At 37.4% G+C, this 222,535-nt stretch overlaps 43 protein-coding genes and 3 long non-coding RNA genes across 60 annotated transcripts; 25 read left to right on the plus strand and 21 right to left on the minus strand.

Annotated features, from left to right (window-relative positions):
- Positions 1-7,816: 7,816 nt before the first annotated feature.
- On the minus strand, positions 7,817-15,513 carry LOC148909809 (uncharacterized). Of its 2 annotated transcripts, none has more exons than XR_016120287.1 (2): positions 15,494-15,513; positions 7,817-8,011 (listed from the first exon to the last, which is right to left on the minus strand). XR_016120287.1 is itself a non-coding variant. In XM_089033146.1 (2 exons), exons 1-2 carry the CDS (start codon positions 15,081-15,083, stop codon positions 7,953-7,955), a joined length of 375 nt encoding a protein of 124 aa, XP_088889272.1. In that variant the 5' UTR covers positions 15,084-15,118; the 3' UTR covers positions 7,817-7,952. The 2 variants fall into 2 exon arrangements, 1 of the variants encoding a protein (XP_088889272.1); XM_089033146.1 differs by lacking the exon at positions 15,494-15,513 and adding an exon at positions 14,768-15,118.
- A 2,089-nt stretch (positions 15,514-17,602) lies between these two features.
- On the minus strand, positions 17,603-19,396 carry LOC116295032 (uncharacterized). The gene is made up of 2 exons (XM_031702728.2): positions 18,442-19,396; positions 17,603-17,926 (listed from the first exon to the last, which is right to left on the minus strand). Exons 1-2 carry the CDS (start codon positions 19,393-19,395, stop codon positions 17,702-17,704), a joined length of 1,179 nt encoding a protein of 392 aa, XP_031558588.2. The 5' UTR covers position 19,396; the 3' UTR covers positions 17,603-17,701.
- A 160-nt stretch (positions 19,397-19,556) lies between these two features.
- Positions 19,557-27,091, plus strand: LOC116295057 (arrestin domain-containing protein A). Of its 2 annotated transcripts, none has more exons than XM_031702767.2 (12): positions 19,557-19,685; positions 20,160-20,233; positions 20,725-20,841; positions 20,927-20,989; positions 21,311-21,423; positions 23,445-23,572; positions 23,859-23,955; positions 24,395-24,552; positions 24,773-24,845; positions 24,961-25,056; positions 25,192-25,279; positions 25,611-27,091. In XM_031702767.2, the coding sequence occupies exons 3-12, from the start codon at positions 20,766-20,768 to the stop codon at positions 25,661-25,663; spliced, it is 945 nt and encodes a 314-aa protein (XP_031558627.1). In that variant the 5' UTR covers positions 19,557-19,685; positions 20,160-20,233; positions 20,725-20,765; the 3' UTR covers positions 25,664-27,091. The 2 variants fall into 2 exon arrangements, with proteins under 2 accessions (XP_031558627.1, XP_031558626.1); XM_031702766.2 differs by lacking the exon at positions 19,557-19,685 and adding an exon at positions 19,692-19,833.
- LOC116295058 (retinol dehydrogenase 14) lies at positions 26,409-29,021 on the minus strand. Its single transcript, XM_031702769.2, has 2 exons — positions 28,307-29,021; positions 26,409-27,881 (listed from the first exon to the last, which is right to left on the minus strand). The coding sequence occupies exons 1-2, from the start codon at positions 29,013-29,015 to the stop codon at positions 27,589-27,591; spliced, it is 1,002 nt and encodes a 333-aa protein (XP_031558629.1). The 5' UTR covers positions 29,016-29,021; the 3' UTR covers positions 26,409-27,588.
- A 112-nt stretch (positions 29,022-29,133) lies between these two features.
- On the minus strand, positions 29,134-29,949 carry LOC116295059 (PITH domain-containing protein 1-like). The gene has a single exon (XM_031702770.2). The coding sequence runs from the start codon at positions 29,936-29,938 to the stop codon at positions 29,303-29,305; it is 636 nt and encodes a 211-aa protein (XP_031558630.1). The 5' UTR covers positions 29,939-29,949; the 3' UTR covers positions 29,134-29,302.
- A 2,060-nt stretch (positions 29,950-32,009) lies between these two features.
- Positions 32,010-35,517, plus strand: LOC116295033 (uncharacterized). Its single transcript, XM_031702729.2, has 4 exons — positions 32,010-32,174; positions 32,740-32,818; positions 33,235-33,515; positions 34,317-35,517. The coding sequence occupies exons 3-4, from the start codon at positions 33,250-33,252 to the stop codon at positions 34,777-34,779; spliced, it is 729 nt and encodes a 242-aa protein (XP_031558589.2). The 5' UTR covers positions 32,010-32,174; positions 32,740-32,818; positions 33,235-33,249; the 3' UTR covers positions 34,780-35,517.
- Positions 35,518-35,756: 239 nt separating this feature from the next.
- On the plus strand, positions 35,757-45,882 carry LOC116295042 (cytohesin-1). Its single transcript, XM_089032572.1, is given in 16 exon segments — positions 35,757-36,001; positions 37,341-37,414; positions 39,520-39,587; positions 40,019-40,088; positions 40,494-40,612; positions 41,026-41,106; positions 41,363-41,475; positions 42,537-42,610; positions 42,752-42,826; positions 43,198-43,309; positions 43,941-44,017; positions 44,196-44,267; positions 44,464-44,548; positions 44,744-44,813; positions 45,074-45,122; positions 45,124-45,882. Coding segments are annotated over 16 exon segments (1,218 nt in total). The 5' UTR covers positions 35,757-35,952; the 3' UTR covers positions 45,154-45,882.
- Positions 45,883-45,928: 46 nt separating this feature from the next.
- On the minus strand, positions 45,929-47,534 carry LOC116295044 (actin, cytoplasmic 1). Its single transcript, XM_031702742.2, has 3 exons — positions 47,265-47,534; positions 47,043-47,153; positions 45,929-46,928 (listed from the first exon to the last, which is right to left on the minus strand). Exons 1-3 carry the CDS (start codon positions 47,517-47,519, stop codon positions 46,164-46,166), a joined length of 1,131 nt encoding a protein of 376 aa, XP_031558602.1. The 5' UTR covers positions 47,520-47,534; the 3' UTR covers positions 45,929-46,163.
- Positions 47,535-50,239: 2,705 nt separating this feature from the next.
- On the plus strand, positions 50,240-58,523 carry LOC116295039 (26S proteasome non-ATPase regulatory subunit 12). The gene is made up of 12 exons (XM_031702738.1): positions 50,240-50,270; positions 53,558-53,673; positions 53,832-53,891; positions 54,357-54,593; positions 54,808-54,883; positions 55,311-55,339; positions 55,419-55,568; positions 56,300-56,434; positions 56,788-56,900; positions 57,236-57,401; positions 57,508-57,585; positions 58,075-58,523. Exons 1-12 carry the CDS (start codon positions 50,255-50,257, stop codon positions 58,288-58,290), a joined length of 1,392 nt encoding a protein of 463 aa, XP_031558598.1. The 5' UTR covers positions 50,240-50,254; the 3' UTR covers positions 58,291-58,523.
- Positions 50,501-52,592, plus strand: LOC116295043 (actin, cytoplasmic). The gene is made up of 3 exons (XM_031702741.2): positions 50,501-50,845; positions 50,954-51,064; positions 51,639-52,592. The coding sequence occupies exons 1-3, from the start codon at positions 50,591-50,593 to the stop codon at positions 52,401-52,403; spliced, it is 1,131 nt and encodes a 376-aa protein (XP_031558601.2). The 5' UTR covers positions 50,501-50,590; the 3' UTR covers positions 52,404-52,592.
- Positions 58,466-60,759, minus strand: LOC116295040 (uncharacterized). Its single transcript, XM_031702739.2, has 3 exons — positions 60,303-60,759; positions 59,816-60,117; positions 58,466-59,438 (listed from the first exon to the last, which is right to left on the minus strand). Exons 1-3 carry the CDS (start codon positions 60,697-60,699, stop codon positions 58,821-58,823), a joined length of 1,317 nt encoding a protein of 438 aa, XP_031558599.1. The 5' UTR covers positions 60,700-60,759; the 3' UTR covers positions 58,466-58,820.
- Positions 60,760-60,844: 85 nt separating this feature from the next.
- LOC116295038 (uncharacterized) lies at positions 60,845-64,479 on the plus strand. The gene is made up of 6 exons (XM_031702737.1): positions 60,845-61,310; positions 61,903-62,193; positions 62,498-62,827; positions 62,904-62,988; positions 63,291-63,484; positions 63,759-64,479. The coding sequence occupies exons 1-6, from the start codon at positions 60,953-60,955 to the stop codon at positions 64,088-64,090; spliced, it is 1,590 nt and encodes a 529-aa protein (XP_031558597.1). The 5' UTR covers positions 60,845-60,952; the 3' UTR covers positions 64,091-64,479.
- LOC116295045 (dynein axonemal light chain 4) lies at positions 64,432-66,099 on the minus strand. Its single transcript, XM_031702744.1, has 3 exons — positions 65,919-66,099; positions 65,742-65,825; positions 64,432-65,632 (listed from the first exon to the last, which is right to left on the minus strand). Exons 1-3 carry the CDS (start codon positions 65,997-65,999, stop codon positions 65,468-65,470), a joined length of 330 nt encoding a protein of 109 aa, XP_031558604.1. The 5' UTR covers positions 66,000-66,099; the 3' UTR covers positions 64,432-65,467.
- Positions 66,100-66,369: 270 nt separating this feature from the next.
- Positions 66,370-69,399, plus strand: LOC116295047 (endonuclease V). The gene is made up of 8 exons (XM_031702747.1): positions 66,370-66,529; positions 66,635-66,803; positions 67,567-67,701; positions 68,006-68,045; positions 68,348-68,460; positions 68,554-68,625; positions 68,694-68,834; positions 68,962-69,399. Exons 1-8 carry the CDS (start codon positions 66,486-66,488, stop codon positions 69,049-69,051), a joined length of 804 nt encoding a protein of 267 aa, XP_031558607.1. The 5' UTR covers positions 66,370-66,485; the 3' UTR covers positions 69,052-69,399.
- A 330-nt stretch (positions 69,400-69,729) lies between these two features.
- LOC116295049 (anaphase-promoting complex subunit 10) lies at positions 69,730-70,451 on the minus strand. The gene has a single exon (XM_031702749.2). It carries the CDS (start codon positions 70,449-70,451, stop codon positions 69,888-69,890), a length of 564 nt encoding a protein of 187 aa, XP_031558609.1. The 3' UTR covers positions 69,730-69,887.
- LOC116295050 (splicing factor 3B subunit 5-like) lies at positions 70,435-73,425 on the plus strand. The gene is made up of 5 exons (XM_031702750.2): positions 70,435-70,573; positions 71,348-71,384; positions 71,698-71,743; positions 72,510-72,633; positions 72,864-73,425. The coding sequence occupies exons 1-5, from the start codon at positions 70,571-70,573 to the stop codon at positions 72,909-72,911; spliced, it is 258 nt and encodes an 85-aa protein (XP_031558610.1). The 5' UTR covers positions 70,435-70,570; the 3' UTR covers positions 72,912-73,425.
- On the minus strand, positions 71,578-73,603 carry LOC148909810 (uncharacterized). Its single transcript, XR_016120257.1, has 2 exons — positions 73,513-73,603; positions 71,578-72,298 (listed from the first exon to the last, which is right to left on the minus strand). It is a non-coding gene; the product is annotated as an uncharacterized LOC148909810 (long non-coding RNA).
- A 214-nt stretch (positions 73,604-73,817) lies between these two features.
- Positions 73,818-76,642, plus strand: LOC116295048 (uncharacterized). The gene is made up of 2 exons (XM_031702748.2): positions 73,818-74,611; positions 75,633-76,642. Exons 1-2 carry the CDS (start codon positions 74,234-74,236, stop codon positions 75,924-75,926), a joined length of 672 nt encoding a protein of 223 aa, XP_031558608.1. The 5' UTR covers positions 73,818-74,233; the 3' UTR covers positions 75,927-76,642.
- Positions 76,643-77,048: 406 nt separating this feature from the next.
- Positions 77,049-79,352, minus strand: LOC116295046 (uncharacterized). 2 transcript variants are annotated; one of them, XM_031702746.2, is made up of 3 exons: positions 78,877-79,352; positions 78,144-78,281; positions 77,049-77,762 (listed from the first exon to the last, which is right to left on the minus strand). In XM_031702746.2, exons 1-3 carry the CDS (start codon positions 79,095-79,097, stop codon positions 77,180-77,182), a joined length of 942 nt encoding a protein of 313 aa, XP_031558606.1. In that variant the 5' UTR covers positions 79,098-79,352; the 3' UTR covers positions 77,049-77,179. The 2 variants fall into 2 exon arrangements, with proteins under 2 accessions (XP_031558606.1, XP_031558605.1); XM_031702745.2 differs by having other exon boundaries at positions 78,144-78,362; positions 78,877-79,350.
- A 1,372-nt stretch (positions 79,353-80,724) lies between these two features.
- On the plus strand, positions 80,725-81,702 carry LOC116295062 (C-X-C chemokine receptor type 2-like). The gene has a single exon (XM_031702773.1). It carries the CDS (start codon positions 80,725-80,727, stop codon positions 81,700-81,702), a length of 978 nt encoding a protein of 325 aa, XP_031558633.1.
- Positions 81,703-82,746: 1,044 nt separating this feature from the next.
- LOC116295030 (beta-1,3-galactosyltransferase 6) lies at positions 82,747-86,504 on the plus strand. Its single transcript, XM_031702727.2, has 2 exons — positions 82,747-83,385; positions 85,573-86,504. The coding sequence occupies exons 1-2, from the start codon at positions 82,927-82,929 to the stop codon at positions 86,329-86,331; spliced, it is 1,218 nt and encodes a 405-aa protein (XP_031558587.1). The 5' UTR covers positions 82,747-82,926; the 3' UTR covers positions 86,332-86,504.
- A 3,300-nt stretch (positions 86,505-89,804) lies between these two features.
- LOC116295070 (uncharacterized) lies at positions 89,805-92,030 on the plus strand. Its single transcript, XM_031702788.2, has 2 exons — positions 89,805-89,952; positions 90,796-92,030. Exons 1-2 carry the CDS (start codon positions 89,805-89,807, stop codon positions 91,068-91,070), a joined length of 423 nt encoding a protein of 140 aa, XP_031558648.2. The 3' UTR covers positions 91,071-92,030.
- A 23-nt stretch (positions 92,031-92,053) lies between these two features.
- Positions 92,054-95,552, minus strand: LOC116295069 (galactokinase). The gene is made up of 6 exons (XM_031702787.2): positions 95,182-95,552; positions 94,423-94,868; positions 94,065-94,246; positions 93,594-93,744; positions 93,300-93,462; positions 92,054-92,882 (listed from the first exon to the last, which is right to left on the minus strand). The coding sequence occupies exons 1-6, from the start codon at positions 95,338-95,340 to the stop codon at positions 92,811-92,813; spliced, it is 1,173 nt and encodes a 390-aa protein (XP_031558647.1). The 5' UTR covers positions 95,341-95,552; the 3' UTR covers positions 92,054-92,810.
- A 74-nt stretch (positions 95,553-95,626) lies between these two features.
- On the plus strand, positions 95,627-102,454 carry LOC116295075 (cytosolic endo-beta-N-acetylglucosaminidase). The gene is made up of 12 exons (XM_031702791.1): positions 95,627-96,178; positions 96,900-97,203; positions 97,555-97,703; positions 97,937-98,111; positions 98,601-98,704; positions 99,334-99,445; positions 99,887-100,092; positions 100,470-100,624; positions 100,715-100,928; positions 101,231-101,325; positions 101,400-101,443; positions 101,960-102,454. Exons 1-12 carry the CDS (start codon positions 95,628-95,630, stop codon positions 102,314-102,316), a joined length of 2,466 nt encoding a protein of 821 aa, XP_031558651.1. The 5' UTR covers position 95,627; the 3' UTR covers positions 102,317-102,454.
- Positions 102,455-104,186: 1,732 nt separating this feature from the next.
- On the plus strand, positions 104,187-114,011 carry LOC116295036 (UNC93-like protein MFSD11). Its single transcript, XM_031702734.2, has 18 exons — positions 104,187-104,304; positions 104,750-104,807; positions 105,357-105,372; positions 105,975-106,082; positions 106,743-106,822; positions 106,982-107,078; positions 107,365-107,420; positions 108,661-108,764; positions 109,086-109,120; positions 109,588-109,631; positions 109,723-109,788; positions 109,939-109,983; positions 110,350-110,427; positions 111,079-111,247; positions 111,777-111,840; positions 112,301-112,372; positions 112,984-113,052; positions 113,390-114,011. Exons 1-18 carry the CDS (start codon positions 104,206-104,208, stop codon positions 113,477-113,479), a joined length of 1,350 nt encoding a protein of 449 aa, XP_031558594.1. The 5' UTR covers positions 104,187-104,205; the 3' UTR covers positions 113,480-114,011.
- A 605-nt stretch (positions 114,012-114,616) lies between these two features.
- On the minus strand, positions 114,617-115,807 carry LOC116295061 (mitochondrial cardiolipin hydrolase-like). The gene has a single exon (XM_031702772.1). The coding sequence runs from the start codon at positions 115,805-115,807 to the stop codon at positions 115,115-115,117; it is 693 nt and encodes a 230-aa protein (XP_031558632.1). The 3' UTR covers positions 114,617-115,114.
- A 105-nt stretch (positions 115,808-115,912) lies between these two features.
- LOC116295035 (sphingosine kinase 1) lies at positions 115,913-121,324 on the plus strand. Its single transcript, XM_031702733.2, has 5 exons — positions 115,913-116,400; positions 117,631-117,771; positions 118,577-118,671; positions 118,843-118,958; positions 119,355-121,324. Exons 1-5 carry the CDS (start codon positions 116,013-116,015, stop codon positions 120,256-120,258), a joined length of 1,644 nt encoding a protein of 547 aa, XP_031558593.1. The 5' UTR covers positions 115,913-116,012; the 3' UTR covers positions 120,259-121,324.
- Positions 121,325-122,283: 959 nt separating this feature from the next.
- LOC116295037 (BTB/POZ domain-containing protein KCTD5) lies at positions 122,284-129,199 on the plus strand. Of its 2 annotated transcripts, none has more exons than XM_031702735.2 (6): positions 122,284-122,648; positions 122,725-122,833; positions 123,831-123,925; positions 124,896-124,994; positions 126,298-126,438; positions 127,228-129,199. In XM_031702735.2, exons 1-6 carry the CDS (start codon positions 122,490-122,492, stop codon positions 127,243-127,245), a joined length of 621 nt encoding a protein of 206 aa, XP_031558595.1. In that variant the 5' UTR covers positions 122,284-122,489; the 3' UTR covers positions 127,246-129,199. The 2 variants fall into 2 exon arrangements, with proteins under 2 accessions (XP_031558595.1, XP_031558596.1); XM_031702736.2 differs by having other exon boundaries at positions 126,298-126,426.
- Positions 129,200-130,328: 1,129 nt separating this feature from the next.
- LOC116295060 (uncharacterized) lies at positions 130,329-131,496 on the plus strand. The gene has a single exon (XM_031702771.2). It carries the CDS (start codon positions 130,329-130,331, stop codon positions 131,163-131,165), a length of 837 nt encoding a protein of 278 aa, XP_031558631.1. The 3' UTR covers positions 131,166-131,496.
- A 217-nt stretch (positions 131,497-131,713) lies between these two features.
- Positions 131,714-134,871, minus strand: LOC116295034 (uncharacterized). The gene is made up of 4 exons (XM_089032433.1): positions 134,794-134,871; positions 134,004-134,387; positions 133,451-133,739; positions 131,714-133,026 (listed from the first exon to the last, which is right to left on the minus strand). The coding sequence occupies exons 1-4, from the start codon at positions 134,869-134,871 to the stop codon at positions 132,023-132,025; spliced, it is 1,755 nt and encodes a 584-aa protein (XP_088888559.1). The 3' UTR covers positions 131,714-132,022.
- Positions 134,872-136,037: 1,166 nt separating this feature from the next.
- LOC148909811 (uncharacterized) lies at positions 136,038-137,539 on the plus strand. The gene is made up of 2 exons (XM_089032988.1): positions 136,038-136,779; positions 136,975-137,539. Exons 1-2 carry the CDS (start codon positions 136,229-136,231, stop codon positions 137,084-137,086), a joined length of 663 nt encoding a protein of 220 aa, XP_088889114.1. The 5' UTR covers positions 136,038-136,228; the 3' UTR covers positions 137,087-137,539.
- A 3,904-nt stretch (positions 137,540-141,443) lies between these two features.
- Positions 141,444-144,371, minus strand: LOC148909812 (uncharacterized). Its single transcript, XM_089032987.1, has 4 exons — positions 143,581-144,371; positions 143,090-143,199; positions 142,710-142,879; positions 141,444-142,493 (listed from the first exon to the last, which is right to left on the minus strand). Exons 1-4 carry the CDS (start codon positions 144,334-144,336, stop codon positions 142,300-142,302), a joined length of 1,230 nt encoding a protein of 409 aa, XP_088889113.1. The 5' UTR covers positions 144,337-144,371; the 3' UTR covers positions 141,444-142,299.
- Positions 144,372-148,842: 4,471 nt separating this feature from the next.
- Positions 148,843-153,634, plus strand: LOC116295053 (serine/arginine-rich splicing factor 2). 9 transcript variants are annotated; one of them, XR_004196977.2, is made up of 4 exons: positions 148,843-149,320; positions 149,636-149,757; positions 150,021-150,121; positions 151,354-153,634. XR_004196977.2 is itself a non-coding variant. In XM_031702757.1 (3 exons), exons 1-3 carry the CDS (start codon positions 148,938-148,940, stop codon positions 150,059-150,061), a joined length of 546 nt encoding a protein of 181 aa, XP_031558617.1. In that variant the 5' UTR covers positions 148,843-148,937; the 3' UTR covers positions 150,062-151,348. The 9 variants fall into 9 exon arrangements, 6 of the variants coding, with proteins under 6 accessions (XP_031558617.1, XP_031558618.1, XP_031558619.1 ...); XR_004196978.2 differs by having other exon boundaries at positions 150,024-150,121; XR_016120235.1 differs by having other exon boundaries at positions 149,636-150,121.
- A 2,111-nt stretch (positions 153,635-155,745) lies between these two features.
- LOC148909813 (uncharacterized) lies at positions 155,746-164,459 on the plus strand. The gene is made up of 5 exons (XM_089032434.1): positions 155,746-155,964; positions 158,168-158,281; positions 158,367-158,574; positions 158,687-158,864; positions 163,272-164,459. Exons 1-5 carry the CDS (start codon positions 155,758-155,760, stop codon positions 164,125-164,127), a joined length of 1,563 nt encoding a protein of 520 aa, XP_088888560.1. The 5' UTR covers positions 155,746-155,757; the 3' UTR covers positions 164,128-164,459.
- LOC148909814 (uncharacterized) lies at positions 158,765-162,085 on the plus strand. The gene is made up of 9 exons (XM_089032530.1): positions 158,765-158,927; positions 159,019-159,365; positions 159,487-159,684; positions 159,957-160,143; positions 160,251-160,502; positions 160,648-160,819; positions 160,914-161,062; positions 161,316-161,507; positions 161,597-162,085. The coding sequence occupies exons 1-9, from the start codon at positions 158,903-158,905 to the stop codon at positions 161,719-161,721; spliced, it is 1,647 nt and encodes a 548-aa protein (XP_088888656.1). The 5' UTR covers positions 158,765-158,902; the 3' UTR covers positions 161,722-162,085.
- On the minus strand, positions 161,808-163,291 carry LOC148909815 (uncharacterized). The gene is made up of 3 exons (XM_089032531.1): positions 162,902-163,291; positions 162,572-162,829; positions 161,808-162,474 (listed from the first exon to the last, which is right to left on the minus strand). Exons 1-3 carry the CDS (start codon positions 163,174-163,176, stop codon positions 162,318-162,320), a joined length of 690 nt encoding a protein of 229 aa, XP_088888657.1. The 5' UTR covers positions 163,177-163,291; the 3' UTR covers positions 161,808-162,317.
- A 4,834-nt stretch (positions 164,460-169,293) lies between the features above and the next one.
- On the minus strand, positions 169,294-186,064 carry LOC116303237 (cholesterol transporter ABCA5). The gene is made up of 26 exons (XM_089032361.1): positions 185,207-186,064; positions 184,306-184,421; positions 182,999-183,553; positions 182,348-182,667; positions 181,570-181,625; positions 181,274-181,453; positions 180,908-181,134; positions 180,494-180,632; positions 178,759-178,849; positions 178,278-178,417; positions 177,866-178,197; positions 176,966-177,343; positions 176,419-176,688; positions 175,835-176,119; positions 175,173-175,310; positions 174,711-174,818; positions 174,485-174,576; positions 174,244-174,400; positions 173,831-173,998; positions 173,017-173,189; positions 172,639-172,714; positions 172,106-172,200; positions 171,903-172,019; positions 171,452-171,678; positions 170,887-170,942; positions 169,294-170,544 (listed from the first exon to the last, which is right to left on the minus strand). Exons 1-26 carry the CDS (start codon positions 185,709-185,711, stop codon positions 170,434-170,436), a joined length of 5,112 nt encoding a protein of 1,703 aa, XP_088888487.1. The 5' UTR covers positions 185,712-186,064; the 3' UTR covers positions 169,294-170,433.
- LOC148909816 (uncharacterized) lies at positions 180,628-182,508 on the plus strand. The gene is made up of 3 exons (XR_016120166.1): positions 180,628-180,800; positions 181,064-181,208; positions 182,376-182,508. It is a non-coding gene; the product is annotated as an uncharacterized LOC148909816 (long non-coding RNA).
- Positions 186,065-186,593: 529 nt separating the features above from the next.
- LOC116303246 (complex III assembly factor LYRM7) lies at positions 186,594-191,753 on the minus strand. Its single transcript, XM_031712759.1, has 2 exons — positions 191,717-191,753; positions 186,594-187,285 (listed from the first exon to the last, which is right to left on the minus strand). The coding sequence occupies exons 1-2, from the start codon at positions 191,735-191,737 to the stop codon at positions 186,995-186,997; spliced, it is 312 nt and encodes a 103-aa protein (XP_031568619.1). The 5' UTR covers positions 191,738-191,753; the 3' UTR covers positions 186,594-186,994.
- A 68-nt stretch (positions 191,754-191,821) lies between these two features.
- LOC116303243 (uncharacterized) lies at positions 191,822-193,567 on the plus strand. The gene has a single exon (XM_031712755.2). The coding sequence runs from the start codon at positions 191,891-191,893 to the stop codon at positions 192,872-192,874; it is 984 nt and encodes a 327-aa protein (XP_031568615.1). The 5' UTR covers positions 191,822-191,890; the 3' UTR covers positions 192,875-193,567.
- Positions 193,231-197,628, minus strand: LOC116303245 (uncharacterized). Of its 2 annotated transcripts, XM_031712757.1 has the most exons (7): positions 197,414-197,628; positions 194,930-195,299; positions 194,742-194,795; positions 194,514-194,606; positions 194,284-194,352; positions 193,839-193,971; positions 193,231-193,540 (listed from the first exon to the last, which is right to left on the minus strand). In XM_031712757.1, the coding sequence occupies exons 1-7, from the start codon at positions 197,478-197,480 to the stop codon at positions 193,505-193,507; spliced, it is 822 nt and encodes a 273-aa protein (XP_031568617.1). In that variant the 5' UTR covers positions 197,481-197,628; the 3' UTR covers positions 193,231-193,504. The 2 variants fall into 2 exon arrangements, with proteins under 2 accessions (XP_031568617.1, XP_031568618.1); XM_031712758.2 differs by lacking the exon at positions 193,839-193,971 and having other exon boundaries at positions 197,414-197,627.
- Positions 197,629-197,701: 73 nt separating this feature from the next.
- Positions 197,702-203,565, minus strand: LOC116303240 (general transcription factor 3C polypeptide 4). The gene is made up of 8 exons (XM_031712740.1): positions 203,419-203,565; positions 202,805-203,058; positions 201,776-202,242; positions 201,515-201,681; positions 200,773-200,983; positions 199,368-199,516; positions 198,878-199,271; positions 197,702-198,557 (listed from the first exon to the last, which is right to left on the minus strand). Exons 1-8 carry the CDS (start codon positions 203,557-203,559, stop codon positions 198,037-198,039), a joined length of 2,304 nt encoding a protein of 767 aa, XP_031568600.1. The 5' UTR covers positions 203,560-203,565; the 3' UTR covers positions 197,702-198,036.
- A 75-nt stretch (positions 203,566-203,640) lies between these two features.
- LOC116303244 (protein N-terminal asparagine amidohydrolase) lies at positions 203,641-206,981 on the plus strand. The gene is made up of 10 exons (XM_031712756.2): positions 203,641-203,822; positions 203,900-204,002; positions 204,394-204,459; positions 204,540-204,648; positions 204,748-204,821; positions 205,072-205,125; positions 205,259-205,312; positions 205,666-205,766; positions 206,018-206,131; positions 206,437-206,981. Exons 1-10 carry the CDS (start codon positions 203,730-203,732, stop codon positions 206,611-206,613), a joined length of 945 nt encoding a protein of 314 aa, XP_031568616.2. The 5' UTR covers positions 203,641-203,729; the 3' UTR covers positions 206,614-206,981.
- Positions 205,036-206,534, minus strand: LOC116303247 (uncharacterized). Its single transcript, XR_004197932.1, has 3 exons — positions 206,399-206,534; positions 206,168-206,240; positions 205,036-205,347 (listed from the first exon to the last, which is right to left on the minus strand). It is a non-coding gene; the product is annotated as an uncharacterized LOC116303247 (long non-coding RNA).
- A 440-nt stretch (positions 206,982-207,421) lies between the features above and the next one.
- LOC116303239 (thioredoxin domain-containing protein 11) lies at positions 207,422-214,146 on the plus strand. Its single transcript, XM_031712739.2, has 14 exons — positions 207,422-207,662; positions 208,112-208,322; positions 208,520-208,663; positions 208,939-209,022; positions 209,779-209,863; positions 210,379-210,485; positions 210,592-210,660; positions 210,932-211,060; positions 211,165-212,037; positions 212,172-212,226; positions 212,351-212,499; positions 212,595-212,707; positions 212,836-212,916; positions 212,993-214,146. The coding sequence occupies exons 1-14, from the start codon at positions 207,550-207,552 to the stop codon at positions 213,930-213,932; spliced, it is 3,153 nt and encodes a 1,050-aa protein (XP_031568599.2). The 5' UTR covers positions 207,422-207,549; the 3' UTR covers positions 213,933-214,146.
- LOC116303242 (uncharacterized) lies at positions 210,423-220,004 on the minus strand. 2 transcript variants are annotated; one of them, XM_031712754.2, is made up of 9 exons: positions 219,454-220,004; positions 218,160-218,497; positions 217,906-218,000; positions 217,370-217,526; positions 216,595-216,658; positions 216,055-216,108; positions 215,775-215,986; positions 215,437-215,608; positions 210,423-210,546 (listed from the first exon to the last, which is right to left on the minus strand). In XM_031712754.2, exons 1-9 carry the CDS (start codon positions 219,683-219,685, stop codon positions 210,491-210,493), a joined length of 1,380 nt encoding a protein of 459 aa, XP_031568614.1. In that variant the 5' UTR covers positions 219,686-220,004; the 3' UTR covers positions 210,423-210,490. The 2 variants fall into 2 exon arrangements, with proteins under 2 accessions (XP_031568614.1, XP_088888254.1); XM_089032128.1 differs by lacking the exon at positions 210,423-210,546 and adding an exon at positions 214,277-215,212 and having other exon boundaries at positions 219,454-219,998.
- Between the last annotated feature and the right edge of the window lie 2,531 nt (positions 220,005-222,535).

Consider the following 222,535-nt stretch of genomic DNA (forward strand, 5'->3'; position numbering starts at 1 on the left):
CCTGCCAGAGGGTTTGTTTTTTCAACCAGTTCTTAGCCGTTTCATCTGATACCCTGGCCGCGGTCGCGAGTTTTTTAATAGCTGACGCTCCTTTCCAATAGCCTTCGGGTCCATAGTAAATCCTTTTGAGTTTGTCCTCAGTTCGGCCCATTATATGAATAGAATCGCGCTTCGCTTGATTCAAGCGAAGGATAAAACAAGATTGATCTTACGTCCATTAAAATCCACCGTCTCTCCGTCCACTTTAATGGTGATGTTTATGCTTTCCACCAAATTAGACAAATCATAGCTCAAAGAAATGGGGGTGTATTCTACCAGGTCAAATGGATTACCTTTGGGTAGAAACTTGGACATAAGAGAAGACTTTTCTCCATTGTTGTAACTATGGATCAAGTCGCAATAGACTTCGTAAGAGGATGCGACTTTCCATTTCACATCATATGTACTGCCGTTATTTATCGTGGTACTAGTAAGACCCAGGAGTTCTACCAATGAACTGTCCTTCAAATTAGCGCTTCCATTATTTTTCTTAAATGTCATTTCATGGGGTAATCCTGTGGTAAGAGTATATCCATGCTTTGCTAGCTCCTTAGCCAGTGTTATAGGTGTGTATTGGGAATCTGGTATTTTTGGTTTGGCGGCATTGTCAACGACAAAGCCATCAATTAAATTATACCAAGAATTGTACAAAGAGCAACTAACCAACCGAACCCTTTCCGCGCGGATGGGAGGATTCAGATAAGTGGTAAAGTCATTCTTGTCGCTTTCCAAAAAGACGATCATTATATTAGATACGCCAAGGCCACGCCTCCTGCCAGCCCTGCGACTCCTACGAAGACCAACTCACTATTTTTTTGTTTCTTAGAAGGTTGGTAGTAATTCTTAAAGTCAGGCTTCTTTAACACCACTGTTGGGTGCGCCTGCGAATAAAGTTTGAAGGCGTAGTCTTTGTTTTCGAAGTTCTTATCCGCCTGCATTTTGTCTTGGTAATTCTTATCCAACCAATCCCTGTAAGCTTGTCTTTTTTCATTCCAAGCCGCCACGTCCCGCTGATATTTCTCCAGCGCTAAGTCGTGCCTTTTTTTTTCGGCGTTAGATTCTGCGTTTTTATCACCGCTAACTAATTTATCCAGATATCTACCGCCATAATTAGCTCCTGTAAATGCTAAAGCTGCAATAACTCCACCTGCGACTAAGCTAACCATTATATGTTAGGCAGGTACTTTTCCTTTCGTAGGTAATTCTTTGCCATGATAGCCCCGCCTACGGCAGCGGTCATTTTAGCGAAATTAGCGAAGCTCTTGCTTGGGTCTTCAGTAAAGTCTTCTTTGAGCACTTTCTTACCTACCCAACCAATACCCGCAACGATGGAAGTAATGATAGCTGCTTCTTCAACAGTTTTCAACAACGCGGTCGACATTATATTACAAAGCGAGAAGGTCATTCCATTTCAGGGATTTTGTTTTTTCTGACCTCCACAGGTGCGTGATATGTTGGGGCCTCCCACTTTACTTCTGGCTTCATATTCCGCCATTGTAAGTAAAAGCTGCCTGCTGCTATAGCAATTCCTAACGCGCCGATGACATAGCCGGGATTCCAAAAGGATTCGCTTTCGTCCTCCACCTTTTCTTCTTTTTTGGCTTTATTCTTTCTGTTCATCTCCGCGAGCTTCTTTCCCGCGGCAACTCTGCCTGCAGATTTAGGCTTGGTAATCTTCTGCTCCTCCTGAGGTTGTTCTTCGGTGCCACTCATCTTATATCTAAGGACTTGAAGGACTTGACAAGTAACTTGACAATGACTTAAGGATGACTTGATTAAGAGTGACTGTCTGTAACGATCAAGCAAAATTCAAAATCCGTGGCAAACTTCGAAAAATCGATTTCGCTCATACTTTCAAGTTAGTTAGGGTAATGTATCCTAAGAATCGCTGTATAGTTGGTTTGATCAAATAACGCTTTATTATGGAGAAAAATGGAATTTTTCAAACACTCCCGAAAACGCCGTTCGCGACAGTAAATTTTGACTCAACTTTCGCGGCTGCTGGACACAAAATAAGCAACACTGGGAATTAAAACAACCCATATTCTTGAAGAACAATCTATTGAGTACGATATGCGTGACTTTGGGATCAATTGTACAATTTTAAGATAACAAAATAATTTTATTCGCTAAACGTGTGTTTAGAGTATCAAAAAGTAGGTCTTACAAAAATATTCATTCTGAATGTGCTTAACCTCTCAGTCGCGTGAAACTTCGCTGGTTGATTATTCAGATGTTGGTCTTTCTAGTGATGTAAAGAAATCTTTGGGCAAATGATTGTGTGTCACGCAGTATGTCTTCAAACTTTGGTCAAATTACTCATTTCTGACCTCTGGCCGCTTTCTATAACAGACAAGATACTAGTGTTTATAAGTAAAATATAATCTCAAAAACAAGCCTAAAACACTTTTATAGCCTTAAATAATGTAGCTGTTTAAGAATTCTTACCTGGCAAACTCTGAAACCTGGATTTTTATGAATGTTTTTAGACACAACATCGATCTGGTTTCTTTCATTACCGACTCGAACTTGTCAACGGCCGAGTGCCACAGGGAGCCCAACCTTTCTTGTTGTGGTGCAAAACACAGGAAACCCAGATTGATTAAAAAATCGTTTTAATTTGTTTTAATGATGATGCAAACACACACAATAAAAAATTTCACAACTATTCCAGTAAAACTTGCTGAATTACATGATAATCTATAATATGAATGACTAATAAAGAGGGGAAAAACCTGCAGTAGAACCTTACTAATGGTAACAGTTCTAAATTGATTTTAAAGAAGTTGAACCGTATACACTACATGCAATTTTTCTGCTCGGCGTGTCATCATAAATGATCACCGGCCTCTAAGGTTCATAATTAGTACCGAACAAATGTATGTGACAGAGGCACCCACGATTCTATTGGAGTAGATGCAGAACATGAAAATCTTTGGAAAGTTTTTACGCATCCTTCTTCGGAACAGGTGAACAGCGTGTCATCATCGGTATCGCTGTTTTCCTTGCTGGAATCTGTAGTGGTCTTTGGTTTGTATTTCCTACTTTGTCTAGGTATGATAACGCAGAAATCTGGAACCTGGCCATCAGAATACTCCATCTTCCTAAGGGTGGGTAAGGCTAGAGCTGACGATGTCTTCGTTGTTTCAAAATTTTTGCTTTGGATGCAAATTATATTCATCTTGAGTCCTACATATTTTCAAGTACTTTCACCAAAACTAATTAAACCAAGCCCCAATACTCCTCTTTATAGTTCCATTCAGTGATCACGAATAATAGTTCCTAGCTGAGGCTGGAGTTACCGCGCATGATAAACTATAGTTTTGCTATGCGCGGAAACTCCAGCCTCGGCTAGAGACTATTATTCGTGGTCACTGAATGGAACTGTAAAATGGAGTATTAAAGAGTGACTGTCTGTAACCATCGAGCAAGGCGTAAGCCTTGACAATGATGTTATCTTCAAAAAGCGTAACATTGTGGTTTGGAGAGCATACGGCGTTGGAAAAGGAAAAAAGATACCCAACACGAAATTTGAAACAACGAAGAAATCGTCAGCTCTAGCCTTACCCACCCTTAGGAAGATGGAGTATTCTGATGACCAGGTTCCAGATTTCTGCGTTATCATACCTAGACAAAGTAGGAAATACAAACCAAAGACCACTACAGATTCCAGCAAGGAAAACAGCGATACCGATGATGACACGCTGTTCACCTGTTCCGAAGAAGGATGCGTAAAAACTTTCCAAAGATTTTCATGTTCTGCATCTACTCCAATAAAATCGTGGGTGCCTCTGTCACATACATTTGTTCGGTACTAATTATGAACCTTAGAGGCCGGTGATCATTTATGATGACATGCCGAGCAGAAAAATTGCATGTAGTGTATACGGTTCAACTTCTTTAAAATCAATTTAGAACTGTTACCATTAGTAAGGTTCTACTGCAGGTTTTCCCCCTCTTTATTAGTCATTCATATTATAGATTATCATGTAATTCAGCAAGTTTTACTGGAATAGTTGTGAAATTTTTTATTGTGTGTGTTTGCATCATCATTAAAACAAATTAAAACGATTTTTTAATCAATCTGGGTTTCCTGTGTTTTGCACCACAACAAGAAAGGTTGGGCTCCCTGTGGCACTCGGCCGTTGACAAGTTCGAGTCGGTAATGAAAGAAACCAGATCAATGTTGTGTCTAAAAACATTCATAAAAATCCAGGTTTCAGAGTTTGCCAGGTAAGAATTCTTAAACAGCTACATTATTTAAGGCTATAAAAGTGTTTTAGGCTTGTTTTTGAGATTATATTTTACTTATAAACACTAGTATCTTGTCTGTTATAGAAAGCGGCCAGAGGTCAGAAATGAGTAATTTGACCAAAGTTTGAAGACATACTGCGTAACACACAATCATTTGCCCAAAGATTTCTTTACATCACTAGAAAGACCAACATCTGAATAATCAACCAGCGAAGTTTCACGCGACTGAGAGGTTAAGCACATTCAGAATGAATATTTTTGTAAGACCTACTTTTTGATACTCTAAACACACGTTTAGCGAATAAAATTATTTTGTTATCTTAAAATTGTACAATTGATCCCAAAGTCACGCATATCGTACTCAATAGATTGTTCTTCAAGAATATGGGTTGTTTTAATTCCCAGTGTTGCTTATTTTGTGTCCAGCAGCCGCGAAAGTTGAGTCAAAATTTACTGTCGCGAACGGCGTTTTCGGGAGTGTTTGAAAAATTCCATTTTTCTCCATAATAAAGCGTTATTTGATCAAACCAACTATACAGCGATTCTTAGGATACATTACCCTAACTAACTTGAAAGTATGAGCGAAATCGATTTTTCGAAGTTTGCCACGTTTTGCTCGATGGTTACGGACAGTCACTCTTAAGTACTTAAGGACGACTTGACTAAGTACTTAAGGATGACTTAATTAAGTACTTAAGATGACTTGACTAAGTACTTAAGGATGACTTAATTAAGTACTTAAGATGACTTGACTAAGTACTTGACAATGACTTGACTAAGTACTTAAGACGACTTGACAATGACTTGACTAAGTACTTAAGGATGACTTGACTAAGTACTTGACAATGACTTGACTAAGTACTTAAGACGACTTGACAATGACTTGACTAAGTACTTAAGGATGACTTGACTAAGTACTTGACAATGACTTGACTAAGTACTTGATAATGACTTGACTAAGTACTTGAGGTGACTTGATTATCAGCAAGTGCTGCCTGAAAGACCTTTTCGACTTCTCTGTCCTTCTTGAAGTCCTTCCAAGATGTTCCAAAGGAACCTAGTACCTCTTTCAAGTCAACGTGCTGAGCTACGTGCAAAGCTGCAGAGGCTACTGCCATTAACTTACCGCACTTCAAAGACAACCACCCGCAGGTTATCTTAAGTTCTTGGGATATGACATAGTCATCTCTTATGTCCTTCCGCAGTTGCTCCACATCGTCTATGGGCAGTGCAAGTCCAAGCAATTTAGTCGCAAGTCGGATAGCGGAGTCTGCGACGGCGTCGGTGGTCTTACTTGCAAGGGCAGCCTCGTACCTCTTATGGAACTTTTTGACTTCCTCTTCTGACAACTTGTTAACTTGCTCATGGGTAAGTTCCTTGCCTATCATTTCTTTACACTTCCCCGAAGACACAAGGATGTTGAGTTGTTCCTTGAGGTTACTTTCGTCTAACTGTGTGGGGACTTCATCTAAGAGCTGCTCAATCTCCATATACATTAGGAGTTAAAGATCTTTATTGAATACGGAAACCTCAAAGAGAAGATCATCTTGGAATGTTGATGCGTCTTTAAATGCCGCATGTATTCATGCAACTGTTCCTTGGATATCTCACCGCCGTAGTCGCTTAAGATGGTTTCCAGGTCAGACTTACTGGGTGTATAAAATACGACCAGGGAGCCTATGTTTTCCCTGAAGGGTTTAGAGACACTGGTAAGCTGCTGCGAGAGCAACCAAACGCTAATGTTGTCATGTCTGCCGCTGAAGGCGAGCTTCACTAATTCGGAAGTGCGTCTTTTTACGTCGTCCCCGCAGGCAATGTCATCCAGTATGAGTAAAGTCTGTGTATCTTTAGGGAATTGTTTGTGCCAAAACTTCAAATGGCTGGATAACTCGTTAGGGTCCAATATGTCCACAAAGAAGTCGTCATCTTTCACTCCTATGCCTTCCCAGGTGCGGTTATTTACGTAGGTGGGGCATAATAACACTATGTAGTCGAAGCGGTATCTAAAGGGCCCTAATAGCTGCTCCACGATGAACTGGGTCTTTCCACAGCCGGTGGGTCCTACTATCAGAGCATTACAAGGCATGTGATCTGGATTCATATATAGATGGAACCAGTGGAAGCAGTAAGAAGGATTACCGCCGGCGCAAAGGATAAAAAAGACACCATAGAAATACAAAGGGAGGAGATAGACCGGTTAAAAGAGCGTGTGCAGGAATTGTATGATGAAATGTGTAGTCTGAAGCGTGCAGAACGGTTTGGTGCGGTTTTAACGATAGTGGGTTGGGCTGCGGAGTCCGTTAAGGACTTCATTCAATATCCTCCATAGAACCTCATCGTCGTTGCTGGCGTAGCATTTCCGCCTTCTGTAGCAGCGCATCTTTCATACGCATTTCGGCGTAGCGACTGAAAGTACGTGCTTGCGATGGATCGTATAAGCACTGCCACAAGTGTTGTTCCTTCCTGACGCAGCCACACTTATCGCAAGTGTCGTTCCAGTAGTCTACGTTCTCCCAGGCGACCTTTTCAAATGTGACGTCGAAGTTCACAAAGAGGTTGTCTATTTCTTTTTTCTGGTTGTTTAATTGCCTTACCGTGTCGACTGGACAACAACGTTCTGCTACGTCGCCATGCTCTTCGCAGACGACTTCTGAAAGGTCGTATCGTTTACATCTGTATTTGTGCCAGGCATCTTCAAAGGATGCGTTGCAGCTTTTGCAAAGAGATTTGAGGCAGACTCTGTGTTCCATGTGGTATGCTAGTGCTTGAGGAGAGCTTAGTACCTTGTAGCATTCTTCGCAAGTAAGGTTGTGTGCGTTGTTTCGGCGACAGACTTTGTTTTTGACGTGGTAGGAACAAGCTTGCGCGGTAGCAAAGGTCTTATTGCAATGTTCGCATGTCGTTTCTGTCGCGCGTTGCTTAAAGCAGACCTTGTTTTTGACGTGGTAGGAACGAGCTTGGCTGGTCGTAAAGGTCTTATTGCAATGTTCGCATGTCGTTGCTGCGCGTTGCTTAAAGCAGACCTCGTTTTCGGTGTGATAGTTAAGTCGCTGTAAGGAACTGAATCGTTTGTTGCAATCGTTGCACGTCATTATAGTAGGGTGTTCTTTATGCCTTATTAATGATCCTACTTCGTTGTTGCTGATAGGGTAGGGTCTCTTAAGGCCTTTAGTTTTAATGTCATTATTTCTTAATGTTTTGAATGTTATTAGGCTAATATTCTTAGGGCCTTTAGTTTTAATGATAGGGTATTATTTCTTAATGTTTTGAATGTTATTAGGCTAATATTCTTAGGGCCTTTAGTTTTAATGATAGGGTATTATTTCTTAATGTTTTGAATGTTATTAGGCTTATATTCTTAGGGCCTTTAGTTTTAATGATACCTTATTATTCTTCAATGATATCTTATTAACGTTACTTAATATAATAAATAAAAAGAGGATAATATGAAGGACCCTAAAATAAGTCTTTACGTAACGTATCCTAAGAAAGAATAATAAGATATCATTAAGATCTCCTTACATCACCGATATACTACATCGAAGTTAAGGCGCAGGAGCCTGGAAGGAATTCTAGTTACCCTTTCAATATATGGACTGCATTACATGTGAACTACCTGCCGACTGCATAATTCGTGAGGAGAAAAAATACACCTGTCCTCATTGTAATAAGGTATTCCCCGAAGGATCCTTTGTTGGGCATTGGTGTCCCACAGATCCTAAAACACAAAGAACTTTAGTTCACGAAGAGGATCTGTAAGGTATGTATATGGAGCGACTGCGATACCGTCCCATAAGCACCCTTTGCGGTGACTGCGGTCAAAAGCTGTCCACCCTCCAAGCCTTACAATATCACCGCGACAACAAAGTCTGTCTAAATAACTACTGCCGCCGCTGTGATGAGCCCTTCTTTGAAGAGAACTGGCATAAGTACCGCTGCCGCCGTTACCACCTAGAAGGTATTGCCTGCGAAACCCACGGTGACATAGCCGAACGCTGTTGTCCCCTTGAAACCTCCCGGGCGCTGACAAAACGTAAGAAGGAAATTGACCAAACCTTTGTAGGCTTTGACGACGTTGAGGGCGTTAAATGGGAGGACAGGGAACACTGGGAGGCTATTTGCGATCGCTGCGGTTGTCAACGGAGCGGACAACATATTTGGTGCTGTCTATACGACGGACCACGTCCTTTAGACCATTACCTGGCGGTACGAAAGGCTTGGAAAAATGATAAAGATATATGATACCTCAAATCGCAGCATTCGTAGGAGGCGTCTTAATTACCGTATCCGCTTACCAGATAACAGAAAAAATGAGGTCCGCCGTAGCAGACCAATACTTAACCGCCCATGAGGATGACTTCTAATCGCATAGAGGATTAGCATCTACCTTCCTTTCAACGTCGAACTTCCATCGACCGCTGACCTTACCATAGCTGCGTATGTGTGTGAATTCCTCACCTTGAAGGACATACCGCACGCAGTCCGGTGCCCACAGTGTGCACTCTTTACCGTCGTGTTCCAAGACCAACCTTAAACGGCTAATGTCTTCGAACACAACATAATTTTTTATTCTGTATGAAATGCCTTGGACTAATTCACGCCAGTGTGTCTGTTCAACTATCATTATATCTATGAAATATTCTTTGGTGAGTCCTTAACGCATCCTGCGTCTTAAAAGCCTTAGTGCACCAAGGACAAGGTATGCGAATGCCTTCCGCGTAATGGTCGATCTCCCTACATATAAGGTCGTAATCATTGCACACCATAGTTAGGTAACCATTTGCTTCGTATTGTGCGAGTAATGCCTCTTGTTTTGAGGATAACACGCCGTTACCCTTAGGTGTCTTCAACTCCAAGCATAACCCATTATATTTTTTATGTGCATTGAGAACTAAGATGTCAGGCTGACCTGCCTGGTAACCTTTCTGCCAACATACTATTCTTTTGCTAGCTGAGTCCTGTAGTTCTCCAAGACCTGGTGCCAGCAGTAGGATAGGGTGGAATCGACGTATGTAGTTTACGACCTTCTTATGCAGGTCAAATTCATTTTCTATTTTGAATATTAACTTATTAGGACTGTCAAAGCGCCGCTCTATTTCATACTTACCTGTTTTCCTGAGGGTAGGGAGAACATCGCCTAACACCCATTTTCTGAACTCCTTAGCTACGGACTTTTCAGATCCGAATATTAACTCATAAAGACCCATTTCAGTGATGTAAACGGTATGTGGTTGCGCATTAAGGGTGTCAGTCAGATTGACACCCTTTATAGACCCCAAAGTTACCTTGTTTTCCTCTGAGACGTGTGCTCTAGCTGCGTCCCTAGAGTTAACGTAACCCAACGCCAAAGCCACCTCCTTCGCTTTGAAATAAAGTTTATCGCCTTGCACTATGCATTGCAGTTTGGTGTCGTTGTTTTTGAATACGCGAAGCATTATATACGTAAGAGATATTTTTTTGGTTAAGGGAACGAATCAATATGCAACACTCTTTAGCTGATTCATTTCTACGCTCAGTTGCGCGTCAGAGACCACAAAGACGTATGCGTTGATCTTGTCTGAGTCACCTGCGCTAGCGTTTAAGTCTCGCTTGATTTCCAGGGTAATGCCGTCCTGGGTATTTACCAGACGCAATCCCTGCCCATGTAAATCCTCGTCGTTGGTGGTTCGCATGTCAATCCACAATGCATACTTATCGGTAAAGAACTCGCCGGGTGCAACTTGATCCCCAAACTTTCTTTTTATTTCCCTGTAGATGTCTGAGGGCTTCATTCCCTGCGAATACACCTTATTTGGAACTCCATTGATGCTAATCCCGACGTTGGTGATGTTGGGGTTATGAAAGGCTTCAGAGTCGCGCTTACCGGCTTCATAAGGTTTGATAAATACCAACATCAGCCCTGTAAGACTACGACGTGGTAAATTAATGCTCTGAGTAATTACCGCGTCTGTCTTATCCAGGAAACTAAAGGTTTTGTACATTACCGCGTGGTCATACAAGAAAGCCTTTCCGGAGCTGTATTCCATGCCAGCGCTGCGTGCTAGATCTTCGGAATGTATGGTTTCATACTGCAATTCCAGGTTGGTAATGGCATATGGAGGAATACTTCCCGACAACGCAGTGCTTAACCCGCCAATGATGTTAGTTATGTTGGCTAAGGTCACTTCAAACTGCAACTCACTCAACTGTCTAGGATAATAAACTCCGTGGCTGGTAATAGCCTCAAAGTCCAATGGTATTACGTATTTAGTACCATAGGCTGTCTTAATGGCCTTTGCATCTGCCACTGCGGTTTCTCCGCTGCCGTCAGTAGGTTGTGTCTTGGTGGGAGTCCTAACCTTACGTAATATTGCGCTACCGATACCCTGCTCTATCTTTTGTGCCCTTTCGAATGCAGTCAACCACAGATCTTTGTAAGTGGTGTAAAGGTCATAGTTGTTTAAGTCTAAGAGGGATTCCCCGGCAAACTTTACTCGCATCTTTGAAACAATGTTGCGACCAAGATTGTTAACAATAATCCTTTCATCTGCGGCGGTAGGTTGCACCGTCAAATCAAACCTTAGTGCCAGGGTGCCAGGAACTAAGACTAGGTTATCCGTTAGTCGAGGCACGCCTACGTACAGCGTTTCTCCAGGTCTAGCGCTGCTGGGGGTAAAGGTGACTCGGTGAAAGGTGCGTTCTGCTTTCAGTCCGCCAACCTGCTTAGGTAATATATTGGGGTTTAACTTTGAGCTTATCATATATAATGGAAGTAGAAGGAACAGATTTTGATCCCCTTACCGAAGAAGGTCAAGTCGATATTAACGACGAAGAATATGAAACCCTGCTTCCTGATGACAATGTAGACCCCCGAGGCCTTTTTGATAAATTGCTGAGCAAGTATGGCGTCAGGGCCCGCGATGCTATGCGTTCCTTGAGAGATAAATTTAGGTCTAAGAACCCCCACACGCCTATTCCAGAATACTTACAAATGGAATCCCTTGGCGTGCGGTCGGACTTAACAGCGGACCTCCTCAATGACCTAAGAGAGCGATACCCAAACATAAACCTGGCTACTTTGGACTTCCAAATAGGAGACAAAGGGCAGGTTCAAGTTAGAGAATCGGGTAGGGAAAAATGGCACAACCTGTATCAAAGGAGAAATACCAGCCTGCTTAACAACCAGCTTCCAAAAGGAGTCACAAATGCGCTTGGAACGCCCAACTTGACGATGCTAAGCACTTTGACTCAAGAGGAAACAAAAGTTGCTCAAAGGACCTTTATTAGAGGTATTTCGAAGCCTGGCTACAAAGATGCCCTCAGATCCGCAATCAGACTGCAAGAGGAGCGCCAGGAAAAACTCAACCAATTAGAGACCGTCAAAGAGGAAAAAAGCAAACAACTTGAAGAACTTCCAAAAGATAGCGACGCGACTGGAGGCTTGGTGAGCTTCTTGCAAAAGGTAAAAGCTGAAAAGGAAGCACTTCAAAAGGAAATGCAGGAAAATAAGGTAACCATCAACGACCTTAGGCGACAACTCGACGAAGCAACCAAGAAAGGGGGTAATGTCGATAGTCACTTTAATGCCGTCCAGGAGGAAAACCAAGCATTGCAGGGGCGTATAGAAGAATTAGAAGACGAATTCATGAAACAAAGTAGGTTAACAACTGCAAGCCATGTCGCCGAAATTGCAGACTTTAGAGCTAGGCTTTCTAAGCTGTTGGAAGAAAAAAGCACCGCAAGAAATCAGCTAAGGGCTGCTTTGAATGAATCGGCGGGAAAAGACGCAGAACTACAGCGTCTGGGAAAAGAATTGATGGAGTCTGTCGACAGAGAAAGGCAAGTAATGGCGGACAAGGCAGTGGCGGAGGAACGAATACGACAACTTCAACAGGCCGTCGAAGACCTGGAGGGGCAAATAGAGCGGCAGCAGGAAGTAGTTGCGGACCAAAATCGTCCCGAAGAGGAAAGGGAAGCTGCTCAAAAGGAAGTAGAAACCCTTCAGGAGCGCCTTGCAGAATTACATGCGCAAAAGGAAAACCTGGAAAGAGAATTGGGGCTTACCACCAAGGAAAAGGTAAAAAGAGCCCTCTTGAAGTATGGTATTCCACTGGCATTCGCGGTCGCTATTTCGAGCGTAGTAGGTGTGATCTTTTCTGCGCTTAAGGCTACAGGCGCAGGCGTAAAAAAATTAGGTAATGGACTAACGGCCTTAGGAAAAAAGATGGCAGCCGGTTTGCCTGGGCTGCTGGGTTCGGTCGTTTCCTTGGCACTTAGGGCCGGCGGAGAACTATTAAAGTTCGTGGGGAATAACGTTTGGATCTTGGTAGTAGCTATTGGCGTGGTACTCTTAAAGAAAATGAAGGGTTAATCTTATCCTTGTATGTTATGTCGGGCTTATCGTCGTTGGGTGTCCGAGGCGTCCTTGACTGGGGATAAGTAAAGATAGTATTCGCGCCGCCTCGATAATGCGGAACTAGTGGTATGGCGGTCATAGTAGAAATAGTCTTATGATTCCAAATAGCATCCTGTGGACGAAGATCCTTCCCATAACTAGTATTCGTTCCAACCGCACCGAGTTGGCGATCAGAGATACGATCGCTTGGGCGAATATGTAGCCTCGCGTGTTGACAGTTGGCTATCATGTGAAAAGTCACCAGCGACTTGTTCTCGAATGACGTCTGCGGAGACTCAAACGTAAAATGCGTCGAATGTCTATTATCATCTCTTTCTCTGTAGGGTAGCAATGGATGGTCATTCTCATCGACGATTCTAAACCCAGCATTGCTGTCATTGAGCGCACTAATGTTAATGGTGCACATGATCATACCAAGGCCTCCAACCTCTACCTGTAGGCCGGTATTAAACCATTCATCAACATAGTCCAAGGTTTCCTTAAGACGAAAGGAAAACGAATCCTCCTTTACATGTGGATTCATATATTTAAAGACTCAACACCGTAAGAGTGCTAATGGTTGCGTGATTATAGGTCGCGTCTCTTTGATCTTCTATGCTATTCACGCAAACGCTCCCGGTGTCATCTACGCGCATTTGCAGCTTTGCCTTTCCATGGCAGTTGGCAACCATGTGAAAAGTCCAAGTCGTAAGATTTTCGTCGCTATTCGTTGGCGGCTCTACGGAGAAATGCGCAGGCTCCCTGTTGTTCGTTTTCGTACGCATAGGCTGCAGTACGCCATTCTCATCCAGGAACCTAAAGCCCACGTTGGCATGGCTGCTCGTGCCAATGCAAATACTACAAAGGATCAATTTCTTTCCTGAGTAGTTCAAATTCACGGACATGCCCGTGACATCAACCCAAGAGCTCTGGGTGTATTTTTTCTCGCCTGTGTAAGTCGTATAAACACAATCTACTCCAGCCATGTAGGGGTTGTTCATCGCCATATATAATAGCTCAGACCAATGCTTGCAGCTGCTAAGCCGGCTTTTAGTAAGTTATGGTTATATTCCTCGGGTATAACCTTCTTTACTGGTTTCTTTGGCAGCACCTTTTTTAATGGTTTTTCTACCTCTTTTTTTGGTTTCTCTACGAAGTGAGGAATGCTCTTGGTCATGTCAGAGTTCACGTCATTCACCCCAAACTTCATATCCTTAGTAGCTCGCTGCAGCTTATTGTTATAACCCACAACGGAATTGGTGTTAATAACCAAATTACTCGGCATTAACCAACAACCAGGCGACAAAGCGTAATCCAGTCGCACTTTAGACTGCTGCACCGCCAATTGATATCTCTGCACCGACTTGGATATGTCATTTTCTATTATTGCAGACTCAAATAAAGTTAGGAATTCTTCTTGTGTTTCCCGCGAAGCACCTTGGGATCCAATGATGGGGCTGCGGGTATTTACCTGCGCTCCTAAGATACAGTACACGAATGCTTCAATGCTGCGGTTGATCCTGGCTAGGTTCCTTAAACCTTTTCCTTTCATCAACACGAATGGATCCCAAGTGCCTAGGTAGTTCGATTGAATTCTGGTAATTAAAGAATTATTACTCTTATCACCACCCATATCACCGAACTCTAACTCACCACTTGGGTATTTTTGATGTCCGTAGTCGGCTGGCTTCTCACCGTTGGCACCCCAAACGTAAACTATACCCAGCCCATGCGTCTTACCCTCTTTGTAACGAAAATCTTTTTGCTGTGGTTTGAACTCATTAATTAACCTTTCCAGGGCTGCGGCGTCATATCGATTATTCATTGGATTAAATGCCTTATCTCCCGGTAAAGGTACATTAAGTTCCTTCAACAGCCTCCTAACCGTAAAGGCAACGTGAAACCGCATAAATGAAATGTGGAACATGTCCGCGGCAACGCCACAACCTTTAGTGGCGGCCCAGACAGCAAAGTTTAACTGCTGTGGCCAATATCGCATATTGGGTCCTGCTAACCATTCCCTGGCCTCTTTACCTGACGTATGCTTTAACATCGTATCCCCATAGATATTCCTTACTACTATATCAAATGATTGCTTACCCACTGAAATCTTCAGGAACGTTACCATTGTTTCAAATTCGTTTACACCACCTTCAGCATCGTAAAATGGGTAATCTTCCTTGTTCATTAATAAATCCCTTGGGAAATTAGGCTGTACAACCGGTAAATGCTTCACCTGATCGACCAGCGTAGGTTTTAAATCCTCATTGCTGTACATTCTTTCACCGTTATAGTAAATCCCATCGGGTCTTCTTTCGAACTTACTAGCACCCGCATGTGGAAACCTTTTCCTAAATTCTCTCCAATTCCAGTAATTTTGGTTGTCGTGTATATCATTCCCAAAAGCGTCGTACATTATATATAATGGATGTTATAGCATCAGCACCTCCGCTCTACCCTGATTTACCTAATGAATTGAATGCCGAGAACTTTCGTTTAAATAAGGTAAATCTAATCCTGGCTTACTTGGAAGGGCAAACGAAACACTATGAAAAAGTCCAAAAAAAGTACGTCAGAGCCCGGAGTACGCTACATAAGATTGCGATAACTTCAGGATCCATATCTGTCGTGTTAACGGGCTCCGGCGTTGCTACTTCGCTTACTGGGCCGGGAATAATCGTTGGAGTTCCTTTGGCCGGCGTTGGGGCAGCCTGTGGTATTATTTCGGCTGTTGCTACGGGTATTATGAAACAGTTGTCAAGCAAAATATCAAAACACGACACGACAATAGCTCTGTCAAGGGCTAAAGTAAATACGATCACTGACCTTGTCTCAAAGGCTTTGCGTGATAGAAAGATAGACGACGTAGAATTCTCGCTTATTCTGGCCGAAGAGGAAAAGTACGAGAAATTAAAGTCGGACATAAGAAATAAAAAAACAGTCGTAAAAGATCTTTCCGAGGAATCTCGCAAAAAGATCTATCAAGAAGCGAAAGAAGAGCTTCAAAGAAAGCTTGCTCAGTAAACATCTGCTTTGAAAAAAGCGAGACAGGATTTCATTTACACATCGAACGTCAGTCTAGAAATTACGCGTAATATAAATTCAGTGAATTATTACGCGTAATATAATTTCAGTGAATTATTACGCGTAATACGAATCATTTAGCGAATTATTACGCGTAATATGAATTATTTGCATAACCTTATTTGGCAAATTATTACGCGTAATATAAATTCATCGTATGAATTACGCGTAATATGTTATTGTCGCCTTGGAATCCATTCTAACAGGGGGTGGTTGGGGTCAATTTTGTAAAATATTTCATAGATTACATCAGGGTAATAAGGAATATCCTTATTCAACTGACAAAACATCCACTCGGCTCTGATCATATCAGAAACCTCAGGAATAGACTTACCGGTAATTTCAGACAAAAAATAGGGAATAGCTTTGTAATACTTCCCTAGCTTTAATTTTTCTAGCGTTTTCCGCAGGCTTTGTGGCGTTGGCTCTTCTAAGTGGTCTATAATTCTTTCCATTACTTCGTTATCTAAATATACTGGCTGATGACCTTGTATGTGACTCATCCAGTCTCTGAAGTATTTTATTCTTTTGTATGGGGTCTTCTTACGACCTCCATTAGCATAATATTGCTCTTTAGTAGCATTTGGTACAGCATTACGAATATTCTTACCACACTCGTAACATTGTGCTGACGTGTCGTCTTCTATTTGCATTTTCTTACCACAACACCAGAAACCCTTGGGCTTGGGTATGTTAATTTTAGGTGCTAAGCAAACTATGCAGAAGTTGTTTACGAACTCTTTACATTCATGCATCGTATATCCAACAGAATACCTTATACTTCGTTTGCAGTACCCAACAGAGCAGCAGTAAGGGACTTTTCGCGGAATTTCCGTAAATCTGCTGTACCCGCGTTCGTAATTTCCCGGGTAAAACCCGCAAATATACGGCATCAATCGCGAGTCCCCCTTACTGCTGCTAAAAAGAAAACATACAATTTGTACCCCCTCAAAATAAATATCAATTAAATATGTACCCCCTCTTCTTCCTTATTTAGAAAGCTCAGTTCAGTGCCGGTATTGTGGAATTGCAGAACATTTACCCTCCACTTTTAGTTGACTTTGAAAATTGTATCCCTCTCTAAATTCACAACACCCCCTATGATGTAATAAAGGATCGCTACCTAACATGCACTCCAAGAGTACATGGTCTTGTATTTTAAGCCTCAAAATGTTCTTTTAGCCACAGATGTCCCTATAACAGTTATTCAGTCTTGTCTGTACTGGGATGATCTTGTTTTTCTTGCCACAACTCTCTAACAAACCTATAAAAATACATACAGTAAAAAGAATGAAAACCACAGGGAACCCATTAGCAAATAAATATGCTGTTTAGAATATTACTTACCAATTAATAGAGATTAACAATCCTGAACTTAAAAATAGCAAAAATATTAGATGAATATTGAATCCAACGAGAAAAATAAGTCCAATACCAACGAATATTAAGCAAATGAATATTATATTGATGGCTTTGAGGAGCTGTGAGTTCACTCCTGGTTCAAAGATGGATTCCACTATTGCGTTTAGCATTTCTTCAGGTATAAAGTTCTTTTCCTTAAAATCCTTATAGTCCACGTTTAAACTGTGGAGTTGAAGGATACTTTTTTATATGAAACCATGAAATTTTGGAGTGTTTTAGCTTCACCTTCTTTTAGTTCTTCGAAAATGCAAAAGCTGCCAGGCATTCCTTGCCTTCTTGCCCAGTCCCTCCATTGCCAGGCCATCGTTACCACAGGGTTCCAGAAATAGAAGAAAGAAAGAAAGAATTAAAGAAAGAAAGAAAGAAAGAAAGAAAGAAAGAATTAAAGAAAGAAAGAAAGAAAGAAAGGAAGAAATATTGCCAAAGCAGTTATAAATGTTTTAAAACTAACATTTATTCAATTTTGTCTATGCAGATACTTCTTTAATTGAATATTGACTTATTCGTTTTTATTTTGTAAAAAAGCATCTAATATGTTGGTAAAGGAGATTGGAATCCCAGTTTTTCACTCACACCAACATCTATGCTTAGATCAATTTTACAGCTAAATATGTTTTCAAGTTCAGTTTGAACTTCTTTATTCAGAAGCTCAAGTTTTTCAAGTACACATCTCTTTTGGCTCTTCTTGCGACAGTAGAGTTTCTGATGGACTCTAATTTGGCCATCTGTTCTAAGCTCACACAGCACATTGACCTGTTTTGTTAATAAAAAAGTATTATTAAATAAGAAGATAGCCCATTAATGCAGCACATAAAAGACTGTTGCAAAAATATGCATAAATATTTGTAGTTTCGTAAAATATCAATATCTTTTAAAAGGAGTGGAAATTTTGGCTAACATGCAGAACATTAATAATTAATGTTCTGCATGTTAGCCAAAATTTCCACTCCTTTTAAAAGATATTGATATTTTTAAAAGATATTGATATTGACAATTATTGTTCTATTTTATTTTTGGTTTGCCAGTGAAAAATGGGATAATTGAATAGAGGGTGGAGGATGGGATAAAGTAAAGGTGAAATTTCCCTGCAAGTAAAGTGCCCTTTTTATAGTATTAGTATAAAAGAATGCAACTCTAAAATTGGTGTCAGAAGGGAGTTAGCCAAAAACATGCCAACACCCTAGCCTGATATCCTACTTACACCCTACCCTTACCAATATTGGGGTCACATTCTTTAGTCTAGTATAGACTTGCAGCTACAAACAAACCTGTTTGATTTGCCATGGAATTTCATGTTCATAAAGTTGTAAAATTTTCTCTCTGAATATCTCATGAATCCTTTGCTGTAATGTTAAATCGGTATTAGAATCAGGGGGGAACATCCATTTTCCTGGCTTGGCCCTTAGTGACAGATACTTCTTGACATCATCAATCCCATCACCTGATCTAGCAGATATCATGAAGATATTATCAAACCGACTCCATCCACCTTTATCAACATATCCCCATTCATCTTTCTCACGATCTTCTGACAATACCGAAACCAATCCAAGAAGTTCAGTCTTTTGCTTAAGTCTGTCTATCTTATTTAGAATCAAGAAAGAAGGAATATGATTATGATTACTGAGAGTTTCTATAAGTTGTTCATGTAATCTGTGTCTAGTTCTCTTGTCTGCAGCATCACTGACTACAGCTATCATGTCTGCTTCTTTTAAAGCATTTTCAGGAGCAGTGACATGTTCGCGTGTCATCTTGAGGCGTCTTCCTTCAGATCTTGTTACGACTCCTGGTGTATCAAGTAAAATAACTTGAGCAGTACCCCTGGTAAACAGTCCTTGAGCCCTCTGTCTGGTGGTATGAGGCTTGTTTGTCACAGCAAACACCTTTTCACCGACTAAACTATTAACAAGAGTGGATTTTCCACTATTTGGTTCTCCAATAATAGCAACTTTAAGGAGTTTTTGATCCTCTAGTTTATTTTCTCCTTTCTTTTCGTGACCGTACGAGCCCTGCTCGACTGGTTCCTTATCCTTTTCCAAGCATGTTGCATTTGTAAATGTGTATTCACGGCCAAAATCGTTTGCATTTGCACTTCGAGAATTAGCAAACCATCTTTTCCCTAAGAGTCCACTCAGTGCTTTAATTTGAACATCAGATTTCAAAATACCAAAATATTTAGCTTGTACAGAATGTCTTACAAAATCAGTCAGTCTGCCCGCCATCTTAGATTTGACTATTAGTACCAGGCTCCAGCAACATTGAGCATTTTGTTTCCCGGAAAAATGTGATGAGAAATTAATTTTTAATCGAATTTTATCATCAACATAAAATATAGATTAAAATAGATTTATTTATATTGAGAAGTATTCCTGCAGTTTTTAATTATCTATTTAACATTTTCGCTTTCTTTATTTGGTTTATTATTTTAAATTGAAGAAAGAAAAAAGTTATTCATGTATTGATGAACATCTTGGTTCTCCTAAAGTGCAGAAGCTCAGATTCAGCATCCTTGGTGAGTTGAAGTTTAGGTGGAAGTTAAGAGAAGGCAGCGCTAAGGAATGGATATTATGATTTGTATATTTATGAGCTAAAATGAGCTTAAACAAGATTGCTGTCAGGACCAATAAGGGTGAATATGTCGGAGGCGAGAAAGTTTACGGGTAAATCAATAACACTGATTTGATTAATTTGTAAATCAATATTTAATCTCATCCTAAACATCTAGCTGCCATGATTCTGAATATCAGTATCGATACTCGTCTCCACTCATTTGCTGTTGCTCGTAAGCTTAGACATGCAAGATATAAATGAATTACTTTCTTTCTTTCTTGAGTTAATTCTGTTATAATTTGCAGTTTATAACAACGTTTTTGTCGATAACTGTAGTAATAACTCATCCAGGAAATAAGCTGAACCATTTCTTCAATAGATTCTATTATACTTTTATTGTTTTCATATATATGTTTACTGATGTATTGTATTGTAGAGCTGTGTACCTCTGGATATGCAGTACAGAAGCCTGCCATGCAGTCAAGCTGAAATTCAAAGGATACGAAAAATGTACAGTAATTTGAGACTGTGTGTATATTTCACATCGGAGGTCATGGGTTAAATTCATGGTAACATATGACCATGCTTCTGTCTGTGCACATTAGTAATTAATTTAGAATGACACTTCCACCATGTGGGTGACTCATGTAGTTGGGTATGGGTCTGTTGGGATGTAGGTCATGGGTTAAATTTATGGCTAATCTCATGGTCATTAATACCCTATTCTCAGATAAGGATAAAAAAAACTGTCCTTGATTTTCCAATGGTTGGAACTTAATAGCAAGTGGCTAACAAACCGCTGGCCCTCACTCCATGATCAAATGGGAGAAAAACCCTCAAAGCACAGGAGAGAACCAACTAAAAACTCTATATACAGCACCAAGCCCCAGGCAGGACTCATACCCAGGTCGCATTGGTGGGAGGCAAACTCTCTCACCTCTATAAATTGTTGTGAATAATATATTTTGAAATAACTCTGAAAATGAAACTGTTTTATGTAGGTGAATGGCAATACAAAGAGGTAAAAGAAGAGAATGGAGAGATGGTAGAAAAAATAGGGAAAAAATCTTACAATAAAACTAAGTTTAGGGCTGAGTTTCGTCTAATAGAATATGAAGGTAGGTACAATAATGATTTGGATTGTTACTACCATATATGATTGTGAATTGTATTATTCTAGAGTATATCTTGTGTTACTTTCAGGTGGTATACCAATGGGATTCTATGCATATCCTTTCCACTTCTCACTACAACAAGAATTACCAGGTGATTATTGGTCAGGAGTGTACTTTGCATGGCTAATTTATTTATTTGTTATTTATTGTACTGCAACTGTAATGGTTGAGAGGGTGGATTTGAAAATAATGAGGTCTAGATCTTGGATTCGACATTGAGGGGTTCACTTTCGGGGGTCTTAGAATAGTACATGGCAGCCTGATGAATGGCCTGGAATTGCTTCTGTAAGTGATCCATGAACAGCCCTGCATCAGTTAATTTCTAACTACAGGTATATAGAATCTTTGTAGGTACATAATGTGAATGTCATTCTTGTCCAGTATATTATAGCAATGTATTATTCTATTATAGCCACATTCAAAGATAATGGTGTACAGGCTGACAATACATCCAAATGGTCAGCAGAAATACAATATTCCGTTACTGCAGAAGTTGAAATGTCAGGCTCTGGAAAAGTATTACAGGTGAGTTATAATGGCAGTTATTATCCTGAACAGGTTGGTGTATGTTTATGCAATAGACCTCTTCGGCTTGGGGTAATGTTTTCCCATTTCAGACCACGTGTCATTCCCTGGAGAATAAGATTCTTTGTTTGAGCTGTATCCATATTCATGTGTCTTATCATGTGCAACCAAGCGCAAACCTTAAACAAAGAAATGATACCCTAGGGAATGACATGTGGTCTGAAATAGGAAAACATAACGTCAGAGCCAAAGAGATCTATTTGTTTGGTCAATTTTCATTTAAACTGTCAATCACTAAATCCATTAGATCCAACAATGCAAAGTGGCAAAACCTATTGTTTATTAAATGGTTAGCATATTAAAGGGCCACTTGGACGAAAATCGCTCCAAAATTAAAACTCTTTCATTCGAGCTGGAACTTTGCTGAAATAATCTAGGATACATTAAGAACCGCCCACTGGAATATCTTTCTGATATTCGAAAGGAAAGGGCCAAAATTTTACGATTTATTTTCGTCCGCCATTAATTTCTTTGAATCACAGAATTCGACTCAAGAAGACTGGCACGAGTACTTATGACGTCATTTACTCAACCCAAACCAAAACATTGGTGGGTAATGTATGTGCCATGTTCGTAAAACTCGGTTTATTTGGTTTATTCAGAAAATATTTAATGTTTCATTCGGTTTCCTAACTACTATATGACCAAACAATGTGTAGGCGCTGAAATTTTTCAGTTTCAATAATACTGACGATCATAATTCGAAAATTTCAATACATCTCGGCAAGCCAAGAATCACAACAAAGTAGGACGCATGGACGAGATTCTAGCGGTTCCATCGCGCGAAGTGACTGAGATATTCGGGATTCGAATCATTTTAAGGATAACAATTTTTCAAGGTATATTTACATACAAGGGCAAAGAGCAACACCACAATTTGGGTCCGCGAGACATCCGACACAATGAAAGAAAAATCTACGAGCTGAGTGACAGACGCCGCTGTCGCGCGAGTAATAAATAAGAAACCTTTGACATGTTCTATTACAAAGATGATATTAGATAATCGTATGTTTGTACCTATTCAATGCATAATAAACATTTTGAAGCAAATAATAACCGTTCTGTAGTAAATCAGCTAGGAGAATTACGAGCTCACATTCTAAATTATTCGGCACATAGATCTAAGTATATTGTCACAAATCTTTATATCACAACGCAGAATTCAAAAGGCAATCGGTTGTTTTCATAACATCAATCACTATTAGATTACATTGAAACTTCAAATTTAAGATCTTTATATCATGGACAGTAGGTAGCAAATACAAATAATGAAATGAACGTAAGGAATTTTTATGAAAACCTCTTCCCAAGCATTGCTTCTTCTTCTAGTTCGGCTTCATCTTCATACATTATAATTTATGGTTCTAACTCTTCAGGATTGACAAAGCGAGCGTCCAAAGGAGTTTCCATCGTATTTGAAGAGGTATCAAAGGTTTAAAAAAAGTCTGTTTAGAGATTCTTTTCACGATAACGCGTTTAAAACATCAAATAAACTTCAGGTAATTTAACAAGAAATGTATAGTCAAAACGACGCTAACATGACAGTGTTGAGTAAATGACGTCACAGCGTAAAACTGCTGTACATAATGACTCGTTGGCCGTGACACAAAGAAATTAATGGCGGACGAAAATAAATCGTAAAATTTTGGCCCTTCCCTTTCGAATATTAGAAAGATATTTCAGTGAGAGGTTCTTAATGTGTTCAAGATTATTTCAGCAAAGTTCCAGCTCGAATGAAAGAGTTTTAATTTTGGAACAATTTTCGTCCAAGTGGCCCTTTAATGGTGACAGTAGTTCATGTAGACATGTAATGACAATTATTATAGTCAGTATTCAAGAGTCATCAGTCAAGAACTACTATTATTTCATAACATTTGATTTCATATACTATGAATTAGTTCTGAAACCAATACAAGTTGTTACATCATAATCCAATTAATTTCTTGTTTGTTTATGATCAGGAAGTGCAGCCAATAATTATCAACAAGAACCTACCCTTGAGTGATATACAAGGTGACCCAGTGAGCGACAAGAAGACAGTCAAGATCTGTTGTTGTATTCCCAGAGGAGATGTATCTCTTATAGCCAGGTATGATCTATTCTTTTTTGAATTAATGTTTGGAACAGTCAAAGCTTTCCAATATGAATATATATTGTCTGTTACCTTAAAAAGTACCACCCAGTTAGCTCATTTGGAAAGACCGTCGGTGTGTTGTGTTGTGTTAGCCTAATATACTAGGGTGCAAATAAAAAATATTGTCAATGTCACCTTAGGGACCTTAGCTAGCAGGGAAAGACACCTGACAATGTAAGCAATGTATAATCACCATGGCAACAAATAGTTCAGCTGGGTGTTTGTATATTTTGATTGACAGGTTAGATAAAAAAGCATACACTTCAGGCGAAGATGCAAAATTGATTCTAGAAACTAAAAATAACTCAGGTGTTGACATTGATGCTATGAATGTAAAGGTCAGTAATCCTTTAATTTCATTCTTCAAAACCACATGCAATAAGCCTTTTCATAGTTTAGGAATCGATTCCACTGCGCATGCCATTTTATCCCGAATTTCTCACCTTTTGTTTAATTAAGAACAAAAGAAGGTTTAGACAAAAGGTGAGAAATTCGGGATAAAATCGCATGCGCAGTGGAATTGATTCTTAAACTATGAAAAGGCTTATTGCCTTGAATAGGATTTCTTTGTTTACTGGTAATGGTTGAAAAAATATGCACATTCTCTAGTTATTCAGAGATGAGGTCATTTGATGTCTAACATCCCCTCAATGATTTGTCTGATCATAAATGGGTCATGACAAGCCATCTGCAGCTCTCCGTACTGAATTATCACTATAAGAATGGTTTTAATAAAGACAACAAGTTCAAAACTCATCAATACCATGTACTTCGTAGGTGATGAGAGTAGTTACCCTCTCACCCAGAGACAAATGTGACTCTTCTGGTAGCCAAGAAGAAAATACTTCAACAACACTTGTTAAAAGCCCTTTTATCCCAAATATCATGTTGACTGTCACACAAGAAGGATGCTTAAGCAAGGCTAACAAAAACAGGTTGGTTTCAGCAATAGAATATTTGACTCAAAATTTTCTTAAAGCTAACGGGACTATATTCAGTTTTTTCTTAGAGAGGGGATATCAGAAAATTAAATGTTCAAAGATGACTTCCTTTTAACATTCCTGAGACACCTCTTGATAGTTACAACAACACTATAATATAATTATGCTAATATTATTTGGGTCATAAATATCTCACTTTTTTTCCTGTAACAAGTGAAATACTTCTGTCACTAAAGAAAGATTCAGGTGAAGAATTTCAGCCATCAACAGAAGGTGAATTTGTTAAGGTAAACAATGTGTAATTATATAATTATTATGATATAATGAGCTTTCAAAAAGGGCAATGTAGAAGAAACTTGTCATATAGCTCATAAAAAAACACATTTCTTTTGTGACTAACAGTGCATATATCACATTGACGCTGGTATGGAAATCAAATATGCTATATCTGTGGATGTTCTACTACCTTTAACAATCCAAGCACCAAAGAATAAAGCTGCAAGTATTATCTTCATAATTGAGTTCAGCTGATTATGCCATTACCTATTGATGACACTTCATCATGCACTTGACTGTTATTTATTTTCTTGTAAACTTACAGTAAAACAGGCTGTATATTTTATATCCTTTTAGTGGCATAGGTGGGAGCCTCCATCATGGCTGTACAACTGTCATGTTGTCAACATCAGAGGACCATTTGCAGTACCTGAACAACAACTTGGTAAGACATGATTTACTATGATGTTACAACATTTTAAGTTCCACTTCAGTTTACCTCTGTTTTGATTGCTACATATTGTGCAATAGATTACTGTCAATCAAGGATGACGTAAGGATACATGGGAACCTACTCTAATGATTTGATTGACAGCAGTCTATTGCTCAATATCTTTGTCTCAATCCATGCATATCAATGACAACATGCATAACAATGAGGTCATATGAACACAGACTCCATTTTTTTTCCATTTCTTCTTCTTTAAACATATTTTAATAATATCAAAATATTCATTTATTATTGATAACATTAATCATGAACATTTATTTTATAGGATCAAATATTTTTGCTAATGTCCCAGGATTCCAAACTGATCCATTCAGTTGAGCTGACATAGTTAAGTCAAAAAGAGGTTTAATACGAAAAGCTTGCAGCATGTTTCACACTAGTGGTATGACACTAACACAATATGTAATATATACAATATGAGTGGCCGTGTTGTATCAGATATACAAACTGAGGTGTAGCCAAACGTTTGTATATCGGATACAACACGGACATGCGAATACTGTATATTACTCATCAAACGTTTAGGTTAGTTCCTTTGTGTATCACTAAAATTTTCAAAATTAAAGTGAATCTGGCCAAGAAAATCCAACTTAAAGTTTATGCAAATGAACACAATTTTGTATTAGATTACAACACTCTTCATGGTCGTGATTTCTCTTGTGTTTTCCTCATGAACTATTAATGAGTTTGACAAATCATTATACATTTTACTTACTATCTTGCTTCTCAATGGCCGAGAGCCTACAGCCGGCCAATCCATGATACTTGTGAACTTGACAGATAACGAAGCCTCGGTCTTGATAAGCTATAAATCACGCTCAATCTCATCCAATAAATGTTTCATGAATAGGAAAAATCTAAATTAGATATATATATTAAAAAAAAAATAATAATAATAATAAAAACAGAACATAACATGAACTTGGTTCCCAGGTAAATTGTATTCTCTTGGACAATAAAGAGGAGGAGAAAGATAACCTGGTTATGAAGTTGATAAATTATGAACAAAAATGACAGCACATCCTTGAAAGTTGACCACAGAATAGGATAATTTTAACGAAAATCAAATACTATATTTGTTTTATTGTTTAAGAAAAATCGAATAGGGTTCTATAGTATAGGATATCAAAAATACTACTGACCGTGAGTAGAGAAATATGGGAGCTCACTTAACCCTTTCAGTTAGCACCTAATGTCTTTCCATCATCCATATTGTCATGCTCTTAGAAATAAGATTCTTTGTCAGAATAATTTACATGAATATTTGTTTGTTTTAAGCCAAAAATATATGATATTCTGGGGAATGGCACTTGACCTAATTAAATGGATTAATCAATTCACTTGGGCATAACAAACAGTGAATCTTATTCTCAAGGGAACGACATATACCTTTGAAATGGGAAAACATTATACCCTAAAGGATTTGTTTCATTGACCGAAAGCATTCTGTATAAGGTCTTTTGATGAGTTTTTAATGCCACCATGAAAAGCTTCTTGTTTCTATTGAAATGGTTACTGCACAGAGAAAAATGAAAGAATGTAGATCAAATTGGTCTATCTGTTATGCAGAATTACAAGCAAATATTTTTTTAACTTAGAAGTATTCAAATGAAAGCATTATTTTATATTATTTGTAGATATTAGGAATATTTCAATACATAAAGTATTATAAAAACTCAAATGGATGTAATAGATTATTGATTTATAGGCAAAAATGCAACATTAAAGCACTTGAATGGGTAATAACTGTTCTGTTTCATTATTCTTCAAGCAGTGTATTTTAATGGTAAAGCAGAACAGAGCAGGTTCGATGCATAGTGTGAAGGCCTTATACACTTCCTGGCAGGATGAGTTATAATGATGATGATGAGTGTATATAACACATCAAGAAGTTTATGACATACTGGGGTAAAGAGGAAATCTAGTCTTATAAGCTGGCTTCCGTCCTTGGGTAATGAGAGGGGGGGATACAATCTGCCAATGTAGCATGATGCCAGTATATTTGTCATGCAAGCAACGCTGTGAAAATTTTCTAATTTTGACAGTCTCACTGCGTACATCTGATTAAAAACTAGTTTTAAAGCTGGTTTCAGTATTATATCAAGAGAAATGTTCTATATTAGCAGAGTCTCCCTCCTTGCATAAAGAAGGAAGAGAAAATGGAGTGTCTACTCACAGGGAAAGCTAAGGCTGACGTCATTTTTCAGTGCAGTTCATCTATTTTCTATTCATTCTATGCTATTCTATGCTAGTCCACAGAGCTTTTCACTGACTTCCCAAAGTTTTTTGGCTACTCCATCATCTGTACAGTGAGGAGGCAATTCCTTCTCTTCACAGTTACTGAAATGCTTGCCAGAAACATTGCTCAACTTTTCTTCAGTAGCACAGTAGATAAGGGTTTGCATTCCTTCTGAGGGTCTTTTAGCAAACACAAAGGCCAGTGGGTAAAAGATGAGCTTTGATTTGAGAGACAAGTTGGTGTCACGTCCAAGATTTGTCCACACTATTCCAGGGCATAGGCAATTGACAGTCACACCTAATGAATGTATGACAAAATAGGTCAGATGGTATTTATATCAAGATATGAACTAAGACAACTGAGATCATTCTTGCAAAATATAGTTTAATTTATATGCTATTTGGTTTAGAAAGGCTAGTTTCAACAACGGAAATAAATGTAAAGATGATGATGATGATGTAGTTTTAATAGATGATTTACAGTCAACTCTCCCCTTGCAGACACCCCGATATTATGGACACCTCACTATTGTAGACAGAAAGAAAATCCCTGGGAAAAAATAATGAAAAAGAAATGACTGTGTAGTGATGTAGATTAGTTGATGAATATGATGTTGGTGACGTAATTTAGATGAGGATCATAATGGTGATTACATGATGACGTTGATGTACATTAGATGATGATGATGACAAAGGTTAAATGAGAATGAAGAGTAAACAAACCTTCTGGTAGCCTTTTGCTTAACTCATGGACAAACAAAAAGTTTGCGAGTTTACTGCGTCCATAACCGGCAGGCATTCGGTGCCTTGAGACAACTTGTTGAGCATCTTCCTTGTAAAATGCATCAAAATCAATCTGAGCTCTCTTGCCCAAGGATGATGATACTACAACGATTCTGCTTGGTGCTGATGATTCGATGAGATCAAGTAGCAGATTAGTAAGTAAAAAATGACCAAGATGATTGATTCCAAACTGTGCTTCAAACCCATCGACTGTCTTCTTCACCGCGGGTTGATACACTCCAGCATTGTTTACCAAGATGTCTAGGCGACTTTCCTCTTTCATGAATGCCTCAGCGAAGATTCGCACAGATGATAACGACGCTAAATCTAACTCTTTCACCACTACATCAGCATTACTGTACATAGAACGGATCTCTTTAGCAACCTGTTCTCCACGCTCTACACTTCTACAGGCAAGGATCACTCGAGCACCTCTACGAGACATCTCCATAGATGTGGCTTTCCCGATACCAGAACTACCACCGGTAATAAGCACGGTCTTGCCATCCAAACGAATTGTATTTGTACACTTTCTACCCACTAAATACCGTCTTAAAAGCCAAATACCTGTTCCAAATACTGCAGCTAACAGAAGACCGAAATCTCTTTTGCTGCAGGACGTCACGAACGACACGATGCTGTCTGCCATCTTGAAAAAAATATCAGGGGGGAGGGGTGCGAAGATTGTTGTATAAATTAATTAATTTATGTTTGTTACTATTTTTCGCATGTTTATTACAGCATTAAATACCAGAAACAGACAAGACAACTTTTGTACTTTTTTTTTAATTCACGAATTTTTGACAATGGAATAAGCTTAACTTATCAATTCCCTTTCAAACTACTTCCTTCGGTCATGATAAACTGGGCAGTAGGCTGTAATAATGCGAGCAGAGAAGCAAGTTATTAGCATGATTTCAACAAGTTCTAATCAAACTATTGTATCATATGGTTAACAGAGTCCATGGCATTAGTCTTGTGATCAGCTGGGTTTGCCCTTGCTTCATATGTGCAAACTGTCACTTCATGTCTGTAGGCCTCTTGAAAATCTCCCTTTAGACCGATGAAGTAAATCTTTGATGTCTCAGCTCCAAAGTTCTTAGGAAAGTACATGGACAAGTGATTTACACTTGAAAAACGAGCTATTTTGGTGGAATACTCAAGACTACCATCATGGTCTTTGTGCAGTTCAAAAGTTTGATCAGCCTCAGCCTTTGCATCGTCAAACGTCATAAAAGGACGATTTTTGAAAAGTCTTACTTCAGAGGGATGATCTCCGTCTGTCCCACCTATAACCACAAATGCTTTTAGCTTTATTTGACCCGTAAATGGGATGTTAAACAGGAGTTCTTCATCAACGTCACTTTCAACAAATTTCGTCAAATCAAGTCGTTTGTCCCAAGGTTTAAAGACATTTTTTCCCGACTCTTCCTCTGCTTCGTTGAGACACTGCAGCCTGAACATGTCAATCTTCTGGTACAAGCTGTATTGACTTCCTCTTTCTGACGGATCGTCGTGTACGTGGTCATGATCGTGATGATGATGATGATGATCGCCTCCACAACCGGCCATCTTGGATGCTTAGAAACCGCACCTGCTCTGACAAACGAGAGAAACTGGGTCTCTTGGCCCAGAGTCTTCCGGCTTTTTGGTCAGCGGGCTGGCGCAGACTGTGAAAAGCTGTAAAAATGCGTGCGCCGTGCCGTGACGGTGCACTATGCCCGAGCAGAATGATTAGATAAGCGGCGTTTTCGCACGATAATAGTAATAATAATAATAATAATAATAATAATAATAATAATAATAATAATAATAATAATAATGATAATAATAATAATAATAATAGCTTATTATTTGTATTGCGCAATTTAACATGTTAATATGATCAACTGCGCATTACATATAGGTACACTAAAATACTAGGCATAAAATCTCTAAAAAAAAACTACAAAAAGAGTATATAAAAGATTTAATAACTAAGGTTCAGTTTAGACGTCGAATCCCGCACGCGCCGAATGCAATGCAGACAAACCAAACATTAGTTTGCCCATCTGCACTAGACCGGGCACGCGCGAAATTCCACGTCCAAACGGGCCCAACACGTTAAAACAAATGGGAAACTAATTTGTAAATATTAAATAAAAAGAAATCTAATTAAAAGCTAGTCTAAAAAGGTGGGTCTTTAACATCGTCTTGAATCTATTAAATGTCTCTCGTTACGTATCTCTTGTGGTAAATTGTTCCATAACTTCGGAGCAGCCGCCGAAAAAGCACGGTCTCCTAGTGTCTTTTTGGCCTTTTTGGTCAAAAAGCTTGGCGGCTGCAGAAGCAAAACCTTTAGAAGATCTAAGATTATAAGAATTGTTATCCTTAATGCTAACCAGTTCACATATATATCTTGGGGCAAGCCCATTAATTGCTTTAAAAGTAAATAAGATAACTTTAAATCTATCCTAAATTTAACCGACTGGTGTAATATGAGAGTATCTAGGTATACTATATATAAGCCTAGCTGCTGAATTTTGGACTCTTCATGTGTATAATTTCGTAATGTTTATTGCTGGAAATCCATGTAGAATACCGTTAGAATAATCTATGCGCCCTATAATTAATGCATGAACAAGTATTTGTGTCACTTCATTACTCAAATATTTCCTTATGCGCCCAACATTGGTAAGATGAAAGTAAGCTGCTTTGCAAGTTTTATTTATATGCTCCTGAAGACTTAAGTTGCGGTCAAACCAAGTTCCAAGATTCTTTACTGAGCTCACAGATTGCACACGAGCTAGCCTCTCCAACCTTGAGGTAATCTACGTGAACCTTAGCCAGCTGCTGGCGTGTACCAATTATGGTAAACTCGGTCTTGCTATCATTGATCTTGAGTTTATCCGCTTAGCATCCACGTTCTGATTTTCCGCACACAGAGCTCCATAGCAGCGACGGCTTCATCAGTATTCAAGGCACTGTCAGGCTTGAACGCAAGATATAATACATGTGCGTGTCGTCTGCATAGACGTGCACACTAGGCAGATGTCTCTTGACCACCAAAATTTACTAGCATATAAAGTAAACAGCATAGGACCTAGAAGGACCCTTGTGGAACGCCTTGCTCTAGTTGGATTGCATCAGAACAATTTCCGTCGAGAGAGATGCGCTGGAACCGATCTGTTAAATAGGAAGCAAACCATTTCAAATCTGTTCCCTTTATCCCAAAGCTCGATGTGATTGGTTCAATTCGATCCGTGCCGTGTCAGTAGCGGTACCGAGAGCCGAGCAAAATTCATAAAAAAATCGAGTTTCAAGGTAGTAACCACGTTATTGTAATCGATTCTTTATTTGAGACAACTTTTCTATAAAATCTTTTACTGTAATCATAGTTAATGATAAGAGTCTTTCAGGGCTGAAAAAATGACAATCTATAATTTCAGTGTTTTCATCCATTAATTATCAGCTGTTGTTATGGTTATCATTGCTCATCAGTATCACATATAGTTTAGCAGGTGAATCTTTTTAGCATGGCTGACCCGTTAACCATCATAGTGCTATTTCCGAAACCTTGGCCAATCAGTAGTGCTTATTATCATCACAGGTGGAAATAAATTGAAACTGTATTCTGATTCTAAATAATTGAATAGTTTAGTGATTCCATCACGACCGCCAGTAAAAAGGGTGCGAGTCTAATTTTTTCATAACTAGCAGTTTTAGGAGCGATAAAGGGTAGTTTATTCTCCTGGCAGGTCCGGCTACACGATCAAATGCGTGCCAAATCTTGGTTGGCTGCTTCAGGTCCTGCCATGAGCTAAGAAAGGTAACTTGTCTCTTTTTATTGTTTCTGCTGTGATTTTATCTGCTATGAAGAATAATGTTTTCATTTCGATAGAGACTTGTTCCCTTTCCGCACTATATGTTGCTTGTTAGTTGACAACTTCGATGGTTGCCAGAATGGAACGACGGTTGCCAATATTGTACTTGCTCAACCGAATTTAAAGGAATCGTCCTTTTATGCACTTTATAATGCTTAAAATTATCATTTCGATTTACTCAACTGAAAGCGTTAATCTTTTCCCATCCTTTTCAATTATTGGGTTATTGAAACAGTTGAACACTGAAAGAAACTTATGTTGATCATTTGATTTGATGAGTCCAATGAATACCAATACAAAAATTAATATTGAACATCTTATTACCCATATTTATTGCCTTTTAACGCTGGTTTTGTTTACTAAAGGATATAGATAACTGGATATTGAGCAAGTAAGAGTTACTTTTAAACTGAGGGGCGCATTTATTATCACAAAGTAACCTAGGTGACCTGCTCACCTCGATAGAATTTTAGCGCGTCAATAATCAGTTGTCCTCTACGGTATTTTCAGATTATATATAGGTGAGCACAGACGAAATAATTATTAACGGTATCGCTTTGGATCATCCTCTTGTAAACCGTTGTCAAAGGTAAGTAAGCCAAGAGATTCTAAATGATTTATTCTTGATCTCTCTGGACCAGCTTCGTCAGGTTTTGATGAATGGAGCCTTGGGCACGAAATCACGATTCATTGAGCATGGTCCAACCGCTTATATCAGTATTATTTTACAGACGTTTTCCACAAATTCTAGCAACTAAAATATTGGTGATTTTAAGATCATTACAAGAACAAAAATCTTAGAAAACTTTGTAATTATTTCCGCTACACGTCGGTTCTGTCTTTACCAAAACAAGAACCCACATTGCCAAAATTGGATAGTCACTGTGTTTTGAAAATAGTGACTATCCAATTTTACTAATGACTGCCTTCCTCCCTTTAATTACTTTTATAAAGGCCATTTTTTTGATTCGTCTAATAATCAAACTGAGTATCTTTTTCTTAAAGATATACTGATAAACGATGGAATGTCTTAAATATTTCACGGACGGGTATCGAAAGATATCATTGATCGCCAACGAAGACAACGATAGTTACGAGTGTGTCAAACAAGAACTTGATGATGTCATGAATTGGAATCAACTGGAAAAAGAAACGAGAGACAAGGTTATCGAGATTAAGGATTATTTTCAGAAATGTTTAAACAAATCCTCGGATAACAATGACGAAGCGGCCGTCATCAAAGAGGCCAAAGAATTTGGAAATGTTATGGATGAATACAACAAGAAGTAAGTCAGTCGACATTTCTGGATATGTAAAGAAAATTGTCTTGGTGTAACATCGTAAATCATGCTCGGTATACGGGGAATTGAATACATAATTCAACAGTTTAATAATTGTAACAGCAATAACTTGGATAACTAATCTTTTCCCGGGGACCAGGGGAAAGTCACTCAATTTAATGCAACCATAAATTAATGTTAATTCATGTATGGAAATGGTTGTTTCAATTACCGGGACTAATACTGATTTGAGGTAAAAGAGGTTTAAACTATAGGTACACCTCCCTGCTGTGGCGGATTTAGGGTGGTTCAATGGGTGCAAATGAACCCCCGCATCGGCTGGTACCTTGGATGTTATATATTTTTTAAAATAAATAAATAAAAGTATGGTACTAACTCATGAGATTTAATATGAAATGAGACTGGTGGATAGGTTATCTTTATCAGGAGCGCCCCGTCATTAAATCGAAGACAAAGGCGAAATTCGGACAAACAAACTTACAAGTTTACATTCAGCAGATAATTTTCACAGCCGATCGCAGTTGATCTTAGTTTACATGGGTTATTATTTTAACTTAATGTAAAAATAATAAAATCCGTTCGTATAATCCTCGTAGCGGTTAAACAGAATGCAATGTTTGTCCGAATCTTTTAGCTATTTTTAGAATCAGTGCGCTGCGCTATTGAACCTCCCTCCCCCCCCCCCCCCCCCCCCCCCACCTCTCTTAAAGTCCGGGATCCGCCACTGCCCTGGTTAAAGCAGAATCATGAATATGTCTTTCTTTTCAATTCCTTTTTTTAAAATAGAATTCGCAAAATCGATGCGTTGATAAGCCTGGTTCCAGAAAAAATAGATGCTCGTATCTCACTCTTAGAAGAACGAATCAAAAAAATTCAAGTTCATGGTCTACGCTTTGGCACCGCTGCTATAGCTTTATTGGCTTGTCTTGGAGCTTTAACTTCATGGCAAATCTTTGGAGCTAAAGCCGTGAAGATCGTGCTGGGTGGAGCAGTTGGCTTGGGCTTTGGAATACTCATATTTCTGATCATTTACCATAGTATTTTTGCTCTAGAAAACAGACATTTATCAAAATGGAAGGAATTAAAAAAACTCATTCAAGATTTTCCCAAAATGGTGTCAGACATCAAACAGAAGCGGCGAATAACTAGAGATATAGCTACTTCATTGATAGATGGTGTAGAAATAGGAATAATGGATGCATCAGAAGAAATACTTAACCAGTGTGAGGAATTCCTTGATGATCATTAGCATCTCAAAGGCTTTTACGATAGACATTTTTACTACAGGTGAAGTTGCGTAAAGCCTGATTTTCACAAGCGACACAAGCACAAGCGCAATCACAAGCGCAAGCATAAGAGGCCTTATTTCATCGTGAAAACTGTTCAACGCAAGCATAAGCACAGGCGCAAGCACAAGCACAAGGATCAAAATTTTGGAATGGACATTTTTACTCTATCCCGCGCGCGGGGATCGTGAGGGTTATTGATTGACTTGCAAAAGTACTGAATCAGTGTCAGTAATAACCTTTATTTATTGGACCAATTATTTTATTATAGCGCATTATTGGGTATTAAGGTTGGTCAGAAAGTGATTTGCCGAACTTACAGAAAAGGTTGGTTTTTTTTGCGCCTCACCCGCACAAGCACTTATCTGCTCTACGTTTTTTATATTGGAGATTAGCTTTTAAAGAAACTCTAACTATACGATCAGGAAGCCAGAAGCCGAGCCTCTTGAGTGATAAGTAAGCTCCTTTAGTTGAAATACGATCGTGTTTGTTGGCGATTAAAGACGTTTCACTGCCAAGTGTTGGGAAACCCTTTGAGTGCCGCGGAAGCCACTCTAGTGCCAAAAAGGAAACCATTGAATGGTAAATATGGTTATAACAGATCTAGATATGGAATCAATGAAAAATGAAGAAATAAATGCAAGTGATTATGAATCGAGTAATGTAATCTTTATATTGTGGAATATGGACTATGAACTGAACTTCAGTGGAAAGAATAAAATCTGAAAAAAGAAATACAATGGACAATATTTTCCTTCATCTTTCATCGTGCTGTTGAATTTTCTCTTTTCTTGATTTTCTTACTTTCTCTTATTTTTTCTTTTCTTTTTTCTTTTCTTTTCTTTTCTTTTTTCTTTACTCCGCTTCGCATTATTTTGCACAGTATTGACGTTGGGTTTCCTGTATGTATGATGTCGGTGTATACCTGGTATCTAGTAGTAATCTGCTTGCAAGTCGAGAAGGCGAGTCGAGGATTTGTCGCTATTTCAACAATTTTTGCTACGGAAATCTGTCTTATTACCAACCAAATAACCAGACAAAGGAAAGCTTGTGCTAAAGATAGTTTAGTTGATCGATTTTTTGTTCAGTCTTAAGCGTGAAGCGGTTTTTCCAGCCGTCTTTTGCTGGGGTAAAGGATGAGCTCAATGATGACAGCGGAAAGGAACGACACATCGGCCATCAGCGGTAAATATCATCTACCCTTCCAAATATCTATTTTCTAATCACTATTATGCTATTCATTTAATAATGTTGTGATGCTGTGTGTCTTCGGTACAAGGTAAGGTATGGGATAAAACAACTTTAGCCGTCACCTCTCTATTCCCGTAAATATTTTTATTCAAAATCAATAGTAACAACGATCTCTTATTTTTTTGATTTTGCCGAAAAAAGTCCAGTGCATTGTCTTGCAATCCGAATTTCATGTCAAAATCTGTCATTACTAGAATATATTCAGATTACGTTAATTAATATTATAACAAACACATATTCATGTGTAAATGTTGACAATACTCCCACCCCTGCCACCAGGCATAATTTTGGGTTTATTAACAGACATTTCTACAAAACTTGTAATCTGAGAACACTCTAATGCAGAATAGCTGATTGTAATCTTACAAATTATTTCCTTAATTCTTTCTATTCAAATAATAGAATAATTAAGATAGATTTTTCCTTGGTATTGTTTTAGCGATCACGCATGCCTGGGCGCATTCCTCATACTTTGAACATCTTGTTTGCATTCATCATAAGTTTTGAAACAAGTACAAATCAAAGAAGAAAGGGCTTATTATGTGCAATAAAGAGAAAATATTATATATAAAGTGTGTTATTTTTGTGGCTTAATATTGTTATTGTCAAAATTAATACTTAAAATACTTGTGGTATTTATTATTCACACAATAATATAATCTATTTTAATAAGAAGATTTCTCTTATTGCATTTCGTATTTCATAATCCCTTCACTACAACTATGGCTCCTCTTCAAGACTCATTACTTTTTTGATTTTTTTTGACAGTTACAGAGCTCAGATTTCATTTTCAACTATATAGTATGAAACTATGTCATAGTTACTAACCTATTAAAGCTGTCAAGTCTGAAATATATTTTTAAACTTACTTGAACCTGCTCCAGATATTCAACTACAACATATATATATTCATGTGGCTCATGTATTTTTGATCAAATGGGGAGTGGCTGTCATAAATATGTCATTTTCTAAGAGTGATTGTTACAAATGTACCTAATAATTTTACACAATTTGAACAAAAATGTAAAAAATTAAAGGTGTATTAAAAGCATTTTGGTGTCATGTGTCTTTAAGAACCTCAAATTATTGAAAATTATTTTTTTGATGTTTAAAATATGAGTAAGATTTCTGAAAAATAGAATTAGAATCAAGCAGTTGTTTTTTTTGGGGGGGGGGGGAGGGTGGAGTGAGGGAAATCAGAACTAGAAGGAAAACACTTAGAGAATCAAACATCAATAAAACACCCAAGTAATACATGTTTTTAATATCGTAGGTCTAACTGCCAAAGAACAAGCTCTGCTCAATGATATTAGACAAAGAAAGTCCCAATTATTGGTAGAAATTGAGGTGAGTAGTAGATATTATCAGGAGTGTAAAAACTATTATTATCTCAATTCTCCTATAAGTTTGATTGGAAGAAAACTGCCAATATTGTTGGCTCAGAATTGTCCTTTTGTTTAAACAGAAGAGACAATAATGTGTTTAATGTTTATTGTTCATGATTATTACAAGGTGTTTATGGTGTTGTTATGGTATCAGCTGTGTTACTGAGTAACACTTGACCAACAGTCTGTGTGACAATGGATCAGTAGATTAATTGTGGTAGATTATATCTGCTATTTGAGGTCATTTAATCATACCACACAGGGGTACAGATGTTTGGGTGCTAAATGATTTGTAATGTAGGTGCATTGAATTCTTGATCTTAGTTGATTGGATAGAAATGTGTTTCCTTCTGTTTGCAGACAATTATTTATTGTGTTGATTAGTTGAAAAATCACATTAAGTTTTCCTTTGCAGTTGTTAGGAATACAAATTCCTTTCATGATATATTTACAAAATTGAAAAACTTTTACCTATAAAGTATAGGTAAAATCTCTTACTCAAAAACAGGATTATATTATGATATTTTATGAAAAAGTACAAAGACCTATTTATTACCATAATAATATTCACAATAGACTTGTTATGTTGAATAACACAATTTCATAATTTAACCTCCTACAGCACTAGTATTGGTCTGTTCCTGGTCTCATTTTGCACTTCTGAAACGATTGTATTTGTTATATTTTCTTTCCAAGAGTTATCTTTTGATTTCCTATTTTGTCCTAGTGTTGTGTAACTATTTAAGGGTACTTGCTTTTGCTTCCTTCCCTTCATTTCCTCTCACCTACTCCACTTCACCCTGTTTCCTTCCCTTCATTTTATTCAAACTATTGTATAGGTATGTTAAGTATTATCTATCTATTTCAGCTTAGGGGACATTTGCATTTTGACTACCTGTCTATTTTCTTCTCTCTCCACCCCTGTGACTTGCTTTGCTCCTCTCCCCACCCTCCCCTCCAGAGGATATACAAGCCACACAAGTAAAACCCAATGTATCCATTTAACTTTGTTTTTTAGAGAGGCTGTACCTTAAATTCGTATAGCATTATTAAGAGTATAATAATTTTAGGCATGTTACACACCCTCTGTCCCCCCTCCCCCTCCCCCTACCCCCTCACCCCCTCCCCCCATCCTATAATATATCCTGTCCATCAAGACAATAATTTTCATTATTCATGCTGAAAGATTAAAGCTGTGGAAGTCTTAGCAGAAAGATATGTCATGACTTGCTTTAGGTGTTTGTCAATATAATTAACCCATGAAGACTGACTTCATTTACTCAAGTATGGCTTGTTCAATGATAGATGATCTTGATGAAGAGCAGTACTTAGAAAATGTATGTGTTATTTAGTCCCTATTCCGTATTATCATAATTATGATTCACTGCCAAAAATAGAGATGAAGATCTTAAACCTTTCTGATATGATACTAGTATTAGACTAGACACAATCTTTGTTTCCTGTTCTTAGTTGTTTGGCATAACTTTGTTTTTTCATCTTGTAAAAGGATCATTTATTAAGTCATTTGGTTAGAGGTCGTTTAATAATATACAGTACTATTATAGTTGAAAATAAGCTATAGTTATGGTGATCATCTTTACTAGTTGTTGTTGAAGATGATGGTTTATTTTCACAATGCTAACAGCATTGTGTTGTTAAAGTTCATTGTCACAAACTCCTCACTATACAACATGCAAGAAATCAGAGTAATAACCACTATATGCATATGATGTAGTCTATGTTAGGTCTTTGTTAGAGGGAATATAAAGTGCTTTTTATCTGTAGTATTTTATTTGTCTTTACTTCAGTAAATTGGTCTCACTATTATTGTTTCTCTGCCTGTATTTCGTTTAAGGCCAAGACAAATAAATGAATTAAATAAATATTAACTATTAGTTGGTCTTTTTCTAAACTCTCAGCTAATGTGAATTGAGTCTTGTATTGATGAGTGAAAAAACATTTATTATCAATTATTATATTTAGAATAATTATTTTATATTAATTATTCTAAATATAGTTCTTTTTATCTATTTTTAATGTTGTCTTAATGTTTTTTTCTTATTTCAGCAACTGAAGGCAGATATTGCCCAAGTGACAGATGAACTGGATTCCTTAGATCAGCAGGACTTAATTGGGTAAACATTCAATATTGTCTAAACACCTCAATATTAAGATTATTGGAAAAAGCTTGCATATTTATATCATGAAATAAAACGGATGGCGATGATCCATTGGCACATAATATACATTGCACATTATAGTATCTGTGATATTATTATAGTCTCTTATTGTTATGATCTAATCTATATTGCATGCAAATAGATATATTTGTATATCAAGTCATTATCAAACCCATAATAACTATGTAGCATTAAAATAACAGTTGTTTGTTGCAACCACAAAATGATAATCTAATTCCTTCATCTATTATTATCAGAGTTGTATTTCATGTTTTTGTCACACATTTGCATACAATTTATTTGCTTATCACCCGATGGAAATTTATACATTTTTATGGGTCTTGGAAGTGTGTCATTGTGAGTATGGCTTGTTAATTTTTTTGTAGTTCCAAAGAAGACATGAAAATAAAGCAGAAAACTATTGGAAGAAAGAAATTCAACTTACATCCTGAAAAAGTAAGTTTGAAAAAGGAAGCTCACATATATACATCATTTGGCACAAGCAGCTGAATGATTTCACAAATCAGCATTTATGAAAATGAGAAAATATTCTGATTTACAAAACAAACAAAACTTTTTTTGCTGGTATTCTAAATTTTAATTACTGCTAAGTTATATTGCATCCATTTTCAGTCTTTTTTACATATGAATGGTTTTACTCTAAACTATAGATATAATATCTAAAAACAGAACTGTTGTATTTGCCATGACCATCTAAAATGTTGCAAATTCTCCAGTGAGTATTGATACAGTTTCTATACGTAGCTTGAAAAACTAATGCTGAATAAAAAACTATGCAGTTAACTTTCTTTTTTCTGTAGATAGAATTTAAAGAACATTGTAATGTTTTTGTTTTTATAGGGCATAGAATATCTTGTATCAAATGGATTACTGAATAAAGTACCAGAAGATGTTGCAGACTTTCTGTATTCTGGAGAAGGTCTAAACAAGACACAAATTGGAAATTATCTTGGAGAAAAGTGAGTATTATTTGATATGTGTCAGAGAGTATAACATTCTAATGGAGCCATGGTATCGACCATTGATATAATGTTGCCAGTATCATACCATTGTCAGAATCTTCCATTGTCCTTCTGACACAATTTGGGGTCACATTCATTGCTATTGCTCAGGGTCTAGGCATGTCCCTCCATGCCAGGAAAAGTAAAAAATGTTTTTGTAGGTTAGGATCATTTCTCTTCAAAGAATGCTTCCTCGACCACAACAAAACTTTGATAAAGATCCTAGCTTTTGGATTAATTAGTCCATCCTCAGGGAATAATGGGACGGAGGAATAGTAAATGGAATTAAAAATTGATTAAATAGTTAATTTTACTTTAATTTTGTTTGTGTTTGATCTTAATGACTAATATATTACTGTTTCAACTTACAGCAAAGAATTCAACTTAGAAGTATTTGATAAATTTGTGGTACTGCACAAATTTGAAGGGAAGCTTCTTGTAAACGCTCTTAGGTAAGTATAAGGCAGTCATCATCATCACCGTCATCATCAGTCATCAACACTGAACTAAATCTACAAGCATCTGCAAAGGATCCAATCATATTTCTTTACAAAAAATGTCTTTTATAATCAGTTTTATCATCATTTTATTTTATATCTTTTTGGCGTTGTTCATGTTGTAAAATTACTAAGAGTAATATTTAGATAGCCCTCACACACATTAATGAAATAAAATCCATAGATTCATGTCTTTTTATTTCTTAATTAGGGAGTTTTTGTGGAGTTTTCGACTTCCAGGTGAGGCTCAAAAGATTGACAGAATGATGGAAGGATTTGCCAAACAATACTGTAAAGACAACCCAGGGTTATTCACCTCTACAGGTAAGATACATAGTGCTATAGTGTATACATGTATACTCCAGGACAATGACTGTCATTTGTGTTTTCATCCAAGCCCTGTAAAGGTCGTAAACCATTTATAAATTTAATTGCAAAGGCAGCACTTTCTCCTCAGTTATTTTAAGACCATGAACGATGGCTGTTCTTCTACACGACAGACTAATTTTCAATAAAATGAGCTATAACCAGGAGAGAAAAGAGAGAAAAGGTTTTACTGATATCCTTGTCAATGCACTAACATTGGTGAACTGTCCTTATTCCATTTCATTTTTTAAAATGTGGTCAAAAACGTTATGCATTCCTATACCCCTTTCCTATCCCACCCACCTTCTTCTGCTGCACCTAAGAATATATAGAGATTATCACATGTTAAGAACTTGATATTGTTTTTATTCACGAGTTTTTCCATATCATATCACGAACAAGCGAGTCCTCGAGCGAGTGAGCGATATGATACGGAAAAACTCATGAATAAAAACGATATCAAGTTCTTAACATGTAATAATTTGTTTATTACACATTTAGGCTCGATATATAACACACATAAAATGTTTTAGTGTCTTAAATATCCTTAACCGACTTACACCATTTCAAAATGTTAAAGAATTATACGTTTCCAATTCAATATCATTCAAGATATTAAAGCTTAATTAAAAATGTAAGAAGCACAAAATTCATCTTGAATTTGATAGAAATAAACACTAAATAGATATTTCTCTGGTCACTCTTGACTACTATCGTAGTCAAGTTACGGTTACAGTTTACCGTGAAGTGATATCGTATCACTTCACTGATATGGTTTTTATTCACGGCTTTATTTCACGGATATCGAGCTTAAATGTGTAATAAATGTATTTATCATTCATTAGAAATTAAATTTGTCTTTGACTTGTGAAATTTACAATTATTAAACAGACATTCACAAGTTCGAGACAACTTTAATTTATAATGGGTCATGAATCCTGACTGCAATTTTGAAATGTATACATTATATTCATTCAATAACCTGCAACCAACAACGATTTCTATTTTGATTTCTCTAGACACCTGTTACGTTTTAAGTTTTTCAATTATTCTGTTAAATACAAGTTTGCACAACCCAAGTGTTAAAGACAAGGTTAGTAATAGTAGACAGTTCCTATGCACCCTAGATTCTTAGAAAAAACATCCCTGCTAATTAAGAAATGTCAAAGAAATCAAATTGTATAAGGATATAAGATCTAAATGATCTCAACAATCTATTTATATTTCATTACAGCCAACAGTGGAAAAATTCATTCTAATGAACAAAGGCATCAACTGTGGAGCTGATTTAGACGAAGACTTCCTTGTTGTAAGTATATCTAAATATTGAAGTTTCCTTTTGTAAGACAAAAGAAGTTGGTAAACTGATGTAATGGTAAGATTGAGAGCTTAAGTACAGGGGATCCAGAAGGAAGTGACTGTCACATGTACCTAATGCCAATACCATAGGAAACCAATAAAAGCAGAAAAAGTAATTAAATTTGAGAACTACAATTACACCAAGCGCAAGTTTATCCAGATAGATCCTGAACTAGAGAAGATTGAGCACAGTCATTTATTTTTTGCTCAAGCCAACTATCTTTTAATGGTTCTCACTCTTATTTTTGAGGGTATTTCCTCTGGTTTTCCTTTTAACAACAGCTTAAATAATGACTTGTAATTTTTCTTTATTTCATGTAGACTCTATATGAAAGTATAAAGAATGAAGCTTTTAAAATCCCTGAAGATGATGGCAATGACATTACACAGACATTCTTCAACCCTGACAGAGAAGGTGTTCTTGTCAAAGAAGGTTAGAGTCTAGATTTACCTTGCTGTACCAAATCCTTGCATTCACCTGGTACTATTCACCTACATATGGGGGGTCACTCATTAACATGGTACTACACCTAGCCTATCTTACCTTGTGTACCTATTCACCTACATATGGGGGTCACTCATTAACATGGTACTACACCTAGCCTATCTTACCTTCTGTACTTATTCACCTACATATGGGGGGTCACTCATTAACATGGTACTACACCTAGCCTATCTTACCTTCTGTACTTATTCACCTACATATGGGGGGTCACTCATTAACATGGTACTACACCTAGCCTATCTTACCTTCTGTACTTATTCACCTACATATGGGGGGTCACTCATTAACATGGTACTACACCTAGCCTATCTTACCTTCTGTACTTATTCACCTACATATGGGGGGTCACTCATTAACATGGTACTACACCTAGCCTATCTTACCTTCTGTACTTATTCACCTACATATGGGGGGTCACTCATTAACATGGTACTACACCTAGCCTATATCTTACCTTCTGTACTTATTCACCTACATGTGAGGAGTCACTCATTTATCTGGTACTTTTGTTTTGTTCCACCATTTATTTAATTTTAGCAATCTGATATACTTTTCTTAGGTGGTCTCCATAAAACTTGGAGAAAAAGATATTTTATATTGAAAGACAACTGTCTATACTACTTTAAGAATGTTGGGGTAAGAAAAATAATTGTATTATCAATATTGTGGGATATATTTGTATAACTCTAACTATGGGCAAAGAGGGAAGAATTCTCTCCAATGGAAAATTAAAATCTCACAAAAAAAAAAAAAAAAAGAAATCAATACTATTCTATCAGATACATTGGTAACAATTGATGTTGTAATATTCCAGGATAGAGAACCGCGTGGAATCATTCCTCTTGAAAATCTGCAGGTCAGAGAAGTGAATGATGCCAGAAGAAAGGTGTGTAATATTGGTTATTATTTCTCTTATAGTTATATCTTTGTTTATTTAGAGGCAACAAAAATTGTGGGGAATGAGTGGGGGGGGGGGGGGGGGGGGGGTAGGAGGAGGGGGAAACTCCTTGCAGCCTATCTGTTATGTTGCATTTTTATCACTAATATTAAATTATCTCCATCATTTATGATTTTTATTTCAGTACTGTTTTGAGATTTACTCAGCTGATAATGCATCAGGTTTGATCAAGGCATGTAAGACCGACTCTGAAGGAAAAGTTGTCGAAGGTATTAACAGATATAGATATTTTGTTATGCCAATGAGAAGTTGTGTAAGAGGAAATAGATAAATCTATAAAGTGGAAATATCCTTTGCTCATAGTGACTTGGTTTTTGACATCGTTTTAAAAAGATTTATCCCAATAACAATTATAACTTATAGTTTTCATTTTTACTGTTGATTTTCACTATTTTCTTTGTTAGGTCACCATGACGTTTATCGTATATGCGCATTTTCTGAGGAGGAAAGAGAAACATGGATCAAGTGCATAAAGTAAGTAATACACAAACTAGCACTAGTCAGAGCTCATTTGAACCCCCTAAAGCATGGTCAAACCCCTCAAATGACAGCTACAAACCCCCTAATTAGATTATGTGGTTTTTACTGAACCCCCCAAAAGGTAAATTCCTTTCCCTTCGTTTTGCCAAACTACAGTCAGGTTTGAACCCACCCCCCCCCCCCCCCCCCCCACCCCCTTTCCTGGTGAAAATCCTGGATCTGCTCCCCTATAATGTTTGTTACTTTTGTTTCAGGGCCAGCATGATTTTTGACCCTTTCTACGACATGCTACAGACAAGAAAGAAAAAAAGTCACACAAGCAGTTTACAGTTAACGAGGATACAATACAATACTGGTGTGATACATATTCCAATAATATAGGCCTACTTGTAGGGTGTGGTCCTGACGCTACTCCACCCAATAATACCCCAATACTGTACATCCAAAAGGATGTAAAAATCATTCTATCAATCAATCAAAGCAACGTTCCAATACTTGCACTGACAGTAGTTGTAAATAGATTCCTGTTTCCCATTTCAGACCATGTGTCATTCTCTAGAGTATTATTTCTTTGTTTAACAGTTGCACATGAGAGGACACATTAGTATCGATACAACTAAATCAAAGAATCTTGGTCCCAAGAGAATGGCACATGATCTGAAATGGGTAAATATTACGTCTAGGTGGATATTAAAGGTCCACTAATGTAGAGAAAACAGGAACCAATGTCAAAATGACTTGCAAGACTGCTATTGTAAATATGCCTTGATATCCCAGTAAGTCGAGCTCAATGTGAAAGAAATATTTTGATTATTACCAATGGAATAGAATTCATTTTTTCAGTCCATTCCTCGTTGCATGTCTTGTAAATGCACGTTTTTTATATATTTTGGTTTTCATCCAAATGAACCAACTGAGGATGTCTTGTCGAGATGATATTTCCAAATTTAAACTTTCATCTATTCTCAAAAGAGTAATTTTTGTAATTTTGTTAAGATTGTATTTTTTCTTTTAATCAAACCGATGAAATTTTAGTCAAAATAAATGGTATTTGATAAGTGTTGTTGTGTAGTTTTTAGTGTCTGTATACCATCACATAAAACACCATATGCATAGGTTGTATAACCCATTTTATTACCAACTACAAAACATTTTTAGGAGGGTAGTATACTGACAATAATGACAGCAAAAAGATGAAAGACTCGTTCTCTAACTAAAACATTTACAGGATTTATAAACATGATACATGCAAGGTGCAATCTGGACTTAAAATCAGTTACATTGCCATTAAGATGCAATTGAACCTGATTGGCAGTCACTCGGGGATGCTGTACTCGAGCCATCTTAAAAGCATTTTCTGTGGACAATGGCTGGGCCAGATTCATCATATTCTTGCTTGGAGATCCACATCTGTTGGAAGGTGGACAGAGAAGCGAGGATGGAGCCTCCGATCCAGACAGAGTATTTCCTCTCTGGTGGAGCGATGATCTTGATCTTCATAGTCGATGGTGCTAGGGCAGCTATTTCCTTCTGCATGCGATCAGCAATACCAGGGTACATGGTAGTTCCACCAGACAAGACAGTGTTAGCATACAGATCCTTACGGATATCGACATCACACTTCATGATGGAGTTGTATGTTGTCTCATGTATTCCACTAGATTCTAATCCCAGTGAGGAGGGTTGGAACAATGCTTCTGGGCATCGGAATCTCTCGTTGCCAATGGTGATGACTTGTCCGTCGGGAAGCTCATAGCTCTTCTCAAGACTTGAGCTGGAAGCTGCAGTCTGCATTTCTTGTTCAAAGTCAAGAGCAACATAGCAGAGCTTCTCCTTGATGTCACGTACGATTTCACGTTCAGCTGTGGTGGTGAAAGAGTAACCACGTTCTGTCAGGATCTTCATCAAGTAGTCAGTCAAGTCACGTCCAGCCAAGTCAAGACGGAGGATAGCGTGAGGAAGAGCATAACCCTCATAGATCGGTACAGTGTGAGTGACACCATCTCCAGAGTCCATGACAATACCAGTGGTACGACCAGAGGCATACAGGGACAAGACAGCCTGGATAGCTACGTACATAGCAGGGCTGTTGAAGGTCTCAAACATGATCTGGAAAATGAAATATGAAGTAAGCTTTTGAAGAAAAGCAAGAATATTTTTGGGCAAATCCCTACGTGAAGCAGAAGGCTTTACCATTTCTTATATGAAGAAACTCTCGCTTACCTGTGTCATTTTTTCACGATTGCCTTTTGGATTCAATGGTGCTTCGGTAAGAAGTACTGGATGCTCTTCTGGTGCCACACGAAGTTCGTTGTAGAAAGTGTGATGCCAAATCTAGACAAACCCAAGAAAGAAAAAGAGCGTCAGCTAGCCATGCTGAACTCAAACATTCAATGTCTGCAACAACAGTACAAGCGTTAAGTTGTTCTAAGCGAAAAAATCTACCTTTTCCATGTCATCCCAGTTGGTGACGATTCCATGTTCAATGGGGTATTTCAGGGTGAGAATACCTCTCTTGCTCTGGGCCTCATCTCCAACGTACGAGTCTTTTTGACCCATACCAACCATTACGCCTTGATGGCGAGGTCTACCAACGATGGAGGGGAAAACTGCTCGTGGAGCATCGTCTCCAGCAAAACCAGCTTTGCACATACCAGAACCATTATCGATCACCAAGGCTGCAATGTCGTCGTCTGCCATTTTCAAGGTTTAGAGTGAAAAAAGAGTTAAAATATTCAAACAAGTCAACGAAATTTGCTTCAACTCTGCCGTGTCTGTAAGTGAAAGCATGCGGCCGTCACTCGCCTTATATATCACATGATACATTACCTTATATGGGCATGGATGAGACCATATTTGGTAATAATTGGTTTGATGGATGTCAGAAATGACCGTGAAATGGTTTCTTTGGTACCCAGATCCTCTCGGCTTCTGACGCCATCTTGAATGTTTAAACTCCTTATTGAGAGATTTTGGCAAAGGCGCACAAAATATTCATTTATTTAAATAATGGATTGTTTATGGTAGCTTGGATAGTCTAAAAGCTGGTAAGTATGACTAGATTCGTTGTCTTGCACCGATCTCTGCTGAAGTACTTGGCCGTCTTTCATTGTTCTCAGTTTAATAATCATCAGAAGCCACTTGCCTTTACTTGAAATTAATTCCTATTTTTCGATTTTAAAAATCTTACATTATATCAAGTAGTTGGGCAACTGCATGCAAAGACTTCTTGTAAATCCCAGAATCCCTTGTAGGCCGGAATGATACGTGTAGCCCAGGGCGGGAGGAAGGAGGGGGAGGGGGAGGGGGAGAGGAGGGATCTCTCCCGACCTGGTCTATCCCAGTTCAGCTGATCTAACATAAAAGGCGGATCCATACCGTTTCAATTAAAGGGGGATTTGGAGGATAAATTTAGAATTTAAATGATATAAAGGGAACCAATGACAAACATACACGACTTAATACTTAGTGTTTGAGCCAACCTCCTACAGGGAGTGAACATAAAACAGCAGGGGCGAGGGCTGGGCATATTCTCATGACGGTAGCACGACTTAAGGTGATTTTTCCCTGGATCATGACACAAAATATTAAATCAAATTAAGCTTGTTTGATGAAACACCGTAATAGGTCTACATCTTCAACAGTAAGCTCAAATTTCTAGTATTCGGAGCGACGTCTAAAGTCTAAAAAAGGCTAAAGTGGGGGAGGGGCCAGCAGAGGATAATATGCTATTTGACTGGGGGCCAATAAAAAAATTTCAAATCACTGTAAAATCCCCTCCCCCTCACCCTTACCCTCACCCTCCCCCTCCCCTCCCCCTCCCCCCTCCCCCCTCCCCCATCCCCCATAGATTACGAACGATCCCTTAGCTACTTTTTTTGGCGTGATTCAGTCTCGTTTAGTTTCGCAATAAAACGTGACCCTGATCGGCTGAGCACTCGCTTTATTTGAATGGTTTATGTTTCTTTTTCTTCAGTCACTCTAAAATAAATCTAATCATAATTAAATAACCAACTCTCGTCTGTTCGGACCCCCTCCAGTCCAGTTATCAGTAATGTTCTAATCAGTGTTTTACAGTAAGATAGCTGGAGGCCACTTCTCTTCGCTTTAAGATTCTGTCTCTCCAATTTCCCATTGAGGAGAGAGAATTAGCCAATTTATATCTATACAAATATCTGTACAAATGCCCTTTCCTGGTGAGAAATTAAGGTCAAAGTGAACAGTAATACCGGTACATTCGGAGTGAGTAAAAAGTACCTTCATTACGATTATTATCAGCTAGTCAGAGCGATATTATAAGGTCAGTTTGAGTGACATTGATATCACAGAACGCTAGCCAAGATCACTGATTGGTGACAAACGTGCTTGGGCCTAGATCTTCCCTGCAGACGCCTTGTCTTGCTCTTTAAAAAAAGCTTTAATTCATCAAAAGAAAAGGAAAGTTTTTCCTTTTGTATTCGAGTTGGTTTCAGCCCTTCTTTAAATGTTATTGTGAATATTGGTAATTCAGCTGATGAGCAAACTAAAAGGAAAGTTTCTCTATTCCGTTTTAAACCACCGCCCCCTTCGTTAGTATCAGCTTGCAAAACCAATTTACTGATGCAGGAAGAACCAACGCCTCTAATTTGCACACGCACCAACACCCACACAGGATACATTCCTATAGCTTCTTTTGACTTCAACATATTTGTGTTATAACTGAAAATAAAATATTGGGGGGGGGGGGGGGGGGGGGAACCTTTAAAACTAAAAAACACGGGCGATCGCTTTGATAGGTGCTGGAATGTTAAAGATATATGCGTGACATTCCTATGCTTATGTTACGTAACATAGTGTTGTGTGACCGCCTGTAAATGTTTTTGCTTGATGTATTTTACATTGTTAAAATAAGAACCGTTCTAAATTTTTGCTTCTACTTTGAGATTTTTTCGAAAATAATTCATAAGAAGCAAACTGAGTTTAATGAATTCTTTCGCTTATATTACGAATTTTTTTATTACCTTTAAATAGTCTTCAGCAGGCTCTTTGTATTATACCAAAGACAATAAGACAACCTAGACATTTCAGTTCCTGTCACCAAGAGGAAACGACTATACACAGCCATGTGTCTCATTATAATGCTTGCCGATTCAAAGATATTTATTTCCTTTCATACTTAAAATAAGCCGTACCACAACGAATAATTGGATTCCCTAGAATAAAATCAAAAAACAAATATTATTTCAGAAATATAGTGAAAGTAAAAATAACAGCTTTTATGAAAATGTAATATTTCATTAGATTTTCTCGGATTTTCTCGGAAGAATCAAAAATTATGCCAAGTCCTATCGCTTGCTCAAATAAAGTAATCCTTTTATATGTAACCTATTGGTCAATTTCTCCCTACGAAGTGCATATCAGAAAGGCGGATAAAGGCTGTCCTTTTCTTTCATTATATGGCAAAAGATGAAGGTATAATATAATGCATGACTTTTGGGGTGAATGCCAATGGTTTAAATACTTCGTGATGCATGATATATGGTATTTCCAGTATTGAATAGTTAATGAGTTAAGTCACCGCGTTGTGAGTCAATTTCATTTGTTTATTGTCTTTCGAGAGTACGGAAACTGCACCGAATTTTGACCATATATGGGCAAATCTGGACGTGTATTGTTTTTGGAGTGAGTATAAATTGTGACTCGATATTTAATTCGTCCTATTCGTTCGATACAAGCTCAAGCGAAGGGTATTTCAGAGGTTATTTTATCTCCGTCTTCTATAAAATTCAACAATGGCCGATGAAGATGTTGCTGCTTTGGTCGTAGACAATGGTTCTGGTATGTGCAAAGCTGGTTTTGCTGGAGACGATGCTCCACGAGCCGTTTTCCCTTCCATCGTTGGTAGACCTCGCCATCAAGGCGTAATGGTTGGTATGGGTCAAAAGGACTCGTACGTTGGAGATGAGGCCCAGAGCAAGAGAGGTATTCTCACCCTGAAATACCCCATTGAACATGGAATCGTCACCAACTGGGATGACATGGAAAAGGTAGATTTTTTATTGTTTAGAACAATGTAATGCTTGTACTGTTGTTGCAGATATTGAATGTTTGAGTTCAGCATGGCTGACGCTCTTTCTCTCTTGGGTTTGTTCTAGATTTGGCATCACACTTTCTACAACGAACTTCGTGTGGCACCAGAAGAGCATCCAGTTCTCCTTACCGAAGCACCATTGAATCCAAAAGCCAATCGTGAAAAAATGACACAGGTAAATGGTATATCAATAGTTCTTTGCATCGGCGTGGCGTTTTAGAGCCACACCCCATAAAGTGGAGTCAAACTGTTCTGCATATAATCGATAGATATTTTGATATTATTAAGACCTTTCTTCATTCGAAAGTAAAATGTTCTAATTTCTAAATTTAACTCTAGAGGATTTGCTTTTAGGTGATTTTTTTCAGCCTCAACGCTGTATCAAGACATTTAACTCTGATGAATCAAAATACTTTACATATTCTAGATTGTCCTCTCGATTTCTTTATTTTGTGATATCACCACTGCATGCTTTAACCCTTTTAGATATTTTAATCTTGAAGTGAATTATATCGGTAACCTTTTGAAATCTTTGGAAAAATTTCCGCCTGAGACTTTGCTACCTTATAAGGAGGCGCAATTCAAGTGAATCGAACTATGTACATAAATGTACGTGTCATTATGCGAGGTGTTGAGAACACGATCTTCGGGAAAAAATCTTAGATTAAACATAAAAAATATCCACTATTAATTCCGAATAAATTCTTTTAAAGCACATTTTTAATGTTTATTTTTATTTTTTGTTGCAGATCATGTTTGAGACCTTCAACAGCCCTGCTATGTACGTAGCTATCCAGGCTGTCTTGTCCCTGTATGCCTCTGGTCGTACCACTGGTATTGTCATGGACTCTGGAGATGGTGTCACTCACACTGTACCGATCTATGAGGGTTATGCTCTTCCTCACGCTATCCTCCGTCTTGACTTGGCTGGACGTGACTTGACTGACTACTTGATGAAGATCCTGACAGAACGTGGTTACTCTTTCACCACCACAGCTGAACGTGAAATCGTACGTGACATCAAGGAGAAGCTCTGCTACGTTGCTCTTGACTTTGAACAAGAAATGCAGACTGCAGCTTCCAGCTCAAGTCTTGAGAAGAGCTATGAGCTTCCCGACGGACAAGTCATCACCATTGGAAATGAGAGATTCCGATGCCCAGAGGCCATGTTCCAGCCCTCTTTCTTGGGAATGGAATCTGCTGGTATCCATGAGACAACATACAACTCCATCATGAAGTGCGACGTCGATATCCGTAAGGATCTGTATGCTAACACTGTCTTGTCTGGTGGCTCCACCATGTACCCAGGAATTGCTGACCGTATGCAGAAAGAAATCTCCAACCTTGCTCCACCAACCATGAAGATCAAGATCATCGCTCCACCAGAGAGGAAATACTCTGTCTGGATCGGAGGCTCCATCCTCGCTTCTCTGTCCACCTTCCAACAGATGTGGATCTCCAAGCAGGAATATGATGAATCTGGCCCAGCCATTGTCCACAGGAAATGCTTCTAAATTGTTAGAACTGTAGCGTTTATACTTGCATTCTATCATTCAACCTCTTGAGTCACTTCACGTGTGAAAATAGATTTATAAAATGGTATTTATTGTACAAAAACTAAAAATAATCTTTCTAGGATGTCTTGATTGGACTTGTCAAATATGTTGAAAAAAATATTATTAAAAAAAAGTTGTCTTTTCTAACTTGTGGTATGTTGATGTCTAAACCTAAACTTAATGAGTGATTGGGTGATGACTACGATAGCAGGAAATATTACAAATTAAGATTTAGCAGATAAAGGAAATTTCTGAAAGCGGAAAGTGAAAAAGAAAATATTTTTGGTTTTAGGAAAATTAATTGTTTTTAGAAATTGTGGAAAGAGGTTTGTCTTGGACAGGTTTTGGAACTGATTAGCACAATAGGGCTGCAGGTAAATAATATTGTCTGAAATCATGAAAGTCAGGCTTGCTGGACAATGAATTGGGAAACTTGTGTAAATTATCATACATGAGAGCTCTGTGTCCATAACATTAACGATATAGTATTAGCTGGAAGGGAAGTAGTATTTGAATCATCATCAGTCGTTTCTTTCATTCACTTGCAGTTTTACCTTGGCTGTCTTTATCCTTTATCTTTAAAGGAATATCCAGGTTGATATCTAGTCACAACCTCGCAAGGAGGGTTATATCTAGTTATCAACCCTGTTTAAGATACTTCCCCAGTGATGATAGAGTGATTTTATTCAAACTGTGAAAGAAAAATGGCTATTTAGTTTGTATTACTATTTACTGGGATCATTCCACCAAGGTTAGGGCTGACATTAACCGGGCAATGTCTTCAGTTGCCATGGATAGGGTGAAACAGAAGTGTCTTTCCTTTCCTGCCTTGTCAGAGTACAATACACTGAGATTCTATTATCGCTTACAAATAAAGTACAAGGGAGGAAATAAACTATGTACATTAAAACTATGCTGCAGATTTATTCGTTTTTGTTACCAGTAAAATTTTCGGGTAACTCCGTGGCTTTTTGATTGCCCCCCCCCCAACAGTTTGTTTCTATTCTATTACTCCAGAGTCCTTTTTTCATATCTTTATCGCGGGCTCCCTGTGTTTTTAGTTGCTGACTAATGTTCCCAGGATCCCTTTCAGTCTTTGTTTGTTCTCAAAGATTTCAAGATGGCGGGCACGACGATCACCGATATGAAGGGAAACGTGGTGAAAATGGAGGTAGATTACAGTGATACTGTAGATAAAACTATCCCCCAGTGTGAGAAATTAGCAGAGGTAGGTATATATAAACAGATTTAGTTTTGTAAATGCTTTTTGTGGCCTTCTAACTAACATAACGTTGTTGTCTTACATGAAAGACCGGCCGGTCGACAAAAAAATATTACTTTTATCAATATAGACGGTAGTAAATTCGTTTTCTTTATTAAATACAGGAAGGCAAATTGACAGAAGCATTAGAGATATTGCTGTCTATGGAGAAACAAACCAGAACTGTACGTATCTTAATATTGCGATGCAATTGTAGTTGTCCATGTGTTTGTCAAAATTTTCTCTTCATAAAGTAGAAGCACGTTTTCCTAAATTCTTAAAGAACTTATAATGGTTAATTTTTGATCTTTGAATTATTTTTATCCTCATACTTTCTAAATCTTTATTTGATTTAATTTGAAATGCAGTTTATTAGAAAATATTCAAAATAGACTATCGGTCTAGGACAGAGTGATCGACCTATCCCTCCTTTCTTTACAAACTTCTGTGTATCCATTTAATTCCTCCATCAGAATAACTATAGAATACCCCACAAAAGCCTTCCCCGATCCTAACCCTAAACCTAACCCCAAGGTACTCGATCAACGAGCGCGTAGGCAGCCCACTAATACTTTTCTTTGCGGGGTATTCTATTGTTGTACCCCTCCATCTTTCCATGCAACCATTTATTGGGTTATTCATATTTACAGGCAGCAGATATGCATTCGACATCAAGAGTACTGATATGTATTGTTCAACTATGCTTCAAAAACAAGGACTGGAATGCCTTGAATGAAAACATCAGCATACTAACAAAACGTCGCAGCCAGTTAAAACAAGCAGTCACTAAAATGATACAAGAGGCTTATGGATACGTAGAACAGATGCCTGATAAAGAAACTAAACTCAAACTGATTGACACTTTGATAACAGTTACGGCAGGAAAGGTAATAGGATAAGAATGATTAATACACTTTTGATAAAATAACCCAGAAATGTTTCTTAGAGATATGATTGCTGTAACATTGTTATAAAGTACTGTACCAATAAGCATAATTATATCGACATTTTTAAACTCACAGACACACGAAGCATAGAAACGAGTTATGTGTTGAAAGAATTCACTTTGACTAAATCATTTTTCATTTACAATTTATGAAGATTTATGTAGAAATTGAGAGAGCAAGGCTGAGTAGAATGCTTGCCAAAATCAAGGAAGATGATGGAGATATCTCAGGTAGGTCATTATTACGCTTGTCCTTGTCATTTATTATATAGTTAATATAGTATGTGCGCACTGATTGGTTGAGAATTGTGCTTTATTAGTGGTGAACAGAGCATGTGCTGATGCCATCCATGTATGTGACATGCTGCTAGATCCTGTGACCATTTTTCTCCTTGTATAAATAATTTAATATTGAAATTAAATTAGTAACTATATAATAATAAGAATAAAACAGCTTTTTCCATTCTCCGTTGACAAATAAAGCACTAAGGAAGCACCATAAGCACTCGAGAAGTGTGAGAAGCACTTGCTTATGGCTCATGCTTCTCCTTACACTTCTTTCGTGCTTACGTTACATTCTGTGTGCTTCATAACTGAACGGGGCATGGAAAAAGCTGTTTTGAAGTCTTAATTTTTGTTCTTCTTTTTTTGTTTTCAGAGGCTGCAAACATCTTACAAGAATTGCAGGTATGACAAATCTATCTTTTTGTGGTAACAAGAACTGTTTTTCCCTCTTTAAAGCATGATATCTGTTGATATATATCAGGTTGAAACTTTTGGTTCCATGGAGAGAAAAGAAAAGGTTGAGTTCATCCTGGAGCAAATGCGTCTGTGCTTGGCCAAGAAAGATTTTGTCAGGACACAAATCATCAGCAAGAAAATAAGTCCAAAATTCTTTGAAAATGACCAAGAACAGGTATGGTAAAAAACCATCACTCCCTGCACAGGGCTCTTCCGTGAGGTTCCCTTCACACACTCTACCACTACATTCTATATTTACAACAATGATGGAAACCCAAGAACCCAGAGAAGACCCTTGTGGCAAGGGAGAGAACAACTCCTCAAACAAACTCAACTCACATATGATCCAGTCTGAGCTGGGGAGCTTGAACACGGACCACAGCAGTGAGAGATGAGCAGTAAACCACTACGCCTCTCATTATTGTTAACATGATGATAGTGATGTCGACGATGTTCTAGCAAATAATCATGGTGCTGGTTGTGGGAGTAATGCTCATAAGGATAATAATGATGATCATTGGTGATGATGATGATGAGAATTTATAAGGATCATTATAGTGGAGGTGGTGACATTGATAAAGATACTGGTACTATCAGTGACCATTATTGATAATGACGGTGGAACCATGATTATCATCATCATAGTGGGTGGTGATGTTGATAAGGATGGTTTCAGATGATTACCTTGATAATAATGCATGCAACAAGCAAGCTGTAGTGACATGGTTAGAAAGCTGTGAGTTGCCAAACGATTCTTCCTGTAATGTACATGATAGTAGCATTGATAATAGCATTGATAGTAGCATTGATGTTGATGATGTTTTCAGATTGTCAGACTTTCATCTTAGCCAGTATGGTCTGGCTAATTATTTGTTATTAATGTTTGCTTTATGTTTGTCTGACCAGGAATTAAAACTCAAGTTCTACCAGCTGCTAATAGAGTTAGCAGGACATGAAGGGAGTTACTTGGCAACATGTAAGTACTACAAGGCTGTTTATAACACACCTATTATCATGGAAGACAAGGATAAGAAACATCAGGTATGATATTATATTACATTCATGTTTATAATAGTCTCAGATTATTATGACACTTGTTGGAGGCTTGTGCCAGCAAGCATTATATATGAATAAACTACAACTTTAATCAATCTTTCTTGAGCCATGGAGACAATAAAACAATAGCTGAGAACAATGAGTTAGAGCTAAACAGTACCCTGCAATATAAAGGAGCAGCAACCCAGAATAAGATACATCTTGCAACACCAAAATAGATCCAATTTTTTACAAGACCCTTAAAACCTCTGGGGTGATCAAAGTCAGTGCATGCTAACTCATCAATCTATGATTCCATATCCTTATCATTAGACTAAGATGTTTTATGTACATTTCAGGCCCTGAGGAATGTCGTACTTTACTTAGTGTTAGCACCTTTTGATAATGAACAGTCAGACTTAATACACAGAGTAAAGGAAGACAAGGTGCTGGAGGAAATACCACTTTATCAGTAAGTATTCTTACTAGTCTTGTTCCATTGTTGAGATATTTGTACATCCAACAACTTTGTATTTCTCCTCTTAACAAAATTACAAATAATTTAAATTGAATAAAGCATTGCCTGGTTACCATAACCTCAAAATAAGTAGGTATATATCCCCCTTAACCTAAATAGGGGGTTCAACGGTGTCATTTCTACAGTGTAGCTCTATCTACTTGATTCCGATTAAGATTTAGAAGTTTATTTTTACAGAGGGAGGAAAACTGGAGAATCCAGAGAAACGCTCTTAAAGCGAAGTAGAGAACATCAATGGATACTGAATGTTTTTATTGTTTTTGTTGCAGAGAACTGCTGAAATGCTTTACAACATCAGAATTGATGGACTGGTCCACAATACAACAGCTTTATGGAGAGGAATTGAGGAAGGGCACTGGAAAAACTGTCTTTGATACGGCATCTGATGATGGGAATAAAAGATGGGAGGAACTTCGAAAGAGAGTAGTTGAACATGTAAGTTTTTTTTTTAAAATAAGTACTGTTGCAATAATAATCCTTTATTATAGTGGGCAAAAATTCATTATGAAAAGAAATTAAATTTATCATCATTAATGTTTAGAATATCCGTGTAATGGCAAAGTACTATACAAGGATCACCATGAAGAGAATGTCAGAACTTCTTCATCTTACGCCTGAAGTAAGTACTATGTTGAACCTTAAAGTAAACAAAATTTGTTCAACTATTGCATCCAATGTATTTGTTTATTGTGTTAAGAATAATCTTTCTCTATCCCCACAAATTTTCATTGTTTTGGATTCAAAAATATATTGTATGTTGTTGTAGATCTATGGACAATAATAACAAAAAATATTCAAGATATAAGCACATTTGGGGTTTTACAGAATATTACAGTTCTCAGCTAAATTAAATCAGTTGGTGTCTCAACTATTGACTGTGTTATATAGAGGCTTTGCAACATCATGCATCATCAATTGAATCTGGTCTAATTTGATATACATGAACAAGAATTTTGTTTCCAGGGTGGGAAGACTCTATTGTTGTACCTCCTGCCATGGGTACTGTATGGTGGTGCAAAGTGTCTATACACCACAATGTTTGTCATGATAAATGTAAGGTGTCATACATCGGTTGTAAACCCATTAATGAGTTTTTTCTTGATTCTAGGAAAGTGAGCATTTCCTGTCTGAGTTAGTGGTATCAAAAACAGTGTTTGCCAGAATAGACCGCCCTTCGAGTATTGTCACATTTAGTTCCAGTAAACAAGTGAATGATATCTTGAATGAGTGGTCACACAATCTATCCAAATTGATGGGACATCTGAACAAAACAACACATCTCATAACTAAAGAAGAAATGGTCCACAAGCTTTCTCAAGTTTAAAACTAGACTTGAATGCTGTTAGTTCAACACTGCTTTGTATCCTGCAAGTTCACAGGAAGCCCAGTATAGACTGGAGCTCTTTTCAAGGCAATGTCTTACATAAATTAGAGTGTACAATGCTTCAAGACAGGAATTATTTGTTGTATAGAAGGGAGAAAGAACATAAAACAACCTATACTGTAAACATTAAATGGTTTTATTTTCTTCAGAATAAAAATAAATTCTCTTCTTTACATTACGATTTGTGTATGTTACATTGACCCCATTTATCAAGTATTACTTAATCAATAAATCTACTGTAAAAATCAGATCTTTTCTGGAGTAATCATAATTTATAGTATTGAGTATTATGATAAAAATCATCCTTGACTTCTGCACCACTTAATCCATGATCAAATTTGCAATCAAGCTGGGGCTTTTTTTGTGGAGGGAGGAAAATTGGAGAATCTGTAGAGAAAAACATGCAGAAGAGTACCATCCAGCAACTCTACCCACATCTGACTGTACTTATGATCACAGCATAATAACTTTTAGAAAAGCCAATCCCTGTTGATAACCTTAACATTTGCCAATACGTTCTGTATGATCATAACATCATCAGGGATCAAATGGTTGTAACAGATTGACAAGGTCTCCAACTTTTCTAGCTTCTTGGCCATCTTACGTAAATCAGCAACACTTGAAGATACAAACATATTGTCCTCAATAGAAAGATGTTTTAAAGTTTTTGAAGACTTGCAAACAAACTTGGACATGGGTTTCATACAATTGACTAGTGCATTTGTTGACAGCTCCAAATGTTCCAAGTGATGAAGGGGTTGCATATTGCACATTTCATTTAATTCATCACTCCTTGTACCACACCCATTTAAGACCAGGTGCGTGAGAAATGATGCAATATTCCTTAATATTGTACATATCTCACTACCGAGTATATTTTCTGTTAAAGTTAGTTTCTTGAGTGATGATAAGTGTTTGATTGCATCTGCTAATGCAGTGATGCCAGATGTATTGTCATGCTTCAGACGATTGTAGCCCAGATTGAGTTCTGTTAAGTTTCTGAAGGTTTTTAGATAACTTGATAAGGACGTTATTCCTTCGTTTTCAAGTGAATTCATGCTCACATCAAGGCAAGTAATGATATCACACTGAAATTTAAAAAAATTCAAAATGAATGAATGAAAGCAGGAATGAGAAATGAAGAATGAATGAAAGCAGGAATGAGAAATGAAGAATGAATGAAAGCAGGAATGAGAAATGAAGAATGAATGAAAGCAGGAATGAGAAATGAATGAATAAATGAATCAAACACAGATATATTTAAAAATAAGTGATTGAAAGAGAGAGTAAGGAAAAAATGAATTATGAAAATTGTATCAATAGCATGTATCTGACTTGTTAGTACAGTCACTAAAATTCCATTGAGCAGGATCAAATTTTTCGAGCCCTCCCTGCCCACATCTGTAACATTCTACATAGTCCCCCAATATTCAGTGTATTTTTCCTAATTAGCAAGTATCATTACCTCTAATAGAGAAGCCAAGGAACGAACTTTTCTTCTTCCTAATTCCACCATACAAAGGCTGCATATTTTGATATTTAAGATGGTATGTTTGACCAATCCCTGCTTAACAAGTTCAAAATTTTCAGGGTTGACATAGCAATCCATTATCACGGTCAGTGGTGGTACTTTGACTTTCAGATATTCAACATGCTTGTCTGTTTCAGTCAATGGGCGGCAATCTATGACTGACATATCTGACACGTCATTCTGAGACACAGGTAGACCAAGGGCTAGCTTACAAAATGCTGTAGTTCCTGCAATTCCTGTGAATCATTAAAGTTTTAGTGCAATGTATTATCATCAATAACAACAAAATCTTGAACGAAAGTAAAGGCTGGCAGTTATTTCGCTGTCTTAGTAGCGAAATTTCCCCTTTTCCTTGAAAATAAACTTCCTTCCATGCCGGTATGACGAAAAAACATGTGATTCATATTTGAAAACAACTAACCAGTTCTGCAGCCCCTCATGTCGACAACTTCAAGTTTATTATCGGATTTTTGTAAGATGAACGCGAACAACACCGCATACATTTCTCCAAACCCTTGACAGTCTTGCAAGACAAGGTGTTTAAATGGCCACTCACTAACCAGTAAGTGTAACGTCAAAATCTTCTGATTTCTGATTGAAGCCGTGACTAGTGTTTCTAGGATTGTTCTCGGTAGACAATTCAAGTTTCCCGAAAGGAGGCGATAGTCAAGAACAACTATTTCAGCTGCCATTTCTGCAAGACTAGTTAGAGCAGACATCTTTGAAGAAAGTGAAATTGAAGAACTTGCCAGGCGTTCCACTGTGAGAGAGGTTCCAAAGCTCAATCTAATATTTCTCACAAAAACTCGTGATTTCATTAACGTCTTTATTATTCAATTTGATTGTTTATTCATAACAAATCAGTTCTTGGAACGTTCCTTCGGTTATTACTTGCGATACTTTCGGATATTTCCGCGTTTCCTCATGATATTGCCCAAACGTTATAATATTTGGAGCCTGGCTCATTACGAAAGTGTCTCGCACTTTGAACTGGTAATTTTATATTAAGTTATCTCTGCGTTCTTTGTGACTGCTATCGAAGCTACTGCAACAAGACTTTATTAATCAAGAATGACTTCATATTTTTGCAATACAGTAGCTATTTATGTATTTTTCTCCCTTTGCTCATGGCGTAGTCTCGCCAGGGATGATGACAAGAACTCAAAGGTTCTTCTTACAAATGATGGACCGACAACAATCGGAGGAAGAACCATTCTTTCTGCTGTAGTTTTGAATTGTCCTGGTGCAAACCGTTATTGCTGGGAGACGTCCGAGGGAAAAAATTGTTCTAAACTTAAAAAAACTGAAACCAGTCTAGTTGTTGACAACTGGTCGTCTCCAGGGAAGAAGACATTTACCATTATAATTGAGGTTGCTTATCCGCATTATAAGGAATGTGGACAAAATACTACTGTCGTAGTCGTAACAGGTGAGCTGGTGTACTTTTTCTTTAGCCAAAACCCACGTAAATCGCTAAAGAGTAGTAAGAGCCCTTTATGCAACACACACAAGCATAGACTAAAGGCACCTTTATGTCTAGCCTATAGTAGTATATATACCTCACTAGCAGCTGCTTCCTGGTTGGCTCAGTTGGTTGGGCACTGGTCTGTTGTTTGGGAGGTTCAAGCTGTAGCTGGACCTTCATGAGTGTGAAGTCCCTCCTCCTGGGCCCAGTTGTTCAAAGCTCGATTAGTGCTAATCCTGGGTTAACTCTTAATAAGACCTATAGAGTTAATCCTGGATTAGCCATAATCCAGCTTTGAACAACCCGGCCCAGCCCTCTACACCAGCCCTACATGATTGGGCAAGCCTAAGGAACATTAGCATAATATGATAAATTTATAAAAATGCAAAGGCAAGAATATTATTTTGAATAAGAAACATTTTGGGAGTTTCAGTTATAGATCATTTTTATTCTTTACAGTAGACCACCCCACCCCCACCCCCTAGTCCCCCAATGTTGCCTCTTATAAAAACGTCAATTTAATTATTGTGTATGTTTTAAAATTCCTGTGTTTCAGATACAATCAATGCTCAGCTTACAGTGTCTCCTGGTCCTTACCACCATCATTACTTTGTTGGACCTGTTAATATATCTGTACCAGTGCATGATCCAAGTCATCTATTCGACCCTGACAAAATCACTTATACATGGAATTTCAATGATAGTACATCACCAGTAATAAACCATTTGAACAAAATGATATATAATTTTACAGAGGACAGAGTTTATAGTATTTCTGTCTTCATAACAGCCCATGCATTAGGAAAACTCTATAATGGAACTGTGGCAAAAACATTACCCTTTAAAGGTTAGAAGTTTTTCAATAATGATTTATTATTCTCTTTTCATGTACTCATTCTTTCTTTCCTTTCTCTCCTTTCATTTGTCTGATGAGTCTTCTTGTATTCTATTCGTCCATTCAAATATTCTATCTATTCATTCAATCACATTCATCCATTTTATCCCTCTGTCCATCCCATCTGTTTATGCAATCTTATTCTATATATTCCTATTTGTCTATTTGTCTTGTCCCTTTCTTCCACCCATTTATCTATCCATTCCTCAATTTAACTTGTTCACTGATAATACATGAATTTGTTTTTGTGTTACAGTTAACTTTTCTCCAGCTCTTCAAGTCTATAACCTACATGATCACACACCTTTGTCAGTGTTACGACTTGTGCCACCAACCAAGGATAGAGTATATGTGGCATTAGGTCCAGTAGAGTTCATTATAGCTTACAATGATCCTTACTCATTAGTCAAGAATGTGACAACAGGGTGGAACTTCCATGATGGTCCAACATTTCCACATTTGCCTGGGAACAACATAAGCTATAACTTCACCATAGTTGAGGACACATATGTCTGGGCAACACCAAGATTTGTAACTCCAAATACGAATGAAGTTATTCCTCTTCTAACTTTGATATCAGTAAGAGGTAAAAGATTGGTGTTTCTAACGACATGGCATGCCTTATGAATGGTATTTGAATGCCTTGTTTCTCTTGATTTCAGAACCTCTTACTGAACTTAATCTAACAAGTAATTCTTCATACACTACCAAAGGTGATTTACAGGTCAATGTAACATGTCAAGGAAGGTTAGTTTAATCTAATGATTACTACTTCCGAATAATGCAGACTGAAAAAACAATGATATTTTTCTTCATTAAACTTTAGTATGGGTCTATCGGGGTGGAGGTGGTGGATCAGATGTGCAAAACAGTACTTGTGTGTTCATTTTTATAGGCATCTAATGATACAATATGATATGAACTTCATTTAAAGAGGGTGACATAATTAGCCCCAGTAATTATCTAACTCATGGCCCTCATAATTATTTTAAAACATTATTCCATGGTTGCTTTTCTCATGGTTTTATATTTTTCTTTCTTCCATCTAGTGGACCATTTCAGTTGTGTTGGAAATTATTCAAGAAATCACATCGTCCACTGTTTAACAACTGCTCTTCTTTATCTGGAAATTGTAATTTTCAAATAAATTATACAATCTCCTATTCGGGATCTTATACTCTGGACGTTTTGGTGTTAAATTATGTCAGTTCTGTCAATCGTATTCAACACTTCACAATACTAGGTAGGATACAAGTTATAGTAATACCCAAACCATGAGATCTTAGACCTCTTTACTTTGGGTGAAATGTTTTCTTAATTTGTGTCCACATGCCATTCCCTAGAGTATCGTTTCTTTGTTTACATTTGCACATGAGAAGACACATGAAATGGATAAAACCCAAATGATCTTATTCTAAAGAGAATCAAACATGGTCTGAAAATGGGTTAACATTATACACACTGTAGACAGATATATTTTGAGTCTAAACTTAACCTATTGTATCTCTTTGTTTTAGGACCAACTCCTAAGCCTCATCATAACACTGCTGCAAAGACTGCTAGTGCTGTTGTACCTGTTATAGTGTGTGTCATCATCATAGTTTTTGTCCTTCTATTTGTGGCAAAGAAGGTTTACAGTAGCAGGCATCATTCAGTGCTTGAAACAGCTGATTTTGATTTCAGAGATGAAGACAATCGCAGTCTTGATTCTTTTCCAGTTGATAATAAATGCTGTCATTCATTTAGATTCTGTAGAAGATTTTCTAAAAGGAAAGAAAAAATTCCTTTGCTGGAAGATTTGGGAAGCTCAAAAGCAAGCAAATCAGCTATGTACTCTACTATTTTATGAACTGTTGATTAATAATATTACATGTATCATTGATATGTGTGTGTAATACAGAATTTAATGCTATATAGATGGATGCATTGTGATGAAGTGTAGTGTAAATGCATTAATGTAATATTGATTGGCATTATAATATTGCTAATGTTAGTAAATATTAATAATCAATCAAAAATATGACCAAAATATCAGCATTTTACCCAATGATATACATGTAGGACCAACTTGAAATTTAATATTTGATTAAGAGTTGCTTCTGTAATTTATTACCAAATGAGAAAACTAATATAAGGATGATTTCATATTATTGTATAATATTTTGTAATGAACTTAAAGATGAGAATATCTTCATGTCTGCAGCTTTAATAAAAATGCATAAATTTAATATTTACAAACAGTTGTTACAGGCTGAAGTAAACTACTGCACAAACCACTGAAAAAAGCTTGTACTCATGCTCACAGGTGTCTTCATGAAGAATTTGACAAAAGATTTGTATTAGTCATCTGTTTGCTATTACACCAACCAACACGGCTAGTTTTTTCATTCCCTTGAGAATGCTAAAACCATGTGAATACATCAAACTGAATCAGTAGGAAATCATTTTCAAATTATTTACAAATTATGCATTGCCAAATAATCAGATTCATGTGAACACATGACAGATTTTGCAACTGAAAAATTCATGAAATGGACATAGTAAGTCATGATTGCGACAGCACTCTGAGTACAGTAAGCCTTCTGAATATAGATGGTAGTAATTCTGTGCCATATCACTGGATGCGCAGTATACAGTTTCAAAAAGCATTTTCATGCCAAAGGCAATAGGCAATAGGAGATAGCTGAAAAGTGATAGGAGATAGGTCATTTCAAGATCCAAGAATAGCTGGAATGACTTGTGTTTCTGCTTCTTATTCTTATTCTTATCAAGAACATGGACCTTCATGCTGAGACTGATTAGATGTTCTTTGTGTTCAACAAAACACTTTCAATGTCGGAATGACCTATTGCCTATTGCTTTTGGCGATGACAATGTTGATTGAAATAGGTGTATACTGTCATATGCCATGATTTCAACCTCTATGAAATCTACACTGTGAAGAGTCATACAAACAACTCTTACGACACTGTACACATTTTCATGATCATATGACCCAGACTGCATTAAAATATCAAAGGTTAAGTCACTCCGTTGGCTTCTGTCAATCAATGCTTTGAACAAAGCTTGTCTAACTTAGTTAATATCTTGATTAACAAAAGCAAAACATCCAGATAACTTGAGTCACCTTGGTAACTAAAATCCTCTGTCAATATCAAAGTTTCCATGCTCAACATGGACAATAGCCAATATCAATACTCAAGGTGTGGTATATGGTGCAAGTCTACTATGAACATTTCCACACACAAACAGCCATTGAACCACCAAAGAACATGTACAATAAGTTTTTCACTTCGTGTGTGATTTCAAACCCATAGCCTTCACCAACTATAGCATGCCATGATGCTCCAAACTTCTTGTCCATGCTTTCTTTGATCATCTTAGCAGCTGTCTGTGAATGAGAAATATAATTAAGCACTATATCTCAATGAAACTGGAAGGAAAAAAGCTATAAAAGACTATCTATGTAAGTTTATTGGGCATTTTTATAAGGTAGTTACCTCATTATTAGATGAAAACTTTTCACAGGCTGTAACACAAAGCTCCATAGCTTCTGTTCGCATTTCATCATTCATATCTGAATACTAAAACAAAGGAATAGATTTAAAATAGGATGCTCAATTGACAGAAAGCCAACTAGTAAAGTAAACAAAAGCAACATTTTCTCAACTTCTTACTCTTATTAATGGAAAACTGTGAAGTCTTTTGTAATCATATCCAGCTTCTTGAGTTCCTGTAGCTTCAGTTGATTCGGTCATTTTGAAATCTTTGAAAAATAAGTGTTTTTATAGAGTTTTTAGGACAAAAACTAATTTCAAATGCTTTTTTACTTGATACTTTTAAAGATGGCGACTGCTATTCCTCGTTACCATCGCGACGACCAACACAGGAAACCCATATAAAAGTAAAAACTTTTAAGTTAACCATTTTATATTAGAAATAAATAAAGCAAATGCTGATTTTTGGAGAATATAGGAATGAAGCTTAGTTATAATATGGATATCGTAACCTTTATTTTACAAAAAATAAAAAAGAATGAAACTAGTTTTGGGCTCCACAACAGGTCCCAACAGTCGGGCTCCCTATATAGTTTTTGTCAGAGAAAGACTGGGTTAATAATATTTACAAGAAATGACGGCAAATTTCAAGAACTTTGGGAATTTTTTTTAGTTGATAATTTCCCCTAAAACGTTCTTAGGATAATGACTAGATGTGCAGTTATTATATGGGAAATGAGCTGAGCAATGGCATCGAGGGATTTTAGTGAGGAGGAGACGACTTGGATCAAGTAAGCTTCAAGTATAAAACTATATACGAATAGATAGCACTGCTTTGAAATCAAATGAAACCTATTCTTCATAAAAATTGATATTAATACTTCTTTGTTTTTCAGGGAACAGTCCAAATTAAAAGAGAAATTGATAGTTGAGGATAACATAGACTTAAGTTCCGTTTGTCTTATTGGAGGAGTTGACATTTCTTTTCAAAAGGGCGATGAAAATCATGCCTGTCCAGGCTTGGTAGTACTGTCGTACTCTGATAATGATCATGATGAGCCAAAGGTACAATTAAACATCGAAAACTTATAAATGTGATGAAGAATATGTTAAGAAAGCATCGAAAATAAATGATTTTTATGTTCGAATTAATTTTCTTTTTCTTTATGAAAAACTTCTTTTTGCAAGCAGTACATATCTAGGTAAGGGGATTTCTGAATAACAAGCTGGGGTTTCTCTTTTGAAGAGCGCATGTGTTAACACCTGATAGTACCTGCATGATGGGTACATTTACCTTATCCATTATTTATGCAGATTAAGTAAAGTCATTCTCATTCTTCTCATTCTCAATATTCTCTTCTTATTATAATTGATCAATAGTCCATTATTTACATTCAAGCACTTACAGGGCTATAGCCAGGGCAAATTGTTTACTGAGGCAAATGGGGAGCAAAGGTGGGAACAAGTAGGAAGGTTCAGGGGCATGTGTCCCTGGAAATGTTTTGAAATTATGACCATTGGAAATGCAATTTCCAGAGTCTTGAAGGGCATTTGTGACATTTTACTGAGGTAACTGCCTCACTTGCCTTATAGTGGCTATGGCCCTGGCACTAATTATCACAGGGACAAATCCTGAATGATTTCAGGGAGTGGAGGGGTAACTGTTATCTAGAAAGGCATCACATCGAATCCTTTTGAGGTCTACCTTCTCCTTAGTATTTTTCAACTCCAAGGGGGAATGACTAGCCACCTATTCCACCACCCTTGAATCACCCTTGTATCATTATCATTAGATCATTATTGAATTGTCTCATCTGTATGATTTCAGGTTGTGTACGAGGATTATTCCCTTGAGCATCTACATATCCCATATATAACAAACTTTCTTGCATTCAGAGAGGTTCCACTCTTGAGAGCCAAGATAGAAAAGCTGAAAAGAGAAAACCCTCAACTCATGCCACAGGTCAGAAAACTCTACCAAATATTTTTTATTCTGGTATTAACTCTACCAAAAACAAATTCTGTTAGGGAGCTTTAATAATTTATGTGGTGGTGTGTTAGCCATTCTCTCTTTGGGGAGGGAGGGGCTGTCAAAGATATTAATTCAAATATGAGTTAGTTCACTAAACGTTTTTTGGGGGGAGGGGGGTGACTAAATTATGTTATGTTTGAGTGACTCTGAAAATGTTATTGGAAAATGTTAAATCCCCATAGCTGCTCATCCCATAACTTATGAACACTTTTTGACAAACATATTTTCATTGCAGGTCATCATGGTAGACGGGAATGGTGTGCATCATAAAAGAGGTAAATCTCTCTTTCTCATTTTGCAATGGCAAAACATGGCAAAGTTTTTCCTGAACATTATATATGGTGATAGATGTGTGGAAGAGGTTGGTCATACTTGTTTATTCTTTCGATCTTTGATGTTTTGATTGTGGGAGAGAGTGTACAACATGTTAATCTAGCCAGCTGCTTCCTTGTCAAAAGAAGGACAAATTTCCTAAGCTTTTCATATGAATTAGGGCCATAAGGAAGAGTACAGTTTTTTCTGTAAATTGCTTCCCTTAATAAATAAAGTGTATCTATCTATCTAATTAAATTTTCAGGTTTTGGAATAGCTTCTCATCTTGGTGTTGATACTGATATACCTACGATTGGAGTAGCAAAAAATTTGTTATACCTTCATAGCATTTCAAATGATGTAGCACACAAAACACAAGTAATGGCAGAGTTCAATTTATGTGACATTATGTTTTGTATTAATATTTTTAATAGTGTTAATGATAATTTCAAATAAATATTTTGTTTTCAGATAAAAAATGAACTTAAGAACCTAGGAGACCAATTTCCTTTGAAGGGACCATCAGGAGAAACAACTGCAATGGTATGCAAATAAAATAGGAAATCATTTTTATACCAGTAATGAAATTGAAGGCTTTTTCTATGTTCTAGGTCCTGAGAACAAGTAAGCCATGTGGAAGGACTGTTTGTAAACCTATTTATGTGTCAGTGGGACACAAGATAGGATTGGCAACTGCTGTAGACCTTGTCCTTAAATGCTGTAAATACAGAATACCTGAGCCTACAAGACAGGTTACAGTATAGTACATTCAACCTATTGAAAAAAATTCTATTGCTTTCTTTTATAACTTTTAAGTTTATATTAGTTTCAAGGGTTAGATCACTGTAACAATTTCTAACACCTTCATTCTTTTTATAGGCTGACATCCGTTCCCGAGCATATTTAAGAGAGAATTATGAAAAAGAATTGGCCAAGTGTCCTTGTAAGGGTAAGGATGGTCAGAGTTAATTTTCAATATTTGATGAGAAAACATAAATATTTTAGGTATATTTTATATATCCACCAATTTATGCATCAAATCCTATTGAATCAAATTGTCTAGTATCAGCAGAGTACATGTCTGAACCAAGAGTGTATAGTATTATTTTTAAGATAGATTTTAAAGAATATTATACATAGATATGAATTAGGGAAGTATCCAAGACTTAATATTATAAACCAGATTTTTTAGGGTAAGACACTTTTTAATCATCAGTAATATCGTCTTAATAATTCTTATATGTAGTATTAGATTCTTACAACACCAGGCATTGTTCTTATATTGATAGTTAATTTTTAATAAATTTATCACCTATTGATTGCCTCAAGTGCAATTTTTCTCATATTTTTAAAGCTTTCATGTGACTTCAAGACTTCTGAGTGACGAATTGACATTCAGAATCTTGAAACCATCATTTTATGATGGCTTGATGGTGTCTAGCTTGTGGTAGTCTGCCCAATTTCAATGTCAATCAAAGCAAAAAGAAAAAAAGAAAACAAGGTAGTCAACAAAACTTGTGGAGGGGTTTCAGTATCTGCATTCCTTCCTTTGATGCTCCCGACAATGCACACAATAGAGCATTTTCACATGACACCACAGGGGCAATGTTGGTATACATGTACCAAAACAAATACATTTTCTATCCTCTGTGGCATTGCACTCTATTTTTATGCAAAAACTGTGCAGAAAGTTTCTATTGTTTGGTACACCAATATGGCTGCCTCGTCACTTGAGTGAAAACATTCTATAGTATCAAGAAGTTTTACTGTAAAGATTACAGGGGAGGGGAGGGTAGGTCCAGTCATTATCTTATAGTGCTGTACATAGCACAGTCTACTGATGTAAATGATGGCATATCATAGGTACCAGTATCGGCTAAAGGAGCATGAATCTTGATCTGCCTCATGTGTGTATCTCTCCCATTCTGATGGTTAGCGAGTACAGCTACTTGTACCATATATGTTCTTAAAGGTTTGTTGCCATCAGACAGAGGAACTGTAAGCCATCCATTAGGCTCCGCTAACTCTATCAGTTCTACTTGATGCAGGTCATGAAAACTATTGCCAGCTCGTATAGATATCTTACTAGGAGTATAACTCTCGTCGGCCTTGTAATCTGCGTATAACGATATATTTTGGATAGCAGTTTTTCGTCGAAATTGGATATTAACGAGATGAGGTTGAGGTCCATCAGACTGCCAGTAGGTCTCTAGATTACCATCACGTAATTGCTCAATTCCAAAACCTGGTTTACAAGAAGACAAAGACCATACTGCTTGATCACCTATCTCTCGTAGTTTGTGTCCATTAACCTCTTCTATCTGTAGTGCTGATGTTGTGTTTGTACTTTCTTCATTTTGTCCCGCCATTTTGAATATTCGAATCGTGTGTCAGCTGAGCATGCGCTAGATGCGGTGTTGTTACGCGGGCTCAGACAGCACGGGACGCCATATTGAACAACAAGGCCAGATAAATAGTAGTCCAAAAAATGGTAAGTTTATGTCGAAAATATTATCTCACTTCACTTATTAGTGTCAGGATCAATTGAGTTATAAATATTTCTTTATTCCTGATATGCTTTTTTTTTCAAAACTCAAAGTAATTAAGGCCTAAACAGCGAAGCAAGCTTGTCCTCTTCAATTCTTTTTATGGGGTCTATGAGTTTAAAAACATTTTGGCAAAACTAAAGGACAAATCGTTTGGTAATGCGTAGTCCTAATTTGAAAATCAAGTAATCTCTTCTTAACTGAAAATATAATTTATATTAACTATATTTACAATAAAATGGTTACCTTAGAGAGTACCTAAAAAGCTAATGATGAGAGTATGTGGACCGCGTGGCACTAATGAAATAGTAGAAGATAACATAGGTAAGTTGTAGTGCTTGGGAACGAGGTTATTCCGGGCGAAAGCCCTTGGAATTACATTCGGAAAAATTAATTTCCGACCTCGCTGGGATTATGATGCAAAGACGCGGTCCACATACTCTCATCTTTGCATCATAATTACCGCGACCTAACATCTATTTCACCCCGGCCTGCTCTCAGTCTGACCTCTAGCTCAGCTGGTAGAGCATCGGTAGTACAATTCCGAAGGTCGTGGGTTCGAATCCCAGCGAGGTCGGAAATTAATTTTTCCGAATTTAATTCCAAGGGCTTTCGCCCGGAATAACCTCGTTCCCAAGCACTACAACTTACCTATATTATCTTCTAAAAAGCTAATGAATAGCTAATTTACCAACCATTTGCCTTATTTTGTCTTTTAGACTGACAGATATAACATACACAGTCAACTAGAACATTGTAAGTAAAAAACACTTAGTCAAAACAGGGCTTAGAATAACATGTTGGCAGGCCCTTGTTTCTGGTGAAATGTTACTGGTTAAAATGACTGGCAAGGCAAACATTTGACTGGACAAGTTTCAATTCTGTTTGGACATTGCTCAATGTGGGGCCATTATTTTAGGCCCTGCAAAAGGAAGTCATTCTAAGAATGTTAAAGAAATAGAGAAATTTATTTCCAGTTCCTCAGTCTGCATGTTGCACCTAATGCAAGCTAGACTGTCATTATTGCCATATTGACATTAAGCTGTTTTATCTTTTCTTTTTATTCAAGTACAATCCAAGTATGTAGGTACAGGACATGCAGATACTTCAAAGTAGTGAGTATACAATGCAGTAAAATAATACTTTTACATTATATATCATTTGCACTGTAATGGATCTGCACTGGATTAGTTGTCATGGGCTCACTAGCACTAAAATGGGTTTCTAAGGAAAGGCTTGTAGTCTGGATTAGTTGTCATGGGCTCACTAGCACTAGAATGGGTTTCTAAGGAAAGGCTTGTAGTCTGGATTAGTTGTTATGAGCTCACTAGCACTAGAATGGGTTTCCAAGGAAAGGCTTGTAGTCTGGATTAGTTGTCATGGGCTCACTAGCACTAGAATGGGTTTCCAAGGAAAGGCTTGTAGTGTGGATTAGTTGTCGCGGGCTCACTAGCACTAGAATGGGTTTCTAATGAAAGGCTTCTAGTCTGGATTAGTTGTTGTGGGCTCACTAGCACTGGAATGGGTTTGCATGGAAAGGCTTGTAGTCTTGATTGATTGTTGTGGTTCCCTGGCACTACAATGGGTTTCCAAGGAAAGGCTTGTAGTCTGGATTAGTTGTCATGGGTTCAATGGCACTAGAATGGGTTTTCCAAGGGAAGGCTTGCAGTCTGGATTGATTAAAAAAGATTTTACAGTTTTCATGCATAGAAATTATAAAAAGAAGAAAAGAGGCATTGTTTATGTTGGTTCATTTTTTAGATGCTTATAATTTGCCAATATCTTAAACTTATAAAACAAAAAATTGAAAAATATAATATGTCCTGTTTATTTTATCAATGTTTTGTCTTGATAATCATTATTGATGTCTTTGATTTCCAGTGAATGGCTTGTGAATCAACAGAGAGATAGCATGGCATCTTACATAGGACACAGTAATTTGTTAGATTTCTTTGCACTGGTAGAAAATGAATCTAAAGCCAGAGTAAGGTTTAATTTGCTTGAGGTAAGACCACTTGAAATATGTATTTGATTTAAGTGAAGATTGTGTTTGTGATAAATGACACTTTTGCATTATATATCCGAATACAATCTTTGTCAGAAAACTACATTATTTCGGAATGATAATAATTTTCATATCATGATATTTACGTATTTATAAATATGGAGAACTAAACAGCAAGGTTTTTTGAGACTAAAATGAGAGTTTTTACTAAAGATGTTATATTTTTATAGAAAATGCTGCAACCTTGTGGAACTCCTCCCCAGCGACCAGAGGAATAAACCAACTTGCAACTGAACTACGACTTTTCTATTTAAAGACTCCTATATCACATAAAGAATGTCTTGTATAAAACAGCATAACAACTGATCATCTGTAATCAAACAAAAACTACCCTTTCAACTTGTGGATACGCAAAGCATTATGAATTCTTGTAAGGGTTTGAATATGCAAATGTGTTTAAGGGGAGGGGATTGGTTAGAAGTAACTTCAACCAATCATCCTCTATTGCATTATGTAACAAGTTTTTTCTGACATTCATGTTACGTATATTTTATATTATATATTGTTATGTAATGTTATATAGCTATTAGTTACATGCCCAGGCTGCTTTTGTACATCTTTGACTGTTGCTATAATTGTTGATTCTTTCCTAACTAAGCATTCAAAAAGCTATAAAAATTCCATATTTGTATAAAGATTTTGACACCGTATTTCAAGTGAAGAAGATATGCTATCTTGTATGAAACACTGCGAAAACAAACAAATAAAGTACGGCAAACTGTTTTTCTATCATTTTGCTGTATTTTGTTCACTTGTTTTGCAAAGATTTAACACTTTTCGAGTGTTGACAATGGAGATACAATCGTAAGACTTATATACCTATTTGAATATCTGATGACAGCTCTTCGTTACTGCTCATGCCTGTCGGGTCATGTATGGCACCCTACGTGTTTGTATTTCTTATTTTGGCCTTGATTATTTTTTTGATTGCGGTTGATTGCATTAAAAATGCAATCCAATGTCGACTTTTTGCGAGTTGTCGGCAAACCTCCAAATGGATATTTACATACAATTTGCAAACTTTTAGACGTTCTAATCCATGCGGACAAAAGGGATTTGGATTCTTTTAGATATCATTGTCATTGATGTTTATTAGCGATGAGTGGTTAACACAAATAATTAAAAATAAGCTAGATGATTAGAGAGAAAGTTGAGGTCAAACAAGTGTCGTTTGTCTGCCATTCACAAGGTTCAACGTAATGGAAGGATCTTGTTACAACGTTCCTCCGTCTGACTCCAGAAGAACGTGACGAAGAGTCCAAGTATTGTAGTTTTATTATGCCAAGCAGTTTCCTCTCTTCCTGGCTTGTTAATCACATCTATTCACTGGGGAGTTGACTAAATCGAGTCTAATTGGCTCGCGCCGACTATTCTTTCTAAAGGAGCTGGGTCTTTGACGCAAATAGACACGACTGCTTAGCCTTTTATTTCACTTATCAAGCTGTTTCCAGTTTTGAATAGAGAAACTGGGTATCCAGTCGTGTTATACTTAGCAAGTTTAGTTATGTAGGTTGTTGTATGGTTCCTGGAATAAATCCTGATGTCTTCGCTCAAGATAGTTGTGTTTCCTGGACCAGAAGGTGTTGCTTACACTACAGAAAAGAGAGCTGTTCAAACCAATCCTATGATTGACTTTTTATCTCAACACTCGTCAACACGGACACAGGAGCAAATACACACTATTAAACAAATAACCAACAACCATCTAGAAGCCGCAGACAAACGAAAAAACACAAAACTGAAAGGACGCCAACTCGTTTGTCCGCCTATCTTGGATTTGGCCATGAACAAATGTCACCCCAACTGTGAACAGCATCCCGCTCACAAACACAGAAGAATAATCAACGGTTTCTTCCCGTCTAAAATAAGAACAAGTTCCAATACTGGCAACGTTAAAGATCCCAGGCAGGAAAAACAGGTAATGATTTATGTTAGTAGAGTTTCTAGGCTAAGATAATCCGTGCAATGACCACCACCCTAATGGCCACGCAACTATAACAAGAAGATGAGAATTTAACAACAAACGAGGAAAAAAACAATGATAGAATGATGGTTCCTGTAAACGCTATTTTCTTAAACAAATAAGGTAGGAGATCAGCGAAGAATGACATACCATTATAAAATCATGTATCTGATAGGAAAAACAAGTGCTTATCTTATAGTTCTGATTGGTACCAGTAACTATGGACACTATTAATGAAATCTAGACTGCAGGTCACATTCAAGGAGATTTTTTTCCAAAAACGACAGTGCAATTATCGATTTTATGAGCGAAAAACACAAAATTGAAAGCATAAATTGTTTAGGCTTTTCTTAGAGAGTTAATAAAATCGTTCAAAAACCGGCTTTTTCGCAAAATGTATTTTACTCGATTACTTTCATAACAATCATCATCATTAGGTGAGCATCGATGACTATTTCTTTTCGATTAAAGCCTTTTCGTTTTCTAGTATTTTGTAATTCGATAAACTCTGGCATTTCACTCGGCTTGCGGATGATTTACCTCATTATCCTCATGGAAGTTCTATGCAACTAATGATATAGTTATTTTCTTGTGCCATCCATTAAAAGGCAGTGCTGATATCAGTCTGAGTGTCGGAGTTTTAAGACGAGAAGATGTATAGATAACATTTAAACTCTATTTTCTGTAGCACTCTTTTTTCCTAGCATATTTTTTGTTGTGTCCGGATGCGATTTGGATGGCCGTTTGCAGCGTTTGGTCATAGTTGGTCGCCAGGTGGGTGCTTGCTTTTCACAGTTTGCCATGAACCGTGTCAAAACTTTTTAGTGTCGGTTTTCAGGCCTAGTAGTTTCAAACTCTTTTAGACTGATTGACCTTATGAATCCCGACTTCACCCAATAGACAGCATAATGATGCCTTGCCTCAACACAAACTCGGCCTTATGTTAAATAATCACAAAGTGCTTATATATTTGCAGGAGCCATTTGAAGAGAACTTGACAGCCGACTCGCCTTTGGAACCCCATCAAAATGGATCATTTCTAAGTAGAAGTGGGTCAAAACACGGCCAACTATCTGAGCAGCCAACAGCCCGGAGGTTCAATGATCAGCATGAGGAGAAAGTTCATTCAGGAAGAAGAGTAACATTGTCTTTAAGAAATGGTTCCCCATCACCGTGGATAAACCGGTATCAAATCAAGAAGAAGTCCATATCAGCCTGTAATAAGGGGAACACCAACTCCCAATTTGTCACTCGTGGATATTCTAGATGAGAGTAGGCAGATAAATTATCACGTTTATCAGTCTTTCTGCATTTGAAACGGCAAACATTACCACATTTAATTTCCATCGTTTCCCTGTATTTCACACCTTCGCCAAAGACAAATATTTTTTTGTTTATTTAACACTAAAAATATTATTTGTAACGGATCTTTCACCTGATATTTCAGGTACGTATGCCCACAGGGAGCCCAATTTAGATTAAAGTGAATGGTGAAAATAAAACAGTCAGAGTATATATACATAAGATCAACAGGGAAATTATATAGGAAAACAAAGGCACGCACGAAAAAAATGTTTTAGTGCATTTGTATTGATTTTTTTACTCTTTCGCATTACAGAGGACATTATCTTGATCTTGAATTTAAAAAAAATATTAATTATTTAATTTTTCCGATTTTATTTTCACCATTCACTTTAATCTAAATTGTGCTCCCTGTGTTATTACTGATCGCATTGACCATTCCCAGAATTCCTTGTTGTCATGTAGCGGACAGACGCAAGCCTCAATATCAAATGTGTGTTTATCCGCCTGTTGTAGTAAAGCAGTTGTTTTACTCGAAATTTGGTGCGATAATTAGTCAGTAGAAATGATCTTATTTAGCGTCTGTTAAGAGGGAGTGTTGTATATTGTATCTTACATATTTGAGGTTTCATCAAACCCATCATAAATTAATTCTAAACAGAAATAAATGTTATGTAAGAGATATCTTGTGTTGTTACTCGTTTGCTTCTTGATAGATGTTTATCCTGTTACATGTGGAATATACCAGCTGAACGTTAAGTTTCTTTCCTAATGTAACAAGAAACTACAAACGACCTTAGATTCATTTAGTTGATTGAAAGCAAACTATTTTAAAGCAATTTTCTTTGGCGTTCCAAATGAAAAAAGCAGTGTTCTCAATGGGACGATGGGACAGTAAATTGCTCATAATACGTCATCATGTGTTACCATAGCACCGGTGTTCAGTTGCTTCTCGTTCCTGGAGCCCGCGTTCATTGTGGTCTTCGCATCAAAAGTAGCCTGTGTACAGCCGCTTCCCACCCCTCCCCCCCCTTCGGGGAAAAAAATGGGGAGGGACTACATGACAAGGATCTAGGAAAAAACCATGTGCTCAAAACTAACTTGTTTAATGTGAACATGTGTTCAATGATTGAATGACATAGCAACTGATGCTTGGTAAGTATGCAGTTTCCAGCTTGAAAAATAGATCCAAAATATTGTTAATACCATCTGATAGAGTAGCTAGCTCTTATCATCAAGAGCTGCCACAGCTTGTTCAACTCTATTTTGTAGAAGTTCAGGGTTTGCTAATGTCTCTAAAAGAATATTCATATCCATCTCTAACAGCATTCCAGTAATTTTATCAGCATAATGAGGGTAAATCTTCAACAATATTTTGTATAATTCTTCTCCAATAAGCTCTTTTTTTATATCGTCATCTAATCCAACCAACCGTCTTTTGAGATTGCTTAGATTTAATTCTGATTCTATTTGTCTTAAAAACGATTCATTTTCCTGCTTTCCTAGTGATCCATGTGTATTTTCTTTGTCATCACTTCCACAGGATTTTTCTTCTTCCCCTAAAGCTTGAACTGCTTGAGAAACTTTTTCCATCAATATTTCATTATCATTATTAATCTCGCGTAAATTTGGAATGTCCATTTCCAGAAGCATACCAGTTATTCGATCTGCAGTATTAGGGTGTTGATTTACGACTTTAAGGAATATTTGACAAGCCAACTGTTCTTTTTCCTGTTCCTCCTCTAAAGAAACAGCTTTAGAGATGTCATTGTCTTGTTTTTGGGTTGGGGTGTTTTTGTCCTTCCTGTGAATTTTTGAATGAATTAAACGAATTAACATATGATTCCTCAAAGGTCTTGCAGGGAGGGGGAGGGGGGGTCTTTAGCCTTTCCATTATATCCCTATATTTTGAAATTTAAGACTCTCCCAGTTCTGAGGACTCCTGCAGACCCCTTGCAGACTTTATGAGCTGTTTTATCCTTTACCAAACTTTGTGAAAATGATTCAAAAACCAGAAACAGCCTCAAAAAGAGAGGCAAAATAAATTTACTGCTAATCACTTTGCCTTTGCAAAATTATCGTCAAATATTTTCAAAACCTTTGGCTATGGATAACTTTTGTCAGTGCTGTAATATTAGAATAGCACTATACCTATGAAGCACAAGGACACACACAGCTTTTATACCTTGTGGCTTTCTTGTTTACTTCAGTTTCCATGGTAACTGCTGCAGCTTTGTGTATGTGTTCAATGAACTGATCTTTATTGTCCAGCAACTCAACAAGACGTCCTTCTCCCAATTCTAATAACATCCCTGTGATTTGTCTGGCAAATACAGGATATAACTGCTGAACAGTTCCATAAACCTTGTTACCAATATCATGTGTCGGCACCAATGTAACAGTACTAACAACAAATGGATGAATGCATCTATCAAACTTGGGAGAGGTAAGGATTTTTTTGGGGGGGAGGGGTCATAGGGAAGTGATTTTCCTTTGTTAGTGGTGGTGGTGGTGAGGGAATGTTCAGGTTTAGTGATCCACACAGGAGCCAGTAGAAGGGATTATCTACCCTCTCTGTTTCTTAGTAGGAGGGTGATGGACAGAATAATAATACAATCAAAATTTAGAGAAAAATAATTTTATCCAAACAAAGCTTGTCTTGAAAAATTGTGCTGCCATGTGCTATCTGGTTAGGTCTTAGTAACTCACCCATTCCTCCTCCATTTCTCTAGTTAAGAACAAGATCCTTACAGGGGAGGGGAGGGTAGTAAGCAAAGACATGCAGCTATTTACTGACCTGCTCCTCCCCTCATAGCTCTAGTTTGTTGCTTGACATTTGCGATTCTAGTTTTATCCGTAGCAAAAACATCTACGAATGAGATTTGAGAAATGTTTATTTATAAACTATTTTTCCTTACCTAGTTTGTCTGACAACCATCGCTGCTCTCTCAATCCTGTTACTTAGCTCCTCTTGATTTTCTAGTAACTCCTTTAGTTCATTTTCATCCACCTCAAGAAGCATTCCAGTAATTTTCTCGCAATGCTCTGGGTAAAGTTTTTCCACTATTTCATAAATACGTAATTCAATAATATCTTTTTCACTGTTCGGTTGTTCGTCTCTTCCAACAAAGTTCCCCATGTTCTCTAGTTACTCGTACCAAGCCTTTCTGGTTCGATCTCACCACAGGAATCCCAAGCATCAAGTTCTTTTCAGGGACTTTTTAAAAACTCTTTAAAAACAAAAGGTTCATTAATTCCCGTGTAAAAAGAACAGGCATTAAATCAAGTCATTCTAATCCATTCTAAGCGTTCTAATTCATTTCCGCAGTTCAATACCGATCCTAAACACAGATCACTCAACGCGTTTTAAAACTGTTTTCCATTCAACACTATCCCATATCTAAATTTAATAAAAAATGGATTAAAAAAAAATCTTACGTGGATAAGATGGGATTCGAACCCACCAAAAGAAGTTTTAAAAATCGACTCCACTTTGCCATACCCCCGAGACATCCGCAGAGCTGGGGCGTCGTATGGACTTCGGACCTGACGGCGATTAAATCCTTCTGCCCTTGGGTGTACGAATTACGCAAGAAAATGTTCTAGCCGAAGCATCAGGGGAGAGACCAGCCGGCCCCCAGACCATATCGGCTAATCCCTTGCATCTCTGCCACGCACGGAATCGGTTGAAAAATTTAAGTTAAAAATTCTAGTCTATTGGGTGCATTGTTTTCACCTCTATTGTTATGCTGATTCACCTGGAACCGTGGTCCAGTGGATAAATCGTTGTCATTCAAAATACTGAGTCAAGCTCGTCTGAGGAGCGTTATCACTTGGATAGGTGACCTAAACATTAGCACCTACTCACGCTTTTGATCCTTTTTTTCGTTTTTCTTTTTTGATTTTTAAAATAATAGGATATAGAATAGGTTACTCAAAAATAGATAAGTTTCACTGCTTTGAGTAGCTAGATTAAAAATTTGAGTAGACACAATAAAAGAAAGATCTTTTGACGGCATCGAACTTTCTTGGTCAGTTTACACGGGATCTCTGTATCATGTGTCCGAAAAGGACTTTTGGGTAGTGCCATAAAGACTCCTGGGTACTATTGCGCAATTTTGGCATTTTCTGACGCAGGGAAATATAATCGTCTCATACCCAGAGTCCTCCCGCGCCTTCCTATCGCTCTCCCAGGCACTGACTAATCCATTTCCGCAATCAATACCGATCCTAAGAACAGGTCAGGTTTAAACTGAGTTGAGTTCTGGGATGATATAAACCATTAGTCATCGCGTTTTGAAACTGCTTTCCATTCAACACGGTACATATCCCTTGGAGCAATACTTAGCAATACTTGTAGAACGTTGCTCCGAGGCCAATTTCTAGTTTGACAGCTGTGCAGCTGACCATAGTGTTATCTCTAATGCTTCCGACTGATTCTTAAAAACGGATTTCATTTTAAATCACATCTACTTTAACTTTAACAAGCTTACACGGGTGTAAGTAGGAATTTTTCTTTTCTTTTGACGTCAACTTGGCCTTAAGGTTTGACAAAAAGTAATTTGTTCTGATGTGACATCAGTTGTGTTCACAGCCTCTCGCATGCAACTATACATCAGAGGTTACAACAGACTTCGTTTTAAATCTTTCTAATCTAGATATATTTATTTGCTTATAACTGTACTATACACTGAACTGAAAACTCAAGAAAGCTTCTCAAGTTTGTGCATTTCGCCGTTCACGTTTTAGTGATGAATATCTCCAACATGAGCGAGGCTGTGAATGACACACGTCTTGTGGAGTGCTCGAATATCTCTGATCCTTGGCAGTCTGTTTTGTGTACGAGATGTGGACTCGTTCTTTCACCTGACCATCAAGAACTACTTGGTATCTATTATAAACTCGAGCCTATGTTTGGTACTCTTGCCTTTGTTTTGTCACTGCTCAGCTTGATTGGGAATTTCTTGGTGATCTTGACAGCTTTGGCCGACCGTCACAACCATAACATGGCTGATTTGTTTTTCTTTAACATAGCCATCGCCAGTGAGTTCTACTCGGGGGTGAACATCATTGGCGAGTCTTTATCTCTCGTACAAGGACAGATAACGTTGAAGGAATCGTGTGTGAGTCAACCGCTTACGAGTTTGAGAATACTAACGTTTACCGTGTCCATCTACTCTTTGTTGGCCGTAAGTATGGATCGTTATCTTGCTACAACAACAATGTTCAACGTTAGCAATGATAATAACCGTAAAGTTGAAATCCTGGTTCTACTGTGGCTGATATCACTGGCTATCACTCTACCAATAGCTTTCTGTGACTTTACAGTCAACATCCCTTACACAGTATGTTTGGCCATCATCATCCTCTGCCTACCCCTCTTGGGAGTACTGGTGTTCAATTTCTTTATTTGTAAATCTGCACGCATCCAAGTAGGCCCGATGCCTCGTCATGGCGAGATTCACACCCAAAGAACAGTTCGCTTGGTGACCGCCCTTGTTGTTTCACTTGTAATACTGTGGATGCCTTACTTGGTAATGATTAGTTACCCAGCAATCAATGGAGATATATTCAGCTGTGATGGATACATAAGAGTTCTATTGGTCGAAAGGGCTGTCAATATCCTGGCTTACTTCAACGCAGCAATCAACCCTGTGTTGTACTGCGTATTTTCGAAGACTTTTAGACAAGGATTTCAAAGTATTCACAGATTCTCTTGTCCTTGCCTTTTTGAGCCACAGTAAACACTTAAATTATCATTCAATGACATTTCCGTAAGGAATTACTATATAGCCTACATATAGTCGCACGCTCCGATTGGTCGAGAACTGTGCTGTATTATGCATGGGCACAGCAAACTTTGCAAAGAAGAGGAAACACAGTGAAAACGGATTTTGTCTCTTCTAAACTCTAAAAAGCTAATGAAACAGCTGTAGCCTTTGCACCACCTCACTTTCCCTAGTCTTATTATTTAGCACCTTTCTGAAAAGAAAGTGAAAATTAGATTCAAAATATTCTCTGCATGCATCACGTGCATGGTATAGCTTCAACACATCTATCAGTGTTTGTGTGTGCGTTATATTTATGTATACGGTCGATTCAAAAAACGCTATCGTCGACCAGCTTGCGCGACTGGACCGAAAGGGACTCTGGGTAGAAATCATTGAAGCGATTGACTGCTTATTAATTATGTTTCGGGTTTACATCCGCGCTACATTAACTATTGTCTACAGGACGAGCTCGAGCGAAAAGTGTTGAAAAAACCGGGTTTTTTAAAAATGCCTTCACATTTTCGAATTTGTGAATTAAATCATAATGACTTTGGTTTTCTTTGGCTAAGACTAAGCTATTATTTTTAGCACTAGCGGGAAAACCGGTTCAGTAATTTTTACCCAAAACCCTTTCGGTGAGTCGCGTAGACTTGCGCATGTGTCCGTTGTACTCATTTAGATATGTCGGGTTCTGGTTTTTTAGTGTAAGCGTACCTGCTATTCCGTGCGCTTTAGTATAATGAGGCTGCCTCAAACTGGTCTATCGATGGATGCAAGCATTCCAAAGAGAGTCAAAGGACAAAAACATGGCGGCCGTTTTGGTGCCGTTAACAATGGATGCTAATATGAAATCTTTTGTTAAATGGCACCAACTCTCTCTCTTGCGAGAGGCCGCGATGAAGTAACGTGCAATCGAAGCCTTGACGGCTGGTGTTATCCCTTCATGTTTTCGTGATAAAAATATAACTTAAACAACATTGGCAAAGAACAACACCAGTTTGAAGAGCATGTCTCAACTCTCATGGCATGATAGATAAATATAACATAATGCTCCATGATTTGTTAAACTTGTTTAGCAAGTACTCATGTAAAACTTTCCTACCAATATATCGGTGTTCCTTGTAAAGCACTTTAGTGCAGGCAATAATACCATTAGTGATCAGCTATAGGGAGCTCTGTGATACGTGCTGTACGAGCATGACAGGGTCTTTAATGAATATTCATCGCGTGTTTCTGCGAGTTTTTCTCATAATTCACACTAGTTCATCAAGTGCCCCATCCAACACGGAAAAGTTCTGTCCTGGCCTTTTATTGAATCGATACGCGACATTCAAGATGAGCAAGCGAAGAATGTTATTAGTGTTCACTATCCTGATGGGTTTTCCTTTTTCATATCTGTTCTTCAAGATGGAATTTATGACTTTTTCGAGTCAAATTTTCAATCGTTCCAACTCATCCGTTTTCGATGATGATAGTTCTTCACTAGAAAACAGCGACAATTCCGACTCGAGCAAGGTTTTAAGAAACTCTAGTTCCCCTGAAGGGAATAAAAATAGTCTCAGACTAGTAGTTATTATTTCCACGGCACCTTATAGAAGAGCAAGAAGAGATGTAATTCGAAAAACCTATTGGAGATATTGTTACAACAACAGCCAGGTACGTAACTCACCATCCATGATGGACAACAACTATCTTTTATCTAAATCTTACACGAGGCTTTAGTAAGTAGAGTATTGATTTTAACTTTATAAACGTCGTGTTGGGACTAGTCATTGATAAAGGGGAAAAAGGGATGCTGTGTTTCCAGGGAGGACTACGGTTTTCTCAAGCGCCCATTTGGCGGGAGGGTCACAGATTCCCAGTTTTAGCTCATTTTAAGCGAGGATCAAATATTTTTACTTTTAAGATATTAAAGTCAACATAATTACTTTATTTAACTTCAAGTACAGAAAAGTAAAAACTACTTTTCCATATAACGAAAAATACAGTTTATCAAAGATTTTGAATATTCGTTAAGTAATATGTACAATATGAGTGGCTGTGTTGTATACGATATGACAACTGGAGTCGTCGAAGAGAGTTTGTATATCGTATACAACACGATATATTACTTAACAAACGTCTAGCCTAGTTCTTTTGTTTTTTGTTAATATTTGCAAGATAAAATGAGTCAATTTGCCAAAGAAAATCCAATAAGTTAAAGTTTATGCAAATGAATATGTTTCTATCACAGGATTAGAAACCTTTTCACGGTCGTGATTTCTACTGTGTGTTTTCAGTCCTCATTTGTTAAAATCTCTCATATGATAAATGAATGTCAGACCCCGTCCACACTAATGCATTTTTCATACAACAAATAATATGCCGGATGAGATGTTTAATCGCTTGTTTGGAACTAAATATTGCTTTGTTGAACCTTTGGTTGGCAACACAGAACATCCATTCTAAGGGCACAAGACTCGGGCAACTAAGTAAAGGATCAAGGGCCGAGAAGATTTTGGATTCGACCAGATCGAACAAGCGTGTGGTGGGACAAACATCGAGGGCGCTGTTCTACTGGGCATTCGAAAATTGATGCATTACGTCACAAAGAGACATGCATGCGTTTTCGAGAGATTTAGTGTGGACGATCGAAAATCCTAGCAATCGATGGGTTTCCGGCAAGACAACTTGTCTTGAAAACGGAGCCTTTCGAAAACGCATTAGTGTTGACGGGGCCTCATTCCCGCAAAACTGTCACTTATTGTAGTCAGTGTTTATCGCGTGTTAGACTATCTAAAATTCGACAAACAAATTCTAATCATCAGACTGGCCGGACGCAATTGTTGAGGGACGACCGCTCTCGATAGAAGCTTCAGGATCTTTATTGTCAGCTCTACTCTACTCTAGATCTATTCTGCTGACCTGATTACATGAGCTATATTTATAATGATTCTATCATGACAGGCGTCAATCTTCAATCAATTTGATATAATCGTCAAATCTTAATTGGCTACGGAATAAGTGTGCCTCAAGCGTGAACACGTAGAGGTCATTATGACTTTACTTTTGGATTCTTAATTTCATCATTCGACTCGAACGTTCATTATTGAAAGCGAAGCCTAGCATATATGCAGATGACACGGCATATGTGGATAATGAACTAAGAATAGCTCTGTTTGATTTTCTGCCGTAATAGGCTAAACACTTTAAAAAATCTTAAAATAAAATACACTGTTAGAATCTAGGATAATCAAAGCATATTATCTGAAAAATCCACTATTTTTGCGAAGTGAGTGAGACAAAATTGTCCAAAATTTGAATATATCGTAAATTTATAGAAAAGATTACGAGAAACACTTAAGACACTTAAAAGATACACTTAAGATGATAAGACTCTAAAGAATGATCCTAAAATAGCTGAGCAAAGTGTAAAACTATGTAGGGCGTAACCAAAGGTATATTAAAAAAACAGGGAATATATAATCAAGTAAGTAGGAACTGTGTAAAGTAGAGTAAAAACTTTGAGTGGCTATTACATTATCTTATATATAGCACTGAATATTATTAAAGGGAGAGGGTCAAAACTTTTTAATCCTAGGACCAAATTATCTTTGGAGCTTTCAAGGCAAACCATAGTTAATTGAGGGGAATTAACTATGGGCAAACACAGCAGAATTCCCCCCAGTTATTAATGACCAGTTCCTTGAACTCGATGAAATGAAATCGTACGTAGTTGTAATACCTGACAATAGTTTATCATCGTTCTTCATGCTCAATTCATGCTATCCAAGATCATGATGCAGCAAATACTGCTGCTCATTGACTTAAACAATGATTTGTTCTCGCCTCGATTTTTTACAGGTCAAATGTTATTTTTTTACTGATGGAAATGTAACCAGTAATGTATCCAGAGAACTACAAGAAGAGAATCAAAAGTACAGAGACATGATACTTCAGCCATTAGCTGGAGGAAAAGAGTTCGGACTTCGTTTTCTCTATCAAATACAATGGGCTGCTTCTCACCACGACTTTGAGTACTTTCTTCGTGCAGATGATGACTACTTCATCTGTTTAAGCAGGTTATTCTATGAATTAGAACATCGACCAAAAAATAATCTTGTTTGGGGATTTTTTCACTGCTATAAAGATCTCGTTTGGATGGATGAAGCTTGGATGGTTTTCAGCAAAGACATGATTCGCCGATTTTTAAGTCAAAACAAGACAACAATAGTGTGCCATCCTCATGCAGATCAACAAATAGCTATATGGATGAATGATATCCCAACCAGGCGGTACTTTTACGATGTCAGACTACATCACTTTCCACGAGCCTCGCAAACCAACAAGTTTGATAACGTGAGCAACAAAATTTGTGATACATTTATGGGCATCCATGGAGCTTTTGGAGACAAGATGCTCGAGCTCGACAAAATGAGCAACGATGGTAAAAAGGATGATGTACCAGAAATCAAAAAGTTTGAATCTATTTGTGATTACAAGGGATTTAAGTGGACTGAAATGAATGCTGCTTATAGGTTTGAGCCAAAACCTTGTATTGAAAAGCCTAACTGGTCTCAGGGACATCAGGCTTGGAAAGGAGCTGAAGAAGGACAGTGGTGAAACTGAGGAAGCGCTCATTCACACATACGCTACAAAGCCCACACATACTGAAATCAATTCAATGATGAAGGGATGGATGGAAGAAGAATTGATAGAAATAAAGGAAGGAATTAGATAGTAAATGGATGGATGGATGGATGGATGGATGGATGGATGGGTGCATAGATGGATGGATGGATGGATGGATGGATGGATGGATGGATGGATGGATGGATGGATGGATGGATGGGTGCATAGATGGATGGATGGATGGATGGGTGGGTGGGTGCATGGGTGCATGGGTGCACGGGTGGATGGATGGATGGATGGATGGATGGATGGATTTAACCGTGGTTAGCTTATTTGTTTGGAGCCAAGAAGCCACATTGCTAATGTCGTTCGTATTCAGTTAGTTTTGTAAATCAGCAATACAGTTATTTGCAGCTGTTAAGTTTGTATCATCAGCAGAAAGTCTCGCTTTACTGTGCTCTAAACATCGTGAGAGGTCGTTAACATACAAGGTAAATAGAAGTGGACCAAGAATGGTACCTCTTGAGCAGTTCCACAGCGAATGGCATTATGTCTGATCCAACAATACCATCATAACGTAACATGATTGAGATCTGTTGTTTGAATAGGAAGTAAACCAGGCAATTGCCTTTTTGCCTAGAGCAAAGAAAGTAGGTTTTCTTAAAAGTAAGGTGTGGTCAACCGTATCAAATGCATTTTTTAGAAAAAATATAACTCCATTCACCATTTTTCTATCGATGTTAATGCGCAGCTCGTTTGTTAAATCAAGAAGAGCAGTAACGGTAGAATGGAGAGATCTAAATCTGGATTGATGATGGTTTATTAGATCATGAGCTATAAAATAAGTATAATAGTTGATTATTTATTATATGACCATGAATCTTAGAGCCTGGACACTAGCAAATCGAGCAATTTGATTGGATAGATCGCATCGAGGACTGGTCTAGATTCTCCGGTATTAACCGGTCCGATCGCATATTAATCTTACGGCGAAAACATTTTGTCCTTTTCAATGAAAAGTGGTCATATAATAAAACTCTTATCAACCGAGCTTGGTCGGTCTGTACGGGATAATCTTGACCTCGGTCGGGTACAGACCTCGGTCAAGATTATCCCGTACAGACCTCCCGCTGGTTAATAAGATCTAAATATCAATTTTTCAAAAAGTCTGGACATCGTTAGCAAGACTGATATTGGACGGTAAATGTCAGGGTCCTGTGACTGACCAGATTTAAAGAGGCGTGCGACTTTTTCAATTTTCTAGCTATCTGGAAAAGTGTATTCGAGTCGATAGATAAATCAAATATCTTTGTAAGATTTCTATATTGATGGTTTTCAACCACAGTTCCCAATAGAATTAAATAACAAAAGACACGGCGGCCATGTTGGAGGATATAACAAAAGAATTCATTGACAATTCTTTTGTTAAATTCCTCCAACATGGCCGACGTGAAAACCATCAATGTAAAAGAAGCACTAATTTTCGAGATTTTGTTAGGAATTTAGTCCTTTCCCCTGATGACTTTGGCTAAAACATTTTCTTGCGTAATTCGTACAACCAAGGGCAGAAGGATTTAATCAGACCATTTCACAGATCCCGCGGCTCAACCTCTGCCTCGTCAGCGTGTAATATATTCTTTAGAAATTGCCTACAACCTGTGAAATTTTTAAGTGTTTCAATTGTTCGTTGATGTGTAAATTCCTTTCATTACTGCGGACTGTAGTCAAATTCTAAAGAATAATTACACGCTGATGAGGCTGAGGTTGAGTAACGGGATCCGTGAAATGTCCTATCGCCGTCAGGTCCGAAGTCCATACGCCGCCTCAGCTCTGCGGATGTCTCGGGAGTATGGCACAGTGGAATCGCATTTTTTGAATTTCTTTTGGTGGGTTCGAATCCCATCTTATTCACATAAGATAATTTTTTAATTCATTTTTTATTAAATTTATATTTTCAGCAATAAATATATATATAAATAAAAAAATAGAAAAGTTTCCTGCTTTGAGTAACTAGATTAAAAATTTGAGTAGACAAATGAAAGGATCTTTTCATGGCATCTTGAACTTTCTTGGTCAGTTTATACACTCTTTACCTTGTATTTCAGCAACTAACGAAAAAAGAATATGCGTAGACATTAGTTTCCGACTCGTGTTTTGCAGCCCCGCCCCCAATCAATCAATTTGATAACTTAGACATTGATTGGCAACTGTCTCTTGAATATAAATCAGACTTTACACGAGATCTATGTATCATATGTCCACAAAGGACTTTTAGGTAATAGTGCCGTGAAGACCCATGGGTACTATTGCACAAATTTTGGCATTTTCTGACGGGGCTGCCAACACGCAAACAGAGTTGGGCTCTCTGTGTTAGAGGCCCGAACGTCATTTCTGTTCCCGTCACATGACATTAATTCTCTTTCGTTCAGTTCAGTTTCGAGTTTTGGACGGCTATACGGAAGGACCAGTAAAGCTGCTTTAAAGGTGTGCAAAAATACGTACTTTGAAAATTATTGCTTAGTTTAGATAGTATGATGTTTGAATATTTTAGTTTTGAGATCATGATTCATGTTAGACGTGTTTAATACATGGATAAGTGCACCCCATAAACAAGCTTAAGCTTATATTCGTGAAACTATTATTTGTCATGTAGTACTGAAACGAGTTATTCGTGTAAAATAGCTAAGAATTCAATCAGATATGAACCAACAAAGACGCGTAAAGGTATTTGCTTTACTTCCCAATGTTTTGCTAAAGTGACAACCTATTGATGGCTTTCACAGCCGCCATGTTGTATCGTCATTAGTCTCTTTTGGTATATCATCCAACATGACCTCCGTGCCTTTCGTTATTTCATTCTCTTGGGAATCAAAACCAGCAATCTTGTACAAAATAGCAGCAAAATAACTGCAATAGGCGTTGTGCATCAAAGCTCACAAAGAACTCTGGGAAACAGAGTACTAAAAAATGGAACAAGTAAATCAAAAAACTATCAGAAAAAAACTACTCTGTTATTCTCGTCTGTTGAAGTACTTATGTTTCTATCCAAAATGTAAAAGGAAAAGTTGTCACATGAAATTTTGGAGTAGCTGAAAATGCATAAGTACATACATGGTTTCACACATCATGCTTTATGCTAGAGATTTGTGCTTGTGCACTTTGGCTATTAGACAATAAATATTTGGCATTCTTTCATGGATATATGACATGCCGTCTATATTTTTTGCAGTTTAAATGGGAACATTGCAAAATTCTGATCAAAGTTTATCCATATTAATTTGTTCTTGAGATATTTAAGAGAGATATAGGTAGCAATATAAGGTTGCAAAGTCAATAATTTCCCTAATGATCTTATAATTCTTGGGGTGCAACTCCCTTGAGATACAAATAAAAATGAAATGGCTGCCATGTTGGTTGAACTAAAAAGGCAACTAATGAGGAATTCTTTGTTATCATTAACCAACATGGCAGCTTATAATGTAACATGCACCCCAAGAATATCTTTGTGTCTCAACAGTAAAGATGTCCGACATGAACAAGCCTCCTGGAGGTGGCTATTCCAGCCAACAGCTCCTGTCTATCAATCACAACCAGGATATGGGCCTCCTCAAGGTAGTGTTTTATAACTAGTACAAAGACAGAGTGCATGCCATATATACCAGTGAAACAAAACCAAAGTTGTATTGCATAATTGCAGCTGTTACAAAATTGTGGATATTACTGGTGCAAAACATTTGGAACAAAAAAAAGACTTCCTGTAATACCACAACATGTTGACTTATCATTTGTGTTAAAACAACTAATAATATCAAGTATAATGAGAGGAAGAGCTTTCAATTATCAAAACTTGCACAATTATGACCTCTGACTAATCGTCAGAAAAAGCACTTGCCTCAGCCTTGCATTTAGACAATTCAACTAAACAATATAAATGTTAGCAAAAGATCGGGGTACAAAACTCCATTGTACACGTTTTTTCACTGACTACCATGGTCTGTAAGACCCCAATACTGCAAGTTAAAATTGAAATTACTACAAAACTGCACCAAGGGCAATACTGCGTCACTGTGGATTCTTTCATCACCCTTATTTGGTTGAGTAATGATCAGGGACTGCAGTCTTAACAAGCCTAGAACAACAGTAAATACCTTTGTAGATGTATCTTTGTTTGGTTTATGCCTTAGTGAATTCTTATTTAATTGACAACTGTTTTAGTAATAATTAGAATAATTATTGTTTCACAGAGATATTAAGGTATATTATTATTATATTAAGGTATATTATTAGCTAGGTTGGGTTGGTTCCCCTCCCCTCCCCCTGTAAACATTTTTGTCTAAGGCCATCTGTTTGAGGTACTTATTGTTTGTGAGTGTTCGAGACTGTTAACTGCATAAATAAGGAATGGTAAACAGGAGTTGCCTTGTAATGATCTGTCTGTTCATCTTATTTGCTCAGGCTACCAAGGACCTCCACCATCAGGATACCAAAGTGGTGCCCCTGCTAACTATGGAGCACCCCCCACTGGATACCAAACAGTGCCTGCTACGACTACCACTCATGTGTATGTCAGGGGTTCAGGCAATTGCCCAGCATGTGGTGTTGGTAATACCCAGTCTGAGTTCACTATACTAGGTATCTGCCTGGCTATTCTGTTCTTTCCTATCGGCATCTTGTGTTGTCTGTTATTGACTGAGAAGAGGTGCAACAACTGTGGAATGACTTATAGTTGAGCAGCTGAAAGATTGAATTTTTAATGATTTTAAGAGTTCATATTTTCTGAGATTGCTTCAAGCTTTAAAACACATATAAAGACAAATCCTGACATGGATAAACACATTGATTTAATGACTCTTACTCATGAGTGAATTAGATAAAAATATTATTAGATTTTTTAGCTATGACATTTTTACTGAAAGGTGATATTAGATATCATTATGTTATAGTGGATTTATTTGTTATTGCTGGGGAAAAGTCCAGATACACTGTATTATGACATAGAATGTGATAAGTTAAATATATCAAACACATGAAAAAGTGCTTCATCCCATTTCCAAACACCGAGAAGTGGATTGAGGCGAAGCCAAGTGCTTTTAACCAACTTCAAGGTGTTTGGATAGAGGATGAAACACTCTTTCTCAAACTGTTAATAATTCTTGGAGAAATGCAAAGCGTACGTTGCGCAAATGTTATGCGATTTTCTGTTTTGTCCTTAAAAATCGTTAATGAATTTGAGAATTAAGAACTATTGATCTAACTAGAATTCTTTGATGCAATGATCTCTCTCTCACAGAATGGCTTGACATGCCATGTGTTAAACACTTCTGTGTAATCATCTGTTTCAATGTGTACTTGATAGAAACCCTTTATTATATGGCTTTGATCCAGGTTTTTAGTGTAATGCATCCATTGATAGAGTGATTTATTACTTGGCCCTTGAAACGATACTTACCATAATTTATTAGTAGACAACACTAATTACGTTGTTTTCTTTTGTTTTACTTCAACTAGTACTCGCTAATTATTCAACTTTGTTTCAAGTGCCAAGTAAGATCACCCTAATATTCATTCTGAACAGATATTATATTGTTCAATGTTGTAGTTTTGTCATTTGTAGTAGACGAGATTTGTACTAGTGAATTAGTGTTACCTGACCATGAGGTTATAACCTGAATAAAATACAATTAAAAACATTTTCAATAAATGAATAACAGCATTCATAATGCAATTTATTTTTATCTTTATCTGTATTTAAATTCCACAAGCAGTATAGTATATGGTAATCCTTATTTGTCATGGTATCTTGAGTGTTTTGTCATGTATGGGCAGCTTGTATTGAATATAAGATATGAACATTAATAAGTATAGTTTTAAGCCCTGTATAAATATGGAACAGATAAACACAATAGGAAAAAAATTAGCATGCAGTAGTGCTAAATACATTTCCTATAGAGTGATTTCATTCAGCCCATGAAACATAGTGGAATCTGTGTCTACTATGTATTATGTTAACTATATATTCATTTACGGGCACAGGAAAATATCTCTAATATCGGTAATAAATAGGTAGTGTATTGCCAATGTTGGAAGGTAGTTTCAAGTTTAGTATTGTTTTGGATATTTATTCCTGACTACACTGACATCTATTTCACAGGTTTACGAAGATCATGCTAAGGCAAATGACAAAGTACCAAGACTAATTTAGTAATAATTGTACATAATCCTGTAATTATCTAGTAATAATGAGCAGCTAAACTGTATGGACATTAACAAGGGCAAGCTGATGGCTGTAAAGTCCATACAAATCAGACATGGATATTGTATATTGCTTATCAAATATCTAGAAAAATTGATATTGCTAATCCATGCTAAAGTTGAATTCATACAAGAACGATTCAGTATCCAATTTATAGACTTCTTCTGGGTGACTGATATCTATTAATTATTGTGTGTGCTCTTGTTTAATCTCTTCTTTAGGAAATGTTTAATCCTCTTGCACCATCAGCTGGGATGGTTTTCAGGCATGTTGCATTGGGATAACCATCCTACAAAAAGATTAATATTAAGGGAATGTTAGAGGAACAATTATCAAATGAAAAAGGTCAAAAATAGAGATGCACTATTAATTATTTGACTTAAACCATTACTGTAGAAATAAAAAGGAAGCAGGGAGGAAGAAGAGAAAAAAAAAAACTGAAAAGGAAGGGAAAAAAACGAGTAAGAAAAAGAAACAGATTAAAAGAAGGTAAATTGGTTACTTTTTTTGTTTACCATTTTCATAAACATTCAAACTTGGTAGCTACAAGCTGCATGGTGAATTAAAACTAATCAGTCGGTACCTTTCATATTTTTGACTGGCAGCAGCCAAAATCCACATTTCAGCTTGCAGCTTGTAGCTTCCAAGTTTGAATGTTTATGAAAATGGCAGTAAATATCAGGAAATCATCAGCTTGTTTTGTTACCTTTAAGTGTTGAATGAGTTTATCCACAGCAGAGTCTTTAACAAGCGTAACTGTGCAACCACCAAATCCCCCACCTGTCATACGAGATCCATATACACCTTCTACTTCCATTGCAAGTTTGACTAACAAATCTAACTCTCCACAACTTACTTCATAGTCATCCCTATAAGAGAATATATAGATATTAAACAAGCTAGTGTTAATAAGGATCATAGAATATGGGATTGGTTGGGCTATCAGTTATAACATTAATCCAAACATTCAAGTTCCACATGTCCTTCCACATATCCTTACCTTAGAGAGTTATGACTTTCCACCATAAGTTTCCCAAATTCTTCATAGTCATTCCTTTTCAAAGCATCAGCTGCTTGAGTTGTTCTTTTGATCTCTCCAATTACATGCTGTGCCCTTTGAAAGACTTCTCTTTCCAGTTTATCTTTATTATCTGTACATGTTTGAGAAGTACATTTAAGCACAACAACATTTTAAGAATGGCTCTGACGCCACAGTATGTCTCTCATCGATTTATCGATACCCTCAAACAACCCAGAACTGCATGATCTAAATCTTTTCATGGCTAACTCAGAGACTGAATTTGAATTTAGTGTGTTCGGTTTTGTAGAGGGAGGAAAACCTGAGAGCCTGGGAGAAAAACTATCCTATGAACTCCCATGTGACACTGAGTCCAGGAATTGAATTCATGACATACTGCACCTATATATTATCTTGATTGATTTATCTATAGGGGAATCAACTTGAACTTACTATTAAGTTCCTCTTCAGTTACTTCCCGCAAGCTTGGTTTTCCAAGAATTCTTGCTGCTGTCTCACATTGCCTTCTCCTGGTAGGGTACTCACTTCCAGTCAATTGATGATGAACATTACTATTAGTAACTAGAATTACTACACTGGGATCTGACAAAGGTATCAGCTTTGCCTCCATTGACCTGAAACATTGGCAAATTTTTTTATAATATCGAGTGAGTATAAGCTAATTAACTAAAGTTGTGGTAACTGTCCTTGTTTTTACATAATATGAAAATCGATAAAAATCTATATTCTGCAAAGATAGACATATTTCTCTTCATCCATAAATAATATTAGTAATTTGTCAGTCATCTACCTGCAGTCTAGTAGCAAGGCATTGCCTTTCTTCCCCATTACTGAAATAAACTGATCCATAATTCCACACGGCATACCAGCAAAGTCATGCTCGGCTTTTTGACAAGCTAATGCCTTTGCCTTAAGATCTTTTTCTTCCTGCCCACAAAGCTGTTCGAGAAAAGTATACATGGCTACCTCTAGAGATGCCGAGCTTGAAAGCCCTCCACCTAGAGGTACTGACGTAGCTATAGCTGCATTGAAAGCAGGGATAGGCTTTTTAAAGTTGGCAACTACACCCTTAACATAATTAGCCCATGATGGTTTGCCTGGAGACAGAGGAGCTGAGTCTGATGGAATAGGAAAATCAATCATATATGGTTTATCAACACCATTAGCTGATGTCACTACATGACACGTCTGGTCTGGTGTTGCTTGACCAACTATAACAGTTACGAGCTCCAGTGCCTTGGAAAAAAAGGAAAATGAATAAATCATGAGTAATAAAGCTAATATTAATTGAATACCTAAAGGATATAGATCTGGGCTGTAATCATGCAACATCAAACATGGGGGGGGGGGGGAGGGGGGGGGGGCAAAAATAGCACCCTATCTAAATCAATGACCATCTGAATCCAAGACTGTCTGGATACCATGAATTATTTGATCATGAATCCAATCCTCCGAGCAGTAACTGCCATTATATTAAGTCGTTTGTAGGTTTTCTCTGGGTTCCCAGTCGTTGAAAAACACCATGATATCTAGTAATTAAATTTCCTACCATTGGGAACACAAATCCATCGTTATAATCAGTATGTTCACCAATTAAATTAACTCTTCCCGGAGCACAGCCACCGACATTTGGAGAAGTTTTAAAGTGCTTTTCAAAAAGGTCCTTTGCCTGTTTCAGGATTTCCTCCACGGAGCTGGAGACCGACATATTTTCAGTGTAAGTATATCTCGTGATCACTGCTTCACTGACTGTAGTATTAAATAACGTCACTTCCGGTTCCAAAAAATCCCTAAAATTAGTACTTAAAAAACGTAAAGAATATTAAAAGGAAAGCATACAGGCACATAGTACAGTTAAATCAAATGAAGACTTTTTTTGTAGAACTGGTGGACGTTCTGGTGGACAATGCAGTCAGCTGGTAGAGGACTTGGGCTGCCTGTGTAAAAATGGATGCGCATCCCTGGGTGCCATTCATCTTATTCAAGATGGCGGAGATGGAGGAGTTGTTGAAGTTATTTATCGTTATTTGGACTTTTCTTATGGGAATTATTATAATACTGTACATATGGAAGCGACATAAACAGCTCACTGCACAAGGAAACAACCAAAGAGATATTTCACCGCGTTTAGGGCTTCACGAGGCTAGACTAAAACATTTTACGAATATTCAGGAAACGACAAGAAAAGTTGACAAAGAACCAAATATCCAAGAACCTGAACCAGAAGGGGAAGAAAATAAATGTAGAAAGCGAAAGACAAATAAGAAAACACAGGATAAGTCAGTAACAGTTGAAAAGAAGATTATTAATGGGCCGGATGCAGAGATATTCGTCGAAGACACGATGAAGAGCACACACTTTGATCCTGACACAGGGTGCCCAATCACCCAACCAATCAAGACTCTAGACGAGGCCATGAGATGGATGCAAGGCTTTGATGAGTTCAATGTTGCTAGGTTTTTGTTACCAGCAGGTTATAAGGGGCTTGAAAATAGACCAAGAACACTTGTCTGCCATGATATGAGGGGAGGATACATTGAAGACAGGTGAAGTAGTTGAATTATTAGATTATCATATGACCCGTATGGCCCTGCTCGCGTGCTCTAATAAAACCATTGGAAAAAGTCACGTGATGGGGGCCAGACGGGTTGACGTAAGCGGGCCGGAAAAACCCGTCCAGCCCTGCTCGAATCCGCACGCTTTCTTTTTCTTAATTATTTTTTATTTTTGTGCAGGTCATATGATAAAATGCTTATTGACTGAGTTAGGTCAGGCCATACAGGAAAATATTTGCCTCTCTGTCATTTGTACGGACCTCACTGCACTCGGTCCGTACGACATGACCTCGAGCCAAATATTTTCCCATACGGCCCTCCCACTCAGTCAATAAGTACATATTATTAGGTAAAAAGCCAGTAACATGTTGGAAAACAAAAACAAAATCAGATCTCTTTTGTTTGGGCATAATGTTTTCCCATTTCAAACCACGTTTCACCCTCTTCAGAATTAGATAATATTTCTTAATTTGTTTGGTCGTATCCATATTTATTGATTATCTCACGCGCAACTGTTAAACAAACAAATGATACTCTAGGGAATGATACATGGTCTGAAATGGGGAGGCATTATGCCCAAGATGCTGTGCATTAAAAGACTTTGTAACAATTCAACAGGTATTTACTGTTGCAGCATATAGCTTTTTGTATGATGATGACACAATGCCGTTTAGTGATATATATGTAGTTTAGATTATCCTTTTCGACCCAGATTTGTTCAAGGATACCCATCATGTGATTGCTATCGTATCTACCATTGGCAGTACATAGACATCTTCGTGTATTTTAGTCATCACTTCATCACTATTCCTCCACCCACTTGGACCAATGCGGCACACACAAATGGTGTATTAGTACTTGGGACATTGATAACAGAATGGGATGATGGTGCACAAAGATGTAGTGAATTCCTTGAAGATGAACATTCTTACAAGGCTCTAGCTAAACAGCTGGTAGAAATAGCAGATTATTATAAATTTGATGGCTGGCTTATTAACATCGAAAACCCTATTCAGGTAATAGTCTAAAGATGGTATGATTTTAATATCAGGAGGGATGGCCCTCTGAAGTTGAGAGATCAAGAGTTGCATAGTAGTAGTGTACTCACCTCTGGGTTTAATTTCTGGACTTGGTATTACATGTGAGTAGGATTTGTAGTCTGTAGGTCAATCTCCGCCTTGATTAGAGGGTTTTTCTCTAGATTCTCCATTCTTCCATATACTACAGAACCAAACCTGCTAAATTCCTAGTTGATCTTTGAGTTATCTGTTCTCTAGTTAGATCAAATCAGAGGTCATTCCACGGTTTGATAGAATTTGAAGATTGGTCGGCATTTCATTTATTTTTCTTCTCTTTTTATGTTCCAGCCAGCAAAAGTGATCAATTTAATAGATTTTGTTGATTATCTGACTAAAGCTGTTCATCAACGGAACCCTTTTGGTCAAGTCATTTGGTATGATAGTGTGACGTACAAAGGAGACCTTCAATGGCAGAATGAACTGAATTCAATGAACGGGTTTGTCTCTCTTTCATTCTCTTTAATAAAGGAAAACCAAATTAGATATATAAGAGATAAAATAGCATGGGGCAGAATTCCCCTGGATCCCCCAGATTATGCTCTGCAGTCCATGATAGGTACAAAGCAGACTGTTTTCCCATTCAGCATTATATCTACCATTCTAATAATTAAAATATTGACAGGATTATATAATTATGTGTGCCCAGTAATGTTTTGTTATTACTTTGTAGGCAGTTTTTCGAATCATGTGATGGGATATTCCTGAATTACACATGGTCAGTACACCAAGTGTCTACTTTAGGCCATGCTGCTGCAGCTTATCAACGCCCACTTGCAGATGTTTATGTAGGTGTAGATGTGTTTGGACGTGGCTGTTATGCTGGTGGAGGATTCAAGACAAAAGAGGTAACTAGACAATATGTATGGTCATTCCCTATAGTATCATTTCTTTCTTTAATGGTTGCATGCAAGAAGACACATGAGTATGGATACAACTTAAACAAAGAATCTTATTCTTAAGAGAATGACACGTGGTCTGCAATGGGAAAATATTATGCCTCAGGTGAATTGGATCCAATGTGTTAATGTCAGTAAGGTTAGAGACCCAGCTGTAATTGGGGGGGTCACTAATATTTAATTTTTCTATAATTAAGTTTACAACATCCTGTTTTAAGAGCACTTGAACCCAATGAGACTCCTTTTATGGAAAGTTACTTAGTTCCAGTAGAATCCATCTACTCTTGAATCAATCATTTTAATATGGACACATTTCTCTATAGTTTAAAGTTTGTAGGTCTTTGGAAAAGAAAAGGTGCTCTAATAAGATTAATCTGTAGTATTTACATGTATGTTTACAGATTGACAGGTGCTTGTTTTTGTCATACTTGTTTGCAGGCTGTGAAGATAGCTAGACAGGAAAAACTATCTACTGCAATATTTGCTCCAGGATGGGTTTTGGAGACACAAGGAAAACAGAACTTCACTGTCAATCAAAATAGGTAGGATATCATCTATTCATTATTTAACAGTGGGACTACTATAACTGGGGCCACCTAGACAGCAAGAAACAAAAACAATGCCAAGCCAATGTCAAGCCAATTAGAAACATAGACTGCTCGAGAATAGTAATTTGATCCTGATATTACATGTACATGTGAACAACTAGATAGCCATCACCATTTTCTATTGGTAATAAAAATATATGTTGGAAGGCTATTGTTTTTCGCTGGTTCCTGATTGGCTCCTATACCCAAAGTTGGAATGTATTTGTTTTCATTCTACAATTTAATTGGTTCTCACCGCCTAGGTGGCCCCAGTTATCGTAGTAGCACTGTAAGATTGTTTTCAGTTTCTAGTATTTGGGTCTTAGAAAAGGAAATTCCAAGATAAGCCTTCCCTGTTGGACTTTTTCAAGGTGGGATGGGAACTGCCTTAAATCCGAAAGTATATTGATGCTTTCTTTTACCATGGAACTTTTCTTCCAATAGTAGAAGAGGGTCTAAGATTGGTCCCTCTCTATGTGGAGTGGACCATATTTTCAGACATTATTGTAGTTACAAATGTTTTGACTCATCTTGTAATAGGTTCACATAGGATTTTTGAATCTTTTTTCCAAATGTAACGATAGATTTTGGGCTCTTTTGAGCAAGGAATGTCCAACACATCCAATGGCAAAGGGTATACCTTTTGTTACATCACTCTGTCAGGGATATGGGGAAAAACTCTTCATCAATGGCAAGGTAAAAACCACTTCTATAACTAATTTCTCCATCATATAAATCCCTGGCATTTGCATTAATCCTAATTTTCAGAGTTAGGATATTATACATGTATTCAGCTTGTTCAATTCCCAGTAGCTCAGTGGTTAGAGCATCCGTCCAGAACACAGAAGGTCATGGGTTCAATTCCCATCTGGAACTCAGATTTTTTTCCAAGTTTCCTGTCTCTGTACACAATTCCTTCATACTTAGTATTAAACTTTGGTATATTTTATATGCATTCCCTTTATTATTATTATTTTACTTCCAAGTAACTCAAGCAAAGAATTTTATCCCCAAGTGAATCATATTGTCAGTCTGAAGTGGAAAAACTTTATACCCAAGCTAAATGGGTTTATTACCCACTATGGGATATAGTTTTATGTTCTTATTATGAAATGTATTGTATTTTTTCTTCAACAGGAAGTGCTTAGTCATCCCTGGACAAACCTTAGCTGCCAGCAGATACAGCCAACATATATCAATGCTTTTTATAATCTTGGAGGAAAAGGGGGAATTATTATAAGTGATGTTAGTTATAGCCTTGATGATGCGTACAATGGAGGGGGGTGTCAGCTGGTCCACGGACGAACATGTGAAACGCCAGAGAAAGCCAAGGGTGTGGTCAGGTGAGGAGATGGATGACGAATTTTCTTGACATGAAGCCATAAAAAAGATATTTACAAAATAATAATTTTATCAAACCCTGAAATAACCTCTGGGCTGATGTAAGTCAGGGCATGGCTAACTCACAGATTGAAACCTGAAACAACCTCTGGGCTGATCTAAGTCAGGGCATGGCTAACTCACAGATTGAACCGTGAAACAACCTCTGGGCTGATCTAAGTCAGGGCATGGCTAACTCACAGATCCAACCCTTAAAAAAAACCTCTGGGGTGATGTAAGTCAGGGCATGGCTAACTCACAGATCAAACCCTGAAACAACGTCTGGGCTGATCTAAGACAGGGCATGGCTAACTTTGCCATACAATTTCTTTAATTCCAGGTTGTTTGAGACTGATATGACACTTTCTTCTGGGATTCTTGTTTCATTCACCTACAAACTAGTACCCAAGGATTGCTTTCAAGTTGGGCTTCAGTTCCACACTGATCGTACACCAACATATATTTTATTATGTCCTTCTCCCAGTGATGCAAAAGGTATAAAAAAGTAAATTCTTGTATCTTGATTGTTGTGATTTATTACATGTATAATAAAGGTGTTCTTTTCTACCTTCCAACTTCACACAGACTTTAAGAAACAAGATGAAGAGGAATCAAAGCTCAGCAAAATGTTTAATCAAAAATATGGGGTTCACACATCAAAGGTATTATCATCATCAGCATTCACCTCTCCAATTGGTAAAGAACACTTTGAGGCATATGCACCAGTGACGGCAAGTGATCATGATGTTGTTCAAAGAATATTTGGAGTTGAAAAATCTGCAGATGGTTGGTGTACAAGGTTAGCATGTCTACTCAAAAATATAGAGAAATGAGTGCAAGCAGCAACTAAAAACTTCTCTAATACTTGCTATACAATAAATAAAGCTGTGCATGTTCATACACACCATTGACACTAGGGGCAGATCTTTCACCTTGATCTTATCAAACTCCCTAAAGGATTAGTATATTTATTTATTTTGCCAATTTAAACCCCCCTAGTGAATCACTGAACAGTCATTAGGAAATCCAAATCCCCCTCTTTATGGGACACTGATAATTTCTGTGACTAAACATCTCAAATATTTTTTTCTTTCTTTTCAGGTATTATTTGATCGCTGGTAGACATCTTGTTGGGTGTCAGGTCAAGGAAATTCGTGTAGTTTGTGCAAAGCCATCAAATAACCAAACCTTACCTGGTGAGTATTGCTAGGATTAAATGTAGGATTCACCAGTCATCTTATATATTATAATATTTTAATTTACATTGCAGGGCTTATAAGCACACCTTTCAAGCTACACATTGGAGAAATCAAGGTATTTAAATCATTAATAAAGAAATAGAAAATGCGTGTGCATGTTCTGTCATACAGGGGATTGCAGAAAGCACACTCCATACAGCACAGCAAGCAAGAGTACTTAGTATTTTATTTCTTTTATAAAAATAGAAAATTAAGCCATTATTTTGGAGGCTCTTTCTTGGTGTTGCAAGGCACCTGAGGCGCGCATTAAGACAATAAAACAATAGCCAAGGATAATGAACTTGTAGCTAAACAATACCCTGCAAAACAAAACCTTAACCCAGAATACAATAAAGCATGCTACACAAAGAAAGACCCATGATTTTGGATTCAAATGAGCAAATAGAAAGTGTGTTTGCATGCTAGGTGTTGTCATAATGCATGTGCTCCAAACCAATCAGAATGTAAGATAAATAACAGTTATTTTATCATTCTTCAAGTAACTTCCCATCATCTACATGGAGACAAGGGGCACTCTATGTCCTTGTATTAAAGTTTTTCAAATGAACTAAATATATTTGTTTTGAAACAGATTCTAGACCCACAAATACTAAGAACCTTAATTCCTGTGGTCAGTAACCTAAGACACAGAGATGTCATCTGGAAAACTGGTAGCCATGGAAACACTCTTAGCCTCACACTCATGTGGGATTGTCCAATCCAGGCTGAGATGGAAAGTATTTTGTACTGTGATGTTTACACAGTCATCGGTGACAGCGAATCAAATGTTTTCATTGGAAGAAGTTTCGTAGATTCTTATCGTGTCTGCAATTTGAATGTACCAAAGCAATGTAATTCAGTTGAATTCATAGTACAATCTTTAACAATGTCAAAGCGTTCTAAAACTCTAGAAAACAACAGTAGTATTCTAGTCACTTGGGCTAAATAACTTATTAAATAAGTGGAAAAAAATTGTATCCATTGGTATCAGAAACAAATTGGAATTAAGATATAAATAAAATTGTATCTGTGAAGAAACAAAAGAAAACAACATGAAAACCTATAAAGAGAGCATTTATTTAATGTGTTTCAAGTGTTTCTTTGTCATACTGGTACTGGATTGATTAACCCTTTGAGGTCCTATTACTATTGAAACCACCCTTTCCCGTATTAGAATTCCCTCTCCTAGCACCTCAGGGAATGCCGCCTATCAATCACTCTGATGTCCCATTTTTTCCCTGTGTTGTCCATTTGTGGTCACAGGCTTCCTTGTGATCGTTTCCCATTTGATGGATGGAGAGATGGATTAGTTTGATGGAGAAAGGATGAGTTGGATGGATGAGATTAATGGGATGGATGGAATGAGTGGGATAGATGAGATCAATGGGATGGATGGATAGAAGGATGACATTAATGGGATGGATGGATAGAAGGATGACATTAATGGGATGGATGGAATGAGTTGGATGCACGAGATTAATGGGATGGATGGAATGAGTGGGATGGATGAGATTAATGGGATGGATGGAATGAGTGGGATGGAAGAGATTAATGGGATAGAAGGATGAGATTAATGGGATGGATGGAATGAGTGGGATGGATGAGATTAATGGGATGGATGGATAGAAGGATGACATTAATGGGATGGATGGAATGAGTGGGATGGATGAGATTAATGGGATGGATGGTGTTATAGCTTATGCATGATAGAAGTGGGTTCCCTGTGGAAGAGAGAGAGAGAGAGAGAAGGAGCTCGTGGGAATGGGACAGAGTTGTTATAGCGAAGAGTAGACAAGTTGTTGTGGTTCTTAAAAAATGAATCCGGAATTCGAATGATTTTATCTTCAGGACAGCACATATGTGTAAGTATATTGATTCCGTTTTTCTTGGACAGAATATATTCTCATATAAGGTTTTGCAATTGTCATTCTAGCGAATCGTGAAAACCTGGACTCGTGAAAACCTGAACTGGTGAAAACCTGAACTCGTGAAATTAATCCTGTAGCGTGGAATTGTGAAATCATTGACTGACTGAACTCTGAATAAACTGATAATCTAGAACTTGAACGTCTCGCATCTTGACTATAGTCCTCGGGATAACCTAGAACCACTACAGATGGATAGAAGGATGACATTAATGGGATGGATGGATAGAAGGATGACATTAATAGGATGGATGAAATGAGTGGGATGGATGAGATTAATGGGATGGATGGATAGAAGGATGACATTAATGGGATGGATGGATAGAAGGATGACATTAATGGGATGGATGGATAGAAGATTGACATTAATGGGATGGATGGATAGAAGGATGAGATTAATGGGAATGATGGATAGAAGGATGAGATTAATGGGAATGATGGATAGAAGGATGAGATTAATGTGATGGATGGTTAAAGGGATGAGTGGGATGAATAATATTCATGGATGGATGGATTTCTCATGTCATAACACAAATTCTAGTGCAAAATCACATGTTTAAATCAGCCAAAACCAAATCACTGAACATAATGCTCGTATTGGGCTTCCTTTATATTGACGTGTGGTCAGTCATGGGATCATAACAACATTTTTTGACTAAGTAGGGTGGGTAGCGTCGAATCTCTGTACCACTAAAAATACTAAATCTTTTCTCGTTTTGTGCTGTTCAAAACTGGTTAAATTATCTATATTAATAATATGTATGTCCATAGCGATCATCTATGCGTCCTTTATCACTTTTTATGACGAAATTTAAAATAGTTTTGAGCATATCAAAAATCACCCCGACCCCTCCACACTTAGTGGACCTTATTAATCATCAGAGAGGAAGAGTATTCAAGGGAAGGCAGCAAGATGGCGGGTTTTTTTGATGTGAGAATGTGGAACGTTATAATGATGGGGATGGCCTTTATGTTCATGTTCACGGCCTTCCAGACTACATCAATCATAGAGGTAAAACACAATTTGTTTTTTTTTGTTATCCGTTTTTGGTTTTTCTTATTTTCTTTAGTGTAGAAATGACAAGCTCTTACTTTCTAGATATTTGAGAACAAGTTGTTTTGCTCTACATATTAAACTATTATCGTAATGTCGGTTTGATTGTCGGTCATATTGTTAGACTTGGGAGTTTTATTTTATGGCTTTATGGTTTCTTTGTCGTGGAATCTTTTACTTGTTTATATCTTGTAAAAAGGTGAAACTGCAAGGCTGAAACGGCTGAAATAGCTGAAAATCATAAAAATCCTAACATGTTATGAATTCAAACCGAAACGTATAAATCTATACGTGTTTCTGCCATTTCAGTTTCAGCTTTTTACCGAGACCCCTTCAAATTTGAAGTCAATATGATCTTTAAACGCCTTATTTAGATTTGTTTTCCATATCTGTCTTGCTTTAGCCTTATGTCTTACAAGGGGTGAAAGAAAAATATCAGGCAAGAAATGAAACATTTGCAGGTACTTAAAAAGATCAACAAAACACATAGAGCAGTTTTCATTTGACTGTGAAAAGCATGAATGTGGTAGTGGCACTGCAAGGCAATCTGCATACACCCCATTGCATGAGAATATTATTTTACTTTCCATCCAGGACAATTACCCAAACATGGTTTGAACATGGTGTTCACACGGTCATGTGACGGTCTCTGCATTTCCAGACCAATCACATTTTGTTTGAAAAAAATCAGCCAACCAAAACATCATGTTGCAGTGAGGCAAACATACAGCACTGAGCTTTCCACACTCATACAAAAACTGATCTAAAGAGAAAGGTTATCTTCTGAGATCATTCATTGTTCTGACTCCCCTTAGTTACTGTTGCTATGTCCCACAAGCTTGACATATTAGCTAGAATATCTCAGAATTTAAGCCTCTGATCTTTACTGCTTTACCACCCTTGATTTCTTTATCCTCAAGGTAAAGTAAAGAAACACGAATGAAATGAAATAATATATGAAGAAGAGTATGATGTTAAAGAAACCTCTAATTTGTATTTTGTTGTTTCAGGGGATGGATATGTTAGGTGAGTCCAGTTTTTGATAACCGCTATTTTGTGAAATCCGCTTGTGAAAGTTTAAGCTTAATAATAATTATGTACAGAGCTAAAAATAATAACTAGTCATACCAGTCATACCAGTCTTACCGTTATACCAAGCCTGCAAATTAGTGACAGATATCAGATATTTGTCCAGTAAATTTATTGGTTTTGACTGGTGAATGTTCAATCTTGCCGGACATGCTGACCTACTCTTCTCCTAGGATATGTAATATGAAAAAAATATATTCACTCTAGATTTGAAAAGATATGTTCAAAGATTGCAAAACCCAAAGCCAAACATTCAAATATATGCTGCCAGGTTCATAATTTACAAGTGAACGGTAAATCCAACGGTAGGAAAGGAATGTAACAGTGCGACAATTAGTGGGTGTGGTTTCACCTGTCAGAATTACTGCAGGTGCATATAGCATAAACATTTTTTTCCAGCTGTATTATTTGATATAAGCTTTTGCCTGACCAGACTGCTGCTTGTTGATGCAACCAATCTCCCTGATCTGACATACGACACCCTTATAGGAAAACATTATTTGCCATCTTGTAATACTGATCTGATAATCTTTTGACAGTCTCGGCATCGTGTATGCTGTCTTCACCTTTTCCAACTGGTTTGCACCATCATTTGTGGGGATATTTGGACCAAGATCATCAATGATTGCTGGTGGTGTTTGTTACTTGTGAGTAATGGGCCTTACTCACACAGCAGCCAAGTTTATTAATAATAAAAGAAAAAAAATAAAATAATAATAATCTTTATTGATATAATTTTTTCATAATCATGATTTTCAAAAAGGACCTCATTAAAAAAATAATATATAATAAACGGGTCACAATAAAAACCTTTGTTTAACCCCCATAAATTTTTTCTCCAGCACATGCGAGGCTAAATGTGGCAAAATCGATAGACTCTTCCACAGTCTCTCGCTCGTCCGTTCCGTCTCCACGCTTAGAGACTGTAAAGGTACAATGACCAAAAGGACTTATGGGTCCGAAAATTTGGACCCAGCGTGCTTTGGGAACCAAAATACTCGTCCACAGTCTCTCTCATTTCAATATTTTTAAGATGGCGGCGAAAACAAGAGAGACTGTGGACGAGTATTTTGGTTCCCAAAGCACGCTGGGTCCAAGTTTTCGGGACCCATAAGTCCTTTCGGTCATTGTACCGTTACAGTCTCTAAGCGTGGAGACGGAACGGACAAGCAAGAGACTGTGGAAGAGTCTAGCAACATCTATTGTTCTCGTCAACTTGGCTGCTGTGTGATCAACATCGATACAGATGTGTGTTGATATTCAAATATCTGCTCATTTTTTCCATAATGATTATTTTTTCTTTTTAGATTATTTATCCTATCTTTTCTAAAACCAATGACATGGACACTATATTTGGCATCTGTCATTATTGGACTTGGTGCAAGTGGTAAGTCTCAATTTATTACTCGATATTTATACCTTTCAAGGTGTTGCACTATCAATATTTTTTCTCTAATTGACAGTATATAATTTGGATTTACTAACGTTTTACATTTTTGGCTACCTATGTCATTCTTACCAAAGGAATCCCAATTCTTTCTTTTAGTTATCTGGACTGGACAAGGAAATTTTCTTACTTTAAACTCTGACACTGACACCATGTCCAGGAACAGTGGTATCTTCTGGGCACTGCTGCAGTGCAGGTTTGTTATTCATTTCTAGATGTAGCCCTCTGTATTTCCAGAAAATATTCCAGTCGCACACAGCGGAATGGAATAGATGAGGTTTAGACAACCAACATGATGTAGAAGAGACGGGAAGAAACAGAAAAGAAAATGATATTACTCCATGAATGATACACAAGTGCTCATGGAAGGATATTTTATGGATGTTTTTATTGAATATTAGGAGTTTTTTCATCAAATTAAAGGCTAATACATTTATTTTTACAATCTCTGAAAATGTTATTTACTCTTTTGTTTTTTCCAGCTTGTTATTTGGAAATTTGTTTGTGTTTATTATGTTTCCTGGGAAACAAAACATTGGTAAGATGATTATTTAAATGATGTCAAGCGAGCGCTCATGACTTCCTATACTTTCTTACACAACTTAAAAGGGCCAATGTTTCAATGAAAGATCTTTGTCTGTTGTATACTGCCATTATACGCTCTGTTATCGACTATGCTGCCCCAGTTTTCACTATTCATTACCAAAGTACTTAATGTACAAACTTGAACGGCTACCAAAGAGAGCAATGCATATTATATTTTGTCCAGGCTAGGAATACCAATTTGTACTAAACAGGCTAGGACTTTCAGATATAGATAAGCACCACAATGACTTCTGCATGTGCCCCTATAACAGCATTTATTAGAGAGGACGATAAGCATAAACTTTTTCTGCCAGCGCTTGACTTCAGCGTTACAATACAAATAGATTTAGAAATAGTTTTATCTTATCTTTGTGTATTCGTGTAAATAGTTCTTACATAGTTTTTAGCTTTTATTATTTATTATTTTAGGGTAAATATTGTGTATATTAATATCCCTTTAGTTTCTCATTTTTAATTGTTTCAGGCTTTCAGCCTTTAAGGCTCAGTGTGATATATTTTAATAAAGTATCTATCTATCTGATAAATTGAAAGTGATCCTTCCTTCCTTCCTTGCTTCCTTCCTTCCTATCTTCCTACCTTCCTACCTTCCTACCTTCCTTCCTTCCTTCCTTCCCTTCCTTCCTTCCTTCCCTTCCTTCCTTCCTTCCTACCTTCCTTCCCTTCCTTCCTTCCTTCCTACCTTCCTTCCTTCCTTCCTTCCTTCCCTTCCTTCCTTCCTTCCTACCTTCCTTCCCTTCCTTCCTTCCTTCCTTCCTACCTTCCTTCCTTCCCTTCCTTCCTTCCTTCCCTTCCTTCCTTCCTTCCTACCTTCCTTCCTTCCTTCCCTTCCTTCCTCCTTCCTACCTTCCTTCCTTCCTTCCTACCTTCCTTCCTTCCTTCCTACCTTCCTACCTTCCTTCCTTCCTTCCTTCCTTCCTTCCTTCCTTCCTTCCTACCTTCCTACCTTCCTTCCTTCCTTCCTTCCCTTCCTTCCTTCCTTCCTACCTTCCTTCCTTCCTTCCTTCCTTCCTATCTTCCTACCTTCCTTCCTTCCTTCCCTTCCTTCCTTCCTTCCTTCCTTCCTTCCTTCCTTCCTTCCCTTCCTTCTTTCCTTCCTTCCTTTCTTTATTCATTCATTCATGATTGCCATAGTTAGTAAACATATTTGATACAAAGTTGATATATTTTTACAGATGATCACACAAGGACTACAGTATTTATTGTCTTTAGTGCTGTTTGTGGAATTGGAATCTTACTCCTCTTTCTGTTACGTAAACCACCTTTGATTGCTGAAAAGGTAAGAAACCCTTTTAGGCATTGATAACAGGGCATAAAATTACAGCAGGACATCAGGCAACGTTGGCCAGAATTGGGACTGTGGTCAAATCTTTCCTTGCTGGTCATTTTGACCAGTAACATTTTACCAGAAATAAGGTTCGACTAAGAGAAAACTAGTTTGGCCTGTGATGACCAGTGTCTGATTGGGCATTATTTTAAGCCCTGTATTAACCATTCATTTATGCAACCTGGAACCAATTCCTGTATGTCCTCCTAGTGATTGATGACTTATGACTTATAATCTTCATTATTCATTTTTCTTTGTTACATTTAATCCTAGGTGCTGCATGATATTGAAGGAAAAACGTCACCCAGGTATTAATGCTGAATCTATTCTATTATATTGTTTATTTATTCCTCCTGTTTTCCTTCATTTATGCATCAATTAATCATTCAATTAATCATTCCATTTACCCATTTACCCATCCATCAATCCATTGGACCATCCATCCATCCATCTATTTATCCATCCATTTATCCATTCACCCATCCCTCCATCCTTCCATCCATCCATGCATTTATCCCTTTATCCATCCATCCTTCTACCGGCACACCCACCCACCCATTCATCCATCCATTCATCCATCCATTCATCCATACATTCATCCATGCATTTATCCATGCATTTATCCCTTTATCCATCCATCCTACTACCTGCACACCCACCAGCCCATTCATCTATCCATCTATTTCCTTATAACTGCCATTGAAAGAAAAGGAAATATTTCGAAAGCTGTATACTAGCTGAATAAGGTAATTTTAAACTTGGAACTTTCTCTTAGGACTCCCCATGCAACTTCCAAGCCGGGACCCTTGGCAGCATTGAGTAAGTAGATATGCTGCTACACTGAGCTAAACCTACCTCCACTTAAAACCAATATCATATACAATAATTCTTGTTTGTTATTTGTTTATAGAAACATCTTTTAGACTGTTCATGACAAAAGATATGATTCTCCTCAGCTTGTGCTTTGCTTACACAGGTTAGTGAAGGATCTATATAATTATAGCAAAGCAAATTCAATTGACAGTCAGTCAAGTTATGCTTTCAATAATATCTCAGAGATTATTTCTTTTCATTTATAAAGTATTGTGTGGTTACAGGAATTTCTTTTTTCTGTTTGTTTTCCTAGGTTTAGAATTGACGTTTTTCAGTGGTGTCTATGGAACATCTGTTGGTAAGTTAACCTCTTTCTTATTATAAAACATTCTTAAGGGTCAATAGTTCCACCCAACTATCTGCCTATCCATTCATTCCTTCAACATTGAAGCATGGGTGGTGTATTTATTCCCACACCCAGTGCCGTATATGACTAGAGTTACTTGCTGGTTCTCTTCTGTGCTTCAAGAGTTTATCTCTAGTTTTCCTCCCTCCATAAAAACCTAACTACTAAATTCCACTTTGATCTGGCATCAAAATCTTAAACATGAGCATTTGTCTTGGCAGTCTGAGAAATTACTCCATGCATCGACACAAAATCCTACTAACCAACCATTCCATAACTCTTTCTAGTGAAGAAATAATCTATATTTAAATTTTCCAGCAAACACTTTAAAGATTCCATCAGCGCAGAAGATCATTGGTTTGGTTGGTGTATCTATTGGCGTAGGAGAGATTCTTGGTAATTATTAGTATTATAATGGGGAATTTTGGGATTCATCAAGGGTAGGGGTGGTGTAGTGGGCAATGCATTTACCATATTCGTGGTGTGACAATGTTTTCCAAATTGAATGTGACAAACCTCTAGGAGAATGAAGAGCTATTGTTTTGAAACTCATCGGGATATCATCGTTATTCCTTTCGTATATCCTTTGGGATACTCATGAATTTTTTCGAAGAGTAAAAACAAAAGAAAATGAATCCTCTGGAGTTTTGTCACGCTGAATTGGGAAAACATTGTCACACCACGAATAAACTCTATTCCTGAATTTCCCATCACATGTGAGTAGGGTTTGTTGGCTTTCTCCCTTCATTTGCTGAGCAATATTCCTTTCTGGGTTCTCTAGTTTTGCTCCTTCCAAAATCTACTTAATTCTTTGAGTTTACTCTAGAAGCTGCTCCAGGTGAATGAGCAATAGTGTATTTTCTCATAGTATACATGTATTTTTATGTACTCCAACAATTTTTTTGATTGATGGTAGTCTGTCACCTAAAGTCTATTGTTGCAAGAGCTTGTCTTGATCAGCAACCCAGCAATGAAAAATGTAGTAAATTTAAAGAGTGTTAAAGAAAGTTATATTAATACTAATAGGCATGATGCCTCATGTTTTAGGGGGTCTGGCATTTGGTATTTTTGGCAAGAAAACCAATAAATTTGGTCGTGATCCAATAGTTCTTCTTGGCCTTGTGGTGCATCTGGCTGCCTTTCTCATGATATTCCTCAACATACCTTCACATGCACCGATAGGGAAAACTCTTGATAAGGCGTATATCAAGCCTAAGTATGTATGAAACCTAATATATACTCATGCATTTGTCACAAATATGATAATAAACTTGTGCCCTCTTGAATAGACCTTATTCGCCTTGGACCAAAGCTTTTTGATAGACCTAAGCCACTGTTTTCCCTAGAGTATCATTTCCTGCATACTTTATATCGTTATTTAAATAGATCATAAGTTGATATTGTTTTTATTCTTAGCTGATGCATTATTTTTAGTCTTTATCTTTCTTCATTGTTATAAGTGTTACATTAGTGTTACATTACATTAGTTAGTTGCTCGTAAGTATTTTAGTCTTCAAGATTTTAATAGCAAATTTTTCTATAAGTAGATTATTGTCTGAAAGCTTGGAACTTTGATTAGTAAAGATTATTTTAATTTTTCTAATTTATGGTTTTGTTGGTCACAACTTAAGTTTTCTTAGATATATACTAAGATTGTCTATTGACATTGACCAAAACTTGTTTTAGCTAAGTTGAGTGATTTTAGTTACACCAATTTCTTGTTGATTGAGATAATTTTTTTTTAGTCAGTACATCGCTCTCATTTGTGCTTTTCTGCTTGGGTTAGGTGACAGTAGCTTTAACACCCAGGTAGGAAAATACTCTGATACTATACATTCCTATTTTTCCCATACATTCCTATTTATCCCATCCATTCATCCTATTTATCCCATCCATTCATCCTATTTTTCCCTATGCCATTCATCCATTTATCCAAGCTCATTCATCCATTTATCCAAGCCCATTAATTCATTTATCCCATTCCATTGATCCTTTTTATTCCATCTTATTCATCCAACAAATTAACCATTATCTATTCCATCCATCTATCTTATCCACACTCTCATTCATTCATCACATAGATCCATCACAAACATGGTATCCATTTCTGCCATTCATTAAGCAAGAAGCCATACCATCTCATCTCAGCCATCCCATCTCAGCTGTCATGCATCTTATCCATTTATTCAAACATAATAAATGTGAACATTGATGTGATGATTGTTCAGTCCTTTGTCATATGTTCACAACAGTTTACTTGTTGTTGCAGATATATTCCATCTTAGGGTTTGCTTACTCTGATGACAGTGCACCAGCCTTTGCTCTTTTCAAGTTTACACAGGTAACCCATAAGGCAGTTAAATATATACGTTGTACCTAATCTCTTGTCTTCATTCATCATCAGTTCTGTCAGTGCCATGCGTTGCATAAGGCCTTCTGATCATCATTCCTGAGTTATTAACATTAGCTTCTATTCATGATAAATATCATGATGGTTTTCGTATTATAATGCAGATTAGTCATGTGTTTTCTGAGGGGGCAAACAACTTCAATTCAGGAGATTTCTTAATGATAGAATCATAATTTTTTCCAGTAAATATTTGTTAACATTTTTCTGATTTATTTGTTCATTTTCTGATAAATGAAATACTTGAATTAGATCTTCTAAAATATTGGAATATTCCAATGACATCCCCCCCTCTACTCCCCCCTGAAGAACCCATGGCCCATCATGGTGTCTATTGAGAATGTAACCTATTACCAATCAATAAGCATCAATAAACAACAATGAAAATAATGATAAATTAACACCTTCATATGATTTCTCTTGAAGCAGTTAATTTCCTTGAAGCAATTTTTGAAAAACCTGCTATAAAGTAATGGATATAAATGAGCCATTTTTATGACTTAAGTAATGAGAACCTGGTAGTAATTTTGTTCCTTTCTTTTCAGTCCCTTTTTGCTGCCGTAGGATTCTTTTACAGTAATAGAATTCAGCTGCAGTGGCAACTGCTGATTCTGGTGAGGGCATTTTCCATATTTATTAATGCTAGCATAAATCTGATCAAACCCTGAGATTCAGTGACCACGAATAATAGTTCCAAGCGGAGGCTGGAGTTGCAGTGCATGATAAACTGTAGTTTTACTATGTGCGAAAAACTCCAATCTCAACATGAGACTATTATTCGTGGTCTCTGAACGGAACTGTAAAATGGAGTATTGTGATGTCAGGATCAAGAATCTTAAATTTTAAAAATCCTTAAAAATAAATGAAGAATACAAATTGCAACAAAAAATCAGGTTGCTGGTAGTTTCCTTTCTTGAGTGGTTGGACAATAAATTTAATTTTTTTTTGCAGGTAATATGGTCATTTATAGGAACATTGGGCTTCTTCACAGTGGAATGGAAGCATAAGAAAAGGGCTGTAGGATATCAAAGAATTCAGTAACTAGATAACAAAAGCAGTCAAGGATCAATAATTCTGTCATAGGCATAGAAACTTGCCTTCCCTTACCTACATGACAATTCTTCACTTAATATTATTGTTGCCATATTGGTGGAACTTAAATAACATGGCTACCATGTCTTAGTCATTTGACTCTCTTGGGAATGGTTGTGAACCATCAATAGCTTAGCTTTTATATACCAATACATTAGGATGACCCAGCAATAATTTTCTAGAATGCCAGATTATTTTTGACTCAAAAGCTAGATGCAAACTCTTATGATTTTAAAATTTAGATCAAAAGTGATGGCACTTAAACCGATACAAGTGAAAAACGTCTGCGCATGCTCTGAATCTGTGTGCAAAATAGCCAAAACATATGTAAATTTGACTTTCAAACATGCCTGATAAATTGGACTTCACAAAATGCCAAAACTTAGTGTCCATGCTTGAAACTTATAAGGCTAATTCTTTATAGTGTTTGTTCATACAGTATCTTGGTCTGACAAAAGTACACTTGCGACCTTTTTTTTTTCCTCAGAGAAAACAAACATTTATTTTCTCACTCAAACTCTTCAAAATTCTTAGAAAACGTTATTATTTTCACTTTATCTGTAAACAATCACAAGCTATGGAGCACTTCAAAATATTTGGCTATCAACTAATATTTTAGTTGTCAACTATCTAAGAATTTGGCCACTTTGTTCCCAGTGTTCTGCTCCAGTGATATCCACCATTGCATACTTTAATCCAGTGGAAGAAGAGCCACTCTGTGGTCCTCTGTTAATCCCATTATTATTACCATTTTGTACACATAGACGTGCAATTAGACAATGTGTAGTTCCAGAAATTATCCATACCCACCCCACAGAGGAATTTGGAATTTCCAAAGGGAGGGTGTGTCAGAGAATGAACAAAAATTACAGAGTTTGTATGGAAGAAAATTATAATTTCTGGGGGTAGGGGGGTTGTCTTAAAAAAATTCCTCCATAAGGGGGGAGGGGGGGTATGGGTAATTTTTGGAACTGCACAATACATCTTTGATTTTGTTTCACAAATATATGGCATGCACTCTATTTCTGAATATGCATAGTGAGTTTGAAATGCTTAGTGTCGAATATTTCGTAGACAAAACTAAAGTTTATAAATTGCAAACAAAAAGATTTATTGGATGATGTATATAAAAGGTGAATAAAAATTATGTTACCTAAAATAAATGTGTTCTTGGCATCAAAACAAATGTGGTCTTGATGATCCCAAAGTTCCCCAGAATTCCTTGTGAGCATCAGTTTATTAGGATTACGGGCCCCTATCATGTGGCAGCCAAGTTGACTGGGACAAAAGATTTCATCTGCATGGCCTCGCATTCAATCACTTCAAGTTAGGTTAGGGTTAAATAAAGATTTTCATTCTCATGGGAATAAACATGGAGCCATGTGATAACGACTCATTGGGATTTCTACCAATATTATTGTTAACATTATTATTTTGAAGTCTGAAAACTTAGGAAATACTTTACTAACTCTGACTCAAACTTTCATTGGTGAAACAACACGAAATTATAAATAAAAATTGTAAAAATTGACTTGATCAACACAGCTAATCGGGGTAAAAAATATCTAGAAGTCAAAGCCTCTTTTACGATCGAGAAGCTGGGTCATATTCAATCCATAGTTTTTCAAATTCTTCGCTAAAAGCTTTTACAATCTGAGCTTCATTGGTAATCACAACATTCTCTCTGTTGCCGGTGACTGCTTGTCTTGTCCAGTTGAATGAACCATTAGCTATCAAACAATTATCAATAATAACAAACTTGTGATGCATGAAAAAGGAGGACAAGTCATGTCTGACACGAATACCTTGTTCTCTAAATTTTTGTATCTGTGATCCAGAGGATCCCATTTGTTCGTCGTCAGTCAGTATACGAACTACAACACCTTTCTTGTGTAACTCCACTACAGCGTTGGCAAGCTCGTGACAATTGATCGTAAACACACATACATCCAGGGTAGACTTGGCTTTCATGATAGTCTTGATTAGCTTACTAAGGGACGTATCTTCATGGGCATATGGACATATTGAGCGAGAACAGTTCACACCAGAAAGAAAACTTTTACAAGCGATCTTCTTGTCGGGGAAGAACAACACTTGACGTATAAATGGCGCAGTTTCCTTAAAATCGTTCCGGGAAAACTCAGTCGATTTCTTTATATATTTGTATAAAACGTACGTTGTACCAGAAACAAGAGCTAAAGCACACGAAAGCCTTACGCATCGCGAAATATTGCAGGAAAAACTTTGACAGACAACCAAACCAACTTCGTCCGCCATCTTGATTAAATGATATTCCGCTGACTTGTTTCCACTGCGGTCACCAGTCGCGTAATGATCCCGCAAGAATCCCGTAACCCGTAAGTCATCTCGTAGTCACACGATCGACACACACGATTGATTTGAAGGATGAACAACGAAGGAATAAATAAGGAAAATACATAACTGTAGCAATATAATGAAATATTTGCCTTCGTTTTAAAACATGGCTGAATCAGTGATGCTACAAAACTGTTTTCAACTTTTACCGGGTAAAAGGTTTTATGACGTTCGACTGACAAGAGAAAAACTGTTTTATAACGAAACCACCATTGAATCTTGCTGTAAACCTTCAAAGAATCATTTATTTAACCTAAGTGTTAGCGATATTTATGGTGCTAAGTTATTTAGGAGTAGTATCAACGAGGATGAAAACGCCTATATTCATATCTACATTTGCCCCGTGCGGGGAAATAAGAGAATAAGACGAAAAATCCGTTTCAAAGTCAGTGGATGGGAAGATCTTGAATCTAATATCAAACGAGCTGAACACTGGATCAAGACGATCTTATGGTTAATAAGAAATCCAAGCATAGATACTGCTACTTTGAAAGGTAAAAAACGTTTTCATTTCAGGGTCGATAAAGTGGTGTATGTTGAATATCGTAAGATGGAAAGTCTAGTCAAGACTAGCCATAGTAGTGGATGATAGGAAATGCATGAATGGAACCGAAACAGCAAGCTGAGCATCTGTTTTTTTGAATTCAAAATGTTTAAAATGTATCATCTATACACCTCCCTAGCAATGCCTAAAAAAACGATTTACATAATGGCAATCCCTATTTCTCAGTGTCTTCAGTTTATGTTTGAAATGAAAAAATTAATTTGATTAGTAGTGGTAAAGGGTGGATTAGATCTTTCAAAGGGTAATTAAACCTATTATATCATAGTAACAAAGGTCAGAATATTGAATTTATCGTGAAACATTAAGGAAGGAGTAGTAGAAATTCATGAGTGCATAAAAGTTGACGTTTAATTGTTATCAAGATGGCATCCTTTGCCAACAGAGTCCTCATAATTCTAGAACTGTACGTCAAGTAGAGAGAGAATGAGAAATAGTTGTGGATTAAAACAACTTATCAATGAAAGAAAGGGTACAGCTAACTCAACTGAAACAACCTCAGGGCTGATCTAAGCCAGGGCATGGCTAACTCACAGACCAAACCCTGAAGCAACCTCTGGGCTGATCTAATTCAGGACAAGACAACTCACAGATCAAACCCTGAAACAACCTCTGGTCTGATCTAAGCCAGGGGACAGCAACTCACAGATCGAACCCTAAAACAACCTCTGGTCTGATCTAAGTCAGGTCACAGCAACTCACAGATCGAACCCTAAAACAACCTCTGGTCTGATCTAAGTCAGGTCACAGCAACTCAAAGATCAAACCCTGAAACAACCTCTGGGTTGATTAAAGTAAGGGCATGGCTAACTCACAGATCAAACCCTGAAACAACCTCTGGGTTGATTAAAGTAAGGGCATGGCTAACTCACAGATCAAACCCTGAAACAACCTCTGGGTTGATTAAAGTAAGGGCATGGCTAACTCACAGATCAAACCCTGAAACAACCTCTGGGTTGATTAAAGTAAGGGCACGGCCAACCCACAGAGATAAGTTAAATCTACTTTTTGCATACATATTTTGCATTCATCCAATGAATGCTTCCACTCCTTCTTTGATTATGATGTAAAACACCAAGCATATATGTATGTATACATATATTATTTAATAGCATGTTTTAATTATTATATTTCACACATTTGTGCATATTTTTTTCAAAAGATAAAAATCTGCCACCAAGAAGAAAGCTACTTGTTTTAGTAAATCCTTCCAGTGGACAGGGCAAGAGTCTGAAGGTTTTCCAGAAAAAAGTGTCACCCATGTATAAAGAATCATCAATAGATTTTGAACTACTTGTAACTGGTATGTTTCATATTATCTTTATCAGGTCTAATTTAGTTTTCAGCAACGATTAATGGGGTCTGAGAAATAGATGTTATTACAGTTGAGCCTGTAGTGACACATTCTGTTGTCTAAGAAACATACAAGTGAGACTTTCGAGTCAATACAATGCTTGTTGTCTCATTTGCATCTCATTTGCATACATGCATTATATCTGCTATTGGTAGATCACATATGAATGATAAAAGCTAGTACTGGACTTGGTTAGGCCCGGGGGGGGGGGGGGGGGGTACTCCACCAGAATTTGGGTAGGGGTGTTCCGCTGGGATTCTGAAAGGGGTACCCTGTTTATGTCAAAAAAAACCCAAATTTGTAGACCCTGTTTATGACAAGAGATATAATTTATTGCACTGAGTTCCCATTTCACTTATCATGTCATCTCGCGTATTGTCTTTTTATGACCATAATAACCAGTTTTGGTCAATACGAAAGTAGAAACCCTGAATATGACAGGAAACTCAGGAAGAACTTCGAATTTGAGTGAAATTGCATACCCTGTTTATGACAAGAAGCTCGAATAACCATACCTTGTTCAGCGGCTCATCCCCGTATACTCCATATATGGGAGTACCCCCACCCCTTCCCCGGAGGTTAGGCATAAGGCTGCAGCCTTCCCAATCAATAATGCATTATAAAGCCTTATTTTTTGACGCTTCGGTTAGGATCCACACCTCTCCCTCCCCCACATGAAAATCCACTTCAAGTTGTAATGGTTTGTTTTCATTACTGGTATTGATAATAGTTTTCTGTTTGTCCTTGTGACCAGAATATGCTGGACATGCTAAAGAAATTGGCCTAAACCTAGATGTAGAGCAGTGGGATGGCATTGTAATTTGTTCTGGAGATGGTCTGGTTTATGAGGTATGTGAGTATATTATGTCTCATTAGAGTGCAATAGGAAACGGGGAACCATCGGATGGGTGAGTCAGTAGCCTATGAAGTGCCTGAACAATCAAGCTTATAACATGAAGATAACAGGAATGTTAGAGATCAACCATTCAAATGCTTTAATTGATTAACTTTATGTTTTAGTTGGTAAATGGTCTAATGAACAGACCAGACTGGAAAAGAGCTATTCAAATGCCTATTGGTGTCATCCCAACTGGTTCTGGTAATGCATTGTGCTACTCAGCCCTTTATGCCTCAGGGTAAGTATGATATTGCTAATAGACCTGATTTGTTCTTATAGTCAAGTAGTTTCTTTATACTTATACAGAATAGCTCTCTACCAATACACTAACACCTATACACCATAAAGTGTAGCCAATCAGAATGCAGGATTTGTATTAATTCACTAGTTTGTTATACTAATAAGTTCACTATTAGCTAGGAGGATATCACTAACTCTTTGGGTGCATGTGATTTCATAGCCAGCATTTTGGTTGATTTGACAAAAGATTTGATCTTGTTATCCTTTTGTCATGTCAACCAACATGGAAGCCACATCTTTTGTCTTTTTATTAATGCTAAAAAAGTCCTCTTAGTAGCATGAAGTTAGAGGGATATATTCTTGTATCTTATTTACCATTCTACTTGTCTTCCAGAGAACCTTTTGACGTGACTGCTGCCATCTTTGCTACTATCATTGGACAAACCCATAAACTGGATATATGTACTATTGATACACCAAATGACAGGTTCTTCTCGTTTCTGTCTTTAACCTGGGGGATTATTTCTGACGTGGACTTAGAGTCTGAGAAACACAGATATCTTGGCAATGCCCGGTTTACTGTAGGTGCTGTAATAAGAATAATAGGATTGCGTACTTACAGAGGAAGACTGTCGTATCTGCCGATGAATAATGAACATGATGAAGTAACAAGTAGTGTTGACATCCCTAAAGAGCAATTAAGTGATTTAGATAATGACTCTCCAGTTTTTCACTCATTTGGAAGCCCAAGTGGATCCTTTTTTCCAGATGAAAATGTTAAGGAAGAGAGACTTGGGACAGATTTACCCTCTAGCCATGAGAATGCTGTCATGCTTCAAAGTGAAAAACCTTCAGTCAATGACATTTCCAAGGTTTACAAACATCATCAAGGACCTGATACACCACTGTTGCTTCCATTTGAGAAACATGTGCCTGCAAACTGGAAGACTATTCAAGGTACCTTCATTCTTGGCTCTTCAGTCAATCTTTCTCACCTGGGACCAGACATTATGGCTGCCCCAGAAGCAAGGTTTGGTGATGGTGTCATGCACATAACGTATTCTAAAGCTGGAATCTCTAGGTTAAAGCTTCTTTCGCTGTTTAATAAAATGGAAGATGGCTCACATGTGGAGGCTGATGAATGTGTAACTGTGAGTGCACAGGCTTTCCGACTTGAGCCAGATTTGTCTGAAAATGGAACACTTGCAATAGATGGCGAGGCCATTCCTTATTCAGTGGTTCAGGGACAGATCCATAAAGGACTAGCACAAGTCATGTGTTCAAAATCTCATAGATAACATCATCTAATTATTTTTTTTTTACCATTTAATTGAAATCATATCAATAGCATTTTTTCCCTTTTTTTTTTACATTTTTATTTTTATTGATGAAAAATCTTTTTCAGTACATGACCATTGGTGGGGACAGATTGTTTAAAATGGCCTAGAATAATGATAGAATTAATAGATTAAATATTATAGACTAATTATAAACCAGGGGGTGGGTTGGGGTGGGTAGGAGAGTGGGTGGAACTTGACATTTTATGTCCTCAGAAAGGCAAGACTCGTATAACTCAATGAGTAAATCAAAGAACAGAATATTTAATTCTCATGGCAAGAAAGGGCAACAGGTTTTCAACCTTTTGATTAAAAGTTTTTTTGTCCAAGGGTAGGGACAGAATATTTCATTGTTCAAATATTAGATCGCTTAGGATAAGAAAATAACAAACCCTTTGATTATTATTAATATTAATATTAATATATAATTTTTGTGCTGTCAATGAAGGCTAAAATTGAATCTTTTTCAATGGTTATCCTATTTCTTTGATGAAGAAGTAAAATTATCCAAATCTAGAAAAAAATACAAAATTAGAATCGAATATAACAACCTTGAAACAAGGCTTTGTATGAATTATTTAAAAATTATGAATTTGAAACTTTAAGACAATGACTTTACATCATTGTTAAAATATAATGACAGACAGAATTGCTCAAACACTAAATAAATCTATGAATAATCACTATTTGAAAGTGCCAGACCTTGATTTTAGTTGGTGTATAACGTTGGTGTTCAAATTTATTATTTTAAGAATCGAAAGCTTATTAATATCATCATTCATTAAGCATATTATAAGCCGCCTTTTGTGCGTGGTAAAACTTTAAAAAACTATCGACTAGCTTATAGTTCAAATTCTTGTTCCTTTTGAGAATACTAGCTGTTAAATTTTCACAAACTGTATTCCGTCCAATATGTACTAAAAAAATCTGATAGTACGGTGCACAAAGATTCGATGTCATGCGCATGGAATTTTAAAGAAAATGCTTTTTTGTACACGAAGGTAAAACAAATAAATAACAAAAGATGTGAACTTGTTCGTAAAATAGACAAATCAAAAATAGAATTGATCAATGACTCGGTTCCACGCGGAACTCGTCGAGAGCCGGTGTATAAAAAGAAGAAAAAAAGGCGTATTATAGCTCTGTAGTATTAGCGATGACGATGAAAAACAAAAGGAAAGGATGGGGATTTACTGGTGGTAAATACAATCAAACTAATTGAAAGAGAGAGAAAAAATGAAATGTTTGTGTTAAAGAGGAACTTCTTTTTTGTTTCAAACTGACCTTTCCGCAAGTGCACAGAGGAACCTGACTCAAATTACATCAGTACAGTATTATTTTCCTGCTTAAACTCTCCGATAAAAAGGGTTGAGAACATCAAGTACAAACTACACGTTTTAAGAGCGAGTCTTGACGTCATAGCAAATGACCGGTAACTCAACCGCGCATAAGTTTAGACGTCTTGAGTGAAGGACTTTCATTTTGCTAAAAACTGCCAACGCATCCAAATATATCGTCCACCCACGCTTGTGTTTTCGTAGCTTAATCAATTATTTAGCTAGATAAGTACTCTGCTATTTTAGGACTTTGGCTATCAGAGGAAACCCTTAAATGCTTCAGAAAATAGAAAGGGAGGGGAGGCGGTTTTAGATTGATAGCAACTGGGCGTAGCGTTTGCGTGTTGAAAAGGAGGGACACAGAAAACGCGCCTATGCTAGCCGCCACCACTTCACACGCATTCTGACCAATGCCTGATCCAAGCCTTGCCAGTTTTCTATATAAAGAAAAAAAACATATTACTCCCCCTAAGTTTTAAAGTTAAGAAGTTTTGGTTTTAAGACCAAATTAGCTATACAAATCCCCGTATTTTGCAACTAAGCTCTTTTTAATTAATATCGGTATTCGCTGCTTGTCGTGGGCTTTTCGGAAGAAAATATTCGATTCGGAAACTCCCGACTTTCATTCGGAACCTTTCGTAGTATTTGAGGTTTGCCACACACAGTAGTCGAGCGTCAAAAGTGGCTGAAATTTTCGCTTTCTACGGCAGCTGAATTCACTTTAGTTAACCGGATCTAAAATTAGAAAAGCTATTTATAGGTGGTTGTTTGCGGCCAATAGCGTAGAAGGCAGATTATTATTCGCTCGTACCGAGAGTGAGTCGCTTAGCCAAAGACACACGATGAACGCGCAAGATGGCTGCCTCAACTAAATCTAAACGTTCGGGCAATAACTGGGTGAAACTCAACGTCGGAGGAACGTGTTTTCTAACAACCAAGCAAACCCTTTGTAGACATCCAAACTCTTTTCTGTCTCGATTATGTGCAGAAGATCCTGATTTACCTTCAGATAAGGTCAGTTCTTTATGTGTTTTAGATGAGCATTTGGATGTTGTCAGTACTAAAGCTTTCTTCTTCTCGTTTGTCTTAGGATGAAAATGATGCCTACATGATCGACCGAGATCCTCGATATTTTTCTCCTATCTTGAATTATCTTCGTCATGGCAAACTCATAATAGATAGAGATTTACACGACGAAGGTACATCAACTATTATGAGCTTACAGTCGATTGAAGCACGGCTTTCTTAGCGAACCCGATCCCTAGCTTTCTTTATAATTTTAATAGAAAAAGCTTTTGCTATCGACTTTTAACTCTAAATACAACGTCAATAAGCGTATAAATACTCGAAGGTGGGTTATTCGCTTGCAGAAAGCCTTGCTTCAACTCGTAGTGTCGTAACGTACGTAGAGAGTGAACGCAGATGAAAATAATGACTGTAGTTCTTCGTTACTAACACTGTTGTTGGCTTGTAAAACGATCATAAGCTAAATATAGAAATACTGTTTGACCAAAACTGGATTTCTAAGTTCATTTCCTTTCACTTTAAGCATTTTTTAACGATAAAATATATAAAAAGGTTGTTTCCCTTTGAACGGTCGTTTCATCTTCAACTACAACTGTCAAGACGTTGAAAACAGCCATTTTTATTTTATTCTCCAATTTAGTTCTAAAGAAAAAAAGGGACAAAATTTTCCTTTATTTGTTTGAATAAACGAATAAATGAGGAGTTGTCTGGTATCTCTGACGGTTTTTTACCTTGGCAAGTGCCATGTTTTCCCCCATCCACTGGTCCCTAGCTGACTAATACCATGTCATTCATCACAGCTAAGGGATTACAAGAATATCTAGTGGTTACGTATTTTGAACATTCCTTATAGAATTCTTTGGTTTTTAAATATTTATTTGTGCTTTATTCCATTGCAGTTAGAATGTATATCCACTGTTTTTGTTGAAAATGTTGCAATAATCTTAATATCAATATGCACAAGGGGTGTGGTCCCTAGAGGTCGAAAATAAAACATGGGAAAAAGTGACCTGATTTTTGGGAATTAGCATAGCAGCTCAAAATTGTATTTCACCATTGAAATTTATGAACCTTTATAAAATGAATTGAGAGTCATTCTCGACAGAGGAGTTATAGTTTCTTTTTAATATGTATATATAAATATATGTATGTTATCTGTTTATATTGAAGGAGTTCTCGAAGAAGCAGAATTTTATAGTATAGAACCACTTGTTAAGATAATTAAAGACAAAATACAAGCTAGAGAAGACAGACAAAAGTTGCCAGTAAGTCAGAACTAATGATAATGAGTTATTGACTTTTAGTATGATCTTAAACTTGAATATAGAGTTTCATGCACTGTGATTGGTCAAGCGACCAGTGATTATGAAACAATATTCAATAGACCTTATTTGTGGTGTGACAATGTTTTCCCAATTCAGTGTGACAAACCTCAAGGGGAATGAAGAGCTATTGTTTTGAAACTCGTCAGAATATCATCGTTATTCCTTTCGTATCCTTTGGGATACTCATGAATTTTTCGAAGAGTAAAACCAATGGAAAATGAATCCCTTGGAGGTTTGTCACGCTGAATTGGGAAAACATTGTCACACCATGAATAAGGTCTATTGTCATGAGAAGAAGTAAAATCACCAAAGCCAAAGTAAAAACTAAAAATGGTTGCTTTATTTCCTGATTTCCATCTTTTCTCTGATATTCAAGTCTAAAATTATACTACAACAATTATTCATTAATTCATCTATATCTTTACTATGATATCATGAATATTCACTGACAATCACTTTGTCTTCAGCAAATAATAATAATTATTAAATATTATTAGCTGTTAGTAAAAATACGCAGGTGATTATAGAAAATCTTGCACGCTGGTTGATCAAGAAACTCACACTATCACACAATAATCACCTCGAGTGAGAAACCAAAATGGAGGCCAGCCACTTTGTTGCTGTTACCAGGAAAAATGCCTTTTATCTTTTTTTTTTCTTTTTTTGAAAGAATCACCTGTGTATTTATACTAAACAAGTATTTGACTCAGGCTCAGTGATTATTGGGGAATATTTACCTCGCCGCTTGAAGACTCGTGTCTCGCTAAATATTCCCCGATAATCACTTTGCCTTCAGCAAATAATTGTTAATTATTGGCACAATGATATCACTAAAGCACTGCTCTGTACTCAATAATAATAATGAAAAGATGTAGCTGGTTATTAAATGATAATCATTTTATTTCTACAGTTGCTAGCTAAAAAACATGTTTATCGAGTCTTGCAATGTCATGAAGATGAACTTACTCAGATGGTATCTACAATGTCTGATGGTTGGAGATTTGAACAGGTTAGTTATTTACTTTGATTTGGGAACTGTAACTGATGCATGTACTGTATTACAGTGCAGACACTCAAACCATAAACACTTTGGGGGTTTTTGAGCTTTTTTATAACTATCCAATAGTTCTCAATATAAACAAAGGAATCAAACATCTTTTAGGTGCCATCTTATCACAACAAATGACAGAAAATCTTTAGATGTTATATTGTTAGCTCTCTTAGTGTGAACAAATGAACTGCTAGATCATGTATTAAAACCTGGTAGTATGCAAAACTGGGGCACAAAGTGCAAACTTTCAATTTAGACAAATAAATTAAAAATATTGTTCATTGATGAAGTAGCTGAAATAAAATAAAATTTTAACGGCAACAACAACACAAGAGGCTCTAGTATCGCATGAAAAAAATGTTGGAACCTCGGTAAAAACCTGGCTTCTGATTGGATGGTTTGGAAAATGTTTAAAAAACCTTGAAGTGTTCATGGTTTAAGTGTCTGTACAGTAATATTATGTAGAAAAAATATATGATAAAATATATTGCTTTATAGTTTCAAAAGTCTTCAAGAAATGAGAAATTGCCACACTTGAGGGCAGGGCTTAAAGTAAGGGCTGGTCATCACACAATGTTTGTCCATAATAATAAACAATAATAAAATAAATAACTTTATTTAAGTGTCGATGTATTTATTTTATACAACTAATTGGGGACACTGAAATGAAGAAATAATAGTCAAAGAAACATAAAGTGTTTTTAAGAATCCCAACTGGCAAGGAGGCAAACCAGTTGGCTATTTACAAGCATGGTCGAGAAACTGAATTTGAACTAATCAGGGATCAGGACAAATACAGTCTCAGCTAGTAGCCACAGTGGGACTCGAACCTGGCACCACCGGATAGCGAGACCGACGCAATGAACACTCAACCATGCTGCCTCCCTATAATATGAACTTGTCTGGTCACATCTTTGCTACTTCTTTTGACTGGTATGGCATCATGAAGGGTGACTGACAGGCTGTTATTTTAAGCCCTGGTAGGATGTAAAAGGGAAGATTTGATATTAAAAGTGATGTAATGATTATCATAATTATATTTTCCCCCTCTGCAAGATTGTTTGCCAATGTATTCGTAATAAGGTCTATTTTGCCTTCATCATTAGTTCTTCTCACCCTCCCTCACTTTTCAGTGTTACGCATACTAGTCCATCCAGGAATAGAACAAATAAATAGAAATAAATAGGATTTAGCAGTGGCATTTCCACAGAGTGGCTCTTATTTTGAATTATTTTTCTGGTTATTTTTGATTTCTTTGTAGTTGGTAAGTGTTGGAAGTAACTACAATTATGGCAGTGAAGATCAAGCAGAGTTTTTGTGTGTCGTATCAAAAGATGTTACAGATACAGCAGAAGCTAGTGCATCGGCAAAGCCCAAACCATCCGACAAAGTAAGTACACCAGTAAGTATACAAATATACTATTTACACAACACTCATCATTAGACCAGTTTATATTTAGCATACTCTTTCTCATACCATTCTCCATTTTATTGACTTCAAGTGGTTAGCTATTGCTTGTGTTCTCAGTTCAACCTTGCATACAATGTTACACCTAAGGCATATGATGCTAACACTATTAACATGATAAAAGTATAACTCATCCATCCACTGTGAGACATACACTTTATTAATATCTATAAGAGATGCAGAGATTAATGTTCATGAACATGAGGTGAGGCCAGTTGACCCATAGTAAAAGTGAAAGAGGAAAGAAAGAAATAAAAATTCTCATGTTTTTTTGCTTGGATATTCACAATGAGCATTTGGACATTGTGTACACTTCATAACATCTAGTACAATAAAAGGACGGCTAGTCTCCTTTTCATGTTCATTAGTATCTCTCAAACTTCTTTAAGAGATCTGACTTGCGCCCCTTTCAAGCTACAGGTAATATGGTCTTGTCTTTCACTTTTGCTGAGGGTACTCACGTCACATTAAGTATAAATTTCATATGTGTTTTATATGAAATAAAGTAAGCTTCAGAAAAGGCAAAATAATGAAGTAGAGTAATTCAAAATTTTAAGAAGATGTCCTGGGAACGAATTCAAAATATTTGTAAAATTTTATGTAAACTCATGATTTGTACATTATTTGTATTTCAATTTTTTGTAACATTGTTGAGACGGGAAGCATAACCTTTCTTCATAGGGAGAAATTAATATGCTTTTATATTTTTTCCTTTTTTTACAGCGGCCTTTTAGAATGTGAATGAAATCTATTTGATATGTGATCAAACATGACAAGAAACAAAACAGGATCAAACAAATAATATTAGTGGAAAAGAAAAAAATAAGAAAAAAGCCAAGACAACACAGATTATGATCAGTGGAATCAGCCAGGCTGTAGTGATTTGCTTAAAACTCTTGTCCATACAAAGACTCTTTAACTAGTCACAATTGTCAAAGAGATTTGAACATTTGTTTTGAATTTATTTCAATGACAATGGAATACCAGTTAACTGTTTTCTTATTTATTGGATGGAAGAAATGATTGGCACCTTGGATTAAGATTGAATTTATGACCGATTTGTCTGATGATTGGTTCTGCTTGCCGATTACTACAACAGGAAACTGTAGGTCATTTTAGGATTTTTATGCTCTTAATTTATTTAGCAGTATTATTTTAATTCTCTTTTATTCCTTTTGTCTGTTATCACTTGTGCACAAAGAAGACCTTAAAATGTTTTGTTAATGTTGGACTGTATTAATGTACTATATGCACTAAAGAACTAACTCGGCATAACCTAACCTGTCCTGTATATTACATACCCAGGAGAATTGAAACCTGGTAGTAATCCAATATTGACCCTTAGTACCCATTAGAACCCAACACACGCAATGGCCTAAAACCTATTGATTGTCTTGGGTTACTAACACACTAATGATTATTGCACTCAAACTGAGTATACACTCTATACCGGAGGCACTATCAGGGGGAGTACCCATAAATGCATCCACAATTCTCTATGTCAGAATCTCGGAACATTCTCGTATCCCTTGTCAGAATTTACCACTAATGGAGCCTTGCTGTTAATAATTCATTGGAGCAGTCTGTTGTTTGTTGCTAGTTTGTGGATCTTGTATGGCTGTTTCAAGGCCATGACACTTTTCCAAATTTACCCCTAACAGGGCCTCATAAGTTAACTATGGCCTACAGATATTTATAACAGTGTTACTAAACTTTAGCTCAGTCAGATTTTGGTCTAAGGGCATTTCCTTTGATACAGATAGAACAATAACTATGTTTTAATCCATTGCGTACAGTCATTATTGTTGAGATGTTTCTGGAATTTCCTCTTGTAAGTTTTGTCATATCAATGAACAAGCACCTGTTAATGAATTAATTTAGGTCTTTAGATGAATGTTATTAGGTAGATATAAGAATATAGATAAAATGAGATGAAAAAATTAATATCCAAAGCTTACTGCTTTACAATGTCTTATATAATTATTATTATTATTATTACGCTTATTGATTCAATTACGTCTTTAAAAAAGTGTAAATATCTTCACACTTTTGGTTGCCATAGAAACTCAGCTTCTTTGAACCAAAACTTTTCTCGTGTAAAGAAAAATAATGATATATTATTGAATATCAAAAATTATCAATGTTTATATTTCTTCAAGTATTATGCTAGGATGTTAAGCTAGAGATATTCAGAATCTTTTTATTAGATATTTAGAATGTTCGTGTCCCTTAACAGGTATCATGCAATTGGGACTCCTGTGGTAAATAAGCATGAGGAAATGAGAGAAGGGTAAGAGAATCTCTTGTCCATGTTTCCTCTCTGTTGTATTGTACCACAGGAAGCTCATTCACCACTATCGCAGTTGCCTGTAGTTTAGATTAGAAATTAGATTAAAACTACTTCAGTTTGGGATATAATGATATAGAAAAATATATGTGGTGTACCCTTATGGTGCATCAACTCGATATTCTTTTTTAAACTCTAGAATTATTTTAATAATGATGTCCAACTGTTTTAGCTGTGTTGTCTCATTTTCCATCTTCCTACTGTCCTAATGCTGAAGCTCAAACATTGCTATTGTATTATTGTTTTCTTAATTTGATAAATTTGCAGATCTTTGCTGTCAACTTTCGCTCTCACTTTCTAACCATAGCTGTTGCTTACCAACTAATAAAAGATATCATTCAGTCTAAATAGTGTTGCCATGTTTGTTGAACAAGGTCTAGTCTATAATCATCCCTAGAGATAACACAACAAGTTAGACATGTATGGGTTTTAGGAAGGGAAAATCCCTAGGGAAAACCCTTTGACTTTACTTACCTGGTAGCAGGGACACCTTTGTGCTCGAGCCAACTATATTGATACTATATTGAACTATGTTGTCCCTATAAACAGAGTTGTCTCAGTTAGACGAGTTAAAGTGTTCACATGGGGAAAAGTTGTCCCGAGTACCAGGGTCACTTCCTTTCGTAAAGAGGGTAACTCTACCAGTAGGGTGGCCCTTCTAGCCGAGGCAAAATAAAATATCTCGTGTAAACGGTCGAGATGAATTTACAAAGAAAATATGGAAAAGTTTAGCTCGCCCAGGGTAGCTCGGGGAAGAGGGTATCCCTTCTACCAGGGACAAGTTTTGTCCATATAAACGGCCCCTTAGATAAGCCCAGAGGTTGGTTCAGGATTTGATCTGTGAGTTAGCCGTGCCGACATAAGGGGACATTAGGGTAGGCATGACAAATGTCCCGGATGTCAAGGGTCCTTATCACATCAATCAAAGGAACGCCCTAAATCCTTCCCCTCCTACCATTTTTAGGAGTGGGGGGGGGGGGGGGGAAGTTGGTAACATGGGGGGGGGGGGGGACACCAAAACAAAAGTACACTACCTTCAGGTAAACGCTTACAATCTTCAGGGATGGTCAGGCCTGTTATTTACTTTATGACGCACTTACTTCTTTGCAGCCAGAATAGCGTTTCCGTTTGTGTAATTAACTTTTGTACAAAACCTTAATCCCTAGACTTGAGGCATAAGAAGGGTATTGTATTGAGACAATACTGACTGACTGCTTATCTATGGTAATAGAAAAACAAACTAAACAAACCCAAATATGTTGGACCAACTCGTTAACAGGTGATAAAGAAATTAGCACTTCACTGAAAACAATAGAGTTAAGGAAAAGTATTTGTTTTGAACTGTATTCTATTCAGCACAAAAGTGATAATCATTTGGGCTGTGAGTTACTTAAAGAATTGTTATTCATCATGAAACTAGAAATGATCTGTTATTTGTAAGACGATCAAGAAAAGTAGAGCCTAAAACATTCCATCAATGGATACTCACGACCCTGCCAAACAGCCCACCGTCTTTACACGGCACTTGAGTCGACGTCTTTCCGTACAGAACTGTAGTCTGGGTAAAACTTGGAATAACAAGATCGATGCTCTAGAGAAAGAGCAATCAAAACAAGAGAATAAAATGGACGGAGAAATCATGAAGATGTTAAAGTACAGAAACTCTTTGACTGATACGACGGGCTTATTGAAACACAACGAGCAATTGCTTCAGCCTTCAATCGATAACAACAGACGTAAAGCAAGTTTTTCAAATGTTCGTGAACATGTCATGGAGATGAAAAAAGAGGGGAACTCGGTCGAGGACAAAAAACTTCGTTCACTAACTCCCTTAAATAGTACTATTTCAAAGGAAACCACAAACCCGGAAAATAAGATTTCTGGAAGAAAATCTAGTGTATCATTGAACAATACTCTTTCGAAAGAAACTACAAGCTCTGGAAGTAAAAAGATCTCTCGAAGAAAATCAAGTATATCATTGTTGGAACTTCAAAAGTTTCTTTCTGCGCACTCGCCAGGAAATATCAAACCTTCTGAAACACTCGCAGAAAATCCTTGTCAAGAAACTAAAGAGAAAAGCAACTATCTTAGCATGGGAGATGGAGAAGAACTGCCCATAAGACTACCGCCCTTGACGCTCGTACATTTTCCGAAACTCTACACACAAACATCGAAGAAGCCTGAGGCAAGAAGTTTCGAGAAAGATGAAGAGTTTGTACGCAAAGCTACAGGCAAAGACATCGATTATAGGGATGTTAAGTACTGTAGGTATCTGAGGGTACCGCCACACAGGTGTCGCAATCAAACCATTTGAACAGCGATGGAAGCACCAAGTATGTTAACTAATATTGGTCCTGGAGTGTTGGGTTAGGAAAGGGTAAGTTAGGATGACAGGCATTTTCATGACTGCAGGACTTACACAGAACAAGATGTCTGGGTTTCTGGCTTCCGCCAATCAAAAAATACTACTCAGACAATTGGGATGGTGCTGGTGGTTCTCAATACTTACTCAGACAAATGGGATGGAGGGAGGCCAAAAGCCCGTGGTCCTCAATGGCGACGCAATCCGATGCGACAAACGCAACTATGTTCTCACTATGAGAAAAGAAGCAACACAAGCTCAAGAGGAGAGAAGATTTCGTTTCACTTGCGTCGGCTTCCATTGCTAGTCAGAACCAACTATGAAAATAACTATCAGTAAATGGTTTATGAATAGAACTCATCTAGTCTACTAAATGAAAACTGGAATGCTTGTATCCCTTTATGTAATCGAATTATCACAAAATACGAATGATTTTCCATAGAGTCCAATCGTGAAACCCTTAAGATATAAATCGCAAAATGATTTTTTTATTTGTTCGTTTATAGACATATAACCCGCTTAATTTATTTTTCATAGAGTCTGGATTGAAATAAAATATTTTGAGACCAACACTTGGAATTGAATTTTACATCTTGTTATTTTGGCATAGTTCAGTCTTCGTTGCCCAATAATAATAATAATAATAAACTTTATTACTGTGTCATGTCGTTCTAGCTTATTTAAATAAACTAATTGGGGACACCTATCTAGAACAATACAGTTATCTGGTTCGGTACGCGGTATCGCATCGCAGATCAAATCCTACCGTAAGGGCTTCTGGTTTCAAGTGCATCAATACTTAGTCACGACTAAGCACGTGAGTAGAACAAGGGACCAGTTCCAGTAATACTCGTCTTAGTTCGACTCCATCGAACACTTAGTCGATTATATCTCCCTCGTTTCTTTTTCTTTGACGGCTCTGATTTCCTTGTCTCATTCTCCTCGTGTATCACGGCAATCTGTACATTATTCAGCCTTGACATGGCGTCCACGTGGTTTTCAGGCGAGAAGTCGTTGTCCTTGTGATCATGGCAGACGCAATGCTGAACACAGAGCTTGTAAATTTGTAGAGTCAAGAGAAGAGCGTTTTTAACTGTCAAGAAAACAATCATGTATTCAAAGGCTGAATGTTTAGCAATCATGTACAGCCTGAATGTGAGGAATGGACCGTCTTGTAAGAAAAGAGCCATTAACGTGCATATTAAGTCCATGGTCACCCTGTGTTTTGGCCCTTCGCCTTCAGCAGTTGTCTCGTTTGATTCTAAGGAAGCTGCTCGCTCAAAATTAAAACGTGCAGTCATTCGGTCAGCGGAAATGTCAACCGAAGCACGTGACTTATTACTATTCCCCTGAACATCACGTGAATATCTTCTTGGCATCTGATTGGCCAAACCTTGCATGTTCTCTCTAAGGTTATTGTATCTTGTACTATTTACATCGACGGACAGTCTTCTTGATTGATGACCCATGTCACGTGATGACACATCCGGGACATTCAACCTATCAATCATGCCAACAGCCATGGAATGCCTGTGTGTGCGTGGTATCTTAACATGTGTCTCCAGTATATCATCAACCTCCTCGGCTGGGGGGCCTGGGGCATGCTGGAACGATAAACGACGGTTTTGTGGAGCGATTATTGACAGTTTTCGGTCACTGAGTGGTGCTTGAAGACAAGAATAGTCAACAGAGACACGTGACTGTCGTCGTCCATGACGTTTGATGTAGTTTGGTACCGAGTTCTTGTTAATATCGTGATTTGGTGCTGCGTTTGTGTTGCTAGGTGGCGATACTTCTTCTCTGATTTCATCCCCTGTTTAAAAAAAAAACATTAAAAAATGAAACATTTTACGATGAATACGGATTAACCAGGGGGTCTCTGTTGCACGCCTTATATTTGAACTACAGCCGTGCGTGTATCTTAGCTGAACAGCTTTGTTAAAACCAAACGATTTAAAATGCTTTTAAATTGTGACTACAGTATTAGTTTGTACGCGATTTCCCCGCCTTTACGAATCCTCCTTTCATTCCCTTCAGTATGATTTCTTTGTTTTTTGTTTTTTGTTTTTTTCTCAGTTTGATCCCATTGATCTTATTTCTTTTAAACTGAGTAACATTAAAAGTTCTCTGGCTTGATTTTACTAGACAGTCACGTGATTAATAAAAGGCTTCGGTTACTTTTCAACATGGCTGACCCTTAACAGCTATACTATAAGCAGAAAGCAGAATAGCCTTACCTAATTTTGCAGTCGCGTTCAGAGGAAACTGTAGTAGACTTATCGTCCATAGACTTAAAATTGTAATGGTTAGATCCTTGGACACTCGTGTTTGGGCCAGTTTAAGAATATCAAAGAATTCAATGATGTCTGCACTCATGGCAAGGTTGACTAGCAGAAGCTGTGACAGAGATTCACGAGTTAATGATCCTTTGGGAAGCAGCCACCGACCAAGAATCAACATGAGCATCGTTAACTGTTCTATCAGGTCAGTAAAATTACCTGGAGAAATGTTAATTGGTAGAATAATCTAGAGGGAAAAAATAGTAATGTTGGTGAGTTTCTTTGAACCAGTTATATTAATGACAAAAGTAAAAGAAAGAACGATGATAAGATGAGGGAGTACAAGTTGTTCTCCTTTCCCACTGAGGGACAAGCAAGTACGTCAACGTGCAACTAAAAATATATATAGGGGAGCCCGGGGAGCCCTGGGGTTACCCGGCGTATGTATGGATATTGTTGGCATTAATCGGTTCTATAGTCAAGAATGTCCAGTTTCCATTCGATTTCATACCTTAGTATTCGGTGAGTGAGTGGTATTGGAAGGATACGTGACGTCATTGTTCCCAGTCCCTTGGTTGCTGCGCGTACGGAGATCCAGCAGATGAAACTCCGTGATCCATGTACACGGGATGGTGGTTGCCAGGTAACAGATGATACTGCCGGACACCCTGCAGATGGATGAGAGACTTTGATCAGCTTGGTTTGCTTGTGCATGATGTGACGTCCCTAGCACCAGTGACGTCCCTAGCACCAGGAAGGTCCTAAGCACCAGTGACGTCCCTAGCACCAGTGATGTCCCTAGCACCAGTGACGTTCCTAGCACCAGTGATGTCCCTAGCACCAGGGATGTCCCTAGCACCAGTGACGTTCCTAGCACCAGGACCGGTCGCCCTACCTTTATATACACGGGCGCTCAATAAAATTAACCATTTTATTAGTGTCACCGCCATGATGGCGAGCTGCTTTGCAAAGGTGATATCATAGAAATCACTTGAACAATTATTCCAAAAATAGTTGACAAGAGGCAGGTGTACACCACTTACATTCTTAAAACAAGATCTGATGATATTTAGGGCATCCGATATTCGTTTGAATTAGTGCCGGCAAAACAGTGTCTACACTGAAAGCACGGCATGTCATTAGACAGTGATAACGGTCTTGAATCTTTCTTCACTTCCACTGACGGCCGGATAAAACATACATGGGTTTTATCATATATTTCTTATTTAATAGTCCAAATGGACGGTATTTACTTTACACTTTCATCTCATAATGAGAGGATTTTCTCAACAGAACATCACAGTCATGTCAGTGTTTTGACTGATGTTGAATTGCATTCGATAGTCGATCACTAGATTCATCATCAGTACGAGGTGCATGTCTGTATTGCCATGTCTTGACAGCGTGAAACTATTCTATTTTTGAATACTCAAGTCTAAGTTTCACGCTGTTTGGTTTTTATTCTTACCCCTCAAAAAATTATCTTATTTTCATTCGTCTTATTGCCTTTTTTTTATTTCACACGAATAGTGACAAGACGATTTCATCGCACAACCTAACTCATAACTCGTATACTCTTGAGTGTAAATTCATCTCGCAGTGTATTAATACGAAAAGGATACTTTCAAAATTCTATACTTTTTAGTTATTTTTAATATCCCTATATCTCCATCAAAAAATTATCTAAAAATCCGTAACAAAATCTCAGAATTGTTTTAAATATTTTGTATCTTCTTTTAGGCAGAATATTGTTGTTCGAATATACTTTGTTCTATAACATTCGAGAACCGTCCTTGCTATTATACTCAAATATTTCATTTGTAGTATTTACTTTATGAATATAACGAGTAAGATTTTAAATTACATCCTGTACAAGGTGATTAGAACACACACCATGTATATATACAATATTTTCGGCGATTCTATTCATCCAGAAGAAAAAGATCATGAGTACCGAGGGATATATGATATTTACAGTGCTTGCTAATCAGTATCCTCTAATTTCAAGAAATAAATGGAAAAGCCGGCCACGGGATACTGAGGATTCTGGGGCATTTCTTTCAAAAACTTATGAAGTCGCTTTTCCTTTGAACGTTCTCAGTGTTTGGACACCGTTTGCTGCTGATTAAACACCTGTATGGTGGCCGAGGGCTGCCAATACAAAAAAGACCTTTTCTTTATATTTTATTGCGCTTTTTTCACCATATCATTTTATTTTTCATACATTATATATCTTACTTTCGCTTTTATTTGCCATTCCACTTTACTTTTTATTTCATTTCGTTGTCTTATTTAATTTTAATTTTAATTTTGTTTTCGTTTAAGTTTTCTTTTTCATTTCCCCTTTATTTGTCATTTCAATTTGCTTTTTATTTCGCTCTATGTTTAATTTTTAATTTCATTTCAATCGTATCTTTATTTTCATTTCAATTTTATATATAAACCCAATTCGATTTTTTTTTTTATTTCATTTTTACTTTAAAAAGAACTTAAAAGACAAATGAAATCGTTTTTCAAAATAAAAAGAAGCTGAAAATGAAAATCAAAACTAAACTCAAAACCATATTTTAGCGGCCGATGGCTGCCACAGTATCCCAGCATTCATTGCAGCCCATGCTCTACAAACAGAGGGAGTCTGGAATCTACTGCGAGGCCTGGCTGCAATGTATTGAGACCTCGAGGCCACCGCAGTAAACAGATCATACAAGTTCTGTCAGTGTCTTGCTTGGAATCAAAATGTTGTCTGTTAAAGGGGGGAAAAAAATTTTGAGCGCCGAGTTTATGTCTTTGACATATTCTCGATATTCAGGAGAATCCAGTACCCTTATCGTGCCCAATTGGAGGTCTACGATTGATTTTCGTTCTGAGGAGTACTTAGACGAAGACAGAGAAGCATACAGTCCATTGGCCGACAGATTTATTCTTAGTGGCGTCGATATCAACGATACAGTTTATCTGCAACGATCCATTACATATGATGAGTCAGCGTTCTTGTTTCCAGCTGCAGGGAAAGTATCAAATGAAGCAGCAATCCTTCATGGTCCCGAAGTCATTAATGGGCACGAACATGATTCTGGAATATTGTTCCTTGGGGTTGTGATCAGTGTCCACAATAAGATTGGTTTGTCGTACCAATGGTTTTTTAATGGTCAACCCCTTTGTAGTGGTCCCCACCGATGTCTGATAAAAGTAACGGAACCAGGATCGTACTTTTGTAAAGTGTTTTACAAAGAAATCATGCTGCAATCAGCAACAGTCACTGTCACTGCTTTTCCTGAAAGCCAAAGGTAGGTTCAATTATAGAATACAGGTATACTATTCAATAGACTGCTTTCAAGGATACCTTTTGACAGGCCATTCTGCTCAATCTTTTTATGTAATAGTCCAGAAGCAAACATTTCCGCCAGCCTTACATGCTGTTCCGAACGCGAAAAATAAACTATTTTGGCGTCAGCTCTAAAATTTAACTATTTTTATTTCAGTGTCTACCAGAAATTACAAGGAGATACATCAAGTACGAGTGACAAAAAATCAAGTTATCCGTTATCAGTATCTGTGGCTAATTTGCTCAAAACTGGGGAGCTCAGGCTTTAACAGAGAAAGTAATAGCATCCTATGGATTTGGAACTACCGAATGTTAGAGTTTTATCTATTTTTATAAATGTCTCATTTAATGTCTTTTCTGATGAATTTGTATAATACGCTTACCCACTTGCATCTCGTTTTAATTATAGTTGGTTTTTATTAACCTGTGAACACACATTAGTATATTCAGTACTATCACACTTTGGTCCCTATATTATATTGTCTGCGCAGAACTTTGATCTAACTTTGTATAGGAGAATTTTAATACTTAAAAATCTTAGATCTCCCTGTTGATATTTGTGTTTTGGTTGTTTAGAAAATACCCTGCTTTCCCTGGTATTTGCACTTTCATACGTAACATATACCTCTGAATGCTAGGAATCCATTCATATAATGTGTAGCAGTTATTGCAAAGTTGAATAAAATTGGAAGTCAATGGACTGATAGTCTAGCACAACCCAATTTCAATTGTTTTATACTGTCAAATCTTGATGTAGTGAAAACAAACATGCACAGTGCATGTCATGGCTTCCAAAATGACTTTTCCACTAAAACATTTTAAACTAGTTTAACGAAAAAATACCGGAAACACCAGTGGAAACGACTCGGAACTAACTTAAGCTAGGTTAATTAGTCAACTGTTTACACGCAAAAAGCCGAGTTTAGTTGCTTCAACTCCGGAAATGACACCTTTGATAAGCGACCTAAAAAGATGGCTTAAGTTGGACTACCGCCGGCCGTGACCAATCAGAGCTCAATATTTGACAATTTGCTGTCAAAATGTTTATCTAGACTAACTTGAAAAGCACCAGAGGGAAGAACGTGGGCTCTGTCTCTTGGTCTATCCTAACCTCAGATTGCGAAAAAATCGATTTTGCTTTCTCAAGAATAAAGCAAATGTTAAAAGCAGTGTTGTAAACACAAGCGCTTCTTGTCCCGCCGCTTTTTGAATCTCGCGCTATGTATGGTAATGTGATCTATCTAGTTTAAAATCACCTCAAATTACATAAAAAGATATAACTAGCTAAAACTAGTGTGAGCTGCGTCGGTGTTTCTAATGAAACAGTAATGATGAAAAGGTAAATTATACACCGCGAAAAGATGAAAAAACTTACTTATTTACTTTTTCATCTTTTCACGGTGTATAATTTACCTTTTCATCATTACTGTCTCAAATTACATAATGGAAACAAGCTGCACATTTACTCTAGTTTAAGCTGGTATGTAAACAAAGGGTGCGTTTCCACGAGTCTGTCTTTTCGTCGAGGGTCGAGGGTCGAGGGTACCACGTCGAGGGTCGAGGGTACCAAGTCGAGGGTCCAGTTTTGCGTCGAGGGTACCAAGTACCAAGTACAGGGTAGACCGAATTACAATTTCTAATATGGAGGAGAATTTCTAACTATTGAAAATAAAAGCCATTCGCGGCAAAGTTGCATTTGAGCCCCAAAGGTCATTTCCGGTTTAATGCTTAGGCTCTGACAAACACGACCGATTTTGTAACGCCACGCTTGACACGATTCAACACTATTATACTATTTCTTTGGAGCTCCGCTTTTAAGCAGTGCCTAAATCTACATTAAGTTTATATTTCCATTATCCTAAAACAAGAATTAAAAATAAAAAACCAAACGAATATTTTGTAAAGACTTCTCATCTGATTACTCCGTCATTTGACAGTTCTTGATGCAAAGCATGCATTAAACTGACCGGAAATGTGCGCTATTATTGTATTCCCGTACGCATAAGTAAAACGAGTCTTTCGAAGCTATAGATAGCTAGAGAAGAGAGCTGTATTCGTGAGTTTTAATATTCGTAAGTCGATTTACTATTACCAAGATCATGTCTAGTTGTGGGAACTTAAACCAAGTAAGCTGGGGCTTTGAAAGTTTCATGATTTCAAAGTTAGAAATCTTCATATCACCCTTGTCATGTTAAATGAACCTTTCCTAATACTGCGATTTGTTAATTACATAAAAACTAAAAGACATATATGTTATTTACCGGCCAGGAGGTCCGGATAGGGAAAAACTGTGCCCGAGGTCTTGAATATACGGACCGAGGCCGTTAGGCCGAGGTCCGTGTTCAAGACCGAGGGCACAGTTTTTCCCTATCCGGACCTCCTGGCCGGTAAATAACATATTTATTTTTTTCCCGTATTTTTTTACTTGTTTTAGTAATCGTTTTGTGTTGTCGTTTAGCGGCAAAGGATACCGGACCGCGCGCGCGGGCAGATACTTACAAAATACCGCCCGCTCAAACAGCCAATCAGAACGCACGATTTTTTAGGATACCGGACCGGAAAAAAAAAAAAAAAACTTATTTTCTTGAGCGCGAGATTTTAAAAAAATGGCGGGAGAAGAAGCGCTTGTGTTTACAACACTACTTTTACCATTTGCTCGATTCTTGTACCCACAATAGCACACAGATAGTTAGGATAGACCAAGATACAGAGCCCACGTTCTTCTCTCTGGTGCTTTTCAAGTTAGTCTAGATAAACATTTTGACAGCAAACTGTCAAATGGTGAGCTCTGATTGGTCACGGCCGGCGGTAGTCCAACTTAAGCCATCTTTTTAGGTCGCTTATCAAAGGTGTCATTTCCGGAGTTGAAGCAACTAAACTCGGCATTTTCTTACGTGTAAACAGTTGACTAATTAATCTAGCTTAAGTTAGTTCAGAGCCGTTTCCACTGGTGTTTCCGGTATTTTTTCGTTAAACTAGTTTAAAATGTCCTAGTGGAAACGCACCCTTAAACACTTGGAGGAATTTTAAACTACCAAAAATGTCCTAGTGGAAACGCTCCCAACGTTGGGCTCAAACTTAGCCATAGTATAATAAAAAGCGTCAAACCTGGACATTTAAGTGGATTTTATTACAATTTGATGCTAAAGTTAGATTTAATGTTATGTTTATTGTCTCATATGTAAATCAATAAAAATAATAAGTTTGGGTTTCCTGTGGGTATCCCAAGATTCATTGAAGCGCGCGGCCTTTAAAGTGAGTGGGACGCTTGGACATCATAGCCTGGACACTTGATGCTCATTTTTGGCGTTGTTGACTATATTCAGGATGTCTAATAAGGCTGCTTGGAAGAAGTTCGAGTCTTCCATGAAGGAAAAAAGAACAGGGAACCGTGGAAAAGACGTCGTAAAAAACGAGAGATTAACGGTACAACGCTTAAGTGCCGAAGTTTCAGGGGCAGCACAGAAGTATTCGCGGATGGGACCCCGCGAATTCGTCCCGTATGAATTCGAAGAGTTGACCCTTGAAAACGTCAAAGAAGCATGCTTACAGCATTTTGGAAGCGTGATGGAAGAAGAAATGGAGGCGATGGAATGCGACGTTGTTGCGGGCGAACAAGGACCTTCTTGCACTTCAATAGATCAATTGCCGCATCCAACCAAGGTCATCCACGTGCGATTCATAGAAGCTTCACTTGCGGGAGAAAAGCTTACAAAAAAACGAAAAGATAAAAAACACACAAAAAAAACCTTACCAGTTTCACCTGTAGCTAAACGAGTGAAAGTCGTGGGGTCTCAAGAACAAGGCTCAAGCCAAGTTACGCGATATCCAAAGAGTCTATCGGTGCTTGACATGTTAAAGCTTGGGAAAGTGATAGATGATAAGTACGAACTAATTGAACTAGACACCTTTAACCTCACGGATATGAAATGGTGTAACAAGCCAGTTTCTGTGGAATTTGCCATTGACAAGAATCCCCTTGGCACAGGAGCTTTTCGAATGGCTTTTAAAGCTACGTCAAAAACACCAGGATTTGAGGGTAAACCCTGGGTGGTGAAGAAGTATCTTAAGCAAACTATAGATACGATCAAGCAACTGAAACAAGATGTCGAGCAGCAAACCAGGAAGGTTGTGCAAATGCACATGCTTGCCCAGAATATGTGCCTGAAGCTAAAACAAGAACTCAACAAGGAATCCATTCTAGATCTGTATGGCCAAACTCTAATGTACAACAAGATCTATATGGGAAGGCTAACCAGTGAACTGGGAGATTGCCAGTGGGTTACAGTGGAAGACTACATAGAGGGTGAATTTACGAAGTACATAAACAATGATGGTGAACTCTGTGGGGACAACACAGTTATTAGGCAGAAGTGTGAAAGTCTAGCTCATTTTTCTTACGAGAGGTCTTCACGCGAGCTCATTGTTGTCGATATGCAAGGAAGTGGCTACAACCTTTACGATCCTGAAATCGCCAGTACTACATTGGTGAAGGATGGAGAGGTGCTATTCACAGCTGGAAATCTCTCAAAACAAGCCATCAATAATTTTTTAAATAGCCATGTGAAGTGCAATGATTACTGTGATTTTCTAGGGTTGAAACAACCATCCAAAAGCCAAACCAGCTAAAGCTTTATATTATTATTTTATTTTCTAAAAGCTAGTGGTTCATGATCCTGATTCTCTTGTGCTGGGTTTTGCTGTTTATGCAGTTGACATTGTTCGCATACATTGTTGTTATTGTTAGAATAATCAAGAAAAATGTTTTCTATTGAAGATATATTACTCATAATATTGTATTACTGAAAATATTATACAACTTTTACAGCCATTGTCATAGACTTATATTATTGTTTTGCAACACAACAACAGGGTCTGGTGAATGGCCGCTATGTCCCCATAATAAGGTTAACCCAGGGGAAGATTCACAATTTGATTTTCAAGAATAATTATGGTTGCTAGTCCAAAAACTCCATCTTTTTGGTATAAAGCCTGATCTACTGCTTGGAGTATAGTAGTAAACATAGTATGCACTAGAGTACCCTGGTACTATGAAAAAATATTCCTTCAAATTATAGTAGCATACTCCCTATTGTAGGTTTAGACATTATAAAGTGCTAATTTACTACACCATCAATACTTAGTACTAGTCCCCCACCCCTCCCCAACAACAACAAGCCAAATGAAAGGTATGGTCAGAACAATGCTATAGGTAGCCACCTTTAGCCAGTTATTTTAACTTTTGATCTCCCAATCAAAACCACCACCTATTTTTCATTATCTAATGGTTCACATCTTATTTTGAGATATATATCTTTGCAGTGATAAACTGAATTTTGGTCAGATACTATAAAAGTAAATGGGCAAACACAGTACATACCATTGTTCATAAGTATATTCCTGATATAATGTTGCTTTGGGAATTGATTGAGAAAAAAAAGGACTGTGCATGTTTGGTTCCACTGCCTCAATTTTCTATTAATTAAATCTGAACAGGAAAATTTCCTTTTAGGTAAAGGTATGCCTTTCTGCAATCCTTTGCTTCAATTTCTTCAACATCAGGGATTAGTTGCTGGCATTTCAATCGGAATGCAGGTTCAAGGAAGTCATCCTCAACTTCAAGTACTCCAGAACATTCAGCCACTTTCTGTAGTTGCTCAACAGTAACAGGCAAACCTATACATAGGAATAAAATTGGCACAAAATAACTAGGACACTTAAATTCACAGTAAATCAATAAACTTATTTATTCTATTTAAATTGTATAAACAATGGTTATGGCTTACTAATGATGCAAAAAGATTAAAATTCATAAAACTCTAAGACTAAAAATTTTATTTTGCATCTCAGTAATACATCAAATGCATATTTATTAAAGAATGTAAACATTACCACATCGATCCATCCCATACTCTTCAGGGAAGCTGTAAATATGGTTTGGTATCCCAGCTGGCAAAGCAGTCTCTTTCTGGGGTCTGATACGGTGACTGTTCCAGACAGAATCCTTGAAGATGTTTACTTCCCTTTGTAACAAAGGAATCATTATGTAGGCAAGGAGCATTCTGTCAATACAAACCAGTACATGAGTAACTAGTGGCAAAAATTGACAGTATAGCATAATTTTGAATATAATGTAATGCAGTTGGTTATTTTCAGGTTTTTACTGTATCAATCCTATGCTCTTGCACTTAACAGAATTGTATTTTTATTGGCAAAATGCTCATGACAATCCAATAGGCAGCAAATACACCAAATATACAATAGTTCCAAACCTGTCTTGCTCATTGTTAGGGTCATAATATCTGTGCTCCTTCAGATATCTAAGGTGTTCTTTGAAATATTTTTCCAATCGCTCATGCAACTCCTTCCACCATCGCTCAATCTTAAATAAATTTAAGAAAAAAATTAATGAAACTCAAAAAGCTCAATGAACTAAAAATAGATAATACCAAAGAAATGAGCCTGAAAGTGAGCTTCTTTTAATTTGTATGTACAGTGATTGAATGTGTAGACATATTGAAATCAGTCATTTAGCAACAGCAATTAGTAATTATACCCTGCAGTAATTTTTTCTCTGTTGTTTCACCATGGCAAGGATTAAAATCTGACTTCAAGTTAAGTACTTTTACTATAAATGTTTTTATGCCCTTTTTATTTCTCGAACTTATTTCTTCAAAGCTACTTGAATTGGGGAAGATATAGTCAAAAACTGTATATATTTCGGAAATTAAATTTCAAGCGGTTACCAAAACCAATAGCATACCTGGTTGGAAGTAGATGGCCCATAAATAACACTGTCACTTGCATCATCCAGATCTCCGTGATGATTTCTCAAAAAGGAATGCATGGTTGCCATTACGCCTGTCTCGGTTCCTTTATCCATACGGAGGAATGCAGCTATCATTCTGGTCTCATAGAGATATTCAAGATACCAGCGGCCAACTATATTAGGGTTTGAGTTTGTAACCCATACTTTTATCCAAAGAAGTTTCCTACTTGATGTGTCGATGCATCCATACACAGCTAGGGGATAAGTGCTATTCTGAAAACCCATGAGTTTATCATGTCCGTCGACTGAATGTACAAAATTCGCTCCTTTAGAAGTAAACTGACCTTTCTTTTTCTTTGTTTTCATTCCGAGGGATCGTGCTTTAAGACCGTCTGGGTCTAAATCTTGCATCACTGCATGCACCAAATCTCTGGGTGCGTTTAGATCATGCTCTATCCTAATCTTTTTTTGCATACTACGGTATCCTAGAAGCCTTCCTGGGCCATTGAGCTCCTTCTGCACGGCACTTTTTACTTCATCAACAGAGATTTCACCGTCACTGTAGTAAATCCCAAAGTATCGGAGCCGTCGGTCAAGGGTTCGCTTACTCCACGAATAACTTGGATAATCTCTTATCATAAAACTCAAAATTTCGTTTCGTGTTAGAAGCTGCTGGACGTATTTTTTCAAATCTTCAGGGAGACTAGAATCTTCTTTCCAAGTGTCGTTACGCAAACCACCATCCGCCATTTTGAAAACCCCTCGCAGTAGATTCCAGACTCCCTCTGTTTGTAGAGCATGGGCTGCAATGAATGCTGGGATACTGTGGCAGCCATCGGCCGCTAAAATATGGTTTTGAGTTTAGTTTTGATTTTCATTTTCAGCTTCTTTTTATTTTGAAAAACGATTTCATTTGTCTTTTAAGTTCTTTTTAAAGTAAAAATGAAATAAAAAAAAAAATCGAATTGGGTTTATATATAAAATTGAAATGAAAATAAAGATACGATTGAAATGAAATTAAAAATTAAACATAGAGCGAAATAAAAAGCAAATTGAAATGACAAATAAAGGGGAAATGAAAAAGAAAACTTAAACGAAAACAAAATTAAAATTAAAATTAAATAAGACAACGAAATGAAATAAAAAGTAAAGTGGAATGGCAAATAAAAGCGAAAGTAAGATATATAATGTATGAAAAATAAAATGATATGGTGAAAAAAGCGCAATAAAATATAAAGAAAAGGTCTTTTTTGTATTGGCAGCCCTCGGCCACCATACACCTGGGTTTTCAAGGCATAAGGATCGTATCACATGCACCGGCGTTTGTGTTCAAATTTACTTTACAGTCAAATCTTGAAGGCACACCCAGTGTCCTTCGCTAGCTATTCACTTGTCTGAATTGACTTCTGGTCAATAGAATTTTTGCTATCCTGCAAAAACTAGTACTTATTTCATCCTTCTCTTACTCAGTAAATAAATGGGACGAAGATTTATCATTTACTCTGCCTTAGAGAATAAATTATCCAATCTTGTAAAGGATAATGTTTTGGCCTGGAATCCCTTACAGAATAAGAACTGCAATGAGGAGAACGATCAGTAGTAATCTTAATTACTGTGCTATGATTTTTGGCGAAAGGGCGGATCGGTCCTGCGCAACTAAACTATTAACTATTCATTCCGATATCGATATTCCTTTGTAGATTATACGATTATCTAACTAACAAATTATGTTCTTATAAAATTAAGATGATGGAAGATCAGTTTGCATGTACATTAGTGTTAAATGTTGTTTTGTAATAGACGATTGGACTCGCTATAATCTTGCATGACATGGTCCTTGGATAAGGTTCAAAGGCTATTATGTATACTATTTCTAACTATGAATACGCCGGACCGGCTTCGGACAGCGCGCGATCATTTTTACATTTATCATACAACTGACATATGCAGTTTTATCTGGAAATAAGTACTTTGAATCGCCTTATTTCTTTTCGTTGAGCAGGTTAACCGATAACTTACCATTTACATTCGTCCCCCTTTCGGTAAATGATGGCAATGATGGTCTCTATGAGTAGCGTAACAAGAATCCAAGCTAAATGCCACATCTTGGAATCATTGGAGATGACTGTTACCATATAGATGGCAAGCAGGGCATGACCTACGAATAACAGTCTTGTTGAGATGGCTTTGAAGATGTTTGATGCTGTTGTCCGCATGATCATATTAGGATGTATATGATTCAAGGGCTATTAGAACAACTCGAAACCATCAATCAACACTATTGCTATATTCTCACTTCTTCTCCTTTCGATCCCAGTTTCACTCCCTTCCTAAAGGGCTGTCCTCAGTTACAGTACCATCAGTCGAGGGCCTACGAGTTGAGTCATATTGCGTCTTGTGAAACTTTTTTCACTAACTTGACTTGGCTGAATTTCCTTACTTTCGCGCTTTGACATCAAACAAAAACTTCCCACTGATAGCCGAGTCCAATCACACTTCAATTATTATCAGTAAGTCTGGTTAGTAGGTGGGCTATACTGAGGATTGTCACTGTCAAAAAATCACAAAAAGAACCCCTTGTTTAGTCCGGTTCATGGAGTTTATCACTGCATCGACCGGTATATATATCAGTGTACAAAGGCTCACCTCGATATCCTCACCGTTTCATTAGATTCAAGAGTTGTTTGCCGGCTTTGTTGACTTTCATGTAACCGCTAGATATCATCTGCATATTCTTCTCTTCGTTTAGCGAGACGATCATGCATTTTTGGCTGCGCGGCGCGAGAACGCTAAAATTTGTTATCGATTTTCCAAAATGTCAGTTGACTGGAACCTGTTTTGCTCGATCAAATACTCTAGTGAAAGATGAGTGAAATCTGATCTTAATCGCCAAATGGTATTCAACCTCTCAGTTTTATGTGAGCGGATATTATATTCGTAGAACTACTGCGCGAGCAGATTGACTGGATGACAGCCGAGGTATGACTACCTTCTGTTCACATGCGTTTTTCATACGAGCCAAGTCGGTGATTTAAACTACATCCTATAGCTTATTATCTTTTCTATAATTTTCGACCCTATCAAATAAATTGGTTCCTTTTTCTTATTAACGCATTCTATCAGTAGATTATAATTGCAGGTACATCCAAGGGAGGTTTCTTTCCGAGACATTTTCAGCGTTGAATGCCAAAAACACAGCCCTTTTAAAAGCAAAGTGTTTGAAAACCTTGACATATCCAAACAAATCACAACCGTTTTCTACTTCTTGTGTAAATACGAAGAACTTTAGCTTTTTAGATAAAGAAACGATGTACTAGTTTGATCCACGCAATGACATTTCATCGTAAACTATCACAAGAAAAGACTAATCATGGTCAACACCTAAAACGTCCTTGTCGCCCTCGCGATTTCACTTCATTTGTCCCGTAGTGAAAATCATGTAATTTTTCAAGTCCGCTTGTCATGTTCCAAGTGCAAACGAACTCTTATCGTCTCAAGATTATTGGCCGAGCGTTTGTCCAAGTGGCTTCCAAATCACGGTTGTCCAAAACTACCTACTTATTGGTGACTGAAATAGGATGCAACCAAGACCGGTTCTCAAATCTACTCATGGGTTTTTACTGATTTTTTAATTTGACCAGTCCACTAGTTTGTTCGCAATATCTTAATTACACTTTCTCTCTTGTGATGGTTGATTTCGTGTGCTTATTTCATTAGAAAAGAAGATGTCACGGTGAATCAAAAGAAACAATGATTCAGGTGCGTAATTAAAAAAATAAAAAATAAAGAAAATGAAAAAAAGATACACCGAATAAAAGATCAATTTTCGCAATGAATAAGCATAGGAAATCGCACGATCTCGATTACAATTCGGAATTTATAGGTACGAGTGATGTTTTGAAAGTTTTCAAAATTTGACAAGCCTTTAGGCGAGTTCAATTTGAGAACTTTCAAAACATCACGAGTATCTATAAATTCCGAATTGTACGAGAAGATTATGCAATTTTTTGGTTTATAATACGCTCAACAAAATTGAGCAACTTAATTGGGGCTCTATAGAGTACAATTTGTATAGGGAAAGGCTCGTGCAATTACAAGAACTTACAAAACATTACTCGTGTCTATTAATTTCTCCAAATTGTACTCGAGATCGTGCGATTTTTTGTTTATAGTTCACTCAACAAAATTTCAGTAAAAAATGCGAAGCGACGCCGTTCATCTTTGTCTATTTGGCGGCAGATTTCCAGTCCATCGCGCAACTGAAATGCATATAAAACATTAGTTCTTACGGCTTTAAAATTTTATTTATATGTTTTTTAAGTACAAAATGATAGAAAATAATTGTTTTGACATAGTGTTTTGGCCGTGTTGCCATAGCGACTTAATTCGGTACTCCTACGGAGTACAATTAACGCTATAATTGTACTCCTCTCGACCAATCAGAGTCGAGTAATTTTGTTGAGTGTACTATAAGGGATTTAATTGCCCTACTTCACTATGACGTCACATCAAAACAATCTATTGTTTAAACGCAAAGGATCATGGTCGTCGGACGGGGTCAAATCAACGCAAACTAACCGAAAATTGTTCTAAATCTCGTATCATTCCACGAAGAGAAGTAGAATAGCCAGCAAACGCTCAGAATATTTTTTAGTACATATTAACACGTATTATATCTGAAAACCAGGCCATTTTAGATTAAACTGTTTCGCTAGGAGCAAATTTAGTTGAATTTTCTATTGGATTTGGCGATTCTATCCCCGACATAAACAAGCAGTGACGTCATAGTGAATTAGGTCAATTGTACTCCTCTTGTCCAATCAGAATCGAGTAATTTTGTTGAGTTTATTATAAAGACGAAAATACGACGAATGGCACCGCCGGCCAACAACGGAAGGACACGTAATACTGCCAGACCAAATAATAACGAAGACGGAAAACGTTTTTCCGACATTGAATGAATAATCCTTGTTGCTGCGTATATTAGGTCGAGCGGTGGTTTCCTCCCCCCTCCCCTACGCCCATGTAGAATGTAATTGATTAAATTATCGTTTGTTGTTGGTTATTTAAAAATCCTGGGTCTGCCATCGGTTTTCGGATAAGGAAAACTGATATAACAGACTATCTTTAATTCAAGGATAAATAAAGTTATTGTATTGTATTGCATTGTACTACACAACCAAACAAGTATGGAGCTGGAGTTCCTGTGGTTTCCTAAGTGGGGTCCCAATCAATAGCAATCTTCTAGTTCCCCCCTCTAATCACATGTGCTTTTAGCAGACGCCATATTGGTTGCTGTCTGAGAAGGAGGAAGAGAAGAAGCAAGAAAGTTAGCGGGTTTTAGCTGCAAAATGAGTTTCGATAGCGGTAGAGGACCTCCAAATATAGAAGGAATGACGAGTCTGAAGGTGGATAACCTAACTTATCGCACAGGTATTGAAGATTTAAAGAAGTTATTTGGCAAGTTTGGTGAAGTTGGAGACATCTACATCCCACGAGACCGTAAACATCTACAGTCTAGAGGCTTCGCTTTCGTTCGCTTTTGGGAAAAAAGAGATGCTGAAGATGCCATGGATAAAATGGATAGAAAAGTTGTAGATGGGAGAGAAATTCGTGTTCAAATGGCTCGATATGGAAGACCTACAGAAACGTATAAACCAAGCAGACGAGATAATCGTGGGTATGGCGGGGGAAGGTACAGATCCCGTTCAAGATCTCGATCACCAAGAAGAAGGTTAATATGCTTTGTGATTGTATTTTGTAAGGTTTGGACGTCTTATTTGACTACTGCAGTGCCAAAAGAACTATTTCGACATGTTTTGAAAGTTACTAGAACTTCATTCTAGTTCATTCTGGAAGGGCTTCTTCCTTCGGGAAAAATCAAACATTCTAACTAGATATCGGGCCAAAATTTGTTAAACATATTGATAAGAAACAACAAAATTGGATGGATAAGAATATTTAGTAATGAATATAATGAATAACATTACTATAAATATAATTTCGCTCCAATGCTGATTATGACTATTTAACGTTTTTTCCCCCCTAGAAGAAGTCGCTATTCAAGATCCAGATCAAGGTCTCCTAAGAGACGCTACAGCAGATCAAGATCTCCAAGAGGGCGTCGTTCACGTTCCTACAGCCCAAGACGTTCCAGAAGTCCTGCAAGACGTGAGTCTCGTTCTCGAAGCAGATCAAGATCAAACCGTCGTTTTTCAAAATCTCATTCCAGATCTCCAATTAATAGATCTAGGTCTCCTGTTAGGTCAAGATCTCGCTCCCATTCACCCAAAAGATCACCATCGCGATCACCACCAAGAGAAGAACTAGACAATGGAGACTATTCCATCAACAATGAAGAGGCTCTTGACTAATAACTATGTATTCTGTTAGTTTTTGGTTGTTGATTATTGTATGATGTTTTTTTCTTTCAGCAGGACGATCAGTGAGGGAAGAGTTTGGTGTATTGTATTAGCTGATTTGCTGATCTTATCCCAGCTGCCTTCTGTTGCTACTAGCCTCTTTTTGAGACTAGGTAGTACATAATGTCAATTTTTAGTTATTCTGTGCAAATAATGCCCTCGTACCTGCAATCTTTCCAATAGCTACTCTGGTACTAGCCTTTCCAGAGGTGTAGAAATGCATTGCATCATGGGGCTGGTTTAACGGATGCTTTAACAGTCAGTTGGATTTTATGCATCAAGAAACAAAACAAATTTGAAAAGACTGCAATTCCTATCACTTTTCACTACCAGCATGTGAAACAAATACCATATAAGTATTAAAGTGTCCATTAAAACAACCCGTGATGCAATGCATTATGCACTCTTGGAAGGCTAAAATAAAATACTATGCTACAGTGTCATGGACATTCCAGAACACATGTAACTGTTATTTTTTTTAGTTTTATTAGTGCTGTATTATCTCTAAATGCTATGCTGAACCATACAGCTTGCTGCAATAATGTTTTCATTTGTTTGCATAGTGTAGTCCAGTAGAATCATGCTTTCTCAGACACTGGCACCACGTTTACATTTTCTTTCAGTCATGCTATGTATCCTTAAGCTTGTGGTTCTGTCTTTGATGCTGTTAAAAAACCTTGGCATTTCTGAGAAAGTATGATTCTACAATGTAAATATTGATTAGTATTTTTGCTTGCTCATTGTTCAAACAGACCAGAGGTCCTAGTCAATAGAAAATCTTAACCACAACACTGGTAAAGATAACCGTAACAGAATTACAGAGCTGAACTTTTGTTACGCTATAACAGGTGTTAAAAATAACCAGGACAGTTCTATTTTATCATGTTAATTTGTCTCTCCAGTTTTATTTTATTTGTTATTTAGATGCAAAGATCCCTAGGAAAGCTTTATCTAAACCCTGTTTTTTCTTGTAACTTCTACAAGCCATGAGAGTTTATCCCCACTTCATAATGATATGCTTGCTTTCGTTTATTCAATGAAATGCAATGCAAGAAATTCATCTATTCCAAGCCATAGGCAGTAGGGTTTCGTGGACATCAAGTATAGCATTTCTATGGCCACATTCTGTATGCATTTGCTGTTTCCAGTTGGTGATGATAAAGTTAGTAAACTAACATCCACAAAAACCTTCTCCATTATCATCTTAAACAGTAAGATTTTGCTTTTTAAAACGTTTGACATAAGAAGTGATGGTAAATCTCTCAACTATTAATAATTAGTTTGTATAATAGTATCAACATTACATTTTCCCCTATTAAATGTATGACTGTTAACTTTCCCATAGGCGCAGTAGTAAAATGCAGTACTGGTCTGACGACCTCAGCTCTTGCAGTGATCTCAGAGTGCTGCTGCCGCCTACAGCACATTGCTGTGGCGGTCGGTCCTGTATACATGCTGTTGTCCTTGGTGTTAAGCTGATTATGTTGCTGTATGGGGACCTCTATTTCTAATTGGCAGACACCCACCCAAAAATGCTGCTGACTGTATGCTGAAATTGGCAGACAACCCAGACTTTATTCTGGATTTGGCTAACACTTGGAAGCAATCTTGCAGGTTTTCCCTGAAATTGGCAGTTACCCCGCAAAAAAGCATACTCAATTCAGAATGAAATTTGACGGACACCTAACTTAAGAAGACTTGCATATTGTATGCAGAAAATTTTTAATTAATATCTGGAGGCATAAACAATTTCACTTCTGGACATCCCATATTGATATTTCAACAATGAAAACTAATACATTTAAGGTGGTCACTATATCATTAAAAACATCCAGTGGAAGACACCCAAACAAAAGAGAGATTTAGAGATTTTACAATAAGAAGGGTTTTTCAAACAATTTTTTATTAATTCAGGCCTGAGTGCCAGTCATCAGGGATGTAGAAAAGGTTTATGATTGAATCCTCGTGATATGAAACCAACCTACAAGACAACACTTGATTAGAGATTTTGTTATATTCACCACATACACAAAAAAAGCAGACAGTTTGGTTGGGAATAGCTAAGCAGCACAAAAGTGATTGAATTAGATTGACAAAATTTTCAGTTCAGAGCCTTGCAAATTTTGTTGAAGGAGTTGCCTTTGCTACTGGTGGAGATTAAAAGGAAGACGAGGCTAGTTGGTTCTTGTGAAGGAATCACTGATGGTGTGATGTGGGCAGCAATTTAAAGTTAAAGTGTCTATTACACCAAAATCAATATTTTCAGCATTGCTGTTTATGAATTGAGTAACATCTTGAAGATATGAAGGTTTATATTTCAAATATGTTAATGAGTGTGATGACGAGGCATTAAATAACTTTTCTGGGTCATTAAAATACTGTATCAAACATTATCTGGTTTATAGAAAGGTGCGATTCAATTTAAATATGACCAAACTCGAATGGTTCATAAGATGTCACTCCTTAACATATTGGAATCATAAACCTTGATACCTTCAAGGTGCATCACTCAAATCATGTAAAATATGTAAATATTTTACCATTTAACTACTCCATGTAGAATCAATGCTGAAAATATGGATAAAGGTGTCATGGGCATTTTAAGAAAGAATTTTTGGCAGTGTTAATTGGCCGTGTTTTCCAGATTCCTTATTTTGATGCTCGAGTCTTATTTACCAAGGACGAGTAAAGATGGTTAACTAAGCTAAATGGATAAGATTTTGAATGAGAGTTCTTTTCTGTGTAAGGTAGACTGTTGTGCTCTTGATGAATGAAGTTGCAGTCAAGGTTAGGTGGATAGTAGTGTGCGATTAATAATGGTGTTGCAATCATTCTCAATGGCATGTGGAATCATCGCAGTAAAGGTTTCGATGGACATGAATCCGGGTATTTCCATGGAAACTTGGTGTTTTTCAAACCTTCATGAAAACAATTTGACATCCATCACAACCCTTTGTGAAAGTAAAAATTGTGTGATTGCATGTGTGCTGTTGTGAATGACTGTAAAGAGTTTGTACGCAATGTGTACGCCCTTACACATTTGTATTTAGAGAATAGTGGGAACCCTGGCACTTCGTGATTTTATATACATACGCTACTTGAAGTACATTGCACATGTTTGCAGAAGACCAAATTCAAATTTAACGAAACAGTTGCTGTTTGCAATTCCATCTGCTAAATATGTTGGAGATCAATGGATCAAAATTAGTCAACTACTTAATGTTGATAAACACCAAGCTAAGAAATCTACACAAGACAGAAAAGTTCTAAAAGGACTACTACATCAGAACTTTGGCTCTGTGTAGACTATATAGTCCCTGCTGATCAACTTATAGTTGGAAATAGTGGAATGATACTGATCCAAATTTTATTCCATCCACAAGATGGTCCAGAAGATTATGTTTGAATTGGTCTCAACAATGCTATCAAATTCTCTTTTTCCTCTTTTCCCTTCCAGTTGTTCATATCTTAATAAATTGTTTGACTTTTTTCTTATATTTCTATTTTTATGTCACATTCAGTCACTGAACTATTAATTTGATTATTCTTTAATCCATCAACATACATTCATGCATTCACTTGTTATTACAAATGGCAAATGACAATAAAGAGATTAAAAAATTCAACTGATGTAAAATTCTTTTCAATGTATGAATATTCAATTGCAGAACATGGAAATGTTTGAGTACACCCCTATAAACTTTAATATTAATGTTTTTACACAAAGGGATGACAGTCGAAATTGATCATTTTGAGTTGATGTGAAATTCATAATATTGACACAAACAAGATGGGCATTGCTTTTATATCATGCAAATGAGTCCTAGGAACGCCTGATCAATTTCACGAATTTTACACCAACAGATTAAGCTCAAAATTAAACATTTTGAGCTGGTGTAAAAATCACGATATTCACCAGGCGTTCCTCATTCTTTTCATATCGGCTTTTTTGACAAAATGTTAACCCTTTTTCGAAAAATGCGTGGAAATGCCCCAAATCCCAAGGGTATAGCCCATGGAAGTCCCCAAACCGTGGGAAACTTATTAATAACAAGTTTTATTTCGAAAACTTTCGAAAAACGCGAAAAAACCAGAACCCGTCATGTAAATGAGAACGAGGAACGCCTGGTGATTTTCATCACTTTTACACCAACGGATTAAGCTCAAAATTAAACATTTTGAGCTGGTGTAAAAATCACGATATTCACCAGGCGTTCATCGTCCTTTTTATACAAGATTTTTTGACAAAATGTTAACCCTTTTTCGAAAACTGCGTGGAAATGCCCCAAATCCCAAGGGTATAGCCCATGGAAGTCCCCAAAGCGTGGGAAACTTATAAATGACAGGTTTTACTTCGAAAACTTACGAAAAACACAGAAAAACCAGAACCCGTCATCCAAATGAGAGCGAGGAACGCCTGGTGATTTTCATCACTTTTACACCAACGGATTAAGCTCAAAGTTAAACATTTTGAGCTGGTGTAAAAATCACGATATTCACCAGGCGTTCCTCGTCCTTTTTATACAAGATCTTTTGACAAAACGTTAACCCTTTTTTGAAAAATGCGTGGAAATGTCCCAAATCCCAAGGGTATAGCCCATGGAAGTCCCCAAAGCGTGGGAATCTTATGAATGACGGGCTTTACTTGAAAAACTTTCGAAAAACACGAAAAAAACAGAACCCGTCATGTAAATGAGAGCGAGGAACGCCTGGTGATTTTCATCACTTTTACACCAACGGATTAAGCTCAAAATTAAACATTTTGAGCTGGTGTAAAAATCACGATATTGACCTGGCGTTGCTCGCGCTTTTTTCTTTTTCAAAATCGCTCCAAATCCACCTAAACCATGGGTTATAGTGCACGGGATATTCTACAAGACATCGCTAATAAGAAAATCTATTAATGGTCTTTTTCGGCCGGTAAAGTTTCGAAAAACACGCTGAATACAGATTGGGAAGGTTTTGATATCATGCAAATGAGTCCGAGGAACGCCTAATTAATTTTATGAATTTTACACCAACGGATTAAGCTCAAAATTGAGCATTTTGAGTTGGTGCGAAAATTATGATATTAACTAGGCATTCCTCGCCTTTTTTATAGTTGTGAAAAGTGAGCCATCCTATGACGTCACATGCAAGGGTCTCAGTACCATGCTTTTTTGCGAAAGTGGATTACAATGAATATTTTTATAATTTATCAGCTTGTAATGAAAAATTCATTTATTATTCAGCTCCCCTGTTGATAGTGTAGATAGATATAAATATATAATAATATATAATATCGTATATCCAACATCAAATTATGTTACCTCACTACTTTTCTTTGATATTGAACAAAAGCTCGTTCAGTACTGACACAGTTTAAATTGTACTAAAGTTGGCGTTTTCTTAGTTATGGTTATTAGATGTAGCAAAGGTGTCTGTTAAATGCACACGTGAAAATATTTTTCAGTAAATTAAATATTGAACCGAATTACCTTACCTTTGTTACGACAGGCTTAAAGGATTAGTTCAAACAAAGCATTTTCTTATCAAAATTGAAGTAATCCCACGAGCTCAATTAACCGGACAATAGCATTTGAGTTGAGGGCATTAGTTATAGCAATAAAATGCGAGAAGCCTTGTTATGTATGTCATATTTTGAACAGGTAGAATTGATAGATGGTGCCTGAGACCATCAGTAGTTTGATCTATCCCTGACTAACACTCAGATGTACATCGTATCATTACAGGAAAGAACAACGTAGCTATGGCCGAAGGAAGACAAGACAACCTCGAGGTGGAGCCAGCAGTTCAATGTAAAACCGCAAACAAAGAACTTGCTATGATAAACGCAAGAACCTCGGGAAAATGGCTACGAATTCAAAACGCTTTGGACAGAGAAAAAAAAGAATTCGAAAACAAAATCAACGTTGATCGAAGTGTGCTTCTTAAAGGGCCACTTGGACGAAAATCGTTCCAAATTTAAAACTCTTTCATTCGAGCTGGAACTTTGCTGAAATAATCTTGAATACATTAAGAACCACCCACTGGAATATCTTTCTAATATTCGAAAGGAAAGGGCCAAAATTTTACGATTTATTTTCGTCCGCCATTAATTTCTTTGACTCACAGAATTCGGCTCAAGAAGACTGGCACGAGTACTTATGACGTCATTTACTCAACCCAAACCAAAACATTGGTGGGTAATGTATGTGCCATGTTCGTAAAACTCGGTTTATTTGGTTTATTCAGAAAATATATAATGTTTCATTCGGTTTCCTAACTACTATATGACCAAACAATGTCTAGGCGCTGAAATTTTTTACTTTCAATAATACTGTCGATCATAATTCGAAAATTTCAATACATCTCGGCACGCCAAGAATCACAACAAAGTAGGACGCATGGACGAGATTCTAGCGGTTCCATCGCGCGAAGTGACTGAGATATTCGGGATTTATTCGAATCATTTTAAGGATAACAACTTTTCAAGGCATATTTACATACAAGGGCAAAGAGCAACCCCACAATTTGGGTCCGCGAGACATCCGACACAATGAAAGAAAAATCTACGAGCTGAGTGACAGACGCCGCTGTCGCGCGAGTAATAAATAAGAAACCTTTGACATGTTCTTTTACAAAGATAATATTAGATAATCGTATGTTTGTACCTATTCAATGCATAATAAACATTTTGAAGCAAATAATAACCGTCCTGTAGTAAACCAGCTAGGAGAATTACGAGCTCACATTTTAAATTATTCGGCACATAGATCTAAGTATATTGTCACAAATCTTTATATCACAACGCAGAATTCATAACATCAATCACTATTAGATTACATTGAAACTTCAAATTTAAGATCTTTATATCATGGACAGTATGTAGCAAATACAAATAATGAAATGAACGTAAGGAATTTTTATGAAAACCTCTTCCCAAGCAATTCTTCTTCTTCTAGTTCGGCTTCATCTTCATACATTATAACTTATGGTTCTAACTCTTCAGGATTGACAAAGCGAGCGTCCAAAGGAGTTTCCATTATATTTGAAGAGGTATCAAAGGTTTAAAAAAAGTCTGTTTAGAGATTCTTTTCACGATAACGCGTTTAAAACATCAAATAAACTTCAGGTGATTTAACAAGAAATGTATGGTCAAAACGACGCTAACATGACGGTGTTGAGTAAATGACGTCACAGCGTAAAACTGCTGTACATAATGACTCGTTGGCCGTGACACAAAGAAATTAATGGCGGACGAAAATAAATCGTAAAATTTTGGCCCTTCCCTTTCGAATATTAGAAAGATATTTCAGTGAGTGGTTCTAAATGTGTTCAAGATTATTTCAGCAAAGTTCCAGCTCGAATGAAAGAGTTTTAATTTTGGAACGATTTTCGTCCAAGTGGCCCTTTAAAGTGCACCTCAAGTGTAATTTTTCCCCTATTTGGAAGAAATCCTCAATATCTCAGTAATACTTTTTTGCATTTTTTTCCCATTTTGGAGAAATTCGTAAGCTTTTACAGCGTTTTAAAGTACGCAAAAAACTAGTGTCCAGTCACTCACAACATGTCAGCACCGCGTCACAAGAAGTCCTGGTACGAGAAAAATATACGTCATCGGGGTGAGATGTCATGCCACCTATTGTTGCAAAGCATTGTACAAGTTTTGTAAGAAGTTATTTTGTTGTCATAAAATGCCTAAATATTGTGTTGTAACTCACTGTAAAAGTGAATCCAACTTGAAAGAAGGCATCAGTCTGCATACGATTCCCTTCTTTAACGATGATCGCCCAGAAGCGAAAAAAAGACGTAAACGATGGGTTGACTTCGTATGCCTTCACCGCAAACACTGGCAACCATCAGAATGGTCCGCAATATGCTCAAAGCATTTCAAGTCGCAAGACTATGAAACCATGTTTTCAAATATCGAGGGCTTGAAAAACCCTGTCCACCCAAGATTACGGCGAGATGATTTTGGCATAATAGCGTATCCAACTGTTTTTGTCAGCGACGAAGAGAAAGCGCCACCACAAAGTGCGCGAACGCGTAGGAAGGTAAGCTTAGTCAGCAATGATAACTATGTTTTCATGCTTATATTTGGATTTGGGAATTGTTCACTTAATCGAATAGATTTCGCTTATCTATGGTACTGATGGTGTGCGTAAAATATTTCGTAGATCATGAAAGAAATAAGGCAATCTCAAAAGGTCGCTGAAACTGTAGGGGACCCATGTATGCAGACAGAAGAGCATGATATCCAGTCAGTGTCACCAGTCGCGGAAATCAATGACGTGAGTTGATTTTTACTTCAGAAAACGTATATCGTATATCATTAAGTATTACGGTAATATTCTTTGAAATGTTTCTCTTATATAGGAAAGGAGAGACGACACAAACCATCCCAGCATCATGTCAACGCACCAGCAGCAAACTCCGGGAAAACACTGGAGTCTCGATCAGAGTTCCACTATTCCGACACCACATCAATCCTCGTCGAAAGAACGACAAATGCGAAACAGGATTATCACGCTACGTTCGCATTTGAAGATAAAGAAAGAACAGTTGAGGAAAGAAAAACTAAAAAGTTAGTAAAGTCGGACTTTCCTTGAAAACAAACAAACTGTATTCCATTACTCTTATAATTACGGCACAACTAGATTGCGTTTATAATTTTGTCAACTATTTATCTTTCGTAGACCAGAAATTACTAGAGCAGCTAGAAACTTTGTATTGTAAAGACTCCATTGGCCAAAAAAGTGCACCACCGCACGAGAATAATGTTGAAGATCACCTTGATGATCCTTGTAAAGAAGATTGTCTATCTTCGGACGAAGATGAAGAGATGTTATCGGACGAGAATGAGGTTGACATGGAGTATGAGACAGAAACAGAAACAGAATCGTCGATAACCGATGAAGAGGACAACCAACCATCAAGGTATATTTCCCATGTCCATATTTTTGGTGTAACATCAGGACTTACATGATAACAAATCCTGATTTCTTTCCCTTGTTCAATTTCATTGTAGGAGAAGACAATCTAAGGACTCATCCCAAGTTCATTGTTTTCTGGTCGCAGCTGCTAATGCTCTTCCAAATTTGCCATTCTTGTGGTGCAAAAAAACCTCTTGTAGAAGCAAAAGAAATTGGTACCATGGTTGTAGTGACAACTGACTGCTCAAGTCCTAAATGTCCTAAAAGACACACCGTTTGGTCAAGTCAACCAAACATGCCATCTATGAAAATTCCTGCTGGGAATTTTCTATTGTGCATGGCAATACTGTTAAGTGGAGGATCAGTCACGAAAGTGTTCACTATGTTTAAACACATGGGCCTTAGATGTATGTCCCTGGCTTCATTCTTCCATCATCAAAGAGTGGGTTTGGAAACATATGCCATATTTTTTGATTGGTTTTATTACTAACATCATTATTTTCATCAATACCTGTTGCTTTTGATCTCATTTAATACATTGCAGTCATTTTTATTCCCTCTAGACAAAACTCTTCCCTACCATTCTGCTATATTGGAGAGCATACCAGTCGAAAATGATTGAAAAGGTGAAAAGTTTGGGAAGTGCCCTTGTGATGGCTGGAGATGGTCGCCACGACAGCATGGGGCATTCAGCTAAATTTGGAGCATACACAATGTTTTGTTGCACTCTCCCAATGATTTTACACTTCGAGTTAATCCAGGTACAGTATATAGCAATACAGCAAATAAGTAGAGTTTTTCTCTTTATTTTTATAACTATCCTGAACAATAAGTGGGAGAAAATCAAAAGTACTGTAAGTATGAAGATTTTTTGATAATCATATTCAAGTTGAATTATTCATGTATACTTTATAATGACAATACTTATAATAACAATGATAGTCATAATAATAATGACAAAAATAATCATAACTACATTATGATGATAATGATAAATACCTTTTTTAAATTGTTGTACTGTACCATTGTTTAGAGAAACCAAGCAGGAAACAGCCCTGCCATGGAGTTCATGGGTTTCCAACAAGCAATGACTTTTTTAATGGGACTGGAATTGGAGATATCAACATTTATTTCTGACAGGCACACAACTATTACAAGCTGTATGAAGAAAAATTATTCTAATATAACACACTATTTTGACCTGTGGCACCTGAAGAAAAGTATGTATATATATTTATTATATTGGATTTTGATATTGGATTTTTTTCATATGATTTTTATATGATATAGTGCTTATTTGAATAATTACAATCAATATTTCAATCAGAAATTCGCAAAACTCTCACCAAGATTGCAAAACTGTCAGGATGTGAGGTATTGTCAGAATGGATCAAGCCTGCTGAAAACCACCTCCACTGGAGTGCGACATCGACCCACAATGGTAATGGTCTAGTGATATGGGCGAAATTCATTTCCTACCTGGACCACATTATAAACAAGCACACTAATCTTGGAAATGCATTGTTTAACAAATGCCATCATGGGCCCAATATTCCTCACCGGAAATGGTTGCAAAAGGGTTAGTAAAATTCTATGCCTTGTATTTTTCAAAAACACTGCACTGCATTTTGATATAGCCATCAAACACATTCACATCTCTATATATTTAATCTTGCTGTCTATCTTCTAAGGTTTGTTCACTGGAGTATCTTTGTTGCTTGCAGATAGCATACTCTATGAGAAAGTGGTACAAGCTCTAACTAAGCAAAGCCTCATAGATGGCATCATGCAAGCTTCTCCCTTGTCTCAGACCAGCTGCCTCGAAGGCTTCCATTCTGTGGTTAACCATTTTTCACCAAAAATGATTGCATATTCCTACAGTGGACAGTATTGCCGGTATGAAAAATACTCCATGGAAAGTTTTATAAAAATGTAAGTTGATTCACAGTGCCTAATATTGCTAATACTTGTCAAATTCTTGTTTTATTAGACATATCTTGGCTGCTGTCCATTTTAATATGAATCTTCACAGAGATGTTTCAACAACAGCCGATGGTTCAAGCAGAATAAAGGTGGTTTACCCGAAGTTTAAAAATGGAGAGGCCACAGTGAGAGAGCAGAGGATTACCCAGAATTTTGGTAAAAAGAATACATTTTTAAAATACCAATCAATGATCATTAAATTCTAGCAAAAGCAGTAGAAATTCTAGTAGCAGTATAAGTAATTACAGCTGCTAGGTTTCTTACCATAATTCTGTGTACTTGTTACACAGTAACTGTGGTGCTCTTAATTTGGTGCAATATTTTCACAAGTTTATGAAAACCAAAACAGTAGCATTCCTAGAACCACATATACAAGTATTTTGATTCCCATAATGTAATGTTTTCACAGACTATGTGGAAGAAATCTTTCAGACATTCTTGACAAACAGCCAGTACCTTAAAGATGCTATGCAAGATCTCGTCAACATGACTCCACCACCCATGAACACAATGCTGGTGAAACAACCCAGAGCTGAAGCTATCCAGAAAAGTAATGCACGCAAGGCAATGACAGTAAAGGATGTCCCACCAACTACACCAGGTACATGTATGCAAAGTAAATAAAAGTAAGGATTTTTTTGTTGTAAATTTCAAAAGTTAGTTGGACTATCTTATGCTATTTTCTTTCAGTACCTCAGATTCCTCCGCAACCAGCACCACAAGATAATGCAAGATCAAAACCATGCTGTAGAATATGCAAAAGGCCCATGAAAGGGCATCACCTTTTACTTGATTGTCCCCGAAATCAGAAATAGCAGTGCAGCAGATACAAGAAATAAAAACAAAAACCCATAGTAAATGACAACCCAAATAAATTAGCTAAAAGGAAAATCCATGACACTTATTCACAGTTATAAGTGTTATTTATAATAGATTAAAACTATCTTAAAAGAGGGGAATCATTCTATTTCCTGACAAGGAAGTAGCATGCACTGTACAAATGATTTGTTCTGGATTACAGTAAGGTTCAGACCAAAGATGAAATCCACATGTATCAAATATACTTATATAACATAGAAGAACATGAATGTTGAAAGAAGTGCAAAAATTATGTTTTCAATTCTGCACAAATACGTTTTTCGAGGAATGCATAATAAAAAGATAAGACTGCTGAATTCATATGGTACTACAAATGATAAAGATTTATTGCTTGTTGTTGTTACTCTCATACTAGAGTACAAACACTAAAAGTGTGCAACACTTTGCACTATTTAGTAGTAAATAGTGCTAATCAAACAATAGAAAACAATAGGATTAGCATTATTTAGCATTATTTAGTGGTATTTATGTTGCACACTTGCAGTGTTTGTACTCTAGTATATTAAATAGTTTTAATTATGATAGCGAGTCATTAGCTCTCATCGAGGTCAAAACCAGTAAATTCTTGGTCAGACATAAACTTTTGCCTAATTGTAGTATAGGCACACGCTGGTAGCGGGATCCTCTTCTTACCTAAGTAGCCATATACCATTCGGGAGAATTCTCTGTAAGCAACACTTCGTAGAAAACTAGGATCAAAGAATGACTCATAATCAGTGCTCTGGAGATCGAAGTAGAAACGTTGCTACTCGAAAAAGCACATGTATATTTATGCCAAACCCTTACTCATTTTCCGAACCAGTCTGTCGATATCGTGTTTTGCTTTTCGTGTTGTAACGATCGGCCGCCAATCGCAGACTCCACTTCTCCAAACAAACCGGCTGGAATCCTGGGTGGTCGGTGATACATCGAAGCTCTTTCTCTCCAACATCATCCTGAACAAGATCGCTTTGTAGTGCTTCGCCACAGCCATCCAGCTCATCACAACAGTAACATTCACTAATATTTTGAAGAAGGGCTACGCTGCAGTTACCGCATTTACACCTGAAAAATATTCGTGACCTTCGATTTAGAAGATATACGAATTGTAAGACTGCAATGTGTACGAAAGCTTACCATGAACTAACAAGCACAGTTCCTGCCAACCGAGACTTCAGTTCTGATTCTTGTTCTTCGATTTGCTTCACTTCTTTATCGTATTGAGATATCCATTCTGCATCGGCTAGAGGTTCATCAGAATAAGGTATCTCATCGTTTTCAGAGTCGTAATTCTCAGTTAGACATGTTAGTTCCGATGGTAGTTCGCCGGCCGTGTTGTCTTCGAGCTCGAAGTCAGTAATATCGGACGAGGAATCATATTTTGAGCTACATGATGCGCTTGTAGTTGCCATAAATATGTTTTTCTGAGAAAACTAGTTTTTTTAAACGAAACAGTTGATGCACTGGCGAAGAATTTGGACACAACAACATAAAGTTTACACACAAGAAATGAAGATAGCTTTGGTTCCTTCCACCCCGATGACGTATTCGCACCAGTCCCCCAAATGAGCGGAGCTGTTATGAAAACCGGGAATTTCAAATCTTTTAAAAAAATCAACAATTCGTTCAATTTCCTTTTTTTTATTATTTTTCGTTATTATATGTGTATATCTCCACTTCCAAATAGGGGAAAAATTACACTTGAGGTGCACTTTAAGCAAAGGGAACGACTACAAGCTACTACAGCCTTGAATAAGACAAGTCTCGAAACGAGCAACCAAGAAAGAGAATCGGTTATGCCACGAAGGATGACTTTGGCTGATGTATATGATGCTTTGATCAAAAATGTTAAAGCGCAGAAAATGAGCCAAGGGGAAGACCACGGAAGCGTACAGTCAGAGCCTCATCGCCGCCGGGGAAGTACGCTGAGTTTTGACAATAAAAGAGTCACACGTAAACCAGTACATTTTTCACTACAAAGCTTGCAACGAGCCCAAACCACTCTCCATACGAGACTTCAAGCCATCGCTCAGGAACAAGGACACAGTACAGTGGAAAATGATGAGACAGAAGAGGATACAACGTCCCAACTAGGACCTTTTGATTTAAACGAAGAAGAAAAATCTCTAGGCCCAAAACTACGACTACCATCAATGGCTCTTCCACCAATACGAAACCAGAAACTCTTTGAACCACGTGCAAGGAGCTTCGAAAAGCAGCGTTTACGCAGCTGTTCCGATAGTCCTGGTGATCTAAATGAGGTGAGGTACTGCCGATATCTGAGGGGACGAAGAAACTCTGCACCCACACCAGTCAGGCCGGGAATGAATCTTAAATACAGTGCGATGAAAAAACGTTCATAAATACACCCAACTATTCTGTAATATAATATACTGATAAAATCCGTTTTGTTCCATTTATGATATTCAGTCAATTTTCTCACGCAGCTAATGTTGTTCCAACATCACTGATGAAGTCTTAGGAACCGAATTTTCTGCTGTATATATTATTGCTAGAGTCGTTTTCATATGACCGTGAAAGAATAGGCAAACTAATAGTCAGTATGTACTTGTTGGTAATTGGTGGTAATAAACCCATTAGACTTAACTATACACTAGGTATATGACAAGAATGACAAGACAAGAATGTAATAAGCCAAGAAATTTGTTTTTATTTATATCTCAGTTGTCATGTACTATTTGTGATAATGTTTGTATATTTCACACCATAAGAACTGAAACAAGATTTTACAAAACACATGATGCTCAAGCACAGGGAGCGACCATTAGATTTTGGGGGGGGGGGGGGGGGGGGAGGGGGTAATATAAAAAAATATGCGAAAGGCAAACGCGCGAAACTTTAAGACAAATGTATGAATTTACCACCCCCTCAACCTGGTTCGTCCGGCTCACAATGAATTAATATCTATTTTATCACCATCTCTTTTTTGGGGGGAATACACCTCCACAGTACATACAAAAATCCCCCTGATCATTAATATCTTCCTGACAATAAGGACATAAACTAGCTGGATCGTTAGAAAGCTCTTTGGAATGCGAACTTTCAGTCATCTGGCCGAGTTTCTTGCTGATGTCCTCCCCTGGCTTATAGAAAGACAGTAGGTTATGGGTTTCTGGATTTGCCTCTTTTGCTTCGACTGTAGCCAGAATGGTCTTTAGGGTGTTTGTTTCCACATTTAACTGAGCCAGGTTCTTCATCTCTGTGGAGTAGCTTGGTGTTTCGCTATCAGTCAAGTCGATTACCTTGGTATCTTGATAGTGTTCGTCATCATCAGAGTCAGAATTCATCAGACACTGGACAACTTGATCCATGTCACCATTTTCTCGAGCAAGAAGCGCAGCTATCTTGGCCTCAGATACGGATGGTAGAACGTTTTTAATGGTAGCTATTTGCTCATCAAACTTAAGCTGAAAGGAGGACCCTGTCTCAAGTCGAGGCTGTATTGTTGGCACTGCATAACAACTTCCTTTCCTACCAGAAACATCAGCCACTTCCCGGGCTTGCCTTTGGTGTAGCATGAGCGCAGTCTTGAAGACTGTCAAGGGGTTAAGATCTTTTGTTGCTTCTGTAATCTCCTTCGAGTAGGCGTTTATACTGTGGTACATAGACTTATGTTCCTCCAGCTTCTTTTCTTGTGCAGCTGTCGATTCAATAAGAAACGTACAAAACAAGACGTTAAAAAATTTAATAGCTACCATTTATTCAGTATATTGCTCAGTGACTACTGTTGATGCTCAGGAACATGATGATGGTAATAAAAATAAATAATCACTTTTGTGGATTTTGCTCCGATACATTAAAAATGTTCTAACGTTATGATGAAAAATGAAACCAGTCATAAGGGTTTGTTAAAACTATATGAAATACCTTTTTTCTGGATTTTCACCTTGGATTTCGCGTTTTAAATTTGCTTCACGTAACTCGTTATACATTAATACCGATATACATCAAAACATAAAAACTTAGTGACGAAATAAAATGAATCAACAACCAACAAAATGTAAGGACTTTTACCATTCTACATTAGGTGTCCGTACTGGTTTGCGAGATATTTTGAGAAATATCGTCATTTCATATGAACTCGATGTTTTACCGAGTGCGAGTCGTGTAAATCATTTCCGCAGTTTTTCGCTTGAACATTTTAGACATATACAGCATATATTCCTGGTAAAAGTGTTTTTCGACAACAAAAAAAAAAAAAAAAAAAAAAAAAAAATCGTCCTTTTTTCCCCACGAGGGTAGCACTTAATAGCCAGTGGCTAATAAACCTGTGGCCCTCATTCCATGATCGAATTGGAATTTAGGAGTTGATTTTTGCGGAGGGAGGAAAACCGGAGAACCCGGAAAACCCTCGAAGCACAGGAGAGAACCAACAAACAACTCTACTCATATACAACACCGAACCCGGCGGGACTCGAACTCGGGTCGCATTGATGAGAGACGAGCGCTCACACCGCTACGCCACCCGTGCTTCCCAAACAAACCTCGGGATTGATAAGTAATACTAACACATGTAAAGCTTTCACATTCAAACATGCACAGACTTCTACAAACTAAACTGCTAAAATGCGTTCAAGGTCAAGACATTTTTTTTCGTTTAGGGTAACATTGATAATTTTAATAGTATGGTATAGAAAATATTAATATCAGTAAAAACCGTTCAGTAATACCTTTTCTTTGCTCCGCCTTCGACATGGTTTTCTTTACCCTTTTTGCTTGGGTTTCATAGTTGGCCATTTGGAGGGCTAACATAGAATTTTCAGCGAAATTAGTGTTATCAGGAAAGGAAGACGTGGTTGTGGTCGAGCTTGTGCTCGTACACGTGGAAGTCGTTCCTATCGAGCTCTGTGTAGTTGAAGCCAGGTTTGCTCTCCATATTCGACCTTTGTCCTCCCTCGCTTCTCTCTGTTTTGACCTCAAGGCTAACAATTCCTCGTGTGTGCTACAGCGTGCACAAAAACATCTTCCATATGGACAAACTCTTGCATGTCCTTTCAAAGGCACTACCTCTCCATGGAGTCTGCATTTTCGGCAAGTTCTTCCCCTGCTCAACATGTTTCTCTCAGCCGACTGACACGACTGTTATCAGTGCTACAACAAGCGGTGAAGCTTATATTCTCTCCAATTAAATTGTGTGTATTGTGTATGCATGCATGAAAATATTTTGAACCAAACAAAAATAAAGGTCGCGTGCTCACTCGTTCTCAAACCGGTTGGTTGATTCGAGTATGATAATCGTCGATGTGTTAATCTTCACACCATAGAAATCTGGTTACAAAGTTTTATTGAAATCAAATAACGGCCAATCGCAGTGATCCTGTGAATGACAAGGCTTGCAGATGAAGTGTCGATATAGATAAATTATCTTGTAAGCTCTCCCCAGTCGAACAGCCGCTGTTGGTCTTGTATACTGTTTACTTCGCTAATTTCTAGTTGCTATAGAATGTCTTGGTTTTTGAACCAAAGTGGTGGTTGTTATCGTAATGGTAAATCTTACCCAAGGCAAAAGAGAGTTCAAGTCATTTCTACGTATCTCGCCACACAGTCCAAAGCAACGACCGCCGAAATCTGCCGAGTGTCCTATAACTGTGTTAATAAATACGTTGAGATTTTCAGACAAAAAGCTTCAATGACACCTCTTGCAAAAGGTAGGCCTCCTCAAAAAATTACGTGGTGGATGAGAGCGTATATGGAAGCAGTGATTAGAATCTATCCTACTGCGTACCTACGTGAAGTGAGAGAACTACTCGCAAAAGAATTTCAGCTTCAACACCACGAAGTCCCGTCCTTGTCTTCTATTGTCAGGCTTTTTAGAGAGCTACGAATAACTCGTAAAAAATGTGTTTATGTGGCTAGAGAACGAATGTCACCACACAATCAGCGCTGTCGCCAGTTATTCATCCAGTGGAGAAGAGCCGTTGATCCCAGCCGTGTATACTTTTTCGATGAAACCCATTTCGATATGGAAACTGACGAGCGAGAATTTGGACGAACTGACTCTGGATTGGCATGTCCATCGTTTAGACTGAAAGGAGGAACCCACGTCAAGTTATCTACGTTAGGAACTTGTGGATTTAATGAGGGAGTCATTCTAGCCGTCCCAGTTGTGGGAGCCTTTAATACTTTGCTACTAAACGAGGTAATTGAGAAGCAAATTTTGCCACTTTTGCCACGAAATACCTATTTAGTCGCAGATAATGCAAGTATACACAACGAAGCTGCTTTATGTCGTATTCTAGCAAGGAAAAACATTACATTGGTGAAGCTTCCTGCGTATGCTTATGATCTAAATCCAATGGAAATGATCTTTGCACAGGGCAAGGCCATCGCTCGTTATAATCCTGGCTTTTTGAGAGAGAATGCTATGCTAGCAATCATAACTGCATTTCAACAAGTACGCACAGCTAATGTACGACGTTATTATCGAAAATCATGGCGCATTATGACATAACAGTCAGAAAATAGCTGATTATAAACAAGATGTAAATTAACAAATGTAATCAATGGGAGCTACATGATTTCTTGTCTTTGTCGTTCATTTTACTTATTATAGCTACATGATTAATATAAAATTCTCCCTTGTAAATTCGTTGAAATAACGTGTAATAAAGTGTAATTTAACGAAATTAAAACACAAAAGAAACTGTTGACAATAAGGTGGTTGAGAATAAAATTAGACTACTCTAGTCTCCTTGTGTCTATTACCAACTATTACACACTGCTACGCACTAAATGGTCTATTTCCTATGCACGGTCATATGAAAACGACTCTATTAAGTTAAAGACAACGAACTTATATATGATATACCGTATGCACTATCTACATTATCTAATGAAATATATGACAAGACATCGTGTACTTTATTGTGTATAATTTGATGATTCCATAAAGAAATATTATACTTTGAGCAAAAGTTACGTAATCATGACTGATTGTGACTGATTGTTGTTGACGTGCACGAGTAAGAAAATATCTAATAATATATATTACAACCGTTATAAGCTTCATCATCGTTTTCGTCTACTTATGGTATAATAACCTATAATTTGATGGGGCAATACTGAAATAAAGCAATTATACTTGAAGTGGAAGTAACGTGCAGAGGACCAGTCTAATATTGGTCTATTGATGGATTGCAAGCATTCCCAAGAGGGTCAAAAGACAAAAACATGGCGGCCAGTGTGATGCCGTTAACCATGGATGCTAATAAGAAATCTTTTGTTAAATGGTACCAAGGCTCCCCCGAGGCCGCGATGACGTAACGCGATGACGTAAGGTGCACTTGAAGAATAGCTACTGGCACACGCAATCTGTCTATGTATGTCTGGCGCAACTCATCCAACGAAAACCGAACAAATATTCAATCGAACTCAATAGTACTTCACTGAAATCACTCTATTGGGATAAGAAGAATGTGTTTGTGTTAAGAAAGCACTTGCAATAGGCTTTTACTCTTACCCCGGTGAACAGAAGAAAAAAGATGTGAAAAAAAACAACAACACAGGCATGAAACTGCGCGATATGTTTTATTTATCATGGATAACTAGGTGACGACTAATTATTCCTTTTCCTTGCGCGGTTACTTTTTAAAGTTTTAATACATAATAACTTGAAAATGTAAAAAAAAAAAAAAAAAAAAAAAAAAAAAAAAAAAATCAGGTATATATGCATATCTCTTGAGTTTAGCTTTTTTAAATGTTATAATAATATATACTCTTTTAGATTTACCTTTTTTAATATAGCTGCTCTATTCAGGGCTGAACTATGACTGGCTAATCAGCGGTTAGCTGCTCTATGATTGGCTATTCAGATCTGAACTATGATTGGCTGATCAGAGGTTAGCTGCCCTATTGGTGATTTTCTATTCTAAGAATAGTTTCTTTCCTAAAGTCCATATTTTTGTTAATAACACAAAACTTTCTATACCCTCGTACACCTTTATTAAATATGTATTATTATTATTATTATCATTATTATTATTATTATCATTATTATTATTATTATTATCATTATTATTATTATTATATAAAAATGATTACTAATTCAAAATTCAAATTTTAGCGTTCATCTTATACTGCCTAGGATATACACTCAATTGAAGAATCGTTGTCGGGTTCAGAAACATAGAACATAGAAGCTGAGACCGAAATGGCACATGGGAAGTACGTTTATTACATGCATGCTGTGACCGGCGACCCGTGGCATCATCCACTGTTTTTAATACGCGTTTGGCATTCTAAACCGACTGCATGGATGGCGCAAATGAATAAATTATAATATAATTATGTCATTTCCCATGTGCCATTTCGGTCTCAGCTTCCATGTTCTATGTTTCTGAACCCGACAACGATTCTTCAATTGAGTGTATACATCTGTTTGGTATATTATCATTCGTACGTAGACCATTTCTGAGTTCGATAAACAGGATGCACTGTGGTCTACCTTGGGTACAACAACACCATATAAGGCATGATGAACAAAAATGTTTGTACCCAAGCTAGACCACAATGCACCATGTTCGCTATCTCAGAAAAGGTCTATGGTACATTTCTAATCATACACTAGTTTTTAAAAGCTTAACTTTCAAATAAGAAAATACAACATGAAAATACTAAAACCATCCACCAGATATCTTTGTACTCCAAGCTCACACCATGTGGGATGGGTTTTCCGGGGGGAGTTCCTCAACCTCTTCCTTCTTCTTGTCTTTTTCACCCGTGCGATCATCATCCTGCTCACGAGCGAATTCCAGGAAAACCTGATTTATTAAAACAGAAAAGAACCATAAGTAAAAAACGGCACGTCGCAAACACAACACCGTACAGCATGACTCAACACAGCATGGCATAGACCAGCATAGTAAGACACAGCACAGCACAGCACAGCACAGCACAGCACAGCACAGCACAGCACAGCACAGCACAGCACAGCACAGCACAGCACAGCACAGCACAGCACAGCACAGCACAGCACTGTACAAAAGATCACTGCATAGCACTGAGCAGCACAGCATGGAACAGTAAAGCATGGCAATGCACTGCATGGCACAGCACAGAATACCATAGCACGGCAAGATGGTACATGATAATTGTAGAATTACCTGTTCTAAGGTCGACTGACTAAAACTGTATTCCTCGATGCCCATGGTTTGTTTACCTGGAATAAACATATCAAACCATCAGCTTTAGACACTTTAGAAATAAGATACCTGGTTCCTAGACTCAATACAGATTATTGCAGTGCAAGTATGGGAATTTATTACCAGCATGTCATAGACATTCAAAAGAGACAATGCGCGAACCTTCAAAACCTTCAAGTTTTATTGATATCCTGAAACAACCTCTGGGCTGATCTAAGTCAGGGCACAACAACTCACAGATCCAGAGAGGGAAACGGGAGACCTGGAATACCTGGAATACCTGGAATCAAGGGACAGACCTGGAAAGTTTTGCCCACATAAGATGACGATGCCAGGAGTTGAACCTGAGACCCTAGAGGTGAGAGGCAAGCGACTTCCACTAGACCACCCTTGATTCACTAATGTATGTGATGTTGAGTCCAGGAATGAAACCTGAGACCCCAGAGGTGAGAGGCGAGTGCACTACCCCTACACCACCCTTGATTCAAAAAACGTTTTGTAGTAGGGCTAAATATTTTTAACAAACCTTGCTCCAACTTGTCGAATATTTTCGACAAACGAGACACGTTATCTTTAGGTACTTTGTAAGTCGCTTTGCCGCCAAATATCTCATTCAGAACGGCACCAGGGAACAGCTCCTTTACAAACGCCTCAAGTTTGGTTTGCGCATCCTCAGAATGATTCGTGAGCTTAATTTCAAGGCTGTAACCGCTGCCATACTTGCTTTTCAGGCGCTGGGTTGAACCGAGACATCTGTAATAAGAATAAGCTAAAATTAAGATAAATTGTATAATTCTGCAACGAGATGCGGTAACTAGTTTGGACTGCGTTGGTGTGTTCAATGCAACAAGAGTTACAGGCGTTTCTGGTTGGCAGCGGGAAGGATTGGAACATTGTACGGGGCCCTTTACCGATTATAAGCATTCAGGAACGCTTGAATACAGTGTACTAGTTGTTCTCAGGAATAGTGTACTTACTTCATTTCCCCTTTAACCATGATACCAACACGAGACGAAAGCGCATCAGCTTCTTCCATTGAATGAGTGGTTAGGATCGCACCACGATCACCCTTGACATTCTTACTTATAGTATTCCTGTTACCATGATAACCTTATTAGATTAAGAGTGTTCAATCCCAACTATTAATAGCACAACACTGATTGTTTGTGTGTAAACTCACCAGAGGAATCGCCTTGCGGACGGGTCGAGACCAGTTGAAGGTTCGTCAAGTAGCAGCAGTTGTGGACCACCAAGCATTGCCATCTGAAAACTCAGCTGAAAAATAAACAACGAAGTTGAGTTTGTAATTATGGGTCGAGCACCTGCGTAGCAAGGCATGCTTAATGCGCATGAGCGAGTAGACTACTTTCTCCCTCTCTCCCCACCGGCTAGTGCTTGAGTAAGGCACAACGCTCCCCCCCCCCCCTTCACAGGCTATTGCTTGAGTGATGCACAACGCTTTCTCCCCCCAGGCTATTGCTTGAGTGATGCACAACGCTCTTCCCCCCTCCCCACAGGCTATTGCTTGAGTGAAGCACAACGCTCTCCCCTCCCCCCCACAGGCTATTGCTTGAGTGATGCACACACATTTATTTGAATAGGGTATCCTCCCCCCCCCCCCCTCCCCCCCCCCCCCCCCCCCACAGGCTGGTGAGTATCTAGTTAAGGTTTTCCCACTTTTAATACACCTGATTACGACACGCACAGTCTCACCTTGCGCTTTGTTCCTCCAGACAGATCTTTGGATTTCTTTTTTGCGTGTTCGGTCACTCTCATACCTGACATGTAACTGACAAAAACAAACAAACAAAAACCATTGGAATCTGAATATAAAGTGATGAAAGTCCCTCTTAGCTTGTGCACAATGTTTTCCCATTTCAGACCACGTGTTATTCCCTAGAGTATCATTTCTTTGTTTAACGGTTGCACATGAGAAGACACAAGAATACGGATACAACTCAAACAAAGAATCTTATTTTCAAGAGAATAACACGTGGTCTGAAATGGGAAAACATGACACCCAAGGTAAAGAGGTCTATCAATAATGCTGATGATTGCTTATCAAGCTTGTGTACTCAAGAGTGTCCTTACTGTTGAACAGTTCTTTGAACGTCTTCTGTTGGTATGCCTCGTATTTTAGCATACAGTACCAAGTGTTCCTCTAGAGTCAAATCTTTCCATAGAGCATCGGTCTGGGGACAGTAACCCACGTGTTGGTAAATCTCAGAAGATTCTGTGTTCATGTCTAAACCTGTGATGGTCACCTTAAAAACGAATAGAAGAAACAAGAACTTGTTAGGAACTTTAGAATTTAACTGTCTTCCATACATATTATTATTTATTTACTTATTGTAATAGTTATTGTAATATTAATTTGTTTTGCTCCAATTATTACAGATCACTATAATTAGCTAACTGACCAGGTTTGCCTTACGGTTATTTCAGTGAGCATGTATTAAATAAAGTTTTTTATTACCTTATGTAAACAAGTCCGCAAATTTTAGTACTAATTTGTCATTGTCACACAAGGACAGCGGATTTTCAAACCTATCATGCGCACTAGCTATCATATCGTGATAATTTTGTACTTACAGAGTACAGCGGATTCTAAATTCACTTATGCGCGCTCACTAGATACATTTATATATGGGACTACAGAAGACGTGCAAACTTATTATGTGCATTGGAATGATGTGAATATTAATGTACAGCGGAGACTCAATCGGTCATGCGCAGAAAAAAGATCATCTTTACGTATGTAAAGCGAATATTCAAACCAATCAATCGCTCTGATAAGCATTTTCTAAGACACGATAAAAATATTGACGTCCAGCGGATACTCAATAACTGCAGTCATGCGCGCGCACATAAAATGATCTTCTACATTATTGTAGGTGGTCCTTACATGACCTCTGGACGGAGCTACTGCACCGGTTATCATATTCAATGTTGTTGTTTTTCCCGCTCCATTTGGCCCTAGTAATCCAAATACTTCTCCTCTCTCCACGCCGAAATATAAATTCTTCACGACGACCTTGGTGTCTTTACGTTTGCCAAACTTCTTCCATAAACCCTGAAGATAAAAGAATGTAGTGTGGAAAATAATGAAAATATGATAACCATGTCATCATTATCATCATCATCACCACCATCATCATCACCATCATCATCATCACCAGTCATCATCATCATCATCACCACCATCATAAGCATGTCCATCATCATCATCACCTCCATACAACCATCATCAATAGCCGTTGATCATCATCATCATCATCATCATCGTGATCATCATTATCCATTTTTCTGTCTTCTCACCTTGACTGCTACAGAAAACCCGCTACTCGATTTGTCAGTCAGATCCGATCTTAAGATTTTCTCTTTTTCTTCCTTGACGTCATCTTCTGTTACGTCATCTGAGCGAATACTTGAATGACTCCTCGCCCCACTGGGATGACGGTCCACTTTGTGTGCGCTAACAAAATAGAATGAGAAAAAGAAAAAAGAAAAAGTAAACGTAGGTTGGGATTCCATGCCAGCTCTAGTTTGGTTTACTTACCTCCTTGAACTGCAAGTGCTTTTGTGCCTTCCTGTGTTTTTCGTATCCAAGAAGTACAGAAGGAAAAAGAGCAAAATCATATGGACAAACATCTGAAAGAAGAAAAAAACACTTTTAAACGTATGCAATACAGGGGGAGGGTGATTGGTAGAAGTACAAGGGTATAACGCCCAGGAGTTACCGCAAGAAAATGGTTGGAGAATGGACTGGGACTGGTTGTATTTACCGCTATAAAGGTAACTGGGATGCCATTGTGTTTGGTCCACTTGAAATACGTGCTGGCTGGGATAGTGACGTCAGGAGAATTGGCAATGATAGTAGCATACAGATAGATCTGATGATATGAGGATAATAATGATGAGACATAGATGAGACAATGGTACCTAAGGGTGGCATGGGTGGTCTAGGTTGGATTAGAAGGACCACGCTCTAGTCCCCTAGCTTGCTCAAGCTATTTTGTGAGCTGAATTTGTTTGATGTGTTTTTATCATATCCCTATCCTCAAAATCAACATGTGAGTTGAGCGCTGTGTGAACTGAAGAAAATTAAATGAAGTGGTGGTATGTGTGAGCGAAAAAGTTTCCTCAATTAGTGCAAAAGCACAAGAACGCCTAGACACTTTAATAAAAACAAACTGGGTTACATGGGACAGACAGACAGACAGACAGACAGCAGTACTAGTACTGACCCTTGTTACATAGTACATAGCCCCAATAAGTCCATATGCAGGATTTAGGAATGAAAACACGTAATGTAGAATAATGGCGGTGTCTGGACTTGCAATCATGTCGACTAGTGAAACGGCCAGGAACGGTATTAAGGAAAGCTGTGTAGAAAATAAGTTGGGATAGATTAGTACATGGTTAGATTTCAAGAACACACAATAGGGGAGGTACTCATAAGTGTGAGGGATAACAATGTTTGGAGTCAGTAAAATGTCTTCATATGTAGGCATGTAAAATAAGCTTCATTTATGTTAAGGTTTAACGACTTCCAGGTCCAAAATGAAAAGCAGTTTTATAAAGATTTTTATTACATTTTCTTCATGACAGGTTTTGTTGTCAAAAGTTCTAATTGATTTAGGTGGAGGTTAAATATTGAGAAAACTTTTGGCTATATTTTTAATTAGAGGTTTTTGTGAGGAGTTGAACCCAGAAATACGTCAGAACTTAACACCTCTATATGACATTATCAGGGTTTAGATGTATGTTACAAACTAAGATTAATAATAATTTAAGTTGTTATTGATTTTATAAAACAGTGTACGCATCCCATCGTCACGCAACGTTTCTCTCCCCACAACCCTAAGAATGTATGTTATATAGAATCATATAGAATGACATGACTTACATAGGTGAATACAGCTGGTAACACTTGTTGACATGTTTCCCACTTGCTGAAGAGGAACGACAAACAGTAGCTGAACAAGATACCCGTAGGAATGTAAAGAATAACAGCTATGACAAGACAGCCCATCGCTGCAGGCGAAGAAAGTGATGGTATCTGGATAGCTGGAACCAGTATTAGTAACAGGAAGGCAGGGATAATGAAGACTATAGTATCACTAATGAAGAGATACAGCCAGTACATGGGGGTTGATAACCCGGACACTCGCAGAAGGTGGCGGATATTTAGCTGTCATGAAAAAATATATATTTAGTTTTTCATCTTACGATTTTCATCAACAAGAGATAAGCAGTGGTGGCATACTGAGAGAGCAAAAGCTTGGGGCAATTTTATATCTAATGCCATTTTTCCTGTTTTGCTTATTATGAGCTGAAACTCTGTCTCCCTTTTTTATTTTGACAGGAGGTAAGGTCATGCGACCTGCTAATGCAAATCGTCTATTGGAAACCTATTGTTTTGCCCTCCAAATTGAGCTGCAATCCAACATACTGCAAGGGGCCTATTCAGCAATTTGTAACTGTTATTACCTGTCTCTGTGCAACTACTAAGATAGCAAATCCTCCAGGAATAACAGCGAATGACAGACCAATCAACATCACAGCAATAAACGAATTGTTATCATATTTCAGCTTCGGCTTCAGTGCTGGAAAAAGCTGGAAATACGTCTTGATGGGGTGTGGTATTTGGTTTTTGGCTTTCAAGGCAAACATGTTGAACAGTGAGGTGATAACGTTGACTCCCACAGGAATGGAATGGACCATTGAGTCATTGTAACGCAGATGAAAATCAACTTTTGGCTGAAGGCAAAGAAAATGAAAGGACAAATCAATAAGGTGGGGTTTTCAGTCATGACATCTGGCATGATCTAGTGCAACAAATAACTGATTCAATGAAACATCTTTTATCTCTGTCATATTACAGAAAATTTTGAGCTACATCAGGCATCCCAGCCATTTTTAATACAAATTTGATTGGAAATATAGGTCTCAAAATTGTGAGACAACTGAGGATAGACTTGTAAGACTCAATGACCAAAGCAGTGAGATACAGTAATGTATTACATGGCCTACTTACATAAACTGACAGGTTATTGGTTGGAAACTTGTTAGCATCAAGTCCAAAACATCGACTGGGCTTCTCTGTGGCCGAGATGTTCAAATAATCATCTAAGGAATTAACTTGGTCAAAATCGATTCCATAATCCTTCAAGAACCTATAGATGTCATCAAGAGGTGACCCTGTTGAATTCTGGAAGAGGATAGGTGTAGCATAGGACTGGGTACTGGCTGGAGTGACATACATGGTTGGGGAGATGGGAACTCGTCGCAAGGAAGAACCAGTATCAGATGAATTAACTTTGATCAAAACCAAGCCAACAACCAGGAGGATCGGAGGGACGATAACCATGAAAAAGAGTTTCAGTGGAGAACGAATAGTCTGCAGCCACTGGATCTGTAAGGACAGACATGAACAAGAGACTATATATTTACAACCATAACTACCCATAAGTGGCTCTTCCCTGAGGTTTGCTCCGCATGCACTACTCACATGTTGATTTTTATGGAGGGAGGGAAACCCGAGTAAAGCCCTCACGGTAGGGAACAACACATCAAACAACTCAACTCACATATGTGGTTCAGTCAAGAATTGAGTCTGCAACCCGCAACCCAAGGCACAAGCTGCTACATGATGGCAAGAGACAGCACTTTGTAATAAAGCATGCCACCTAATACATTGCATGATAATTTGATCCTAAACTATAGTTTTAATTATCAGTTTTACATTTATGATCATATCCTTTATTGAAAGTCCCTTGACAGGAGATATTACTTAATAACTTCTGGTGTGGAATTAGAATGATTGAGCTAAGCTATGTAGGATTAATCATTCATCAATGTTGTTTTGTAATCAGACCATAAAGAAACTAAAAGACTAACAAGTGCCCTGTAATGTACTTGGACCAGTGTTACCTACCTTTAACAGGGCAAGCAACTGTCCAGTATATTTTGACATGCCTTCATTCTTACGTATCTCTTGTATATCGAGGTCAACACCAGTATGATGTAGGTTACTGGCCTGCGAACCTGACAAGTTTTCCTTACTAGCTGTGGGAATGAGAAGATTATTCTGGGACCCATTTATACTGGGCTGGTTGTTGTCTTCTTTGACTTCATCACTCGTGTCTTCCAGTTGGAGAAAGACTTCCTCTAAGGTTGTCATGGAAACACCATAGCTAGTCACGCCCAGGCATGTGGCGGCACAAGTCTCATTACTGTCATTGTTGTCCTCAAGAGTAGCAAAGAGGCCTGGGAACAAAATTCATGATCAATGATTCAAAGCTTTACAGTAAACATTCATGAACAAAACATTGTATGAAGGTACATACCTGCAAAGCTGTTGACTTGGTCAATTGGGAGTGAGAAAGCCAACTCTTTACCGTGATGGCGAGTCACCTCAGCTCCTTCGACGTGACTCTTTACCAGGCTCTCAACAGTATCCCTGTCACAGTTATTTGATAACTCCATGCTATAAAACGAAGGTAAAAGAAAAGGAGACTGATAAACAAGAATTTACAGACAGACAGACAAGGAGCTGACCAATCTGGCATTTCCTAATTACAATAAGGGAATAATGGGCCACCTATACGTAGCTGAAGTGCACTGTGGATTTGGCACTGCTAACGAGTACAGTTTGTTAGGTGTCTCCCTTAATTACTGGCAGTTTTTCTTGAATCTTTGGTTTTCTTTGAGCTCACTCCATATGACCCAACACACAAAATGTATTTCAAACTATGAGTTTGATCATCCTAAAGGTTGTTTCAGGGTTCAATACAATTGAAGGTTGATTATGAATCCCCTTATAATTACCTTAGATGGTAGCCAATACCAAAGCGATTCTTCAGAAACAGCGATGATCCAGCACAACGGAGTTTGCCTTTGGTCATGATAGCTTTGTAATCTGTTTATTGATTTAAATAGACGCTGAACATTATTGTTGGTCCATTAATATGGGCCACTTATGTTGTCACATGTTGTCTTAAAAGTTTGAACCATTTTACTAAACTGACTAAACAACTCTAAACAACATATAACTGTAACCGGCGGCAAGGCGCTCAGCTATGAATCAGATTGCAAGTGGTTTTGACAAAAGAATTTATTGAAAAATTCACACAACTTTACAATACATGAAAAAAAACGGGAACGAGATTACAGGATATCTCTAATGAAAACAAGAAAAATATTTACAATGAGATAAAATAAATTTGTAGCTTATCTAAATAGCTAAAAAGTTATGAATAGAATACAGTCTTGCTAGATATAACTAGAAACGGAAATACGTAAATTACGTCACAGGTAATTTGAATATTGCATACTGATTAGCAGTGTTTACAATACGCGAGTGAAAATTACTAGGTTGCAAAGTTTAATGTACAAGTCGGTAAACCGTTTAAAATGAACTAAACCAATGGAAAAAGCAATAGGAAAAATTGACTAGAGGTTAACTATGGCTTTAGGTAAGTATTTTAACCTTTGTTTATGACAAACTAAGAATTACACGGTTTACTGAACACGCGGTCGCGACAATGACCTTGAGTGTAGAGTTTAAGTAGCGAACAAATTAAAGGTTGGAAAGAAAAGGTCTTTTATCCCGCAGTGAAGGCTATTTATCGTAGTAAAAAGGTTAAACAAGCGAGTAAGGCGGTAGCGATCCTATAGTAAACGTTTTAAAGAGTTTAAAAGACAAGATACACTTAGCGTGATTACTAAATTACTACTGCGTGAATTGATAACTTTGTACTAAATTACACGCTAATGCGACTAGCATTACAACAACATGAAACGAATGCTTAACAAATATGTAGAAAATCTAAGCTATAAAATATAACGACTAGTTAACGATATTAACATAGATTTGTCCTAAATCTATCCTAGGTATAAGTGTAAAAGGCTTCAAAGATTCATACCTTTACATCGTAGAGAATTCCTTGTCTTGATATGTGCAACGTCTTCAAGAACTTTTACTACACTGATTTAAGCTTAGTTTGGGCCTATTTTTATGGAAAAACCTGCATTCTTAAGACCTTACACATCCTATGCAATGTTGCACGCCCTAGGCGCAAACAGGATGTCCCAAACACGAACTTACGTAAACAAGCGCCAAACCTAGGCATGACTCACTGTAATGTAATTACGTACGGAAATTATTTCTTGCTTACGCATTTTCCACGCAAACAGTTAACTAAAGAATTACATTCCTATGTGTACACGAGGCATTCCTAATTAAAAATATAGATTTATGACTAAATAATTACTGTCCAAAATAGTGTCCTTTGACTCTGTCACATAACAATGTTTAATACCCTCAACCCATTTGGTCCAAAACATTGAATGTTACAGCCATTATCATAATTACAGCAACTCAGCCACCTAGATAGCTTGAGATGTCTGGGATTTTTACCTTCGTTAATCAAATTATCAATAACCTGTGCTTGTATAAAATGTCAGCCAAAATGCAGACATCTGTTGACTGCATAATGGTTGTAGATTTTGACCAACAAAGTCTGTAAGAGGCTTGGAATGCTAAGTCCTTAAGGTAACAAACCTGCTAATATGTCAGCTTCATCCATGAAATGAGTAGTTAATAAAACAACTTTATCTTTAGCTTGTTCCTGTAACAAGGACCACATCTGTCTCCTGGACTGTGGATCCATGCCGCTCGTCGGCTCATCAAGGAATAGAACCTACAAGTAGTACAGACACTTAGTAGTAATGTATTGAATGCAAGTCACTGCACTGTTTTTATATTCCACATTTTATATCTATTTGTGGCTTGGTTGGTTAGTGTGCTGCCTGCTGATTGAGAGGTCCATAGTTTGATCCTCAATGACCTCCCACACTTGTTTTAAGGAGTAAGTTAAGTATGGCTTGTTTTGGTGTGCTAAATATCAAACAAGAGATGCCTGTGGTTTGCTGTTTGGTGATAAAATGAAATGGGAAAAGAGTAATGGGTACAAACCTTGGGGTTCGCAATCAGAGCAATCCCAACACAAAGTTTTCTTTTCTGTCCTCCACTAAGGTTTTTAGCAATATCATTTGTCTTGTCCTCCAAATCGATATCCTTGATGACAGCACTAATCATTTCCTTTCGTTCCTCGCCTGGAACACCCTTCAGACCTGAATACAAGTCCAAGTGCTCTTCTACAGTCAAGAAATCAAACAGCACGTCTTGTTGTGGACATACACCTATGGTTTGTACAATAAACAACAAAACATGTATGATTGACTTATGGCTGGATACTGTATGTTTGTGTGTCTAAGTGAGTATTGGAGGTGGGATGGAGACATGTAATGACCCCCCCCCTAGATCTATCTCTGTACTTACCGATGTTTCTTCGTATGTGTTCCATGTCTTCAGCATTAGTGATATCCTTCCCATAGATCAATGCAGTCCCACTAGTTGGTTCAATCATTCCTGTTAAAGCTGCTATCAGGGTTGATTTTCCTGCTCCATTGTGTCCCAGTAATGCTGTAACTTGTCCTTCATAAATATCCATACTAAAACCTGGAAGGAAGGCAAAAAATGTACAAGATTAATTGCATTAAGTGGTGGAAACTCATATATCCATTTATTTTGAATGAATGGCCATCAAATAGTAAACACAATAATGTATGTCATACCATCTACAGCAACAACTTCTTCTTTGCCTGGGAACACTTTCTTTATATTATGAATGCTGTAAATTGAAAGATTTATATCAAGCAACTGGAAATAATACACTCTATTTAAGGCTACAGGAAAATGTTTAAAATGCCACCATAAATTATTCTTCATGTGTTCCAATTACTCATGGTGCAAAGCTGCATATGCAACACAGAGGTATAGTGAAGTCTGGCGGTTATAAAGTGGGGTGGGAGGGAGGGTAATGTACAATATTTTCCTGCCAATAAACACTTGTATATAACATGTTTCATGATCTTAGAGCTTCCCATTATATCCACAGGTTTAGTACATTTCTTTGCCAGGCCCTTGCCCTCCCTACCTCCTCTCCTCCCCCCCCCCCCCCCTCCCCCCTCTCACTACAACATCACTGATACAACATTGTGATGGAAACAATAATAGAGACTACTGCAAGCAGCATTATTAGCTGTTCTGGTTGAGAAAAAACTGGGTTGAGTTGGCACATATTTCCAACATATAAGGCAGCTATTTCGTCCCCTAAAACAGGCCCAAAATGCACTGCAGTGTACTAACTCAACAACCCATCTTTTTTAATTTGAAATTTGGAATGTCTAATTGCTGTAGCAACAAACATGTTATTTTACCATGGCGCATGTGACACCATTTTGTTTGTCTATTGTTTTAGATGCTGCATCGATCTGTAGCCAACACTTTGACCAGCAGTTTAATTCTTGTATCAAAATAATATCCAGTAAACATCTGATTTATTATTCTCACCTAATAACCTCTTTGCCTATCATTTCAGGGCCAACTTGCTCCACGTCATCCTGGTTATGAACACTTCTAGCTGATAGCTGCCTTGAGAGTGCAATCTCATTATTCTTGTCATCAACAAACAAGCTTTTCCAAAAAGATGGCATGAAGATGAAATAAGGAGGCCTTCGTTTGCCATATTCTGTAGGAACCACGGCATCAAGATAAAGGGCAAGACCAAGATAAAGAAAGATATCAACCACCATCATGATGATGCTGTAACTAGGTGGGAAACTGCTCTTGGTGGAAATATTACTGAATGTTATCCCTGCAGAATCGACAGCCTGGAAGAGTCAAATATACAAAAAAAGTATTTCCAAAAAATGTAACTACAAATTATTTTTTTAGTATAATACATGTAGTGTAATATGGAAAAATATCATACTATATTAAAATGTATTATTAACAACACAAAAGTTTTAATATACTGACCGATTTGGAATTTAGGATGAAATAAGAATGAGAAAAAGAATCAGTGATAAGAATTATTTTAAAAATTGAGCAAGAAATAAGAAAAAATGGAAGAGTTACTGCAATATACTAATTACAAAAAAATGAAAATGAGAAATTAAAATACAAAATTGAATAGGGAATGGGAATGAATGGGTAATATACCTGTGTAAGGGTAAGGGAAAAAGCGGTAGGTGAAAGGAGACATGCTATCCACTTTGCAAAGTTTGGTACATTTGGATTATTCAGAGGAATCAGAAGGACACCAAAAATGATTGTTGACAGGTTGGCGACTGTTCCTGCTGTCATGGAGTTCTTGAACAATGGAGTCAGAAGAAATGCAAAGTTGATCAATGACAAACCATACAGGTAGAACACTATAACCAATAGTAAAAAATTGCTATTTCCAAATACGCCAGCAGGAACTGTAATAGCGTTAATGATAATGACAGCTAGAAGTATGATTAGGGCATACGTCAGAAACCATGACAACCAGTAAGCTGTGTCTTTCATTCCCATGATTCTTAGCAACTCCTTGTATTTCTTTTCTTTCTCGATCACCAGACTAACGAGAAGGATGGTGATATATGGAGCAAATGCCATAACCATGTATATTGGCACTGTGAGCTCAAAACCACCAATGGACTGGGGAAAGGCTCTTTTAGGCATCATTTGAGCTGTAATATTTGGTACGACAATATACGGCAAACCAGCTAAGACCTGTGGACAAAGTTAAATCAGATGTGTAAAAAAAACATAAAATAAATTAAGATCCTTAAACACACAACTATCACCAGCCCTTTAAGGATTTCTTCTGGCAGGTTCACTCCACATGCACTACCACATACAGTATTTGCAACAAAGTTAAGAGATAGCACAAGGTACATGCCCACCCCCCATATCTCTGGTGCTTAATTGGTAGTAATACATTTGAGAGAAGAGGAAAAAGCAAAAGTCAATTTGATTCCGCCCCAGCTGTCTAGCTCACAACAACTGTAGCTGAAATACTTTAAAAGTTCTGCATGTACTAGTAAAGTTTACAATTTTTTAAATTATTAAAAGGTCTGTAGGAACTAATATGCACTGTCATTTTTTAAATGCTACATGGAATATGCAGCTCCTGACCCATTTGGTCGGGCCCATATCTCATTAAGGACATACACACATAAAAATGCAAAGATAAGATGCCTAGCTGAATGATAAGTTGTTTATCATTTAATTCTGCAAAGAAATGTTCAAACTCCCTCTAAACTCTATGGTACCTGATCACGAGCAGATGAGAAGTGCTGATATGGCTTCATATTAGGCATGGTATTTTTCCGTATCATGCACGTTCTTTTCAGAATTAAATGATAAAAACCAGTATTGGTGGCTCAAAATCATACTAAGTTTTGTATTGCTATTCTCCTATCTCAAGTTAATTCTGAGCCGACAATAATACACAGGTTTATATCATTTGAAATGTATTGTACCTTTGTGATAGCTGAATCTATGAAAGACTGAAAAGAACCTATGTTATTGCTGATGTACTGGTTTGCTGGGCACTCAAAAGAATTATGAAGTGCTGTTTTGACATTATGACATTTGCCTGCAAAAAAAGAATACAAAAATTCCTCTAGCTGAAAACAGTACGTCATTATTTCCTGTCAGAAAATCAATATATTATAATCTGATCAGCTTAGAGTGGTCTGTTTTTTTAAAAATATTTTCTGTGTGAGTGCAGGGAAGATGGTTTTGATGGTAAAAGATGGTCTGGTTAAAGCCAGACTAACCATACATACAACCACACTACAGTCTGTGGTGCCCTTTCTGGAAACATTAGCTACTGCATTGTACTTCATGTGGACACACACAGCACACTTAGTTCAAGTCCCAATAGTATGCCTCACTAAAGAATGAAATTGAATTCTATATTCGTCATTCATTAATTCCAAATTGAATTGCTATATATGCAAGGGAACATGCTATAAGGGGTCTATTGTAACAAGTACCAAAAACCCAGACAAACATTACCCACCAATCCTAAAAGCTGATCAGATACAAGGCAATGGGATCCGGCCTCACCACTGAGGCGTGATCCTTATTGGGGGAAAGGGCTTGAGGAATCCACATAGACTATCAACAACCTGGCATCCCTTTCTTCAAAGGAGTCAGACCTACCCATTGTTAATGTTTGTCAGTCTTGTATTTGGTGAAAGAACTTTGGATCGAATGCCTTAATACTGATAACCCTATACTAATAGCCTTACTAGATGTGTAAACATGGGATGATGGCCCTCCCTGATTGCTCTGGGCCTCCCCCCTTTTAAAAAATAAATGCTCCCCAGTCCTTATGAGAGATAAAACTGTTAAATCTTTCATTCATCCACTTACCTAAACCTACTAATTTGGTTTTCAAATCTGGCACTATTCCTTCAGACATACGAAGAGTGTAAGATAGTGTCTCATTTTCTTTCTCGAAAACAATTCCCATCCCAAACTGCAAACTCTCTCCATATGTCCTGTAGTAGTTGACCATCTCATCGCTACTACTGAATTCCTTGTATTCATTCCTTGAAGACGACAGGTTTTTCAAAACAAACAACACTTCTTTTGCTTGGGGATCGTTATTAGTCACAACACCAACCAATGGTTTGGAAGACATGTTGCTCACATTACCACCGCCTCCTCCTCCATTTTGGCTGCCAAGATTATACCTTGGGATCTGTTCACTAGAAACGGCTGGTAAATCCTTAATTTTAACTGTTAGCCTTATTACAAGAAGGATGAGTACCCAGTAGATCGGGATAATCACTTCTTGTAAGGTGAGCCTTTTATGCCTCTTTTTGGTTTGAAAATTCTTACGAAGTAAAAAATATGTTTGCCGAAGGATACTCATGTCGACCTTTAAAATAGAGTAGTCATATTTTATACTATTTAATATTCCTTTCAGCTGAATTTCAGTTTTGTTGTTTAACGACAGGCTAGCTATGCAAAGGTTTATATAAACTATCGCAGTTTTAATTTATTCTGACGTCTTCTCAAAATCCCCAAAATAGTAACACGTGGGTGGCATGCATGTGACCTAATGCACGTCATAACGATGTTATCGTTAAGAATAGTATCACAGGTAGCCCAAGCTTGGTTTCTATGGTGCCATGTTATAAGAAAATGTATGGGGATTCATCAAAAATTTCAATAAAATCATTGAAACGTGAAATAAAGCCTCGAAATTTTACCCGATCATTGAGAAATAGCACTTCTTTCACTCTGTGTGGTTATTTTTTGAATTTTTTCCCACCAGTAAGAAATAATTATTTCTAAGGTTCTTACAAATTTGTTTTCAAAAATTGTCCAGCGTTCAATATTAAAAGTTGCCACAAAATATCTCAAATCCCTTATGTTACATCATAGTCTATAACATATTATAAGCCTTAGTATCTTAAAGACCCGACATTCAAATGATGAATTATTTTCACAACCAACTATTCACTATTTAAAAAATCAGTTTTGAAAATATTGTGTTAAAGCACTTTAAGAATAGTAATGATGAAAAGGTCAATTATACACCGTGAAAAGATGAAAAAACTTACTAAAATCCCCAAAATAGTAACACGTGGGTGGCATGCATGCATTTCATCTTTTCACGGTGTATAATTGACCTTTTCATCATTACTGTTTCATTAGAAACACCAATGCAGCTCACACTAGTTTTTAGCTAGTTATATCACTTTAAGAATAGACCAGTGTTTAGTTTTTACAATATAAACATAAATGAAAATAGAAAACAATAGTTGTAATTTTTGATAATTTTGAAGGCAGCTCAGTCCATGTATAAATTCATCTTGTTTTACACTGCACTGTAAGATTAAGGAGTACTCTAAGGTATAAGTAACAGAAATCAATACATCTCAGCAGATTGAGACATAACATTGAAATGAAATATGGTTGATTAAAATTTAAAAAAAGCTATACACTTTATAATTATATTTATAACATAACTATAAAATAAAAGCTCTTTGGTTTATTTCCTGGACATCATTCTTAAGAGTTCCAATTGCCAGCTGGCCAAGTAACCCAGGCTAAATTTCTGCTAGACAAACAGTAGGCTCCAATTTTGCTGGAAACAAAACCCCAACAGCTGTAAATTTGAGCCTAGATAAAGAGTTTTTAAAGTCCAAACTATTTCTTTGCTGGCAGAGGAGCATTCTTTTCCAGTGCTGTATCTTCTGTTATCCTAATATGGTATTTATTTTCTCTTTCCTTATATACGCCTTGCACAACATACTGTAACATCATTTTTTCAACATCCTTTGCAGTTTTCAATAGTTCCTCTATTTTTGTAATGTCTTTTTCATTCTTATTTTTGATGAATTCTTGTCTAATCCTTTTGCGTCCTGCCTCAAGTGCTGCTGCATCTCCTACGAATGTCTTCAGCCTTGCTCGATGTAAACTTTTATAACAAGCAAGAACCTAAAAAAAATAGAAAATTGAAATCATAACCAAAAATGTTTCAAACTTTACTATTGATGGTTATGGCTTCCTTATTTACTATTGCTATGGCCCACAATCCCACAAGCTTAAGAATTTAGCAAAGGCATACCTCAGAACTTATACTCTGATAAATTTGCAGGCTTATAAATTTATGATTTTTATAATATTGCTTTTTTACTGTCCTACAAGAAAAATCCTTGGAATATATGAAGTGTCCTTCAAGTTGTTTGTGAGAAAATATTGTAGTCCTCTTCATCTCCCCTCCCAATACCCTACCCCAGACCCTCAGACGCAGACTACACTAGTATTGAATGGCTGCTAAACTTGTTCCATGATTGAATTGGAATTTAGGAGTTGAATTTGTGGAGGGAGGAAAACTGGAGAACACTGAGAAAAAACCCTCGAAGCACAGGAGAGAACCAACTAGAAACTCTACTCACATACAACACCGAAGCCGGGGGGAATTAAACCTAGGTCACATTGATGAAAGGCAAGTGCACTCACTCCTAGACCACCCATACTTCCTATTTTGGTTGGAACTTCAGTAACGGAATGCGGAGCATATTCTGTATTGGGGGTGCTATTGAACACCGAAGGTGAGAGCGACTAGGGGGGTCCTGGAGCATGCCCCCTCTGAAAATTTTGAAATCACGACTCTCGGAAATGCGATTTCCAGCATTTTGAGAGATTGTTGGAAACATTTTTTTGCACTAAATTTATGGAAATATTGCACAAAATTCAAAATGGCATCGAAATTATTGAGGAGCCTATAGCCCCCCAGCCCCCCTTGCTTCTCGATCCCTGTAAATTACAGTTGTTCAGAGTGACTGTCTGTAACCATCGAGCAAAACGTGGCAAACTTCGAAAAATCGATTTCGCTCATACTTTCAAGTTAGTTAGGGTAATGTATCCTAAGAATCGCTGTATAGTTGGTTTGATCAAATAACGCTTTATTATGGAGAAAAATGGAATTTTTCAAACACTCCCGAAAACGCCGTTCGCGACAGTAAATTTTGACTTAAATTTCGCGGCTGCTGGACAAAAAATAAGCAACACTGGGAATTAAAACAACCCATATTCTTGAAGAACAATCTATTGAGTACGATATGCGTGACTTTGGGATCAATTGTACAATTTTAAGATAACAAAATAATTTTATTCGCTAGACGTGTGTTTAGAGTATCAAAAAGTAGGTCTTACAAAAATATTCATTCTGAATGTGCTTAACCTCTCAGTCGCGTGAAACTTCGCTGGTTGATTATTCAGATATTGGTCTTTCTAGTGATGTAAAGAAATCTTTGGGCAAATGATTGTGTGTCACGCAGTATGTCCTCAAACTTTGGTCAAATTACTCATTTCTGACCTCTGGCCGCTTTCTATAACAGACAAGATACTAGCGTTTATAAGTAAAATATAAACTCAAAAACAAGCCTAAAACACTTTTATAGCCTTAAATAATGTAGCTGTTTAAGAATTCTTACCTGGCAAACTCTGAAACCTGGATTTTTATGAATGTTTTTAGACACAACATCGATCTGGTTTCTTTCATTACCGACTCGAACTTGTCAACGGCCGAGTGCCACAGGGAGCCCAACCTTTCTTGTTGTGGTGCAAAACACAGGAAACCCAGATTGATTAAAAAATCGTTTTAATTTGTTTTAATGATGATGCAAACACACACAATAAAAAATTTCACAACTATTCCAGTAAAACTTGCTGAATTACATGATAATCTATAATATGAATGACTAATAAAGAGGGGGAAAACCTGCAGTAGAACCTTACTAATGGTAACAGTTCTAAATTGATTTTAAAGAAGTTGAACCGTGTATACACTACATGCAATTTTTCTGCTTGGCATGTCATCATAAATGATCACTGGCTTCTAAGGTTCATAATTAGTACCGAACAAATGTATGTGACAGAGGCACCCACGATTTTATTGGAGTAGATGCAGAACATGAAAATCTTTGGAAAGTTTTTACGCATCCTTCGGAACAGGTGAACAGCGTGTCATCATCGGTATCGCTGTTTTCCTTGCGGGAATCTGTAGTGGTCTTTGGTTTGTATTTCCTACTTTGTCTAGGTATGACATCGCAGAAATCTGGAACCTGGTCATCAGAATACTCCATCTTCCTAAGGGTGGGTAAGGCTAGAGCTGACGATGTCTTCGTTGTTTCAAATTTCGTGTTGGGTATCGTTTTTCCTTTTCCAACGCCGTATGCTCTCCAAACCACAATGTTACGCTTTTTGAAGATAACATCATTGTCAAGGCTTACGCCTTGCTCGATGGTTACAGACAGTCACTCTTAAATACTCCATTTTATAGTTCCATTCAGTGACCACGAATAATAGTCTCTAGCCGAGGCTGGAGTTTCCGCGCATAGCAAAACTATAGTTTATCATGCGCGGTAACTCCAGCCTCGGCTAGGAACTATTATTCGTGGTCACTGAATGGAACTATAAAGAGGAGTATTGGGGCTTAGTTTAATTAGTTTTGGTAAAAGTACTTGAAAATATGTAGGACTCAAGATGAATATAATTTGCATCCAAAGCAAAAATTTTGAAACAACGAAGACATCGTCAGCTCTAGCCTTACCCACCCTTAGGAAGATGGAGTATTCTGATGACCAGGTTCCAGATTTCTGCGATGTCATACCTAGACAAAGTAGGAAATACAAACCAAAGACCACTACAGATTCCCGCAAGGAAAACAGCGATACCGATGATGACACGCTGTTCACCTGTTCCGAAGGATGCGTAAAAACTTTCCAAAGATTTTCATGTTCTGCATCTACTCCAATAAAATCGTGGGTGCCTCTGTCACATACATTTGTTCGGTACTAATTATGAACCTTAGAGGCCAGTGATCATTTATGATGACATGCCAAGCAGAAAAATTGCATGTAGTGTATACACGGTTCAACTTCTTTAAAATCAATTTAGAACTGTTACCATTAGTAAGGTTCTACTGCAGGTTTTCCCCCTCTTTATTAGTCATTCATATTATAGATTATCATGTAATTCAGCAAGTTTTACTGGAATAGTTGTGAAATTTTTTATTGTGTGTGTTTGCATCATCATTAAAACAAATTAAAACGATTTTTTAATCAATCTGGGTTTCCTGTGTTTTGCACCACAACAAGAAAGGTTGGGCTCCCTGTGGCACTCGGCCGTTAACAAGTTCGAGTCGGTAATGAAAGAAACCAGATCGATGTTGTGTCTAAAAACATTCATAAAAATCCAGGTTTCAGAGTTTGCCAGGTAAGAATTCTTAAACAGCTACATTATTTAAGGCTATAAAAGTGTTTTAGGCTTGTTTTTGAGTTTATATTTTACTTATAAACGCTAGTATCTTGTCTGTTATAGAAAGCGGCCAGAGGTCAGAAATGAGTAATTTGACCAAAGTTTGAGGACATACTGCGTGACACACAATCATTTGCCCAAAGATTTCTTTACATCACTAGAAAGACCAATATCTGAATAATCAACCAGCGAAGTTTCACGCGACTGAGAGGTTAAGCACATTCAGAATGAATATTTTTGTAAGACCTACTTTTTGATACTCTAAACACACGTCTAGCGAATAAAATTATTTTGTTATCTTAAAATTGTACAATTGATCCCAAAGTCACGCATATCGTACTCAATAGATTGTTCTTCAAGAATATGGGTTGTTTTAATTCCCAGTGTTGCTTATTTTTTGTCCAGCAGCCGCGAAATTTAAGTCAAAATTTACTGTCGCGAACGGCGTTTTCGGGAGTGTTTGAAAAATTCCATTTTTCTCCATAATAAAGCGTTATTTGATCAAACCAACTATACAGCGATTCTTAGGATACATTACCCTAACTAACTTGAAAGTATGAGCGAAATCGATTTTTCGAAGTTTGCCACGGATTTTAAATTTTGCTTGATCGTTACAGACAGTCACTCTTCAATAACTAAGTAAATTTTTGGGGAGTTCTGGTGCATGAAAAGTCAAAGGTTAAAAATATATTTCTCCATTGCCATGTACTGCCCGATCATGCATATATCTGCAGCCACTTGATTGTGTGCATAACCCTCTCACCCCACCCTCCCCCCACCCTCCCCCCCCCCCAAAAAGAGCATGACCTGCCCTGATAAATTAGAGATAATATCGGACATTTTCCATTACATCGAACCAGAAAAAAGGCTTTGAATTGAGGAAAATTCTTTAAAAGTTTCACTGTCGTTGACTCGGAAATCTTTCAATCTCTTGTTTGACATAAAAAAACTGGGAATGATATAAAGTGTTTTCTACGACTGAAATTTGCGGAAATAAGTCTTAATTCGGCATAAGGAGCAATCTTATTGAATTCTACATCACAAAAAGTCATGAATAGGATGACATATCGGTTATTTCTGCAATAAAAACATAACAAAACTCACCTTTGAACGTAAAGTGCTCATGATGTTATGAATCAAACCACAGGAAGCCCAACTATGATCTTTTCCAGTCCACACTCGGTGTATCTAACATAGGGATCCCAGACGTTATTGCGAACGAGAACAAAATGGCGGACGAACTGCGTATAATATTTTGACGTTTTTTATTGCTTAGCAATGGTCAAAGCAAGGAAACAAATAGTCAAACCAGTAGGTCCACAGAAATCAGATTCTAAGCCGAAACAAGATTATAATATTTGGTATAATAAGTACTCAGGCAGTCGACACAAACCAGGAGAAGAAAGAACCAAGGCAACGACTCGCTGTCATGCATCAACAGATGCTGGAGAAACTAGGGGTTCCCATAGAGATGACGCTGGTATTTGCTTGAATTTTGCTCGTGGATGTTGTCCACTGGGATACGATTGTTCATGGAAGCATGTTATACCGAAGGGAGATAGTGAAGGTACCATGAGGGACTGTTTTGGGAGAGAACGTCATGAGAACGTTAGAGATGATCAGAGTGGAGTAGGATCGTTTATGGCGGATGATGAGACATCTAGGACCTTATATATAGGGGGTGTTATGCGATCTCCTGATATGCAGGCCGTTGTGTACAAGCACTTCAGCGAATGGGGTGATATCCAGAATGTTAGAGTCCTTGAGAACAAAGGCGTTGCTTTCGTACGATACAACAACCGAGCTAATGCAGAATTTGCAATGGAAGCTATGCAGGGACAATCACTGGATAATGATGAAGTGTTAAACGTTCGTTGGGCTACAGACGACCCAAATCCCTGGACACAGAAGCGAAAGGAAGCCATTGCGAAAAGAAAATTACTGGATGCTGCAGTAGATTCTGGGAAAATCATCCCAGATTTACCTTCTAAGAGAAAACCACCAACCGACATCAGCGAAGCTACTGGGTATTATCCAAACACTGATCACCTTTATGTACAAGGTGGAATGCCTGATCAATATAACCCCCCACCCTCCCCACCCAAGACACTCTCTGATCTGGTTGCTTGGTCTCGGAAGCAGGCTGCAGATCAGAGTAAGGAAACAAATACACTGAAGAAGATCAATCTGGCAAAAGAAGAGACAAGAAACATTCAGTCTTTAGTGTGTGATTATGGATCGTCATCTGATGAGGAAGACTGAACACGAATGCAGTGGGAAAATGGACAACTGCAACAGGCTGCAGAACCAGGGAACTTCTATTCATGCATCCCTTTTCTCTCCAACTTTAATATTCCCCTGCCCCTCTCCTAATGAAGGTTATCAAGTACAGCCCGAGGGGGCAGGAGAAGTTAATACCTTGTTTTTAAGTCTCTCAACTAAGTTGGATTGGCTTCAAATAGCTAGACAAACTCTCTTATTTGTCAGTCATTCAATTGCAGTTTGCTCAATAAAAGCTAAATGTAAATTATTTTGGTAACATTGATGGCATTGCTAAAGTAGCATTTCTGATGTTCCATGGTAAAGAAGCATGAACAACTAGGTGTATAACACACAACTATAATAGACAATACTTTATTTTTTAGATAAATTTCTTGGAGTATGATTTTATTAGTATATGGACATTATGAATGGTAAATGGTAAAAAAATAAAAGTATAGAATGACATTGGTAATTTGTATTTACAGCATTTGGCCAAGAAAACTAGAAATGTTTCTCAAAATTGAGCATACACGTTAAGTGCTGGAAGCAGTGCTAACAAAATTGTTAGTTTTGTAAGGTAGTGCTGAGAGCTGCTTGGGTGATTCGATTCTTTGGCGAATTCCCTCAGTGTCATACGTAATGGACTTTCATATCAGCTGACTCTCCCTAGAAATAAAGATCGAAAAGATTGGAGTATACTGGATGTATTATCTATTTAGTACTGTTAGTTTACTTTTTTAAGCATTAGATGATTCCAACATTCCAAAAAGAGGACCCAAGAAGTTCTGGTTGAGAGAATAACTTTGGCAAACAATTATCATGCACTGAAAAAATTACAAAGCTACAAAAACATGCTGGCACTGTATACAGCAGAAATCATACGACACAGTACGAAGCTTGCAGTTATTTACAAAAGAATAGACCAAACGGTCTTTTTTATAGCAGTCACGTGATAGTGACGTACCTTAGCCTCTAATGCAGGCTCATGAACAGCGGCATCCTCTTCTACGGACACCTGTGGTTCGTAGGCTTGACGCCCAAGGGATAATTTGCGTCCAAAATCCCCCAAGTCCCCGTGGGAGTTTGTTTGTAGTGTCCTATTAAATCAACCGGAAGTCTAGAGTTATAAACTATGATGGAAGGGACGTTAACTGTTTTGTTTATACGGTCCCTTTACCGTAGCAATTGTAATATTTAGCGTATCCTTTTAGGCTGACCACAGGTTCCATTCAATTTTTGACTTTGTATTTTCGTACAGTTACTTATTATTAGTTATTTATACAATATTTGTTTACTCTTGGATCTTATAAGTTTTATGTCATGGAGAGCAAGTCTATTGCTGTTGGATAACACTTTTTCTAGTTGCGCAAAGAGAAATAGGAAAGTAGGTGTTAGTATTCTGAACTCACCGGAATGATTCTGTAGTCGTATTCAGCGAGGAATTGTTGTTGGACGTGGGACTCAACTGTGGACTCGTACTGTTCGAACAAAATTCAATTTTTAATATGCAAAAACAAAAAAGGGTATTTCCAATAAATGTAGCGAAGCAATGCCGGGCTCAGGTTACATCACAGTTTTGTCCGACAATGACATTGGACTTCCTGGCACCATAAGTATCCCAGTACGTAACAATACTTACTTTACGAGTCCTGAATTATGATGACTTTTTGGATGGTTCGTGTTGTATATGGAATCTTCAGAAAGCTCATTTGTTGTGCTTAGGTCTGCTGTTCTGGTTAAAATGAATAAAGCGCACTTACAATAAAATATTTTGACCAGCGGCTACTACTATAAAAGCAACCTGCAGTGGCTGATGGGATGCTGGAGGGTGCAGTGCATACAACTTATTTATCTATAATATACTTACTTCCAAGGTTTCATTTTGACGTTGGAATGATGTGGAGTATGCGCTCTTTCAGGCCTTAAAAATGGAAAAAATAATTAAACCATTCAAAATTGACATGACATGACGTCAGTGCCCCCCAATATCCCATTTTTTTCCATCGCTCCTTTATTCATGTTTGTTTTGTTGTGGTTTTTCCGTGTAATACATACCCTCGTTCTCTGCCCCTACAGCATATAATCAGCAAGCATACAATCATGACTGCTACAAGAATGCCAGCAATTACAACCATCACAATACCAAACGAGGAAAGCTCTGCACCACCACCTGGTATTCTCGGAGGTTTTCTTTTTACGTTTGTATCGTTACTGATCACTGAGGAATACATACTACTCAAGCTGATTGTATCTTTACTTGACGCAGGTGTGGCGGTCAATCTTGGTGCATGACTGCTTGTGGATGATGATGAAATGACTCCCAAAGGCGTCGGTAAAATTGATAAGGTTGGTGTTTGGGTATGAGTATGTGTAAACACGTAGCTTGTACTATGCAGCACAGTTGTAGTAATGTTAGACGTCGAGTCTGTCAAGAAATCAAAAAATCATAACAATGATTAAGTTATTAACTCTTGAATCATCGCCCGTAAATACGTACCGTATCGTGCGTGCCACGCAAATAGTTTAGTTTCCTCGGCCAATCAGAAACTGAGAAAACATATATTATACAATCAAAATGCCGGAATTGGACGAACCATTAGATTATTGAGGAGGGGATTGCGTAAATCCTAAAAAATACATCGAGCAAGCACTTCACCTACGAAAAAACTGATATCGCGTAATCTCTCCGTTCAGAAAAGAAATATCGAGCAAATAAACAAAAACAAAAACTTTCATGTCGGGGTTGTTACGAAAAAATTAATAAATATCGAGCAAAAACATCCCCCTCAATTATCTTACGGTTCACCATTAGTAAAGTCGAAAATCTCGCACCTAATTAATTTAACCTGAAACCAAATGTTATTAACACTTCCAACCTCGAACGAAGCGGTTACCATAAAAATTACTTAAATCAGATGGCACTACAGGGAACTTACATTATGTCAGACATTTTTATTTCAAAATATCACTCTGTTTGTTTTTGAGATCTACTTTGATAGATATGTCAACTTTTTCTTGAAGTTACATTTTTACATTCCATTATACAGAAAGTGAAGGTTGCGCAAGAAAATGAATGACTTAGAGGTTCTTTTTGTACAAATGTCAAATTTGTTCTTATCTTAAAATGAAATTACATGAATCTCAAAATGCTGTTCAAAGGTGAGAAGTACCTTTCCCTTCACTGAATGTAGTTTTAATCCAAGTATAGTTTGCTCATTACTGGTGCCTACTAGGACATGACCATTTAATAGTTTTTAAGGATATCCTTGTCAATAATTTTATTATTTGCAAGACAGTTGAATGATGTTCGATAATTTTAGTTTACTTTGTTGCTCAGCTAACAAGAGTGTTATGCAAATCCTGATCCCATATCTTTGGTGGTTTTTGTTTACTGACCACACAATGTCAGGAAATCAGAAAAACATAAACCTGAACCCCGAAAAGTACCAATAATTCCTGCGTTACATATTGATACTATCAATAATAATAAGCAAAACGTTTTTGTAGTGTAATTGTGTTCAATTCAGTTTTAAAATCAGCTCCAAACAGCCGTAAGAAATTTCTACAGTTAAGCGTTAATGGTTTTTTTTAATTGGATTTAAAATGATATAAAAAATATAATGAAAAATTATTTTGAGTCATATTTTTCTTTTTAAATTGATTTAAAGCAGTTACCATCTGGGCGATCGAGAAAAACCGCGGACAATAAAACCAGAAAAACTGTTTGCGCGTTTATTCTATTTTTCTACTTATCTATAATTTAGTAAATGATATCATACTAAAAATGTGGAAAAGTTACAATAAAGGTGAATGACGGAAGCCGCCCCATTGAGCGAAGTTAGCTATAACGAATCAAAACTCGCTTAAAAATCATCAAATAACAGAACAGACAACTCATTAAGTCAGAGATTTTTAAGCAAGGAATTACACGTGGACTGACAGTACTGTGGGCTACATAGTTTAGTTGCTAAAATACAACAGACGTACATCTTGACTGACTATATACTTATTAGTCTATCCTCTGATTACCATCACGTCTCATGATACCTAACCTAACTGGAACAGTCCTATCACTACTATGCAAAAAGATCAGTGTTGTGATACTGTAAGATCATCCAAAGTTTCCATCGCTGTGTATATTCAGTCAGTGTAAGTTTATTCAGCTGAAGAGACTAAAACGCCAACATGCTCGTCTTATCATGTATCACACAAGATAGACAACGCCTTACATTAAATCTCTACTGTGTAGTTTAGTTGGAGGTTTGGTGGCCACATTCAAAACTACGTGTAGGTGCATCAAGAAAGAGTATCTAGCTTTTGAAAATAAAGATTTATTTTCTCCGTGATAATAAAGTCAACATTACCACTCGACGGAGGGGCGATGGCAATATCATATAAAGTGTGTACTAGTGTAATACTGATAGTAGCAATAAATATACCAGACCCTGCGATGTGTGCTGCATTATAAACATGCCTAGGATTAACCACCACACCATTCCAACGAAACTACGCGGTTAGGTTGACCACGTCACATTTTACCTGCGAGTATGCAAACGGCGAAGTAACGAAGAACAATAGCTACCAAGTAAACACAGAACAAAACCATGACTCTTCATGACATTACAAAAACAGACTTGTTACTGAACTACATGGGGTCTTGGTTGTTGGTCTGGGTTTTCCAGCATGAATCGAGTAGACTTGGTTCAGTTATTCTTGCTCTGTTCGCTGGTTACTGATCAACCTTCAACAGTGTCAGTAATTGATTTGAAACACAAAGTCTCCAGTTCTGACCAATCACATGTTAGCAAACATAAAATGTCAACAGTATGAAAAGTCTGAGTTTATTGCAAGTCAATCTTATCGACTCTAATCCTTTGCCTATCAGTACTAGTCCTATAAAGTCATCTGTATCGTTAAGACAACAGGCACAAATCCTTGTCTTAAAAGTCTTCTCAATCACTGCGTACGTTTTTACAGGTTTCTTTTCTCAGACACGAATGCAAACACAGATTGACAGCCCGTCACTGGACTCAATCAACACACCACATAATATCAATAGTTTCAAATGTCCAATAAAATAGCAAGGTTAAGATATTGAAGTATGAGATGTAATGTTTTTCTATCTATGTCTATACATCTATATGAAGGATGGCAGTCACGTGTCATACGCGCGAATCTTTCCACCCATGACACAAAGAACAGACCTGCGTCTCGCGTAAACGTTTCTGTAACCATGGTGATTGTTCTTGACCAATCAAAGAAATGCAACCACCGCAGTCTTGGCAACGGTTATATGAGTAGTCTGCGCAAACGCAGAACGTAACTAGGCAACGCTTCCACGCATGACCGTTGGCACATTCTGCGCTGATCAGACTTGTTAAGAGTACGTCTTTTTGACATAGTCTACATTTCTCACGAGGGGGTAGTCCATTTGAAGACACGTGTTCTGTGTTTTGTGTCAAGTCAATAACAGCGTTTTCAGGTTTCTCAACTCTTTCCTGTTTAAGAGGATCCGTCAAGACCTTCTCGCTTTCTTTTGATCTTTCCTCTCGTATGGACGCTGCTTGTGCTGCGCTTGCGCTGTTTCCTGTAGTGTTGTAGACTTGTACTGCTAGATCAAGCGATTCTTGATCGCTGTATTGCATTACCAACCAGTCACTCATTACCATCAATGATGTCAAGGCTAAAACAAACAAATAAAGAGATGAGTGGATGGATGGCATGTATGGAAAGAGGGAGAGAGGGAGGGAGAGAGGGAGGGAGAGAGGGAGGGAGAGAGGGAGGGAGAGAGGGAGGGAGAGGGAGGGAGAGGGAGGGATGAATGGATGGATGGAAAGAGGGAGAGAGGGAGGGAGAGGGAGGGATGAATGAATGGATGGATGGAAAGAGGAAGAGAGGGAGGGAGGGAGAGAGGAAAGGATGAATGGATGAATGGATGTATGGATGGAAGGATTGATGGATGATTGGATGGATCGATGGATGAATGGAAGTGATATTCAATACCTTTCTCAGTATGCTCAAATTCTTTGTAGTCTTGCAGCCAAGATTTCAATGATAATGTTAAACACCTCTTGACAATTTGCCGTCCTGTCTGTATGCTTTCAAGCTTCCAGTCTTGACCAGTAAATGATTCAGCATCACCATCTTCTGAAGTAAGACTATCAATTTCCGATTTTTTTGATAATTGATCCACTAAGCGACGTCGCAATAATAAAGAGAGAAAAGGAATGCTATCCAGTGATTGATTCAAGAACTCTAACAAAGGTCCATTCTTGGGAGGGTCATTTTGACTGTAGTGCTGACAGATTGCCGTCTGAACGTCCCATAATGAACTAAGAGAGGATTGTGTAATGACATTAGAGAGAAACTCCTCTGAAAATATCGATAAGATACTGACCTGAAAATAGAAAAATATCAGTTTTATGACAGATGAATTTTTTTGGATCATGAAATAATATTTTTTTTAATGTGGAGAACATGTATTCGGTCCTACCTCTACTTGCTTATTTTTGCCTTTATGTACTTGCAAACGCGTTATGTTCGGACTGTGGAGTAGTGCAACATAAAGTCCATTAGGGGACAGAGCAATTCCATAACAGGTGTACGAAGAGCTATATTGTCCATGTGTAATCACATTTGGACCTGAAAACAACATATTTAAAATGGAGTGATTCTTCATTCTTGTGCTTCAGTGTTGATCTGAAAACGTTTGTGCAGTGTTGGTGACATGTCTAAGCATTTTGATAAATGGAACTCCTGAATGAATTGCAGACCTCTTACTTATAGCAGGAGCTAGTGTACATAGCAACTCATGAACTGCAGACCTCTTACTTATAGCAGGAGTGCACATAGCAACTCATTAACTGCAGACCTCTTACTTATAGCAAGAGCTAGTGCACATAGCAACTCAAGAACTGCAGACCTCTTACTTATAGTAGGAGTGCACATAGCAACTCATGAACTGCAGACCTCTTACTTATAGCAGGAGTGCACATAGCAACTCATTAACTGCAGACCTCTTACTTATAGCAGGAGTGTACATAGCAACTCATGAACTGCAGACCTCTTACTTATAGCAGGAGTGCACATAGCAACTCATGAACTGCAGACTTCTTACTTATAGCAGGAGTGTACATAGCAACTCATGAACTGCAGACCTCTTACTTATAGCAGGAGTGCACATAGCAACTCATGAACTGCAGACCTCTTACTTATAGCAGGAGTGTACATAGCAACTCATGAACTGCAGACCTCTTACTTATAGCAGGAGTGCACATAGCAACTCATGAACTGCAGACCTCTTACTTATAGCAGGAGTGCACATAGCAACTCATGAACTGCAGACCTCTTACTTATAGCAGGAGTGCACATAGCAACTCATGAACTGCAGACCTCTTACTTATAGCAGGAGTGCACATAGCAGCTCATGAACTGCAGACCTCTTACTTATAGCAGGAGTGCACATAGCAACTCATGAACTGCAGACCTCTTACTTATAGCAGGAGTGCACATAGCAACTCATTAACTGCAGACCTCTTACTTATAGCAGGAGTGCACATAGCAACTCATAAACTGCAGACCTCTTACTTATAGTAGGAGTGCACATAGCAACTCATGAACTGCAGACCTCTTACTTATAGCAGGAGTGCACATAGCAGCTCATGAACTGCAGACCTCTTACTTATAGCAGGAGTGTACATAGCAACTCATGAGCTGCAGACCTCTTACTTATAGCAGGAGTGTACAACTCAGGGGTGCATAACTCATTCTGGAAGGCTGATCCTTTACCATGCATACTGCTGGAAAATAGCTCTGTCATGGCCAAGGCAAAGTATGATACAATGCTATGATAAACTTGTCCTGCAAAACACTAAAGCTACTCTACATGATCAACTTACTGGCATCAATCATCTGTAGCAAACCATCAGAATCACATGTGAACACTCTTCCATCTTGACAAACATCCAAACCAGTCACAAATGCTGAATGTACCTCATTATGAATGTGGTGTTTTGATTCTTCAAGCTTTTCCCCATCTGATAGTGGAACTGAGAACTGTACAACTGCAGAACCTTTGCTTGCTGACAGAGTTGCAAATGAGCATTGCTCCTGTAAGTATCACATAAGCATAATCTCAGTATTATGGGTCTCAAAGGTATTCAAGGCAAGAAAGGTAACCCAGGCTACAAAAGTATCCATGACAACAAGGGCTGCAAGGGTAGCCATGGATACAATGGTATCCATAGCAACACAAGTAGCCATTGATACAAAGATATCCATAACAATACAGTTAGCCTATATACAGGTAGAGATGAAGACAAAGGTATTTATGACAATAGAGATAAGTGTGGATACAAATGTATCCATGACAACACAGGTAAGCATGGATATAAAGGTATCCATGACAACACAGGTAAGCATGGATATAAAGGTATCCATGACAACACAGGTAAGCATGGGTACAAAGGTATCCATGACAACACAGATAAGCATGGATATAAAGGTATCCATGACAACACAGGTAAGCATGGGTACAAAGGTATCCATGACAACATGGATAAGCATGGATATAAAGGTATCCATGACAACACAGGTAAGCATGGGTACAAAGGTATCTCAGACAACACAGCTTGATCTCACCTTACTAGAGTATGTCCACTGTAAACAGTTCACGGCAAGATCGTCACAATCGGTCCATAACAAATGCTTGGACGGAATGTCTATTTTCAGGTTGGATTCTGAATCTTTTGATACCTTGAGAGCCAAGACTTCTATCTGACCATTAGACCCACCAATAGCTAGTAAACCTGCAACCACACAAACACATAACTGTTTATCATAGAAACACAATAGAGTGATCAAAATAAAATGAACAAAGGAAATAACTTTCAATATCCTCACCTTCCAAGCCATCCCTGCTATACCAAGCTACAGAGCTTGGCAGTGGTATAACAGTCTGAATATTACTGTCAACAAGCTGAACATCAGCCATACCATCTGATGAACAGGGTACATCAACTGTCCAAAAAGTGATTTTGCCACTCTTAGTTACTGCTGTAAGTAATGCATACTTTTGATTTGAATGATCAAGTAGAACAGGGCACCAGTCAAGACATGTTAATGCAACAATGTTGATATAAACCATTTCAAGCTCTGATTTGGCTATTAACTCTCTTACAGGAGTCTTACTCTGTGGATTTCCCTTTCTTTTCTTTAACTTCTTGAATTTTGGATCAGAATCAAATAGTGTTTTACATTTGCTGTGCCATTTTTCAGATATGCAGGATATTTCTTTCCATTCCTTGTTTGTTTTATTGGTCGTGTAAAGGCTAAGCCTGTGGTCTAAGCATAGAGTTGCGATAATACACCTGAAAGATTAAATACATTATTTAACTACATGGACATAATAACTGTATCACCATCACTATAATCATCATCATCATTACCTTACCCCCTAAAATTCAAATTGTCATCATCATCATTATCATCTTTATCAACATTATTACAATTAGATTATCATTGCCCACCACCATTATGCTAATAAGTGTAGGGGTGTAGCCACTATGAGGGAACTGAGGCAGTTGCCTCTGTAAAATGTCACAAATACTCCTCAAAACTCTGAAAATTGCATTTCCGAGGGTCTCAATTTTAAAACGCTTTGGGGATGCACGACCTCTTGCTTTCACCACTTTTTTACCTCAGTAACCATTTAGGTCTGGCCCTGAACAGTGTCATTAAGTATTAGTGTCACAACCACTATCATACTGGTATCAACACCACCACCACCACCATCACCACAACTATAATTATGACCATCTCTACTACTATTTTCATCACCAAAATTGGTCCAATCATTGCAATAACCAAACACCATTATCAATGGACAATCAATGTATCAATGTATGTAGCGTGCAGCATGTACCAGCATACCTTCCGTAGCTGTCACAGCCACTAGGTGACCAAGCAACAGATCTGTACGACGTCAAATTCATTCCTGATGTTCTAGATGGATTAGCAATAGGATCTAGTAGTCGATTAACAGCTAATTTTGTACATGCTGTTCTACTCAAGTCATAATTATCAATATCTCCTGTTTCAAACATGAAACATTCCTGGTGAGCTTGGATGCATGATAAATGATATTTTAAGCTAGACTTCACTACGTCTTCTGAAAATAATAATGTCTGTCAAAAGGTTAAGTTCTGAATGTCACAAAAACGTAATTTAACTTATATCAAATCCAATTATATCAAATTCCAAATCTGGAAACAAAAAGCAAAAAACAAACAAAACAACAACAACAAAAAACAAAACAAAAAGAAGAAAGAAAGAAATACGACCGAGAAAAGAAAATTCCAATGAGAAATTCTTTCAAGTGAATTCAACCCATAGCATGACATTTATCGTAATAAATATATGGCCTATTAGCAGGTCCCTAATGCTTTGTTTTAAACGCCTTTCAAGAACAATAAGAAACTTCCCAATCATTCAGATAAGAGGAGAAGAGATGAATAAAGTCCTTTAGTAGCAGACGCAAAGGATACAATCACATAAACACATTGATCCGTGACAACGGATATTCTGTCATCACAGGACCACGACAAGGCATCAGGGAATGGGGATGTATACGAGAATGATATCTTCTGAACAACCTTTCCTTCAATTTTATCAACTTCGTCCGCCATTTTGAATTTTCTTTTCCCGCGTCGAACGAGAGAGACTGGTGCAGAATGCGCATAACCTCTGTGCGCATCCACAGCGTGGGTTTATCCGCTGTTGACAATAACATGCGGCTCAAACAAAGATTTCTGTTTTTATAATCATATGGATATTATTAATTTTTATCCTGTATGATATGATCAAGATGCCCTTGATTATACAAGGAGTAATTCTAGATGATTATGATCTCTCCGTTACAAAAATTACGGAAAAGTTTCCCGGTTTGAAGGTATGACAGTCTTGCAGGAAAACTTGTCAACGTTTTGGGTTTAATTTTGAAGTTAAACGAAATGTCTATCTTTTCAGGAGGGAGCAAACCAATTTCGGAAGCAGTCAGTGAAAGAGGTGCCAAGCGCAGGATTGTTGTATGTCGTACAGAGAGAATATGCTATCGTGTCCTCATCAGATGGTTAGTTTTCTTCAAAACTAATAAGTTTCCTCACTCCCACTTATTCCCCTCAAATTTTTTGGGGCTCATTTATCTCTTTTTTTGTTCTCATTTCTTAAATTCATTTTTCTATTTCCTTTTACCTTTCTCTTTTTTTCTGATTCCCTACTTTCTTGCTTTCTTTTTTTTCTTTCTTTCATCCATCCATCCATTCTTTCTTTCATCATTCTTTCTTTCATCCATCCCTCCATCTATTCATTCCTTCATCCATCCCTCCATCCATCCATCCATCCATCCATCCCTCCATCCATCCCTCCCTCCATCCCTCCCTCAATCCCTCCATCCATCCATCCCTCCATCTATCCATCCATCCATTTTTCATTTATATTAATTTTCATTAATTCATTTTCAGAAAATGTAACTGTGGTTGGCTCAGAGGATGCCACAACATGCCATATTGTCATCCTTAGAAACAGAGGTTACAATACTTTATCATTAGTTGTCTCATGATTTCAGAATAGTTTTTGTTACTAAGTATCACACAACGTTCCATTACAGGAACAGGTATGACGAGTATTGCACATCTTGATGGAAGTGGAATGAAAGGCGCACTAGTAAACATGATAAAAGCCATAACAGGACCATATGCTGACAACCCTGATGAACAGTATGCTATTTTTCATTACCTTGATTAGTTTTGTCATCTACTTAGCTATCTTACAAATCGATGACAATGATATAACATTCTTATTAACTCTTTGTGTAGAATTGATTTACATATGTTTGGTGGGTTTCGTGATGACAGAGGAACGTCAGAAGAAATATCCAATGAGATTTTAGGTACATGCATCACATATTAAATCAACCATGTTGATGGTGATGAATTAATGTCCACTAGTCCCAGATCAATTGGAAAAAAGTTCAACTTTAATAGTTAACCAATAAAGATATTTATTTAAATATTATTATTAATCTTGAGCTAATTAAATATGAAATATAAAATTTACCTAATTGACTTGTTTTCTATTGCAATGCTAGATTATTGCCAGTAGCCTTCTGAAATAAAACATTTATTTTGCTTTTTCTTCAGACATCATACAGCAGCAGCCAACCAGAATAAACTTGTGTACTGCATGTATTACTGGTGAGGTTTACTTTAAATAATAATTCTCATCTTCCCTTTTATTCAGTTTTCAAACTTATGACTTTACTTTTCATTGCTGTTATAAGTATATATTTTAAAGTTACTAAGATAAGATGTTTGTTTTTCTCTACAGACTTGAATGATATTGAAGTAGAGGGACAGCACAGACCCATTGTCTATGGAGTAGGTACAGTAGTTAGGCACTGTTTTCATTTCCATGTGCTGTTTGAGAGAAAAGTTGCAACAAGTTATTAAATCATTAATCTGCCAATCAAATACATTGTTAGAGCTGAGTGCAGTTCCATTGCATTTACTGATACCTTAATTTACAAATGCTACCATTTAGATTGATTGATGGCCAATGTCAGAAAGAATCAGTAGGTTAACACTCATATAACCAGGGGCATAGTGAGGTCTCGGTCATAAAGGGGGGATGAGATTCAGCAAAAAATAATTGGGGTTGGTCGCCCACTCCCCCCTCACTGTTCCACTCCATATAACCTATAGTGACATATGCTTTGTTTGCATGTCACAATGAAGCCATAAATGTTAAGACAGGAGAGATGTTCCAAGCTACTTTTCCTGATAAAGGACCAGGAGGCAGTTTACGTCATGGAAGAAATTTTACAGGTGGCAAAGAGGTGAGCTATTTCTTTTTTTGTTTTGCTAATGTCATTTCTTTATAAATCATTAAGCAGAAGCCTAACCCAGGCAGTAGTCTGGGTACTGTTTCTGGGTATTTAAAACCACCATTTCCAAGTGGCTGACTAAATTTACCCCATTGACTGATATTTGGATGACCTTCCCACCACCTCATTTATCATCTATGGCCCACCCAGCCCTGGAATGTCTTTAATTTATAATAAAATAATTCGTTATTATGTCACTCCAGGTTGTTCAAATTTATGATTCATCAGTTGGTGAGCTCCAGATTGGACCTTTTGACTATAAGCCATTGCAAAATGCTTCATTCTTCCAAGACGCGCCTGACCACCTTATATTAAAGGTACATATATATTGTTATGTGTCTTGTTATGTTTACCATAAAACAATGTTGGTTTTCAACTAATCCTTGGTGCTATTCCTGAGTTTGAATCTTTATAGTTACATCTGATCTAGAGAAAAAAATGAACAAAATATTTTTCAATTTCTACTCAACCTCAACTGGGACATCTGGAAGTCTTAAAACTTTGTATTTTACATTACATGATAGAATCATTAATTTTCTTTCCTAGGAAAGCAATTCCATTGATTTCCAAGAAAACATTGTTACCTGTGTGTCTATTAATTAACTTCCTTTTTCCCTTACAGCATCTTTCAACTTCACCACACTGTGAGCCAGCTGGCTTCTGTGAAGAAACAAGAGCCACCATGAAGTACATCACTGATAATCCATCACCATTAACAACAGTCTTCCCTGATGGATTGCCTCACAGATATGTGAGAAGTGGGAATAAATGGGAAAGAATAAAAGATAATGAATCATAGTGTCCAAGGCACCAGGTGTATGCCCTAGACTTTTGCAAACTCTGCCGACACCCTCTGCCTACATGTATCTACTTCATTGCTCCTTCACCAAGCTTGATGCAGCCTAGGAATTTAAGAGGAATTAAATTTTGAATTTAAGTTTAATATAGACTCTGACAAATTTGAATAATACTGAAGATACTAAAGAACTGAATGTTGCATGATCAGGAGTTGTACAGGACTGCCACACCCAAAGTCGTTTGTTTCTAGCAGCCTATCTAAATGTAGGAGGTTTTGAAGATATATCTTATTTGTAATAGTTGTATGCCAAAATATTTTTTGTCAAGATAAATGAAAATATGAATAATAATATAAAAACATTTTGTAAAGCATGGGATTTAATTTCACTTTTGCTTCTACCCCTCTGTACTACCACTCTATTCACTGTTACGTGCTGATCGAGACAACAGTTGTAACAGGGAAATAGGGCAATACACTGCCGCCAATCAGAGAATATAAAGGTACCAACCAATTTATTTGATTGACAGAAGTGTATTTCCCAATTTCCCTGTCCTGACTGTTTCCTTGATCAGCTGTAGCAATCATAAGAGTGGTCATTCATTATTCTGTAGATATGTTTAAATATAAAAATCTTTAGGTTGTACATTAATTCTATTCGAACAGACCTCTTTACCTTGGGATTGCATTTCATTTCCTAAGGTATCATTCCTTTGTTTAATAGATACAAATAGAAGACATGAATTATGGAAACAACGCAAACAAAGAATCTTATTCTCAAGAGAATGACACGTGTTGTGAAATGGGAAGCCTTACATATTGCTTGCGGTCACCCTGTGTTGTGTTGTCCGTGAGTACTGGTGTCTAGTACGTGGCTGTATTCGAATGGAGTAACAACAGGACAAGAGAAGAGTAAAGAAGACAAGAACAAGTGCATGAATGGGACGTGGATGTCTACACAATGTAGTGAACATCATGACTCGCCATCCATGCCTTTTCCTTTGCCTTGTTTTGGTTTGTTTTGCTGTGGGCTGTGCTTGGATCTCATGCCGGTAAAAAAACATCAACACTTTATCTTATTTAAGCTTAATTTCCGAAATAAGCTATACAATAGTCGTAAATATTTTAGGATCAATTGAGAAGACAACGGTACAATATAAAATACACCATAATATACGTATTTTTTAAATTTTTGCTGTAAAAAAAATTTGTTAAGCTGATAGACTTTATTTTAACAATTTGAAAGTACTGCCCCTCAGTAATTTCTTTATTTCAAGATTCAAGCAAATAATTTAATATTCAAACGATAAAGCAACTTATATATCTTAGTCGATCTGTTTCTCAGTTATTCTCACACTTAGAATCAACGGTTCTTGTTATTTGCTTGTAGTTATGATACGCCCATCTTGCATTACATTAGAATACAACAAAGAGATCTTAATGTCTGCCAGAAGTAAATGATATATCAATGGTTCTTCGTCTGGATATGATTATTTTCTAGGGGAGAAAATGTATCTGCCTTCCCAAAGCACTGGCCACTTTTCAATTCTAAGGCAAAAGTTCATGAAATCACAAATGGATCTCTGGATACATTGTCTAGTTTTCTGGATCAAAGTCCATTGAAGTTTGTCTTATTTTATGCACCATGGTGTGGACAGTCAAGAAGTATTGTGCCACAGTTTGTAAGAGCTGCAAATATTCTGCATCGAGAGGTGAGTATTCATTTATTCATATTAAAGGAACAGTTGGACATTATTACAGGGGAGTGAAGGGTACGTGACAACCACCCCCCGCAATAAAGAAAGAAAGAAAATATAAAAAAGAACAAAGTCCTCATTTATAATTTAGATAAAGTGTGAACATGTTTTATTCTCATGCAGTAATAATTTAATTGCATGATTTGTTCTAGGTGACATTTATTGCCATTAACTGTTGGACAGGATCATGTAAAGAAAAATACATCCTTGATTCATTCCCAAAGATCCTCGCATACCATACTGACTTTGCTGGCGTTCAATACCCTGAAGATTATGACGTCCATTCTTCGTATATGGTAATTAGTTTATGACAGAGTGACAGGGCCCAGTTGTTCAAAGCCCAATAATTATTAATTATTACACTAATTATTAGTGCTAATCCTGGGTTAACTCTTAATAAGACCTATAGAGTTAATCCTGGATTAGCTCTAATCCAGCTTTGAACAACCCGGCCCAGGTTAATAAGTCAATTATTTAAGGAGGAGTTAGAACATTTGGTAGGATTTAAGAAAAGCCTGAAACATGTTTTGATTTAAATCTTACAGAGTTTACAAACATTATATTTATGTAGGTAAGGTTTATTCAGAATGTTGTCAGGCCTTTTTCATACATCACAAGAGAGACAGACCTACAAGAAATGAAAAACAAAAACCAGGTACGATGCATTGGACACTTGAATTATGTCTTTAGTAACTATTACCACTACTAGAATCTCATTGGTACACTTTCTTTTGTTCAGTTAATTAGCACCAATTGTCTTACTATTCTCATGAGGAAATACAAATTTGAATAAGAAAGAAAATTTGCAAAGCATTTTGGTAGTCGTAGACAAATGAAGCCTTCATGCAAACAGCCTATTGAATGCAGTTACATTTAACATTACTTATTTGACCATCACAGCCTCGGAAATCTGGCTTTTTGGCTTCTGTCAATCAAAAAATTACAAGCTCAGATTGTTTGAAATTTGATTGATGAAAGCCAAGGGCTGCATAATCATGGCATAGAATTATTCTCCCCGACTTATTTCTGTTATACAATGTGCGTTATACATGTATAATAGAATAACTGTTATGAATGTCGCGTTCTGATTGGTTTGGAGCGGGTGCTTTATGAGAGCACATTGCACGTGCACGCACTTTCCATTGCGTCATTCCTATCTATTATTGTAATTTGTATTTCATAAAAGAAATAGAAAACTTGCTTGCTGTGCTGTGTACAGTCATAAAGCACTTGGGGATTGGCAGAACACTCGAGAAGTGTCCAGAAGCACTCCGCTACACGTCGTGCTTCTCCTAACGCTTCTCTCGTGTTCTGCCAACCCCCATGTGCTTTATAACAGCAAACAGCACGCGCGCGCGTTTTCTATTTCTTCATGATCGTTTGTTGACTCAATGATCTCTCTCCATATTAGGAAGTGGTCTTGAGTTACCATGACAACCTTGAAAGCAAAGAGTATCTATGTTTCTTTGGGACAGCATTATCTTTTACTGGACAAGGTATTAATACTACCGTTGATATCAAGGGTGTTTTCAATATATATTGCTTATACTATAGCTTTCCTACCTCCAACTACATGTACTCTCAGTACATAATATAGAGAAGGTCCACAGGCACCCCAGTACATAATGAAGAGAAGGTTCACAGGCACCCCAGTACATAATGGAGAGAAGGTTCACAGGCAACCCCAGAACTGTGTTTATGCCAGCATACATATTATTGCTTACAGCACATGATTCTTTTGCATCATTAAACCCCCTATACCATCAATTACTTCTCCTGAATATAATTTTAATAGACCTCTTTAGCTTGGGCATAATGTTTTCCCATTGATTACTGACCACATTTCTCTTGAGAATATTAAGAATCTTTGTTTGATTGGTATCCATGTTCATGTATGATTCTCAATGCACAACCATTAAATCTAGAGGATGACACAAATGGGTAAATATTTAATCAACACAAATAAAGCCCACAGTATTTTGAACTTAACTTTTACATGTTGTTATTCAAGTTTCCAGACCTTTGTTTGGTTTAATCACTGATGTTAAATTAGCACGAAAAGCAGGGATGACGAGGAATGGAGAGATTTCTTTCTACAGATTGCTTCACCCCACCCTGGTGAGTCAACTGTTACTTTCTTCTTTTTCATCTTCCTTTTTCTTTCCCTCATTCGTTTCTTCTAGTAAATATAAAAATATTTATTTGCTAATTGTTTTTCTTTTAGTTTTACAATCCTACGGTTAACACCACAGTACAAAATATATCAGACTGGATATCAAAGAGCAGGAAAGAGGTAAAGAAAGAAATCATGATAAAAGAAAATAACTTCTGTCATTGATAGAACGAGCCCAATTACAACTCCCTGAGAATCAATTGTGATTGGTGTTTCTATAGCATAAATACAACCTCCAGAATATAATTTAGCTATTTCCAGGCCAAGGAATTGGCCACTGTATTATGTATAATGCATGGAAAGGTTTTGTGTTTGTTGAAGTGAAAAGAAAGAAGCTAGCTTTAATGATAACCCAAAAATTATCCGGGAATGAATATTTGTTGTCTTTCAGTTGATTGTAGAGCTTGTTCCCAGACCTACCAACAGACATGCACTAGAATACCAGCTTAATGACAAACCAGCTGTCATACTCTTCTTGCCCCTCAGAACACAAGCAATATCATCCCCTCTCCTAGCACTGGTAAGTATACTATCTATACTTTACTGTGACGTCACTATTGCAAGGGCTCTAGGTGGATCGCTGAACTTTAATTCTTGTCCCAGTTAATTTTTCTTTCTTTCTAGTTCACACAAGTGGCCACACATTATCACAACTGCTCGTGTGTAAATAAGACAACATCAGAAGCACACAGCATTGAGACCCAGCCGACAGAGGAAGAGGAGCTCCCCTTTACCCCAGTTAATCTTAATGACATCCGCCCGTCACGTACCCTAACGGAACAAGATCATTTCCTATGTGGTTCACTAGTTTTGAAGGATAAAACATACAACAGAAAAAACGTCTGTGATATTTGCTGTAATAAAGGACCTCATTGTCACCATGGGAACGCGTTTGACGTCATACTTAATCGATTACGTAGAAATGGTTTAAGTATGACTGCATCTTGTAGTAGTATACAGACCTTTTATTATCCTGGACTTAAGGCCAGTATCTGTTGTGGACGAGCCTCACAAAGTGCAACAGACCATAGGATGGCAGAACTAAGAAAAATGTTTCCTTTTACAGATGATCCAATGATACAACAAAGTATTGATAATCTGTTTGATAGTTTGTATTATAAACTCTTGAAGGCTATTGAACCTTTGCAAAAAGGACATGTTGATAATGAAAGTGTATATTCTGGGCTACAGGCAACCCATGGTGGTCTGCCTGGTCAATCTAGTGTCACGCCACCACCAGCAGCAGTAAGCACTGGAAGTGTTCAAACTGTCCAAAGAAATACCACAGCAAGAAATCAAACAATCGGGTCACGTGATGGATGCAACAGGACTGGGCATGTCACAGTCTTTAATGGAGCTAGTTGTCATAGCAACCGATCTGTCAATTTCTTCTATATGGATACTGGAAGGTTCTGGAGTGTTGTGCAACGGCTTGGTGTGAAAGGGAGTCTCGATGTCCTTAAAAATAAACTGGCTTTGGCAATTGTGGATGTGAAGGTGAGGTTGGATACGTTGTACTCCTTAGTGGAAGTGGGATGGGAAACTCGCTACTAATAACGACTTTAGCATGTCTTGCAACAAGCTGTGACTTTATTTATTCATTAGACATTTTTCTCATTTTTGTTTTCAAGAATGAAGTTCACCACGTACTGAACGAAGAGCTTCCTATCAATAACAACACAATAGGTTAGTCTATCTATCCGTGTTGTTACCAACTTTTTTATACCTGTTTCCTTATTCAATGCATTGGACTCTTGTATTGTGTCTTTGTTAACACTTTATTGTGTCTTTATTATTGTTCTACTTACAGTTGAGTTTGTGATGCACTTCATGAACACCAGGCTAAAGCAAGCACTGCGGTCAGCGGACAAACCAAGTAACGCATGCCCTGAACCACACGCATGCGTATTAGAAGTGACTTCAGCTACTTTGGACGATAATGTAATGGACGATGAAAAGGTACCGAATCAATGCTTTCTTTTTCTTTTTCTTCTTACGGCTTTTATAAGAATACTAGAAATAACTGCATCTTGCGTCTTTTTTTTTTTTACCAGGATGTTTTACTGATGTACTACGCCTCATGGTGCGGCTTCTGCATTAATCTCGCCCCAGTCCTCTTGACCGTAGCACGATTTTTTAAGAATAATAAACACGTGACCATAGCAAGGTAAGTTTGGTTAAACGCACTGATTTGGTTCAGTATTTTCAGACTGTGCAAATTGTTCAGCTCCGCCATCTTGCTTCCCATAATTCCATGCGGAACAAGTTCGTTACTGATTCATTCTTTGTTATTAGAATCGATGGTGATCAAAATGACTTACCATGGCAACACACGGTGGCTGCTTATCCCACCATTATCTTGTTTCCTGCCAAAAGGTAAACGCACATGAATGTGAAGTTTATTTCATTGGTTAGAACCACGAATTTTTTATTCCTTTTTTTTATTTTTCAGGAAAGATTTTTCGGTTCGGCTTCCTGAAGAATCCGAACGCACGGCGGAAGCATTGATCCAGTTTATTCTAAAGCATGGAACCGAGGCTGCATTGTTTGAAACAACGAGTGGGCGTTGTGATTCTGACGTCATCAAGACAAGATTAGACCACCTAGAGTCCAGTCTCCTTCGAGTGGAACGCGAAAAACAGTTGCTGGAGACCAGGATTGAAGGAATTGCAATGGAGAAATCTTTATTGGGACATAAGAATTTAAAATTACTCAAAGGAATTAAAGTAGCGCAGGAGGCTGCGAAGAGAGAACGAGATTCGCGTATTTCGATGCAAAGTATGTACGAACTGGCCGAAGAAAGTCGCAGTCAGTTGAATGAAAAATATCTGTCTTTGCTGCTCAAAAGTGCAAAGCTGGAACTAGAAGTTACAGACTTGAAGGGAGAACGTCATGTACTCGAGAAAAATGCACAGAAAAATATGGAACAAATACAGCGATTGGTTCTGGAGAAGAAAGAACTGGAGGATATGAATGGATCGGTAGTTAAAAAACTGGAAAAAGCTGAAGAAACAGCAAAGTATTTACGAAACCGCGATAGAGTATTAGCTCGTAAAGTTAGACTTTTACAAAGACTTTTTAAGGACCTTTATTGGAAACACAGACAGAATTCAAATAAGAATGCTAAAACTAGACAATTATCATATGAACTCAAAGAAGAGAAACGTTCGCTGAGTGAGTTGCTTGTAAATTTGGAACAGACAGTTGCAGATTTGAAAGCAGCGTTATCGGCTGCCGAAGTGAAGCTTGAAGAAGAGAAAAGAAAACGAACCTCGGTGATGAAACAGAACAACGAAGCGAACCAACAGCTGAAGGAGATGAAGATGAACTACGAGAAATTAACTGTGATATTGAGTCAAATTAATATTCCAAAGGACCAGCAGGTCAGCTAGTGTGTGTGTGATTACAATGATCATAAAGAAGATCGCAAAGGATCATGTATGTATCACATGTTATGCGCAAAGGATCATGGATGTATCACATGTTATGCGCAAAGGATCATGGATGTGTCACATGTTATGCGTAAAGGATAATGGATGTATCACCTGATATGCGCAAAGAATCATAGATGTATCACGTGCGTGAAGGATCAAGGATATATCACATGTACAGGGTCAAAGTGTCATGTTGTGCACAAAGGCTCAAATTGTTGTGACAAAGGATGATGGATTTATTTTATGAGTGTAAAGGAGATTCAGGACATGTCGTGTGCGTAAAGGATTATGGCGGTAATCACTTATTACGTATCCAAAAATACTTTTATTTTCTTAAAAGGCGCGATAACATGGAGCAATTTTCTCTGCAACTTGTCTGGCAACGGATTTGAAAAAAAAATGTTGCGAGACAAATTGCGGCAGTTGTTTGCGTCTCTGTTGCACTGTGAAAATACTCATGCAACTTATGTCGCAACGTTTTAAGACAAGTTGCAGAGACAATTACTCCGTGTAATCGCACCTTAAAGGACACTACAAATTGTTTTACTACTAGACAGTTGACTGATACTAACATGAACTATTACACTTACGAATCCTCGATAAGTAATAATACTAAATAAAATATTAATAAAATTAGAATTTTATAGTTTTCAAAATAATCATTGGTGGTTATTTTGTAGATGTCTTTTTGAAAGACATCCAGATCATCTTGTACAGCGGCATTCCTGGAAGGCGCATAGGTCATCTTGTACAGCGGCATTATTGGAAGGCGCACTGGTCATCTTGTACAGCGGCATTCTTGGAAGGCGCACAGGTCATCTTGTACAGCGGCATTCTTGGAAGGCGCACTGGTCATATTGTACAGCGGCATTCTTGGAAGGCGCATTGGTCATCTTGTACAGCGGCATTCTTGGAAGGCGCATTGGTCATATTGTACAGCGGCATTCTTGGAAGGCGCATTGGTCATCTTGTACAGCGGCATTCTTGGAAGGCGCATTGGTCATATTGTACAGCGGCATTCTTGGAAGGCGCATTGGTCATCTTGTACAGCGGTTTTAAGGGGAGTTTTAATCAAGATTTGTTTGTTTTGGTCGAATAAGATTCTGCCATTTTTTCTCGGTATTTCTGGAAGATTGCGCGCATTTCTTCTACCATTTCGTTTTCCAGTTCTTTGTATTCAATCACTTCGCTGTCCTTGATATCTTCCATGGCCATTCCATCTTCAAGGTCGTAGGTATCTGTTATAAAAATATCCAGCCACAATATATGCAAAATATGACGTAAACAGTGTGTAGACGCGCGATTTTGCTGGTGCGCTATCAGTGGAAAAAACCCGGAAACATTCACGACGTTTCGTTCTAATCAACAATCACAGCGCGACAAGTTCAAAACCATCTAATCTCCTCACGGTTCTACACGAAAGCTAAAAGGGATTGACATGAAGTATTTGTTTGTAACTTACGCTTTTTTTGCAAACATCTGCTGGGCTTGAAGTAAGCAAACTCGGCCACCAAACCAATGAGGAAGATAACGATAACCAGGGTGACACAAGAATACAGCGACGGATAGAATAAATCACCCGTGGGATCGAAAATGCTCTGAGAGTTGCGTATGGCCACTTTATTATTCTCTATCTGTCAATCAAATAGTCACGTGCTCAGTTAAATTTATTGGCCGATCTATGTAAGTATGGTATATATCCTGTTGCATCTTGGCATAAACCCAATTTATTATGGTATATATCTTGTGTATATCCATCTTTAGATACAGCTTAAAATATAATAATGCATCATGAGATACCTTGAGTGTCCTGTGTAGCTCGTTTTTAATGTAGTTGTAAACTATAAATCGATCTTGATGCAGTAGTTTACGGAAGCACTTGTCTATCGCCGTATGGTTCACCACAACACCGTACTGCATTTTGTTTTGGGTTATTACTTGATCGACCTTAAAAATGTTTTGAGGAAAGAGTTCTTCATAGAAGTTTATGAAGTACTTGTCCAAAAAGGCGCCTGGAAACAACAAATAGATACATTAATACCATAAATATATCATCTATACTTTTCTGGATTATTCTTACCACTTATCTGTTTATCGTCCAAAGCAGTTCTTATCTCCTCAATACTCGAATAAACTGTACACGTAAAGAGAGAAAAAGGTAAATTATCTAGAACCAACGACGGTGTTTACTTTATTCCCTCTCTTCATCAAAGCTAACCTTAATCCCGAGGACGTTTAGCTTTGAAGTCCGCGCACTAACCAACCAAGCTACGCCTGCTCCACTGGGGGGGGGGATCTAATTAGTTCATAAGGGATTCCTGTGGATTTGGCGGGAAAATGGTAAATTGTCGCCCGTCCCCTATAATCGAGACCTCGCTAAGCCCCTGGCTGTTCCTAAAGTAATGTACGCTGTCTTTCAACCCCCATTCCTAGTATTTTTTTTCGTCTACCGTATTTCCTCTAATGAGCCTGTCTTCTAATAAGCACCCACTCCAAAAGCACTGAAAAAGAATAAGCCCCCAGTGGATCGACTTAACAGGAAAAAACTGTACCTGTAGCTTTCAATGTTTTTGTTTATAAACGTAGTTTTGAAGGAAACAAGATAAATTGTCATTTTTACCTGTGATATCAGCCTGTTGTTGCATTGCCATAGACAGTTCGATAGATCGTTGTAGAACACCAATCTATAATCAGTCATGAGTGGTTGTTAGGGAAGATACGCTTTGTATTGGGAAGAAGGCTGGAGCTCTAGAGGGGAGGGTTTTTAGTAAAAAGTTTTGTGGGGAGTCAAACCTAGTTCCTTGTTGACTAAACAAGGAGGTGATGAATTTCGTACCGAGTGGAAGAAAAATTTACTGAGAATCTCTCAGCCCCAATCAAAAAAGTACCATTCCTTAGATGACCTAGACATTTTTAATGATATGCTAATATATTCAGTACTATATGGGTGTTGAGTGTAAACGTGTGGATGAGTTGTGTAGTCTTCAGAAAGACTGTTGGTGATAGTTTTGGATGTTGTAGTCATAAGAGTGTGTCACGATAATGTACTGTTTACTATAACGATCACACTAGACTACCATGCACCATTCAAATCCCTTTCCTGTTGTGCTGTTTGGAATTGGAAAGGATATTTCATTTCATCACCCGTCTTTTAATTATAAGTTCCATTGACGTCACTTATTTGATGGTCGTGCGGTCATGCGTAATTAATGTTCAACTAGTCGACCTGCACAGGCCTTTTCGGAGTTCGATGAACATGATGCATTGTGGTATAGCTTGGGGACAAACACCAATATATATTGGATGATGAATATGTTTGTACCCAAGATAGACCACAATGCACCATGTTCGCAATCTGGGAAAGGGACTTAGGGAGGAGAGTTTCGATGTTGTACCTTGGAACCAGTGACACTCCTCTTGGTATCTAAGCTGATAGTGGTGAGCGAGGTTGTGAGTGTTGCAGTAAAGATTGATACAATACATATACCAAGGAGAATCCACATGACGGCAAACACACGACCCAAGAAGGAACGCGGTGCCCGATCACCGTACCTTTGAAACAACAAGTGAATAAGAAGAAAACTTTAACGCTGTACTTGTGACATTTCGGACGTTAGGGAAACAATACTCGAATGAAATGGACGGTTTGTAATAAAAATATGATGTAGCATTGATTTATTTAGCGCACTTTTTATAAGCATGTATATACTCAAAGGCGCTTAAGATCATGGTTAATGAGAGTATAGACACTGAGGGTGGTCACTGCCAGGGTTTTTTTACGTCCTCAATGATTCTTTTACATCCTAGTATTGGTTAGTAATGATGAAGTGTGGAGGGTAGTCATTTTAAGTGTTAACGTTTGTAGATTTAATTATAAGGCAGTGATCATGACAGGGATAAAAAGGTAGAAAGAAACCGTTGATGGTCTTACCCAACTGTTGTCATGGAGACGAATGCCCACCAGAATCCTTCCCATGCTCCTCCGATGAAAGTGCGTGGAAACTCCTCGGGATTGGCTCTAATCTCCTGGAGGCGCAAAACATAGTATATAATAACATTAGAGAAAACCCGAAAAGGAGGGGGGAAGGAGTAACGTGATAAATAATCTATCGGGGATAACCGTGCACCCCTGGGGGTGGGGTAACACGGGAATAACATTATCTGCTTATTATACCAGTTACATACCGCCAACCATAGAACGATACCAGCCAAGATAGACAACAACAATGTAAGTATAAGAACAGGCCATGCTTCAAATACAGACATCAATAGTTTCTTAGGAAAACTTTCTCGCTTGTCTTTGAGTACCACGAATGAAATACTCGAAGGAGGAATTAAACCAATCATGTTAGCAGGATTTTCCAGAGGATCCTGGGAATCCACGATGACCGGGTAGACAATATGTGCGTTGGATACTTCGAAGAGGAGCCTGCTGGGGTTACTGATGGGTTCGTAATGATGTAAGTGCCAGCAAGAAGGGGTGTGGTTACCACAACATTTACTTAACATCAGGTCAAGCACTTCTAAATCACGTGACAAACATATATATCAAGTTAATACTACATCTAGATCGTCACTAGTTTTTATATTCTATTTTATTTAACTCAGTGAAAAGATTGCTGACTACCTCGTGTTGCAAAGGATTGTGGGGGTTTGTGACCGTATCCGCCCAAATTCAATCCAATGCACTACGAAATTTGTTACCAGTCTTCGTCTCAGCCTTGAAAAGCCAAATAATTAATAATAATCATAATTAATAGACAAGGTTTCATAACGATAGAGCTACAAGCCTTTCTTGTTAAAGAAAACTATAACGAAAACCCTGGAAGATTTATCCAAGATGGCGTATATGACGTCACGTACGTAAATGAAGCTTGTCCTATTTTCTACAGCTACAAAGTTCTCAGTCAAAGAACTCGTTGATTTACTGTAGAATAACAGCAACTGAAAGATCGTGTTTTGGTGGACGGCCAGTCGACAGGTTCATTTATTTTTTATTTTCGCGGGAACACTTTTTGATTGACGTCCACCAAAGTACTTGGGTTTTACGTGGGTTTCAAAAACTTCTTACGAGAAGGTTCTATAAAACACAATGCTACTGCTATAAACTATCTTTTGTGTGTTGCGTTCTACGGGGTAACGAAGACCAGATTTGCCTGACCCTACCGCCATGTAAACAGGGCCTAAGTACTGCTCATTTATCGAGATGTCTATTCAAGTTTTATAGTTGAATATTATTATATGTATTATATGTAATCTGCATTGAAGTCACTAATAAACAAATAAATATTATTCGACTAATAACATCAATAATGCACTTGGTTATAATAACACTGTTTGCTTGTAACTATTAAGCCTGTGTCTTATAAGATTATGTCCCATTCGGCCTGTGTAGACACATACATACAAGCAGTATGATAACTGTCAGATGACTGTCAGATACAATAGGCTAGGCACTGTAGTTTTCTCACGTACGTACCTGGTAAAATGCCTATGGTTTTGTTTTTCTGGCGATAGACGTAGGGTTTTCTTTCAAACCAGGATATCTTTACACAGGCTGGACATTGTACCTGTCCTTGACAACTTGAATCAGAGATATTGACTTCCAAATCATGACAAATTGAAGCATTCGTGAGTCCAAGAGAACAGAACTTCACAGTCATTAAGCTCAACAACACTGTGGCCAGAAATGGACTTCTACGAGCTTTCATGACTTGGCTCTGAACGTTTTCTCGTTTAAAAATGTCGGGTTTTTAAAGATAAGATAAGCTGCTCTTTCATACACTCGGTGTGTGGAGGGCGGAAGAGGAAAGAGAAAGTCAGAAGTAGAGACTGTGACTATAAACTGAAGCACGTTGGATTATTCTAGCTTACTGGGTCAACTGAGGTCATTCTGTTTTTATGCAAATGATGAATGATTTACACGCCATTACGCACGGTGTAACATCAGTTTACATAACATATGTCATGCATCACAGTAAATAGATAGTCATGAAAATTGTGTTTGTATTCACCATCTTCCATACATCGGTTCACTGGTCAAATACAAAGCATTTAGTCGAGGATGCAAGGTTCAAATTTGAATAATCCTTTGAAAGTACCTTGGCGGCTCGCTTGAGCGCTTTGTGTTTGACCAGTGAACCAATGTATGGAAAATAGTGAATCGAGGATACATGCTTATCGAAATAAAACTTGACAAGATTTGAAGAATTAAAAAGAACGAACAACTATTTAATATCTTTTATAAATTATCTTTGTTATCATTACGAATTCTTTGAGTTTTTTTGTTTTGTTTTGTTTGTTTTGTTTTTTGTTTGTTTGTTTTTTTGTTTTTGTTTTTTGTTTTGTTTTGTTTTGTTAATTAACAATAAGTAAATAAAAATAAAAATCTTATTTTATTCCAATTAAATTGCTTCCAAGCCATGATCCATCTCTAAGGACACAGGTAGCCCAGCATTTTACCAGCCACTTCATCAAACAGGTAGATTTTCCTATCAACATCACTATTTACTACCACAGGCATACCACTTCCCTAGAGACGAAGTAAATTATTTTGTATCAATGATTGTAACCAGATATAACAATACCCTTTTCTTACTCGTTATCAAAGTGTTCTTAAAGGTTGCTATAGACCTCTTTACCTTGGGCGTAATGTTCTACCATCTCAGACCACGTGTCATTCTCTTGAGAATAAGATTATTTGTTCGAGTCGTATTTTATACCTTATACACCAAATCCACTTGGGCGTAATGTTTTACCATCTCAGACCACGTGTCATTCTCTTGAGAATAAGATTCTTTGTTCGAGTCGTATCTTATACCTTATACACCAAATCCACTTGGGCGTAATGTTTTACCATCTCAGACCACGTGTCATTCTCTTGAGAATAAGATTCTTTGTTCGAGTCGTATCTTATACCTTATACACTAAATCCACTTGGGCGTAATGTTTTACCATCTCAGACCACGTGTCATTCTCTTGAGAATAAGATTCTTTGTTCGAGTCGTATCTTATACCTTATACACCAAATCCACTTGGGCGTAATGTTTTTCCATCTCAGACCACGTGTCATTTTCTCCAGTAGAATAAGGGTGTAATTTTTTTGAGTTTCCATATTCCTGTGTCTTTTCATGGGCAGCCATTAAACAAAGAAGTAATACTCTAGGGAATGACACGTGGACTACGGGTCTTTTACCTGGTCCTCTATCACGTATGTCTGTGGCTATTTTTATTTATTTATTTATTTATTTATTTATTTATTTATTTATTTATTTATTTATTTATTTATTTATTTATTTATTTATTTATTTATTTATTTATTTATTTATTTATTTATTTATTTATTTATTTATTTATTTATTTATTTATTTATTTATTTATTTATTTATTTATTTATTTATTTATTTATTTATTTATTTATTTATTTATTTATTTATTTATTTATTTATTTATTTATTTATTTATTTATTTATTTATTTATTTATTATTTATTTATTTATTTATTTATTTATTTATTTATTTATTTATTTATTTATTTATTTTGAAAGGGAATTTGAACGAAATGTGAAAAAGTGAACGGCAAAAGTACAGCAAGATGTAACACTTGAAATGATGTCCAACATTCAAGATCTCGGTGTTGTTAACTGATCTAATCGTGTTTAAGACAAAGACACTCAAATGAGTCAAAAGCACATCAAATATTGCCCACCCATGCTAGGCAACGGCCGTGGTATTCAACTTATCGATATAAACAGAATCACACCAATAAATGGTGATTAAGGCTTAAATCAACTAAGCCATAATATAAGAGATCCCTGTCATGAAATTGGATAATTAGAAACGGAAAACAAAACATTAGGTTTAATTAAGAAACAATTATCCTCTTTTTCAATCTTCGTAAGAATAATTATAACTTAAAATTATACGATAAATCTGATGAAAAAAGACAGAAAAATGACGACTAATTGCCCTAAACGTTGTTAACATTTCGTTTCAATCGTCTCTTTCTCAGTTTTCCCCCATAAGTTATTTTAATTGGCAAGGCAATTTAATCTTTCACTTTCTTTGATGACACAACTTGACGGCGGTCGTCTAAGGCAGAAATGTTCGATTCAATTTGTGACAACAGCCAAATATAAGCGCCTGTCATGTCTTTAATCACACTCCTCTCTACTTATCTATATATATCATTAAACGTCTTACTTGACATCTACTCGCAAAACGCGTTTTTTCATTATTGAAACTGTCTATTGTATTATTTGTACGTCCCTGAGACAAAAACAGGAAGATTTAATATAGCGTTGACCGAACGTAATAACGGCTTATTTCGGACAGTTAGTCATCAGTCGCCAACGCTATATAGCAGCCAATATTAAAGTTTATTTGTGAAACACTCTACGTTCGATTTATTCTGACAGCCCTGTATTGATTTACGCTGTAGAAAAAGAATTAACGATGGGAGGAACTGCTCTACTGCAAATATTACTGGAAGAAAATAAAACTAAAAAGAGGAAAGAGTAGCAGGTCGATCCAGGTGAAGGGAGGAACATGGTCGTTTATCA

This window comes from Actinia tenebrosa, unplaced genomic scaffold (genome assembly GCF_029948245.1).
Source record: "Actinia tenebrosa isolate PJP-AT-01 unplaced genomic scaffold, QUT_ActTen_1.0 PGA_scaffold1__47_contigs__length_23844297, whole genome shotgun sequence".
NCBI lineage: Eukaryota > Metazoa > Cnidaria > Anthozoa > Actiniaria > Actiniidae > Actinia > Actinia tenebrosa.

Excerpts from the sequence above, each read along its gene's own strand:
- LOC148909815 (XM_089032531.1), bottom strand. The coding sequence starts at position 163,176 with ATGGCAACTACAAGCGCATCATGTAGCTCAAAATATGATTCCTCGTCC. Across the intron at positions 162,830-162,901 it reads ACTGTGCTTGTTAGTTCATG|GTGTAAATGCGGTAACTGCA; the intron begins GTAAGCTTTCGT and ends AATATTTTTCAG. Across the intron at positions 162,475-162,571 it reads CAGACTGGTTCGGAAAATGA|TTTTCTACGAAGTGTTGCTT; the intron begins GTAAGGGTTTGG and ends CTTTGATCCTAG.
- LOC116295062 (XM_031702773.1), top strand. The coding sequence starts at position 80,725 with ATGAGCGAGGCTGTGAATGACACACGTCTTGTGGAGTGCTCGAATATC.
- LOC116295045 (XM_031702744.1), bottom strand. The coding sequence starts at position 65,999 with ATGACCGAATCAACTGAAGCTACAGGAACTCAAGAAGCTGGATATGAT. Across the intron at positions 65,826-65,918 it reads ACAGTTTTCCATTAATAAGA|TATTCAGATATGAATGATGA; the intron begins GTAAGAAGTTGA and ends CCTTTGTTTTAG. Across the intron at positions 65,633-65,741 it reads AGTTTTCATCTAATAATGAG|ACAGCTGCTAAGATGATCAA; the intron begins GTAACTACCTTA and ends TCTCATTCACAG.
- LOC116303243 (XM_031712755.2), top strand. The coding sequence starts at position 191,891 with ATGGTCAAAGCAAGGAAACAAATAGTCAAACCAGTAGGTCCACAGAAA.
- LOC116295048 (XM_031702748.2), top strand. The coding sequence starts at position 74,234 with ATGTCTTCGCTCAAGATAGTTGTGTTTCCTGGACCAGAAGGTGTTGCT. Across the intron at positions 74,612-75,632 it reads ATCCCAGGCAGGAAAAACAG|GAGCCATTTGAAGAGAACTT; the intron begins GTAATGATTTAT and ends ATATATTTGCAG.
- LOC116295057 (XM_031702766.2), top strand. The coding sequence starts at position 19,766 with ATGAGCTTAAACAAGATTGCTGTCAGGACCAATAAGGGTGAATATGTC. Across the intron at positions 20,842-20,926 it reads TCGTCTAATAGAATATGAAG|GTGGTATACCAATGGGATTC; the intron begins GTAGGTACAATA and ends TGTTACTTTCAG. Across the intron at positions 25,280-25,610 it reads AGTACCTGAACAACAACTTG|GATCAAATATTTTTGCTAAT; the intron begins GTAAGACATGAT and ends TTTATTTTATAG.
- LOC116295047 (XM_031702747.1), top strand. The coding sequence starts at position 66,486 with ATGGCATCGAGGGATTTTAGTGAGGAGGAGACGACTTGGATCAA. Across the intron at positions 68,461-68,553 it reads ATGTAGCACACAAAACACAA|ATAAAAAATGAACTTAAGAA; the intron begins GTAATGGCAGAG and ends TTTTGTTTTCAG. Across the intron at positions 68,626-68,693 it reads CAGGAGAAACAACTGCAATG|GTCCTGAGAACAAGTAAGCC; the intron begins GTATGCAAATAA and ends TCTATGTTCTAG.
- LOC116295061 (XM_031702772.1), bottom strand. The coding sequence starts at position 115,807 with ATGGCGGACGAAGTTGGTTTGGTTGTCTGTCAAAGTTTTTCCTGCAAT.
- LOC116295034 (XM_089032433.1), bottom strand. The coding sequence starts at position 134,871 with ATGCACCTCGTACTGATGATGAATCTAGTGATCGACTATCGAATGCAA. Across the intron at positions 134,388-134,793 it reads GTCAAAACACTGACATGACT|GTAGGGCGACCGGTCCTGGT; the intron begins GTGATGTTCTGT and ends GTGTATATAAAG. Across the intron at positions 133,027-133,450 it reads GAACGCGACTGCAAAATTAG|GGGATGAAATCAGAGAAGAA; the intron begins GTAAGGCTATTC and ends TTTTTTAAACAG.
- LOC148909811 (XM_089032988.1), top strand. The coding sequence starts at position 136,229 with ATGTTGTCTGTTAAAGGGGGGAAAAAAATTTTGAGCGCCGAGTTTATG. Across the intron at positions 136,780-136,974 it reads GCTTTTCCTGAAAGCCAAAG|TGTCTACCAGAAATTACAAG; the intron begins GTAGGTTCAATT and ends TTTTTATTTCAG.
- LOC116295046 (XM_031702745.2), bottom strand. The coding sequence starts at position 79,097 with ATGGGGAACTTTGTTGGAAGAGACGAACAACCGAACAGTGAAAAAGAT. Across the intron at positions 78,363-78,876 it reads ATGGTTGTCAGACAAACTAG|TACTGTTACATTGGTGCCGA; the intron begins GTAAGGAAAAAT and ends ATTTGTTGTTAG. Across the intron at positions 77,763-78,143 it reads GTAAACAAGAAAGCCACAAG|GAAGGACAAAAACACCCCAA; the intron begins GTATAAAAGCTG and ends AAAAATTCACAG.
- LOC116303245 (XM_031712757.1), bottom strand. The coding sequence starts at position 197,480 with ATGGTTTTGTTCTGTGTTTACTTGGTAGCTATTGTTCTTCGTTACTTC. Across the intron at positions 194,796-194,929 it reads TGTAGGGGCAGAGAACGAGG|GCCTGAAAGAGCGCATACTC; the intron begins GTATGTATTACA and ends TCCATTTTTAAG. Across the intron at positions 193,972-194,283 it reads ACGACTACAGAATCATTCCG|GACACTACAAACAAACTCCC; the intron begins GTGAGTTCAGAA and ends TTGATTTAATAG.
- LOC116303244 (XM_031712756.2), top strand. The coding sequence starts at position 203,730 with ATGATCAAGATGCCCTTGATTATACAAGGAGTAATTCTAGATGATTAT. Across the intron at positions 204,649-204,747 it reads GCTGACAACCCTGATGAACA|AATTGATTTACATATGTTTG; the intron begins GTATGCTATTTT and ends CTCTTTGTGTAG. Across the intron at positions 206,132-206,436 it reads CTGACCACCTTATATTAAAG|CATCTTTCAACTTCACCACA; the intron begins GTACATATATAT and ends TTTCCCTTACAG.
- LOC148909813 (XM_089032434.1), top strand. The coding sequence starts at position 155,758 with ATGGCCGAAGGAAGACAAGACAACCTCGAGGTGGAGCCAGCAGTTCAA. Across the intron at positions 158,575-158,686 it reads GAGGAAAGAAAAACTAAAAA|ACCAGAAATTACTAGAGCAG; the intron begins GTTAGTAAAGTC and ends TATCTTTCGTAG. Across the intron at positions 158,865-163,271 it reads GAGAATGAGGTTGACATGGA|AAATGAAGATAGCTTTGGTT; the intron begins GTATGAGACAGA and ends TTTACACACAAG.
- LOC116295039 (XM_031702738.1), top strand. Across the intron at positions 53,892-54,356 it reads TGGAGAAACAAACCAGAACT|GCAGCAGATATGCATTCGAC; the intron begins GTACGTATCTTA and ends TCATATTTACAG. Across the intron at positions 56,901-57,235 it reads GAGGAAATACCACTTTATCA|AGAACTGCTGAAATGCTTTA; the intron begins GTAAGTATTCTT and ends TTTTTGTTGCAG.
- LOC148909809 (XM_089033146.1), bottom strand. The coding sequence starts at position 15,083 with ATGTACGACGCTTTTGGGAATGATATACACGACAACCAAAATTACTGG. Across the intron at positions 8,012-14,767 it reads GTTCCTGAAGATTTCAGTGG|GATCTGTGGGACACCAATGC; the intron begins GTAAGCAATCAT and ends TTTGTGTTTTAG.
- LOC116295044 (XM_031702742.2), bottom strand. The coding sequence starts at position 47,519 with ATGGCAGACGACGACATTGCAGCCTTGGTGATCGATAATGGTTCTGGT. Across the intron at positions 47,154-47,264 it reads ACTGGGATGACATGGAAAAG|ATTTGGCATCACACTTTCTA; the intron begins GTAGATTTTTTC and ends GGGTTTGTCTAG. Across the intron at positions 46,929-47,042 it reads ATCGTGAAAAAATGACACAG|ATCATGTTTGAGACCTTCAA; the intron begins GTAAGCGAGAGT and ends TTCATTTTCCAG.
- LOC116295053 (XM_031702754.1), top strand. The coding sequence starts at position 148,938 with ATGAGTTTCGATAGCGGTAGAGGACCTCCAAATATAGAAGGAATGACG. Across the intron at positions 149,321-149,635 it reads TCTCGATCACCAAGAAGAAG|AAGAAGTCGCTATTCAAGAT; the intron begins GTTAATATGCTT and ends TTTCCCCCCTAG.
- LOC116295035 (XM_031702733.2), top strand. The coding sequence starts at position 116,013 with ATGGCTGAATCAGTGATGCTACAAAACTGTTTTCAACTTTTACCGGGT. Across the intron at positions 117,772-118,576 it reads TTTTGAACTACTTGTAACTG|AATATGCTGGACATGCTAAA; the intron begins GTATGTTTCATA and ends CCTTGTGACCAG. Across the intron at positions 118,959-119,354 it reads TCAGCCCTTTATGCCTCAGG|AGAACCTTTTGACGTGACTG; the intron begins GTAAGTATGATA and ends CTTGTCTTCCAG.
- LOC116303242 (XM_089032128.1), bottom strand. The coding sequence starts at position 219,685 with ATGAAAGCTCGTAGAAGTCCATTTCTGGCCACAGTGTTGTTGAGCTTA. Across the intron at positions 216,109-216,594 it reads ACAACAGGCTGATATCACAG|TTTATTCGAGTATTGAGGAG; the intron begins GTAAAAATGACA and ends TTACGTGTACAG. Across the intron at positions 215,213-215,436 it reads CAGATGTTTGCAAAAAAAGC|ATACCTACGACCTTGAAGAT; the intron begins GTAAGTTACAAA and ends TTTTTATAACAG.
- LOC148909814 (XM_089032530.1), top strand. The coding sequence starts at position 158,903 with ATGAAGAGGACAACCAACCATCAAG. Across the intron at positions 158,928-159,018 it reads GAGGACAACCAACCATCAAG|GAGAAGACAATCTAAGGACT; the intron begins GTATATTTCCCA and ends ATTTCATTGTAG. Across the intron at positions 160,820-160,913 it reads TACAGTGGACAGTATTGCCG|ACATATCTTGGCTGCTGTCC; the intron begins GTATGAAAAATA and ends TTGTTTTATTAG.
- LOC116303240 (XM_031712740.1), bottom strand. The coding sequence starts at position 203,559 with ATGGCGGACGAAGTTGATAAAATTGAAGGAAAGGTTGTTCAGAAGATA. Across the intron at positions 203,059-203,418 it reads ATCAATGTGTTTATGTGATT|ACATTATTATTTTCAGAAGA; the intron begins GTATCCTTTGCG and ends ACCTTTTGACAG. Across the intron at positions 201,682-201,775 it reads TAGCAGGGATGGCTTGGAAG|GTTTACTAGCTATTGGTGGG; the intron begins GTGAGGATATTG and ends GTGTGGTTGCAG.
- LOC116295050 (XM_031702750.2), top strand. Across the intron at positions 71,385-71,697 it reads ACACAGTCAACTAGAACATT|TACAATCCAAGTATGTAGGT; the intron begins GTAAGTAAAAAA and ends TTTTTATTCAAG. Across the intron at positions 71,744-72,509 it reads CATGCAGATACTTCAAAGTA|TGAATGGCTTGTGAATCAAC; the intron begins GTGAGTATACAA and ends TTTGATTTCCAG.
- LOC116295060 (XM_031702771.2), top strand. The coding sequence starts at position 130,329 with ATGGATACTCACGACCCTGCCAAACAGCCCACCGTCTTTACACGGCAC.
- LOC116303237 (XM_089032361.1), bottom strand. The coding sequence starts at position 185,711 with ATGAGTATCCTTCGGCAAACATATTTTTTACTTCGTAAGAATTTTCAA. Across the intron at positions 178,418-178,758 it reads GGTATTGGCTACCATCTAAG|CATGGAGTTATCAAATAACT; the intron begins GTAATTATAAGG and ends TTCGTTTTATAG. Across the intron at positions 170,545-170,886 it reads GTCAGTCGACCTTAGAACAG|GTTTTCCTGGAATTCGCTCG; the intron begins GTAATTCTACAA and ends TTAATAAATCAG.
- LOC116295036 (XM_031702734.2), top strand. The coding sequence starts at position 104,206 with ATGGCGGGTTTTTTTGATGTGAGAATGTGGAACGTTATAATGATGGGG. Across the intron at positions 107,421-108,660 it reads TCCTGGGAAACAAAACATTG|ATGATCACACAAGGACTACA; the intron begins GTAAGATGATTA and ends ATATTTTTACAG. Across the intron at positions 113,053-113,389 it reads AGTGGCAACTGCTGATTCTG|GTAATATGGTCATTTATAGG; the intron begins GTGAGGGCATTT and ends TTTTTTTTGCAG.
- LOC116295037 (XM_031702735.2), top strand. The coding sequence starts at position 122,490 with ATGGCTGCCTCAACTAAATCTAAACGTTCGGGCAATAACTGGGTGAAA. Across the intron at positions 122,649-122,724 it reads CTGATTTACCTTCAGATAAG|GATGAAAATGATGCCTACAT; the intron begins GTCAGTTCTTTA and ends CGTTTGTCTTAG. Across the intron at positions 122,834-123,830 it reads TAGAGATTTACACGACGAAG|GAGTTCTCGAAGAAGCAGAA; the intron begins GTACATCAACTA and ends TTTATATTGAAG.
- LOC116303239 (XM_031712739.2), top strand. The coding sequence starts at position 207,550 with ATGGGACGTGGATGTCTACACAATGTAGTGAACATCATGACTCGCCAT. Across the intron at positions 212,708-212,835 it reads AAACACGTGACCATAGCAAG|AATCGATGGTGATCAAAATG; the intron begins GTAAGTTTGGTT and ends CTTTGTTATTAG. Across the intron at positions 212,917-212,992 it reads ATCTTGTTTCCTGCCAAAAG|GAAAGATTTTTCGGTTCGGC; the intron begins GTAAACGCACAT and ends TTTATTTTTCAG.
- LOC116295070 (XM_031702788.2), top strand. The coding sequence starts at position 89,805 with ATGGCAGCTTATAATGTAACATGCACCCCAAGAATATCTTTGTGTCTC. Across the intron at positions 89,953-90,795 it reads AGGATATGGGCCTCCTCAAG|GCTACCAAGGACCTCCACCA; the intron begins GTAGTGTTTTAT and ends TTATTTGCTCAG.
- LOC116295043 (XM_031702741.2), top strand. The coding sequence starts at position 50,591 with ATGGCCGATGAAGATGTTGCTGCTTTGGTCGTAGACAATGGTTCTGGT. Across the intron at positions 50,846-50,953 it reads ACTGGGATGACATGGAAAAG|ATTTGGCATCACACTTTCTA; the intron begins GTAGATTTTTTA and ends GGTTTGTTCTAG. Across the intron at positions 51,065-51,638 it reads ATCGTGAAAAAATGACACAG|ATCATGTTTGAGACCTTCAA; the intron begins GTAAATGGTATA and ends TTTTTGTTGCAG.
- LOC148909812 (XM_089032987.1), bottom strand. The coding sequence starts at position 144,336 with ATGGCGGATGGTGGTTTGCGTAACGACACTTGGAAAGAAGATTCTAGT. Across the intron at positions 143,200-143,580 it reads GGCCATCTACTTCCAACCAG|ATTGAGCGATGGTGGAAGGA; the intron begins GTATGCTATTGG and ends AATTTATTTAAG. Across the intron at positions 142,880-143,089 it reads CCTAACAATGAGCAAGACAG|AATGCTCCTTGCCTACATAA; the intron begins GTTTGGAACTAT and ends TTGTATTGACAG.
- LOC116295030 (XM_031702727.2), top strand. The coding sequence starts at position 82,927 with ATGACAGGGTCTTTAATGAATATTCATCGCGTGTTTCTGCGAGTTTTT. Across the intron at positions 83,386-85,572 it reads ATTGTTACAACAACAGCCAG|GTCAAATGTTATTTTTTTAC; the intron begins GTACGTAACTCA and ends GATTTTTTACAG.
- LOC116295040 (XM_031702739.2), bottom strand. The coding sequence starts at position 60,699 with ATGAAATCACGAGTTTTTGTGAGAAATATTAGATTGAGCTTTGGAACC. Across the intron at positions 60,118-60,302 it reads CATGAGGGGCTGCAGAACTG|GAATTGCAGGAACTACAGCA; the intron begins GTTAGTTGTTTT and ends AATGATTCACAG. Across the intron at positions 59,439-59,815 it reads CCTTGGCTTCTCTATTAGAG|TGTGATATCATTACTTGCCT; the intron begins GTAATGATACTT and ends TTTAAATTTCAG.
- LOC116295038 (XM_031702737.1), top strand. The coding sequence starts at position 60,953 with ATGACTTCATATTTTTGCAATACAGTAGCTATTTATGTATTTTTCTCC. Across the intron at positions 61,311-61,902 it reads TACTGTCGTAGTCGTAACAG|ATACAATCAATGCTCAGCTT; the intron begins GTGAGCTGGTGT and ends CCTGTGTTTCAG. Across the intron at positions 62,828-62,903 it reads AACTTTGATATCAGTAAGAG|AACCTCTTACTGAACTTAAT; the intron begins GTAAAAGATTGG and ends TCTTGATTTCAG.
- LOC116303246 (XM_031712759.1), bottom strand. The coding sequence starts at position 191,737 with ATGAGCACTTTACGTTCAAAG. Across the intron at positions 187,286-191,716 it reads TGAGCACTTTACGTTCAAAG|GTTCTTGCTTGTTATAAAAG; the intron begins GTGAGTTTTGTT and ends TATTTTTTTTAG.
- LOC116295058 (XM_031702769.2), bottom strand. The coding sequence starts at position 29,015 with ATGGCAGACAGCATCGTGTCGTTCGTGACGTCCTGCAGCAAAAGAGAT. Across the intron at positions 27,882-28,306 it reads AAGCAAAAGGCTACCAGAAG|GTGTGACTGTCAATTGCCTA; the intron begins GTTTGTTTACTC and ends TACATTCATTAG.
- LOC116295069 (XM_031702787.2), bottom strand. The coding sequence starts at position 95,340 with ATGTCGGTCTCCAGCTCCGTGGAGGAAATCCTGAAACAGGCAAAGGAC. Across the intron at positions 94,869-95,181 it reads ATGGATTTGTGTTCCCAATG|GCACTGGAGCTCGTAACTGT; the intron begins GTAGGAAATTTA and ends TTTTTTTCCAAG. Across the intron at positions 93,745-94,064 it reads AACTGAAGAGGAACTTAATA|ATAATAAAGATAAACTGGAA; the intron begins GTAAGTTCAAGT and ends AAACATGTACAG.
- LOC116295033 (XM_031702729.2), top strand. The coding sequence starts at position 33,250 with ATGGAATGTCTTAAATATTTCACGGACGGGTATCGAAAGATATCATTG. Across the intron at positions 33,516-34,316 it reads ATGGATGAATACAACAAGAA|AATTCGCAAAATCGATGCGT; the intron begins GTAAGTCAGTCG and ends TTTTTAAAATAG.
- LOC116295032 (XM_031702728.2), bottom strand. The coding sequence starts at position 19,395 with ATGGCGGGCAGACTGACTGATTTTGTAAGACATTCTGTACAAGCTAAA. Across the intron at positions 17,927-18,441 it reads TTCCATGGCAAATCAAACAG|GTCAATGTGCTGTGTGAGCT; the intron begins GTTTGTTTGTAG and ends TTAACAAAACAG.
- LOC116295059 (XM_031702770.2), bottom strand. The coding sequence starts at position 29,938 with ATGGCCGGTTGTGGAGGCGATCATCATCATCATCATCACGATCATGAC.
- LOC116295049 (XM_031702749.2), bottom strand. The coding sequence starts at position 70,451 with ATGGCGGGACAAAATGAAGAAAGTACAAACACAACATCAGCACTACAG.
- LOC116295075 (XM_031702791.1), top strand. The coding sequence starts at position 95,628 with ATGGAGGAGTTGTTGAAGTTATTTATCGTTATTTGGACTTTTCTTATG. Across the intron at positions 97,704-97,936 it reads GAACTGAATTCAATGAACGG|GCAGTTTTTCGAATCATGTG; the intron begins GTTTGTCTCTCT and ends ATTACTTTGTAG. Across the intron at positions 100,625-100,714 it reads TTCTCCCAGTGATGCAAAAG|ACTTTAAGAAACAAGATGAA; the intron begins GTATAAAAAAGT and ends AACTTCACACAG.